This window comes from Cynocephalus volans, chromosome 9 (assembly GCF_027409185.1).
Source record: "Cynocephalus volans isolate mCynVol1 chromosome 9, mCynVol1.pri, whole genome shotgun sequence".
NCBI lineage: Eukaryota > Metazoa > Chordata > Mammalia > Dermoptera > Cynocephalidae > Cynocephalus > Cynocephalus volans.
Genome location: NC_084468.1, coordinates 60,249,625 through 60,529,571, shown reverse-complemented (window position 1 = coordinate 60,529,571; position 279,947 = coordinate 60,249,625). Strand labels below are relative to the sequence as shown.

The following is a 279,947-nucleotide window of genomic DNA, read 5'->3' as shown; positions in this document are numbered from 1 at the left end:
GCATGATACTAACTTACTACATAATTCCTTAATTCCTTAAGGGCCTTCTGAAAGTAAGAGTTGAATTATCAGGCTAGGAAATTATGTTTCTGAAGACTGAGATAAACTGTCAGAGCCTGTTTCACGCCCTTAAAAATGAGGGCCCTGGATTATGACATGGATTATCTGCAAGTTCTAAAGTTCTGTACTGCCGGGTTCATCCTTCAAATTGTCTGGCACACAGTTCCCAACTGCTCTCTCGTTTGGCTTGGGTAGGTTTACTTTTGGTGTGACATAATTTAGATGCATCCTACAACAATGAAAAAGATTAGCAGGGGAAAGAATCTGCAAAAACATCTGTTGAGTACTTCTTTATCATACCACATCTGATAAAACTTAAATATATTGGTCCTAAAAACGTGGGAGGTATCAATTAGTAGTACGGAATATAATTCCAGAAGGTTTGACTTTAGCCATCAAACAATGGCTGTCACATAAAATTATTCAGCATATCAAAAACATAAGGAATTTCAGAATCAGAGAGGTTATATTCAAACAGATATTTACAATTCTAATTTCTCCTTCACCAATCCATATTTCATGCCACTCTCTTCCAAAAATTTCAATTTCAAGAAGTTACTCTCCTGATCAAAATCTTATAGCCCTTTGTTTATGAAGCAAGATTATTAAAATTTGTATTCTATCTACCAGTTTTCCAACAAATTGGAATTATACTATAATGTGGACAGAATAGAATAGAAATTTAAATTTTGAGCTTCATTCTTGTTGTAATGAACAAGTAAATATATTTATATAAACAATCAAGATTATTATAAATGTGGTAAAAGCTATGAATTAAACACAGTAATATAATAGAGAGTAATGGTGAAGAAGAGGAACTCGGATTAGGTTAGGTGAAGAAAGGCCTCTCTAAGGAGGTGATATTTTTACTGAGACTCAAAGGAAAAAAACAGGCTTTTAAAGAGCTAGGGGAAGAGCATTTTCTGGTAGAGGGAATAGCAAGTGCTAAATGCTGTTAGACAAGGAAGAGCTTAAAATGTTTTTGCACCTGACAGGTTACAGCCTGGGCAGAATGGGCAAGGAGAAGAAGGGCATCAGATGAGGCTGGACATGTAGACAGAAGGCAAGCTGGGACTCTCAGGCCTAGACAAAACATTTGGATTTTATTCTAAGAGCATTGAGAAGTCAGTAGAGAAGTAACATAATAAGAGGATAAAATAAAATAATCTAAATAACATTTTATTTTTTTTAATTTGGAAAATTTCAGATATATCCAAAGGGGCAGAGATTAGTGCAATGAATTCATTATACAGCTTCATCAATTATCAACTCTTGACCCCTGATTAACATTTTAAATGATCATTCTCCCTTCTTGTGTAGAATGGACTGGAGGCAGCTAACATGTCAGAAGGGAAGCCAGAAAACAGCTACAATCGTCCAGTTGTTTCTTAAGGATTGTAATTTGTCTTATGGTGGTGTCATTAATCATAGAAAGAAGGAATTTAAAATCTTCAGGTAAAACTAGCAGCACTTGGTGATTGATTAATTAATTAATTAATTGTGGGAGTTGGGAATAGGAAGGAGTCTGATGTTTTGGGCTTTAGCAACTGGTGGATGGTGGTGTCATTTATTGAGATAAAAAAGATATGAATCACAATTTGTGGGTAAAACCAAGTTTTGTTTTGGACATGTTCACTTTGATATGTCTTTTAGACATCAAAATAGTGATACTTGTACAGTTTAGACTGCTTTGTAAAGCCTGAGAGAGATCTGAACTAGAAGTACAAATGCTGGAGTCCTCAACAACCAAGTGGTATTCAAAGCTATATGATGGGCTTTAAAATAGGAATTTTTATGCCAGTAAGAATAGACCTAGCAAAGTATTACCTTTAAGCATCTATGCTGCTGCTTTATTTTTCTACCCAGATCGCTCAGATTCCTAATTACCATCTGCATTCTCTCCCTTCCCCCGAAAGTTAAGGTTTCTACTACCTGAAAAAAAAATGGTTCATAGTACCTTTTTATCAGACAAATTAATCACTCCCAATGTGTTAATTAATGTGTGACCCTTCCCAGATAAAGTAATACCAGTTAAAGCCAAGCTTCCAAATAGTAGATGAGGGGAAATTTCTCCTTATGGAAGTATTTCAGTTAAAAATGAAGTAGGAATGATTGAATTAATATTAGAATATCACCATTTTTGCAGCCTGTAAGAGATGAATGGATCTAGGCATTGATCATCAATGGCTGCTAGTATCACAAGAGGGACTACAAACTTTATGTGTTTCCTGATTGAAGAATATGTCATCTCCTATGAAGAAGTCTTGCAACAAAATAGAACCTGAATCTGATCAAGCCCTTAGATCCAATTTATCAATTTACAGGAAATACAGATAACAGAAGAATGTGGTAAAGAACATGTTAATTGCACTGCATGGATGCAATCAGCAAAATCCAAACTGGAGAAACTACGTAGTACCCCATTTCTTTAACAAATGAATTGCAGGAAAAAATAGAGCTGAAAGAGAAACCTTGAGGTTAAAAGAAACACAAGAAAAAAATCAACCAATTTCAGTGTGTGAACTCATTTGCATCCTGATTGAAACAAGCAATCTGAAAAGCAGCAATAACAAATGTATGTGTCATTTATGAGACACTGAAAATTTGAGCACTGACTGATATGTTTTGTTTTGTTTGTTTGTTTGTTTGTTTTTAAAAAGATGACTGGTAAGGGGATCTTAACTCTTGACTTGGTGTTGTCAGCACCACGCTCTCCCAAGTGAGCTAACTGGCCATCCCTATATAGGGATCCGAACCCTTAGCCTTGATGTTATCAGCACCACACTCTCTCAAGTGAGCCATGGGCCAACCCCTGACTGGTATTGAAAGGACGAGTTGACACCAGTTGACGATCCACCGGAGAGAGCTCGTTTTATTAGGCAGCACACACACATATATATAGGGCTTTAAGGGAAAGCTGATTGGTTTAAAATACAATCCCTATTTAGCATACTGCATGGGGCTTGTGGGGGAGCTGATTGGTGTGCGATTCGCGCCGGCGGGAAGGAGAATGCAGAAGAGAAGGGCAACCAGCGCCATGATGGGGTGCGGCCGAGAAGGGCTTATGTGATCAGGGTGTGATCCCTTGGGGCATTTGGGTTCTTACAGGTATATTTTGTTACTAAGTACTTACTGTTAAATGTGGTGATAATGTTGTAGTTACACTTTTCTTTGAGTCTTTATCTTTTAGAAACGTATACTGAAATATTTACAGATAAAATAATATGCCTGGGATTTGCTTCAAAATATTATGGAAAGGGAAAGTGAGAGTATAGATGAAACAAAATTGGCCTTGAGTTGGTAATTGTTGAAACCAGGTAATGAGTATATAGGGATCATTACACTGTCTTGTCTACTTTTGTTTAGTTTCTAAATTTTCTGTAATAAAAAGAACGAACACAGGCCCTCTTTTGAAAAATCCCAGAAGAATTTATGTTAATGATAAGGATTTAAAAGTTGCTGAAAGCAAATAAGATTTTTTATGGAATAGAGGGTTCATTCCTTGCCCTCACATTAGCCAGCTTTTTTGCTGATATATAATGATGTTCTTTTACCTATAAAAGTAAAAGCAGATGCTGTTTATGCCACAGGACAGAAACTTGGAATTCAAACCCTGTGACTAAATCTGGGCCTCAGAATTTCTTGAGTAGCTATTCTCTTCTGATTCAGAAATCTGATATACCTCTGAAAAATAGACACCTGAACAACAAATACTAGAAAAGTTATACCTAGGCAACATATCCTTAGTAACTTGATGAAATGCATTCTGTTATGCAGGAATGTTTTGATTGTATAACATTTAGATTGATGTGGTAATTATTCCATCTAATTAGTTCATTACATAAGATCGTTTTTCTGGCTACCATTTATTAAATATTTTTGATGGGCCAATTACCCTAAGATTTTCATACATTTAATTTCTATGTCATTTATTCTTTACATTGTCCAATGAGGTTGATATTAAGTGTTGTTTTCACCATTTTATAGATACAGAAAGTAATGCTGAGAAGTTATGTAACTTGCCCCAGATCACAGCTAGTAAGTACAATCTGAATTCAGTGAAGTCCATTTCCCTTTTCTCTCCCCTTCCGTAATGAACTAAATTAGAATGAATATACTATAAATGAAATTTGGCATGCTACACAATCTAACTTAGTATACCTAGTAATTCAACCTGACCCTTATCAGTGCACTTTAGATTTTAATTCTATGTCTTACTTCATTAAGGATGAACCAATGTACAGTTATAAATGCTTCTCAAGAACAGATTAATTTGACATAATAGAAAAGAATGGAAGCATGAAAGTTTGGTTCTTTTTTTTTTTTTTTTTTTGAGATCCCGGTTTTTTTAAAATTTATTTTATTTATTGAATCAAAATCGATTATACATATTTTGGGGGGTTGAACATTGAGATAGGTTGATTAAATCAATATTACTAGCATACGTATTGTTACAAATCGTAATTATTCTTTATGCTCCTTGTCCAACCTCTCACCTTCCCCCATTCCCTCCTCCTCCCCCCTCTAATTGCCCTTAGAGAGATTTCTTCTCTCCTTCTGAAAGAATAATGATTACTCTGTTAACTTGTTACCTAGATGATCTGTCCAATGCTGAGAGATGTGATCAGGTCCCCCAATATTATCATAGAGCAGATGCTTCTTCTGTCACTCTGAAATGAGTTTTGTGGAAAGAGACATCCTCTTCTTTTGTCTCTGCTGATGACTCTTCTTGTGTGAATGCACTCCAGTGGTTGGCAGACCATCTGTGTGGTGGCTGTAGCATCTAGCTGCTTTTGCAGCAGCTATGGTTATTGTGGTGGCTGTAGTGGGCCACCCATGTGGAGGTGCTGTTTTTGGCATGCTCCTTGGCACTGGCGGTATGCCTGGTTGTGGGGTGTGTTTGGTCCCCTTCTCCACACCTCTGGTCCCTGGGCAAGCCCCAAGGCACTGGCGCCATGTGCCTGGTTGTGGAAGAGGGGTCCAGTCCCCTTCTCCATGCCTCAAGTCCCCAGGTGGGCCCTGAAGTGCTGGCTCAGTGTGCCTGGTTGTGGGAGAGAGGTCCATTCCCCTTCTCCTTGCCTCGGGTCCCCGAGCAGGCCCCAAGGTGCTGGCATGGTGTGCCTGGTTGTGGGAGGGTGGTCCGGTCCCCAACTGCATACCCCGGGTCCCTGGGTGGGCCCCAAGGTGCTGGCGTGGTGTGCCTGGTTGTGGGAAGGTGGTCCAGTCCCCTTCTCCATACCTCAGGTCCCCGGGTGGGTCCTGAAGCACTGGCTCAGTGTGCCTGGTAGTGGAAGAGAGGTCCATTCCCCTTCTCCTTGCCCCAGGTCCCTGGGTGGATTCTGAGTTGCTGGCATGTTGTGCCTGGTTGTGGGAAAGAGGTCCAGTCCCTGACCCCATACCCTGGGTCCCTGGGTGGGCCCCAAGGCACTGGCTCAGTGTGCCTGGTTGAGGGAGAGAGGTCCAGTCCCCTTCTCCTTGCCTCAGGTCCCCGGGCAGGCTCCAAGGTGCTGGCATGATGTGCCTGGTTGTGGAAGGGTGGTCTGGTCTCCAACTACATTCCCCAGATCTCTGGGTGAGCCCCAAGGCGCTGGCTCAGTGTGCTTGGTTGTGGGAGAGAGGTCCGGTCCCCTTCTCCATGCTTCAGGTCCCCAAGCTGGCCCCGAGGCACTGGTGCAGTTTACCTGGAAGTGGGACTGGGGTCCAGTCCCCAGATCCAAGCCTCCAGTTCCCAGGCAGGCCCCCAGGTGCTGGTGGTGTGCCTGGGCTGGAACTAATTTTTTGTCCTTTGCTTCTAACATGGGGGAACTTCCTGTGGGAACCAGTACTTGAGCTGTGCGGTTGTTTAAATTGCTACTTTGCTGCTGTTTCCCTAGGGAAGGCTTTTTGTGCAGCTCAGGGTTTAATGGTTGACCTTATAGGTACTTCCAGCTCTCCAGAGACCCAGTGGATCTGTGTTCTGTAGAATCTCTGATCTGGGCCTGAGTTTTTTCATCAAACTGCACCCCATGGAATTCTACATTCCTGACCAGTCTCCTCTGAATGATCCTGTGCTGATTGGGGGGCAGGTCAGATGTCCTTGCTGTGTCCCAGTGTTCCCCTGGTGGGCCTGTCTCCCCCACCGCCCGTGCTGCAAACACTTCCCGTGGGATGGGCCCTGCACCGGTCCCTTGTGATGACTCACCAGGCTCTGAGTGGCTCCCTTTTTTCAGTTGTTCTGGCTCCTCGCTCCTGCGTGGGTCCACGTGAACCCTATTAGCGGTCTTGCTGTCCTCGGGGCCACCAAGACCCTCTTCTCACCTGTCCCTCCAAGTAACTCCATCTGAAGGGCACAGCTGCAGCTTCTGGTGGCTCCTGCTCCATGCGCTCATCAGCTCGAGCCTTAAAGCAGCCGCAGCCTGAAATGCTCAGAGCAGCTTTTTCTTTCTCTCATCATAGTTTCTCCTGCCTTCATGAACTCCGTAGGTCTCTCCTCCTCTTCCCCTGAGCTCCAGAGGCCCCAGCTTGGCTGATGTTACATTTTTATAGTTGTAAATTTGGTGGATTTGTGGGAGAGAGTGACGCTTCGGACCATCTATTCTGCCATCTTGATTGGATCCTTGAAAGTTTGGTTCTTCTGAAGCTTAATGTCTTTCAGTGCATTCCTTTATCACTAAAACCAACAAAGCATCAAAACTCAAAGCTTCATATTTAATGTTTAAAATGGAAAATAGAATCCTTCACTGATCACAAACCTAACCTAATACCCTCCTTTGGAGGATACTAACATTTATAAAGCAAATGTATTTCACAGAGCCTAGCTTCCAAGGCTTTGTAGTTTCAGGTATAGCCTAACTTTTTAAAATTACACAGAGAAATGTTAAGCTTGCAAAAGACAGGAAAGTTTCCCCGGGCTAAAGTCTCTGTTGTATATAAAGAATTGTAACACAACAAAATTGTAACACAACAAAATTGTAACACAACAAAAGGGCAGATGTCCTTGGTGCACCTAAACCTAATGATTGTTGCCATGACAATTATCTTTACTGTTCTTTTTGTAGCCACCTATGTTCCTTTTCTGTAACTTTCTGGCCTGGAAAAATAAACCTCAGTGAACTGGAGTCTTCCCTCAGTGTTTATTTTCCGAGGAATGCCTCTCTCTTGAGGGTTCATGGAAATTAACCCCTTCTGGGCTTCTCTCTGCTCAGAAGAAATGGGCTTTGAGTAATCCTTTGCTTCTCCATCACCCTGGGGGAAAGGTGACACCCTCCTCTTCAAAGCTGTTCATTCTTTTGAAGATGAGCTTTATGCAATAGAATGGTAGACTTTAGGGTAGGGAATGATAAGGCATAAATCATTCATTTATCTACTCTACAAGTATTTATTGAGTGTCTATTATGGGCCTCTGTGAGAAAAAAAGGGGGGGGACATAGTCCCCCCATCATGAATCCTATAGGTCATTAGGAAGTACAGCCAATCAAATAAATAGTAGCAAAATAAGAAGTTGTACAAGTGTCATGAAGGAAATGTCCGTGTTATATATGAATCTATGTTATAAGGTCCTCACTTATTTTGGTGGTCAGAGAATTAGATCCTGTGTATTCAAAAATAAATAGTATACATTTACTCCTTCCATTTAAATTCCTGTTATAGACTGGTCCAAGTGCAGTGGTGTTTACGACTAAATGATCAAACCACTTATAGATTTCTTTGTTTCTTCTCCATTCCCACAACTTCACCTGACTAGCCTTAAATAAATAAATAAATAAATTCTTGTTACATTTATAAACAGCGTAATTTAATAAAACTTCTATTTCTCCACTCATCATTGCCAACTCACTTTCGGTGTTTTGGAGCACTACCACATAGAAATTTATTTTTGCTTTTGAGAAGCCAGTCTTTTAGAACTTTTTATTTTTATTTTTATTTATTTATTATTAGCATATGCATTCTTACAAATCGTGATATTTCTTTATGCCCTTTGCCCAACCTATCACTTCCCAAACTCCTTCTCTCCTCCCTCCACCCCCCCAGAACTTTTTAGAAAGTACTACTTTTAGTATAATTTTGAGGATCTTAGTCCATAGGACAAAAATTTTAAAAGGTTTCTTGCACGGGCCTTTTACTTGCTCATTAAATATTGAATTGAATTTCTTGATCTGTCAACTTCACCATTGCCCACAATTAATTGTTTTTTCCACTAAAATTAAACCACATAGCCACGTCTCCAGTAAACTGCTTGGGGAAAGGGGGAGGGAGCGTCCTTTTTGAGCCTATTCAAAGCTCCTTTTCCCAAATTGATAGGACATTGCCAAAGTCAGAAAGTCTAAAATTAACTCCACCAGCTGTGTTTTGGTTTGCTTCATATAGCACATGGGCTCAGGGGGCTCAACCTTCTGTGCTAGCTTGCTGCTTCAATCTACTGTGCTCTTAAAAAGTTTGTTTGCCTGGAGTGCCTCTTGTGCACAAGACATGGTAACTAAGCAGCTTGAAAGTATATGGGAACTAAACAAACATGTCTCTCCTTGAATTTCAAGAGTCTAGCAACATTGTGTGGGCATGGAGCCGTCACTGCTGAGTATGTCAGATGAGCAGTTTAACTTTTAACCTTGCTGAAGTTTCCCAAAAAGCAGGAGGCTGATGTGCTGTCACAGATCAAGAGATTATGATGTAGAGTCTTTGTTTTTAGCCCACCCATCTCCCTGAGGTCCTTTAGCACAAATAGCATAAAAGACCATATATAGACATGGAAAGTATCCCAACTGGGTGCAACTTAAAAATATCCTAGGAATCAGTAGCTGTTGCTTTTACCCACACAAATTCACAGTTGGCTTAATTAAATAGTGCCTGTTCTCAAGAGCTGCAGCCTTTTGGGGTGTACCCTAGGTACTTAGGCTGCTTCCCTCTACTCCATTCCCTTTCTTAGAATAACGAAAAGCAGAATGGATGAGTGGAAGGGATCAGTTATGAGAAATTCAGGATTTGCATCAATGTAAATAATGAAATGTGGAAGTGAGATCTTCCAGTATGGTTTTGAATCCCTGCCTATATACAACCACTGGATTCTGAGGACCCTAAGCAGTCCCTAGTCTTGGCCATTTGTTCTCCCTTGCCCATGGCCATTACCACACCCTCCTTTTGGCATCTCTCTCATGTTTTCCATAGTTGTCATAGTCACAACCATAGCAACCTGAGCCGGCCACAATCCTCTTATAGCTGGAGACATGAGATACTGCTTTATACACCATAATTCCCCTATCCTACACCAACGGGAATCTGGTCTCAGATAGTGTAACCATTTGTTTTTCCTCAGAATAAATATTTCAACCCTCCCCAAATATCACTATTCTTCAGGTCTCTGTGGCATCAAAGAAATGAGGAAGTATCTACAGAGCAGAAAAACCAAGGTAATCAATCCCACCTTGAAATTTGAGCAAATATTTCCAAATCCCTTCTTTATGGGCTGTACTCTGTGTTTCATTCCCATTTGAATACAGAATAAAGGGATTTAGCAAAAGAAAACCTTAGTGGGCAGAAAGATTTCTTACCTGAAATAGAGCTTTTAAAGGAAGTGATCTTGTAACGCATTCCTTATAAGAGATCTGTCTGAGACCTTCCTGGAGCCCTGCAGGATGAAGGACCACTTGCAACATTAATTTAGTCAGTCATTCTGACAGTCAAAAACATTTATTAAACATCTACCATAAATCAGTTACCACGCTAAGGGTGAGGATACAAAAGAAATATGCAATATCACAAACTGAAGGAACTCATTTCTATCTGTGGAGACTGATGTGCAAACAAATCATTACAACAGAAAATGATTTCTCTTATAACACGATTATATGCAAAGGGCTACAGGAGCGCAGCTGGTGAAAAGCAGTTAATTTAATTTGACAAGGAAGATAAGGATCAAGGAGAGTTTTGCTGAAAAAGCAAATCTTAAAGCTTTAGTGGACCTTCTCCTGGTGAAGAAGGGGTGATGGAGGAGTAAAAGGCAAAGAGAAGGCATTGCAGAAAAAGGATGCAAAATGTGTAAAGCCCAGAGGCATGAAGAAAATACTAGTATAGACAAAAGAAATGTTTACTGCTACAATCATTTACACCTTAATATGAACCCTCATTCATTCATTCATCAAATATTTATTAAGAACAAACTATATGCCAGTTACTTATGTAAACACTGGGGATATAGTAGGATATAAAACAAAGTCCCTGCCCCCAAGAAGTTTACATTCTAGTGGGGAGAAGATAATCTGAATTTAAGTCAGTATATAGTTGTATTGACATTTTAATTATCCCTAATTATGGCATGAAAATCTCAAGCCTTATTAAAAAGTTTTTTTTGAAAGTAAGGTATCAGGAATCAAGTGGGAGAGAAGTTCTAGAATCAGTATAAAAACAAAAGGGCTTCTGACCACCAAGCAAACAGTAGTTACAATGCTCATCTCCACTCTGCTTTAGTTGATAACACAGAGTCACAAATCCAGTTTTATAAGAGGTTCTGTGAATATTTAAAATACAACCTTTAGCCATAAACTCAGTGACTGCATGGCCAAACGGCAGGTCTAAAATTGGAGCAGGTGTGTGTGTGTGTGTGTATGTGTAAAGAAATTAAGATAGACCCACAACTCCATTCCTAGGAACAAAGCCTCCTCCTTCTCCCCTGCCTCCTTCCTCACTCTGACAACCTCCAGGGACCTGTATTATTTATCAGAGTCATTGTCACAGGGCTGTCATGCTTATAAATTCCATAAATCTTCCCTGGATCATCAACAGTTCTCACCGGGCCACATAACATGGCTCAAAAGGCTGGCTCCACCCAGAAGGCCCATGTGGTTACTCTGGATAGGACTGAAAACAGCTCTTTGTTTGCTGTGAGACCCTGGGGCCAACTGTGGTTGCCTATCCTGCCAGGGCTCATGGAGAGCTTGCATAATCATAGAAGCATATGAGAATCTAAGCCAGTGCTGGAAAGAGACCACAGAATCTTCAAGAAATGATCCAGGGAACTAATATTTATTTTCTGCTGTGTATGTAATTTTCTGCCAGTAATCTTGCAAGATGCTTAACATCTCATTTAATTCTCATGACAACGCTGTGAGGCAGATATTACTGTCCCAGTTCTATGGATGAGGAAATTAAATCACAATATGAGGAAATTAAATTATAATACCAGAAATCAGTAGTTGATCCAGAATTTGAACCCAGATCTATATGAATTAGATCTATCTAATTTATGTAGAATCAAACCATCCTGGGGTATTGCATTATTGAAGAATTGAGATTTTAAGTGGGACACTAACTCCCACCCACCCCCAAACTGCCCACAAAGAGTGCTGTACCACCCCCAACCTGCCCCGAGGTGAGGAGGCCTGATTAAATTATCCTGTTTTTCCAACAATCGATCCCTTCAGGGTCCCTCACCATACAATCTATGCTCAGAATCTTCAGCAATGTTACCTTAGTGAGGATAGACAACCCTTACATTCACATATTACACATTCCATCCCAGTCCCAAAAGTCTTTAGCTTGTTGCAGCACCAACTCAAAAGTCCAAAGTCCAAAGTTTCATCTGAGACAAAAGGCAAAACTCCTTCCAGCTGTGAATCTGAAAAGAGTCAAAAACAAGTTTATACACTTCCAAGATATAGTGGGACAGACACTGGGTACACATTCCCATTCCAGAAGGGAGGAATAGAAAGGAAAAACAGTCCCCAAACAAATCTGAAACCCAGACGGCAAACATTAAGCACACTGGGGCACCTGGATCCCCAAAAGTGTTGGGCAACCTCACTCCTACAGCTCTGACAGGTGCAGACCATTTTGCTGCCTGGTATCTGTGGCTTTTCCAGGTTGGTGCCACACATTGCCAGCAGTCCCTTGGTTTTCTTGGCCCCTGGTGGCTGTCCCGCCATCCTGGCTCCACTAGGCATTTCCTTAGTGGGGGCTTTCTGTAGGGGCTCTGGCCCCACTTTTCTGCTCTACACTGCTCTGTCGATGACCTCCACAGTGGCTCCACCCCTGCAGCAGGTCTCCACCTGAGCCCCCCATCTAGTGCCTTGGGTGGCTGCTGCCGCAAACAGCCATGCTTTCCAGCCTATGGCTTTCAGGGACCTGTTTGCCAGTTACCTAGCTCATAGACCTGCACGTAAGGGGGTCTGGTGACCCAGCCTGGCATGTGAAGGTTTTGTGACCCAGTCTGTGAACGGGCTTGAGGGGTCTGTGAGCTCCAGACCCAGCCCTAGCTTGACAATTGGCCCCATTGGTGCAGGATTATGGGAAGGTAAAAGAGCTTGACAATTGGTGATATCGCCAGGACTCCAACATTAGCCTAGCCCTACCACTGGCATAGTCGTGTAGCTTCACAATTGGCATCACAAACAGGATTAAGAGCTTGACAACAGGGCCGAACCTGTGGCGCACTCGGTAGAGTGCGGCGCTGGGAGCGCCGCGACGCTCCCGCCGCGGGTTCGGATCCTATATAGGAATGACCGGTGCACTCACTGGCTGAGTGCCTGTCACGAAAAACCAACAACAACAACAACAAAAACAAAAAAAAAAAAAAAAAGAGCTTGACAACAGAACACAGGCTTCAGATCTAGAGACTTCAGCAAGCAACAGTATCTAGCTAGAGCTTAATAATATTCTGCTTTTATTGAATTTATATATATGTTTTTCTACTACATAAGGCATGTGATATCAGTTTCCATTTAGAGTAGTGATACCAAGTATTACCTATATTGATTAAGCTGGGGATCTCTACCATCATACTATCCAGGTTCAGCTTTTTACCAGCTGTTTGACCTTGGACAAGTTAATTAACTCTCAGTTTCCTCAGTTGTAAAGTAGGTTTGATGGTAGTATCTACCACAGTAGGTTGATATGTAGATTCCATGAGATATTGTATTCTCATTCAAGCACTTACAACAATATTTAAAATACTGTTTTGGGGTTGGCCAGTTAGCTCAGTTGGTTAGAGTGTGGTGCTGATAACACCAAGGTTCAGGGTTTGATCCCTGTACTGGCCAGCTGCAAAAAAAAAAAAGGCAGACAAACTGTATTTGTTTGTTCAGTATTAGTTACTATGCAGTTTAAAAGAAAATGAACTGACTTAGTAAAATGTATCTTAATGTTGGTACTGCTGACATTGTGAGCTGAATAATTCTTTGTTGTGTGGGATTGTGATGTTTACATAGTTATGTTTGGCAGTATCCCTGACCTCTATCCAATAGATGCTTATATCATTCCTTCTCCCCAGTTATAACAAACAACAATGTTTCCAGACATTACCAAATGCCGCCCCTGAAGGACAAAACCACCCCTGGTTGAGAACCACTGATTTAAAGGAAAATATTAAGTGAAAATTGTACTTAGAGATGACAAACATTTAAAGTTCTTATGGGAAAAACTGAAGTTTTGGAAACACTGCTTTCAGTTAATCCTATTTGAAAATTAATTCTAAAAATCAGAAATTACTATTTTTATTTGTAGGTTTATAAATATGCTCTAAGTTTCCTATCAAAACTGTAAGTATTCAAACAACTTAAAAGGGACTGGGCTAGTAAGTACGAGAAATTCATCTTTATTTTTCTTTTACCTCCCTTTTCTTCTCCTGCCTTCTCTTTTAATTAGCCCGCTACCTGGAAAACCACCCTCTACACAAACACTATGAACTAACTAAGGTACATTCTTCGTCCAGATTTCTTACATCCTTCCCTCCTCAATCAAGGGTGCTCTTCTCTTCCCCCAAGGCCTCATTCCCACCTTCTTGAATATATGTAAAAATGTAATTGATGCTGCATCTTATCAGTATGTTTTCGATTATGGGCAGCAGTAAATCTACACACTTAACTGGTTGAAACAATGAAGAAATTTACTGACTCACAGAAGTGAAGTTCAAAGGTCGAGAAGCTTGAGGGTTGTGCTAATCCTGTTGCTCCAGCTCACTTTCTTCTACAGTCCCCTTGACTCTGTCTTCCTCTTTGTGCCAGCTTCATCTTCACTCAGTGGGGAACTGACTACAGCCATTCTGGACCTCACATTCAAAGAACATTGAAAGAGATTTGTCTCTGGAAATTACCCAAAGCCTTTAATGAGAGTTCAGCCTCAGTTCACTCAGCCTTGTAGGTTGTTTGCTTTTAATGATTAGTTGCCTGAAAAACTCTGTCTCTAAAGTTCATTAGCTTACTAGGTTGTTGGTAGATTAAATAAGGGATGATAAGTGAAAGCATTTTGTCTACTGATATATAATCACAGACATCTTTCCTTGGAAGGCTCTTTTAAAAAAAAGTAATAAATCTACTCAACTAGATCATTCATGGGAGGATTTATTGTATGGACAGTCATCGAACAACAATGAATATTTTTTTTTTTTTAAATCCTCAAACTAATTCCTTAATGTCAAAAAAATTTCCAAACTGGTACCTTGATAGGGCCAAATGGTCTCAGAGAGTCCTGGTGAATGATTCTAGACTCAAGGCAGCCCTGGATCACTCAGCAGCGGAGTCCATAGACCTTTGATTTGCATTGATATGGTCTGGTTAGAATAGGTGTTTCTACTTTCTTCTGTCCTCCCCTCACCTGGCAAATTATTTCTGCATTTGTAATTCACATTGCCAGGATGGGGAAGCTGATTGACTTAACTAATAATTCATCATTTTTTGGACTGAATCCTTTACCCAGGCCAAATCACCAGCAAGCTTGTGGGAAGACCGCTCTTAGTCTCCACGATTAATAATGTCTTTCAAAGCCCAAATGAATGTCATTTCATGCTACACAATGTGTTCTTGCACAAATCAAAGAAGTTGATTTAAATAAATGGAGAGACATTACTATTATATGAAAAATGTCACTGCACACAGATATACATACCAGACATTGATAAATTTGACAAATTAAAAAAAAAATTGTCAATAATGTCAAAACATGAATAACAGAATAACAAAAATTTTTAAATTTACAAATTGGGGGAAAATTTTGAAACATATTACAGATGTAGTATGAATTACAACAACTCTTGTAATTCAATAAGACCACAAAACAATTTTTTAAAAATAGTAAAAGTACATAAACAATATTCTACAGTTGTTCAATAAGTGAGGCAGATCTATATGAATTGATTTTATACAATCTTTCAGATATAGAAGTAAGGAAAAAAGCAAAGGTACAGAAAAATAATAGAGCAGTCTATCATCTATTAAAGAGAATAAGGAAGGGGAAGTATTTGAAAGACCAGGTATACTAGTTTCTTTTTTGTTGTTGTTCTCTCTTTTTTTTTTCTCTATTTTATCATTTCTATATATTAGTTTCCTTTTGCAGCTATAACAAATTACACCAAATTTAGTGGGTTAAAACAACACAAATTTATTATCTTATAGGTCTGGAGATCAGAAATCTAAAATGGGTTTCACTGGGCTAAAATCAAGATGCTGTCAGGGCTGTGTCTATGGGAGAATTTGTTGACTGGCCTTTTTCAACTTCTGTAGGCTGCCTGCAATCCTTGGCTCATGGCCTTGCATCACTCTATCCTTTGTTTCCATCATCAGATCTTCATCGCTGACATTTTCTGCCTCTCTCTTCCATATTTTAAGGACACTTGTGATTACATTGGGTCTACCCAGACAATTCAGGATACTCTCCCCAACTCAAGATCCTTAATTTAATAACATCTACAAAATCCCTTTTGCCATATAAAGTAACAACATAGTCACAGGTTCCAGAGATCATGATACGGATGTTAAAAAGACCACGTAATTCTGCCTACCACACCAGGTAAATTAATGAGCTGAAGACAATCAGTTGAAAAACTATTATTAGCAATGAAATAATTCATAAGAGTGGCTGGATATAAAATTAATATTTTATATTAATATTTTATATATTAAAATATATAATATTTTATATATTTTTTATATATCCAGAAGCAATATCATTCATCTAGGAACAAAAATGCTAAAATATGTAGAAATATATATATTCTTGATTTTCCAAGAAAACATGGTATTGGGGAGGGAAAATAGTAGCTTGGGGATCAGAAGCAAGGAGGATAATTGCTTTTCAATATATCCCCTTTTGTGTCATTTATTTCACAGCCATTTTCTATACACGATGCCTTGTTGTTTCTAATTTGATCATTTCCACTATATGGTAAGTACTATTACTACCTCCATTTTGTAGATGGGGAAACTGAGATCACCAGTTTTATCTCTTAAACATATAACTCTGATCTTGTCACTGCCTGTTTAAAATTGTGTATTGATTGTTTTATTTTGTTTTGTTTTTTGACTATTATCTAACTCCCTTATCTGTTTTGGGAAAATCTGCCATTGTGTATGGTTATGGTAGGATTCAGTGCCCCATCTTTTACTATGGAAACTGAAGGGAGAAGAAACTTGATCTTCCCATGGAAGGATAAAGAGGCATAGCATGTTTGGGAAACTATGAAAAATTGAGGAATATATTAGGGTTGGGGTGGATAAGAGAGAGGCCTAGAAAAATAAGGTGGGGACATGTATGACTTACTGAGGCATTTAATTGATATCTGGAGTCAAGGTTTTTTGTTGCAAATAGGCAAGTCCCATCTGAACTTTTAATACCCATTTAATTCATCTATAATTTCTGCAAATCATCCCCTCATAGTATTTCTCTCCTACTTCTATCATCCATTACAGTATTTGTCATGTAATATTTGAAGTATTTGAAGTATAGTCAGCCCTCCATATCCCTGGGTTCCACATTTGTAGATTCAACCAATCAAGGATAGAAAATATTTGGGAAAAAAAATTGCATCTTTAATGAACATGTACACACTTTTTTTCTTATCGTTATTATCTAAACAATACAGTATAACAACTATTTACATAGAATTTACATTTTATTACGATGATTTGTTCCTTAAAAAATATATTTAATATTTGGCAGCTTAAAAATAGTTTTACATATATTTTCTTGGTTGATTTTTTGTTGCAATCACGTGTGGGAAGCTAGGGTATTGGGTTTCAGAGAAACTGAGTAATTTTTGTAAGTTTATATGACCTATAAGTGGTAGTAATAATTAATTTAATAAAAGAAAAAATAACATTTATTAACTTTTATTAACTGGTACAAGCACTGTTTTTTGTTTTTGTTTTTTTACCTAGTACAAGGTAAAATTACCACTAATTTACCACTATGTGGTAAGTACTATGATATTCTCCGTTTTGTAGATGGGGAAACTGAGACCATTAAAGTGGTAAAGCTGATATTTGAACTAGTTCTGTTGGAATGGAATCAGCGTCCCAAATAATTACGGTGCACTGGTAAATTTACTATGACCTCTTGCTGACTCCTAATGGCCATACTCTATGGCTTCTTATAGTTTCTTTTCTAGCTATTTTCTTGTTAGCATGCAGTGCCGTCTTGCTGCTGTTAATTCACTACCTCTTATCTATGCTGGAAACCAGGTAAGTACATTTATTGGTATTATGTCTAAAATTAGGAGGAAACGAATGAATATCCATGGGTTCTGTAACATCTTCTATGTGAAAACATTTTTTTCAGTTACTTCTTGATTCTCATATTCAGTTTAATAAAAGTCCCAGAAAAGTGCCTCTTCTTAAATAGCTTCGTTAACTGATGCAATTGACCAGAAAATAAGGTTCTCTAAGTAGTTAATGAGGCGTTGGAGTGAATTGAGCGTGGGAATAATCTGGAAGCCATAATCTGTTTTTCAGCATTTGAGTTCATCGACTTGCAGGAGAGAGACAAGGACATTGGCTGGCCTGATGAACCTACCATGGAATATCTATACTGTAAACTGCTTTGACAGTGTTAAGTGGCTAAAATGGTAAATGGGTATACCTTGTTAAAGAAGCAGAGCTCACAGATTCAGAAGAGCTGCTGAGGCTGGTCCGAAGGTAGTGAGTTATCTCAGTTCATTGTTCACAGTAAGTTACAGCTCAAACTCTTCGTTCTACTCTTTCCCCCCTTCTCACTATTGCACTTGACTAGTCTTTAAAAACGAAAAGAAAACAGAAAAGCTGCTGAGCTATAGAGCACTTGTTGGTAATTGCCCTTTTGAAAGACTCATTCTTTTATGAATGTATATTTCTTTTCTTTACTGCAACTAATTTTCTTCTTAACATTTATTCTTGTATATATGTGTACCACACAAAAGACCACAGAGCTCAAATATGCCTACATCTTTGACAGTAGAGAAAAGCCCACTTTTAGCATGCACACTAGTCAAAACAGCACAGTAATTACTAATGCATGGTTATTTATGTAGTCTTTGAGAATATTTAATAATTTCACTTAAAACTTTAATACTTTCATTTAAAAAAAATGGTCAGTGCCCCTCAGATTTTCAGAATCTTACTGAGCATCTAAGGTGTTCCTTGTTATTGTCTAATGTGGTTGCGCGTGTGCACCCAGGTGTTTTGGGTTATGGACTTAAGTATGAAGGACTAACTGCTCTTATGCGTGGCGCTTCTCCGGACACTCTGGGAAGCCACTAGGGCGGCTGCTCCTATCTCTGAATAAAGCCTATTAATTTTTCACCCACGGCTCCCGGGACCTTTTCCTATTACATAGCTTATAGATCTGTGTGTGGAGGGTTTGTGACCCAGCTGTACAATGGGCTCGAGGGGTCTGTGAGCCCTAGCCCTAGCTTTACATCTACTCTTACTGAGATCATGTCAATTGGTGTGCAGCTTTGTATAATCAGCTTTTATTTTTAATTTATAACCCAAGGTCATCATAAAACACTGTCTAGGAAATTTTTATAGTAATGTGAGTTTTCCCAAATATATTCCTTCAAAAAATAAGAAGCCAAATATAATGATTGGATGTTAGTACTGAAATACATTTTTTTTTTTCTTTTTGGCAGCTGGCTGGTACAGGGATCTGAACCCTTGACCTTGGTGTTTCCAGCACGACTGCCCCAAAGTGAACTAACTGGCCAGCCCCATGAAATAAATTTTAAAATAGGTATATATTATGCTGTTTGGCTGTGCCTTAAATTTCACAAGGTACTAATTATATTAGTTTACTATTGCTGCTGTAACAAATTACCATAAACTTGGTGGCTTAGGAGAACACAATTTATTATCCTATAATTCTGGAAGTCAGAAGTCCAAAATGGGTCTGACTGAGGTGCTAGGGCTGTGTTCCTTCTGGAGCCTCTAGGAGAGGATCTGTTTCCTTGCATTTTCTAGTTTCTGGAGGCTGCCTGCATTCCTTGGTTCCTGGTTCCATTTCTCCATCTTCAAAGCAAAATACCACTTTGTTGACTGTGGTGAAATTATGAAAATGATTTTAATTTTCTTTTCAGAATTTTTTGAGGGTGCATTATTCATTTTATAATGTGAATAAAGAAAATTACAAGAAGAGTCTTCAGAAAACAGTTTAGAGTTCTGTGCAACTGGACCATAAGTGCATAGTACAGATCAGTAGGAACTGAGGCTATTGACATCTGCCTGGAACCAGATTATAACCAATTTTTTAGCCTGGGTAGTAATCTGAGCTTGATCTGATGAGCAGTGAAGAACTATGTTTTTTTTTTTTTTTTAAGCCTATGGTTCCCAGTCAGATTTTAAAAGAATTTAAGAAGCTGTAATGATAGATTGTATTAAAATAAGAGAAACTATACTACTACTTTGTAATCCCCCCTTTTAGATTCAAAAAGTATAATTTAGTTGTCTTTTATTAATTCAGTCCATTTTTTCATACTATCAGAGCTGATACTCAATTTTTAGTTCACTTTTCTATGCTATGAAGATGAAATATTTACCTTATACTGTCATGGATAAATGGCTGCTGGATTGTTCTCTTTCTTTCTTTTTTTTTTTTTTTTTTGGTGGCTGGCTGGTACAGAGATCTTGTGCCATTGACTTTGGTGTAATCCACACTGCACTCTAACCAGCTGAGCTAATCCGCTGGCCCAGATTGTTCATTGTTTTGCTTAAGACATAAGCACAGATGACAAAGAATATCTGCTTGGTATTAAAATATTGCTATTTCAAGTGGACCAAATTTTTCTCAATAGACAGCTGAAGTCGAAAAACTTCCAGCAAATTTTTATTATTCATCAGCTCCAATACACCATCATGTGATACAGTATCTTCTTGACCTTTGGCCAGGGAGGAAACAGTAGTGCTGATTTGGCAAGTATAGGATCTGGGGAGCAGATTTTCAGAAACATTGTCCTAGAGATCAGCAGAAGTTGTGGGGGGAAGAACTCATTGGGAATTCTGCCTCAATCATTACCCCCAGATACATGTACCACCAAAGAAAACTCATTTTTCTATTTTATGGTACTTACTAGGTTTTGTGTGAGATTATTTGAAAAAAAGGATTTAGGGTTAAAAATATTGAACCACAGTGCACTAGTCTATTTTTAATGGTAACATTAGAAACTATGGACCTATACTCACCTTATTATGAAACAATAGGTAAACATCTTCTCTAGCTGTGGTTTTACAAACTTCTTTGATCTTAGATGATCCCCTTTGTCTCATAATGGATCTAGCTTGCTAGGAGGATAAGAATATAAAGTTGGTTTCAAGGGTACACTAGCTATTTCTACTATTTAGGTACTAAGGGGAATTAATCAAATATTCCTTAATAATTATTGCCCTAGTTATCTGGAAAAATATTGTATCTTAGAAGTGGCTTACTTCTACTGACAACAGTTTACTGTCATGATCTAGCTCAACAAACATGAATTATTGTAGTTGCTTTAAATAAAATATATGTGTATAATTTCTGGCTTTTAAAGTAACCCAGTGTACTCTCTTGAATGCAAATAACAAAGTATAAGCAAAAAGAACAACAACTGGACTTAATTCTCTTTTCTGACAGCTTAAGTAGTCAAGCCTTCTTATCAGACTGTACACTGAAAGTAGAAAAGCAGATTATTTACTTTTCAATATATTAACACTATTCTATTCTCTTGCTTGAGAGTATTTTTTGTAATAAAATCTACTCAGCATGTGGGCTTTACTTTTGTAAAAACTGACCAATGACTGTCAAGCAATAACTAAGTTCTATCTACTCAGGATTAACCTTCTTAAAAATTAATCTCAATTTTACTTTCCTGAAACATCCTAGTAGGTCAAGTAAAAATCAGGCCCACATCTAGTATGAAATGTGAAACTACCTTTAAGTTTCCATTTTAACTGCATGAAAGAAACAGCACTTTAATTTTTTAAAAAATGGAATGGCATAACTAGTAGTTAATGTCAAGATTGCTTTCAGACAAAGCACATATTGTGTTGATGGATTATATCAACATTACTGCAACTCAAACTCTACCTTTTATTCAAGTCTAGGCAAATGAAAATAAATTTCAAATAGAAAAAATCACAGTTCTAAAAATATTAATTCATAGCAGGCAGATGACAAAAAAGGACCAGGGCAAGGTCAGGCATTGGAATTGAGTAGATACATATCTTTTCTATTCTTTTGTGAGATGATAGTGATTTTTGTTTTCTTTTCCAAAGCCAGCTTATCAAAAAAGTGGTGGAAGGAACAAGCAGCAGAGCCTAAGCAGGCATTTTTTCTGGTTCAGTTCCTTGCCATGTGATCTTAGGGAAGCCAGTGCTCCCATTTCTGTCTACTAAAGTTTCTCTTTTGAAAGAATTGATATAAGCATGGGTTATGTCCAAGTTATAAGACATAACAAGATGTTGGTTGAGGGACAGGGCTGGCCTGTTAGCTCACTTGGTTAGATCATGGTGCTAGTAGCTGCAAGATCAAGGGTTTGGATTCCCATACTGGCCAGTTATCTCCCCCCCACCCAAAAAAAGAAATTTGAGAGAGGCTCGAAGCTCCTTGGACATATTCATTAAGCTAGTTCTATTCTATACATCTCTAGTGATACAAAAATTATAAGGCACAATCCCTGCCCTTAAAGATCTTAGATATTATGGGTCTCCTTATGTAAACAAAAGGTTCTTTTAGAAAAAAAGAAATAGCACAAACAAAAAATAAATCGTTTGGTTTCAGTCTTAACATTTTGTAGATATATTAATTATAATATAGTCTAAACATGTAACAAAGAGATCTAAAAATACAGTGGCCTAGACAAAAGAGACATTTATATTTTTTTCACTTAACAGTCCAGAGGTATATGGTTCTGGGCTAGTAAGGAGGTTCTGCCATCTTCAACATGTGGCTTTTTTCTCTGGGACCAAGCAGGTTTACTTGTGCATCCCAGCCAGACAAGAGGAAAGGACAAGTTGAAGGCATGCCAATTTCTTTAAAGAAAACACCTGGTAGTGGCAGAAATCCTGCTCACATTTGAACTTAGACAAATGACCACAATTAGCTGTAATAGTCTGGTTGGGTGGCCTAGCAAAAAATTCCAAAGTCTTGTTATGAAAGTACTATCATCAGTCTTCGCTCTAACTATTAGGTGTGGTCGAAAGTGTTGATCAGAGTTATCTTATAGCTCTAGGAAAGACATTCCCCAGGAACTAAGCCGCCAGACTGAAAAAATACACTTCAGGAAAGGATTATCAACACCTTGAGGCTGAAATCTTGGCTGACCTCACTTCATACAATATGCTGTTTGGCTAATGATATGCATCATGATATTGCTGCTAGTATTTTAATTTGTGAAAAATATTCACTTTTATGGCTAAAAATGCTATCTAGGGATTTGCTTTAAGATGATCTGGGAGTGGGTGGTGAGGGAAGAAGTGGGCATAAGTAAAAATGAAGCAAAATTGACCATGGGCTGTTAATTATTGAAGCTGGGTGATGAGTACATGAGGGTTCATTATACTATTATCTCTTCTTTTGCATATGTTTAACTTTTCCATTACAGTTATTAAAAGTGAATAAATAATGATAGCTAGCATCTATATAGCTACAGATTTTCAAAACTTTTTCATAAGTATTATCTTCATAAGAATTAAGTTTCACAACAATTGTTGTGATTATTCTTTTCCTCAATTTATGTTGAAGAACAGAAAATATAGAAGAGGTAAACACTATAAATGTATTTATGAAATTCACAATGTATGTTAAAAGACAAAGTTTAAAAGTGCTTGGAAAACATAGTTTTTAACTTTTACCGTTTTCATTACTTTCCTACTTAAATCCCTTTTTTTGTGTGTGTGGGGGTTTTTATTTTTTTTATTTTTTTTTTAATTTTATTTTATCGATATACATTGTGGTTGATTATTGTTGCCCATCACCAAAACCTCCCTCCCTCCTCCCTCTCCTCCCTCCCCCCCACCAATGTCCTTTTCTGTTTGCTTGTCGTATCAACTTCAAGTAATTGTGGTTGTTATATCTTCTTCCCCCCACACCCCGGTTATTTTGTGTGTGTGTGTGTGTGTGTGTGTGTGTGTGTGAGAATTTATATATTAATTTTTAGCTCCCACCAATAAGTGAGAACATGTGGTATTTCTCTTTCTGTGCCTGACTCGTTTCACTTAATATAATTCTCTCAAGGTCCATCCATGTTGTTGCAAATGGCAGTATTTCATTCGTTTTTATAGCTGAGTAGTATTCCATTGTGTAGATGTACCACATTTTCCATATCCACTCATCCGATGATGGACGTTTGGGCTGGTTCCAACCCTTGGCTATTGTAAAGAGTGCTGCGATGAACATTGGGGAACAGGTATACCTTCGACTTGATGATTTCCATTCCTCTAGGAATATTCCCAGCAGTGGGATAGCTGGGTCATATGGTAGATCTATCTGCAATTGTTTGAGGAACCTCCATACCATTTTCCATAGAGGCTGCAGCATTTTGCAGTCCCACCAACAATGTATGAGAGTTCCTTTTTTTCCGTAACCTCGCCAGCATTTATCGTTCAGAGTCTTTTGGATTTTACCCATCCTAACTGGGGTTACATGGTATCTCAGTGTGGTTTTGATTTGCATTTCCCAGATGCTGAGTGATGTTGAGCATTTTTTCATATGTCTGTTGGCCATTTGTATATCTTCCTTAGAGAAATGCCTACTTAGCTCTTTTGCCCATTTTTTAATTGGGTTCCTTGTTTTCTTCTTGTAAAGTTGTTTGAGTTCCTTATATATTCTGGATATTAATCCTTTGTCAGATGTATATTATGCAAATATTTTCTCCCACTCTGTTGGTTGTCTTTTAAATCTGTTAATTGTTTCTTTTGCTGTGCAGAAGCTTTTTAGTTTGATATAATCCCATTATTTTTTTTTTTTTATTTTTTTATTTATTTATTTTTTTTGTTTTTTTTTGTTTTTTTTGTTTTCATCTTTATTTTATTTATTTATTTTTTTAATTTTATTTTGTCGATATACATTGTAGCTGATTAATGCTCCCCATCACCAAAACCTCCCTCCCTTCTCCCTCCCTAATCCCATTATTTTATTTTTCCTTTGGTTGCCCGTGCTTTTGGGGTCGTATTCATGAAGTCTGTGTCCAGTCCTATTTCCTGAAGTGTTTCTCCTATGTTTTCTTTAAGAAGTTTTATTGTTTCAGGGTGTATATTTAAATCCTTAATCCATTTTGAGTTGATTTTAGTATATGATGAGAGGTATGGGTCTAGTTTCATTCTCCTGCATATGGATATCCAGTTATCCCAGCACCATTTGCTGAAGAGGCAGTCCCTTCCCCAGTGAATAGGCTAGGTGCCTTTGTCAAAGATCAGATGGCAGTAAGTGTGTGGGTTGATTTCTGGATTCTCTATTCTATTTCATTGATCAGTGTGTCTGTTTTTATGCCAGTACCATACTGTTTGTTTATTATAGCTTTGTAGTATAGCTTAAAGACGGGTAGTGTTATGCCTCCAGCTTTATTTTTTTTACTCAGCATTGCTTTAGCTATGTGTGGTCTTTTATTATTCCATATAAATGTCTGGATAGTTCTTTCCATTTCTGAGAAAAATGTCTTTGGAATTTTGATGGGGATTGCATTTGAATTTGTATATCACTTTGGGTAGTATGGACATTTTCACTATGTTGATTCTGCCAATCCAAGAGCATGGGATATCTTTCTATCTTCTTGTATCCTCCCTAATTTCTCTCAGCAGTGGTTTGTAGTTCTCATTATAGAGATTTTACACCTCCTTGGTTAACTCAATTCCTAAGTATTTTATTTTTTTGGTGACTATTGTAAATGGGCAGGCTTTCTTGATTTCTCGTTCTGCATGTTCACTATTGGAGAAAAGAAATCCTACTGATTTTTGTGTGTTGATTTTGTATCCTGCTACTGTGCTGAAATCATTTATCAATTCCAAGAGTTTTTTTTGTAGAGGCTTTAGGCTGTTCAATATATAGGATCATGTCATCTGCAAACAGGGACAGTTTGATTTCATCTTTTCCAATCTGGATGCCCTTTATTTCCTTCTCTTCTCTGATTGCTCTGGCTAGTACTTCCAACACTATGTTGAACAGGAGTGGTGAGAGTGGGCATCCTTGTCTAGTGCCTGTTCTTAAAGGAAAAGCTTTCAGCTTTTCCCCATTCAGGATGATATTGGCAGTGGGCTTGTCATATATGGCTTTAATTATGTTGAGATACTTTCCCTCTATACCTAACTTATAGAGGGTCTTTGTCATGAATGAGTGCTGAACTTTATCAAATGCATTTTCAGCATCTATAGAGATGATCATATGGTCCTTGTGTTTGAGTTTATTAATATGGTGTATCACATTTATTGATTTGCGTATGTTGAACCAACCTTGCATCCCTGGGATTAATCCCACTTGATCGTGGTGAATAATTTTACGTATGTGTTGCTGTATTCTGTTTGCTAGTATTTTAGTGAGGATTTTTGTCTCTATATTCATCAAGGATATCGGCCTGTAGTTTTCTTTTTTGGTTCTATCTTTACCTGGTTTTAGTATCAGGATGATGTTTGCTTCATAGAAAGGATTTGGGAGATTTGCGTCTGTTTCAATCTTTTGGAATAGTTTGTAAAGAATCGGTGTCAATTCCTCTTTGAATGTTTGGTAAAATTCTGCTGTGAATCCATCTGGTCCTGGGCTTTTCTTTCTTGGGAGCCTTCTGATAACAGCTTTAATCTCCTTTATTGTTATTGGTCTGTTCAAATTTTCTACATCATCATGGTTCAGTTTTGGGAGCTTGTGTGTGTCCAGAAATGTATCCATTTCCTCCAGATTTTCAAATTTATTGGCATATAGTTGTTCATAGTAGTCTCGAATGATTCCTTGTATTTCAGGTGAATCAGTTGTAATATCGCCCTTTTCATTTCTAATTTTTGTAATTTGAGTCATCCGTCTTCTTTTTTTTGTTAGCCATGCTAATGGTTTGTCAATTTTATTTATCTTTTCAAAAAACCAACTTTTTGATTCATTGATCTTTTGTATTGTCTTTTTGGTTTCAATTTCATTCAGTTCTGCTCTGATCTTAATGATTTCTTTCCGTCTGCTAACTTTAGGTTTGGATTGTTCTTGTTTTTCTAGTTCTTTAAGGTGAAGTGTTAGGTTGTTCACTTGCCATCTTTCCATTCTTCTGAGCTGAGCATTTAATGCAATAAATTTCCCCCTTAATACTGCTTTTGCAGTATCCCACAGGTTTTGGTATGATGTATCATTATTTTCATTAGTTTCAATAAATTTTTTGATTTCCTCCTTGATTTCTTCTTGGACCCATATGTCATTAAGTAGAATGCTGTTTAATTTCCATGTGTTTGTATAGTTTCCATAGTTTCGTTTGTTATTAATTTCTAGTTTTAATCCATTGTGGTCTGAGAAAATACATGGGGTAATTCCAATTTTTTTGAATTTATTGAGACTTGATTTGTGACCTAATATGTGATCTATCCTGGAGAATGATCCATGTGCTGATGAGAAGAATGAATATTCTGAGGTTGTTGGATGGAATGTTCTGTAGATATCTGCCAATTCCAATTGCTCTAGAGACTTGTTTAGATCTTGTGTTTCTCTACTGATTCTTTGCCTAGATGATCTGTCTAATATTGACAGTGGGGTGTTCAGGTCTCCAGCTATCATGGTATTAGTGTCTATTTCCTTCTTTAGGTCTAATAGAGTTTGTTTTATAAATCTGGCTGCTCCAACATTGGGTGCGTTCATATTTATGATTGTTATGTCTTCTTGATGGATCAGTCCTTTTATCATTAAGTAGTGTCCCTCATTGTCTCTTTTTATGGTTTTTAGTTTAAAGTCTATTTTGTCAGACATAAGAATAGCTACTCCAGCTCATTTTTCTTTTCTGTTTGCATGGTAATTTTTCCATCCTTTCACTCTTAGTCTATGTGAATCTTTATGGGTGAGGTGGGTCTCTTGTAGGCAGCATATAGTTGGGTCCTCCTTTTTGATCCAGTCAGCCAGTCTGTGTCTTTTGATTGGGGAATTTAAGCCTTTTACATTAAGAGTTGTTATTGAAAGGTGTTGATTTATTCCTAGCATTTTATTGGTTGTTTGGTTGTCGTAGGTGTCTTTTGTTCCTTGCTTTCTGATTTAGTGTTTGGTTTCTGTGTTTGTTGGTTCCTTAGGTTGTAGATAGTCTTTTTGTTTGTTTGTTTTCTCTTCATGAATGCCATTTTTATTATACTAGTGGATTTTGATTTTTCTTGCGTTTTTATGGCAGTGGTAGTTATTTTTCAGGAACCAAACCCAGTACTTCCTTGAGGATTTCTTGTAAGGGTGGTCGTGTGGTAGTGAACTCCCGCAGTTTTTGTTTGTCTGAGAAATATACTATTTGCCCTTCATTTCGGAAGGATAGCCCTGCAGGGTAGAGTATTCTTGGCTGGCAATCCTTGTCTTTTAGTATTTTGAATATATCATCCTATTCCTTTCTAGCTTTTAGGGTTTGTGATGAAAAGTCTGATGTTAGTCTGATTGGGGCTTCCTTATAGGTGATTTGACACTTCTCTCTTGCAGCTTTTAAGATTCTCTCTTTGTCTCTGAGTTTTGCCAATTTGACTATAACATGTCTTGGAGAAGGCCTTTTTGGGTTCAATACGTTTGGAGATCATTGAGCTTCCTGGATCTGAAGATCTGTGATTTTTCCTATACCTGGGAAGTTTTCTGCCACTATTTTGTTGAATATGTTTTCAATGGAATCTCCATTTTCCTCCCCTTCTGGAATACCCATGACTCGGATATTTGAGTGCTTAAGGTTGTCTGATTTCTCTCTCAGATTTTCTTCGATGTCTCTGATTCTTTTTTCTTTCTTTTTGTCTGCTTGTGTTATTTCAAACAGCCCATCTTCACATTCAGAGGTTCTCTCTTCAACTTCAACAAGCCTGCTGGTTAAACTCTCCGTTGTGTTTTTTATTTTGCTGAATAACTTCTTCAGTTCAGCAAGTTCTGCTACATTTTTTTTCAGGACATTGATTTCCTTGTACATTTCCTCTTTCAGGTCCTGTATACTTTTCCTCATTTCATCATGATGTCTAGCTGAGTTTTCTTGTATCTCATTCAGTTTCCTTAGAATTATCACTCGAAATTCCTTGTCAGTCTTTTCAAGGGCTTCTTGTTCTATAGGATCTATAGTTTGAGATTTATTAACTTTTGGTGGTGTACTTTCTTGATTTTTTGTATTTCTGATATCTTTTTTTGGATGTTTATTCATTGTGGCAGGGGGTTTCACAGTCCACCGGTTTGAGACTATTGACTAACTAAGATGTTGCTGTGGTTGCCAATTTGGTATGGCTACCTCCGTGACTGCTCAGTTGGCCTCTAGTGCCTTGTGTGTGTGGTTGCCTCGGGTCTTGGGCTTCTCTGGGGAGCCACCTCTCTGGTCAGCTTGGACTCTGCTGGGCTACTGGATCACGGGGCGGTACTGCAGGGTGTGTGGTCTCTGCTGAGCTTCCACTTCCTGTGCAGGACTTCTCCCTGTTCCATGCACTCTGGTCCGGGCTGTTGGATCGTGCAGTGGTGACCCCACAGGGTGTGTGGTTTCTGTCGAGTTTCCGCCTCCCTAGCCGGACGTCTCCTTGCTCTGTGCGCACTGGGCTGGGCTGGGACGTGTCTTCTGCAAGCCTCGTCTATCAGCTGGGCCTTCAAGACCCTGCTCGGCACCGCCTCACCCAGGAAGTCTACCAGGTTTCTGCTAGGCGCAGACGACCGGTCACTCTGGGTGCCTTTGTAGCACTGTGTAGATCTTACTCGGGACTTTTCACCTTCCTCCTGGTATTGCAGTTATTTGTGTACTCGTCTTATCTTCCACACCAGAGCGTGAGCTCCTCGGGGGAGGAGCCCGCAGCACACGGTTCACCTTTGAATCCCCCCGGTGTGGACTGAGTCCGGTGCCCGTGCGCAGTCAGCTCTCTGGCAGGTTCAAGCAAACTCAGGAACTCTCCAACCACACTATTCCTAACCAGAAATTGGTTAGGCGTTTTCCGAACTGGTGGCCGCAGAGATGGTATCTGCCTCCCAGTAACAGGAAGTTTACCAGGGGCCGGAGCCCAGGGTGCGGTGGAGTGACAGTCAGCCCAGCCCGTACTTCCTTGCCCTCTCGATGCTGGCCAGGGATGCCCCACACCACCAGCCCCGCCAGAGAACCACAGAGGGAGTGGGAGGGGATGCCGGCCTGCAGGCCCCGGGAAGCCCTGCCCCAGGGCAAGCAAGTGGGAAGGCTCAGTGAGGAGCCGAGCCGAGCGAGGAGGACAGGCCTGGCCGAGCCGGGCCGGAGCCGCCACCACCTGAGAAAACGGAGGCAGCCCCGGGACCGGTGAGTGGCCCGGTGGGGCATGCGTAAGCTGGGCGGGCATCCGTCCCCCGAGCAGGGCTAGGCCAGGGGTCACTCATGGGGCTGGGCTGGGCTGGGTGGCTCCCTCTCTGCCTCCGCATCATTGCCATCCCTGTCCTCGGCCGCCGCTGCCTCAGGCTGCTCACTCGGTCCCGTGGCGCGACTTGGGCGCTCCCAGGAATCTTCTTTTATGCTGGCCTGAAACCTCGAATCCTGAATAGGGCAGCTGGCCACCTTCAGCGCGGCCTTGGCCTCTGGGATCCTGTCAGCGTCAACAGTGGCCCGGCGCCGTGTTCCCTGTTTAGAGACTCGCTTTTGCAGCTAAGAAACAGTTCTTCTCCTGCTCCATACTTCAAAGCTGTTGCCTGTAAATGAGGCAGCCTCTCCTGCCAAGGGCAAAGTGGTGCTCAGCCCCCACGACTGGCCACCAGCCGTGGTCCTCCCTTAAGAGATGGCAAGAGGAAGGTCCACAAGTTTCCCAGCTGCCTAAGGCCCAGTGGCCGCCTTTTCCACTTCAGCTACTCCACGCCAACTGCCACAGCCACCGCCATCTTAGGATCCCCTTAAATCCCTTTTAAGAATAAAATTTTCCTGTGTAATACCAGAGCAAATTATCTTTTGAGAAGAGAATAAAGAACATAATCTCATGCGTTAGAATACGGCGTAGTGTAAATAGAATGAGGTTTTGAGCAAGAAATATGGGTTAAGTTCTTGCTCTATTCCACTTGATATGGGACTTTGGGCATGCCACCTAAATTCACTGCATCTGTTTTCTAATTTTACAAATGGGGTTAATATTTAACTTGTAGTGTTGTGAGGATAGGTGCAGAATAAATGGTAAGTGTTATTATAAATAAACAGATCTGTTTCTTTTTTCCTTTATGGAAAAAAAAGTAGTGTTTAAAAAAAAATGCTCTCCAATTTTCTTATTGTCCTAGTTTTGATAAAATTCTGAAAGCATCCAAGTCTAAAAGGATGCCTATACTATGTTAAGAAGAAGAAAAAAATAATCCATCTGTGAAGCAATATCTGTTGGTCAGTAAAATAAGAGATCAGTCTAACTTCACTTCCAAAGTAAGCCACTAAAGTCTTAAAATAAACATAGTCCTTACTGAATCCAAGAGAGAGTTCTTGTAATTATATTTTCACGTCTCTGTATTAAAAAACAAAACAAAATACAATTGTGTTTATTTTGGGGAAATAATAAAGAAGTGAAAAATACACATTAATGAGAAAGAAACGACCATTTTTATGTTCTGTAAGTTCCAGGGAGACTGTTGAAGTCTTTGTTCCTCTGAACCCTGAACTGGTTAATACTTTCAATTCTAATAAAAATATAGATTAGGGAACCAGGCAGTGGTCAGACTTAACTTGGGTAGTAATGAGCCTTTACCCTAGCCCACTGGCTTCCTTCAGTTTCTCCAAAAGGAAACAAAATGCCTCTTCATTTTGTATTATCTAAACTCAACTGAAATATCTATAAAGGATAAAATAATTTTATATTGATAAGATTATAACTTTACCAACCAGCAGTAGAATTTTATAGCTAATGAAAAGTGAGATGAATGATATGTTTAGATTAGTTCTATTCTTGTTCTAGGATTTGTTTATAGTTTTGATAGTGATCATGTCTAAAAGAAGTAAGTGACTTTTATAGAAAACTAAATGAATATTACTTTATTACTTACCTCCTCATTGCTTTATTATGTAACCTTGGCTGTTACTTTCATTTTCTGGGCTCCAGTTTATTTATATATATATAAATATATATGTGGCTTTACACACACACATACATATATACATATTACACATATTTATATATATATGAAAATAGTAAACTGTGAAGTATGCATAAAGCAAATGTACTTCACAGGGCCTGGTTTTCCAAAGCCTTGCAGTTTCAAATATTGACCTTGCAAAGGACAGGAAATTTTCCCCAGGCTATATGGTCTCTGTTGTAAGATAAAGAATTGTAACACAGCAAAGTTGCTGGCTCAAAGGCAGACAGGTTACTGATTGATATGTAAAGATACTGGGAAATTGCTGTAAGAAGAGAATGTTTGCTAAAATCAAGCTTTTGTTGCAAACTGCATTATGGAAGTTCACCTTGCCTGAATGTTACCAGCTTCTATTGTTAAACTTGTTAAACTGTACTTAGCAAAAACCCCACCTATGTTCTCTTCCTGTAACTTCCTGGTCTGGAGAATAAATGTGGGAAGAGAACCACAATTTGTGGTTAATTTCTCAAATGGAAGGAATGCCTCTATCTTGAGGGTTCTGGGAGATTAACCCCTTTTGGGGGCTTCTCACTGCTCAGAAGAGATGGGCTTTGAGTAATCTTTGGTGGCTCCATCACCGAGGGGAAAAGGGGTGACAAATCCATGGGAGGCAAAGCAACAGTAAACCCCTCTGTGCTTAAAAATTTTATTAAATTTGTGATTTATGATACATGACTGAAAAGCTGTAAAAATATATAAAACTTGGCATTCAATTAATTTATCCTATTTATTTTTTCATCAGTTATTGGGCCTTATTTTTTAAAATTAAAATTTTACCCTGATTAATATTATTAGCCTAGTATCATAAAACCATAAAAAGAGAAACATCTTATAACATTTTTCATCTTAATTCACTCTATTTTTTTCAATGAAGAAGTATTTTAATGCGAATTAAAGCATATTGTTCTACTTCTAAGTACTTCAGTATTCATCTCTAAGAAATATATTTCCTGCATACCTAATACATATGATCATACATAAAAAAATTAAAAATTCCTTAGTATAATCTAAAACACAGTTTATGTATAAATTTTTCCAATTTCCCCCCAAATGTTTTTATGAGACCACTCTTTACATCTGGTTGTTATTCCCTACATCTGTTTGCTTAGCCACAAAGAGAGCTTGAATCAAAAGCTCATATAGTTCTACTTTATAAGAGAGTGCAATCCTAGGGCAGCAAGAATGAGGGAAAAGGGAAGTGGAGGCAAGGAAACTGGGAGGGTGAATTTCAGGGTGTATTAACCAACTGATCATCATCTTTTTCTTCTTTTTATTTTTGCTGCTGGCCCGTACGGGGATCCAAATCTTTGACCTTGGTATTATCATCACCTGACCACCACTTTTATCAAGGGTGATTGACTGCTTGTTCCCTTGGGGCCATCTTATGGGAGGTTGCATGAACACATGTGTTTTGGGAAAGTTCATGGGGGAACAAGAAGAAATTTATCTGTTAGTTCTTATTTTCTTTTGGCCAAAAATTTGCCCATGAGGCACTACCTCCCCTTATTTCTGGGATACAAATGCATGGACATGCAGCAGGCAGAGCATCTCATGCCTCATTCTCACAAGAAAACTTTGGGCAGGAGACAGGAGTTGAGAAGCCTCAGCATAAGGTGAAATGCTGTATGATGGTACCCATGTGAGCTGGTACTGATGCAATAGAGCTGCTCTCTATGGCCCTTTTGTTCTAAGTCAAAACAAGTGGCCAAAGACCTCTTTGAGAAAGTGAAGAAGTGGTGTTTGATGTACTCTTTAAATCTGGAATTGTTCCCCTTATTTTCCCCCATGAACTATCTACAGAGATCAACTGACCTATAGAATGCACATCATTCTAAATTTTTCCAGTGTTTTCCTCATAAAGTCATTTAGCTTGTTCTTCTACCCCCGTATTTCCTGTAAACTTAAAGTTCAATATAAAGGCTTACATAGATTCAAGTTAAACATTTTTGGCTAGAACACAATGAATGATATTTTATTTTTTAACTTGTATAACATTAGGAAACACTATCTTGTCCCACTAATAGCAATGCCAAAATTTACCACTGGATTAAGGTAATACCTTATAATATTAATAATAAACTTGTGTTTTAATATATAATATGAAAATAAAGTAACATTTAAATTAAGATGCAGAGAGGAATTGCAGCTAAAGAACTGTAGAATTTACTTGGAAAATCTAAGGCTCACTGACCTATTAGAATTTGAGTGATGTTACAGAATCACTTAAATATTAAGCATTTAATATTAGTAAGAATTTAATAATAAGCAATTTTCTATATTCTAGGCTTTATTATAAGTGCTTGATGTGTAGTAACTCATTTTATTTTTATAACAACTTGTGAGGTGGGTACTGTTCTATTTGGAATGTTCTCCCAGATGTCTACAAGGTTATCCCCTCTCTTCCTTGAAATTTTTGTTCAATGTTGCTTTCTTATTGATGTTTACCTCACCCCTAAAAATTGAAATCTGCTTCTTCTCCCAGTCCTTATCTGTCTTACCTTGCTCTATTTCTTTTCTCCATAGCGCTCATCACCTTCTGTGGTGACTTTGTAATGTTCCAATTTGGCTAGGCTGAACTGTTCCCACAATTAATTCTCTTCCCTGTATGTTCTTGGAGAGGGTCACAAGAGACATTTTGAGTGAGTTTTGGGAAGCAGAAGGAAAGCAGCAGCCTTATTGTGTTCACTGTCAGAATGTTGTTGCACTTTACACATGTGTCACTTATCTGCTGGCTTACCTCCTTGGTGAGGGGCAGAAGCTGCTGTGTCTCCCTACTATCCCCTTCAGCTTCTCTGACTCCTGGGCCAGGTGCATGTTTAGCTTCATGATGGTGAAGGATGCCAGCTTCTCCTGCAGGATACCCACTTCATCCAAGTTGGAGATGGTGACTGATTAGATTTCTGTCCCTATAGTTTTGCCTTTTCTAGAATGTCATATAAATGGAATACACATATGTAGCCTTTTGTGTCAGGCTTCTGTCACTTAGCAAAATATTTTTGTGATTCATCCAAAAAAAAGAAGAAAAAAAGTTGGAGGTGGTGAAATGAACAAAATGGGTTCCAGTCTCGCTTGGCGATTTCAGCTTGTGTTCATGAATTCCAATTTGTCCTGTTCTCCCCCACTTTACATCCTTTCCTTTCAATTGCCTGCCCTGTAACCTTAAGCTCTAATACACAAAAACAGCTTAATAGGGACAGTTTAGCCAGCTTCCCCAAGTTCGAAAGGCTTTAAATAATAAATAGGACAGTGGCTACCCATGGCATGCAGTGACAAAACAGTTACACAAATTATCACCTGTAGATACCTATAACCAACTGCCTATGGAAGGCAACCTGTTGGGTGATCACAGAACATTTAAGTGAAAATAGGTGTAGAGCAGGTTGGATGGTTGCTTCTAAGTGTGCTGGAGAACTTGGGGGGAAATGATGAATTCAGGGATTTAAATTCCTATCTCGAGGCCCATATAAAGGACATAAAAGCTTCTAGCTTCCTGCTATGGTTTAATGTATATGTCCCTCCAAAATTCATATACTGGAACTTAAACTCCACAGTTATGGTATTAAGAAGCGGGGCCTTTGGGAGTGATTAGGCCATGAGGGCAGAACCCTCATGGATGGGATTAGTGCCTTCATAAAAGGGCCCGAGGAAGTGAGTTCAGACCTTTTTTGCCCTTTTTCCTTTCTACCATATTGGAATCAGAGACCAGGTACCATATTGGAAGCAGAGAAGAAGGCCCCACCAGACACAGATCTGCTGGTGCCTTGATCCTGGACTTCCCAGCCTCCAGAACTGTAAGAAATAAATTTCTGTTATTTATAAATTACCCAGTCTCAGGTATTTTGTTACAGCATCCTAAACAGACTAAGACTAAGACACTCACCTGAAAAATTGCCCCTGAAAAAACCCTTTTTTCCTCTAGCCACAGGGCCAAGATTTCTGAAAAGTCGACCGAAAATTTAATTATATGGATGGCTGGAATCATAATGTAATTTGAATTCTCAACAACACAGAGTCTCTTATGTTAAAATTTGGACCTTGATTGGAAAGGAACGGGATCCTGAAAATCAGGATGGGCACATTTAAACAAATTCTGATGAACTGGGGATCTCTGAACCCCTAAATTCTGGCAAGCTTTCTTTGACAGTAGAGCCAGCTCTTCCACCTCTGTCTGAGATCATTAGTCTCCTCTTGCCTGAAGAATCTGAAATGGGCTGCTTTGAAGTAGTTGCCTTACAAGACTACTAAACTTCCTCAGGACCTGCCCTCACCCCTTATTTCTTCTCGACCAACAACCAGACTCACTGCGGTCCACCTGTCAGAGTAAGGGCTTACGGAGGTCAGGTGATCAATGAAGTTTTGGTTGTTCTAATTTATCTCACAGTGGGCACAGGGGATTCTCATACCTACTTTGTGTGTTATTTTCCCAGTTCCAGAATGTTTAATTGGTATAGAAATACCCATCAATTGGCAGAATGCCCAAATCGGTTTCCTGACCTATGAAATAAGAGCTATTACGGTAGAAGAGGCCAACTGGAAGCCATTAGGACTATATTTATCTATAAGTATAGTAAAATAAAATGCATACTGCATTCCTGGAGGGAGTACAGCAATTAGTGCCACCATCAAGGACTTGAGAAACGCAGGGATGGTGATTCCTATCACATCCCTATTCACCTTGCCTAATTTGGCTTGTGCAGAAGACAGATGGATCTTGGAGAATGACAGTAAATTATCATAAACTTAACCAGATAGTGATTCCAATTGCAGCTGCTATTCCAGAAGTGATTTTGTTACTAGACCAAATCACAGCTGAACCCACTGTATAGAACCATTTTCTGGGGCATCTATCACTTACTGGGGGGCTGATTTATTATGTTGAAACACTTCCATCATGGAAGGGGCAGCACTCTGTTCTCAATGGAACAGACATGCTATATATGGATTGCATTAGTCTGTTTCTATTGCTTATAACAAAATACACGGAACTGGGTATTTTACAAAGAAAATAAAATTTATTGTTTACAGTTTCTGAGGCTGGGAAGTCCAGGGAACAGATCTGGTGAAGGCCTTGATGGTGAGGACAGTGACCCAGGGGTCTCACATGGAAGAAAATGGCAGAACAGAGAGAAACTAACCTCCTCATTCACTCTCCTTTTAAAGTCCTCCAAACCATGCCCATGACCATCATTTTTAATCATATAAAAATGTAGCATGGTCCTACAATCTAATCACCTCTTCAAGGCCCCATCTTTCAATTACCATAATAGGATTTCCCACCTTCTTAACACTGTCACAGTGGGAGTCAAGTTTTGGGGAGGACACTTAGTCCAAGGCATGGATTTTCCTTCCCTGCACACAAAGCTTATGCTAAAACCACCATCCATGAACTCATGGCATGGCTTACATACTGTCATGGCACTGAACACAGTATCACTTCTGACGGGAGGTCTTTGTTTGGAAATGAAGTACAACAATGAAACCATGCTCATAGAATTCACCAGTCTTACTTTGTCCCCCTCATCCTAAACCCACTTAGCCTGATAGAATGGTGGAATGGCCTTTTGAAGACTCATTTATGGTACCGGGTAGGTGGCATATGGCATACCTTGTGAGGCAATATCCTCCAGAGTTCGATATATGCATTAAATCAGAAAGTAATATAGATGGTGCTATTTCTCCTACAGCCAGATTCACGCATCGGGAAGTTAAGGGAGTGAAAATGAAGGTGGCTCCTTTCATTATCATCCTTAGTGATCCACTAGCAAACTTTTTGCTCCCTAGTCCTGAGACTCTGGGTTCTGCTAGTTTAGAGGTGTTAGTTCCAAAGGGAGGAATGCTTCCACCAGAGGATACAACAATGGTTTCATTAGATGGAAGTCGAGACTGATACTTGGTCACTTTGAGCTCCTCATGCCAATAAACCAACAGATAAAGCTGCAGGGGATCGGGGGGGTGCTACTGTCCTTGCTGGAATGATTGATCTTGACTACCAGAGAGAAACCGGGTTGCTACTACACAATGGGTATTAGGAAAAGTATTTCTGGATTATAGGAGATACCTGGAGTGCTGATAATACTCCCATGTCCTGTGATTAGGGGGAAACTATGACAACCCAATTCAGACTGGACTGCTAATGACTGAGACCCTTCAGAACTGTTTGGGTCACCCTACCAGTCAAGGAACCATGAGCAGATGAGGTGCTTGCTGAAGGCAAGGGGACCATGGAATAGATAGTAGTTATAAATACATGCTACGGCCAGGTGACCATGGGTAAAAATGGGATGTAACAGTTATTAGTATTAAACTGAGAAAATTGCTCTAGCCACCTTAGTGATTACACAGACCTCTGAATGCATTACAGAGTCTACCTGCTACTGGAATTTATTCCAGAATTTCCATTTCCAAAAGGAAAATAATTTTTTTAAAGCCTATTTTTTAAATCACCATTAAGCTTATTACATTATAGTAAAATAAGCCATCTAAATATTGTTCATAAGAGGTTTTGATTTAATATGTTACATATTCAAAATCAGCACATCAACGCACAGATGAGGCAATGATGATTTCCGGTTAGTTGCCATAGTCCTTTGTAGCTATCCCTAATGCAGTACTTAGCACGTTACAGTTATTTGTTCACTGATATAGTTAGACACAAACCCATATAGGCATCTTTTTTTTTTCTTTTTATATCCAGTGCTCAGCTAGTTTCCAGGTCCTAGAAATACTCTATCTGGGGAAAAACAAGTTTTCAGTATGCGTGGTTGTATAAATGAATGAATTAACACTGCAGGTGTATAAACGAATAATTCTAAAGTGACTAGAAATTGATGACTATGTGTTGACATCCTTATATTCATTTAAGAGAGGTGTAATGAAAAGACTTTTGGAATAAGAGAGATGGGGGTTCGAATGTTGTCTCTATAACTTTTTAGTTATGAAGCTTTGGGCACCTCAACATCTCAGAATCTCAATTTTCTCTTTGCAAAATGAGATAATATCTTACAGTACTGGTATGAGGATTAGAGATAATTTATACAACTGACACAATGCTTAGCTCAGAATAGGTGTGCAATAGAAGATAGTTCTATTATCATTTACTACATGTGTCCAGGAGTAATTAAATAAGTCTTTATATGAATTATTATCATTTCTGTATTAATTAAGTTTATTATAACTATTTAAAGGAAGAAAAATTGTGGAATAATGGGTACAAAACTATGACATCTATCCTAAGTGAATCATTGTTCACTTATTGTTCATGTACTGAAACAACACACTGTACCCCACAAATATTACAAATAAATGTTAAAATATTTTGAATAAAAAAATATAAAAATTAAATTTAATCTAAAAATTATTTAAAAAACAGAAAGCAATGTATGACAGTCTGGCTCATAGCTAGATTTTTACAAAACTTATAATGCTCTTATAAACCTTGGGCAAGTCCCTCAAACCTTGAGTATTAAGAAGTCCTCATCTATAAAATTATTAGCTCAACACCTATCTACCTATACCACAGGATTGTTAGAAGACTCAAATTTGCAAATGAGTTTTGTAAACTGTAAAGTGCTAAACAAATGCTAATTATTTTTATATCTTCAATATAAGTGCTTCAACTACAACTGTAAGAACATTTTAAAAATAACTGCACTATTAAACCATAATGCATTTTTACCTCCTTGTCCATTTTCCAAAGAAAAATCAGTTAAAACTTGGGACTAACTTCACAAAGCTATCATGAGGCCCTATGACCTAATGTTTACTATAAATTCATAAAATTCTTATGCTAAAATAATAAGATTATACAATAGATAATAAGACAGATATTCCAACTGCCAAAAGAAGTTTTAAAGGCAAAGTGTTATGAATTATTCTGTACTCACTAGCATAGTTCTGCTCATTGAAAACCTACTGTTGTTAAAGTAGACTTAGAAACTTTTAAAAAGTCAGTGACATTTCATCATGCAACTAATGTGCCACTGACTTTTCCCATAACATTTCCCTTAGAGACTTTAGGACAAGAGCTGAGCCATACCTATGAGTGAACAGACAGACCTAGGCAGAATGGGGACATTGACTTTGTGTTTCTGTCAAGTGGGGGTTATGTGTTTTTTGTTTTGTGTGTGTGTTTTAGTTTAACAGACATTTATGCCTTTAGTTGAACAACCTCTAGGCACAATCAAAATGTGTTTTTGGTTTTTGATGTGGCTTCACAGTTTTTAACCTCAGTTGCACATCAGAGTTGCCCAGGAATCCACCCCAGACCTACTGAGACAACATAATATAAGGAGAAATCCTGGAAACAGTATGTTGAACAAATTCCAGGTTCTTATGCAATCAATCAAGCCTCTTTGTGGACCACTGGGTACCTCTAGTTCACCTTGACTTAGTGTAGCTTCCCTCTTCTCCACTTTTAACGCTCTTTCCTTTGCTAGTGATTCTGTACTTCCCAGGGTCCCCAATGCCAAAATGAAATCTATCTGATATGTCACTAACACCCTAGTGTGACTTAATTTAAAGTGCTATTTCTTCAGAAATGCTAATGGTGGAATTTGAGACTCTATGATAGCTTGGGGTGGGGGTAGTTGAAGGAGGAAAGGCTTTGCTTCCTGGCCTCACAAATGACATTTCTTAAGGAATAACTTCCTTTTACCTATCCATAAAGTCAGTCCTACATATAAATTATACATCGATGAATTTCAGGAAGAGAGTGCAAATGAGGTCAATGGAAAATCTGGATAGCATCTGGAATCTTGATTTGCAAGTACCTATTGAACAAAACTTCCCTACCCAATTTTTTTCTCTTTTCTTCTTTTTTTAATTAGAACAAATGTTTTCTTAGGGAATAAAGGATTGCTCTCACTGGAATTATTCAACACAGTCTGGATCACCATTTGGCAGAATTATCATAAAGGGGGTTAAACACTGGATTTGAATCTTTAAATAATCCTTAATATTTCTTCTTTCCCAAAGACTTCATGATCTTCTGACAAAAGTTATTTTTTGGTCAGGTATTTTTCCAGTTTATGACAAGTAGCATTAAAGCTGTTACTTTTGACACATCTGTTAGCTGCTTCAGTTTGACCTTTATTGGCAGCCCCTGGCCAGGGCTACCAAAAGGCTAAGAAAGGATCCTTTTAGGATAGTAGGATTTCCAGAGGCAGTCCACACAGCTCTTGAAATTGCTCTCATGGTCCAGGCTCTGCTCTTTTCTCCTATTAATTATTGCTTTAGTCCCCTAACTACCTCGGGTCTCTTGTCATCCTACAATCCCTCCTCCAAACTTTGCCCGAGAGTTGAATGTCTAAATATAAATCTTTTGATATTACTTTCTTATTTCAATGTGCACCCCATCTCCTTCAGATAAAGTTCAAGTTTCTTAAAATGCATGCATAAGGATTCTTAATGGTCTCACTTCTATTTTGCCTTTCCAAAATTCCCATTATGTTAATGTTACTAACTATAAACCATTTGCAAATTCTTTGAATTTTCCAGGTCCTCCTATGCCTTTGGGGTTTTGCAAAAACTGTTCCTTCTGCCTGGGATAGCAGTCCATTCTTCATTTTGCTAATTTTTATCGATTTCTTCAAGATCCAATTTAGAAGTCAACTCTCTTTAAGTCATCTTTGATTCTATAAGAATATGAAAAATGTCCTTCTTTTGAAGTCCAATGGTATCCTGATACACCTTCATTATAGTAGTAATTGCAATGTGCTGCAATTGATATTCTTATCCATCTTCCTTATTAGAGTGTGAGAGCCTTGAAAGTAGGCACTACTTCAATTTATACACTTCTCAGTATCTAGCACAAAAAAATGCATGTAAAAAATATTTATGGAATTAATGACCCTCAGAACAGATATTTCTAACTCCATGACCTTATAAAGCATGAGGTCAGATTCATGGTCAGCTAACATGGTTTCCAACAGAAATTGTAATGAATGGAAAAAACAGCAATAAAACCTGTGTGGGAACAACCCAAAGGGCCAGATCACATTGCGGGAGGGCACACTATTGAAATATGGATCAGCATAAAAATTCTGAATGGAGGAAGACCTAGAAGACCTCATGAAGGTGTTCATGGAGTTGTAAGAAGTGGCACGGAATGGAATGGAGTGGAGTGGTGATGGTGGAGAATGCAATTATTTTCTTGAACTTTTCTAGGGATAGTTCTTGTGATAGCTTAAACCCCCAACTATGACATGTTCTTACTTGAAGAAAAAAAACCTAGAAGGCAGGCCCCATGTATTACAGTTGACCATTTCCCCCTTGAAATCTTGAGAATTTGTGATTTCAATAGTGGATAGAATAATTAATTAATTGTGTGTAAATGAAGTACAACAAATGATCATAATGGAATTATATACTAAATGAATCATTTCCCATGCTACCCTATAAGTGATGACGGTATTGTACTTGCTTAAGTGAATTAATATGAATTAGATGCCATATGTGTACATATGCAGCCTCTAGCAAGTGTGTGTTATAAATGGAGCCTACAAATGCAATCGAATTAAAAATACATATGAAGATGATTAAAAATAGGTTTCTGTCAGGGGTTTGGATCCCCGTACTGGCCAGCTGCAAAAAAAAAAAAAAAAAAAAAAGAAAGAAAGAAAGAAAAAGAAAAAGAAAAAATATAGGTTTCTATATTCACTGTAAAAATGTCCTATCCAGTGACCAATTTATCACTGTGTGGTGCTATGGCTAATGTTGGAATCCTGTCGACATCGCCAATTGTAGTCCTCTTAATTCTGTTCGCGACACCAATTGTAAAGCTACTCGACCACGCCAGTTGTCGGGCTCTTTTACCTGCCTGTAATCCTGCCGACTGGGCCAATTGTCGAGCTAGAGCTGGGTCTGGAGCTCACAGACCCCTCAAGCCCATTCACAGACTGGGTCACAAACCCTAAACACGTCAGGCTGGGTCACCAGACCCTCCACATGCAGGTCTATAAGCTAGGTAACCGGCAAACAGGTCCTTAGAAGCCGTAGGTTGGAAAGCATGGCTGCATGAGCAGGGGCCACCTTAAGCACTAGAAACTCCAGCCAAGGTGTTGGTGCAGCGCAGGTGCACTAACTCCACCCACACAACCTATTCACAGCAAATGCTCAGCAAGATTCTGAACATCTGAGGGGTTCCTGACCATTTCCCTATATTTTCCCAACAAACTGGCTTTTTCATTTTGTTACCTCTTGGCTAAGTAAAAGTATTATTTATAAACCAGCATTAGGACAATTTTCATATCCCTTAACCTGCATACATGTACATATAAAAATAGTCTACTGATTTTAATTCAACAAACATTTATTGAATACTGATTCTGAACAAAAAACTGTGTAGATGCATGGTATAGACGTGTGTGTGTGTGTGTGTGTGTGTTTAAAGATTTTATTGTGATACAGAGCCTGGTTTTAAATGTAGTGGGGAAAACAGACTGAATATAATGCATAGGAAATAAGCACTTCCAAGATCTTTTCACAGTGATGATTCATTTGCATTCCTCTAATGTCCTTGAGACCAGTGGGTTATATTTTTGCCATAGACCCTTGGATATGCTTGAAAAGTCCTCTTAGAGCTTAACTTTCAGCTTCATGTTTTTTCTGTAGAATCTGTTTCCAAGGAAAATTTATTTTCCTGGGGAGGAAGCTGCCTTAAATCATTTTATGACCAAGACAGATTATAAACAAATAAATATTGAGGTAGAAAATTCCCATTTCCTTTAAACAATATTAAGAAAATAATAATAGTCACCATTTATCAGGTTCTTCCTGTGTGACAGGTATCTCACAACTCTATGTGGTAGTTAATATTATCTACATTTTTATAATTTAGGAAAACAAAGCTCAGAGAGATAAGTAACCTGACCAAGGTTACAGAGCTAAATAATGACATAGCCAGGATTTTATCAAAGTGTCTAACTCTGAAGTCTTATGTTTTTCCTAACTAAGCTATATTGCTAAAGGGAAGAAATTATTCTTCCAAATATCATAGCAGATTTACCTTTTCCTTTCATGTCCTTTTTCCTAGTGTCCTTTGTTTCTTGTGACACAAGATCTCATTTGTCTATTGTGCTTCCTTTTCCCTTTGCTCTTAATTTAGGAACACATTAGCTTCAGAATATCCTTTCACAGCAGGTGGAAAACTTGTGAAAATCCCAAGTACAGCAGAATTACCAAATTTAAAAGTGATGAAACCCTGCACATACCATCTCTGAAAGGATACACAAGAAACTATTTATCTTTTTTTTTTTTTTTTAAAGATGACCGGTAAAGGGATCTGAACCCGTGGCCTTGGTGTTATCAGCACCACAGTCTTCCAACTGAGCCACGGGCCAGCCCTGAAACTACTTATCTTTGACAGTATTTAACAGTACCTATTTTTGAGGAGAACTGGATGACTAGAGGATATGTGGTTAGAGGCAAACCGTATTGTGTGTGTGTGCGCGTGTGTGCATGCAGTGATGCACATGCAGATACATGTATATATATAACTTTGCATGGTTTGACTTCTTTTTTTTTAACACAATGTTCATGTATTACCTATTTAAAATAGATGATTATGGGGCCGGCCCGTGGCTCACTCGGGAGAGTGCGGTGCTGATAACACCAAGGCCCCGGGTTCGGATCCCATATACGGATGGCCGGTTCGCTCACTGGCTGAGTGCGGTGCTGACAACACCAAGTCAAGGGTTAAGATCCCCTTACCGGTCATCTTTAAAAAAAAAAAAAAAAAAAAAAAAAAAAAATAGATGATTATTCAGAATGATGCCTATTATCAAGGATTTCATGGTTATTTTGTATCTTGTGTATGTCAGTGGATGCTCTGATTGCATCCTACCTTTTGCCCTCCTAGGAAAAGCCAGTTGATGTGACTACATCTCAGTATCTGGATAGTAAAAATCACTACCAACTTATCTTTGTAAATATGGCCAGAAGATGCCGTGACCCACCCAACCATTTCACTTTTTTTTTTTTAGCTTCCATAAACATCTTTTATTTTTCTACCATTCCACTTTCTAAATATCCTCAAGTGAGCTTCCATAGTTGTACTGACTTAGCATTAATAGAGAATTCAGTTTTGTGACTGCCATACCTATACGGAGTAAATCAGTTCCTTACCATAAATAATAATGTTGACATTATATTCTGAGAACTTCCTCAGGAGTGTAGTTCACATTTCCAGTCTTTTTCATTTTTAAACCTTTGCTATGAGGGAAAATGTGCTATTAATATAAAATAATCCTTCTATTTTTATTTAAATTACTAATGCTTGACAGAACATTTCATTTAAATAACTAATCAGCTACTCTCTGAGAGATCTATTTGAGTTTTAAGAAGCTAATTATAACAAGAGAAAAAGTTGGAATATTTAGAGATGTTTTGGTCTGTCACGTTTCAATCATAAATAGGTACATTTTATTCCTTCACAGAAGAATTTTCCAAGTATAATCTATGGGAGAGACATAAAAATTGGTTGGCATGGACTTGTTAATAGTGAATATAAGCCAAATGACAAAGCTAACCTAAGGAACACATCACTGCAGCAAAAACAAATCTTTGAGTTTGTGGCTATAGTGGATTAATTTTTCTTGTTAGATAAAAGAATGAGGCAGTGATAGTGGTGATAAAATGCACCTTTGTCTTTCCTTGGCATCAGTTAGCATCAGTTCCTTAAGTTCTCTTGTATATTCAAACTAATAAACTTCTTCCTTTAATCTTGGATGATGAATAGCACTTAATCACAGACACAAATGGGCACCATTTCTTTATGGTACTTGACTTCATTTTCTTTTCCTTTTGCCACCCTGGGCTTATTGACGTCTGCGGTTCATGATTTTTAGTTTCTTTCAAATGCAAAGAAGGTTGTGGGGTGGGATCCTTTGAGATGAACTGAACCTCATTGCATATCAGAAGAAAAGTATGTTCACCTCTAAGAATTGAGGGGCACAGACAATAAAATGAGTTCCTTCATTTATTAGTAATCAGAACAATTACCCCCTTTCAGCTCTTCTCCCAGCTCATAATAATATGCTTTTCAGAGCTATGAGGGCTTCGGCTTCTTTTTGAACATTCTTTCCTAGGGATGAGAGGTGGTTGTTTTTCTCCTTCCTTCTCCTTACTCCTAAATCGAGAGTGTTTCCACCAGTTTAGACTAGCTCCACCTCAGAAATTGTCAGAGAAGTAGGCTGTCAACAAGCCAATGCTACTCTAAATAAGTGCTAAACCATCATACCAGAAGAACAACATGAGAGTACTTTAAAAAGTTCATGGAAAGATTCGTATTATCTTTCAATTCTATTTTTCCATGAACTTTTTGAAGTACCTCCTATGTTTTATGATTCATTAATCATACAAAAGGTGGAGGAGCTCTCTCCTATTTAAAGCTAATCTCTGCACCTGAGCTTTGATGACTATCCTTTTCCACCTTTCTAGATCCTACACATCTATTACAACTATTTTCTCCTGGTTACTTGAACATTATCAACGGAGTCTTTCCCAACATCACTTCGACATGCTCTAATCTCACCAAATTTAACCCAAAGCAAAACAAAACACACTTTTGACCTATACTTCCTTTACAGTCTTATCCCTTTATTCATGTACAAAATCAAACTTTTTTGCACATCCATCTTTATTATCTCTCTTTTTGTTTCTTTTTTGGCAACTGCAGGTATGGGGATCCCAACCCATGACCTTGGTGTTACGAGGCTGTGCTCTAACCAACTGAACTAACTGGCCAGCCCAATCAAAGACTTCCTAAAAGACAATATGAAGCACGAGAAATTATCTTGATAAAACATAGAATCTTTGTTTCCTAGGCCAATTACCTTAAAGGGTAAAGAAAAACTTTTCACTATTTCCTATTAAGAGCAGAATAATACTCTGAGAAAACCTTACTGTTTTAACAGAGAGGACCAAATTCTAGTTTTGCATCAGTACTTTTGATATTAATGCTCAATTTTTAGATAAACTTACAAATAATTCCCTTCTAATTTTAGTCAGCTTGATCACACATGAAATTCCTTTCACAAGATTCATCCTCCACAAACCTTCTACAACCTTCTTATATTCCTTGTTATTTGTCCTATACCTTTTCTTTCTAATATTGAAACAACTGGTAATTCTACTTTGAAACAAAAATTACTCATTTTCCCTTAACTAAAACATATCCTCATACTTTACAACTTCCTTTATATAAAATGTACCTTACTTCCCTTGCATATGTAGTAGTTTCCTTTATTATTTCTAGTTTTAGTTACCATATATTAATTAGAAATTTTAATTAATTTTAAATTAAATTAATTTAATTTTAGTAATCAATTTTTTAATGAAAACTGGTAAGCATTGTGAAATGTTTTATTATCAGCATTTTGTAGATGAGCATCACCTCATAATTTTTAGAAACATTTTTTCATGTTATAACACAACTTTTTCATGTTTATTAACAGACCCAAATATGTTTAGTTTCTCTACACCATAAAAAAACAGGATGCCAAAATACAGATACCTTAAATTTATATTCACCAATTAATGTTTCAGTATTTTAACTTACTTAGAAATGACTCAGACATTTCATGAATACTTATTAGTTAATTTAACATAACATGACATTAAAATTTCAAGTTACTGAAAAAGAATTTTTTTTTTTTTTCTGACTGGCTGGTATGGGGATTTGAACCCTTGAATTTGGTGTTAAAACCCCATGCTCTAACTAACTGGGCTAACGGACTAGCCCCAAGAATTTTGAAACTATGAAAGATAACTTAAAAATGTTTATCCTATTAACATTCACCTAATTTAGTTCTTCTTAACAATTGTGTTTGAATTGGTTATGGAAAACAAGGCTAGCCATCAGCTTAAGTTTTTTTCTTTTTTTCTCGTCAACAAATCAGGCAAGTATCAAAAATATCACAGAAGCAAAGAAACTAAAAAGTTGAACATGGTTCTTCCCTCTCTTTTTTTCCCCCGCAACTGACATACATCAAGCAATTAGCAATTTGTTTTCACAGTGCATTCTGCTCTTAGGTTGGATTTATACTTTTATGACCTCAAACATCTAGCAGAGACAACACAAACCTGTCTGCTGACCAGCAAATCTGGGCAAAAATGTATGTATATATTTAACGTTGACAATTCTGAAGATGTTTCTATTTTTATTTTACCAACAATTTAAAAACTAGTTTGTTTACCAACGACTCACCCAACTCAAATGAGCTAAAAGGCAGTTGAGTTTCTATTTTTCTGAGATAATATAAGTGCTTATTTTTTCTTTAAGCCAACTAAGTAGAGCTCTTTTATATATTTTGGCAACATTATCTGGAGAAAAAAATATCACATACATATTGGGGTCCATCCCGTGGCTCACTTGGGAGAGTGTGGTGCTGATAACACCAAGGCCATGAGTTCGGATCCTTATATAGGGATGGCCGGTTAGCTCACTTGGGAGAGCGTGGTGCTGACAACACCAAGTCAAGGGTTAAGATCCCCTTACTGGTCATTTAAAAAAAAAATCACATACATATAACATATACACATGCATAGACATACAGACAGAAGCAGATTTTACTGCTTTCGTGAAGATTTTTCATTTGCCAGTTCCCAAATAGTTTCTCTCCCCTTTTAGACTACCAATCTTTCAATTACCTGTTCCATTCCCTTAAGCAATTATTAGCTAGACAACCCTAAACTTATACTTCCAAAGGGATGACACTTAGGTGGAAAATTTATATCTCAAAGGCACAGAGAAAGAATGCAAGTTTTTTCCAAGAAAGAGGTTAGGGCATGTTGCCTATTATTAGAGGTCAATTTTATAGAGGCTGTGAACTTTAGGTCTGAATAAAGCTTGTCTGGTTGGATAAAACATTCATTTCTGCTAAAACCGGATTTGATGCATTTTCCTCTGATTTGGGCTTGAAGTTTCTCTCTGAAGAAAGCTATAAACTCTAGCCCTTCATTGACGGTTCTATTGAGACAGCTACTCTGTAGGAGAGCCCTGATTCGGAGGAGAATTAGATCTGGGTGTGTCAGGTGAGACACAGAGAATTCAAAATGAATGCCAAGGCAAAAAAAAATAACAGGTATTCACTATCGGGTTTTACAAGGAAGTAGGCAGATAAGCATAGGAGAAAATTCAAAAGCCTGTTCAAAATAACCAGCTGAATTCCAGCAAGATGTATTTTGGAGAACAATTTACTTAGATAGGTGGCTTTTTCATTTAGCTTGTTTTTTAACTGGATCACTGAGTTCAGGGCGGAGCCCACTAACAAATAGGGCAGACAAAGAATTTTCTATGCCTAGACTCAGCATGGATATCTCTGAAAAAGAAGCAAACCTGTTTAACCTGGGGGCCTAACTTCTATAAACACTTTTTCCAGCTCTTCTTTTCCACCTTAAGGTGGAATAATAACCAAGTGAAAAGGTTGGCAGATTCAATTTTTCTTATCAATTGGTTGCTTAAGCTTTTCATTTGCCTTTTGTAAAGTGTTTTTTAAAAAGAGGCAATAAAAAATTGGGAAATCTTTTTAGAAGCTTCTGCACATTCAGATTTACACATCCCTGGGTGGGCCTAATTCAGGAGCTTACTTTTAACTGCATTTCTTACAGTGCAGTGTTGTTCATCTGGAACATTCTACATAATGGCCACTGTAATTTAAAATAACCTGTACTAAGATTTCCTCATTTTTCTAAATACTTGCAGCTTCAGGGGCCTAATACTTATACAAATAAAAGGCAGGCATAGCTGGAAAGTGGAGTACTCAATTCTTTAGAAATTAAGGATCCTTTTTTCATATATCTCGGGTCTCTTAGAGGTGAGATAAAAGCCTGAGAGGGAAATGCCAGGGGGTTGGGCTTTGTAATGCTTTCACAATTTATCTTGTTGCACACTTTCTTGAGGTTGGCAGGCGCTACCCCATCCAGTGTCCACCTTATCCTAACATGGGAGTCTTACTTTTTGGTGGTGAGCACTCTACCAGCTCTTATGTGCCCTAATTGTGCCCACCAAGTTGTGGTTTTGGCTCTGAGATCCCCTTGACCGACTTAGCCAATGATTTTTCCCTTCCTAAGAGTGCAAGAAAAACAAACTAAGAGGATATAGGCCAAATTCCTGTGAATTCTGAAAGGTGGAGTTCATGTGCCTTTAGTAATAACTACTTAGTGCAAATGCTGTCAGTTACTGTTAAAACTGCAGCTCTTGTTAATAATTCCTCAGCCTCTGCAAACCCCAAAAGGTCACATGCAGAACAAACTAACCCTTGGTACCCACAAGTTCATGCGCTCTTTCACAGCACAAACTAACCCTGGATTTGAATACCAAAAAGATGGGTGGGGGCTCAATGCAAAAAGAGCAGAGTCCCACCAGAGAGGAACTTACTTACAACCCATGGGGCTCCATGAGAAAGACAGGGGAGCCTCAAAAAGAGTCAAATTCCCCTCTCCTAAGTTCCTCAAGGGGTCTCAGGAATTGTCAGCAGTGTCCTTTGGGTCCCTTTGTAGGTCACCAGAACTGTGAAAAGACAAAAGTACAATAAGTTTAGTTTAAAAATGTTAATTGGCTTTTATAAACAATTCTAGAATCGAGCAACACCTTGCTCTATAAAATAGAATATATGTCTAATGAGCTGAGCAGAGGAGGTTAGCTTTATAGAAAGAAAAGGGCTGAGGAAAGCAGGAACAGAGAACAAAAGCAGATTAGTTGTTTCAAAGTTACCTTCCTTGTAAAAGTTAATGTAGAGGGGACTTGCTTATCCTGCTAGCTAAAACTGGCCTATCTGGGGATTTGGTTGTTACCTTTCTCTCTCCTGATTTCTAAGAAGGTCAGATAAACAACTTAGTTATGGCTTGGTGGTATGGAACTTCAGCACGAACAACCCCTTTTTGGCTTGGTCTATTGGGCCTATTGCAGCTCAGTCCAAACCTGTGGCCTCCTGATTATAAACTACAAGGTTTCCTTCTACGTATTTAGGTTTCTAATCCATTCAGATTTACACATTATGGACAAGAAAATGAGGGCAAGAGTAAATACGGGCAGAATGTCCAACATATCTACAGATTGTGATTTACAATGATAATCTGTTACAAAGGGCTGACCCATTTTCCTTCTTGAAAGGGAAGTTTAAGAAAAAACCAAAAAATAAAACAAACACTCTAGGATTCCTAAATCTTGCAGAATAGGAAATCCCCTTCTCCTTCCTACTCCAGGTTCATAGAGCCAACCCAATCAGATTTTTTCCTGATTTTTAGGTGGGGAAAGGGTTTTCTGGGAAATAATGAATTTTCCTTACCTAAAAGTAGTCCAGGGTAAACCCGGCAAACCTTAAACTCAATAACCTTAAATATCTCAAAAACAGCTTACTAAAATGTCTGTTTTTTTTTTTTCTTTTAAGTCCTTATCAATCTAAGATGAATATTTAAAGGGTGATTGACACAATCACTCTTTGCTTTAAAATATTCCAGCAAAGAAAATAATGTTTAGGGGCGGCGGTAGGTATATATGAAACAATATTGAAAACTGTTAAGAATTTCTGAAGTTCTGTAAGTTTATTATACCGTTCTATGTTTAAGATTTTTTTACAATAAAAAATTTATTTATTTATTTTTTTGAAGATGACCGGTAAGGGGATCTTAACCCTTGACTTGGTGTTGTCAGCACCACCCTCTCTCAAGTGAGCCATGGGACGGCCCTCAATGAAAAACTTTTTAAAACATTGGCTTTTTCTCTTTTTTATTCTAAGAACTCCCTTTTGCCTATTTATTTCGACAGGTCTTGGCCACAGGAGGAAGAAAATCTCTTTTTTTGGCAAATCTCTGCGTGTCCACTTGTGAACACAAAGTCTCATCAGGGAAGGCTTTATCCTTCTTATAGACATTATCAGCATATAGTATTTATTTTATATTATTTTTTATATTCATTCATTGCGGTACATACATTTCATTTCAAAACAAAGAAAGGTGCCTTTCCGCACATATCTCAAGCTTGGGGGTACCAAACCTCCGTTGTGATCCCAACGTATCTCTATGACTACGGGATCACAATTCCTTCCAGACACGGCTCTTCTGCCCCTCACGTTATGCGTTTCGGGGGCAAGTGTGGGGGGGCGGCAGACCTGCGCTCCAGGGCTCCGCCCTACCTACAGCATAAAGGTCCTCGCCTTGTCCTCTTCGGGCTTCGGTTTCCACCGAGTGAAAGAGCAGCGGGGACGTCGTACCCAGGTCCCGGAGCCGCCTCCCCTCCCCGCAACGACCCGCGGGCAGCCCCGCCCCGAGGGCGGAGCGGCGCGCTCTCCTCCGCCTCCTTTCGACTCACTGCTGCCCCCGGTGCCGGCGGCGCAAGTGCTCTGCTCCCCTCCCTGGCCCTGGATTCTACTTCCCCTCCGCTCGCGCTGCAGTCGCAGCCGCCACCAGGCCCCGTGCCACCTCTGGAGTCCATGGCCGGGACGCGCTGGGTACTCGGGGCACTGCTCCGGGGCTGCGGCTGCAACTGCAGCAGCTGCCGGCGCACCGGTGCCGCCTGCCTGCCCTTCTATTCTGCCGCTGGCTCCTTCCCGTCGGGCATCTCGGGCCGCCGCCGCCTACTGCTGCTGCTCGGGGCCGCCGCGGCCGCTGCCTCCCAGACTCGGGGCCTCCAGATCGGACCTACTTCTGCCGGGAGGCTGGCGGGCCCTCCTCCTGCGGCCACCTCCGCCGCGGCGGCGGCCGCCGCCTCCTACTCGGCCCTGCGCGCCCCGCTTTTGCAGCAGTCGCTGGCGGCGGCCGCGGGCCCGGCGCGGGGTTACAGCCAGGTACGTGTGCGCCGCGAGGGGCCGCGCGAGGGACCCCTGCCCGGCCGCGCGCACACTCCTCCGCGCCTTCCGCTTGTGCCTCGTGGGCGCGCCTGGCGATCCGCGGCACGCGCCGCACACCCGGCCCCGGGCCGGCGTGGTCCTCCTGTTGGGCCCCGGAACAAGGGACGCTCCACTGGGCCTCGGATTTTCTCCCTGTTTTGTTCGCCCCTCGAGTCTCTGGGCGGTTGGGCAGTGTAAGTGTGGCTGGGGTGAATGTTGAGGCCTTGTTTTCCGCTGGGCCCATGGTAGGTTTTGTGAGGCTGCCGACGCCGCCACCCCGTATCCATCGCTGTGTGCCCGCTGGTTGAGAAGTTGGGAGGCCGGCCTCGCGGAGGGTTGGGAGTTCCGTGCAGCCATAGCACTAGGCCGGGGCGCCCGACTCGGCGCGTCACCGTCTGCCGCCTTTACAAAGGTTCACGCACACAGTTGCGTGGGCCGGCTGTGGGAAGGAGCCTCGTCCCCAGCGCGCTCCTACCTCGGTGCCCGGGGAAAGGCGGCCTGCCCCAGTTTACTGAAGGTCACCTTTGCAACTCCACTACCTCTGACAGAAGGTGCTCTAGGACTGTGGGTCGCCATCGGCTGGGAGGACAGTTTGGAGACTGATATTGGTGGAAGGGGCGGAGGAGAGGGGGCGTTGAGGATTGAGGCCCTAGTTTGGAGTCGAGGAGTGAATCTGGTGTTCATCCCCCGCCCCCTTAAAAAAAAGCCAGTATGTACTTTAAGAACTCAGATTGCAAATATTTTGTGCCTTGCATATTTGAAGCTTTCTGTTGTCCTTGTTACGCGGTATATGGAAAGGGTGTGCACACTTTGTGACTACCCAGCTCCTGATGCCTTGGGTCATATTTATCTTAATTCAATTTGTGCTTCTTGAACTTATGGAAACCGGGAGGCTGATTAGGATGGCTGCTGTCTGCCAGTGGCTGAGCTAATTGATTTGAATCCTGGCCCAATACTTTTTGCTGTCCTTTTTTGTAAAAGCCTGTGATGCTTATGGAATTCTGGGAAAATGGGGAAAATTGCCTTTTAAAAAGACTCAACTATGTCTAATAAGCCTCGCAAAAAAGCCGGCTTCTCTCTCGATTATTTTTTTCTGTGAAATGAACTGCAGTGATATAATCTGTTGAGCATCTGTGTTAGACACAGTTAACATTTATCATTGCCTCCTTAAAATTTGACCTAAGTCTTCATGAAAACGATGGGTGGTACAAAGAGGTATCTCTGTCCTTAGCCCAGTACAGTGCAAGTCTTAAAGCCTGAGTTGTCTTCCCAGGTTATGGTCTCAGTGCTTGTTGGATTTTTATTAAATTCCGGCTTTTGCTTAGTCTTATAAAATAGAGTCCTTTAGGGATGTCTCAGGCTCCTGTTTCCTCACAGTGCTGCTGTTACCTTTTACAGTCTTTTCTCTTACTCAGTTGGTCTGACATACCAGCTGATAGATTAATCTTTCCAAGGCATCTTGCTGTTTTATTGATTTACCCACCCTCAGTTTCTTTTATTTTACTTCCTTTTGCCTGCCAAGTGAGGGACACACATTGAGTCCAACACTCAAGGCCTTCTGGTATATGGTACCAAGTTCCTTTAGCTAGCTTAGTTTGTTTGGCTCTTAATTGTACCCTACAATTTCGACAAGTGGGATTAATTGCTGTTTTTCAAATGGGCCTTTGTTCATACTGCTTCTTCTCCTTACCTCTCAAACTGGGATGCCCCATCTTTTATATCAATTCTATTCTTCCTCCAAAGCCCATCTCATATTACATCCTGATCTGTTAGTGCTCGGTTTGGAATGCCTGTAGTATTTTGTATCTTAATTATAGCACTTAAAACATCTTGCTTGTATGCTTGTCTTATTCTAGATGGGAAGCTTTTTGAGATGAGAGTGTGATATTACACTTACACTGTGTGTAAGGGACACTCAAATATTTTGAAGGGACCCTTCTTGTACTGTCTTAAACACTATTATTAGGTATAATTTTGGGTTGGTGAATTTAAAAATAAACCCTGAGTAAAATTTATGTCCTGCCAAACCATTAAGATATACTTACTGCTTTATGATGTACAATTTAAGTCAAAACAGGATGAGTTGGATTTGTGAAGTTAACCCCTTGCCTCTGAAATAATATTAACATCCAGAGTTTTAATTTGTAGAAATAAACATTTTCTAAATAGGTTGTTAAAGAAGTATTTTGACATTTTTTAAAATTTCCTTTGGAAGGAGTCCAAAACTACCTACCTGGAAGACCTTCCACCACTCCCTGAGTATGAATTGGCCCCGTCCAAGTTAGGAGAGGAAGTGGATGATGTTTATCTCATTCGAGCTCAAGGATTGCCTTGGTCGTGTACTGTGGAAGATGTGCTTAACTTTTTCTCAGGTATGTTTTATGTATGTTTTAAATATGTAATTTTGAGTAAAAGGTAGCTACACAAAATTTAAGTCGGGCTAAGCTGTAGACATCTTTGGTTGGAATTGTCTCATTTTGCAGGTTATGTATTCGTACCAAGTGATACCATGTGCACCATTTCTGGTAAATACGAGATTTAAAGACACTTTGAATGCAACAAAAGTATTTAATGTTAAAACTGCATGTTATGAATCTAGTTTTCTCTGATGATTTAATATATACAAATCAAAAAGTAAGACCTCTTAGTGGAAGTATGGGATTAATGTAATCCCATACTCTTTATGTAATCCATATGTTTATAATACAAGATCACTTATTATCAAGTGATTAGGTTCTCTTAATAACATGTTTGGAAGGTTTACCAATCTGTAGTTAGCCTTTTAGTTTCTTTTTCTGGGGTGGGGGACGGGGGGGCCGCTGGCTGGTACATGGTTTGAACCTGGGACCTTGGCGTTATCAGCACCACATTCTAACCAACTGAGCTAACTGGTCAGCCTGTTTTTGTTTCTGACTGTGATTTTTAATATTTCTCCTAAAAGGCTTTTAGAAGATGCCACCTTAACTTGTTGTAAAAGGATGTAACTGAATGTATTAACTACCTTAAAGTGCATAGCATTGTGTGGGTCAAGTATTTTATAAAGCTACTTGCGATTTATGTCTTCAGCTTACTCCCATTATAAGAAGTATGAAGTACAGGGATGTCTTTCCTCTTGGTAATGAAAAGGGGGAAAAGTTAAATTTTAGTAGCAATTATTCTTTGTCTTTTTCGTGACCGGAACTCAGCCAGTGAGTGCACCTCTCAGCCAGTGAGTGCACCGGCCATTCCTATATAGGATCCGAACCCACGGCGGGAGTGTCGCCACGTTCCCAGCGCCGCACTCTCCCGAGTGCACCACAGGCTCGGCCCGCAGTTATTCTTAAAGGAAATATTTTAGAGCCCTTTGGATATGAGTTTAAATGAAGACACTTTGTATAAACCTAACCACATTTTAATTCTTAAGTGATTTAAAACTGATAGTAGAAACATTGGAATGGACATAGTGCATTTTGTGTTGAGTCTACCCTGATTTATCATTCAGTGCTAAGGAGATCATGAGTTTATGTGCTAGGATTTGCTTATCTTTTCTACTTGGAACATTTTAGAGACTATTACCTTGTTAGCATGCAGTGGTTGGTGTTTGTGAAAGGAATATGACAGGCATTTTGGTTCTTGCTTTGTTGTTGGAAAATTGAATTCTGGCAACTTGTATAATTGAGCTAAAAGTTTGATTTTGTTTTTAATTTATTTTACTCATATACTTTTAGACTGCAGAATCCGCAATGCTGGGAATGGAATACATTTCCTCTTAAATAGAGATGGGAAACGAAGGGGTGATGCCTTAATTGAAATGGAGTCAGAGCAGGATGTGCAAAAAGCCTTAGAGAAGCACCGCATGTACATGGGTCAGCGTTATGTGGAAGGTATGTAAAGTCGGATTCTGGCTTTTTGGGATAATTGCATAGGTTTTATACTTCTCGAGGCAGTTTTCCTTTGATCCTTAACAATAATGATGTAGTTAGATATTATGAATGTATTATTTTACAGCTTGTGAAAATGAAGCATAGAGAGATAATCTTGTCTCTTATGTATAAAATGAGTATGTTGACCAAGTTTATCTTACAAATTGTGAGGATTAAATGAGTTACGACTGGCCCATAGTAAGTATTCAATAAATGTCATTTGTTATTTTCTTGAGAGAAATGCATAAGGATTAAAACTCTTAGTTTTGAATTCTTGGATAACACACCAAGTAATGATGTATTTGATTTTTTTTTTTAATTGGCTTCTTCCTTTGTTACGTAAATTTTGCATCCCTTTTGTGCTTTTTCTTTGTAGTTTATGAGATAAACAATGAAGATGTGGATGCCTTAATGAAGAGCCTACAGGTCAAATCTTCACCTGTGGTAAATGATGGCGTGGTTCGTTTGAGAGGACTTCCTTATAGTTGCAATGAGAAAGACATTATAGACTTCTTTGCAGGTGCTTTGCAGTTATATCATGTTTGGGGCCTCATATCTTTTCTCCCCCATTTTTACCTCGTTATCTCCTATACATTAGATGAGCCTTTTCCTAGGTAACAGCATGCACTTAAATTAGATTATTGAGGGGAGAGCTCTTCACTCGAATTTCCAGTATTAATAGATTTTGTAAGAGTTTTGATCTATCAGGCAGATCTTTGGGGAATGTCATATTTCAAAATAATTTTACAAGGATTTGCTTTACTGTTGAAAAAAAAATCTCATAATAGTGTCCATATTTGCCTAAGACAGTAATAATTTTTGTGATATAAACACATTATCTAATTCCTAGGTGTAAAATATGCACTGTTAGTAGTGATGTTATTCTAAATCTCTGTGTCTCCTAATATAATTAATGGCAAAGAAGTGGGGTGAGGAGAGTTGTGTGTTTTATGTGGTCTGCATGGACCCTAAACATTCTGGAACTACGGGTATGTAGGTGTTATTAACTTTTGGCTGCATGATAATTTTCTTCCCATTCAGCACGTATCCAGTTTTGGGACTGGTGAGACAGCATAAAAATTTTACTAATGTGTGAGTGAAATGTGTTAATTCTGAGGATTAGAAAGTGCTGCTATTAGCACTAATTCGTATTAATTTATTGGTGTGCTAGGACTGAATATAGTAGACATTACTTTTGTGATGGACTATCGAGGGAGAAGAAAAACAGGGGAAGCCTATGTGCAGTTTGAAGAACCAGAAATGGCCAACCAAGCCCTCTTGAAACACAGGGAAGAAATTGGTAACCGGTGAGTAAAGCAGATACTAATGATGCAGAAGCATCACACATCAAGTCGTTTTGATGAATGTTGTGTAATATGACTGTTAAATTATCCAAATAGAGAAGTAGAGAGAATAGTGTGATGAGCTGTCAAGTACCCATCACTTGGATACACAAATCATTAACATTTGTTATATTTGTTTCATCTGTTTTTTCAGTATGCATCTTTAAAAAAAGACATTTTCCTACATAATCACAATATTACTACATCTAACAAAATTAACAATAATTTATTATCTAATAACAGTCCATAATAACATTTTCCCAATAATACTAGAAATATCTTTGTACAGTTCATTTGTTTGAACCAGAATCCAAACAAGGTCCACACATTGCATTTGACTGTTACATTTCGAATTCTCTTAAAGTAGAGCCAATCCCTTTCTTTATTTTTTTATTCCCTCCCCCTTTTTAAATGCTGTTGACTTGAGGAAATTGGGTCAGTTGTCGTGTATGGTGTCTCATGTTCACATTATATCAGGATACACATAATGATGAGTGGGTTTATTTTATTTTATTTCAACATTAATTTTGGAGGTACAGTCAAAAATTTTTAAAAAGTTTTTAATGTTAAGTCACTTATTTTGTTGCTTTCTGGCCTTTTTTCTTAGCTCCTTTGGAGTTTTTTTTTTTTTTTTTAATCAATCATTCCACAGCCAGTGTATTTCAGGATGTACTTAAAAAATTTGTTCAAATATCTTTTTTAAGAAGTGGTGCTCAGCTATTATGGAAAACAGCATGGAGGTTTCTCAAACAACTACAGATAGAGCAATCCCGTTAACTGGTATCTTTCCAAAGGAATGAAAATCATCATGTTGAAGGGATACTTTCATTCCCATGTTCATTGAAGCTCTATTTACAGTAGTCAGAATATGGAACCCACCTAAGTGTCCATCCGTGGACAACTGGATAAAGAAAATGTGATATATATACACAGTGGAATATTACTCAGCCATAAAGAAGAATGAAATTCTTCCATTTGCAGCAACATGGTTGAGTCAGGAGAAAATTATGTTAAGTGAAATAAGCCAGACCAACAGAAATACCGCATGTTCTTACTCATAACTGGCTGTTAGGAAGGAAGGGAGGGAGGGAAGGAAAAGGAGAAGGAGGAAAGAAAGAAAGAAGGAAAGAAAGAAAAGACCACAACAATACATTGAGCTTTCAGAAGAAGAGAACCAACCTAAGGATACTAGAGATGGGGGGAGTTAGGAAGGGGGTTTGGAAAGTGAAAGGTTGGGAAAAGAGCATAAAGAAATATCACAATTTGAAAGAATAAATATGCTAATAATAAAAAATTTTTTAAAAAAATTGTGATATGCGTATGTCCTCACTCATAAGTGAGAGCAAAGAAAGACCACAATAAAATGTTGAACTTTCAGAAGGAGAGAACTGACATATAAGTTATTACGGGTGGGAGAGGGGGAGAGGGAGGAGGGTTAAGGAGTAATTGGGTAAGGGACATGAAGAGTTATTACAATTTGTAATGATGAACATGCTGATAATATTGATTTGATTATCACATACTGTACACAAATACTTTGTCAACTCTACCTCATAAATATGTATAATCAAAAGTAAACTTTTTAGAAAACAAAACAACAAAAAGAAGTGCTCATCTCATCTTTATAGATCTGAACATACAAATAATTTTTACAACTCACTTTTAATAATAGTTTGGAAAAGCAACATTGAGAAAAAGAAAACTGGTTTCAGAAGCTTAGATTTAGTAGGTAGTCCCACTGCCTCTATGATAACAGGTCAGGTTGACATTTAGTTCTTGAATTCTCATTAGTCTCTTAGCAATGTTATGGGGAAGTTAGCTCTTCTTATGATGTGTTATCTTATATAGATATGATTAATTTTCACAGAATTGAATTGGAAGGCTTCAAGAGATTGCTAATCAACTGTAAAATAAATAAATAAACCTTACCAGATTCTTATCTACACACACAATTCACTTTAGCATAGTTATTCTCATGAAGAAAAACAGGGTAGAAAATACTGTTAAAATGTGTATGAAGAAAACTGTTATCTTGGGGCGGAAAGATTAAATCAGTGACCTACTCTGACAAGAGTACTTTTTCGTGGGCAATATCTATGTCCGTTATTACTTTGCCCCTACCTGTTATCTTTGGACACATTATTTACAATAAGCTATTGTAGATATAATATATACGTATTTATTTTAAATGAGTTCAGTGTAAAGTTACTTTGCATCATTTGTGCCTGTTCACTTTTGCTTATCGATATAGATATATAGAGATATTTCCAAGCAGAAGGAATGAAGTTAGAACACATGTTGGCTCTCATAAGATAAAGAAAATGACATCTTCTCCTACTGCTAAGTATATAACTGAGCCAGAAATGGTCTTTGAAGAACATGAAGTAAATGAGGATATTCGACCCATGACAGCTTTTGAAAGTGAGAAGGAAATAGGTAAGGTCCTGCCTCTTCTTTAGACTCATTGGGTCTAATATGGTTTTTGTTAAAAAGATTTTTTCATGACCATGTTGTATGAAATTGTAAGATTGTAAGACAAGGGAATTGAGTTAAAGATTTAATATGTCTTGAGTGTGGTAGGTACTTTGAATATATGCAGAAGAGCTTAATTATTTTGTTAGGTTTTTAATTTAATCATTTTGTAGACTATATCAAAAGTAAAAATGTAATAAAAGGAAGTAAAATGTCAACATTTAAACTAAGGGGAAAGACTAAGGGGAAAGATTTCAGTAAAGAGTAGGAATGTTGACTAAAGTAGGGATTTTTGTTTGTCTCTGGACTTAATTATTTCTTTGATTCCTAATTCCTAAGCAACATTTGGAATCTTTGAAGTTTAAATACTTTTTTAACTAGTGCCCTGGGATGATGATGATTATTTTTTTGTTCCCTGTAACCCAGAAAGTTTCTCTTGCTTTCACAGTTTAATTCATAATCATTTAACTTTCTCTTTAATGTTACAAAAAGATAAGTCTTTAATCTAGTAATGGTTTGAGGTACTAAATGTTTATGGGTGTTCAGGTGATATTTGTTAAGTGGCAGAAATTTCAGATCATTTTGGTTTCTGTAGGCCTTCATTACTGGTTCAAGAGGAATTAAGGATTTTGACATAAAGTTCAAACTTAATTATAATCTGTTAATAACTTTTGAAGCTTTTATGTTTTTGACAGTGCTTTTTGTTCCACCTTTCAGAATTGCCTAAGGAGATGCCAGAAAAACTTCCAGAAGCTGTTGATTTTGGAACTACGCCTTCACTCCATTTTGTCCACATGAGGGGATTGCCTTTCCAAGCCAATGCCCAAGACATTATAAATGTGTGTGGCAGTAAGATATCTAATCTCAGTCGGTTTGAACAAAAGTTCTAAAGTTGAACTTGTATTAATTTGGGGAATGTAGAGAAATAAACAGTATTTCTGGACTATCTTTGAACAGTAAGATGGCATCTCTCTGGTTGCAGAGGCTTGTTTCACTTTCAGTAGCTGAAAAGTGTGGCTTTTTATTACATTTTAAAGTCAAAAAGGATAAGAGGATTTTATAGATTCAAAATAGTATGGTGTAGGTTTAGTATTCAAAGTAAGAAAGTTTGGTTTTAGAATGAATTTGTTAAATCCGTTCATTTTTTTAGTTTAGGAAACAGACTCAGAGGCAGTTGGTCACAGAGCTGTTATATACTAGACAAGAATCTAGTACTTCTAAATGCCTAGAGTTTTCATGAGACACTGTGTAGCTTTCTTGCAACAGCTTCCCTAATTTTTGAGAAAATGAATTTAAAATATGTTTTCATTTTATAACAGATACTATATGAAATGAAAAAAACCAAGAAACAAATCCTTTATTGATTTCATGACCTTGAGAACATATGGCTAAGGTAGATCCAAACCTATAGTCTTCAGTTGATAATGGTCTCAGAGATGTCATGATTCTTTCAAAAGCCTAAAAGGAATCATATCTTTACTCAGATGACAGTTGCACATTCTCATTAAAGCATTATGTTCTGTTGCTTTTGTTTGGGATGAAAACCACTTGGTGTGGTAGCTCTGTTTATGCAATGCTAATAGGAATTTGATTATCAAGTACATGTCTGGCTTAAAAATAGGAAAAATGAATTACTAAGAAATGAAGTATATTTGATGGACGTTCTTTAGAAACAGGGAAGGATGTGTATAGGAGGAATAATAAAAGTGGTCCTGGCTGGTTTTAAAAAACTGTTTGGGAACCATTTATATAGTGATTGTATTTGTAGTTTTTGGTTCTTTGAGAACAGATATTTGAAGTGTAACCTTGAGTTCTAAGAAAATTTAGGAAAGCCAGAAGAGATGGTAGATGTGTACTAACTTTATTGCTTAAACAGGAGATTTCCTAAAAACAAATTTATCAGGTGTATGAATCAAAGTTTGAAAGAAATGCAGAGCCACCATCAGAATTCTAGAAGTTGGCCCTAGTTCCATTATGTTCCTTTTGGCTGCCTTTGTTTGTTGTTTAGTTTTTTGCTCCACTGAAGCCTGTTAGAATCACCATGGAATACAGTTCCAGTGGGAAAGCTACTGGCGAAGCTGATGTGCACTTCGATACCCATGAGGATGCTGTTGCAGCTATGCTCAAGGATCGGTCCCATGTTCGTAAGTACTGCCCATGGTTTTCATTGTCAGTGTCGGGATCTGAACCCTTGGCCTTGGTGTGTTACAAGGCTGTATTCTAACGAACAGCTAAAGTCCAGCCCTCATTGTTTTTGATGCTTGTCTTTGCTTATAGATGCCTTTCTCTGTTTGGGGATTGGCCTAGAATTTTTCCATGGAAAAATTGTATTCTTTTGATACTACTAAGTTAAATGTAAAGGATAAAACACTGTATTATAAAAGAACAGCATTTATTTGTCTACTACTTTACTTCGTATTTCTATCCAGAGTTAGTAGGCTTTTTTTGTTCGTCTGTCTTTTGATTTTGTTTTTGTTTTTAATTAGAAATAGGAAGAGCAAAGGGTTCAAGTTGCTGTCTGAATTATGAGAAAAATGGCTCCCAATATTTTTTCTGCCTTTTCAACTTTTAATTTTTTTATTTAAAAAAATTTTTTGGCAGCTGGTCAGTGTGGGGATCTCCAAGCCCTTAACCTTGATGTTATTAGAACCACACTCTAACCAAGTGAGCTAACAGGCCAGCCCTAATGCCTTTTCAACTTTTTAAAACTAATCTTTAAAAAAAATTTTTTTAATTCTCAGACCATAGATATATTGAACTGTTCCTGAATTCATGTCCAAAAGGAAAATAAGATTTCCAGAGACTCCAGATAATAAGGTAAATTTAAGAGGTACAACTGTAGAAATTATTTTCAATTGATAAATTAATAATCATCAACCTACTAATTTGTAATATGGTAGAAACTATTCTCTTTAATAAAGAGCAAACTAATCATTATAACTGAAACATCAATGTAAGAAATGAAACTTCTCCTGGGAAATAGAAATCATTGTCCCCATGTAGAATCTTTATGCATAATTTCCATCACTCATCATGCTATGTGCCTAAAAATAGGTTTATAGCTACCTTTAGTGTATATAAATTGTAATACATTGAAAATGTGCTTTGCATTAGCCTTTCTTCCCACTAAGATTTAAACACATTTCCTTAGTTCTAAGATGTTTTTAAGATGTTTAAAATGATACATTCAAAACTAGGGTTTATGGGCCGGGCCCGTGGCGCACTTGGTAGGGTGCTGCGCTGGGAGCGCGGTGACGCTCCCGCCGCGGGTTCGGATCCTATATAGGACTGACCGGTGCACTCACTGGCTGAGTGCCGGTCACGAAAACGACAAAAAAAAAACAAAAAAAAAAACAAAAAAAAAAACTAGGGTTTATCATGGATATGCACAGTTAATGTGCACACTATTTCCTTTTCTTAAAATGATGTTATGAAATGGTTTTTTTGTCTTAAGAAGTACATGGTTTTATAGTGTTAACTTACCTCTGACAAATTTGCTAAATATGTCTTGATATCCCTTTCCCTGACTAAATTTGTAGTGTCATTTTTTTCTCCATAAAGTATTATAATATATTGTAATCATTTTTCGACTGGTAGTGGTGCATTCTTTTGAGATACTTAACCAATGATTTCTTTAAAACACATGGGGCATTCTATTACTATAGGTGTCATAGGCTATTTTTGGATATAAAGTTTCTACAACCCCATGATGTTAAATATTTATATTAGCTAAGGTCTGTGTAAAATATATTCTGTGCTTAGTTCTGAAAATCTACCATCTTCATACCAGTCTGCAAACACTAATGCCTAACTAATTTTCCGCACCTTAACTGATTTGTCAGATAACTTGCACTAAACCAGAAAGAAAAAAATGTTGAGTTTGTAATTTTAAATGGTATGGGAACATTTGTGATTCTTTTTCATTTTGAGTAAACGTGCAACATTTTTGTTTTGTCTTATTTTCAGGATGAAGCAAGAAGCATTTCATTTGCACATCTTTCTTGGACATCAGATATTAAAGTTCCAGTTTATTAGCAGCAACTGCTAGAGAAAGGATTTTGGGGTTTGGGGTTCATTGCTTCTGAGAAAAATTTCGTAGAGGACTGAAAGAGAGAAGATTGAGTTTGGGATTATGAAATAAACCACAAATTAAAATTTTTGTTTAAACTGTCCAGGATCTGATTTAAAAATCTGGTCTTCATTTTATATGATTAAACAGTTTGTTTTCATAGAGGATATTACCCATTATAAAGAGTACATATTTTTACTTAGCACTGTTCTTTAAAATCTTTCTCCCATTTAAAAAAAAAATCTGTTCAAGGTTTTGTTTTTTGCCTGTGAATTGAGAGCTCTGATTTAAAACTTCTCATGGAGTAAAATAATGATTTATTTTAACCAAATACTCACCAAAGCAAAGAAAGGTTTCAGACCTTTGAACCAATATGATTTGGCAGAGTAGTTTCAATTTTAGCTGTATTTGATTACTTAGATAGGATTAGGAATTTTAAAAAGGAAAGTCAAAACAGAAATGAATAACACAGGTTAGTGCGTGTAAATGACAACAGTTTGGCAGTTCTGTGTCTTTAGAAATGTTTTGACTTTTTAAGCCTTGTGTTAAAGGCTTAAAACATTTAACATTGGTGCCTGTCTACTTAAGGAGAATTCTAGTCTCAACTTAAAAGTTGTCTGAACCCTCCCCGCTCTTTTTTTGGTGTTGGGTAAACTTTAAGGGTGTTTGTTAGTCTCAAAACTGTGAAGTGACATGTCAAAACAGTCCAGACTGGTAAGGACATTAATGGCTTCACTTGAATTTAAACCAGCTCTAGTTAGATAGGAAAAAATCTGTCTCCTCATTTGCTTTTTCACTGGGGTAGCACATCCCATATTTTAGAACAAGTAGGGGTGTCTTGCTTAAATAAAAAAAATAGTAGCATTTAATGTGTAATTGTGTGAAGGGTTTATGGATAAAGCTGTACTTCTGTCACATTGTGGCAGTATCTCCTGCTTTAATATTAAAAAGCTTATTATTTAAATATTGGACAAAATGGCTGGCTTCAAAATGTAGTCATTAATAAACTAACTTTATGTAAACCTGTGTAGGAGAATCAAAGTCCTGTATACTTTCTTTGCCTTGTTCCTGTTCTCAGGGTGACGGCTGCCACCAGGAGATATAATTCTAGTTCTTAAAACTGAATTTGCCCAGATTCCTGAGAAGTGATATCTGGAAGAGAGACAGAGTCTTCTCACTTAATATATAACCATCTTTGATTGCCAGCTGTGATACAAAATCACTGTACTGTAAGTAGTCAATAAATGAAGGCTTGTTTCAGGCTGAAGATTACCCAAGAGTATTTATTATGGGTGTGTGTGAGTCAACTGCATTGCATATATTTTTTATTATATCGAGTCCTGGTATATTAATATAAGAAGAAAGTTAATTTTCAGTTGTGTGTGTGCTTTTTTAATCATCCTATAAACATTTGATCAACTAGCTTAACATCCACAGTAGTACTACTTACATGGAAATGTGCATTCATATATGGTTGAATGTACCAAGTTATGAGAGCTGGTGTCTAAAGTTGTATGGTCTGTTAGAATGTGATTTTTTCCCTCTCCCTTTAGCAGTTGGTATCTAATTTGCTGTGGAAAAGATCTGTAGCGGATTGGGATTGGGATTGGGGTTGGTGAGGAATTAATACATTTGCAATTACTTTATTTTGAGCTAATGAATTTCATTTGCACATCTCTGGGAAAAGAATGAGCAAAAGCATTAAAATGCTATGTGATGGATAAGTTTCAAGGAACGTGTCTTCTTGCTACACTAGAGGCTGAGTTATCAGTATAAAAGATGGCCGTCATTGGGACGTCATCTTATGAATTCGAATACTCCACTCACTTTAATTTTTGTTCATAATTTAGGCTAGTAAATGAGTGAGTGCTGATAAGGTGAAAGTAGTTACTGGGAGAGGAAGAGAAGCACATAATGGAATAAAATCTTTTGTTTCTGTCCATTCAGAAGACATTACTATTTCCCAACATTTGATAAAACTGGGTTGTGCATCACCATTTGTATTGAAGAAAGCAATAATAGTGAATTTCCCTCTTGTATTTACGTTCCTTATGTCTCCATAATCTTCTTTGTGGTAAAGCTATCAGAAACAATAGTGGGATTGGGGAATTCAGCCAGGGTGCTTGCTCTGCTTTGCCTTAGCTACTTCTCAAGGAACTGCAGGGTAGAACTCTGAAAAGTAGTATGTAAAATACCAAGGAGAAAACTGCTGAAGATTGTGACCTGATCTCATATACTCAGTGATACCAGAGAATGAAGCAGAACCAGAGTGTTCGTCCCTTTATGCCTGGGTGACTGAAGCTTCTGCCACATGGGAATGGAGACGAAATCTGCTCTGGGGTGCAAGGCTCTGAATTCTTCTCACTACTTCTGCACTGTGGGGAAGAAGTAGCATGAGGAAGCTACTTCTCATGTAGGTGACATTGTGTGCAATGACCTTGCTCATTAGTCAGCATGCCCTATTAGTATCCTCTGTCCTAAACAGTCCTTATTAGATTCTCATTTGGAGGTTTATTTTTCTCTGAGTTATATCCTGTTCATCTTATAATTTAAAACACTCCGTTGTTCTGAGAATTTCTCCTAAATTGTGTGAAGGGATTCACATTCAATTGGTAGGACCTGTATTATTGGGTAGGGTGGTATATCTCGGCAATAAAGTAGAGGCAGGTTTGAGTTCTGGGCGCTTTGACAAAATCAGATTGCTCTAATATAGGAGAAATACATTTTTTCCCTGTTTTTAGCAGATTAGAAAATAATCTCTGGAGTGTGTGTGTTTGTGTGCGTGCGCGTGTGCGCGCGCTGGTACGGGGATCCAAACCCTTGACCTTGGTGTTTTAACATTGTGCTTTGACCAACTGAGCTAAATAGCCCGCCCTAAAGTTTGTAAGAATGGAAGAAAGCTGCTATAAACATTCATGTGCAGGTTGTGTGGACATAAGTTTTTATTTAACTCCTTTGGGTAAATACCAAGGGGTGCAATTGCTGGATTGTATGGTAAGTAACAAAACACCAAACTGTTTCAAAGTGGCTATAACATTTTTCATTCCTACCAGCAATGAATGAGCATTCTGTATTCTCACCCAGCATTTGGTGCTGTCAGTGATTTGGATTTAGCCATTCAAATTTAGATATATAATTGTATGTCATTGTTTTGATTTCCAGTTCCATAATGGCATATTATGTTGAACATCTTTTCATATACTCACTTGCTGTCTGCATATCATCTTTGGTGTGATCAGGTCTTTGCCCAATTTTTTACTTGGTTGGTTTTCTTACTGTGCTTTAGAAAGGGCATGTAAGAAGGTTTAGTCTGTCTTAAGCCTTGATGATATTGAAATTAGTAATACTGGGCTAATTTTTAAATTGTTGATATTTTATTTTTTTGAAGGAAATAAACTTCAAGAGATACAAAGGGTGTGCAGTAACAGTCTCCTCCCCATCCTATACTTCAGTCACTTAGTTCCTCTTCTCAGGCAACCCTGTCCTTATTTACTAATATAAACTTGTAGTGATTTTTATTGTATATATATAAGCAAATATTAATAGACACTTTCGTTTCTTTTTAAAATTATGGTATAATATATATACTTAGTATTTTGCTTTTTTCCCCACTTAAACATCCTGACGATTATATCAGTATATAAAATTTTTCCTCATTCTTTTTTAATGATTGTAGAGTGTGGATGTATATAATTTAACCTTTTACTGATGAACATGTGAATTGTTTCCTATCTCTTACTATTAAATGCCAAAATGAATTACCTTGTATAACTTATGTCGTTTTGTATATACACAAATTGTTAGGTAAATGCTAAGATTATGTGCACTTATAATTTATGTTTAAGATTAAATTTATATCTAAAGTTGTTTCATAGTTTGTACCAGCAGTGCAAGTGCCCATTTCTGCATAGCCTGACCAGCAAAGTGTATTACGAGTCTATTCATTGCCAATCTGACAGGTTAAAAAAAAATCAAGAGACAATGGCATTCTCTTATGAGGTGGCATTTCTTCATGTTTAAGAGCTTTTGGATTTCCTTTTTTGTGAACTGTCTTCATATCCATATCTTCTTCCAATTTTTCTTTTTCTTAAAACCCCACAAAACTTTACTATGGAAAATTTCAAACATACAAAAAGAGTATAATAAATCTCCCATATAACCATCAATAATTATCAGTTTATGGTCTTCTTTAACCTGTAATCCCCATCCATGTTTCCTCATTAATTTTAAAGTAAATCCTAGACAGTATCATTTCATCTGTAATTTCAGTATGCATCTCAGCAAAGAGGATGTATATCATTCCTAAAAATATTAATAATTTCTTGTCACCAAATATCTACTTATCGGAAATGCCACTTTTAAAAAAGTTTATTTGAATCAGGATCCAAGTAGTTCACACATTGCAAATGGGTACTATGCCAATTTTTCCCTGCAACATTTTTAAATAAAAAATTTCAGGCATGAAGAAAAGTTGGAGTATCAACATTAAACCCACCACTTCGATTCTACATTTTGCCATTCTTTATCACTTTGTGCATGTCAAAATAGGTAATAGACATCTGTACTTGACTCTTAAGCTTTTCAGCATACATGTCATTAACTAGAGTGTTTTTTTAGAGGGAAAATTTACAGAAAGGTGAACAAATGTTAAGTGAATCATTTGATGAGTTTTGATATACAACTGTGTAACCCAACCCCCTAGCAAGCTACAGAACATTTCCATCACAGAAGATTTGCCTAGTTAATTCTTGCACCTTTCCCATTTTTTTCTCCCCTCCCCTTGCAGGCAACCACTTAGCATTTTGTTCACCATAAATTAGTTTGGCCTATTCTAAAACTTCATATAAATGGAATCATATGGTATGTATTCTTACATAAGAATGCTCTTTCACACAGCATGTTTTGAAATTCATCTGTGTTTCAGCTCTATGTTCCTTTTTATTCCTGAGTAGTATTCCATTGTATAAATATGCCACAGTTTAAACTTTCACCTGTTCGGTGAACAATTGGTGGACAATGGGCTATTTGCAGTTTTTGGCTATTATGAATGAGTTTGCTATGAACATCTTGTGCAAGCCTTTTTGTGCACCTACATTTTAATTTCTTTTGGGTAAGTATTTAGGAGTGGACTATTCTGAGATGTAATAGTCACATATTTTAAATTTTAGTAGAAGTTGAAGTACCTTTTTCCAAAGTGGTCACCCTATTTTACACTCCCACAGAGTTCCAGTAGGTCCACATCCTTACCATTTGGTGTTGTCAGTCTGTAATTTTAGCCATTGTGTGTATAGTGGGTATCTTCGTGGTTTTAATTTGTTTTCCCTGACAGTTGATATTGAGCACTTTTTCATAAGCTTATTGGTTGTTCAGATACCTTTAGTGAAGCTGAAGTGCCTTTCTTATTGGTCTTAATCAATAGATTTTCCCATCCATTTATTTTCCCCATATTTGTGGAAAAAATAAGATTAACCTGTCGGTTTCCACAGTCTGAATTTTGCTGATTGCTTCTCTGTGATGTGGTTTATTGACCACTTTTCTATTGGATTTGGTATTTCAACTAATTTGCAGGAGCCCTTTATTCCCGCAGGGAGGGCTGGCCGGTTACTCAGTTGGTTAGTGTGTGGTGTTACAACACCAATGTCAAGGGTTCGGATCCCCATACTGGCCAGCTGTGCAAAAAAAAAAAAAAAAAAAAAAAGTTGCTTAATTTCAAATATTAAAAAAAAAACAAGTTTATATTTCTGCAGGGAGCTTTAAATACCTTCCCCCTCCCCCACCATATGTCCTCTTTTCATTTGCAAATGATAAGCAAATCATAGCTGAATTCTTCAATCTTCCTTTACAATTAATTTCTGGGATTTGTGTCGGAATTAGGACATCCCAGTGAAATTATTCTGAAAGTATCTGGTAATAAGGCATGAAGGTGTGCCACCAAGGTAGACTAGAATATGGATGGACTCAGTGAAGGTCACAAGGATCACCAAAACACATACAAGAATCAATTTGAAGCCCGCAGGCAAAACTTCACAAATATATTCAAAGACTTGTGACCCCAAATATACCTGGTTCTAATTCCTTCTGCCACTTGACAGAAAGTGGCAGACATTTGGGAATAAAGACCAAGAGCTAGAGAGAGACTGAATTGTTCACAATTTCTGATTGGCTGGCTGTAATTCCATTAATTTCTTGCCTCTTCAAGAAAGCAAATTGGGGAATAAAAGTGGTATTATCATGCTAGCTTTTGTAAGAATTTATAAGAATATATTATTTGTGATCAGCCTTGTAAATGAATATGAATTGTACTTTATGCCAGAAAGGAACACCCTAAAATGGTAAGGCATTATCGCTTCTTGGAGACTTTTACAGCTTTTTCACTCTGCCTGCCCATTGGAGGCCTGAATTACTTCTTTACCATGTTTGCTTATTAACTTTTTGGGATCTGATATCCTCAACAATGCTTACAACTGTTTACTCATTCTATGATGTAGAAATTGTGCTTGTCAGATACTTGATTTCTGATTTGGTTTACTGACTGATATGCTTTCAAAAATCTTACACAGGAGTAATTAATTAGCTTACTAACAACAAAATCAACCTGTCCTTGGGAATGCTGAGAATTAAATAGAAGACCTCAATAACTGACAATTCCCAAGCTAAGCACATGTCTAAAAATCATTAAGATTTGACCTGGGAGAATATGGGGGAATATATTAGGTTATTTGAAAGATGTTTTAGTATAAATCAAAACAGGGCCACTTCTGAAATATAATTCTTTAAGGGCCTACATTTTGTTGGTGAGCAAAGCTGAAATGAGGCTGTAATGGTCAGTGGTCATGAGAACTACTTCAAAATCACTGTGCCATACCTTGTAGCTGGAGTCCTTTCACAGAATGTATAAGTAACCCTTTAAGAGTTTCATCATACATTTTTATAACTTGATTATGAACCAAGGGCCTTCTGCACCTGCTTATTAGCCCTGAAAAATCTTGAGTAGATTTTGGAAATAAAGAACTGAAACTGCATTTGGGGATTTATTTATTTATTTTAAAGTTTATTAATATATATATTTTTACATTCCATGATGATGTTGCAGAGCAGTTGGGGGCAGGGGGAGAGAAGGGAGGAGGTAAGAGGAGGGGTGGGGTTGAGGCCTGTGGCATCCTCCTCATTCCTGCAGGGGGCTTCCAGTGGTAGCTTGGTCATTGCTGGGCTGGGTGCAGATGTTGGGGGTGTGCAGCTGAGGTCCTTGCGCCCTACTGCGCCAGCTCAAGAGCCTGGGGTGCTTCCTGCAGTGGCTTGGTGGTCATCGCTAGGCTGGTTGCGGGTGTCAGGGCGCATGGCCGAGGCCCTTGGCCCCCCAGCCTTGGGACTGGTTGTGGGTGTTGGGGGCATGGCTGAGGCCCCCAGCCCTCCCACCTCCCTGGCTTGGTAGCCCAGGGGACTTCTGGTCTTTCTAGGTTTTATAGGTGTTCTTTGGTGATGTGAGACCTTTACTAATTAATATCAGACTCTGTCTCTGGTCTGTGGGTATTTTGTTCTTTCTTTCAGTTCTGTGTTGGATTATTTGCTGTTCCTACCACTTAAACTCTGCACTGGAACTAATTGTTGTCCTTTGCTTAGTTCTAAAATGGGGGAACATCCTGTGGGGACCAGAACTTGAGCCCTGTAGTTGAGCTAAATTGCTGCTTTGCTGCTGATTCTCTGGGGAAGGCTTTTGGTGCAGCTCAGGTTTTAATGGTTTTAATGACTTTATAGGTACTTCTGATCTTGTGAGATCCGGTACACCTGGGTTATGTAGAAACTCTAGTCTGGATCTGACTCTTTTCATCAAACTGCACCCCTGTATTCCTCACTAGTCTCCAGAGTGGTCCTGGGCTGATTGGGGAACAGATGGGCTGTTCATGCTGTGCCCCAATGTTCTCCTGCTGGGCCTGTCTCCCCGACTGCCCGTGCTCCAAACACTTCCAATGGGGGCAGGCCATGAGCAGGTCCCTTGTGATGACTCACCGAACTCTGAATGGCTTTTTTTTTCAGTTGGGGCTCCTCACTCCTATGTGAGTCTGCAGGAACTGTCTTAGTAGTCTTGCTGTCCTGGGGGCCACCAAGGTCCTCTTCGCCCCTGCCACCTCCAAGCAACCTCATAGGAAGGGCACAGCTGTGGCTTTTGCCAGCTCCCACTCTGTGTGTGCACCAGCTCCAGCCTTGAAGCAGCTGGGGCTCGAAATGGTCAGAGCGTTTTTTTCTTTCTCTCATTGTAGCTTCTCCTGCCTTCATGCACTCTGTAGGTCTCTCTTCGTCTTCCCCTGATCTTTAGTGGCCCCAGCTTGGCTGTCATTGCTTTTTAATAGTTGTAAATTGGTTGATTTGTGGAAGAGAGTAATGCTGCGGACTGTCTATTCTGCCATCTGACCGGAAGCTCATTTGGGTATTTAGATAGTCTGTTAGATTAGACCTATACAAACTGTTTTGAGTGTGAAAGCACAATTTTTAAAAATTTAAATAAACTTTTTATTTCAGTTTTTTTTTTTTTTTTGGCAGCTGGCTGGTATAGGATCTGAACCCTTGACCCTGGTGTTATCAGCACTGCACTCGGACCAAGTTAGCTAACTGACCATCCCTAGAATAGTTTTTAAATATACAGAAATGTTACAAAAATAGTACAGAGTTCCTCACCCATTTTATCTATTGTTAATGTCTTACATAACTATAGTACATTTGCCAAAACTAAGGAACCAACATTATTACTATTAAGTTCCATACTTTACATTTTCTAAATTTTTTCCCCAATATCCTTATTCCAGGATCCCATTTTACATTTAGTCATCATGTCTCAACCGCCTCAGAATTTTTTTTTTTTTTTTTTGATGACCTAAGATTCTCAGACTTGCTTTTAATGACTTTGACAATTTAAAGGAGTATTGGTCAGTTATTTTGTAGAATATCTCTTAAGTGGGGGTTTCTGGTGTTTTTCTTCTAGTTAGCCTGAGGTTATAGATTTTGGGGAGGAAGACCACAAAGGGGCATTCTCATCACATTGTATCAAGGGTACATGTTATCAGTATGATTTATAATTGAATTCTGATCACCTTGCCAAGACAGTGTTTGCCAGATTACTATAAAGTTACTTTTTCTCTCTTTCCATATTCTTTTCTCTTTCCATATTCTACTCTTGAAGCAAGTTACTAAGCACCAGCACACACTCAAGAGATAGTAAGCTCCATCTTCTTGAAGGAGTTATCTACATGAATTATTTGGAATTTTTCTGTATAGGAAATATGCCACTTCTCCATTTATTCAGCCATTTATTTCAGTATGGACTCATGGATGCTTATTTCATAGTTTGGGTTATAATCCTATACTACATTATTTATTTTGTTGCTCAGATATTTTCATCTTTGGCCACTGGGAGTTCTTTCAGTTGGCTCCAGCATCGCTTTGACATCCCTGTATCCTTTTGTTGGTAGATCATTTCCTTACTTTCTGGCACTACAGGTTGTCCTAGACCTAGGTCAGCCATTTCTCCATGGAGCTCTGTTCCTTTTATTAGAGAATAATATCAGAAAACAAGATCTGGGCATTAGGTGTGCCCATTGCTACTAGGGTGTTAGCTGCTATGCTCTCTCAAGGGCCAAAGCTATATAATAACCCAAATATACATACATGTATAATTCTGTATCCATATGGAAAGCATAGTTTTCAAAAAACTATGGTAAAATATCCATAAAATTGGGAGAGTGTGGTGCTGATAACACCAAGGCCACGGGTTCGGATCCCTATATAGGGATGGTCAGTTAGCTCACTTGGGAGAGCGTGGTGCTGACAACACCAAGTCAAGGGTTAAGATCCCCTTACAGGTCAGCTTTTATTTAAAAAAAAAAATAATAATAATCCATACAATTTACTATTTTAACCATTTTATGAAAAAAAATTTTTTTTTGTTAACATAGTTGATTGTACATGTCCATGGGGTACAGAGTTGAATGTCAATTCCCATGTGCAATATTTGTTTTTCAAATCAGGATATGTTCAACAATATACAATGTAATCATTCCTCGTGGCCCAATGTTAACCATTTTTAAATGTATAGTTCTGTGGCATTAAGTTCACTCACATTGTTGTCACAACCATCACCACCGTCCATCACCAGAAATTTTCATCTTCCCCCACTGAAACTCTGTGCTTGTTAAACATCACACTCCCCACTCTTCTTTTCCCGGAGTCACTGGCAACCACCATTCCACTTTTTGTCTTCATGATTTTGACTACTCTAGATACTTCCTGTAAGTGGAATAAGAGAATACTTGTCCTGTGACTGGCCTATTTCTCTTATTATAATGTCCTCAAAGTTCATCCATATTGTAGCATGTGTCAGAACTTCCTTTGTTTTTAAGGCTGAGCAGTATTCCATTGTATGTATATAGCACATTTCATTTATCCATTCATGTTGATGGATCCTTGTGTTGCTTCTATCTTTTGGCTACTGTGAATAATGCTGCTTATATACATAGGTGAATAAACATGTAGGACTTTTGGCTTTCAATTCTTTTGGGTATATACCCAGAAACAGGCTTGCTGGATCATATGGTAATTCTTTTTTCTCCTTTTTTAGAAATTCCCATACTGTTTTCCACAGCTGTTGTACAATTTTACATTCCAACCAACAGTGCACTTGGGTTCCAATTTCTTCACATCCTCACCAACACCAACATCTGTTATTTTCTGCATTTTTGATAATAGCCACCCTAGGGGTGTAAATGGTATCATACTGTGGTTTTGTCTTTCTTCATTGTGGTTTTGATTTGCACTTCCCTAATTATTAGTGATGCTGAGCTTTTTTTCATGTGCTTATTGGACATTTGTATATATTTTTTTGAGAAACATCTATTGAAGTACTTTGCCCATTTTTCCATCAGGTTTTTTTGCTGAGTTGTAGAATTTCTTTATATATTCTGGATGTCAGTCCTTTACCAGATATATAATCTGCAAATATTTTCCCCCATTCCTTGGGTTGCTTTTCACTCTGCTGATAGTGTCCTTTGATGCACAAGTTTTTAATTTTGCTGATGTCCAACCTATTCTTTTGTTGCTTGTGCTTTTGGTATCACATCCAGGAAATCATTGCCAATCCAATGTCATGAAACTTTTCCTGTTTTCTTCTAAGCGTTTTATAGTTCTAGCTCTTATATTACATTTTTTGATACATTTTAAGTTAACTTTTGTATTTGGTGTAAGGGTACAACTTAATTTTTTTGCATGTGCATATCCAATTTTCCCTTCACCACTTGTTGGAAAAACTGTCCTTTCCCTATTGAATGGTCTTGGGCATCCTTGTCAAAACTCGTTTGATCATATATGTGAGGGTTTATTTTTAGGCTTGCTCTCCTATTCCACTGGTTTATGTTTGTCTTTATGCCAGTATCAGTTTTGGCTACCATAATTTTGTAGTAGTTTTGAAATCAGGAGGTAGAAGAACTCCGTTTGTTTTTCTAGATTTTTTAAAAAAATTATTTTGGGGTCTCTTGAGATTTCATATGAGTTTTAGGACAGACTTTTCTATTTCTGCATTGAAGTTGGGATTCTTATAGGGATTACATTGAATCTGCAGATCACTTTGGGTAGTATTGACACCTTAACAATATTAGGTCTTTCTTTCAGTCCATAAACACATCATGTCTTTTATGCCTTTTAATTTTGTACAACGACATTTTGTAGTTTTCAGGGTACAAGTCTTTTGCTTCTTTGGTTAAGTTTATTCCTAAGTATTTCATTCTTATTGATGCTTTTGTAAGTAGTGGAAAGCACAATTTTTAAGGAAGACAGGCAAAACATTAAAACTGATGAGTTGGTCCTCTGCTATTGTGGGAGGCCGCACTAATAACCATATATCTTTGGGGTTTTGTTTAAAAAAATAGAGGCTAATTCTAAGTAAATCTCAAGTGACTAATTACTCCTCCTTACATTACATGTTATGGAGCTCCCTAATTATAAAATAGCTTTTGCTAATTTAGGATAATTCTCATTTTGTCCATTTTTGTTCCCTACATTATGTGTAGTGCTAGCGCATGTAGGTGGCCTACAAATCAGAATGAAGACTCAAAGCATAAATATACTATTTTAAGGGAAAAAAAGAATCAACAAAACAGGCTAGAATTATTGCATTTTATTTTTCTCTAGTACTCTTAAACTTCAGCTTCACCAAGTAACAGGCCAGACTTCTGGAATAACAACTCTTTCCTAGGCTGTAACCCTTTCCAGGAGATAGAATTTATTAAATCATATGGTCCAGGATGTTTCCACCCCAGAATTCTAAACCAGTCACAAAGTCATATCTTCTTAGGTCTTAATTAGAATCAAACAATCTAGACGCATGTAACATAATCAAAATAGTATATACCATTTCTTTCCTTCCGTTGCTGAATGCACTTCCCTCTTTACCCCCAAAGGATTTGTTACAAGAGATGTTTAAGTATTGTCCTTTCCAAGACATCTATCTACCAGCTCTGCTTCTTGGCTCAGAATAAGGAAGGAATTCCTTACTCAAGAAATGATTTAGTAAATATTCTGAGCCAACTGTTCTCAGCCATCAACAAATGAAATTTGTTTTACTCTATACCTGACTTAGCTTTGCTTTAATCAGTACTTTCTATCTGCAAAAGCCAAACCTCATCTTTAAAATTTACAATTTCCATTATGACTTGAAGAAGAGGGAGTAACTGGGGAAGAGAATTGGCTTGTTTCAGGTAGGAGATTCTGAAAAGGGCAGATAACTTATGAAGTCATTAGATGGAAAAATGACAAATGTTCTTTCTTCTGGTAATGAAAACACTTGCAGGCCAAGACCAGAAAATTCTGGTCCTGAAAGTATAATATATTACAATATTGTTTTCAATACATTCAGAATTTATATTACTCTTTAATATCTTTTCCCTGAGTTTGGGTTCACAGTTTAGTAGAGATCCTTTAAAAGAAGAGGTAGTTAGTGGGGGTGAAGAGGAAATAATGCTTATGTCTAGCAGCACCAGGGAAATATGTAACATCTGCCATTTTAATCTCAGTTAACATTTATCTTCCCCCCAAGAATCTGCAACTGTAATAGTGGGAAATGATCATTTTCCTTTTTATTCTTATCTGCTTGGACTTGCTCTCCTATAACATCTACCCCAGCATTATCATCACTTCATAAGAATGAATGGACCTTCCAGAGATGTGCTATAAAATAAACCCTGCAAAGCGGGGTTGTTTAGATTTAGAAGAGAAAGGCTCAACAGAGTAACTTTTATTTATACAGTCATTAGGGAAAATGAGTAAAGTTTCCAGCACCTCTAACCACTGCCTTTTCTCCCTGGACCTGGTTTACTTAAATCATCCTAAAGCCCTGGGCTTTAGGGGATCCTGACCTGTAACAGAGAGTGGCCCTGGGTGAACGTTTTGGTCTAGGTCTTGGCCCCAGTCTTATGATGGGCTGGCTGAATACTGCTTCATCAGACGCTTGTGACAGGGATTGCAAACTCGCTCAGGCTTGATACTTGAAGGAAGAGGCAGTTCATTCGTTGAACAGGCATTACAGAAGGTTCCTCTGCAGTTCTTACACACATTCTACAAAAAGAAGAGGAGGTAAGTAAGGAATACAAGAGGAGCAGGGCACAGGATGCATGGGATATGGAAGGCCAAATATGGTAAATGCTCAATGCCTAATCAAATATGGACTGAATGTTTGCTATGTGCCACACCGGTATCTGACCACAGCCTCAGTCTACAAGGAAGCTTATAGTTTAGTACTTAGATCTAAATGAAGAGAAGAAGCAGTGCCACAGAATCGAAAAGTACAGATAATGCACAAATTATTATTTTTGGCATACATTTCATACTTTTGTTCCCTATATTTACTTTTAGGTGGGCTATTTTTAAAATTAGTTTGCAAGTACTTATGCATATGCCAAATAATGCACTGGCCTAGCAATTGATTGGGTACACAGCCTAGGATTAAAAAATTTGCTGAGTATGAACTGCAAGTATAATTTAAAAAAAAAAATTTTTTTTAAAAAAGATGACCGGTAAGGGGATCTTAACCCTTGACTTGGTGTTGTCAGAACCACGCTCACCCAGTGAGCTAACCGGCCATCCCTATATGGGATCTGAACCTGTGGCCTTGGTGTCATCAGCACCACACTCTCCCAAGTGAGCCACGGGCCAGCCCGGAAAGTATAATTTTTAATACACTGATGTGCTTAATGATTTCCCGTGAAGTTCTACAAGCACAACCTTTGGGATATCAGTGCAGTAGGAGTATTGCTTCCTGTATCATGTTTATAGGGAAATTGGTCTCTCTATAAACATTTTGAATCTTTAGTGGCCAAGCTCTGGGAGAGCATGTGGTCACTATGGCAGTGTCACTTGTAAGGCTGTGATAGAGTGGTGCATACAGAGCTCCACAGGTCCTATATCAAAGACTGTGAAGAATACTTTCCCCTGTGAAATGCTGCTTTCATCCCAAACAATTCACCTTCTTGAGGGTACAGTGGAGTGGGGGTCTTTGTTATTTGAAAGTCAGAGAGGAGTTTTCCTCTAAGATAATGAAGTTACTCTGTATGGCTTCGAAGAGAAAAGCCAGAATTAGATTAGCAGTTTCTTCTACTTTGGAACATATTTCTTACAACTTCCAATTCTATAAAGGCAGTTCATCTGTTGTCTGATTCTGCTAATTGAAGACTAGGTCACATTATATTTTGCTTGTTAAAATTCAGCATGATCACAAACAGTGGTGTTTGGGTTGTAATCCAGAATTTGGGCATGTTTCCTGTCTTCTCAGCACTTTTGTCTTACACCCATTGGTACATACATTTTTTTTTTTTTTTTGTCTTTTTTGTGACCAGCTGCACCGCGCTCAGCCAGTGAGCGCACCGGCAGGCCATCCCTACATAGGATCCGAACCCGCAGCGGGAGCGCTGCTGCGCTCCCAGCGCCGCACTCTCCCCAGTGCGCCATGGGGTCGGCCCTACATTTTTTGAATATCAGCTATGAACTGGGCACTGTACTTGATGCTGGAGAATACTACTGTGAGCAGGACACAGTTCCAACTATCAAGAGTACTCATTCTTTTTGAATGCTTCCTTCACTCTGCCTACTCTAGGATAACAAATGGGGAAGGTGCTCAGGCAGAGACCCTTGAGGGAAAAAAACAAGTGCTCTGGTGGGGAGAGCCCCTTTTCCTCCGTTCTGAGCAGGAGGGAGTACTGGAAAGAGTCTAGACTTTGGAATGAAAGTCAGGTTGGAAATTGGACTCTGCCACTCATGACTTGGATAACTTTGGGAAATGCACTTTAACATCTCTGAGTCCAAGCTTCTTCAGCTATAAAATGATGGCACAAAGGACATAAGCTTCAAAAGAACAGGGACTTGGCCCACTTTGTGCATTATTCTTTCTCCATCAAATGGAATAGCACATTCTACACAGTAGGTGCTCAATAAATATTTTATTTATAAATTTATATTTGCTTGTTTTGAATTATATAGTTATTTATTTTAACGGAGATTTACTGATATGAATTATGATGACTGAGGTACTGATAAATGCTTGCTCCTTTTGCTTTTCGTTCCCCTCTCAGCACTATAAAGAGTGCACTCTGTACTTTACATGGCAAAGTCCCTATTAGGGGTTAGTGGTGCAGTCAACATCCCTATGAAGAACCTGTTCATTTCTCACCAGTTACCTGTGTTAGGCTGCCATCTTCTTGGCACAGTTGACACACATGTGGCTTTTCAGAGAGCATCAGTTGGTCCTAAACCATATAGTGAGCTAGTTAGTTTCCCATAGTGGCAGAACTATTAATACTTTCAGAATATGCATTTTTTAAGCTACAAAATTAATATAACCACACTACAGACTACCTGCAAACTAAAGAAAAAAATTACATGTAGCCCTGCCATCTTAATACAACTCTGATAATCTTATCATTATCCTTCCAGCTCTTTTAATTTTTATAATAAAGTAACATGATTTTATTTCTAAAAGAAAATTCACACATACTGAAGTATAAAGTGAAAAGTTTAAAAAACTGCCCCATCCCTCTACCACAGAGAATGGAAAGCAGTAGGCTTCATTTTAGATACTAATAGGTAAATGACATGGGTAACCTAGGCACAATAGCATTTATTGTCTTTCTTATGGGGTTGTCATATACTATCGTATTCACAAAGTGTTTTACAACCATTTATGTTAGCTTATGTCTTATTTTATTTTATTTTATTTATTTTAACTTCTCAATATACATGGTAATAGATTTCGTGTCCCTTTACCTGTTTCTCTTTGCCCCCCCACTCCCCTCCCCCCAACTACCTCATATCTGTTCACTTGTCTTAACAAGTTCAGGGAATTGTTGTGATTGTTGTCTTCTCCCCCCCCCCCATTTATTTATTTATTTTTAGCTCCCACAAATAAGTGAGAACATGTGGTATTTCTCTTTCTGTGCCTGACTTGTTTCACTTAATATAATTTTCTCTCAGTCCATCCATGTGGTTGCAAATGGTAGTATTTCATTCTTTTTTACAGCAGAATAGAATTCCATTGTGTAGATGTACCACAGTTTCCTTATCCACTCATCTGATGATGGACATTTGGGCTGGTTCCAACTCTTGGCTATTGTAAATAGTGCTGCAATAAACATGGGAGTACAGGTATCCTTTTGGCATGATGATTTCCATTCCTCTGGGTATATTCCCAGCAGTGGAATAGCTGGGTCACATGGTAGATCTATCTGTAATTGTTTGAGGAACCTCCATACCATTTTCCATAAAGGCTGCACCATTTTGCAGTCTCACTAACAGCGTGTGAGAGTTCCTTTTTCTCCACAACCTCACCAGCATTTATCATTCTCAGTTTTTAGGATATTAGCCATCCTAACTGGAGTGAGATGGTATCTCAAAGTGGTTTTGAGCTTATTTCTAAGTGATTTTTTTCTCTCCATTTTATGTACAGGAAAACTAAAAGAGAGATAAAGTGAGCTCTCCTAGGTCTCATAGTATGAGTACTTCAAAAAGTTCATGGAAAGATTATTATTACCTTTTAATTCTGTTTTTCCATGAACTTTTTGAAGTATCTGTGTATGTCAGATAATTTCAAATTAGAAGTGAGAACTACCATTTACTTAGCAAATTGCTCAAAGCAGTGCTATTCCTGTGGGAGCTTCAGGCAATACATTTGTTTAGAACATTATTGAAAGGATGGTACACAGAAGACTACTCATTCATCTTCCTCCCATCCTACCTTGTTTACTGGCTAGGCATGGTACAACCACCCTCATAGTTTATAGGAGATGTTTTAAAACAGGAAGCTCAGTTACCTGTTCATCCAGAGGGCGAGACTGCAGCCTACAATGGAGAATTTAAAACACATAGCAACTTAATATACTTCCATTATATCATATCAATTAAAAGCTCAGAAGACAAACACTTTAAAACAAGCAATACTGTAGTTTCTTTTAAACTGCTGGGAACAACATAATTATTAATCTTGATCTCCAAGGAGAAGAAATTTTGGTTGTTAATCTATTACTGGAATCTGACCCTTGACTTACATAATGGTTCCCACTTAAAAACAGATTTGGAATTATATTTTATGTTTACTTTTTACTACCAAGAAAATAGTTAGCATTTATGTTTCTCAACATGTAAAACTTGAATGGCTCATTGGCCCTATAGCTTTTTTCCTATCTGATATTATGGAAATCTATCCATTATCATACATCCACTCTCCCAAATATTCTTACAATGTGAGCTTTAGCAAATTAATCAGGGAAAGGGAAATGAATGAGATTGCCACAAGAAAACCCATTCAGGCTGAGATATTTCTTCATGAGACTAAGCTGAGCTAACCCTGATTTCCCCAAATTGGAATAGAATGTAAACAAGAGAAGCAAAGCACACTCTTGGTTCTGCGGAAAATGGACCACAGATTACAGTAGTTCCTATTCTCTTTGATTGAGTGGCATTGTGATCACCAGACATATACCATATGTGGTGACTGGGTTTTCAGATGTTCCTTGGACCACAATCCCAGGAAGCTCAGTATGTCTTATGATTGCAGTTCTGGCCAGGATAGGAAGCTGCTATTATGTAGTGCAGAAACAAAGGATGTAAAAACAGAAGTCATAATAAGTAGAGGCAACTTGGGTATGTAATCTAGCCTATCTGTGGTCCTCAGTTTTCTCATCTGCAAAGCAGGAATAGATAATTATACTTTTGTAAGGAGAATTAAATTTGTAAGGAGATGATGAATGTGAAACATTCTTTCTAAGCTGCAGAACATAATACATACATAAGGAAGTATTGTCTTACATCCCCAGGGCCTAAATCAGAACTTGGCATTTAACAGACACTCCTGATTGTTCCAGTAAATGACTTGATTTTAGTCTGGAGCTAGGCTGACCTTGAGAGGCACTTGGAAGCCCAGGTTAATTTTATGACCTTTATAGTTTCCTTCCCTGTGCCCATGCTAATCTGCAATGTTAGATGGGCTATAGTTTAAGGTTAGTCGTGGGTCAAACTATGCTCTATGGGAGCAAAATTAAAGACTTTGGAATCATTCTGACCTTGGAGGAAGGAAAAAGGTATTTATGCTAAATACCTGCATAATCAGCCTAGGGTTGGACCATGTGATTTCTCTTCTCCAGTATCTACTTTAACTCCAGACAACACACTACCTCATTATTAAGGTGTCAAAGCCTGGAAAGGGACAGCTGTCCCAAATGGACATTGTATAGTTTTCTCAAAACACCTTCTTGGTATCATTTCTCATCACTGAACTCTTCCCTTCTCACATCTTCCCCCCTTTTAAATAGACTTATATTTTCAGAGTTTTAGGTTCACAGCAAAATAGAATAGAAAGTACACAGATTTTCCATATACCCCTGCCCCACCCCCAGTCTCCCCCATTATCAATATGCTGCACGAGAGTGGTATACATTTGTTATACTCGATGAACCTATATTGACACATTATCACTATAGTTTACATTAAGGTTCACTCTTTGTGTTGGACATTCTATGGGTTTGGATAAATGTATGGACATGTACCTACCATTACAGTGAACAGAAGAGTTTCACTGCCCTAAAAATCCTCTGTGTTCTGCCTATTCATCCCCCACCTCCCCCAACCTCTGGCAACCACTTATTTTTTCTCTTGTCTCCATAGTTTTGCCTTTTCCAGAATGTCATATGGTTGGACCTCCTTCATTTTCCCATGCAGTGGCACTATGTCATATTTTGTTATGTCTCTAACCTGCTAAAATAACAAAGTCAGCTTTCTCAAAACAATCCTGTGCTCTTCATAGTGAGCAAATCAGATGAAGAGTTAAGAAAAAGTAATGAGTTAAGCTGTTTGAGACCCTTAAGAGAAAGGAGAAATAACAGATAAGGAAAATGAGACTATTTTTTGAAACTTAGCACATAGATGGAAACAAGTCATACTCAATACATTTAAGAACCTAAGAATTTCTATGACTTGTGCTCCGTTCTCTTGGGATACCAATTCAGTAAAGATTGAGAAATAAACCTTTAAGTGATAATTTGAGTTTGGGATTAATTAGGGAAGAGTCAGAAGACAGCCTGATTACCCTTCTTTCTTCTGAAATGGCATAATAATTTTTTTTTTTTTTGGTGTGGGTATTCCATATGAGGAACTGAACCCTTGACCTTGGTGTTACAAGGCTTTACTCTAACCAACTGAACTAACCAGCCTGCCCCCCTACTGGGTTTAATACATGTTATCTGGTTTATTATTTACTCACTTTCCCTTCAAAATGTCTTTCTGGCATATTAATCTTACAAGTCAGTGTCTGGTCTGTGTCAACGCCAATATATACCAAAAGCTCCTCCTTTCCCACCACCCAAAAATAACTTCATATCTTAGTTAATATTTGATTAACAAACACCTGTGGCTTTCTTCCAAGGGCTTTTTTAGTTTAACATTTTCCTCTTGAATTTTGTGCTTCCCATCCTGCCAAAAGAAAACAGCCCAATTTATTAATTATTCAGAATGCTAAACAATGATGTTGCAGATATTTTCTTCTGCAATGCCTTAGTTTGGGTATAAAGCTCAGTAGCTGTTTTATTGGTTTATTTATTTTTAAATTAGGGAAGGGCTCTAACTTTCAAGCATGTTTCCTCATTCTCTGCTCTAAGTAGTTTCTTCACTATTCTGATAGTTTGCAATAAAATTCCTAAGATTCAAATAAAATTCAGAAAATATCCTATTTACTTGCAAAGGATATAAGTTACCTATTAGGAAGATAGAATTGTTTTTTTTCTGACTGAGCTCTGAAAAATGGGCAAAATAAAGCATGGCCATATCCAGCAGACTGTGTAGTCCTCTGGACACTCAATTAAGTAGATGCCCCAATGCCACAACAACTTCTACAGCCTATGCAACTCAAGGAGTTTTCTACTCGGCGGGACCAATGTCAAGTTCCAAAGTGCATTTCTACCAATGCTCTCAAGCCCTGCTTGTGCAGCTTTTAGGGACAAATTCTCTCTGTGGCATACAAACACCCTGTTGCCTGCTTTGAACTGCTGTGTATCTGCTTCCAAAATGGGAATATGTGTTCTTAGACCACTTAAGTATCAAGAAAAAGAGGTCAATACAATATTACCCTCCTGGAAACCCCACTGCAGGGCAATTTGAGATTGAAAAACTTAAAGCTTCATTGGAAAAATTGGGTAAGATAGGCCAAGATTTTAAGTAAATCTCTGTAATCCCTTTAGATCTTATGTTCACTAAACTAACATAATAAAGATAGCATGCTACACAGAGTGGTTCTTTGCACACTTTAAATTATTTTAGTAATGGGTACTATATAATAAGTTTCCATTTACAATTCTTTTCTACTCTTCAGCAAATTAACAGCTCACTCTCTAGAAATTTTAAATAGGAAACTTATAAATTTGTCCTGCTTTGTTGCACATAATATGTACACAAATAGGCAATATTTTCCCTGTGCTTGTCTTTGATACAAAAAGTATTTAATGCTTTTCTGATTTCATTATTTGAAGAGGCTGGCTCCTGTTTTCTGGGTCCCAGAGATGATCTTACCCAACTTTAGCTCCCTCATCACTACAAGTGCCGGAGGTCTCTCCTTTCAAGACCATTCTGTAGAAATTTCTACTTCTGCTCTTTAAACCACATTACGTTACTTTGCTTTCCCCAAGCCTACTTCCCTCTCTTTCTGATTATTCTCAAGAGAAGATCGTGGAGTATACTCAAACTGAAATCCTCATGACTTTGGAAAAGGTATACAGAAGCAAATCCACATTTAAGGAAATTCTTTTAAAAGGGAAGTCAGGGTTGTAGAGGGATAATTATACCATATTATTAAAATTATTAGTCAGGAAAAGTCTAAGAAACACATATTTTTGTTAAGATATTTCAATAATCTTACTTTAAAAATTGAAAGGGAAAAGAGGGTCACTGGAAATTATGATTATTAAAATTCCCATTTTCATATGAAATTAAGTTAGAGAGCGTATCCTGGAGGTAGACTTGGACTCAAGCTTTCATCTGCCTACTACATCTCTGGTTTGTTATCTACATACTTGAGGCCACAGCAATTAGGTATGTGATCCATGAAAGAAAATTGACAGACCCATCAAGGTAGCCTCTAAAAATTAAATTAAGTAAATGAATGGGGGAATAACAAATATTACCACCTTGGGTTCTGGCTTCTGCGAACTCTTTCCTGTGATGCTCCTGCTGTTTTGTAACCTTCTTTCTTTTTCCTGTTTTAGTTCTAACTCAAGCTGGTTCCTGGGACAGGTGGGAGAGGAAAAGGATGAAAATCTAGATTTCTGTACTCGTATTCTCTAAAGAATGCCAAACCCTTTTCTTAAAGTTCAGTAATTAAATTTTAATATTTGATTAATAAAAAGTTACTAGACAACATATGGAACAACCATATGTTGTTCTAAAGCTTTAAAGTTCTAAAATACAATAAAACCAATAACACCAAGATACATAAAACATGTTTCATCTGTCTTAGAGGATAAAGAATGTACTTTAGGATCTCCCAATGCTGTCACCACTCTGAAAATCAATATTTAATATTAATTTTAATGAAAAAGAGTTGTGGACAATTAGTAGGATTTGCTATAACTGAAAGACAGTATTTATAAATTTTTGGCAAGATATAGTATGAAAGATCAGATATAGTTTCACTTCATATTAATTAGCTGGTCTTTCTTTACAATTATGTATTCAATCCCCAGTTACACCATCAACCATTAGTGTCTTTAGTAGCTATGTGCTTTATGTCCAAACAAAGTTCTATCTTTAGCACAGAAGTGAGTCTCATTTGAGTGATTATATAGAAGAATAGTTAAGGGCTTAGAGTTAGACAGGTTTTTAAATGATAATTTTGCCACTTATTAGCTTCACTGTGTGCATCTGGACACATTAAACCCCTCTACGCTTTAATTTCATCTGAAAGTGGGGGAAATAATAACACCTACTAATAGGGTTGATGTGAAGATATTAGGAGATTGCATGTGAAGGACTTTGTAAAGTATCTGGCATACAGTAAGAATTCAGGAAATGGCTAATATTATTATTAGTGTTGTGTTGGCTATTAATTACTATTTATCTGGGACCTTGGGCTCTAATTTCCTAATTCTTTGATCACAAAGGATGTCGACAGAATTTTGGGAATATTGATGTATGTGAAAATTTCTGAGTTCCAATTCCAGAGAAAGGACATTGCAAAGACATTGCTGAGGTGACTGGACATCATGAGGCCCCTCCTCCTCTTTCTGTCTAGCCTTAGAATTACCCATGGCCACCCTGTCAGCTCAAGCTGCCCTCTCTTCACCGCTGCCTGGTGAGCTCTTCCACTTCCAGCTGCAGACTGTTGATCTTGTCTCCGAAGTCCTGTTTGAAGAGCCGGTTGTCCAACTCAGCAGACTGGCGGTCTCGCTCAGCCTGGCGCAATCTGGATGTGAGCCATATGAACTTGTGATAAAAAACAAAAGCCATGGTGGGGAGGAAGACCAAGTTCACAACACAAAATAAAATAACCCAAGGAAGAAGGCAGGGAGACACAGACAGGAAAAAAACTTTGCAGGACACAGAGGAAGAAATTATGGGGGAAAATAGATGGACAAGAAACCAATTCTAAAGAAAAGCAAGATGAAGGTGAACCAGGCAGAGGAAAAGCTGATTTTCCACTTTTTTTTATTCTAGTACTACAGTTTACAGCCATTAGATGATAAACAACAAAACATCACTTTTTTAGAAAATCCATATCCAAAGCCAACCTCAAATACACAGTAATTTAAGTTAAATCCACCTATTTGCATTTTTTATTCCCTAATAGGTTTGGTACTTTGTATTTCTTTTTTACACACATAACTGGAACTTGCAAATGGGCAAACTACCTTCTTACATGTGGAGTTATAACATTTTTCTGGTCCTTTCCTCAGATCACGTATAATAAATCACATGACATTGTACGACAACCCTTACCCAGGCTTCGGGTCATTATATAAGGAAAAGCCTGTGTCATCGTTTGGCTGTCTCTTTTCCTTTTCCATTCCTACGAAGTGGTGTGTGACTAAGTGGACAAAGAACTCAGCACTGGAATGTGTAAGACTCCTGACCATATTCTCTGGAAGATTCTGACAGATGTTTTCTTCTAAACTTCTTATAACTTTGCACCTATAAAGAAGCATGTTTTAGAAGGAGAAATATTTGGGGCTTTATCTAATAGAATTTAGAAGCATGCTGTGTGTAGTCTTTAAAAAGTTTTATTTTGGTGTTTTTCACTCCTTTGAAATGCTCATAGAAAAGGTAGCTCATCACCACAACAGGCTGATGAAGATAAGAACACAGTAAGAGCTTTATTTATATAGGTGCAAAACTATAAGTAAGCTTAAGAGCACAGGATTTTCCATGAAGTTGGTCTATACTTATGTTCTTTGACTTTGTATTGGTTCAAGTCTATACAAGGGCCTGTAAAAGCACGCATAAACTCTATGTCACTCTTTTAATTCTGGTTTTACCAAGGAGAAGGTAAAGAATTTCAACAGCAAAAGGGTTATCTTTGTCCCCATCTAAGCAGCTGAAATGCTGCAAAGCATGCCAGAATGAGAAAGAAGAAAAAAACCCAAATATTTTGTTAAGACCTTTCGAAGGAATGAAGGCTTATGTAAAAGCTTGTCTCCCCAAATCAAAAGTCATAATAAAAATCAGAGTATTTATAGGATTATTTACAATGTAAAGCCTAGAAAGGGTTAGATCTGTGGTCACTTAGAAAAAGAAGCCCTGCTAATATTGCTTGTGGATACCTACTGGGATCATTATTTTTATACTACATAATAATAAAGAATATAAGTTTATCATTTATCTATTTCCTACTCTGAAATGTTTTTCTTAATAACGCTTTAATTAATAATTAAATTATTAATTTCTCAGAACACTTAGCAAATCCCCATCTAAACAAAAAGTAAGAGAAACTCCTAAGTAAATGTTTCCAGGTAAGGAATGACAGGCAGGAAATCATCACTCATGTCTATATCTTGTCCTCTTTACTCCAATAGGAAAAGCAAAAAGCAGGATAGATCTGAAAAATGTGTACAGCATTTTTTTTAATAGAAGAGGAGTGTTTTGATTAAAATTGTTCTCTCTGAAACCTAAATAGGGAGTAGAATTGCAGAAAAATGGCAGAGGTAGAAGAGGACAAATATTAGGAGGGTTTTCCCAAGCTTCCACATTATTATGTTATCATAAGTTACCTAATTACTAATTTTTCATCTATGTATTTTAAAGAAATGTAAGGACGCTGTTTTTTTTTTTCCCCCCAAAGTCACTAAGGCAAAAAAGTTGCAAGCAATCTCGGTTACTGAGAATAGAACGGTAGTGAAATACTAAGTACTTATCCTTGGCTTGGTGATTAATTTATACAAAAAAAGCAAAAAGGGGTCATGGCCTAAAAGACACAGAACTACTTTAGAAGAGTCCAAGTTCACATGGTAGTCACCTCTAGTTCATTACATCGCAATGGCAGAACAGGCTGCTGATACAGACATGAACAATGCACCTAGAATCTGATACTATCAAGGACAGGGTTGTAAAGGCATCATTAATATATGTACAGAGCTTCAATTCCCTAGGATTATTTTTACTGGTGTTTTTATTTATTGGTCAACTCAAAAATAATTTCTCAAAGTTTATTTGGCATTTAATTAGGAACTTATACCAAATTTTCTAACTCTGGGAAGGAAATAATAATAAGAAAAAACCCATCCTATATATCCAACTGTTTTTCTAAAAGTCCAACAAATTCGAAGTCAACTTGTGGTGACATTTTATATAGTCAGAGCTTAAATGTAATAACTTTCATATTTCTTCCTCTTACAATTAAGTTGTGATATCAGACTTGCAAAGTAACCAAATGTAAAATGCCTAATGATGTTTTGGGATCAGTTTATTTGCTACACTATTTAAGGTCTTTGCCTGTTTCACCAAATCCTTTTCACTAAATAAAATAAAAATGAAAATGGAGTGAAAGGAGAATGAAAAAAATGAATAAACAGGAAACACAAAAATAGCAAGAGAATAAGTCAGCTTAATGCTCAATGAGATAAGCCATTACGTTAGTTCTATCTGCTTTAAATACCAAGTCAAAAAATCATTGAAAAAGTCTGATACATTTCAAAAGCACAATTTATGAACACTAAAATCTATTTGTTAAATAATAAACATATAAATGCTTACGAGCAAGTACTTAGATAACTTTCTTTTCTGGGTAGACTGATATTTTTATTTATCAGCCATACCAGCGGTTTCAAGCTTATTTATTAATTTGCAATTAACTTTTAAGTTAACATTAATATGCATTGCTGTCCAGGATCCTTCCTGGTTAAGAACCACCTAAATAAAAGTAGTCACCCATTCATCCACTCATTCATACATCTACTGAATGAATGCTTTGTACAGTCAAGGCACTGTGATATATCCAACGAGGGAACTTAAAAGATTAGTGAACTAACCACAAGGAGCAAATGTATTGGAAGATAAGATACATATATAAAGGGCTACAAGTTAAAGCAGATGGTGAAAAGTGCCATAAGCGGTATGGATAGATATGGACATAAGGTCATGGGAATTCCAAGAATGACAGATCATTTCTAGCTGGGAGAAGGTATCAGAGGAAGCTCTGGGGAGACAGCATTTGAGCTTGAACATTAAAAAATGTATCTGAAGAAAAAGGGAATGGGAAGAGGAAGAACATTTGTAATTGATAGAACTATTAGGAAAGAAATGGATGGGAAAATGGGAAGCATGTCCAGGGACTATTAGTTTAGTTTTGTTCAAATACAAGAAGGGCGATGAGTGGGTGTTAAAGGTGAAAACATCGAACGACCTTGGGTGTTGAGCTGCATTCAGTCTTGAAATCTCAGTCATTTCTCCTGGCTGCTGAGTCACCAGGAAGAAAACAGAGTTTTCAGACAAACAGAGAAACAGAGTAGCATAGGGAGAAGATATGCTTTGGGCAGACTGAATTGTAGGTACCGGTGGGAGACAGCTGGGCAGAGTATGAAAACTCACGACTGGTCTCCAGGTAGAGGACTGAGCTGGAGACACACACTGAGGGACAGTGGATGCTACAGAACTATTCGGGAAAACGTACAGAGAAAAGGAAGATGGGAGAGAGGAGAGAAAGGGTTAAAGTTAAAGAAGGGAGAGAAAGGTCTAGAATAGATCCTCAGAGGACACCTCTCTTTCAGTACCCCTACATAACGGAGTACCAAAGTATTTAAAGATTTTGGTGATGAACAACAAAATCACAGAATTACAAATGTGTATTTAAAAATCCTTTCATCCTTGTAAGTATCCTTCCTTTAGCACATGACACTGAAATGGTTAATTAAAAGTTCAATGTTCAAAACAGTCAAGAAAGGCTGAAATTTCTTAGTGTTTTCAGTGACATTTTAGAGAAGAGATAAAATTTAATTGGCTTTCTTTCTACCAGCATATCTGATGTTAAGCTGGAAGAATTCATATACTTTGCATTTGCCAAATGCATAGCACATTCTCTTTACTCCCAGCACTGATAGCGTGATGTGTTTCATTAAAAAAACAGCACTTTTACCTTTGTTCAAGTTGTTTAATGGTAGCAGCCATCTGATTAGTCTTCTCTTCCAAACGACTGTTTAGTTCACTTTTCTGTTTTACTCCTAAGTCTGAACTCTGTTATGAAAAAGAATTATAAATGACCTATATGACATAAAAGCCTGAAATATTATCACACATGCTTTTTGAACCTTATGGTAAGTGAAAAATAGAGAAAAAGAAATGCTCATATAGTTGTATGAGGGGTCTTCAAAAAAATTCATGGAAAGATGTGTATTATCCTTTAGTTGCATTTTACCACAAATTTTTTGAAGTATCCTCCTATATCAGTTAATTCCCAAATGGAAAAAAAGCCAAAAAGCAATTTGTTTAAAATTAGTATTGTTATATGCAGCCTTACTGCAATATCATTAGATTCATCAGTTTGTCAGTTGTCATGTTAGGCTGAAAAGTAGAAACTATCTCATAGGATTAAAAAAGACCCCCATTCCCCTTTACAATGTGAAAAGTAGCCATGGTTTTTCAGAACAGCAATACAAGATCCTATGATTGTCTGATTCTTAAAGTGGTTTACTGGCAGCTAGCCTCAAAATGAGATGTGACTATTCCCTCTTGTATTTAAAGTGTGATTCTAGAGAACAAGAGGAGTGGAAGGAAGCCCCAGGATTTTAGAGAACGAGTGAGTCTATTCCTCACATTTCCCCTACCTGTAGCTTAAAGGCAAGTTCATGCTTGAGAGCCCTGAGGTCATCTAGCTGCTGTCGCAGAGACACCAGAGCATCCTGCTTCTCACAGACATCCTTCTCCAGCATCTTCATAGCCAACTCCATCTCCTGTCTCATGCTGATCTGGATCTCCAGTTCTTTTTCAACATCCTGCCCCCAAAGGTGAATAAATTGCTTATACTTTCTTTCCTCAACTAAGTATAAACCATAAATTTCACAGGAAAAGGTAAACAAAAACTCTCAGGTCTGAATATTCTGGCAAAATAGCTATAAGCTATCATTCATTTTCAGAGATTTAACAAAAAGAATAATATCAATAACATTTGCTCAATAATGTACAAATCTGAAAAACTTGCTAGGCCAAAGATGGTGCTATTTAAATATGTCTAAAACATGCACATACTTGAGGTACTTCATTAGACACCGAGACAACTGATGTCATATCCCATTACAGAAATTTATATAAAGTGTTACAGTAGTCAGCACAAAATAAAGCAGTTGCTATTCTCTTAAATTTAAATGTTGTTGATATATTCAAGATCCCAAGGAATCCAGAAGATACTCTGGGTCCCCAGAGTAACATCTCCATTACTAGGAATGGTCAATATAGCTGACTGAATTTTTACTGAATTTTAGCTGACTTAATTCACTTGACATGAAACGCTTTTGTTTCAACCATTATTGCTGCAACATTATTTGGATGATCAAAGATACAAATACCTGAGGTTCGTCTGCTTCTACATTGTGCCCAGGGCAATCTTATTGTGGTAAAAGGATACGAAAAATTTTAAGATTTTTATCATGTGCCACTTAACTGAGACTCCTGTGTTTACATGATTGGCATGATAGAAAATGAATCATACCACTTCTTAAAATGTTGACATATACTATTTCTAGGACCCTCCTTATAGAAAGTATTTTGAGATCATGCAGAAGACAACTGCTTATTATTTTGAGATTGTTAGAATAACATTGCTGTGTTTTCAGAAAACCTGACATTCTATTATACATTGTTAATTTGTAATAACTTTTTAGTACAAGTAATCACTACTTATTTTCAGACTTTTTCCTGTTCTTACAGACACTATGAGGGGTCCTTTTGTTTGTCATGCTATCTGAAATTCAGGAAGAGTTAATGTACTAATATCAGGGATTATTCATATATTAACACTAATAACTGAAAGAAAATATATTTCAAGAATAGTGTTCCTTTTCATAAATTCTTTGATATATTTTTCTATTTATATCTAAGAACAAGAATAAATTTAGAAATGACAGCTAAAAATAAAAGAGTATAATTCTATATTAATGATATATATTTAGTAACAAGAAGAAGAGCTGCCTCCTCCAAGAAAACACATCAGTATCATTGCAAGGGTGAGGACTAACGTAGGTGTGGGGATTGTATAGTTTAAAAAAGTAGGTTCTACGTACCTAATGTTCTTGTAATACAAACTATAAAATCAAACAAACAAACAAAAAGATTGGCAAAATCTTATTGCTGTTGAGAATACTCAGAAAAGGGACTGTGAAAGCAATACAGGGAAGGTGGGTTAAAAAGACTGAGTAACAGTTTTATGGGATCCATAAAAATTTTTTAGAGTACTACTGACATTCCTGATCTTGGTCTGTAAGATAAAAACTCTATGTAGGGGGCTGACTGGTAAGCTCAGCTGGTTAGAGCACAGTCTTATAATACCAAGGTCAAGGGTTCGGATCCCTGTACTGGCCAGCCGCCAAAAAAAACCCCCCCAATCTAAGTAGGCTGTTATCTTTTAATGACTTCCTTTTTGAACTTAAGCAAAGTTTACCAATCGCAATTGAGTCTCCTCCTTTAAATGCTTTCTTGCTTCACTTAGTGCTTGTCCTTCTGAAGTTCTGTCTTGCTTAGGACCCTTAAAAGATAAATAAAATAGAGCATATTCAAGGATTTAAATAATCTATACAGAATTAGCAGATACTAGAACTGCTATTTAGTAAGGAAAAATGATCATATCTAAGCAGGCATAACAATAAACGAAGACACTAAAGAAGTTGAAGAAGTCTAGTGAAATTTAAAAGGCTGAGCTAAAGTGGAGGTTTTCTGCCACTTTATTTAAAATCCTAAGGTAGGTTACCAAAACAGGTGGTGGAAGTTTTAAAATTCAGCCTCTAAAAATAACTAATTTTCACTGCAAAATATGAGATGGGACAAAGGTTTAAAAATGATTATACATTCATTCTCCAAAGATGTCACATCTGGTGTCGTCAACCATCCAGAGAGATCACAGTTAAAAATAAGTAGGTCATCAAAAAATTCTGGGCAGTCACATTTGTTTTCATGAAGTCCATGCATTAAAGTCAGGCACTTTACTCATAGAAAACTGCTTCAGTCCCCACTCAGAGCTACTTTTTAGGGACAATTTTAGTAACTGTGCATATTTGGATTCCTAGGTCACAGAAGATTAGAAACAAGAACATAAAAGTGGAGAGACCTTTCTAGAGATAGCAACACTAGCAGCAGTAAGAAGTAAGAGATTGCTAGTGAAATCATAAAAGGCAGGAAAAAAAACACCCACAGCAACCTGAATATTTACGTGTAGGTACTAGAAGCTCTATTAATTTCAACAGCCCCCTAAATTAGCACTGTTACAATTTAGTACAGAATTGCCAATGTTAATAATTATAACCCTCAGTCACCATAAAGGGCTAAATGTGTTAAATTAGTCCTCTAATTAAGAAAGCTTGGAATAATGCAATACACAGAAGGTTTATAAAAATTTGATTAGACATGTATAAAAAGTTTGGTGCTTTAAGGGATTAAGTTATCTAGAAAATCATTTATATGGTAACTCAGTGATACCAGATAAATGAGGTATCACTTCTTATAAAACAATAATATGGTGTAAAAATAATGGTATATTTAATGTAACAAATATAACAGTCAAATGCAGTACAAATCATTAGCACATAAAAACAAGAAACTGGAATAGACTGTTTCTTGAAGTCTCTAAACAGATATAGGTGGCTGTGAAGCCAAGAAGCATCTTGTAGGAGAAGTGGCATAACCCATTCAATTATGGAGTCTAAGTGAAAACAGTGTGCTTGATACATGCAAATGCTTGCTGCTTTCAACAGTACTCTAGAGACTCCCCCCTACCACTAACACACTGACATGCTCTCTATGAATATTTTATAAATCTAGTAAGATTAACCTTCCGATTGGATTCCAATATGTAGGAACTTTCCTCTTTAACTCGTTCCATTTCTTCTTGCAAGGTAATAATCCTGTTGTTTGCAACTGCGAGCTGTTGATAAAATTTTTAAAATCATCTTTTATTTTTCTTTTATTAACATGGTATAAGATAATTCATGATCTGCTAGGACATAATTTTCAGGCTTGGATATTCTTCAAAAGCAAGCAAGCTATAATCCAATAAAAATGTCTTATAGGGAACTTAGGAGAAATATTTTGAAAGTAGGTTAAATAAAAATAAAAGAAATAATTCCAAAGTTCTGACTTTAAAAGATGCTATTAAGCATTGAAGAGATTTTTCATTTCAGCACCTAAAAAATAAGGTAATGTTATTAGCAGTATATTGCTATGGGAAAACATTTATATCCCCATTCCATAGGAAGGAAAATTAAGGTGAAAACACTTTTTCCTTCTCTGCACCTACTAAACTCAATTACCCCCAGAGAATATGAAGGTGCATGAATGAGGCTGGGAGGAGGAACTAGCCAGGCTAGTCGGTCCCTTTTTATTGTCTCCTCACTAGCAGCAGATGCAGGTTCTGCTTGGTTCCTGTTCTAACATGGTAAGTACAGAGCAGCTAGAGCTCAGGCATGCTTTCTGGAGGCAGGCTGGGAAGCCCATTTCTTTCTCTGCTCCTCAGGCCTCATAATATGTAAAGAAGCAATTCTGGGCAAGTAGGGCCAATTCTTGGGTTCATTAGATCCAAGTTTGCCATCAGACAGATATTTAGTTCCAAGATCTCGATTTAAGAGAAACTCAGGAAAACTGATTATGGCTGCAGAGCTAAGTGGGCTTTCTAATTCAGCTTTACCAATAATAAAATGGATATTTATATCTTTATCTGCTTAATTTTTCTCATTTTTTCATACTGGTTCAGAACTTAGGAGGGGTAAAGAGGTCTGTTATTATTATTATTATTTTTACTGGATATCTTAAATCCAAAAGTAGAAATGAGAAGAAACAGAACTGATTAGCCTTATCTGCTCTCTAAAAAGTACACACAGTGCTTGCCTATCTCTAAAAGTTCAAAGCTTAAATGAATAAACGAATTTTGTTAGTATAATAAATCTAACTCAGGAAGACAAGTCTTGTGACTAAAAAAAATTAACAACTACATTTATTGAGTGCTTATGATATGTCAGGCACTGTTCTAGGCCCTTAGCATGTATTAAATTATTTAATTTACACAACATTTTAAAAAATATTATTACTATTATTCCCATTTTAAATGAAGTAAACCAAGGAATAGAGACTTAAGTAACTGGCCCCGGATTAGAAAGCTAGCAAGTACCAGAGCCAGGACATGAACCAAAGTAGTCTAGCTTTAGAGACCTTGCTTAATTGCTATGCCAGACTGCCTGAGTATAGTAGCAGCAGAACCAGAGTAGAAAATTTGTGCTGAATATTCCAACAGATTTGTGGGATAAGATACTAAGGGTCAGGGCCGGCCTGTGGCTCACTTGGGAGAGCGTGGTGCTGACAACATCAAGTCAAGGGTTAAGATCCCCTTACCAGTGATCTTTTCAAAGAAAAAAAAAAAAAAAGATTCTAAGGGTCATATCCATAAATTAAAGTTTTAATAACATATAATTAAGAATCTTCAACCAAAAATGAAGCCCATAGAGCTGAGAAATATAGAAGGCATTTTAAAATTATGACAATAAAAATGTTCATTCTGAAAAAAAAAAACAACCCAATTAAACAGCATCTTCCTGACTAGTGCTTTAGTTTGATTTTTTTTTTTAAACAAATTTATCCCACTGTATGTAACAGGATCATTATAATTAGAAATAGAGATGATAAACTCTTTTCCACCTGGATAATTTTATTTAAGATTTTTCACAGAAACATCTAATGCTATTAAAGAAAAATTCTGTAGCTTAAGTCTTTGGTAAGTTAGGAAAAAAATGTCTTTATTAATCAGAAGTAAAACATGAGGTTATTTTTCTGTTCTCATTTTATGGACTTTTCTAAGAGTTCACATATATATTCTTATCTGATCTTCAGAGAAACTGTGAGTTTGAAAGGGGAAGTATAAATACCCTCATTTGCTAGGGAACAGAGCCTCTTAGAGGTCAAGTGACTGACTTACTCAGGAGCACATGACATACGAGCAGGGATTACTGGTCTTCTGACCAGTGCTCTTTATTTTATCAATCTCACTGTCCCAAGGAGAAAATAAGGATGTGGCGGGGTGGGGAGCTGGCCAATCTGGAACACATAAATAAATGCCTGGCACATATAAATCTTTGTCTAGTTCGAGCACATAAATAGTGCCCAAAACGTTTACTGAATGAATAAACGATGAATATCATGCAATATGCTAAACATTTACTCTAGGCTAGCCCAAACAAAACATTCCCACAAAAGAAACCAGTATACTTAATGAGCCAGTCTACTGAGCCAGTGGTCTGATGCCTACATAGTCCAACTGGGTAAATGAGACCCCTGTGAGAAGCCCACTGGCGATTCTAGTCAGAACAAGGAGTTATGTGCTACAGAAAATATTATCTGAAAAATCAAGTCCTTCATTTCCAAGGTTACATAGAAATTATTGGTTCCACTAATGCACATAATTAAATTCTACTAGTCAATCAAAGAATTTCTAAAACACTTACCTCCTCTGTCAGTTTAGTGTTGGATTTTTCTAATGCATCTACTTTTGCCTGAAGATTGTTTACAGTAGCACTATCAAGAGAAAAAAAACCCAAAAAACCATAATAGTCTCTTTTGAAAAACAGAACAGTACCCTATAATTCCTTTTTAAACACCCATCACACTTATAATTCATTGTCTAATGTCCACAATTCTTGATAGACTTGTAGGCTCTAAGACAGCTTACAAAGGGCGGTGTCTGCCTTAACTGCTATATCTTTGGCACTGGAGTTTGTATTGAGAAAGTATTTGTTCAGTGAAACAAGAGAGCTAATTACTACACAATAAATTTTAAGACTTACCTATATATGATAATAATAAGTTACATAAATTAGGTGCTTAAATGCATCAAGCTCTCTTCTAAATTATTTTACTTGCAAAAAAAGAAAGTAAAAAAAAAATTGTTTTAATTGCAAAAAAGAAAGTAAAAAAAAATTGTTTTACTTGTATTATTTCACTTATTCCTTTTAACAACCCTATGGGCTAGTTATCAACCAATTACAGATAAAGAAACTAAGGCACGGAAAGAGTAAATAATAGTGTCATGTTTATACGTATTCCATTGTCAATTGTAACCATGACTTTGCTTGGCTAATATCTCCATAGTTCATTACTGTCATTATTGGTTCTTGGTCCCCAGAGAAAATATACTTAAATTGTTCTTGAATTTGCCAGCAACCAAGACTACTCAATTAATACTAATATAATCATATTACAGGTGTTACTTAAATTAAAAATGGCTTTCATATATAAGAGAACCACAATTAAGATATTAACAGATTTATCAATTATTCTTCTGAATTACTCAGCAGTCTTAGGATAACAAGAACCTCAAAGTACTTGAGAATACCACAGCTTCTGAATAGCTCTCTTCAGGAGACAAGGAACTGTTTCATGTTCTGGACAGTTCTGAAAATAGTGGGTGAGTATTTGGTAAATTAATAGTAGTGATGGTGAAGAGAGGGTAATTTAAAATTATCAATTCAGTGTATAAATGAGAAATGCAAGGAAGTAAGGAGATATGATTACTCTAAAGATACTAAAGTAATGAGTGGTTTACCCAAGGTCAGTCCTGAAATATGCATCTATCTACTGAGCCAAGAAGGCCACCAATTACAAGTGTATATGTCACATACTTTAAAATTCTTAACTGAATGTGTTTAGTTAATCACTAGAGTTATAATTACATACTAATCTTATATTACCTTTCACTAAAGGTCACCAAAACAGTTAAATGCCATCGATCCAGTGCCTAACTCAGTGCCTGACAAGCAGAAATTCTATATATATTTGTTGAGTATTGTCTGAATTTATCCTCTTTGCCCATTGTTTTATCTTTCCCTTCAAAAATCCCCAGTTAAGTAATATTATTTATTCATTCTTTACTTCAGATGTCTGTTGAGTTCTTCTACATAGTTCTTCTGGTCCAGAATTGCAGTAATCTGGCCATCTCTGGGGAGAAAAAAGAGAGGAAATAGAAATAAAATAAATAACATTAGAAATACCAAGATCCTCTCCTCCCCTCCACCCCCGCATTTTCATAAAACATGGGAAGAAAATTGTGGCACAGATAAACTCAACCAGAAGACAGACCTGATGTATAACCCCTAAACATATCAATAAGAAAGACTTGAAGTTTAAAATGAAAAACAAAACAAAAAACCCACATTAATAAAGGCCTTGTTATAACTTATAAACCATAATGACTTATATTATAGGTATGATGTTACAATCTATCAGAGGCATTTAAAGGACAAAAATTTTCTTCTTGCAAGTTAAGAGGTTTTTCAGCCACTAGTATTATTTACAGTAATAATTTTCAATTTGTCATAGGAATTGAATTAAGCTTACTCTGGTTCAATAGTTGTTCTCAAAGGCTGTATATTTGCCTTTAAGTGAGATATATTCAAAGTGAATGGTATAAAAGACTTTTGTAAAGATTAAGTGTTTATTCTTACATAAGAAAATAAAGTGTGGAAAAAGGAGGTTTGCTTCTAGAACCAGCTAACCTATAATAGGCAAAACTTAAACAGCCAGACTTTTCAGCAGAAAGACAAAATCAAGGCAATGAACTTGTACAACTACCAAAAGAACAAGTGATATAATCTTAGCTCATGTCCAAGGTTAAAAACATCAGACCAATTATGCATTCAACTGCTAAGTTTATAAAGGGTACAAGGTGCACTTCTGATCTCTAATTATTAAGTACCATAATGAATACTTTTTAAACTTAAGCAAATTGACAATGTAATCCCTCTGGTCAAGAAGATCATGTTTTCAAACACTACTTTAAGAGATGAAGAATTGAATTATTTTTATAAATTTTTGTTTTGTTTGCACCTAAACCACATAGCAGGAAAATCACTCAACTAAAAACCTTTTCATGGTTTAGCAGTAGGCACAATAGTGAGACATTTTTGGAAAGACTTTATTAAAGCAGTATCATCAGAAATTCTTTTGTTGAGTCTGTTAAAGCAGTAGTGCTGTATCCCTTAAATACTACCAAAGGAAAAAATATATTACATAAGAGAAAAAAAGAAATCTAATTTTCTTTGTACATACCCTTCACTACCTTTACTGCTGTTCCCATCCTTCAGATACATTGAAAAATCTATAACTCCAACCTACAGAGAGAATTTTTAAAATTTAATATAAAATGAGATAGTTTTCCAAAGCATAACACAATATCAGATAAGGAATACAAAACCTGTATAAATAAGGTTTAAAGTTTTTTTCTCTTTTGCTTTTTTCAGGTAATCTGCTACTGAATCCCTATTCACTTTTTGGAATAACTTTTTAAAAATTATAATTACAGAGTGAGGTGTTAACAACACCAAGCACCAAAGTCAAGGGTTTGGATCTCCATACCAGCCAGCCACACACACACACACACAAAATTATAATTATGAAAATAATGCACATTCCCTGTAGAAATTTCAGAAAATACAGATAAACAAAAAGAAGTAATATAAAATACCCCAAATCTCAACCACCCCAAGATGACCACCGCTAACATTCTCATACCTGTTCTTCCAAACTTTTCACTAATGCATGTCTTAATTTTTCAAGATTGCCATTTTATTATTCAGCTTATTTCTGTTTTAAAATCCAGATCAAAATATACTTCCTTTTTCATTTTCCCAGAATGAAATTTAACAGAAATTCATCAAAGCATTTCACACAGAAGGGGTGAGAAAATGTCATAGCTAAAGCAGCGGCTTTATTTATTGGGCAATTAACATGTGCTAGGCCCTGTTCTAAGTGTATTACATTTACTAACACCTTTATTCTTCACAATAACCCTGTTAAACAGATATTCGTTTTTATCCCTATATTACATCAAGGAATCTGAAGCACCAAGAACTAAGTAGCTCTAAAATATATTCAGGCAGAAAATGAGGAAGTCAGAATTTGAACCTAAGCGGTTTGGCCTCAGAAATTTTGCTCTTAACTCTTACGCTATACTGGCTTTTAGTATATGTTTTAGTGTATATGTGTATTTATACTCTCATTCACACACACACACTGCATATACATATTTAACAGGGATCACAGCCAAGAATTTGGAAAACATTTATAATGCATAAATGAGCCAAGTTGGAAGAAAAAAACAAATATTTTATATTCTCATTGAAATGAAAGGAAATCCTAGAGGGTACTTCAGAAAGTGTGTGGAAAAGTAGAATTAAAAGATAATACACATCTTTCCATGAACTCTTTGAAGACCCCTTGTATTTATGACTCACAGAATTTCCTCTAATTTGGTTGATATAATCTAATCAATACAAATTCTTAGATAACAGAATTCAGAGTGACACCATTGGTAACTGAGTATCTTTTCCATACCTGAGAGTCCAAATCTTCTCCTTTCATACAGAAATTGGCATCAATGACATTCAGACCCACCAACAGACCAGCAATTATGGCTCCTTCTTCTTCCATCATGAGGGCATTGGGTTCATAGAATTCACTGTAAGAGAAATCCACAGAATTCTGTACTGTTAAAACTTGAAAAATCCAATGAAATAATCATGAGAGGAAAAGAAAAATGTTTGCCCCACAGTTGAATATGGTCATCTACAATAATGGTGAAAAGGTAAAACAAAGAAAGGCTAAAATAAATTATTTTAGATAATAGGTGCATGAATAGAGTCTTTAGATAATAGATGCTTTGTCTGAAAGAAATATGATCAAATACTGTGGTTGAAGTGAGTATTCAGACTTTTATGCATATTTGTATTTGTGACACACCATGGGATAATTTTGCAATCTTTTATGCACCTTAAAATATTTGGTTTGTTTTTTTAAAAGTTTCTCTTTTTTCTGATTTACATTATTTTTAACACTATTTAAGCACAACATTCCTTAAATGTAGTGAATAAACATTTAAAAAATGTGAACTGTTGAATCACATATATTCATTTTTGACTAATTAGCAAAATTTGCCTAATAAGCAACGTGCATAATAGGATGAAGATGACTTAAAAATTTTAAGGCATCATTTTCTTTTATTGTTTAATAAAATCTGTTTTCATTACAGAAAAAAAAAAAAAGCAAGCAAAAAGACACACACAGAAAACTTACAATTCTACTCACTAATGACCTGTTAAGACCTTGATATATAACCTTTCAGATCATTTATGGAGACATATACATATTTTTGAGAGATACTAAAAAGGGATTATACCATTAACTTGAATTTTTTTGGCTTAACAATACTATTTCAATAGATAATTCTTTAGAATTTCATTCATACTGGTTTTATAACATACCACTGTATGGATGTATTAGGCATTATTTACCCAAAACTTCCTTTTTCTTACCCAATCACTCCCCGAGGAACAGTTAGGCTGTTTTTGGCTTTTTACCACTACAAACCTTATGGGCATGTATAACAGGTGGAAAATGACTTAGGAAGAAAAAACAAAAAAGAAACAATGTACCTCAAAAATTCTGAATGGATAAAGACTCTTGAAGACCCATAGATGACTGAATACTGCTTCATGATGCATCCAAATTACTCATACACAAAAAACCCAGTGATGTACTTTTACAATACAATCCAACAATCACGCTCCTTGGTATTTACCCGAAGGAGCTGAAAACTTATATCCACACAAAAACCTGCACATGGGTATTTATAGCTGATTTATTCACAATTGCCAAAACTTGAAGCAACCAACATGTCCTTCAGTAGGTGAATGGATAAATAGACTGTGGTACATCCAGAAAATGGGATATTATTCAGCACTAAAAAGAAATGAGCCATCAGCAACAAAAACACATGGAGAAAACTTAAATACTTATTATTGAGTGAAAAGAGAAAGTCTGAAAAGGCTACATCCTGTATGACAATCTGGCAAAAACCATGGAGACTGTATAAGGATCAGTGGTTGCCAAGGGTTGGAGGAGGAAGGGTTGAACAGGCAGAGCACCGAGGATTTTTAGGGCAGCGAGACTATTCTGTATGATACTACAATGACATATGGATACATGCCATTATACATTTGTCAAAATCCATAGAATGTACACCACCAAGAATGAACCCAAACGTAAACTATGGAGATAATGATGTGTCAATACAGGTTCATCTGTTGTAACAACTATACCATTTTGGTGTGAGATGTTGATAATGGGAAAGGCTGTGTATGTGGAGGGGCAGGGGTATATGGGAAATCTCTGTACCTTCTGCTCAATATTACTATGAGCCTAAAACTGCTCTGAAAAATAGTCTGTTAAAAATTTTTTTAAACCAAAATAACAGCCATCCCTCCATAACTTGAAATATTCATTTTCAAGTATTGACATCATGATGGACACATCACTGCAATCTATTTGCTTTCAACGCGAAGTCACCTGGCACTATTCAAGGTCAATTTAAATCACTAGTAACAACCAAAACAATTCACTGATCTTAGTTTCTTGTTTCTTTTCTGATTCTCTATAAATATTAGCAAATGGTAAAATAATTGAAAAATAGCACATGAATAATCTGCAAATTTATCATATCTCTCAATAAATGATCACATGCTATTTTTGTTCTTTGACAGCTTCTGAAGGAAACTGAGTAGAACTGGAATGAACAAAGTTCTTTAACATTTTATTCGCCCCAAAGTCTGACCTTGAAAATTGTTTAGATACCTGCTGAGAAGGTGAGCAAGGCTGTATTCCAACATTACACATTTCAAGCATTCAGTTCACAAAATATCAGACTATGAGCTCCTTGATGGTACCAGATGACACCTTAATTTTTTTAACTCGATGTTTTATATATATATAGAAAAATATACATACTCTAAGTATACTATAGATTGATTTTACCTATATTAGAGCTTTATATAAATGGAATCAGATAGTAGTAATACTCTTTTGTGTCTGGCTTCCTTTATGCAATACTTTATTTGTGAAATTCATACATATTGTTGCACATAGTTGTAGTTTGTGTGTTTTCACTGCTGGATAGTATTCCATGGTAGGAATATACCACAACGTATCCATTCCATTTATTGTTCATAGACATTTGGGTTGTTTCCTGTGTAGGCAGGCTATGGTGCTTTTCTAAACACTACTGCCCATGTTTTTTGGTACATATACCCATGCATTTCTGTTAGATATACCTAGGAGGGAAATTGCTGGGTCAAAGTAAGTGAAGCTATGTGTAAAGAACTATTCTGCCTGGTTCACAAGACTGAATCTTTTTACTCTGGTGCTCTGCTGGGCAATGAGCTAATTCTTCAGACCTCACTTACAACTACGTAATTTTGATCAAAGGCACTCCCCTATAGGTACCTGTAGCTTGAACATTAGACTCTACACCACTTCAAGGCTTGACCCCTGAAAGGCTGAGCCCTCCCTTTGTGGAAATATATAAGCTTCCCTGAATGGTTCCTATTTCTCTTTTTCATAATTTGTTCAATTTTCTTAGGCAAAAAAGTTGCAATAAATAGCATATGTAGCTGCAATAATATCAAAACAATGGCCCATTAGGATCTGCAGTGCAATTCCTTGTAAAAACTAGGTTCCTGGAAAACACAGCCATTTCTTTAAAATTTTTGTTACTTGTTCTTCCTCTTATATTATTTCTCAGAGGCAATCTGATATATTTGAATTTCTTTTGGTAAATTTTAATGACCTATAAAGTATATATACAAAAGTACACAAATCATATGATACAGCTAGATATATTTTCATAAGGAGAACATACTTGTGTAACCAGCACCCAGATTAAGAAGTAGTATGTTACCAGAACCTCAGCAACCACCTTGTGCCCTCTTTTGCTCCCTACTTACTACCCTACCCCCTGCCTGGCCAACAGTAGCTACTTTCCTGATCATCATAAAATATTGGTTTTGTATGTTTCTGATCTTTATATAAATGGAACAATACACAATATATACAGTGTCTTATTTATTTTGCCCAACATTATACGTTTGAGATTAATCCATGTTGTTGTGTGTAGTTGCTATACAGTATTTCATTTTATGAATGTACTACAATTTACTTCTTCACTCTACAGAGAATAGACGCTTCGGGGTCCATTACAAAACATCTGGGGCTATTACAATCATTGTAATAGATATGAACATTCTTGTTCATGTCTTATTTGGACATTACTATATATTTCTATTAGATATAATAACTAGAATTACTGTGTCATAAGGTATGCTTAAGATCAGCTCTAATAGATAATTCCAAACAGTTTTCCTAAGTTTCTGGACCAATTGACTCTCCCATCAGCAGAACATTAAACCTATTTCATTCATATCCTCACCAACACTCGGTATTATGTCTTTTAGATTCTAGCCATTTTGGTGAGTGAACAGTGGTTCAAATTATTGTTTTGATTTGCATTTACATGATGACCAGTGGAACTGGGTATCTTTTTATATGTTTACTGGATATTCTGATTTCCTCTTTTGTGAAATACTTGTTCAAGACTTTTACTTGTTTTTAAATTTGCTTATCTGCATTTTCTTTACTGGATTGAAGGAGTTCTTTATGTGCCCTGAATATGTATCCTTTGTTGAATATATGTATTACATATTACAAATCTCCTTTCACTCCATATTACAAATCTCCTTTCACTCTTAATCTTAAGAGCATCTTTTGATGAACAGAAGTTCTTCATTCTAATGTGGACCAATTTATCCATTTTTTCCTTTACAGTTAGTACTTTTAAGAAATTTTTGCCTGCCTTATATTTTCTTCTACAAGTTTTATTATTTTGCCTTTCACACTTGTATCTATGATACATCTGAAAATGTTTTTGTGCTGTATTTGAATTTAATAATACATGTCAATGTCTTGTGAGCCTGGGGCACATGCTAAAGTGTCAAAGCCTCTCCTGTTTTCTGGAGGAGTTATGTTTTGGCCTGCCCTGCAAGGGACCACATACATGCCATGGTGACAGACAGGACACATATTATATAAAACAGCCATTCAGGAGTATGTGTATGTGAAGTGTGGGAGAAAGTATGAGTGAAATTGTCACGAGTCAACTGTTTCTGACCTACAAAAATGGCAAATTTGACTTTATATGATGTAGAACATATCAAGTAAAGAAGAAAGTTCAAGAAGAAGGTGTCCATACCTGAGAAGTTCCTTCTTATTGATCAAAGCTTTCATATATTCTGAAAGTTTCTTTTGCATTAATGCCAAACGAAGCCAGGCTCTTCCTCTGCCTACGGGTGTCCTACAAAAACACAGAAACCAAACAACTAAAAACATAACTAATAGAGCGGGGCTACAGTCGAACAGATTCACTTACTCTTCCTAATGGTCTCCAGGTGTAATAAGCACACTGAAGTGCTCTTCATGGCCTCTCTCATCACATTACTATGTAAGGAGCTCTGTATGGGCTAGTGGACCCCAGGGTGTGTTTGGAACAAGTGCTCTTGCAAAGAAATTAATTACTGAATGTCACTATAATCTGAATAAAAGACCTATAGACGGCCCAATTGAAAATATGCTATCAGATTAGTATTGGTAAATCCTCTTCAGCTTAGTGTGGATCATGTAGGTACCCAAACACTAATGTGGTTGTAGGCAATTTAGGCCTCTATCCGATTAAAATTAAACCAATCTCATTTGAGAAGGTGATCACTACTTTTTTTCAAGTTCTGAGGCAGGCTGTAGGTGCCAGTTCCTGAGGTTCACTTGACAACTGTTTTAATCATGGCTCTCAAATCTTATTGAACACATTCTTTTTCCTAAGACAAGTCTGGCATGCCACCTCCCTAGACTGAATTTCTTGAGTCTCATTAACTGATTTTCCCAAGTGCTTCAAAAAATAAGGAAATGATTGGTATTTCATAATAAGACAAGCTCTCTTAGATGGCACACTTTTCTTAATATTCCACATACCAGTTCTCTCATAAACGTGCCTTATTCATAATGACATTATACACTTGGATTGTTATGAAATAAATTGTTGTGGACATCATTATCTTTAGTCTCACTCTTTAAGGAGAAAATTAATAAGAAAATTGTTCCTGAAAAACAAAATTCAACCTTAGACTTACTTAAGTCCCGGAAGATCTTTAACACTTGCTGTTATCTCTGCAGCTTCTGGAACAAGCTTTTCTACCAGTTCTAGAGGCCCCCAGAAAGATTTATTTTGTCCAAGAAAAGTTTTCTTGGCTAAGACAACAAAAACAAAGCAATATTTTAATATTCTCAGCACATACACACACACATACACACACACACTTCTGTCCTATCTACTCAATGTCCCTTTCAGGGACCAATCCTAGGTTATTAGACGGTTTTAAAATTATTTGTTCTTTCAGAACAGATAACATTTTATGAAAATAAAAACTCTCCACTTTCTAAGACTCAGTCCTTCCTCTTTCAGGAAGAATTTGTGGCCTAGCCTTATAATATAATAAAACATTTTAACAACATAGTACTTAAAACTATGTGGTATTAGTTGAAGAAAACAGTCTAACGGAAAAGGATATGTAATCCAGAAACAGGTTATGGAATATTGGGAAGGGAGGAAAAAAGGAACCAAAGGTGAAAAAGACCAGGTCCTGCCCTCAAAAGCTTACACTGTAGTGGAAAGTACTGAAGCCAAGTCAGAAGACCTGAGTTCTAGCACCTGCTCTGCCCCAGCTCACTGTGTGACCTGGGGCAAGTCATGACCCACTGTAGGCAGGCCTACTTCCATCTTTCACACAGAACTGCCATATTAGACTCGATTGTTATAAAGGCTGTTTCAGCTCTAACATTTAATAATCAGTATTTTTTAAGCCCTAAAAGTCCTTTAAGTCAACCATCACGCTGCTCCCATTGAGGCTGCATTCCAATGAATTAACAGACTCCACAAAGAATGCTTTCTTCTTGAAAAAGTATTGTTACCGTGCACATTTGCATGTTGAGGACATGGCCTACCTTTCAAGCCATGTTTCAGACAGTGCTCCATCACGACGAAGAATTGCTGGAGAGGTGCATAATCAGAGTCTAGAGTCCTCCCCAGGTTCAGAGCTGATTCGATCAACCCCTTGATACTCAGCTTGGCCATATTCATCAGGTTCATGCGTTCATTAGCCATGAGATAATTAGGATCTGCAGCCAGAGGGGAAAAGGATGAAGCCTGGTTACTGGAAATAGCACATTTTAAAATTCAGTATATTTCACTATTGACAATTGCATTGATAATATAAAAGCAATAGTGGGTCAGATTGTTGGTGCCTTGTTAAGAAGCAAGGAAGTGGCACCACACCAAACTATATTAGTTGTATTCTTCTCCACCATGTACTTGCTGTGAAAAAAAAAAGATCCAAGTTTCTCTTAAGAATATCCTTGACGCAACACCAATGTCAAGGGTTCGGATCCCCTTACCGGCCAGCCATACGCACACACCAAAAAAAAAAAAAAAAAAAAAATCCTATCCTTGATAAAGCAGTAAAAATTATTTATCTTACTAAATTTCAAGACTTAAGTACAGTTTTTTATTTTTTTATTTTTTATTTTTTATTTTTTTATTTTTATTTTTTTCTTTAAACCAAGATTTTAATAAATTAATAGAAATATGAAGTGAGAGAATAGAGAAATATATGAGGTGAGTATTGATGATAACTATCAAAACATATAAATATATAAGGTAAATGTTCATATACTACTCAATAATTGATTAAAACAGATGAACTGATAATTGATACAGAAGGAAATACAGACTATTGATGAAAGAAGACAGTGTTGTGGTTAAGAGTCCAGAATCTGAAACCAAAATGCTTGGATTTGAATTACAGCTTCACCCCTGAGGAGGTGTGTGACCTTAGGTAAGTTACTTAAATTCTGTTTTCTCATAGGCAAAATAGGCACAATAGTAGTACCAATTAAGTACAGTTTTTTAATATTCTCACCACCACCTCTGCCACCATCTTAACCTGGGTGCCCATCATAGCTCACTAATTTTTTTGTTTTGTTTCTTTTTCTTTTTGGTGGCTGGCTGCATAACTCACTATTGTACAATCTTGACACTGGTCTCTCTGCTTCCACTCTGGCCAGCTCCCCACCCCCATTCTTTACAGAGTTTGTGAAGTGATCTGAAAATAAAGCCAATGTGGACAAAAAGGATAAAATGCTTAAGCAATCTTTGTTCCAAGTATATTATTAGCATTATTAGTATTTATAATAGTTAACATTATTATTTAATCTAAGCATTAGTATTATTAGTATAAGGCAATACTGGAACTTATACAACTCCCAAATTTTTAAGACTTAGCATAGAGTACGTGGCTCTCATCAGCCAGACAGATAAGCTATTTGAGGAAAGGGACTAAACACCACATTCTGTTCTAAGTGACAAAACTCAGAACAGTCTAGACACTCACTACCTTCATGTCTTGATGCTTACCCTGAGCCAGACATTGGACTGCTTCTTGCAGTTATGATCTCACATGCTTCTTACTTCATGCTGTGAGACAGTTACCACAGAATGATTTTATAGGGAGGAAAAATGAGACAAAAAGTAAAGTCTCAACTGCTCTGACCCAAGTCATTGTGTGACCTTGGACAAGTCAGGTCCCATTCTAGGTCTATCAGATAGATGTAGCTAGCCCACGGACACAGATTAGTGATAGAGCCAGAATCCAGACCATTTGTCTGATCCAAACTCTGTACTCTTGACCATTGTAATCCACCTACAAATGAATTTATGACTCCAAGTAATGTTTATCCTTCCCTCCTCCTCACCATTCTTTTATACGATTAACTTATTTAATTCTCATTATTATCATTTAAGTATTCTCCCTTCTTTTCCCTAACCTGAAAAGGTGCTCAAGCAGGTCCATAACAGTTAAGTGGTCCAAGGTCAAACATTTCAGAAGTGGCAGAATTTGGACCTACATCTGCCATGAAAGCTAAGGCTCTTTCTACTATGCCTTGTGTCTTCCCAAATATCAAATATAACAAATTTCTATTAAAAACTAAAAAAGACCTAGAGCTCTATGAAATATTTTACTCCTCCTTAGGAAGACTAAAAGTACTAATAAAACCATGCTTCCATATTACAAATAAGCCACTTAAAACAGATATTTTATGCAAACTGCCCCAAGTAATTTTCTTCACATAATGTTTTTATTTGTATCTGCTTTCACAGTTAGAGCAGAAGCAAATGGCCAATTCTAATTTAATTTTCTTCTCTGTTAAGAACTTACATATTTATAGTTTCAACTCTACAGATCACGGTTTATTGTAGTGTTCTCTGAGGTAGTATTTTTAGAGAAATACTTTAGATGAAAATCAGAATTGGCATATATTACCATTAATTCTTGCACACCAACAAATGTTTTAGGGTTACGTCTCAAATGTGGCTCCTTTTGTTCACGGTAGATCAACTTGTCAAGGATAGAATAAGCTCATAAGGGGATAGTGAAAAGACTACCTCCTGAAAAACAGCCATGAAGAACAACTTTACCAGATATTAATTTTCAATATTATTACCAGCATTTATATGCAGTCCAGTGTTTCTGACCTCCCATAATCACTGAAAGAAATAGGGCAGGTGTGTGTAGGTATGAATGTTTGTGGAGAGCTACTGGACTCCCCACTTAATGCCTCTCAAAAGATGACAGGAGGTGTATAACTGCCTTCCTATAAGGTAACATTTGCTCTGCATCAAGCCTGTAGACCATTAATTTAGAAGCTAAGAAGAAAGTTAAACAATGCTGCTAGTCAAATTTTACAACACGATCCCAATCCAATGAGTACTAATCATATGGGGAGAACTAGATTTGGAGTAAGTAAAAAAACATAATGCTTTGAGATGTTTTTCCAGAAATGTTGATAGATTTATACCAAACCATCTACATTATCCCATCTCCTTCTTGTAATCAGTAGCAGAAATGTTCAAGACATCTGGTTGGGGTCTGGGGTGCATGGACCACAGAAGGATTAACTAGGGCCTATGGGAATTAAATGCCTGATACCCTGGACTCCATTAGTATGGTGCCACAACCTGTTTGAACTAACCTGCATCAAACACAAACAACCCACCCATTCTTTAGAAAATACTACTCTCAAGCTTAACATTATTGATATTTTGAGCTAGGTAACTGAATTAAGTTTAGAAGCCTCCCAGGCCTTTACCCACTAGATGTCAGTAGTACTCTCCAGTTATGATAACCAAAAATGTCTCTATATATTGCCAAATGTTCCTTGGGTGACAAAATCAGGCCCTTTCTCCCTTGAGAACTACTACTCTAAGCAAATAAAAGTCAAACAAAAAATCGGGGTAGTTTGAGTATTACACAAAAGAGTTCAAAAGTAAGAATGTACTGTTTGTTTAACACAAAGGTTAAAATATTATTTAATGCTTATTATTAACAATTTTTTAATATTACAATTACAATACTAAACTTTCAGGAGCTAGCTGATTAGCTCAGTTGGTTATAGTGCTGCCTTGTAAACACTAAGGTCAAGAATTCAGATCCTCCTACTAGCCAGCTGTCAAAAAATCAAAACAAAATAATACTAAACTTTCATTCATTTTTTTCAATAAATATTTGACATTTACTGTGTCTTAGATACTGTATTTATTACTTTTAAAAGTTTTAAGATATTGCATTTAATGCTATAATTACAGAGATAAATGAGCTGATCTGCTCCATTAAAGGGCTCAGTATTTATTAAACTTGGGTAACACAGACTTCTGGAGAACAGAACAGGGTGGCATACAGAGAACACCTGAAATTTCAGGATAAACATTATCACAACTTTGTCGAAAATTAAATTTATTCCAGGACAAATAACTTAAACTGTTTTTGTATTATACTAAATATACCTATTCTATGGAATCAGATGTAAATTTTCTATGTATTTTAAGGCTCACATAGAAGAAATAATATTAATTTAGGATTTCAGGCAGGCGGTAAATCTAAAAATTTCCTCTGTCATTGGGTATAATTCTGTGGAAAAGTTTTGGAAGCACTGCAAATACACTGCAATAAGAACTCTAACAAAGGTATATACAAGATGCAGGATGGGAATATGCACAGAAGAAAGGTATCTGACCTGGCCCCCCTTTTTTTCCTTTGAATTTAGGGGGCAAATGTTTGTTTATAAGTTCTCAGAGGACGAGACTCTTGAGTTCAATCTTAAAGGACAAAAATAAATTAGTCAGGTAAGAAAAAGTACAGCTGTCAAGGGAGTAGGATGGAAGCAACAGCTTGGGTAAAGGCACAGAAGTATGAAAGAACTGGCATATGCAGAAAAATAAAACTGAAAAAATGCCAGGAGTTTATGATGTATATTAGTAGGCGTTGAGATGAGACAAACAAGGGAAATAGGCAAGGAACAGATTGCCCAGGACCTTGTTTAAAGAGTATGAATTTTACCTTAAAGTAAGTGAAGATTTTAACGAAAGGTGGGATGTCACAGATTTGAATTTTATAGAAGCCATTCTAGCATCCTTGTGGAAGATGGATTGGAAGGGTGCAGAAATTCAAAGCTGAGGAGCAAGTAACGGTCTAGTGCAATAGCTGAGGAGAGAAATAAGGAATGGAACTAGAGCAGTGGGTGCTGATGGAGAAGAGGGAGTCAGCCTTGAGAGACATTCTGGGGTAGAATGCAAGATTTCAGAACATGATGACCATTTGGATGTGAGGGAAAAGTGAGAACTAGGAAAATTGAGAGTAACTTCCCCATTTCCAGTTTGGTGATTAGGTGGATGGTGGTGCAAATGACCTCGGTAAGACTATAGCAGCATCAGTGGACTAAAGAAATCACGTGGAAGTGACTACTGTTACAATAACACACTATATTGATTAGGTTTCAAATCAAGGTGCTTTCAAGAGCATGTGACTCTTCACCGTATCTATTCAAATTTCCAAATGAAGATATTTTAATAAACTTTACAGAGTCATGTGGCTCATTTAGTTTGTAGTGATGACAAAAGTGAGCTCAAAGTCATTTAGCTGAGAGTGATGGTGAGTCACACCATTCTGGAAACAATCTGACCAAGATCCCATTTTACCTCTTTATAATGCAATGACTTAAGTTCATACAGCAAAATCTTGAAATGTTTTATGAATAAATAAAGGAAAAGTAAGGTACATTTTAACATTATGTTAGTATTAAGAGGTTACATTACACCCAATTCTTGGTAAAGTAGGAATAATTTATGTATAGCACAATAGTAGCTACTACTCAGAATTTCCTGATTATTTGACAGATCAAAGCTTTTATTTTATTTAAGAAATAAAATGTCATACAGAGACTTTTCAATGATATACAAGAGCTTTAATATGAGATTAAAAATAACTAACAGAAAGATATAGAAAGAAAACCTTTCTCTATGTTGGGAATGACAGAAGATAAGTAATTGCTAAACATATCTATTTTGAACTTTTGCTGTAATAGTTTTCTTTCTTTCTTTTTTAGTGCTGTCCAGAAAGGGGATCCAAACTCATGACCCTGGTGTTATAAGGCTGCACTCTAACCTACTGAGCTAACTGCCTACACTGTAACAGCTCTTAAGAGTATAAAATTGGACTAATATGAGTTGTCCTTGATTGTGAAAGAAATTACTGAAAGTACTAAAAAGATCTAATAAAATACCATCTAACTAGTCTGGTGACACTTATTTGTATGAGACAATCAAACTTTTACTAAATCCTCATTATAATTAAAATTACTCAATCCTCAAAATAATAAAATTTTAGGACCCTTAGATTATCTACACATCCATATCTATCTTAATGCCATTTTAGATATCATATATTCTTCTACTCAATAGTAATAAAGAGGAAATTTACTTAAGTAACACTTCCTTTGGGTTGAAATCTGTTAAAGGAGTTAGTCAAGAGAACTTAACCACAAATTTATTTATCCTCATTGTTACTTTTTTTGGTAAGAGTATAATCAAAGATAGAGTTTGCTGAAATTAGCCTTTATTATCAGAAAGATTATATCCACCCATTACTCTTAATCTGTTCGATATTAATCATCTATTTGTGACAACTTATTATATGACTCCAGGCAAGGAATATCACCTCTTTGAGGCCTCAATTTCCTCCTCAGTAAAATGAGAGGGTTGGACTTGTTAAGTAATTTCTTTTATCCCATGGAAGCAACATACACTCATATCAATTATAGTAATTCATTTAAGCACTGATTCTCAAGGGAAGGGCACAGTAATATCCTTGGCAAGGGGAAAAATGACATGTTTGGTATGGAAAACCCCATGAATGACTCTGATACCAAATGAACTAGATCCTTGCTACTCTGTGTGGTCCTGGGATGTCAGCATTAGCATCAGTTGGAAAGCTTTTAGAAATGGAAAATCTTAAGCCTCAATTATACTACTGAATTGGGTTGTGCACTTTAACGAGACCCACAGGCAATCTGTATGTGCATTAAAGTTTAAGAAACCCTGACCTAGAGGACCATCCTAGCTCTAGCATATAATTCCATGATTTCACAGTTGGCCTCATCAAGGATATCTAGCAAATATATATAACAGCAGAAAGCCCCAGGAGGAAGGAAGTAATAAAGATTACAGCAGAAATAAATAGAAAAGAAAATTGAGAAAATCAATGAATAAAAGTTGGTTCTTTGACAAAAATTTAGCTAGATTGACCAATAGAAAAAGAGGGAAGATTCAAATTACTAAAATCAGGAATGAAAGAGTGTTGATCTTACAGAAACAAAAAGGATTAGAAGAGAATACTACGGGTAATTGTATGCCAACATACTAGATAACCTAGAAGAAATGGACAATTTCTTAGAAATACACAAACTATCAAAGCTAACTCAAGAAGAAATAGAAAGTCTGAATAGACCTATAACAAGTAAAGATATTGAATTAGTAGTAAAAAAAAATCACACATAGAAAAGACCAGGACCAGATGGCTTCATTGTTGAAATCTACCAATCATTTGAAGAATTAACATCAATCCTTCACAAACTATTCCAAAAAATAGGAGGGAACTTTCCAATACATTCTATGAGGCTAGTACTACCTTGAGACCAAAATCAGACAAAGACATAAGAAAACTATTGATCAATATTCCTTATTTGTATAGATGCAAAACCCTCAACAAAATACTCACAAGCCAAATCTAGCAACACAGAAAAAGGTTTATACAACATTACAAGTGGGATTTATCCCAAAATGCAAGGTTAGTCCAACATGAAAAATCAATTAATGTAATACGCCAAATTAATAGAATAAAGGACAAACACCACCTGATCATCTCTGCAGAAGCAGACAAAGCTAAGGCTTCTGGTCAAGATAGCAGAACAGACAGTCCCCAGTATCACTCTTTCCCACAAATCAACCAATTTTCAACTATAAAAAAGCAACAACAGCCAAGCTGGGGCCACTTGAGATCAGGAGAAGAGGAGGAGAGACCTAGGGAGTGCACGAAGGTGGGAGAAGCCACGATGAGAGAAAGAAAAACCTGCTCCAACCATTTCGTGCTGTGGCCCCTTTAAGGCTGGAACTGCTGAGTGCACGGAGCAGGAGCCAGCAAAAGCGGCAGCTGTGCCCTTAACAATGGAGTTGCTTGGAGGCGGCAGGGGAGTAGAGGGCCTTGGTGGCCCCCAGGCCAGCAAGATACTAATAGGGTTCCTGTGGACTCACATAGGTGTGAGGAGCCACAACAACTGAAAAAAAGGAGCCACTCAGAGGCTGATGAGTCATTGCAAGGGACTGGTGCACAGCCTGTCCCATGGGAAGTGTTTGGAGCACGGGCAGTGGGGGAAGACGGGCCCATTGGGGGAACACTGTGGCACAGCAAGGACCGCTGATCTGCCCCCCAATCAGCATAGGACCACTCAGAGGGGACTGGTCAGGAATACAGAATTGCATGGGGTGCAGTTTGATAAAGAGACTCAGGCCCAGATCAGAGTTTCTATACAACCCAGGTGCACTGGGTCTCTAGAGAGCTGGAAGTACATATAAAGTCAACCATTAACACCTGAGCTGCACAAAAAGCCTTCCCTAGGGAAGCAGAAGCAAAGCAGCAATTTAGCTAAACCATATAGTTCAAGTACTGGCTCTCAAAGGAAGTTCCCCCATTTTAGAAGTAAGCAAAAGACAAAAAATTAGTTCCAGCCCAGGCACACTGCCAGCACCTTGGAGCCAGGGACCATCACCCCCCTCCCACAACCAGGCACACTGCCAGCATCAAGGAGCATGACAAAAACATCACCTCCATGTGGGTGGCCCACCACAGCCACCACAATAATTACAGGTGCTGTGAAAGCAGCTAGATGACAGAACCACCATGCAGATGGTCCACCAGCCACTGGAGTGCACCAAGAGAAGGAGCATCACCAGCAGAGACCAAAGAAAAGAGGATATTTCTTCTCCACTAAGCTCATCCCAGAGTGACAGAAGACGCATCTGCTCTGTGATAATATTGGGGGACCTGAACACACCTCTCAGCATTGGACAAATCAACTAGGCAACAAATCAACAGAGTAACCATTACTATTTCAGAAGGAGGGAAGAAATCTAGGGTAATTAGAGGGTGGAGGGGGGTGAAGGGGGGGATGGAGAGAGATTGGACAAAGGGCATAAAGAGTAAGTATGATTTGTAACAATATATATGCTAGTAATATTGATTTGATCAACATATCTCAATGTTGAACCCCCAAAATATGTATAATCAATTATGATTCAATAAAAATTAAAAAAAAAAAAAAGCAGACAAAGCCTTTAACAAAATCCAACATCCTTTAATAAACACTCAATGAACTAGGAAGAGAAAGGAACTTCTCAGCCTCATAAAGGACACCTATAAAAACTCACAGCTAACATAATACTTAATGGTGAAAGACTAAAGGCTTTCCCACAGTTCAGGAATGAAACAAGTATGTCCACTCTCACCACTTCTAATCAACACTGCATGGGAAGATCTAGCCAGAGCAATTATGCAAGAAAAAGAAACAAAAGGCATCCAGATTGGATAGAAGAAGTAAAACTATATTTGCAGATGATATAATCTCATGTATAAAAAATCCTAAGGAATCCACACATAAAAAGCTCATAAATGAGTTTGGCAAGGTTGCAGGGTACAAGATCAATACACAAAAATTAGTTATATTTCTATAAATTAGCAATGAACCAACTCAAAAATGAGATTAAGAAAACAATTACATTTATAATAGCATTCAAAAGAATAAAATACAAATAAATTTAACAAAAGAAGTGCAAGATGTGTACACTGAAAACTACAAAACATAATTAAAAGAAATTCTGAAGATCAAAATAAATAGACATCCAGTGTTTACAGACTGAAGAATTAATATTGCTAAGGTGGCAATACTTCTTCAATTGACATACGGATCCAAAGCAATCCTTAATCAAATCCGCAGCTATCTTTTTGCAAAAAGTGACAAGTTTATCATAAAGTACATATGAAAATGCCAGGGACCCAGAATAGCCAAACCAATCTTGAAAAAGAATAATGTTGGAGGACTTCCTGCCTTACTACAAAGCAACAGTAAAGACTGTGCAGGGCAGTCATGAGGATAGACAGACACATAGATTAACAGAATGGAATTGAGAGTCCAGAAATAAACCCATACACTCATGGACAATTGATTTTTGACAAGGGCACCAAGACAGATCAATTGGTAAAGAACAGACTACAACAAATGGTGCTAGGACAATTGGATGAGCAAAAGAATAAAAGATATAAAAAATTCTTACAATTTAATAACAAAAGAAAATAATCCAGTAAAAAACAATGGGCAAAGGATATGAATAGACGTTTCTCCAAAAAAGATATATAAAAGGACAGTAAGTAAATGAAATGATGCTTATTAGGGAAATGCAAATCAAAACCACAATGAGATACCACTTCATTCCCACTAGGATGGCTATAATTTAAAAGAAAAAAATAAATAAAAGAACAAGTGTTGGCGAGAATGTGGAGAAATTGGAAACTTCATGCATTTCTCATAGGAATGTAAAATGGTGTAGGTGCTTTGGAAAACGGGCTGGCAGTTCTTCAAACAGTTAAACACAGAGTTAACATTTGACCCAGCAATTCCACTCCTAGGTATATTCCCAATATAAAAAAACATGTCCACACAAAAACTCGTACATTTATGTTCATAGTAGCATTACTCATAAATAGCTCTAAAGTAGAAGCAAGCCACTGTCCACCAATTGATAAATGGATAGACAAAATGTGATATGTCCATACAACAGAATATTCTTCAGCCATAAAAATGAATGACGTTCTGTTACATGTTACAACACGAATGAACCCTGAAAACATTATGCAAAGTGAAAGAAGCCTGACACAAAATACCACATATTTTATAATTTTGTTTATATGAAATGTCTGGAATTGGCAGATCTAGATACAGAAAGTAGACTAGTGGTTGCCAGGGGCTGGGAGGAAGGAGGAATAGGGAGTCACTGGTAATGGGTATGGGGTTTCTTTTTAGGGTGATGAAAATATTCTAGGATTAGGTAATGGTGATGGATGCACAACTTTGTGAATATACTAACAACCACTGAATCACACACTTTAAAGTGGTGATCTTGTGGTACATAAATTATCTCAATAAAGCTGTTATTAAAAAAAACCAAAGAGTTAAGAGACACAATAATGTATAACTTGTATGGATCCTGATTTTGAAAATGAGCTGTTTTAAATACTATTAAGAAATTGAGGGGGATGTTTAAAAAAAAAAGAGAGAAATTCGGCTGGCCACTTAGCTCAGTTGGTTACAGTGCAGCCTTATAATACCAAGGTCATGGGTTTGGACCCTCGTACCAGCGAGCCAACAAAAAATTTTTTTAAAAAATTAAAATATTAAAAAAAAAAGAAATTATTATTAATTTGTTAGGTGTGGTACTGAAGTGCTTATAGGTGATAAGACATAATGCTTGGGATTTGCTTTAAAATGCTCCAGAAACAAAAATGTGGGTAACAGATGAAATAAGATTGGTGAATATTGTTAATTACTGAAGCTAGGTGATGGAGATGTTAGAAGTTCATTATGCTATTCTTTCTACTTTATGTACTTAAAAAAGTTCCATAATGAAAGGTAAAAAAAAGTTCTGCTTTCTCTTGTTTCAAGTAAAGGTTTAACTGCTAGCCTCCAATAAGAAACTAGTACTGTTTTCTTTTACCTACCTCTGAATATAACCAAAAAAGCCCTTTTGATTGGCTTTAGTATTGAAACGAGTGTGCTTATTTGGTGATTTAACTTTCCAAAACTGTTTTTTAAATATACACTCTTACTCATTCTTGGTTAGGTATACATTTCTCTAATCTTTAGTAAATGTTCTTTTATAATCTAAGCTTGTATGAAAGTTCCCTATGAAACTACAATGATTTCTTCTTCATTGGACTTCCATATCATAATATAACAAAGTTTAGCTTTGGGAAGTTTCGCAAACTTCCATTATTTGAAGAATTCCATGCCACAGAAGAATATCTAGGAGATTTCTGGGAACATTTAGAAGTCAGGACCATAGTCAGCCTTTTGTGTTTGACCCAAGAGTCTTATGTCTTTTGCCAGAATCCAAGAAACAGTAACTGGCTAATTTATTATCATAACAGGAGCAATATGGATAAAATCATCATAAATCTCAGTACACTGTAAGACTTCTGGCAGCCCCTAAATGTTGTGATGTCTCAGAATACATGGAAGAAAGTATTCCAAATGGTGAGAATGTGTGTGTGAAGTGAGGTGGAGAAAATAAGAATGGAATGGAGAGTTCTTATTGGAAAGAACAGGAAAACACAGGTAGAGTAAGGTGAAGAGATCACTAAAACTAGACTTGTATATCAATGAAGCAGTAAAGGGGAACCTTGACAGAAGGTTCTGAGTAGGAGATCAGGGTGATTAAAGTTTTGTTTAGGGATGATTAATCTGAGTGGAGTATGCAAAATGAATGTGGGGGAAGAGAATCAAAATGGTCTGCCACGAAGAACTGTAGTAACTCAAGTTTAGATGGTCAAACAGAAGGGTTGAATCTAAGAGTATCTGTTAAGAAAATGGAGGAGTCAAGAATAACCCAAGATTTTTGCCCTGAGAGACTAGAACAGTGTGCTGTAAATAGAAATGAAAAAGCTGAGTAACTGTTTTGGGGGTAAAGAGCAAAATACGTTTGGTTTTGAAACACAGTAAAGGAATATTTACATGGAAGAATTCTCTACATATTTTTCATCACATAATTGCAAATGCAAATTAATGTTTGGAGCTGGAGAATCATCAGCATAGGGATAACAGCAGCAATTATGAGAAAAGATGCTTTCACCAGAGGAGACAGTTTAAAGAGAAATAGAAATATGCAGGGTTACTGGCCCGACCTGTAAAGTGCACCAACAATTATAGGCTGGAAACAGAGCCAAACAGTCATCTCAGGAAGGGTTCTTTTGCATATACCTAGATAGTGGACAGAGCTCAAATGGATATATGCTTGAGAGGCAGCACGATATACTGGAGTATCTCTCAAACTGAAAGTCACAACCCCTTTGTGGGTCATCACACCAATTTGTTGTGTCCCACACAGAAACTTTTGTTGTAGATATATACAGACAAATGTGTGTACTGAGTTCTGATGAAAAAATATTTTTACAATGGTTCTTGGGTCAAATAAGTTTGAGGATCTTTGCTGTAGTTGTTAAGAGCACAAGCTCTAAACTTTGTCTGTAGGAGTTTGAACTCTCCTCAAACTCTTCCCTAGCTGTGTGACCTTGGGAATTTTTTTCTGTCACTGTACTTTTATTTTGACATAATTGAGGATTCACATAAGATTATAAGAAACAATAGAGATACCACATACCTTTAACCTAGTTCCCCCAAAGGCAATATCTTTCAAAACTATAATATATTATCACTACCAGGATATTGACAGTGAATTACGGTCAAGACACAGAACATGAGGGCTATCCTGTTAGCTCAGTTGGTTAGAGCACAGTGCCACAACACCAAGGTTGAGGGTTTGGATCCCCATACAGGCCCGCCACCATTAAAAAAAGAAAAAGAACATTTCCATTACCACAGGATCCCTCACATTGACCTTTTACAGCCAAACCAACTTCTCTCCTGTCTCCCATGCTGTCCTTAACCTGTGGCAACCACTAATCTGTTCATTTCGATAGTTTTGTCTCTTTAAGAATGTTATATGTAACCTTTAAATTGGCTTTTTTAAAAAAAAAACGAGCTCGGCATAATTCTCTGGAGATTCATCCAGGTTGTATCAATAGTTTGTTCCTTTTTATTGTATTAAACTGAAAGTTTCTTAACCCCTGTAGGGTCCACTTTCCTCATCTATGAAATGATAGGGTTTTGAAGATTAAACAAGTCTGTACATGTTAAGCATTTAGAAGTATTTGGGACATACTAAGAACAAAAAAATTGTTAGGTATTATAATTATTATGGTCCTCCATAAATGTAACAATTTAGTTTAATTTAATAAATCTTTATTGAATGACTATGTGGCACTGTGCTACAAGGTAAGAAAATCTCTTAGATGTGTTCCTTCTGTTTTTCAACATGGTGGGTGGGCATCAAGTCTGAACCCCCCCAAAATATGTCAAGGAACCAGTAAGCAATCTCGGCCAGGTAACATTTCACACAGGTTTATTATTTCCCAAATTCAAGTAGTGTCCCGATCATTTCAATACTCAGAGATAGGTAGTAATCTGGGTAACTGCAAATTTACAAAATGTGTTTAAAAGGCTTGTTATGGGTGTAGATAAGAATTCAATATCTATTGAGAAAATAAACATAATAAACTATGTGCTTTTCATTATTTAATTTAATCTTCATAAATTCCCTAGTGAGTCTTAAAACTTTTTTAGACATAAATTATTAGCATATAATGGGTGAGATGCAAGATAATCAATTAATGTAAGCAGAATACAATTCTACTCTAAGACGACATTTCATATTCTAAATGGAAACAAATTCTAGACACAATGTGAAACTGATCATCACTGTAAAAACGTTCACCAGAAAAAGCTTCAATCTTGCCAAAATTAAAAAAAAAAAACCCAAACAACCTAATAGAGTTTGTAATATTAAAAAGTAATTTTTTCAGGAGGCCAGATGACAGTGTTAACATTTCATCTATTAAAAAGCCAACTGTGTTTCCATTGTGACAGTAAAAAGAAAAAGAAAAGAAAAAAAGTGAACTATAATGGCACATCCATAATTACAGATGAGAAACAGAATTGAAACAGCTCAGCAAGTAAAGGTCTCCTGAAAAGATCTGAGCCTAAATACATCATAAGCTTTGTCAGAGTCTGAAACCAGGATTCTTCCCAGACCGTGAACTGTTATATGTATTATGTGTGGGTAATACCCCGTAATTTATATATTGTCTTGTTACTAGTGTTCATTTACAGAATCTCCAAGTTATGTAATACAGTAAAATTCTAGCATTTCACATAACTGTGATTGAGTCCATGAGGCAAGAGAAGTAGAAAATAATATAAAAAAGACAAGAATAAAATGATTCAAAAAAGTTAGCAAGTAAAGGCATTCCCACTCCCTATTCCTTTTTTTTTTTTTTAAACTACATTCCCAAATGACTTTTCTGTAAATAGGATCTTGACCAACATTACCATATATCACTTAACCAATCTAAGATTATCGAGGTACTGATACAATTCACATCTTCTGTGTATTTTATGCACTATACTGTTAAAGTTCATATTCTTCCCTTTTGGATTTCACCTATAATAACCATCCACAAAAACTCCTGCAAAAACAAAATGAAAAGGAGGAGGCTGCTTATCACAGTAGGCTTGATTCTTACACTAGCACTTTGTATTAAAGAAATAGAATTATGCTTGTGTTGAGTCATTGGGAAGAAGCCCTTAACAAGGGCATAGATTTTATATAGCATTTTTCTTTAATATGTAGTTTTTCAAAGGAACTAAAGCCTTAAACCTGATGGTGCCTGGCAAATTAATAATAATAGCAGCTAACATAATGGTAAATACTACTCACTGAATGGATCAACAGCCTCCTCTTTTTTTTTCTTGTGTGTAAACTGTCAATCAACTGGACAATACTGATATTTTTTTTATTGAATTACTATGATCAGTTACATTAAAAGCAGAATTAAAGATGGCGAAAAAAAAAAAAAAAAGCTTGACCATAGGAAAAGATTTGAAACTCAGGATTGTAATTTACTCATTCAAAGGGAAGTGCTGAAGAAGATATTGCCGCATTACTGCAGAGAGAAAACTACTTTGGTTTTGTTTGTTGTGACCAGATCTACTGAGGACAATACCCATCTGATAAGGGTACTAAGAAGTTTGAGACAATCTCTGTTCTAAGAAGTTTACCTATTAACTAGGGTAACAGACACACAAGAATTAGAGAATAAGTTAAAAGCATTAAGCTCCAAGTTCTGCAAGAGTAAGTGAATGGAGAAATGACTGTAGGCTAAAGCTGTCAAAGAGTGCTTTGTGGACCTGCCATCTGGACTGAAGGGTTTGGGCACGTGTCACAGGTGAGGGAGAAGGGAGTAAATGCCCTGCCTGAGATGTCACAGGAGCAAAGCAGGAGAGGAGGATGTGGCAGCTCAGGTAGAGGACATGAAAAGGCCAGTCTGGGCAGAGAGGTGGGTGTGTGTGTGCTAGGTGAACATGTGCTAAAGGTCAAAGATACCTTTAATTGGGCAAAATGAAAGGATGTAAAATGATACAGTAAAGTAGTCAAACCTCTATTTTTAGTATAGAATGTGTAAATAATCCTGAGTTTCTTAAATTTAGGTGCCATGATTACAGAAGAAACAATTATAGGTTTGGGGAAACTTCATACATGAGAACATATGTGCTATTTTCAAAATAATTCTACAAGAAAGAAATTTACTACATGACAAAGAGGAAATAGTGATTCTACAAATCACAGCAACATTCCAGACCAAACTCTTCAGATTGCTGGAATCTGTTTTTGACTGCTGTGAAGTTCACAGAAATACTATATATGCGAAGTTCCTTCAAAAAGTTCATTAAAAGATTGGTATTATCTTTTAATCTTATTTTTTCCATAAACTTTTTGACGCACCCTTGTCTCTTTTTACGAGTGATGAAATTTACTTCCCAAAAAACAAATGAAAAAAACAGCCATAGAAAAAGTTGCCATAATTTTGAAATAATGTCCCTTTTATTTTGTTTTATTTAATTAAATTAATTAATTTATTTTTGGAGGTGGGGCTGGCGATATGGGAATCAGAACCCTTTACCCCTTGCTGTTATAACACTGCGCTCTAACCATTTAACCAACTGAGCTAGCCAGCCAGCCCTTTTTTTTGTGGTTTTTTTTTGTTGTTGTTTTAAAATAATGTCCCTTTTAAACACATTATTTAACAAATATCCTAAAGGAGCAGTGTAAACATACATTAACACTATTTTCTTAGAACCACAAGCATAAAGATTTCCTAGTTCTTGCTATGGGAAATAAAACCTAAAGCTGACACTCCCTCTTCTGGAAAACAATTAAAAGGTTGTTAGAAAATTTTTAAAAGCAAGAAAAAAAAAAGCTGAAAGACGTTGGTGTGGCACGCACCTTCTGCATCATCGCGCATTTGCTCCACCAAATCTGTCAAATCCTCCCAAGAGTCTTTGCAAACGGCAAAAAGAAAGGAAAAGAAAGATAAAATGTCATGCAGGCCAAGAAAGAAAAGTGCTATTAAAAACAAGATTTCCAACGGGATAACTGAAAGGGAGGTTCACAGGACTCTTTCTGCTTAATACAGAGACTAACAGTTAAAAGGGCTGGGAATTCGACCAACCAAGCAGATATACCAACTATGATTATTAAATATGTTTTGAAGCTAAGATTAGTAATTTCAAAGTTTCTAATAAAAGGAAACAAAGACACATCGTCTATAAAAAAGTAAGATTTTTTTCTATTAAAATTCAAATTAGGCTGTTTGTATTGTACACGATTAACCTCATTCAACATTTATTTGGATCACTTCAGTGAAGCGGAAAAGCACGGGGAATAATTTTTAAATTCAGGACAAATATCATGATGCAAACTACTGACCTTTCTTAAAATAACAACAACAAAAGAATCTAAACACTTCTTCCAACCCACCCTCCCCAAAACAAAAATAAAGGAAAGGATACTGCTTTGAGGATACACAAAGTAAATCACTTATAATTCAATAAAGCCACATGTTTATTCAACACAGAGAACTAGCAGGATCTGAGGCAGCAGCCCACAATCAAGCACATTAATATTTCTGCAGGAAATAAATGAATATTCAGATTACATAGGATAAATAAAGAATATAAATAGCCTCAAGTAAATTCAGTTCATACTGTATCAACAAATCAGTTCAGGCAAATTCATGAAAAATGCTTTTGGTTTCCAGAGTTTGTTTTTTTAGATTTTGAAATAGTGGATCTGTATATATAAAGCACTTAGAAAGTGTCTCACACAGGAAAAACACACTATAAGTGTTGGCTACTATTATTTTACAGTAAATTAGTGCTAAAATGCATTATACGTAGACATGTTTGCAATATGTTGTTTCCAGGTATAATCCTTCGACAATATAATATGCTAAAGATCTATATATATTATGTAGGATTACAGATTCACAAGAATGTACTCTTTTAACCATCCACATTATTTGCTCTTTAGACTTGCTATGTGACCCTCCAAATGTCAATAGGGTGAATATTCCCATTTTATTTGATATTTTGTTTAACTAGAAACTATACTTGTCTCCTAATGAAGTAAATGCTACCTTATGAAAGCAAAACATAAAGATCCTCCAAGATTTGTGCAGAAAACAGCTCTGGAAAGTGAATTTCTATTGGAGAATGTGTGGTGGGATTTCTGACTTTTCCTTTGGTAATGTCCATCTAGGGCACTCTTCTGTTCCGACTAGACATGTTTTCTCTTTTCTTTTTAAAACAGAGTTTAAAGTTTTAAGTGTCAGAGAGATGGAATCAATTTAAGGGAGCTTTCCTTCCCCAGAAAAGGTCTGTCTTTTCCTTTCAATGTTGTTCTCCCCTTTACCTTGGTGTGCTCAGGATTTTGTTGTAATAAAGAAGAGGTACCATACCATTCTTTTAAATCCCCAAAGAAGGATTTGTAAAAGATTTTTTAAAATTGTGCCTTCTGAAATTGTGGTTACTAGAGATAGGAAAGGGGAGGGGCAAACTAAGAGGATGATTAATGGACACAAAATTATAGCTGGATAGAAAAAAAAAATTATAGCTAGATATTCATATACAGTTGACCCAAGAATTTATAATTAATAATGATTTACTGCATGTTATCAAATGAGAAGAGAGGAAATCAAATGTTCAGATCACAAAAAATGATTAAGTTTTGCAATGATGAATATGTTAATCACCCTGATTAGATCATCACATACTGTGTACATGTATTGAAATATAACTCTGTAAGCCATAAATACATAAAATCAATGTTTCAATAAAAAATTAATTAAAAAAATTGTGTCCTCTGGACTATGCTCAAATTATTAAAACAGCAACAAAAACAACAGTATCTAATATATTAGTCAAAGGGGTGGATGGCAGTATGGACTACTCTTGTCTTTTTCCCAGAACATTTCATTTTCCTAGAGATAATACTTTGTTACCTCAAGCGTGTTTTGCTTGATTTAAAAGCTATAAAACAATAATTTGTACCATGTAATACTCATTCACAAACTACAAAGAAGAGCAGTCTAAAGGCCTGCAGTAAACAGGTCTGGGTTAAAATTCTGCTATAGCTATTGCATAATTCAGAGTACCAACCAGAATTATGCCAGGTATACACTATAAATATTAAAACAAATGGTAAAGAAGAGTCTCCAAAGTTACTCTGGCTTAACAATTAGCCTCAGTTCCCACTGAAAACACTGACTCACACGGAAAGAAATGCCCAGCTTAGAAATGCTGAGTGGACCCCAGTGTGTGCAGTGTCATGCAACCAGTGGCGAAACATCGCAACTACCACTCCACTCCAGATGCCTGGATTAAATGGTTAAAAATGCTACACCTAACAGAATTTAGTTATCTTATTTTTAAGATGCATATGAACAAAAACTTATTTTAGTTAGGAGATAAAATACAAGCCTGGAATTATACAAGGCGCCTGAATTAGGAAGCATAGCTTCTTTAAGTTTACTTAACTATTTTCTTTGGCTATCATTCTGTTTCAGGTCTAAGAATGAATAAGTCAGCAGACTAATTATGCAGCTCTGGAAACATTTAACCAAGTAGTACTATAAACTATTTGTTCTTAAGGCACACGGTGACTCAATGATGACAGTAGTGTGGTCTGACAGAAGGGGCTCTGGCTTTGATGTTGAGACAGATCTGGGATAGAGCATTTCTCCAACAATGCAGTGGCTCCTACATAAATTACTTCTTTTTTCTCTGGATGAGGGAACTCGCTGAAGCTCCTTCTCTCTAGAGAAGTGTTTGAATGCACTCAAAAAGAGCCTCTCATTTGTTTATGTACCATGGTTGTGAAATCTCTCTTCTTCCCCAGTACAGACAACCAAGAAATTGCTCTTCTCCCCCAGTATAGACAACGAAGTTACAGTCAAATTTTCCGAGGCCTGGGAGTTATTCTGTGTCCTTTAATTTAGAATGTTAACTTTTCAAACTTTATTACAGTTTCTTGAGGGAAATGTAGATCACAAACACTGATAAATCACAAACAACTCCTTGAAGACCATTTTGAAAATAAAAGCTAATGAATTTAAAGCACTTAGTACATCATCAATGTCAATTTTACTTTTATGAGAAACCAGTGTGTGCCTCGTATTCTGGTTTGGCTACAAACTGGATTCCTCTAATTAGATTTGCCATAATTATGCAAAGAAAATAAAGGAAATTAGATATTTGAAAAAACAACTAAGCTAAATATTAAACACAGGGAAAAAAATAAGTCAAATGACAAGTTTAACAGCTGAGGTGCTGTTAAACAGTAACATAATTCACTTGGTAACAATAACAACAACAACAACAAAAACCTGTCAAGCTAGTTTTCATAGAGGTCCTGTTCTAATAAACCAGTAATTTAGTCCAAGTTCTATCTTTTCCTCATCATATATTACAAACAAAAATACCAGCAAAGAATTATAAATGGTATTAGAAAAAGTAACAAATTAAGTTATCAACACTTGAGCCATTTAATATTTACTGAGTACCTATGGTGAGCAAAGGGCTTTACTAAGGCAACAGAAGTCACAAAGATGAAATATCTACAGACATTGCCCTTGGGGAGACCTAAATAACTACCACACAAGGTTAAAAAGGAATTGGTATGCTAGAGAGACAAGTGAAGATAAAACAGATTCTTAAGACAGGTGGGTAGCTGGGTGACACTGGAAGGCTACGGAGGACAGGGCCCAATGAGGAATGAGGAGAGGAGGAAAAGGGGCCCTGATCAGTAAACCCTTTGCCCTCTTGCCCGAACAGCTGTACTGGCAGGGATAATGTCTTCCATACACCTCGGCTGGGAAGCTGCTGCCCACAGGACTAAGACACTGTGGGATTCTCAGATGAAAGGGAATACAGCTCATATAAACTCTAAGTTTCATAGCTTTAGGAGAAAGAAAAAAGAAATTCCAGCAGCCTTTCCATCTCACAAAACACACTCTGGCAATCTTAGAAAAGCATGAAATTTCCCACTGCACAATTAATAGTAAAACTCATTGTTTTCTGCCTAAGACACTGTTACAAGCTTTAAAAAAAAAAAAAAACAGATAAAATATTGTCATGCAGTTTACAGCTGCTGAACCAAGTGCTTTAAAACACCACAGCTGTATGCTTTGGAAAGTTCAACTTTTAATACAGTGTGAGAAAACTCTACCAACTGCAGCAGTGAAAAACAAAACCAAGTGCAAAGTAACCAATATGAAAGTTCAAGACACCCTGCTATTAAGATTTTTTTTTTTTAATGTTTAAAAGTAGCTTGGCAACGTGTATAAAAAGTTAAAACATTACTATCTGACCCAGAAATTCCACTTCTAAAAATGAAAATTGATAAAATGTTCAGGTTATACCCATAACAATATACCAAAAATGTCTGTGGTCGTAAAATTTAGAAACAACTGAATTGTCTATAATAACGACACAGTCAAAGAAATTATGGCACATCCAAACAACAGAACACATAAAATGAAGTAACGGATTTCTATGTACTGATGTGGAAAGATAATGCAGAGGAAAAATGGCAGGTCACACAACACTGGTATGGTATGACCTTACATGTATAAAATTGAGTTTGCAAGTGAACTTTGTGTGCATATATTTAAAAAGAGAATCTGGCTCTTAAATCTTAACAATGATTATGTCTGGGTGCTAGAATTTTTGGTGAATTCTACCATTTTGTATTTTATAATTTTTGTATTCTGTGACTTTTACAATGCAAATATATCATTTCCATAACTAGAAAAATAAGTTGTTTTCATTAAAAAACATAAATAACAATACTACTAAAGACATTTGCTTTAAAAAACATTATTTTCAAAACACTGACATTAAGTTTTATTTTGAAATATTTAGTTATGATGAAAAATAAATAATTACTTAGGGGCCATTTGAGGACAAATCTGTTTCATTGTTCCTCAACACATGTATTTTTAAATTCACCAAATCCTTCTGTTTGTTCTCTGGAAAAGTTCAAATACAAAAAATTACACAGGAACAGATTTTAGTATTTATATCCCTCTACACAAAAGCACTTCACAGCAGTCACAGCAGATTGGTGGGGGCTAGAGGAACCACAATGGAAAAACACCCCCTTATACTCTACCACACCCCTTCAAAAAGGGGGCACCATCAACAACAAAGAATACGGAACCACAACTGAAGGGCAGAGAATATGATGGATGCTCTCAAACAACAGCACTTGTTCTCTCTCCAGCCAGATCTTGGTACCTAGGCTTGGGAATCTGACAACTTGAATTCCATTCTGAGCTCCATCACTGGGCAGTAGTTATCTAATCTGGTACAACATTTACCTTGGGAAAATTATTCCTATTTCAGTGATTAGTATAGGACAAATGACTTTCGGGTGTTAGAAGCTGATAACCCAAAGAAGAGTTAAGAAAGGCACAAATTACAGATTAAAGTAGAAACTCTGCTCTAAGAAAGGCTCATCAACAGAGAGGAAAGACTATAAGGCACTGTGATTAATGACAGTGCCAAGGCAGGCCCCAGTGCAGGAGTATCAAGGAGTTGGGAAGAAACTGAAAGTAGACCTGCAATGGGAAGGACAAAGGAGAACATGTTATGGTCAGCTCAGAGGTATGTAGCTCTTTGGTGGTTTAAATAGAAATTATGGTACAAGTACAAATCTACTGATATTTCTCACCCGGATTTAAGATTTTACAAAACCCCAGAAGCTAGCTGGGTAAAACTTACCTTGAAAGGATGATTAGTCAGGTTAATCTCGAAGCAGAGCAACAGAAAGGGATGAACCTTGTTCAAGGAACTTTGCCCTGCAGGCTTCTGAGACTGTATTAAAAGCTACAACCTTCTCACTTTGAGAAGAAGTTTTACAAAGACTGCCTTGTGTACACATAATCACAATTCAGAGAACCCGACCATGTAAACCTAAGGCTAACTGCGCCTGTGGCAACAAATGTTCCAATTATCTCACCAAGGGGCATAATCTCAAAAGGGGGCGTGCCACAGTGAAAGTAAAGAACAATAACACGATTCTGTGCCAAAGAGAGTCCTTAGGACTCAGGTTTTATCTTCTGAACACTAAGGATAGGAATAAATCAAAGGCTGTACTGAATGCTGCTGAATTGAGAAATCTGTGCACTGCACACAGCATTTAGACAGCTACGAAAACAAAGCAGGCCAGTAAATAAACGTGGATCTGTGACCCAGAAAAACTCAAAATGTCTAATAGAAACATAAAAAGATTCTATTGGAAACTGAATCCAGAGCAATAGCTCTGCTTTCAGGTGTTTTCTCGCTCATGGATGTATGAAACTGTCATGAAAGGTACTGATAATATGATACAAATATCAGTCAGATGGATGGATGATTGGCACTTACAGCTCCCTTTCTTTCTTTTTTTACACCTACAGTTTTCATAAAGCTTTTTATGGGGGGGGGCATTTTTTTTTTTTTTTCCTGATTAGAGTATACATTCTCTTATAGAATATAAGGAAGATACCAGTATAAAGAAGTATAAAGAACATCATAAAAATCCCCTGTAATTCCACTATCCAGAGATAATCACTTTTCACATTTTTGGTCCATTCCTTTTACTTGTGTTTATGTGTATCTGCATTTTTAAGAAAATTGTGGCCATAGTGTATACATGACTTGAAAGATAGCTTTTAAAAATTATTAAATTCTAAACATTACCCTACACTATTTAAAATTCATACAATTTTTACATGCATATGTATGTTCTATAACTTATTGAATAAATTTCCTGTTGCTTTCAAGGTTTTGGTACTATAAATCAGAATATTGTGATAAATATACATATGTAAACAATACATATGTGTTGTCTCTGATTATTTCCTTAGGATAGCTTCCTGGTATAACCACTAAAAATTAATTTTTAAGACCCTTCATACATATTTTTAAAATGATTTCCAAAAAGCCTGTCCCAATGTACACTTGTACTAGCAGAGGCCTCAAGACTTCCCATGCTTTCATCAGCACTGAGTATTATTAATGAATATATTAAAAAGCAACAACAATTATTACATTATACAAAACTTCTGTTTTCCAAATAAGGTACAGTAAGTCCAGAATATGAGGTAAACGATTAAAAAAAAATTTTTTTTAAAGAAAGAGAAACCATAAATTAAACTGTGTAATGAAGGGAAGGTATTTCAATAATCTTTTCCTTTAAAATGAATTATTTTCTGGGGTTGTACCGAAGTACTGAGTTCACCTGAAGTTTGTTGGATACCTACCATAAACAGTACACAGTATTGTGAGGCCTTCTAAAGAATATAAAAGAAAAGTTTTGCCTCAAAGAACTTTCTATATAATTTCAGAAATAAGGAATCACCTAAATTAAAATAAATAACTTGAGAATAAGTCCAAGAGCATTCAAACAAGTGACACAGACAATATCCAGTGATTCAGCAGATGAAGTATCAGATTTGTTAAAGAAGGACTTGTGGATGAAAGGAGTCAGATGTCTTTTCCCTTTCCTGATTTACCGTTGGCATAAAGAATCTCAATGGGGAATCATATAACAACAAGAATAATCAGGGTTTTGGTGAAGTACAGAATCAAGTTTGGCTGCAATAGGTAAATATGTTGAAAAAGAGTTTGAAAAAACATTGGATGAATAAAATCACTCAAAGAAGGGCATGGGAATGCTTGGCTATAGAGTAAGGATTCAATGTAGCTACTATTTCAAACAATCCATAATCATGAACATTACTGCTACCCCTAACAGCTTTTCACATTACTTTTGTACATCCATTTGAGAAACATTTTAAATTTAGCATATAGAGGTACTGACTGCCAGCCAGGTCAGTTTCAGAAGTGTACCATTTTTGCTGTTTGGCAGTGTCTGCACAACTACATAAATATTTTCACACACTCTATAGAAACAAGTGGAAAGAAGGAAAAGAAAACAAGTAGATAAAAAGCTCAGGTCTCCAACTTAATTGATGGCAATCACCAAGGACATCTCAAATGGCATGCTTTGGCTTTATTTGGATGCTCACTAGACTTAAGCTGGCCAATGCTGTGATCAATTATACACAGAACTATTGGAAATATGTCACCAGAGACTGAGAAGACTTCCCTTATTATATGCAGGTCTTTTGTTTCACTCATGCACTGAATTCTGGCACAGGAGTGCTGTGTATGGGTTGAGCTGTTGGCTGCCCAAGTTTGAATCCTGGCTCTACCATTCACTACATCCTCGAATGTCAATTTCTTCATTTGTGTAAATTGGTTATAATAACAGTAGCTAGATTCAAAGCATAGTCGTTAGGATTAACTAATACGTTTATAACACTCAGAGCAAACAGTTCCTGGCACAAAGTAACTGCTCAATAAATGATGATGTCTCCCTCCTGCAATACCACCACAACCACTTTTTCATTTCAGGAATATTCTGTTTAATATAGAAGTCTGCCTGAAACAAGGCTCTTGTACAAGAATTAAGTTTTCTTTCAAGAAGACTCTTCAGGCAATTTTATGAAGAATGAATTGGCATGGGAAGAGACATAGGTTTAGAGAAAAGCTGAAAAGTAGGTGTAGGAATCTGGATGTGACATGATTAAATCCTGGCAGTTGTGGAAATGAAAATGAAAGACAAAACTGAGACTCTATTGGGGAATGGGGCACAAAAATATACCTCTTTTAGGCCCTAAACATGTATAGCACTGCTTGCTTATTTAATCATAATAAAAAACTATAATAACCAGATGCCTTAAATCTGACATGTAATTTTACATACACACACCTATGTGTGTATACAGTTGTTGTTGTTGTTGGCATCTAGCCGGTATGGGGATCAGAACCCTTGACCTTGGTGTTATAACACATTACTCTAACCAACTGAGCTAACCAGCCAGTCAGTTGTATTAAATACAGAAAGGTCATGTACAGTTTAGTTAAGTGATATTTCTTATGCCATTAACATATGTTTACTTATGAAAATAATTGCAGCCTTGGTTTTCCATCAATTCTGGTTAAGTGGTTTCATTTAAGAACTTTTAGTATTACCTGCCTATAATTATCTTGGTAGAGGAAACACATGCTCATCAACAAAAGGATAAGGGAAGGATCACACATAAATAAATAAAAATAGGAAGTATAATCACAAGTTTGCATGTTTATGATATTCAATATTAACAGTTGTTTTATTTTTCTGTTAATTGGATCCCCATACTGGACAGCCCCCCCCAAAAAACAAAACAAAGCAAAATAAAGCAAAATAAAACAAAATCAAAATATTTTTCTGTTAATCTGGAGAAAATGGTTCTTATTAAGTCTTATTTAAGAGAGCTATTAAAATTCATGTATGTCGGCTCCTCACTGAGCCTTCCCACTTGCTTGGCCCGGCATGGGGCTTCCCGGGGCCTGCGGGCCGGCCCCCCCTCCCACTCCCTCCGTGGTTCACTGGTGGGGCTGGTGGATTGGGGCGTCCCCGGCCAGTGTTGGGACGGCAAGGAAGTACAGGCGGGGCTGACTGTCACTCCACCACACCCTGGACTCCGGCCCCCGGTAAACTTCCTGTTACTGGGAGGCAGATACCATCTCTGCGGCCACCAGTTCGGAAAAACGCCTAACCAATTTCTGGTTGGGAATAGTGTGGTAGGAGAGTTCCCAAGTCCGCTTGAACCTGCCGGAGAGCTGGCTGCAGGCGGGCGCTAGACTCGGTCCATGCTGGGGGGATACAAAGGTGAACAAGTCCTGAGAAAGATCTACAGAGTGCTACAAAGGCACCCAGAGCGACGGGTCGTCTGTGCCTACCAGAAACCTGGTAGACTTCCTGGGCGAGGCGGTGCCGAGCAGGGTCTTGAAGGCCCAGCTGATAGACGAGGGTTGCAGAAGACACATCCCAGCCCAGCACAGTGCGCACAGAGTGGGGAGACGTGCGGCCAGGGAGGCGGAGACTCGACAGAAACCACACACCCTGTTGGGTCGCCACTGCATGATCCAACAGCCTGGGCCAGAGCACATGGAACAGGGAGAAGTACTGTACGGGAAGTGAAAGCTCAACAGAGATCACACACCCTGTGGTACGTGATCCACCAGCCCAGCAGAGTCCAAGCTGACCAGAAAGGTGGCTCCCCGGAGAGGCCCAAGACCCGAGGCAACCATACACACAAGGCACTAGAGGCCAACTGAGCAGTCACGGAGGTAGCCATACGAAATTGGCAACCACAGCAACATCTTAGTTAGTCAATAGTCTCAAACCAGTGGACTGTGAAACCCCCTGCCACAATGAATAAACATCAAAAAAAAGATACCAGAAATACAAAAAATCAACAAAGTACACCACCAAAAGTTAATAAATCTCAAACTCTAGATCCTATAGAACAAGAAGCCCTTGAAATGACTGACAAGGAATTTCGAGTGATAATTCTAAGGAAACTGAATGAGATACAAGAAAACTCAGCTAGACATCATGATGAAATGAGGAAAAGTATACAGGATTTGAAAGAGGAAATGTACAAGGAAATCAATGTCCTGAAAAAAAATGTAGCAGAACTTGCTGAACTGAAGAAGTTATTCAGCGAAATAAAAAACACAACAGAGAGTTTAACCAGCAGGCTTGTCGAAGTTGAAGAGAGAACCTCTGAACTTGAAGATGGGCTGTTTGAAATAACACAAGCAGACAAAAAGAAAGAAAAAAGAATCAAAGACATTGAAGAAAATCTGAGAGAGATATCAGATTTGAGCGCTCAAATATCCGAGTCAAGGGTATTACAGAAGGGGAGGAAAATGGAGATTCCATTGAAAACATATTCAACAAAATAGTGGCAGAAAACTTCCCAGGTATAGGAAAAATCACAGATCTTCAGATCCAGGAAGCTCAACGATCTCCAAACGTATTCAACCCAAAAACGCCTTCTCCAAGACATGTTATAGTCAAATTGGCAAAACTCAGAGACAAAGAGAGAATCTTAAAACCTGCAAGAGAGAAGTGTCAAATCACCTATAATGGAGCCCCAATCAGGCTAACATCAGACTTTTCATCACAAACCCTAAAAGCTAGAAAGGAATGGGATGATATTTTCAAAATACTAAAAGACAAAGATTGCCAGCCAAGAATACTCTACCCTGCAAGGCTATCCTTCCGAAATGAAGGGCAAATAGTATATTTCTCAGACAAACAAAAACTGTGGGAGTTCACTACCACACGACCACCCTTACAAGAAATCCTCAAGGGAGTACTGGGTTTGGTTCCTGAAAAATAACTACCACTGCCATAAAAACGCAAGAAAAATCAAAACCCACTAGTATAATAAAAATGGCATTCCTGAAGAGAAAACAAACAAACAAAAAGACTATCTACAACCTAAGGAACCAACATACAAAGAAACCAAACAGTAAATCAGAAAGCAAGGAACAAAAGACACCTAAGACAACCAAACAACCAATAAAATGCTAGGAATAAATCAACACCTTTCAATAACAACTCTTAATGTAAAAGGCTTAAATTCCCCAATGAAAAGACACAGACTGGCTGACTGGATCAAAAAGGAGGACCCAACTATATGCTGCCTACAAGAGACCCACCTCACCCATAAAGATTCACACAGACTAAGAGTGAAAGGATGGAAAAAGATTTACCAGGCAAACAGAAAAGAAAAACGAGCTGGAGTGGCTATTCTTATATCTGACAAAATAGACTTTAAACTAAAAACCATAAAAAGAGACAATGAGGGACACTACTTAATGATAAAAGGACTGATCCATCAAGAAGACATAACAATCATAAATATGTACGCACCCAATGCTGGAGCAGCCAGATTTATAAAACAAACTCTATTAGACCTAAAGAAGGAAATAGACACTAATACCATAATAGCAGGGGACCTGAACAACCCACTGTCAATATTAGACAGATTATCTAGGCAAAGAATCAGTAGAGAAACACAAGATCTAAACAAGACTCTAGACCAATTGGAATTGGCAGATATCTACAGAACATTCCATCCAACAACCTCAGAATATTCATTCTTCTCATCAGCACATGGATCATTCTCCAGGATAGATCACATATTAGGTCACAAATCAAGTCTCAATAAATTCAAAAAAATTGGAATTATCCCATGTATTTTCTCAGACCACAATGGATTAAAACTAGAAATTAATAACAAACAAAACTCTGGAAACTATACAAACACATGGAAATTAAACAGCACTCTACTCAATGACATATGGGTCCAAGAAGAAATCAAGCAGGAAATCAAAAAATTTATTGAAACTAATGAAAATAATGATACATCATACCAAAACCTGTGGGATACTGCAAAAGCAGTATTAAGGGGGAAATTTATTGCATTAAATGCTCACTTCAGAAAAATGGAAAGATGGCAAGTGAACAACCTAACACTTCACCTTAAAGAACTAGAAAAACAAGAACAATCCAAACCTAAAGTTAGCAGACGGAAAGAAATCATTAAGATCAGAGCAGAACTGAATGAAATGGAAAACCAAAAAACAATTCAAAAGATCAACGAATCAAAAAGTTGGTTTTTTGAAAAGATAAATAAAATTGACAAACCATTAGCATGGCTAACAAAAAAAAGAAGAGAGAAGACTCAAATTACAAAAATTAGAAATGAAAAAGGCGATATTACAACTGATTCCTCTGAAATACAAGGAATCATTCGAGACTACTATAAACAACTATATGCCAACAAATTTGAAAATCTGGAGGAAATGGATAAATTTCTGGACACACACAAGCTCCCAAAACTGAACCATGAAGACGTAGAAAATTTGAACAGACCAATAACAATAAAGGAGATTGAAGCTGTTATCAGAAGGCTCCCAACAAAGAAAAGCCCAGGACCAGATGGATTCACAGCAGAATTTTACCAAACATTCAAAGAGGAATTGACACCGATTCTTTACAAACTATTCCAAAAGATTGAAACAGACGCAAATCTCCCAAACTCATTCTATGAAGCAAACATCATCCTGATACCAAAACCAGGTAAAGATATAACCAAAAAAGAAAACTACAGGCCGATATCCTTGATGAATATAGATGCAAAAATCCTCACTAAAATACTAGCAAACAGAATACAGCAACACATATGTAAAATTATTCACCACGATCAAGTGGGATTCATCCCAGGGATGCAAGGTTGGTTCAACATACGCAAATCAATAAATGTGATACACCATATTAATAAACTCAAACACAAGGACCATATGATCATCTCTATAGATGCTGAAAAAGCATTTGATAAAGTTCAGCACTCATTCATGACAAAGACCCTCTATAAGTTGGGTATAGAGGGAAAGTATCTCAACATAATTAAAGCCATATATGACAAAACCACTGCCAATATCATCCTGAATGGGGAAAAGCTGAAAGCTTTTCCTTTAAGAACAGGAACTAGACAAGGATGCCCACTCTCACCACTCCTATTCAACATAGTGTAGGAAGTACGAGCCAGAGCAATCAGAGAAGAGAAGGAAATAAAGGGCATCCGGATTGGAAAAGATGAAGTCAAACTGTCCCTGTTTGCAGATGACATGATCCTATATATCGAACAGCCTAAAACCTCTACAAAAAAACTCTTGGAATTGATAAATGATTTCAGCACAGTAGCAGGATACAAAATCAGCACACAAAAATCAGTAGCATTTCTTTTCTCCAATAGTGAACATGCAGAAGGAGAAATCAAGAAAGCCTGCCCATTTACAATAGCCACCAAAAAAATAAAAGACTTAGGAATTGAGTTAACCAAGGAGGTGTAAAATCTCTATAATGAGAACTACAAACCACTGCTGAGAGAAATTAGAGAGGATACAAGAAGATGGAAAGATATCCCATGCTCTTGGATTGGAAGAATCAACATAGTGAAAATGTCCATACTACCCAAAGTGATATACAAATTCAATGCAATCCCCATCAAAATTCCAAAGACATTTTTCTCAGAAATGGAAAAATCTATCCAGACATTTATATGGAACAATAAAAGACCACGCATAGCCAAAGCAATGCTCAGCAAAAAAAAAATAAAGCCGGAGGCATAACACTACCTGACTTTAAGCTGTACTACAAAGCTATAATAACCAAAACAGTATGGTACTGGCATAAAAACAGACACACTGACCAGTGGAATAGAATAGAGAATCCAGAAATCAACCCACACACTTACTGCCAGCTGATCTTTCACAAAGGCACCAAGCCTATTCACTGGCGAAGGGACTGCCTCTTCAGCAAATGGTGCTGGGATAACTGGATATCCATATGCAGGAGAATGAAACTAGATCCATACCTCTCACCGTATACTAAAATCAACTCAAAACGGATTAAGGATTTAAATATACACCCTGAAACAATAAAACTTCTTAAAGAAAACATAGGAGAAACACTTCAGGAAATAGGATTGGGCACAGACTTCATGAATATGACCCCAAAAGCACGGGCAACCAAAGGAAAAATAAAATAATGGGATTATATCAAACTAAAAAGCTTCTGCACAGCAAAAGAAACAATTAACAGAGTTAAAAGACAACCAACAGAGTGGGAGAAAATATTTGCAAAATATACATCTGACAAAGGATTAATATCCAGAATATATAAGGAACTCAAACAACTCTACAAGAAGAAAACAAGCAACCCAATTAGAAAATGGGCAAAAGAGCTAAGTAGGCATTTCTCTAAGGAAGATATACAAATGGCCAACAGACATATGAAAAAATGCTCAACATCACTCAGCATCGGGAAATGCAAATCAAAACCACACTGAGATACCATCTAATCCCAGTTAGGATGGCTAAAATCCAAAAGACCCTGAACGATAAATGCTGGCGAGGTTGCGGAGAAAAAGGAACTCTCATACATTGTTGGTGGGACTGCAAAATGGTGCAGCCTCTAATGGAAAATGGTATGGAGGTTCCTCAAACAACTGCAGATAGATCTACCATACGACCCAGCTATCCCACTGTTGGGAATATACCCAGAGGAATGGAAATCAACAAGGTATACCTGTTGCCCAATGTTCATCGCAGCACTCTTTACAATAGCCAAGAGTTGGAACCAGCCCAAATGTCCATCATCGGATGAGTGGATACGGAAAATGTGGTACATCTACACAATGGAATACTACTCAGCTATAAAAACGAATGAAATACTGCCATTTGCAACAACATGGATGGACCTTGAGAGAATTATATTAAGTGAAACAAGTCAGGCACAGAAAGAGAAATACCACATGTTCTCACTTATTGGTGGGAGCTAAAAATTAATATATAAATTCACACACACACAAACGGGGGGGGGAAGATATAACAACCACAATTACTTGAAGTTGATACGACAAGCAAACAGAAAGGACATTGTTGGGGGGGAGGGGGGAGGGAGGAGGGAGGGAGGTTTTGGTGATGGGGAGCAATAATCAGCCACAATGCATATGGACAAAAAAAAAAAAAAAAAAAAAGTTACCAAAAAAAAAAAAAAATTCATGTATTATATATTTAATATAAGCTTATTTTATTAAAGTATAATAAGTAAATGCATGTGCACAATTAACTTATTCAATGTTAAAACATTTCAGATTTTAATGTTAAAAAGGTAACATTCTACACAACCAGAAGAGGAAAATAAATGTTATTTCGTTGCTACCTCTAATATTTTGTCGTAGTAGAACAGGTGGCCTTATTAATATTTCTGATCAAAGCGGTCAAAATTTCCTGGAAAGGAAATTTGAAAAGGGGCTAAAAATATATGCTGAAAATATTCCAGTTCTGACATTTGGGTCTCTGCAAGTGCTGTTCTTCCCACTCCATCCCCTTCCAACAATCTTTGCCTCCAAGTTTATGCCAAGATAACTCCTGCACATCTTTTAGGTCTTGGTTCAAACATTATTTCAACCGGAAACCTTCCCTGGAACCCCTCTAAGACAAAATTTTTTGCTCATCCTAGAAGGCACTCTGTACTTACCTATTGTGGAAACCACTGCATTACAATGATTGCCATTTTCTTATCTGAAGCACCCCAGCCCCACCCCACACTTGTCAATAAACTCAGAAAATAATGAAGGACTAGGCTTGTTCATTGTGCTGTAACCCTAGAAATTAACATAGTGTTAAGTATAAAGTGGGATAATAAATGCTTGTTGAATAAAACGGCCCAGAGTCTGTTCCTATAATGATAAAAACTGCATGGTTGTGTTTTTGTTGTTGTTGTTGTTGGCTGGTACAGGGATTGACCCCCAGACCTTGGTGTTATTACAGTACCACACTCTAAACAACTCAGCTAACTGGCCAGATAAAAAAGTGCATGTTTTTTAAAATTTACCTCTTTCTCTCTTGTGATTCAACTGGACACTAGGGATTTTTCTCCCAGAAAAAAAAAATGCACAGATACAAAATTTTACATATAATTCTTGGGATCATGGATCCCAGGTTTAGAAGTCCTGCACTATAATGTAGTGAATTCATGTTTACCAAGAACCTTGGTAAACAGCCATTTGGCTTCCCCTGCCAAAATGCCCATTGGGATATATACTTTTTTCATTAAAATACATGCAGTTCCCAGGCAGGATGGGGTTATACTAGTGTACAGTGATCATTAAAGAGTAAAAATATACTAGTGATATCAATGGAGCCATCTTCTCAGCACCAGACACTTCCCATAGTCACCGAATGGCAAATACTTCCCATTTTATCTTGAAAGGATCACATCAGTAGAACACTCCCTATTGAATGGAAAAATCTGATCCCACACCAGCCTTTGGGAAATGTGGTCACTCTAAGTGCTACCTGGCTTTGAACTCTATGTCCCAGTTCCTAAGAAACAGGATTGTTCTTTGTCAACTCAGGATTTCACACTTTTACAGCAGCCTCTGACATCTTTGTTTTATCTGTTTACCTTGACTGTGACCTCATGGAGAGCAAGGGCCGTCTATTTTTTTAGCCCCTATAACTGGACTTCACATCAAGGAATGCCTGACAAATATTTATGACCAACTAAAAGGTCAAAACACATTCCTTGCTTATAGTACACTATCATTACTATACTCATAAATGTTTCATATAGGCTTCTTTTTACACATTACAGAATAAATACCAGATAGTCTAAATGAACACCAAAGCAAATGCAACCGCTAGGGGTAAACTGCAGTTACACAGTAACAGCATGTATGAATTCTGCCATCACATGCAGTTCTCCACAGTAATCCTAAAGTCAAAGACTTGAGCAAAGTTTCTTTTCTCAGTATGTCCATCCAATATGTAATTTCTTCATATTCAGTTTCTTATTGTCAGTATTTGAGTAAGAAGTTTTCTAAGCCAAAAAAGTAATTTCAATTAGTTGCCTTTGTAACTAAATGGTATATTTTATTGTGTTAAACTCATCACCTGTGCATCACCTTTCAATGTCAAATTCCTGTCCCTAAAAGAAGGTTAGAAAAGCAAATAATTCTTGGTAACTGAGTTTTACTTTTATTTCTTTTTTCTTTTTTGTGGCTGACCGGTATGGGGATCTGAACCTTGACCCTGGTGTTATAACACCAAGCTCTAACCCACTGAGTTAACCAGCCAGCCCCAGTTTTACTTTTAAGCAGTTATTTTCTTGTTTACAGAGGTCCAAGAAAGGGCAATTCTAAAACTTGAGTTTAAGCTACTAACATTCACACAGACTGCTCTTCATGAAAGCATGAATAGCCAAATCAACTCCATTATTGTAATAACTCCTTTATTGTTTTCAGACATACCCCATATATATTAATAGTCTAATTAATATCCACCCAATTCTAAATAGACTCATTAGGTATCCATCAGATTTCTTCAAGATCATTTTGGATTTTATGCCAAAATTCTACTTAGAAAATTCCAATCTCCACAAACAATATCCTTTTATATTCAGAAAAAAAAAAAATACCCAGGAAAAAAAGTCAGGCTGGTCAGTTAGCTTAGTTGGTTAAAGAGCAACCTTATGATACCAACGTCAGGAGTTCGGATTCCTCTAATGGCCAAAAAACCCACCAGTTAAAAGCACTTAGACCAACCAGCCACCAAAAAATAAACAAACAAATAAATAAATAAAAGCACTGAGAATTATTCTTGAAAAAAGTTTTACTTTAAAAATCCAACTTAGGCCCACTTTAATAAGCATACAAGAAAAGATAACTATTTTAAATTGACGTTTTTAACTTGCCTACCATTCAACCCATATAAATATTCCAAAAATAATAAAGGAGAGTAGAAAGGTGGAGGAAAAAGGAAAATGGACTAAGAATTGGACATTATTTTAAGAACAAGTAAGGAAGTTGACTTAGACCATAACTCCTGTTCAAATATCTCGGGCTGGCCGGTTACCTCAGTTGGTTAGAGTGTGGTGTTGTAACACTAAGGTTGAGGGTTTGGATCCCCATACTATCCAGCTGCCAAAAAACCAAAAATCCAAAAAATGAAACCCCCTAATTGTCTACAGAATAATTGATAGAATAAAGGTATTATTTCCTTCTTTGAAATATGGTACTACTGCTTTCTTTTAAGCTAATTTCATTTAGTTACATGAGACAAACCATTAAAAGGCTCAGGACTTCATTCTTCGGATTCTCTTTAAACTGTCAAAAATTTTATCAATTTACAAATTGCTAATGAGGTAAACTCATTATAGGGTAAACTGTTATAAATTGAGTCACAACTGTAGTTGAGTTTGTTGTTAAACATTTGAGAATACTAAAGGCAATACTATAGCCTGTCCTTTGTGTGTACACACATACATTTACTGAGGAATTTCTGAAAAAAATTTTTATTACAGGTATTTTCTTGATCCTGAAATTATATATACTGTTTCAAGAACACTACTCTAAGAAATTCAGATGCTAATGAGTATATAACTTTTAAAAAATCATAAATATAAAATAAAGTATATCACTTCATCTCTGTAATAGTATTATTTCTGAAATTACTGTAACAATGCTTAAAGGTCTGAGGTGTTTTTCTTGAGAAAAACAAAGGGTACATTTCTCTAAATACTCTGTGGTGCTTTAAAAGTTCCTTTACTTTGAAATTCCACTATGCTTTCAGAAACTAAAAAAACTCAATGAATGTCTCTGAGAGGTCATTTCAAAGGTGGTACATGTTTTTCTAAATCAGGAAAATTCAAAATGAAATTTTACACGAACAAGGCTGCTCTTCTAGTGTTGACATGACAAAAGGAAAGTGAGCCATAGCCTCAAATCACTGAGTGCCCATTTAAGTCTCTCTTCTTCCCCCTGCCCCCCTCCCAACTGTGAGGACTCCAACTCTTAATGGAAGTTGGGGTACAGACTAAAGCTGTGTATGTAATCTGGAAAAGTGTAAACCTGATTATGCTTCTGCAGGGGTGAGTAGAAGGCTAAGTTGATAGACTGAGAGCGCTCCTTTGGTTAGTCATAATTTGTCAGCATCAGGGACTCAAACCTTCTCTGCCTTCTGCGCTCCCTATTGGTGAAGGGAACCCAGGACCCGAAGGGAGTCATCCTGGGCACCACCTCACTTTCGTCCTCCTGCCCCACAGCCACTCAGTCATCAGGTGACTGTTCCTTCCCTCTTGTGTTCACTCTCACTGCCTTAGTTTGGTACTGTCATCTCTTACCTTGACCATTTTAATGGTCACGGTTAGGGGTCTCTGGAGAGCTCATATCCTTCTGATCCATTCACTACACTGCTGCCAGAGTGATCATTCCACAATAAAAATCTTTTTTCATGTTATGCCCAGACACAAAGCACCAGTAGCTTTTCACTGCAGAATCAAGTCCAGGCTTCTCAGTATGAACAGGATGCATTTTGCAATCAAGCCCCAGCTTAACTTTCCAGGCTTGCACTGTTGTGCCAACCACAAGCCCGCTATGCTCCTAACTGCTTGCTGCTCCCTGGCTCAATCAGTTCACTATGTACTATTTGAAATGCCCTTCCCCATGTCTGTTTGGTGATCACCTAGTTCTCTCTCAAGGTCCAGCCCAAGCCTCACATACACCATGAAGCCTCTCCTGAACCCTCTCTTCTCCAGTGGAATCAATCCTAGGCTATTATCTTTAGGGGAAATCTACTTCAAATCAAAGTTGATGTAGATTTGCTCCTATTTTTGAAAAAAGAGTACATATAAAAAAGAGAGCATGATCACCTCACTGGCCACCAATAAGCACTGAGATAATGAAGTGAATGTGTTTATTCCCATGTATTTAAGGGCTAGGGTAGGCAGAAACTCTAGGTCCAGGCCTATGCTGTTGACTGTATAGTGAAAGACAGGAACTCTGTTTTCTGAAAACAAAACTTGAAAACCACAAAGCCTCTACTGCTGAGGCCACACATGGTCAGTCTATATCATCATCTTAAGAGGGTACATTATACTTTTTGCCCATTTTCTTTTGTGTGAGTCAGGGGGCCCCACTGTAGGATTTGGATGGTGAAATGTCTTTCCTTTATGAATCAGCCAGGAAATAGTCTGAATAATCCTATGTGTTCCAGGCACCAAGAGCTCCACTTTGTCAACAAGATGAGATTCATGTCATCACTGGCCTGGTGACCACCACTTAAACGCTTATAGCTAAATTAGATCTAACAACTGTCAGTGGTATTAACATTAAAGCAGACATTTCTTAGGTCCAAATGACTGTTTAGACATCCAGAGTTAGCCAGTGGAGCAAGGAAATAACATCCCCATAAAGCACCACCTGTTTTTCTAGATCATTATACTTATATATGCTTTCATGGGCCAGTGCTTTCTTTCATTATTTTCATTTCTATTCATTTGAAATAAATGCTTCTCTTCCCCAATTTAAGGCAAAATTCCAAAATGCACCTGTCAGCATTTTTAGACTAAAGGTCTTAAAAACTTCCTATTTGTCTTTTTTTCCTTAATTAAAAAATGTTGCACTTATAGCTTAGGTTGCAGGTCTCATACATTTCCCATATGATTGATTCTCCATGAAGAATTCAAACAGCACTGATACTAATGCTTACATGAACCAAACAGTTCACTTTTGCTTACCATAGGAATCTTGCTCAAAAAACAAACATACATTCAAAGTTCTAAAATTGAAAAAAATATTTTTGAGACACTGATAAACTGGATTTTGTAATTAAGGGAATATTTCATATTGCCTGACTTTCAAAATGGATGGAAATAGTTTTAAAAATAAAATATGCAAATTGGGGTATTTGCTAAAAGACTTCTTCGTAGCTTTCTAAAACTATTTTCTTTGCTAAAGATTTTTACAGCTTTGGAGGCTGTTTTAAACAGTACTGGCATTGTATGAAATTTCACCTGATGTCTTCTAATCCTTGTGTAGATTCTGAAACTTACAGCCGAAGGAAGCTGTCCAACTACCGAACCAATTTTTAAGAGATGCAAAGGGTCTTAAAAACTATTTGAACATTGCTCTCGCTACTAGGCACACCCAAAATGACTGCTTTGTGTTCTGTGATGTTAACCCTTTCTAAAACTTTGTCAAGGCTAAATCTGATTGAGAAGATAAAATCCTTATGAAACACAATGTGTGAAATCTGAGTCATGATAAGATTACAACACAAGGTCAAGGGCAAGGAGTCACTTTTCCTAACCCCAACGGCTATATACAATTCATTTTATGGTCCTCTCTATTCTATAGATATGCCTAAATATCAGGCAGATGGTTATAAAGAATTTCTCCTCACATGCAAGCACAAATCAAGAGACTATAAAGGTTTCAAAGGTACTGACAATAGAAATTTCAAATGGGTCACAATAGTTACTACAAATAATTTATAAAAAGCAATGGCCAATAGATTTCATGGATAAGGCTTACTATATTAATCATGTTTAACCTTTTCAAGGCATTATGCTTTTTTGAGAGTCCATATTCATTAAATAAGTACTCAATGTAAAACTGCTTCCTCATCTAACCTAATAATCCACATATTAAAAAAGATATTATCTTATCAAATGTTTTCTAGACGTCATAGCCTGTTTAACACTATATCCCGATGACAGCATAACTCTCTAGTGTTTCTACTGTATTTCACGTGTATAATCCTATAATTAGTCATATCATCTTAACTTACTCGCTTAAGAATCTCTATAATTTCTGTATTTTACTTTATGAACAAAATAATAGCTTTTTCATTATCAATTAGGATCAGATGTGATAAGTGACCTCAAATGGTCTCTTCAAAGGCTTTAAGACAAAGAACCCTAAACAAGCACCAGCCTCTTTTGAAAGGATACCTCAAGGGGTAGAAAAAAATTTTTTTTTTCCCAGTAAGCAAGAGAGGGAGAGCTTGGTGGTAGGTAAGGATGAAAGGTTTTCAGAATCGTTAACAATTTAGAATGTAGGTTCTTCCTACCTCCCTGACCCTCCCAGCCACCATAACAATGAGGACGCTGGTGAGACACTAGCTGACGGAATCTGACCATACCTTCATGGGTAGGCTCTGGGTCAGGTGTAAGTGAGATGTCATCCAGCTCTCGCAGGCAGAGCCATTCTCCATCCATAGACACTCGGAATTTGCAAAGGTAGATGGTCTCCATGGCAGCCTGTGTGATCTTGTCAGTGGTAGGGGTTGGCATATCAGTCGGAGGTGTCAGAGCAGACATGATGACTCAGCTGGGACCACGACACACACACACACACACACAAACACACCCCACAAAAATAAATAAATCCTCCTTACTCAAACCCCCCCAAATCCAAAGCTCTGAAACAAAGCTTTCAGGAAAAGGGGTGAGAGAGGTTTTAAAAGAAAAACAAGAAAAAATACCTTATGGTTTAAGAACCAATGGCTCAAGATAAACAATTCTACACTATCTTTTCTTATAGACAGTTCCTACCACATAGCAAAATAAGATGATGCTTGTCTTCTCCCAGCTTCCTTTCCTTTTATCTTCCCTTCCCTAACCTTTGTTTTTCAGCTAAGCTATACAGGCTTTAAATCCCACACCACCGATGCTGCCTTAGCTGGCTTTAAAAAAGTGGTCTCGGCATGAATAAGTGAAAAATCCTCCGTCTTTGTGCAGGGGAAAAAAAAAATGAAAAATAAACCTATATTTTCAATTTGGCTTTAAAAAAATCCTGAACTGCAGAAATCACTTCCAGGATCTGTTCAGATGAGCCGGGATGCTGAGTTCTAATAGGATTGGTTGTGCGCAGTAAGCAGGGTGTTGACCAAAATGGCTGACTAATGAACTGAACTGAAAATTCAGGCTCATGTGACCAGCTGCTCTGAACGTAGGGCGAGCAATTCCCAGGATGCTTTATAGATGCTGCTGATGCGGACAGAGCAATTAGGCTGCTCTCTCTCATCCTGCACAACCCACTTCCAGACTGTGCTAGTCAAACTGCGATCAGACATAACACAATGCACATACGCTCATCAATGCCCCTCACTTTGGGATAGAAGGGCTGGACAACAGGACAATTGATATTTGATAATACTTCATAGCAAAGATGGTAAAAGAGGCAGTTAAATTAATTTAACAAACATATAATTCACCTCTATCTTAAAATTTTTACTTTTCTAAACGTGGTGTTTTAAGAAAAGCTAAAGCAGATTTTTAATTTAAATATCTTATTCTCAAGCATTTATAATTTCTTTCTCCAAGATACAAAGACCTGACTTTTTAGACTGGACAGAAATGTAAGAAAAAAACCTTGAAGTTAAAAAAGTAAAACCCTTCCTGATCAATGGCAATTTCTCCCCTTTCTGATATTGCTGAAATAACCACGTTTCTAAGTTAAGGATGAAATATGCTTCTAAGCAGAAGATAAAACCATGTTATATTTAAAAAATACTCCCATCCTGGAACATACTTGTGATGGTTAATTTTAGGTGTTAACTTGACTAGGTTAAGGAATACCTTGTAACATGATAAAGCATTATTTTGGGGTATGTCCATGAGGGTGTTTCCAGGCATGTGAGCCTGAGCAACTGGGTGTGAAAAATCTGCCCTCAATATGGGTGGGCACCATCCAATCTGCTGGAGGCCCTGGAGAGAACAAAAACAGAAAAAGGTGAATCTCTTGCTCTATCAGCTGGAGCTGGGATACACTCTTCTCTCCTGGCTGTGGTCATCTGAACTGGAGACTCTTCTCTGGATTCCAAGATTTAAACCAGCGTGGCACCTCTGGCTCTCAGGCCTTTGGCCTCCAACTGAGAATCACACCATCAGCTTCCTTGGTTCTCATGCTTCCAGACTTGGACTGAGCCATGCTACCAGCATCCTGTTGGCAAACGGCCTATCATGGGATGACTCAGCCTTCACAATTACACGAGACAATTCCCCTAATAAGTCCCTTCTCATACATTTATATACATATCTTATTGGTTCTGTCTCTCTGAAGAACTCTAATATAATACTGAAGACACATTACCATATTCTCTTCAACCAACTAGCCAATCAACTAACATACACATATTTATATTATCCAATTTATACATTGGAAGCAAAAGGGCAGGTATGTGCTTTCTGATCTATGTAACTAACAAGGAGAGGGATGACAAAGATTTTCTCTAAGAATGTTTGGACAATTAAGAGGGAGTGTTTTTTCTACTTAAGGGTTCCAGTTTGAAAGAGGAACATACAACTTCAAGAAATATAACCTAAGGCTATTTGCTCCATTCTAGGGATTCTTATGAGAGGAACACCTTGATTTACCTAATTTCTGAAAACTAAAAGAAAAAAAATTCACCTTGAATATTACTAAAATTTCATAAGTGCTTCATCTTAATTTGAGAGTGAGCTCACAGAAACAATGTTAAGAACCAGATTTTGTAGGCAAACAGGCATTTTTGTATTGTTAGGAGAGTAAACCGGGTACAATGTAAGAATGCTTATATAAATATGCTTATTTATAATGGGGGAGGGGTGGTCTGCAAGTTACTAAGAAAAATAAAATACTCCTGATTTATTTATTTCTATTTCAATGTCTCCCAACATTATCCTATATCTGGACTCAAAGCCATTCATTCATTCATTCATTCATTCATTCATTCATACAGCTACTGAGAGGCGTTCCATGTGCCACACAGAGATCCAGGCACTGGGCAAGCAGCTGTAAGTAAGTCAGAATCACTTTTCAAGAAGCAGAGCTTACATATCCAAATGCTAAACACAAGCCTTGATTTAAATGTTCACATTTAATTACAGTTCAATTCCTTTCTAGCCAGACATATTTCCATCTTATCCATTAAAACGAAACGGTATGGTTTATAGTTTCACTTTACACCATGCAATACTTCAAAACATAGTAAGCAATCATTAAAGTCTTTAAATTATATTGAATAATTCCTGAAACCACACCTCCAAATAGCCCTATCTGTACTTGTTAGATAAAGACTCTAGGTCATTGATACATTCTTAAAAAATACAGAATAATGAATATGTGAATAAATCTGAATGCTCTGTGATTGCCTAGTCCCATAACCGAATTTAACCTTGTTACAAACCATGACAAACAAACAATCTTTTCACCAACCAAACAGCATTCACTAACCCTGATTGAGACCTGGATTGATTACAACATACCAGCACAACAGGATCGTTTAGGTTAATAAACAGAGAAACTTGGTCAACATTCCTTCCCAAGGTCTTTCCCAACCCCCTTCTCTCAAGGTAGAGGACACAGGGAGGGAAGCCCAAAGCAACTAAAGCTTCTGGCAAGGAGACAAAAACCTGCCTGCGCTGGTTACCCTTGAAATTCCCGTATCTATCAGTTTGAGAAGGTACTAGCAGGCATTTCAGAAATAAGAACTGTGGGTGGGCAAGAAAACCTGTACTTCCACTATCTAAGCTACACTTGTTCTTCAGGTAAACATACCTTAGTCTTCAGCACAAACAGTTACTTGTTCTTCATAGCAATGAACTTATTATGAAAACAGCACTATCTGTACAAGACTAATAAAAATAATTCTAAATATTGCTTAGTATTGTTTTTACATTTGGGTCTTTACTAAGTAAACATATTAGCTTTGAATACATAGATAATATTAAGCCATCAGGAAGACATACAAACCTTGAATTTTTTCTCATGCATACACTAATTATAAGCTGAATGAACTATTTTCTCATTTGATCCCACTTGTGAATAACAGCACATCTTTGTAAGATGGTTGTGAGAAGGGTGGGGGTGTGGTCCATAGCCCTAAAACAATCAATAGGCCTATGTGAAATTCAAATCCAAGATCATGATTGAAATAATAGGCCCGTGGCTCACTCGGGAGAGTACAGTGCTGATAACACCAAGGCCCCGGGTTTGGATCCCATATACGGATGGCCGGTTCGCTCACTGGCTGAGCGTGGTGCTCACAACACCAAGTCAAGGGTTAAGATCCCCTTACCGGTCATCTTTAAAAAAAAAAAAAAAAAAAAAAGAAATAATACCGTGTTCTAGCTGCTTAAACAGCCTGAATTTTCCACATTATGATTGATTCAAAGCAAGCAAGAGTCACATTTCAAAGTTAGAAGTTACATTCCTCTTAAGGTATATTTGTACTCAGCTGCAACTATTATAAGACGAAGATTGATTTGTTATGCCCAATGTCCCTGTTATACACTGTGAAAAAATTATTGCTTAAGGTAGCTATCATTTTTTGAATTTTTATCATCTGTTAGGTACTTTACAAACATCATATCAAATCCTCACAAGGACACTGCAAAGTAGATATTGATATTCCCTCTTTACATACAAGGAAACATAAATTCAGCCAAGTAACTGGCCAACAATCACACAATTAGCAAGTGACAGATGTGTTATTCTACTCTGCTTCTGTCTAGATACCCCCAAAGTCCATGTTTTCTTCTATACTCTGCAAAACTTCAGCATTCTACCTCTACTCTTCCCCCTAAATTTAATTTTATTAAGAGAAAATAAAAATAAATAAAACAAAACGAAACAAAACAAAACAGAAAACCAAGACAAAGTAACACAGGCAAGGTCCTCATAAAATTGCCTAAACATGAGTTTCAACAAATTTAAGATTTGAAAGAGAGGAAATTATTTTTAATCAACTTTCATTTTTTTAAAAAAATCAGGTTTACAACTTAAATGCTTCACAAACCATATCTCCAGTTATTTCCCCAACTTATATATTTAGTTCAGGTTTTTAGTAAGTGGGCATTTTCTGAGAAACTGAGAACCCAGCATGGATTTTTCCTGTTATGTGTTGGCAAGGGGTGAACCAAATTATTCCCAACCACTGTGAAGGACAATGTCACTTGGTTTATTCTACTACCACTCTGGGGAGAGAGTTGAAGAAAACACTTTACTTATTTCCCTCCACATTTACTTACTCAGTTGGACACATTAAGAACACTCGATACATTCAGAAATAGGAAAAGAAAATGAAGGGGGGAATCATTTTCTAAAATCACCCATTGCAGACCTTCTTTAAATAGCAAACTCAATTTATAATTTTAATTCTTTAAAGAAGATAGGCAATATCCATGAAACCATTGCCTAGCTGGAGAAACAAACCAACAATTTACATGTTTATGTGCCTTCTCTCTTCTGAATTCCTGCCTCCCCTTTTAAGGCAACTACTACTGAATTGTGTAGTTACCCTATTTTGAAAATATTATTATGACTATACAGATGCCTAAACAATAAATTTAGCTTCAGGTTTTTTGAACTTTACAGAAAGGGTTTCATGCTGTCTATGACCTCCTAAGCCTTTCACTCAACAATACATTTTCTAAGATTCATCGACACTGGAGTATATAGCTATACTTTATCCTTTTGGTTGTTGTATTACAAGGAAATGTTCCATTGTATGTATAAACAATTTCCTGATTCATTTTCATGCTGGTGGGCATTTAGGTTATTTCTTATTTTTTCCTTTTAAATGATATTATTTAGATACTTTTCAGAAATAGATTTCTTGCAGGTATGCCAATTCTTCCTAACAGGTTTGGGGGAATGAGGCCATGTCATTTAATTCTTTTATAGTTAGTTGTCTCCTATTATCTAGTTCCTATTCTGTACAAATGTACTTTTTAAAATTTGTCAACTTGTGCAACTAAATCAATTTGTAAAGCTCACAAACTTGTTTCCTGAGGCTTCCTGGAACATAGTTTCACAATTTGAAAAAAAATCTCATTTTTCTCCTATTTCAGTAGTTGCTGTTAGCATGAAAGGGTATCCTTGATGAATTATCATCATGATGACATCAGTGGAAAGCCCACATTTCTGCTGAATTATAGGATTAGTCAAATGGATGACATGATTATTTTACATGCTTCAGTCCTCCCTCTCATCTCCCTTCCTCTCCCACAACCAAAATCTATTGTGTCTACCTCTGGTTCTGAGGTTTCTTCTATTTCAGGTTTATATACTAGGCAGTCTCAGTATCAGTTTATAGATATTAACCAAGTATGACAATAAGTAACTATAAAATGATTTTACCTGGGAAGCTGAGTTATTATTTTCTTAGAAACAAACACCACCAGGAGTATTACAATGTATCATCTTTTTGCCTGTTAAAATTAACCAGCATAAGACTAGAAATAAATTCTACCTAGAAAAGTAAAATTGATTTCATGGCTCAGTGGCAGTAGGCAATGATTTACAGATGTACAGCTACTAACGACTTAGGAGATGACCTTGGTACATTTATCTTTCTCTTGCCTCAATTTATTCACATGTAAGATGAAACTAAATCACTAGCTTCACAAAGACCGTAAACTCCATGAGAAATTTGCCTGTTTTGCACATCATTTATACATCTGCCCAAAATAGAACCTGTCAAATACCAGACTCTCCATAGATACTTTTTAGTATAAATATATAACTGTAAAACACTCTATATTTTTGCAGTTATATTTTCCACCTTCTTGTTTTACTTCAACCATGAAAACCCCAAGTTCTATAAAATCAAACTATATTTATGTCCCAACAAACAGGTAATTCTAACATAGGCTTTATTCATGTGTATATAACAGATTCTTTCATTTAACACGTAGAGGGCGCTTACTATGTGCTAGCCACTAGTGATACAGAAGAATAGGGCAAAAGACAAGAAACGGACAAGTACAGGTGTTTAAGAAATTCCTAAGTCACTGTTACACAGGGACTATTTAGTGTTGTTTACATACATAACTATTTTCTCTATCAAACTGGTGACTTGTGAATTTCATTCATTCATTCATTTTTAGCAAATAGGGCTTTAGTAAGTAGAACAAGGAACTAGAGGGCTGTTGCTTGAAAAGTACCTTCCAATCTAGGTCTCAATTCCAGTTATTGGAGGTGATGAAGGGGCATGACAGAGAATGTGGACTCTGGAGTCAGAATTCCCATAATAGTTGGGTCTACCATTACAGAGGCCGAGTAAACCTTGGCAAATTACTTGTCTCTGTGCCTGTTTCTTCAGTGACAAAATGGGGATAATAACATTAACAACATCAGAGTTAAATGATGTGATATAAGTAAAATGCTTAGCATGGCACTTGGCACAAAGTAAACAGTAAGTGTCAGCCATTATCATCATTATAATAAACGCTTCTGTCTTTTAGAGTTTTGGAAAAAAGAATCAATCATTACATGAAATGAAAGTTGGTAAGAGTAAGTGTTTATGGGACTGAGTAAGAGGAAAGTAAAAAGGAGATCTGAGCAAAGGGTATATTGTGGTGTTTCTCAGGTTTTGAGGAAGGGGGAAGAGAGATGGGTCAGAATTTTACCAAGCATTCACATCAAGTGACCAGATTTCCTAAGCTCATAAAAAAGGCAACAGAAGCAGATAAATGTCTGTGGAGAGTCCCTAAACTGATTCTAAAATGAGAAGAACCACACTCAAAGGCAACATGCTAAAACAACTTCTGCTTTCTGCTTGCCTCTTTCTGTCTCAGCTTGCCAACCTCTCCTTTCCTACCCATTCATTACAAGGTTCCCACATCTTTCTTTCCAATTTTCCCACCTCCGCCCCACCATTCCCTCTGACACATGCTGAGGGTCAAGTGTGCTTGGTAGGGAGCAAGTCTAGAGCTGGGCAGTTACTAAAATAGACTCTGTGAAGAGGAATACCCCATGGCCAGCAGACCTGAAAAGTTTTAGGAAGACTATGGACCTTTTCACAATTATTCAAATACAGCTAAAGTACAGGGCATGGCTATTTTGATACCTATGCTCTCAAGTACTACTACTTTGTAACTCTAAAAACATTTCCTTTCATGTAATTCCAAACCAATTTTTTTAATGCTTATGGTACACTACTGACTTCCCAAAACAAATTTTAGGGCTCATACATGAGCCTCTTCACATTGTAGGGAGAAGTTTCAATATTAATAAGGTTTGTGGAGAAATATAATAGTTGTAATGTCCTGCAAAATTCATTAAAATGGGATTCTAGTGTGATAATACCAAGGTCAAGGGTTCAGATCCCCATACAGGCCAGCCAACAAAAACAATAATGACAAAAGAAACAAGCACTTTTGGGTTCTGATGGTTTGACCCTTCCTCCCATATCTCCCAGATTGGGCAGATGCCTCTATAGTTACAAAACAGAATAAGGTCTTTTCAAAATTTAAGAAAGAATACAATAGATAAACTGACTAATATATATTCAACTTTTGACGAGGTATAATGTTTTCTAGAGCACTATTAAACAATTAAAGAGGAGAGACAGACAATAACAGAAATGTCCATGGAGGATAAATGAAACAAAGACAAAAAGGTATTTCAAAAAGTTCATGGAAAGATTTATGTTATCTTTTAATTCTACATTTCCACAAACTTTTGAAGTACCCTCATGTACATACACACACATATACATACATGCATACATAAATAATATGTACAGATACATATCTGTATACCTCTGTGTATGTGTATATATATAAATATATGAAACTGTGAACATAAAATTGATTTTCTCCTCTTAAACACTCCTTCTTGGGTTTATATGTAAATTTGGAAGCTCCTTCCCCACATCATGGATTCCTCAAGTGTATCTGTGAGCAAGACAATCAAATGCTTCTAGATGCCCCATTCTCTGCACTATCCAGGGCTCAATCACGGCACTCACTGTTACCTATACTCAACTTTGAAATGTGTAGTCATAGTAATGCTGCCAGTCCTTTCTAAGATTCTTTTTCTCCTTTTTATTCCTCTTTTAACTCTCCTCCCACCTCAAAATAGCACAAATACAGAAAGAAAGCTGCTTCTTTGTGAGTGGGACACTTTTTTGTACACTGCTAAAATTGGGAGAGAAAAGACAAGGGCAGAGATGTGGGCTGTTTACACAGCACTGCCTTAAACATAAATGTTTGCTATGGCTCTGGAAGTTGGAAGAAGAAGAGAATAACTGTAAATAGAAGCTGGTAACCGTGCAAACAGCAGGAGTGCCTCTTCCACCCATCACTAAACAGATGCCATCTCTCGTCCATTCTGTCCATCCACAAAACAACTTCTAATGTTAGGATGGAAAAGAAGACATTAAAAGTGATGCAAGAAGACATTAAAAGTATTGCATCATGGCATGAAATGGCATCCTTCTCTTACAGTTGATGAGAAATTGGCATGGAAGTTCATATACCCAGGGGGAAAAGGCACATGAAATATGAAGACATATATATCTATGAATGCATAGAAAGGTTCTGGAAGAAAACTCAACCAAACTCAAAAGCAGGTATCCTCTGATAAGGAACCAGAGGAAAGGGTGTTGGGGGCCCATAAAAAGGAAAGTTCACTTTGTACTATTACTTTGGTATGATAAAACATCAAAACAATGAGAATAGATCCATGTGCTACTTGTAATTTTTATAAAATAAAATTTAAAAAGCATGGTAGAGAGTTTTATGAGAAGCATAAAAATTTAGCAGATTTTCAGCACTCAAAGACTCAGAAGGGACATAATCCAACAAGGCCCATCAGCAGACTTCTTTCACATTGCATTTAAGCATGTTAAAATTATGGACATTTGCGCTGGCTGGTTAGCTCACACAGGACAGCGCAGTGCTGAGAACACCAAGGTCAAGGGTTTGGATCCCCATACCAGGCAGCCATCAAAAATAATAATAATAGTAATAATTTTATGGACATTATATCCTGGAAGATTTTATATTGGAACAGTTCATGTCACAAACCTTGAAAAGTTTAGGCTACCTTCTCTGTTTTGTACACATTCTTGCTATTCGGCACTGTCACTGAAAAACAAAGCTTCTGAACTCAAATGTGAAATCTGAACACAAACCCTGAAAAGTTTAGCCTACCTCCTCTGTTTTGTATACATTTTTGCTAATAGGCACTGTCATTTAAAAACAAAGCTTCTGAACTCAAAAATAAAAGCCTCTGAACTCAAATTTAAAAAATCTGAGTACAGTCAAGATTTCTAAAATAAAAAGATATACTACCTTAATACTGTCTTTCAAAGCTATTATATATTATACACTTTTGTGAAATACACTGGCAAGAGTTAAAAATTGGGTGCTGGGGAGGCAGATCCCAGTCACCACAATATTCACTGGGTATTGAGGTTGAGTCCAAATATCATCCTGGTAATTAAAATGAGAAGGCGTGTTTGGTCGTCAGTTTCTTAAATGAACAGTCAGGAGAATCAGAGTTCTGATATCCAGGTACATTATAAAAAGCAATATTGCATTGAGTCTGCTGGGCAACAAGCAAGTATTTTTATTCATATCTAGAGGATTCCGTTTTCTAGGTATGTTTGGGTTTTAAAGTACATATTAAAAAAAAACAGAGGCCCTTGGCTCACTTGGGGGAGTGCGGCGCTGGTAGTGCCGAGGCCGCGGGTTTGGATCCTATATAGGGATGGCCGGTGTGCTCACTGGCTGAGCATGGTGCAGACCACACTGTGCTGAGAGTTGCGATCCCCTTACCAGTCAAAGATAAAAAAATAACAAAACAAAAAAACAGGTAAAAATAAAAATTACAGTCCAAAACAATAACTACTTTAAGTCAATTTTACATCTGAATAAAATACGTAGAAGTAATTTTTTTACTAGCATGAAATGTCATCAGTGACTCGTCTTTAAAAACAGAGAAAGTGGGGCACGTGTATTTCCTCAGTAATTTTTCTGAACACTTACATGCCAATAAATTACTTCAGAAATAAAGACCATGAGGAAATATTAGAACTTTATGTGCTAACAAATCACACCACACATATTAGGTAGAGACTAAGAGATCATACTCATGAAATTTTAGCTTTAAGTCTTTCATTCCTGATCTTAATCATGCTTAGGCAACAATATTATTAATTAATAATATTAATAAAATATTATTTGCTAACAATATTTAAAAAAATAAAGTCAACCTTTAATAAGAGGAAGGAATCCAATAAGTTAATTGAAATTCAGATCATTTCCAACTGGCCAACAGTTGAAAACTTCTTCTACTACATTAAATCTTGTACCATAACTGCTACACAGAGAACTGACAGGGGTGTGTTCTTCATTCTCTAATGAAGTGGTTCATAAGTAGATTACAAAGAAACAGAAAATTTTAAGGAGGAAAAAAAAAAAAGAGGCTGTGCTTAAAGCACAAAGCACAAAGCAGATTCCTTAGAAAATGAAAAGTAGAGTTGAGAATATTCTTATCTTTACCTCCTCTGCTCTTAAAAAAAAAGCTTCATTTCTGCCATGAGTTAGACACTCCCATGTGGACATTACTGCAGTCCACTCCAACACATAAATAGAGTTTTGCTAAGACTCTTAGTCAATGGTCAGTGTTGGCTCACTTTCTAGGTAAGTAATAAAGAGATTAACACTGGATTACCTCCAACTGAATCCAATGGACCCTTACTGTCAACCCGGGAAACACCATCTCACAGTTTTAAGAGCATGGGCTTGGTAGACAAGAAATCTGGGTCAACGTCATTCCTTTCTCTCAAGCTGTTACTTAGGACAAATCATACTGACCTTCAGCTTCCTCATCTGAAAAAGTGGCATCAGATTTGGCTCACGGAGACGTATTAATCATGACAATCACAGTACATGCACATAGGAAATATGAATCAACAAACGTTAACCTTTTCTTTGGGGATGGATCAGGGGGCAGAAAAGGCAAAGTCGTGAAGTCAGGGTTGTTTTGGCAGTGAAAGCATCTAAAAGATCTGCACTGGTTTTTTAAAAAACATGAGAGAGAGAGAGAGGGAGGGAGGGGGAGAGGGAGAGAGAGAGGGAGGGGGAGAGGGAGAGAGAGAGGGAGGGAGGGAGGGGGAGAGAGAGAGAGAGAGAGAGAGAGAGAGAGAGAGAGAGAAAACCTCATCACCTCAGAGAAGTTTCTCTCTCCCTTTTCAGAACTCATGCCTCAAAGTATCGTCGGCCACATATTCATACAAGATCTTGTATTTTTAGGCCAGAGTTAATACTCCTTCAAGAGTCTTCTTTCTACACACACTGCGAGTAGGAATAAACATTTGTTGACTAATACAGCAAGTGGGGGCCGCTGCATTCAAAGGGCTCGCGTGTGACAGTGGCTTTAAAAAGTGGAGGCCTCTTCCTGACAAACGATTTAATCCTGGGAGGTGCCCTTCCAAATCCACACTCCCTCCTCGTCATCTCGCGCACCGCTCCAGATTTCTCTTCTCATTCCGGGAGCGACCTGTCATATTTACGGGTGTTGAGTGAACGCTCGTAAAAAATTAGTTACTAGTACCACGGAGGCTGCCCGGGCTATACGGCGGCGGCGCAGCAGCCACACCCACGCGGCTGCCACGGCGCCCGGAGCCCGCCGAAGGCTGGTCAGCGGGGCAGTGGGGTACCTGGGCGCTGCCCCCTTCCCCGATTCCTCGGGAAAGGCTCCCAGCCCCGGGCAGGAGGCGGGGGGGCCGCTCGTCGTCCCCGCCCGAGCACGTGGGAGGCTGCCGAGGACTAGCGCCCGGCCCGATAAGGGAGGGAGACCAGGCCGGGCGGGAGCCCGCGGCCAGGGGAGCCTCGGAGGTAAATAATCCGGTGCCCGGACCTCGGCCGGCCCCCTGCTAACTCGCCCAGCGCTCCGGGACAGAAGCTTCCCGAGGGCCGCCCCCAGCGCCCCCGCCCGCCGGCCGGCCCGGCTCCGGAGACCCAGCGGGAGGCGGAGCTCCGCGGCCGAGAGTGTCCCCTTGCCCGCCCGCGTCCCCATCCGCCGCGCCACTCACGGTGCTTGCCGCCGCCGCCGCCGCCGCCGCCGCCGCTCGGGTAGCTCAGCAGCAGGAAGGGCAGCGGGGAGCCCGGCGACGGCGGGGTCCTCCAGACGCGCTGTTGCTGCTGTGGCGGACGCACTGTGAAGCCGGCGCCTCCATCGCCCGGGTAGAGCAGGAAGAAGGGGGCGGCCACCGGCGAGCCGGGCTCCGACTGCCCGGCAGGGGAGGCCGGCGGCGGCCCCGCCTCGCCCTCTCGGTCCGCGCCCCCGGCAGCAGCACTGCGCGGCTCCTCCGGCCGCCGCTCCCCGCCCCTCGCCGGCTCCTCGCTGCAACTTTCCGCACCGGCAGTGGGCGGCGGCGGGGTCTCAGCCATGCTCGCTCCTTCCTTCGCCGCCGCCTCCGACTCGCGCCCGGGCCTGCGCTGGCAAACAGAGGGTCACGGCGAGGAGCCACCGCCCCGTCCCGTCCGCGTCGCCGCCGCCACCTTTCTCTTTGGCCACGGGCCAGCGCCTGGGCTCCGCCGTTCGGTCTACAGCCCGCCCCGCCGGGGTCCGAGCCAGCTGGAGCGACGGCCCCGTCCGACGGCGCGGCCTCCCTACCGGCCGCCTCCTCTCCACCGCCCCTCCCGCCCCGGCCCCCAGCCTGCTACTCGGCTCCCCTAGGGGGCAGCGTCCTCCTCTTCCCATGTCCCCACCTTCCGCTTCCCTCCGGCAGGGCTGATCTCCCTCCTGACCCCGGTGGAGGAGAAGGTGCCCAGTGCTTCGTGCCCCGTCCTTACCCAACCCCGGCACGGCCCTCTAAGGCGGTCGGGTGCCTTTGTCCCCCTAGTGCTTGGAAGATGGGAGACCTGACGAAATGTCTAGCGGCGTTTTGTGTGTAACCGTCAACTTCATCGTTAGCACGAAGGAACAAAGATCTGGGTTGAAGAAAAGGCGAAAGCTAATTTAAAAAAGGCACCTCCCTCCCCCCGGGCATTAAATTGTACTATTTGCCTATCACACATCGGAACTTCAACCGTTGGTTCACGAGCTTTTCAATGTGAGAAACCAGAGGGGGGAGTCTTCCTTCCACCACCTCTTTTGTTTCCAGTCACGCGCGCTGTACAGAAACCTTGCGTTTGCTTTGACTTCACTCCCTGGTTTTTCAGTGTTCCGGCTGCGCATGAGTGTATTTTAAGGTAAACAGCCTAGAATTTACATGACAAGTGGCTATTACAGGTCGGCAGTTTTCACTTTCACAGTGTCTGTGTCTCGCTAGCAATTGGCCACCGTTGCTTTATTTTGAATCTTTGAATCAATAATTACTGATCCGGTAATTCCTTTATATAAACATTTCTCTAATAAAGACAATTTCGTTTCTGTGGTTATTCTGTATCCTGGATTCCTAGCTGGGAGTGTTCGGGTTGCAAAATGCTGGCAAAGAATCCATGTTGACTCATAATTAAAAATCACTGTTGTGTAACATGTTTCCCACCTGCTTTTCCCTTTCTCTGTTCAGTCCTTCCCTTTGTATACTTCTCAGAAAGGAAAAGTAAACCTTTTAATTGTTATCTCTGTAAATCACTCTTGAAATTACCACCAGAAATTACCATGAAGCTTCTAAAATTATTCTTCAAGTCTTTTAAACAAGAAGCATTAAAAAAGGAAATGTCTATTAGAAGAAGCTAACTTCAAGCAGTCTAAGTAAATTTCTTAGTCACTTTTTAGTTTCTGGCATTTCCCTGACCTGTTGATCCCAGTCATACTGCCTAATTTAGTAAGTTATTTGTCCACTTCTATAAAATGATTGTATTTCTTACTCATAGAGATGTTGTGAGGGTTAAAGCCTTTAAAATATGGTCTAACATAGGATTAAATAATAATTATTAATTATACCATTTTGGCAAAACAGCATATAATTTACAGTAATAAAGCAAACTACGTTGGGAAAAAAAGCTTTTTCATATCTTAAGCATATTGGAGGTTTGTTGGGTCTTTTTGTTCCTTTTGGTGAGGGTGAAAGTTTTGATAAAAAGTTATATTTGCCTTAGGAATTGCAAACTGTATACTTTGAAGAGAACAACAAAAAGATTCCAGATATATTATATGGCTTTAATGCTCATCCTTAAATGGATCATTTATCTTGTGTTTGCATGCAGAAATTCTTAAAGATCATTATATTGTAAGGATCCTTTATAGAGTTGTTTTGCAATGTTAAAAAATTTGACAAGAATCTACACCTATCCCATTTTAGGTAGAAGAAAAGGGTTAGAACAATGATCCTTACTGATCATTCTTGAGAAAGGCCAATAATCAGCCAAGGGAGTCACCAAGTTAACAAAAGTATGAAATGCTATCTAGTCTAAATTGCCAGCTTTCTCCCTTCTTTTTAGCCAAGATAGTTTTAGGTACGAAACATTGACATGCTGTGGAAACATGCAGTGTATTGATTTTTTCTTAATTTTTTTTCTGTGCCTTGGTTTTGTGCCCTTCTACTTTTTTTTCATGCCTCTCTACTTTTAAAAAGTTCTATTTATGTTTTTTGTATTTAAGTGGCAGTATAATGAATACTATAGAATATAATAATATAGAAAATCAGCTGAAATATGAGTCTTTGAAACTTTACAAGCAAGGCTATTTATGAACTTTTTCTTTGAAGGTGGATGGTACTCTAAGTTCCTCGTTTCTTATGCTTTTAGCTTTTGGATCAATAATTTAATTACAGATCTGACATAAAGGGCTGATTCAGCTGCTACATACATTTAAGGAAGCCAAGATTATAAAAACAAGCCTAAACATGTTGCTCCTTCTTGAAAATGTACAGAGCATCTTCCTATACTGCTGGGCTGGTACTGGGATCCTTGGTGTGAGCATCACACTCTTCCCAACTGAGCTAAATGGCCAGCCTTCCTACACTGTTTTAAAGTGACAAAAACCAACAGTATAATTAATAATCAAGCTCCATTAATTTGCTTGTGAAATAAAGCAGGAAGTGCTTTTCAACCTTATCTGCATTTTATTTTTAGTTATCCATGTTTGGTTTTTAAAAACCCTTTGGTGATCTTAAGGATGGATACTTGGAATATATTTCAAAACTTTTTAGAGCTCAATGTCATGGATGATAATGTATTTTTAGTATAAGCTTCGTAGAGCTGTGAATCAGAAAAGATACCACTTGATTAAGCAGGGTGCTGATAACACCAAGGTCAAGGGTTCAATCCCTGTGTTGGCTAGCCACCAAAAAAAAAAAAAAAAAAAATCACTTGTGAAGGGTTATTCATTTTCAGTATGATACACAGACTTATTACAATTGTAAAATAATGGTTTTCTTGAGGTGTTTTACATTGTGTGGTATTGGGAAAACTGAAAACAAGGCACTCAATTTAAGACCATGTTAAACTTACTTTAATAAATGCTGAAACTTATTTATATCAATTAGTTAATATAATGCATCAGTGTGAAAGCTCCTAGAGAGCCCACTGTTCTTTACTTCTGAATTACTAGGTTTTGATGACTGTCATTAACTTGTTTTTCTAAAACATTAATTATAAAAATGCTTAGCCAATTTATACCTCTTCACCATACTTATTATAGATACAAGTACACTTAAGAAATATAAGCAACATATTTAGTCTAAGTCAAATAATCTGCAGCAGTTTTCTTTGGGTGGTAGAAACATGGGTATATTTTTCCCTCTTTTTCCCTTTATACTATTTGCAAGTAGTCTATAATGGGTGTGTTACTTCCATGGTAGAAAAAAAAACATGTTGAGAGGCTATTTTAATTGTTTGATAATTATATCTTTTTTATGAAGATCTAGTAACAGCAAAGTTGTGTTCCTTGTATACACTGTGGAGTAAATTCCAAGAGGCCCATGGTATTTTTTATCTATTTGGAGTGCTTAATATTGTTACAGTTTCTGAAGCTATTTGGTTGTTTGCTTTTGCTTACCTTCTATTTTAATCCATGCTCTCTTCTTCAAATTCTTCTACATTTCTCTCAAATCTGTCCTTTCTTCTTTAATTTACATCTTCAAGTTTTCTTGACAATATTATTGCAAAGCTCTCCTAGCTGGTTCTCCTGCCTGTAGTTTTAATCCATTCCAGTTCCTTTGCTCTACATCAGCTAAAATGAGTAATTTACTTTTCTGAAGGTGGATCTAAATATGTCATGTGAGTTCTTAAAAACTTTGGTTGGTTTCTCCATAACTGGGATACAATCTAAGTTTCTTAGCTAGGCAGTAAGCTTTTTCATGACCCCTCCTTTCCTTTCCAGTATTATCTTCCTAACTTGCCTCACATCTGTTCCCTTTGGCTAAACTTTAACGTGTTTAGCACTCCTCATATTGCCATACCCTCTATTCTCCCCCATCATTCTATTCAAACATATCTGTGACACTTTCTCTGTTCTTCCTAAGTAGAGAAGTATGAGCCTTTTTTGAGGTCCCATAGCATCCTATTTAAGCAGTTAATTGCTTTAATTGTAATGGGTCCATCTCTACTAACCTGTCTACTCCCAAAGTTGACATCTTCGAATTTCTCTTTTACAATGCGCTAGACTTATCCTCTATGTAGTACTTAGTCTCCCTCACTTTAAAAAAAAACCCCTTTCCTCTAAGATCCTCTCAAAATTCTTCGATTCTGCCTGTGGTTATCAGGGGCCCTGAAGAGAAGTGACTCAGAAAAGTTGGACTGAATATGCATTTTAAAGGAATGACTTATTTGGCTTATGTGCATATTTCCCTTCTTATGTATGTTCAAGTGTGGAGTGAATGTAAAAAAAAAAAAAAAATTCTAGGTGCTAATAAAATTGTGTTGCAGTCTACTTAATTTGAATACCACCTTCCAACTCATGGCAAAATGATCTTAGTATATAAGTATATTAACATAGGTCACATTAAGTAATGCCTGTGGGTAAAAGGAATATTCCCCTAGCATAAGGTCCCCAACCAAGGTCCATGGACTCCTGACTTCAGGGGTCCAGGAACTCACTGATGTGATACATAAAATGTTGTGATTAGGCCTATGCTACAGTTCTAGGGGGCAGGTCCATTGCTTTCAACATATTCCTGAGAGCTACTTTCCAGGGCTATCCTTGAGATTTTTTAGTCCCATGATAATACTGTCTCATATTTCATTCTTGTAATTAAGTTCATTTATATGCCTAATGTTATGAGCTGAGAGAAACTTAAAAATCATTGTGCCCAGAGTTTTCCAAAGTGTGTTCTGCAGACCACCTAGATCAGAATCACGTGGGAAGCATGTAAAAAGCAGTGATCCCTAGGCCCCACACCAGGCCAGATGAATAGAATTCTGTGGATGTAGGGCACAGGAATCTGCATTTTAAACTTACCAACTCAATCCTTAGGCATTCTGGTTTAAAAACCATTATGGCAGAACCAAGGAGAAAATTAACTTTTTTTTTTTTTTAAAGGATTAATAGTAACCAACACTAAGCACTTACTACCTGTCAGGTGCTATTCTAAATATATGTGGATCAATGATTTAAATAGCTATAACAATCATATGAGTATATTATTCAATGTGGAATATTGGAGCACAGAGAGTTTCAATAAGTAGACCAAAGACACACAGAAAGTGTTGAAATTGGAATTTTAACTCAATCGGGCTCCAGAGGCTAAGCTCCTAATTGCTACCCTATATTGTCTTTCTTAAGGCAAACATTTTGCTAGTTCCTCCAAGTTTTTGTGTTCTAGTTTAACAAATACTGATTATTACTATTTACTACCATTTAAAGCTTCACATTGAAGCAAATCTAAAAATCATTGTTTTTTAAAAATGTGTATAAGCTGAATCAAGAAAATATATCATCTGGAATACATAACTAAAGTAACTATATCAAATAAAAAACTAATAGGAGAAAATACACCTTAACACAAAACCACAGCTAGATAGGAAAAATAAGTTCTAGTGGTGTACAGTAGTGCTAGGCACCTATAACAGTAATTTATTGCATATTCTCAAATGACTAGGAGATCAAATGTTATCACAGATAAATAATAAAGTTTATCTATGATGAATAGAATTACCTTGATTTGATCATCATACATTGTATACATATATGGAAATATAACTCTGTACCCCATAAATATGTACAACCAATACATTTCAATTAAAAAATAAATTCCTTTTATTTTATTTTATTTTTATTTTATTTTTTTGTCGTTTTTTCGTGACCGGCACTCAGCCAGTGAGTGCACCGGTCATTCCTATATAGGATCCGAACCCGCGGCGGGAGCGTCGCTGCGCTCCCAGCACAGCACTCTACCGAGTGCGCCACGGGCTCGGCCCAAAAATAAATTCCTTTTAAAAAAAAACATTAATGGTAGTTAAACAAAGAAATGAAAGGTGACCCTTTTAGTACATATTTTTCAAAGTTAAAGAAAAAAGAAAAATACACCTTAAACAAAATTAAATGTAAAATAGTTTCACCTTTCCTGAATTATTTTGGTAATGTTAACTTGTATATTTTAACATATTACCTTAAAATTCTTTTATTTCATAGAATCAGCAAGAACAAATAAGCAACTCCAGCCATTTCTCAGCTATATCAAATACTTTCTATGAGATATGTGAATATCATTATTCACGTTATCTAAGCTAGTTATTATCTTCAAGGTCACAAAAAGTAATTTTCCAGTCTGCCAAAAGCTTTGACCATTTGGTAGTTTTTAGAGGTCTGATAAGCAAATAAATCTTATTTCTACACAAAAATTAAAGGGGCACGTTTATCTTATTTAACTCCTTCATAGATAAGAAGAGTACAGGTAAGAAACTGTGACTCAGAGAAATTGTCTAGCCCAAAGCCAGTCATATAGAGGTAGAGGAAGTTACTGGGTCACTAATTTGATGTTTTCCTCTACTTTAATATTTAATATTCTGTATTTTTCACAGCTGACCATAGTTTAATAGGCTGCCATAAAACTAACAGGTTGTTGCTTTGTATTGACGCTTAACACCAGTAATCTGCTTTATTGGAACTCTTATCTGTAAAGCTCTCCAGAGTTAAGAGTGCATCTCTATGAAAAGTGATTATAATGATTTATTATTCATGCATCAGGACAGTATTCAGCACATCTCAGTGCTTTTCAAATGTTTGTTAAATAAATACAAATTTTAAAATATGTAAATAGTAAACCCAGCAACTTCTTTTGCTGTTAACTCAGAGACAAGGCCATGTTTTATGTAGCTATTCCAAAATGAATTAATATTTATAAAGTGTTTGTGAAGTCTCCAAAATAATATATTTAGAAGAATATATAACAGGCTTAATTTTCCCACTTTCCTAAATGAAAGACTTTTCTTCCTTTAAAACATATTTTTTCTCACACTATATATGAGGTTACTTCAGGTACTTCACAAAGTTCAGGGAAAGAAATATATTATCTTTTAATTCATTTTCCCATGAACTTTTTAAAGTATCCTCATAAATTTTGCAGGGATTGGACACAGAACACCAAGTACTTTCAACCTGTAACTTGTTTTTGCCCTGTCCTCGATTTTCTATATCCCTTCATGTGCTCAATGCTCACCTTTCCTCCCAAACTTAGGATACTGATTTCTTACTTATCTTTCTTACTTAGGTGATTACTGTACAACTGACACTGTTTTAAATGCTTTACATATATTAATTCACTTAATCCTTATAATAATCTTATGAAGTAGATACAGCTATTATGATCATTTTAGATGAAAAAACTGAGGAACAGAAAGATGAAGTAACTTGCCCAAAGTCACAGGAATTAACAGATGGAGCTGGGTTAGGAACCTAGATAGTGCTCTTAACCACTGTTATATGGCTTCTCCAATATAGGTACAAAATGCAGATAAAGACAATTAAACAGAGATTAACTCAAAATCACCTTGGTAACTTAACTTCAAAATCTGTACTTTTTTTTACTATATCAGAAAAGGAAGTATAGGATTGGACTCTGAAACCAGAAAGGCTGTTGAAATCCTGGCTTTGCCACTTAATAGCTATGTGATCTTGAGAAAGTTAACTTTTCTTTGCCGCAGTTTCCTCATCCTCAAAACGTAGATAATAGAATTTACCGCAAAGGGTTGTTGTAAGGAATGAGGCAATAAGTACAAATAAAGTGCTCAGAAAAGCACCTGAGTAAGCACTTGGTACTATTTTTATTTCCAACTTTCCTCTTTTATTTATAACAAGAGAAAATAATTTGACATGTGTACTACTCTGAGGAAGCAGTTGCAAGCTAAAGGTTAAGACAATGAATGCTCATATTAAGTCAGTTTGGGTTCAAATATCAAGCAAGTCTCCTTCTGAGAGTTAACCTCCAGAATTTCAGCATCCTTATCTGTGATAATGAGAGAACAGTACCACCTCACAGTCATCGTGAGGTGACGCACAACTGGTACATGTTAAACGTTTAACGAATATTAACCACTGATCATCTTTGCATCTCCAGCAGCTAGCACAATGTTTATGGTTTCCTTTACTACTCCTCTCGTTTTCTTCCCTGGCATCAACCTAAGTATTTTTTAGTTCACCATCTCAACATTTTCCCCCTACTACAAAAACTAGAGTAACTGTAAAGAATAATAAATTTGTTACCACGTATCTAGTAGTAATCATACCAAATTTTTAGCAAAGGGAGTATGAGTACTAACAGCAACCATGCAAGTCACTGGTACAGGAGGGGAAATGGAATTTCTACCTTATTTACCACATGAAGAACTATTAAAAAATATTTATAATTGATGTAATTAAGGCATATCTTTTCCTTTTTCTACTTCTTTTTAAAAACCTAACAAGAGCATCATTTTTCTACTTTTAACCAAAGTTCCTCTCCGTTCCTATGCTTTTACCACACAGAATGTAGGAAATCTATGTTAATGTTAGACCCTTTTATTAACAAATATCCTGCCCAAGAATTATAGTTAGGTAAATGAAATATATGTCAGAACTATTTTATAAGCTGTCTTACAAATAGGATAATTGCCAAAGGTGCATTCTTTTTACGTTTAAAGTTATGTGTTGTAAGCTTGATTAACGTTCAACTAGCTGTGTAATTTTCCTAGGCTAATATTTGACATAATATTGGAGAACTTTTTCAACACCACCTCTTTCCCAAGCACCTTCATATTGCTCACAGTTCTTAGTATGACCTTAATATAAACTAAAAGATAAATAAATTGAGCAATAACCCAAATTTTCCTGTTGACACATTTTAGAATTTAAGGTTAGGTATTATATATTAATACAATCATTTTGGTTAAAAATGAAAATTTACTGATCTAAAATTATTGCCAAAAAACTTAAGCTAAGCACAAACTATTTAAGCTTAATGCTCTTTTTAACTCCTGCACGAATGCCAGATAATTCACCACTATAACGTTGCTCTTCTCTACGAACTTCCCGAACCTGGCCTCTTCTGCGAATTTTGGCTCTTCTGAATTTCTCTCTGTGTTTCACCCTGGGATTGCGATCAATCTTCTTTCTCCTAGGAGTAAGTCCCCTATTTTTAGCAATCTGATAGGTAATGGCTCTCTTTGCATTTTGATCTCCAAGAGCCTGTTCTTCAGTGCTATTTTGTTCTTTCTTTCTCTTCAACTTTTGCCTGTCTTCGATTTCTTTATAGTATTTCAGAGCAGCTTCTTCATCAAAATCAGAATCATCAGAAAGATTTGTAACAACAGAAGCAGCAGCAGAAGTCTCTGAAAGGGACTTTGGCTTGGCCTTGGTGGATTTTGCTTTTGGATTCAGTTCTTTCTTTACAGCATCATTCTTAAATGTGAGTAGATGACGAATTTCAGAGGACAGCTTCTCATCCACAACCGATAGCTTGTTGATCAAATTTCGGTAGGTAACAAGTCTTTCTATGACAGGATGTTCATGTGCAGGGACTCTCCTAGCTTTCAGGATCAAATAAAAGGTGATGTTGGAGCAATAGTTCAAATAGAGGTTGTACTTGGTCCTCAAGTACTGGCTTCCTTCTCCGGGTGGAATGATCCCTTTCTCCACCAAATGTAACAATGGCTCCAGCTCATCCTTCACCTCTGTCAACTTGATTTTCAGATCTTCTATAAGCTCCAAGAGCTCTGGTGACTCCTTTCGCAACATCTTCAGCTTCTCTTTTACAGAAACTTTGGCCAAATCCTTCACGACCCGTGTCTCAGCCTCGGCTACCTGAGGCACCGGTTTTGCAAAGGCCTCTACCCAGGCGACCCCAAAATCATCCTCTTGCAGGGCTTGGGCTAGGCGCCGCTGAATGACCTGTGCTTCCTCCTCCTCCTCCCTTTCCTCCTCTTCTACTTCTTGTTGACTCTGCCGGCCTCGGGACTTGGAACCATAGTCCGTGTCATAGTAAAGTTTTTTCCTCTGACCCCACGACAAACTGGGATCCACAGAGGGCTCAGTCTCACTCTGCACGGAGCTCTCGCCATCATCACCATCCTCATCGCCCGCACTCCCTCCATCTTCGTCGTCCTCATCGTCAATATCTAAGGCTAGCACCTCCTCCTCCTCCTCCTCTTCGCCCTCCTCCTCATCTCCACTCTCTACTTCGCTCCAGCCCTTAGCCAAGGCGGCCCGGGATCGTGCCTCATGGAAATTATCTACCTGATCTTGGTAGTAGCTGGAGTCGCCTGGTGACGGTGGCAATCCTAAATCGTCTTCATTTTCGTCCTCGGACCTGCGACCTGCCTTGGCTCGCACAGCTGCCCACTTGGCCGCTCCGCGCCGCCGGGACCTTCCCACCATGACTCACACGCAGTCCCAGGCTCAACAGAAACGCCAGGTTTTAGGCCACCGCCGACCTCCGCGCTCGAAACTCACGCTCCAACAACACGCCGCTTTAAACAGCCGCGCGCTCCGGTACTAATCCAATATGGAGGCGCCGGGGTTGGCTGCAGGAGTTCACCTCCTTCCGGCCCCCAGTATGCTCTCCGCGTGGCGTGTGAACCGGAACTTCCGCTCCATCCTATGGGCCTAGTCACGTTGATAGCGCCTTCCTTTATTTGTGCTCTTTAGCGCCAAACGATTCCGGAGAATTAAAATCTTTCCGTGTGGGAACAACAGTTCAAGAAGTTCCGTTCCGCAGAGCCCTTTCCGGAGACTTCTGTACTTTCGCGAGCCTGCTCTTGGCGCGGGGCGGGTGAATCCTGACGGCACCACTAGGCGAGGTCACGGCGGCCAGTAGAGGGCGCTGTACCTCTACTCCCAGGAGAGGTCCGAGCGGCGGTCCCGTGAGCTGTACCGCGCATGTGTCGCGCTCAGTTTTCTTGTTCTTTGGGTTTGTTTTCTCTTATCGGTGTGTAAGTTAATCAGGTTGTTTTTATCTTGTTTTTTCCAAATGCCACATTTCTAAGCACCACAGCCTAAGGTGGCGGCGGTCCGGGACTCCAGAATGCTAACGTCAGCGTCCGGGCGAGCGCGCAGGCCGGGCCTCCGGGCCGGGCTTACCTGATCTCCATCTCCCTCTCCCTGCCCGCAGGGCTCGGTGACCTACTCATGGGCGTTGGTAAATGCTAGGTGACCCAGAGGAGGGACGGTGGGAAGGCAGAGCCCCTCTGTAGGGTTCGACTCTTCCCGAGGAGCTCAGGTGGGTTGCTGGGGTCGATCCTCTTGAGAAAGGGTAAGGAATCGCGGTTTCTCTTCTTTTTAGTGGAAGAGGTTCTTTGTTCGAGATGCTTGGGAAATAACACATTTTAACTCTCAGTGTCGGACCCTTGATTTAATTCTTCAGCACTGAGTAAGCTCCAGACATATGTGCCAGGCAGCGTGTTTGGGTCTGGGAGAAAAATGGTGGGCAAAACAGACACTGTTCCCGCACACGTGGAACTTGCGATGTAGCTGGGGACGCGCGTTAACCAAACAACTACCCAGAACGTCAGATTGTGGTTGGGATAAGCACTGTAAAAGCATACGCACACTGGTCCTGTGTTAGCCAGCCTGCGGCAGCTGAACACACTCAACATACCGTCTACTGTTCTTGTCTTTGCACACGTCATCTCCCTTCCTTAAAAAGGGTTTAGGGCTGGCTGGTTAGCTCATCTCTTTAGAGTGCAGTGTTACAACACCAAAGTCAAGGGTTCAGATACCCGTACTGGCCAGTCGTCCAAAAAAAAAAAATGTTTAGTTGTCCCGCCCAAGCAGGGGAATTTCTACTGTATTCAAGAAACAGCCTAAGCATTGCCTCTTTGAACTCCTTCAGTTGTCTTTTCCTCAGTTCTTTCATATCCCTTAATAGATCTGTACAAACACTGATGTTCAAAGCACTTGGTACAGTGTGTGGCACAGAGTAATGTGTTCAATCAGTATTTGTTTAATGAATAAGATCTGAAATTAAAGTATGTGATTACCTGTCTATCTCAGGTGCTACATAAAACTGAGTGAGTGAATGATGCAGAAGACTGCAAACATCTCTAAGGGAGATAACCTAAGCTGGAATCAATTTCAGGAATCATTCATTCTATACATGTGGAGACAGAGACTTGGGAAATTACACTAGCAAATCTGGCACGGAAACCAGGGTCTGGACTTCCACACCAGGCTTTCATATTTAGTTCACGTTAGTCCTTTATCTCTTTAATGTGAATTTATTTCAAACCTATACAGAGGGTAGGTTTTGCTGAGTGGATGAAAAAACCAGGAGTAAAGAGGAACTCCTATTATTTGAGGAAGAGGGTGGTAATAAGGGAAGGGTTAGTCAAAGGTCTTTAGAATTATTATCAGGGATAGAAATATGAAAGGACTGCCCTGTAATCTTAGAGTAATTCAAGGTGTAAGATTTCGGACTTTACATATGTATGAAAGGTTCAGAGTTAATGACCTTTAAATGTAGGTAGTTGGAAGCTGAACTTTTGATATGTTGCTAAAATTAATGGTGTCATACAATTTCTTTGCAGAAAGTATAGTGTAAATAGGTTAAGAAAAATAATACAAATGTTTAGAAAAGTGATATTTTGAACTAAACAGTATTTACAGAGTGCTCAAAAGTATCTTAAGCATTTTTAAACCTTTACAAGATTTTAGAAAATACAATTTAATGAATTAAAAAGATGTGGGTAAAAGTTTTATGTTCTGATGATAGCATGACATTCATTTTTGAATGTAAATTTTGACAGGTTTTTGTCAAATATTAACTGCTCACTATCTATAGCAGAATGCCACAGTATGTAGTAGATAGAAAGGCAAATTAGCCAGTTGAGGAGCTTATTTATAATCATGTAGAAGAGAAGACACGCCACCAAGGAGCTTATTATCACATAGAAAAGAAAATACAGATACAGATTACTAAAATATCGGGCAGTATGTGACATAAATCCAGTGCTGTAAGAGATCAGAGGGGTGAGAGATCACCTCTAGACTGTTATTTTGGAAATATTGCTGAAAGAATGGTGTATCTAAGCTGGGACTGTATTATATCCTTACTTTACATGTATTAAATTTTCATTATATCTAAACATTAAGTTTCATTTAGGCACACAAAACAAATACCAATGTTCTGTTTATTGTTTGTTGTCAGCATCTGGCCAGTACAGGGATCAGACCCTGGACCTTGGTGTTATTAGCCCCATGCTCTAACCAAGTGAGCTAACCAGCCAGCCCCTCTGTTCGTTTTTATTGCAAATTATTTGAGAATTTATAGTCATACTTCAAGACCAAAATGCATATATTATTATAGATAAGTGAGAAAAAATATTTTGCCTATTTTAAATGGGAATGATCACATTCCTCCAATGTTATTTAGTTACTTTATACAAAACCTTCCATTTCCTGTCTTTTAGAACAGAGTTGCAGTTCCCGATGCATATTCAGACAATATTGTATTCTAACATTCTCAGATCCTTTTGATAAAGAACAGTTTAGAAGTCAGTTCTGTGACTCCAGCAGCACCCTATGTACACTCGCATAGTCTAATCTTAGAATTATTTACCACTTAGGTGAGGAAACTTTTTGTTGTTGAAAGTTTGTATTTCTAAAAAAATGGATAAATAGCTTTTTTATGTCATAAGCTATGCCAATTAAAAAGAAAAACACCAAGTCCTCAGAGAAAATGAACAAATATTGAATAACACTTGACATTTAACTATCATACTTGTAGCAACCACAATTCATCATTACTTTGAATCTTTATTATATTTTTGTGATGTCTAGTTCAAGAGTTAGCAGGCTACACATAATGAGTGCCAACAGGCTTTTTTAAAGAATACTTTTTGCTTTAACTCTAAGTCTTTTGGGGGATTTTTCTGACTGTGGAAGGTAGGGTCTGTGAGTGACACATAAAGTGATACTAGATACTTCCTTCAGGGCATGTGTTCTGGATGTCGAAGGTATTCTAGCAGCAGATTAGCTTAATCTGATCTCTATTTCTTCCTGGACTATTGAAGCAATAATAATTAATTATAGCTGACATTATGAACAACTTTTATGTGCCAGGTACTGTTATAGGCTGTTGACATTCAACCTTTCAAAAAAGGTACTATAATAATCTCTAATTTAGGGATGAGGAAGCTGAGGCATATAGAATTTAATTGAGGTCATAAGGTCATAAAGCTAGTGAGTAGTAGAATTGGATTCAAACCCAGATAGTCTAGTTCCAGAATCCATGCTGTATTAACTAACTTCTGTACTGTACTGACTTTCATATATTCCCTTAATAGGTCTCCTCATTTTTAATGTACATTTGATCCAGTATAATCAGATATATCTTCCTAGAACACCATTTTCATCACCCCACATTTTCATTCAAAAACTTTCAGTGGCTCTCAGTTATTATCAAGATAAAGCTCACAGCATACATGGCCCTCCTAAAGTCTTGCTGCAAAATAACCTTTCCAGGCAGACCTTTCATTACTATGCTATGAAAACCTTCTGTTCTAACCTAAGTGCTCCACTAATCTTTATTCTCCAAACCTTGCTTTGCAGTTTTCTCCTCTGCCACTTTGCTTATCCTTTCAGTGTTCAAATAGTTATTTGTGTCAGAAATTTACAAATCATTACAGATAATTTTTTGGTTAAGAAATTCTCACACAGGTCCATAAGGGGGACTTTACGAGGCCGTTTGAAAAGTTATTTTTGGTAGAATGGAGTTGGAGACAAGCTGGATGTCCATTCCTGGAAGAACAGATCAGTAAAATGTCATGGGTGAACAGCATGGAATTTAGGAGCATAGGGGGACCATACATTCTGGTTTGCCCTGGACAGCCCTGTTTAACCTGTAATTATTATTATTATTATTTATTGAAACATAGCTGATTGTATATATCTGTGAAGTACCAATATAATTATTAGAAGCACCTCTTTTCACTGTCATGATTCACATGACAAATTTTATGATCATCTTAACTACGCAGTAATGGAAAGCAGTGTATTATATTTCACATAGCAACATGAATGGATTTTAAAAACAATGTGCTAAAAGAAAAAGTTAAAAATAGAATGTGATATGTAATACAATATTCATATAAATTAAAAATGCATACACAACAATATAACAGTACACATTCTGTAAAAACAAATACAAACAAAATAATATGCACTAAACACAAAAGAACAGTTGTTTATGGAGGGGTGAAGAATGGGATGAGGATTGGAGATTAGAATAGGAGAGGAACTTTCCACAGACCAATGATGGTCATGTGCCAGGAACTAGGGAGAATAATTAACTGTATCTGAGATTCAATTAAAAAACAATCAAACAAAAAAATGACTATACCAGTTCCTAGCTTAAATTTCTTAAAAAGCATCCCAATGTCTATGGGATCAAGTTCATATGCCTTATGGCCTGACTCCTGCATAGGTTTCAAACCTCCTTTCTTACCACACTCTCACTGCTTTCACACACGAAGTAGCATTGGCCCAATATATATATTGACTTGTGCAGGCTGTGCTCTTTTTTGCCTCCTTTCCGCGGCACTTGTTGTTCTGTACTTTCTATAGAACTTTTATTCATCCTTTAAAACTAATTATAAATGAAAAAAGACTTTTACATCCTAAAAGACTTTCTTGGCCTTCTCAGGCAGGGTGAAGAACTTCCTCCTTTGCATTCCATAATATTTCATACATATCTTTATACTTACTGCTTTCCCTCCACTAAGTCTATGAGCCCCCATAAAGCTGGGTCCATGTAATCATTTTTAAAATCCCCAGAATCTAGGTCAATACTTGAGTAAAGGAATAAAGTATATATCTCATCTCTCCTACTAGCCTGTGTACTTTCTAGGGTTTTTCTTTTTTTCTCTTTTTTTTAGCTAGCCTATATACTTTCTGAATATATGGACTAAGTAGTTTTAATTCATAAATCTCCACATTACTTAGTGTTTCTGTTATGCAGGTAATAGGAAAAACATTTTGTCCTATACAGGCATTTTTTCTTTTTCTTTTTGGACATGTAGTGAGAATGAGGGGCTGGTAAAATAGCCCAGTTCTTTTGGCTGCTGGAACAGTAACAACCTGGAACTCTTATAACTGGCTACCAGTTTTAAACATTTTTCTGAAATTTCTCTTCAAGGCGGAACAAGTCTAGTTGGTTGGGTTTAAACATCAAAAAACATGGACATATTAGTTATTGATTTATGCCACTTCAGTGCCTGCATTTGAATAGTTATATGTGGACAATTCGATTGCACAGAAATGATATAAAAACAAAAAGGCTCATGCTGTTCGTGTGTACATGTCAACTGTGCATAATTGTGCCTTAATTGTGTTGCTGAGGTAGACAGTTACTTTTTCCTATGGTGTCCACAGCTAAGTTCAGACTCAGACTCTAAATGTTATGGTTTCCAAAACAGATACTAGATTATGTAATATTCTTTCTTGCTGGTTGGTGTGGGGTGGGGTGGGGGCAATGGAAATGCAGCCAATCCAGGTAAATATGTTTCTGTACTCAGTGTCAGCATTTCACAGCAGTAGCCTTTAACAATGCAGTATCTTTTGAGCTTCTGTAGCTATCAGACCAGGTCTAAAAATTTTTTAAAAGTAATTAACATCTAAAAAATGAAATATTTAATATACAATTTTTGTGAGCTTAAGAGCATAGTTGAATTCATATTTACATTTTATTCCAGCATCACAGACTAGGTAGGTATGACTGAAGTTGTCAAAAAAAGTAGCCTTTTTTTTTTTTTTTTTAATGATCAGAGGGATAGTAATAGGAAAAATAATAATTTGATATGAGAGTAATAATGGGAAAATGTATTCTTGGTGTTAATAGCTATCAATTTATTTAGATGATTTAATAATATAATCACAGAAACTTACTGAACTATTTTTGGGTGCAAAAATGAAAGAATTATTTTTAAGTGTAGGAAAGAAAATGGAAGAGATGAAGGCCATCTGCTTTCATTTCATCTGGTTTCATTACAGAAACCACTTACTCTGAGACCAATATATCATAGATTCTTTTTGCAAATAAGGTCTGGATCTATTTTAAGTCACAAAAATCCTAAAAGTGATCTGGGTGTAAAATATAGAACTTCTACTTATATGTGATACTCTATTTGAACCTTTGTAAAATTTTAATTAAAAATGACTTGGTTTGGTAGCCTTAATTACAAAATGAAGAATCAAATGAAATCGTAACACTGCTTTTCCTTTCAAACTCTAATCCAACTAAAAACTGTTTAATCACTTTGAAAACTTTATTTGTGTGTGTGTGTGTGTGTGTGTGTGTGTGTGTGTGTGTGTGTGTGTGTGTGTTTTCTTTGGTGGCTGGCAGGTATGGAGATCTGAACTCTTGATCTTGCTGTTAGCAGCACCATGCTCTACCAATTTAGCTAACCAGCCAGCCCCGGAAACATATTTAATCCCTTTTTATTTTTCTTGCCATGAAGAAACTTGTAGATACAATTAATTATATATTAACTTTTTGATCCAATGATAAATATAGCTTTGATGGTGAAGGTCCTTCGAAACACAGCTCATGTAAAAACTTCTTTGGTCATCCCTCGTTCTCTATAGAATAGTTTTTAGCTCTTAGCCTAATATTCAGGGTCTGCCTTTATATGGCCCCAATTTATTTTTCCAGCTGCTTTCCTAGTGCTTCCATTCATGAATTCTACATTCCAGCCAAACTAAATATTCATTGTTCTTTTTCTCTTTTTGATATTTCTTTCTCTTGGCCTTTGCTTAGTCTGACACGCATCTTAATTCTTACATAGCATTCAAGGCTCGGCTAAAATCTTATCTTCTCGAGGCTGTCTTCTCTGGTACGCTTCCTTCAATTAACACCTTAACTCTTCTTATGTTAGGGAATATCTAAACATTTTCTCCATGTGTTAATACTAGTTGTCTTATCTTTTTTGCCAGATATATCACCATTAATCTCTGTAAATCTTATAATATCTAGTAGTTACTTAGACATAGTAAATACTAATAAACAGCTGACCAAATAATGAGTAAAACTGAGCTTCCTTTAATTTCAATAAAGTGTTAGAGTTTTCTAAAAACAGCCTTAGAATTTAATAAGCTGATCGCAAATGTGACCTTGTTCTATATCTATTTTGTGTACTAAGAGATAAATTAGGGCGCCCTCCTCCCTCCCCTGTGCGGCAGGGACCCACATGAACCCACCGGTTTCACTCTGCATTAGCTGCAGAGGGTAGGGGGAAAGGAGGGGAAGGAGGACCCCCAGGAAGCAGGACCCTGGTATCTGGTTGCCTAGCCTTGTTCAGGCTTGGGCCTGCATGGATGTGACTGTGGAATCCCAGATGCCTGGCCTGCCAGACGTGGAAGGCAAGGTGGACAGAAGACCCCTGAAGGGCTACTGTACAGGCTGTGAGGTAAGTAGGAGCCAGGAACCTCTGGCACCCTGCTGCTGTCAGGGGAGCCAGCATGGGCCACAGCCTGTGGGATAAGACTGTGATGCTGAGGATGGAGCTGGCTTACCTGCAAGCCATCGAAGTGAAGATCCTGCAGCAGCTGGTGACCTTGAACAAGGGCCTTGAGACAGTACGTTGGCTGTCTGAGGAATGGGGGACATTGATCAGCCATTGCAGCAGCCTCACCAGCAGTCAATGTAGCCTGAAAGGTGGGAGCTCAGGCAGCTCAAGAGGAGGCAGCTGGGACAGGCAGCCAGATACCAGCTTCATGACTGGCTGGACAGTGTCTTTATTGGCAGTTTCCTGGACATGGTGGCCCCCAGCAAGCTGGATGAAGAGGTCCCCCTGGGGGGAGCCTGAGATGGACTGGGCACTGGTTATACCCGGAGGGGAGAGGGCCAGGACTGAGGTGGACCTGACAGCCACCAGGCTAGGGAGCTCAAGGGCTGTACGGAAGGCCCCAGGGGAGGGGCTCCAAGGTTGTCCACCTGAGTTACCAGAGGAGGAGAGTGCCAAGCTGGGCTTTGAGGCTCACTGGTACTGGGGGCAGTGCCAGGATGATGTGACCTTCTTGTAACAATTTTCCCACCCTTTTGTACTTCTGTGGCTCTTTCATCCCTCAGCCCTGGTCTCCTTCAAAATTTACCCTCCCTCAATCTCAGATTAGGAGGAGGCTGCACTGAAATTAGTTACCATGGAAAATTGGCTAACCCCAGGTCCCTAGGAGTCTCTGCCTTTGTCCCCCATTTATCAAGTCCCTAGAGCTAGTTCCGTAGAGATATTGACTCTAGAGGCTTGGCCTGTGGCTCGTAGTGTGATGGTAACTCCTCCTCCTCTCTCCCCACTAGGTAAGGAATTTAGGATCTCCAGGAGATCACTGATGAAGAGATGGAGGTGTAATTACCTCACCCAGATTCTAGGAGCCTTGGCCCCCTTTGGCCAAGATGGAGGATTGAGAAGTGACATGAACATTCAGGGCCAACCTCCCATGGACTGGCCTTCCCAGAAGCCTTTGGGTTTAGTAGTTCCACCCCTTCCTGTCTGCTGAGTGATGCCATTTCCTGCCATGCTGGACTAGCCCTTCCTCCATATCAATCCTTAGATGGTGATAGGTCAGTGGGGGGGTGTCTGAGGCCCTGCTGCTAAGTGAGGCCATATCATTTATTGTCCATACTGTTACTTCTTGTGAGTGGGAACACACCACCCCTCCTGGCAGGAAAGTTTCCCATTGTCAGATGTTTGTGCTTCTTTTCAGAAGGCTTTTACTTTTTAAACAGAGTGTTCTTACTTTATCCTTGGGGGTCTCGTTTCCTCTGTGGCTGCATCCCTGTTTAGTGGCAGCACTCCCATCCCTGTGCTAATAGGGAGAGAAGCTGTCAGGGACCTCCACCTTTGGCTCTCAAGCCTGTTTGGCCTGCCCTGCCATGGTTTCCTGTCTTACCCTGTCTCTGGGTGGTCCCCATTCCTGTATTGCAGCTCTGTATCTGCCTGCCAGGAGGTTTAGCATCTGTGTCTCTGTACCTTCTTAGTTTCCTCTTCAGGCCTCGCATTTTACCTGTAGGCGATTCCTGGCCTCTTCTCCCCATTGTTTATGGGAGCCAGGTCTCAGAGCTCAGGGAGTGTACCAGGATCTTGGATGAGGGGAGGTATCATCTTCTCTGATTCTGTGATTACCCTTCCCCCACCCTGTCCAATCCCTTCCATTATTTGGTCACAAGTATGCCTGTCTGAGGTTGGGACACAAGGAATCCCTTTGTCTGGGCTACAGTGTGGGAGCATGGTAGGGAAAGACAGAGGTTCTTTGGTCCCTGGGCCCCAATCCGGGACGGGGAGGGAACAAGGAAAAGCCTCTCTCCTTCCTCCCTTAGGGCAAGCCCGTGACTCCTGGGACCTGAGGAGGGAGTAGGGGACTGGCTCTGGGTCTGGGTCACAGAGCCCTAGGAAATTACACCAAAGAAGGAATTTAGGAAAGCTGTCAGCCTGGGGCTCAGGGAGTGGACAGGCCTAGAGAGAGGAGGGACAAGGGTCGTGGCTGATGTCAGAGAATTAATTCTCAGATTAACCCTTTTAGCCCCAGGTAACTGCCCCATGTGTTGGTCCCTGTCTTTCTGGGCCCTGAAACTAGATTACTAGAGGGGAAAAAGGAGGAAAAAGGATGTCAGATGATCTTTGGTTGTTCACTGTGCCCTCCTGAGTTGGAGGAGTCTTCCCCAAATCCTGGAATAACTCCTGCTATTTCTTTACTTTGCATTCTATGCTGGGGAAGAGAAGGAAGCCAAGTTGATCATCTCTACTTTCCCTAAACTCCTCAAGACTTGTTTTGCAACTCCCACCTCATAACAAAAACGTCTGCTCTGACCAGGTCAGCTAAATTGTAGTACCTTGGGAGATCTGGGATAAGTCACTAGTCATATCCACATGTCCTGGAAAACATTATCAGAAGACCATTTTTACTTAGAAGCAGACTTGAGGCACCAGAAAATCATACAATAACCTAGAATGCTTCTTGTAACCTTCACCCTAGATCTCTGCATATAGGATATAACCTAGTAACAATCCCAAATCTGTTTGTCATGTACAACCAATAAAAAAACTGATGAAGTGATTAGGTGGAGCTGTCTCTCTCCTTTGATAAAATGCTGAGCTCTGCTGGCTCTCTGTGGAGTGCATTTCTCAGGGCAACCTGACCTATGTGGTTCCCCGGTTACAATGGTTATATTGGCTTAATAAATCCTATGCTTTATTAAAAAAAAAAGAGAGAGAGAGATAAATTAGACCTTATGCTAAGAGCAAAGGCAAATACAGGCAAATAATCATAAAGTATAATTATAGGATATTATTCATAGATTGGTCTGTTGTTCCTTCATAGATTAATTTTGAGAAAATTTAATCTTTTTGTTTTGCTTCTGTGATTTTGATAAAATTGTTTATTCACTGTAAATTACTTTATTTCCTTTCAATTTATTTTTCTCTGTACTGACTGCCATATCAGAGTATTACTTCATACTGTGATTACTAACTAGTACAATTAATGTTCCATTATACAGTATTTAAAATAACAGTGAACATATTACTCAAGTGTTTATTTTCAGATAAACATAAATCGCTAATAATAGTCTGATTATATTTGGAAACTTGTTTCATGTTGCTAAGGAGCTGTATTGGATGAATATATTAAATAACCAAGTATATGTTATAGTAACCTATACAAAGTCATTCCTCTACAACCATAATATCATGTAATGATATATATATATATAATATATAATGCCAAATTTACATACATGTAGAATATTTTAATTTTGCATAGCACACAGAACTGTATTAGGTGCTTAAGGGCAGGTGTGTTGAAACATATAAAGTATATATATAAAAAAAAAAGATAAATACCAAGGTCTAGGGTTCAATCCCTGTACTGGCCAGCTGCCAAAAACCATATATACATAATAAAAAAATAAAGTATGTGGTCTCTGGACCCGTACTGACACACTGAACATCATTTCTACACATGGTCGTGTTTTCTCTCAACTCCAAATTGTTGGTAATGTTATATTCTCTATCTAGACTACATTCATACCTTTTTTGCCTACCTTCTCATCTTTCAGTCTCAACCTAGACATCACTACTTCTAGGAAACTTTCCTTGACCCTGCCCACCCTTTCCACCCAACATCTGTACTCCTGTGGCACACTGTATTTCATCATCATGTAAGTATATATTATTACCAACTAAACTGTAAATCCATCTGATCAAAGGTCATGTCTATTTTGTTCACTTACATCCCTGCCACATAGAGTAAATGCCAATATATGTGTTGAAAGAAAGAATAAATGAATAGATAACCATTTGAATTAAGGACCAGGAAAGCAGACTTAGCCTTAGAGACCACATATTCATATTTGCCATAATGGCAACTTTATTTCAGTTTGTCTTAAAGAGATATTGTTTAAAAGTATGTGGTTGCCCCAATTATACAAGGAAATTATGCACCAAATGATGGCTCATAATTGATTTAATTATGTTTTATTAAATTATGATTTAACTAAATTAAAATTTTCATTTAGTATTAATTTTCTATTGTTGTGGTAATACCCACAAACTTAGTGGCTTACAACAATACAAATTTATATCCTTACATTTCTGTAGGTTAGAAGTGTAACTTGGTCTTACTGGGCTGAAGTCAAGGTGTCCTGGAATCTCTGGAGGAGAATTTGTTTCCTTGCCTTTTCTAGCTTCTAGAGGCTGCCTGCATTCCCTTGCTCATGGCCCCATTTTTCAACTTCAAAGCTGGCAGTGAAAGATCTTTGCATCCCTCTTTCACTCATAAGGATCCTTGTGATTACACTAGACCTGCCTGGATAATCCAGGATACTGTCCCCAGTCCAAGGCCAGTTGATTAGCAACCTTAATTTCATCTGCAACCAGAATTCCTCCTTGCCATGTAAGGTAACATATTCACAAGTTCTGAGAATTAGGACGTGGACACCTTTGATGGGTCATTATTCTGACCACTGTAAAAACTTAGCATTTATGTCAGTCTGAATGAAGATGCTATCTTTTCTCAATATAAAATAATAATAATCATAGATTTAAAATACTTGAGTGTTTATGTTACAGCCATACTCTCGGTGTTTTACACTTATTAATTTAATTCTCATCAACTTTATAAAGTATGTACTATAGACATGCCCATTTTGTAGATGAAACTTAGGAAAAGAGATTTTAAACAACTTGCCAAAGCCACATTTGAACCCAATCAATACCTAACTCCAGAGCCCTTGCTCTTTGTTCAGTATGAAGACTGAATAGATGTATCTGTTAAGACACATCTTTATAGGTGTATCTGATATTTAAAAATAACCGACTGGATATTCCCCACCATGAATTTATGCCTTCTCCTTGTTATTAGGGAAAACAGAGTTAGTATGGTGCTTACATGTGATGTAAACACTTGAATAGAAAGTTAGAACAATAAAAAATTATTTGCTGGCCAGTCCTGCCCCCATCTCCACAACCAGGCAAGCAACAGAGCATGCCAAACCCATAGTGGTTAAGAAAGTTCTTGAGAAGGTACATCAATGCAGCAAAATACTTACCATCAAACTCCACTCCTTGAAAGAGAAACCTCAAATCAATTAATTTGAGACACAACAGAGAACATATGCCAAATCCCCTCAGAGAAAAAATGGCATTATATATCAGCTCAGAAAAGTGAGCAAGTTTAAGAAAAATGTCTGTCCTGTTGTATTTCTGTGACTTTCTCTTTCTCAACAATCAATAGGAGTATCTTCCCATTCATCTGGAAGAATGTCACATACAAATATGATGACTCATTTGATCACCCTATTGAAATATATTGTCAGTTCTTTGTGTTCAATAAACCTTTTTCCTTAAAAATGAATTATTTTCTCACCCATTTTCCCAACTAAGTCTTTATTGTTTCCTTTTGGTGTCTCCTCATATCCTTTTCTGGGGTGCCATTTGATATTGCTCTTTATGAACCCCTTTCTGCATCTAGAAAGCAGTAATTTAGTCGATAAATTATACACATATGAAGAAAAATGATAAATATGTAAAGGTGTATGCCAACTTGTATAAAGTGATATACAAGAAATAAGATTAATTTATTAGCAACAAAGAAACAGTAAAGGAGTGAACAGAATAGAATAACATTAAGATGGGAAGACTTAATAGAATTAGTTTTAAAGATTTTAGGATTTTCCTGCATCCTGACTCCTGTTCTTTCCACTCCACTGAAGTTAGTTTTACCATGGTATAGTAGCTGCACCATATACTAAATTGATGACTTTAGCAAATTACAGAGGATAATTTTAGTACCTACATTGTAAGATTATTGGAAGGATTAAATGAGGTAATGCCTTATGCATATTAAAGAATAAAGTATTTTCTTTTATTAATAAGTAATTTGTATATATATTTTTAAAAGATTTTAGGATTTGTTTACAAGGATTGACAAGAAGGAAAGAGAAATTTTTGATAAGAAAAATGACAGAATAAAAAAGATTCTGAAACAGGAATTAGCAAGTTATATATAGGAAAAGGAAAGCAGACATACTTGACTAGAGCAGAAGCCTTCCCCCCAAAATAGAAGTTTCCTTAAAAAGCAGACATTTCCTTAGACCATAGCATTGTAGTTCATGAACTGAAAGGAGCATATTGTTATTGAGGGGTTTCCTGGGAACCTTGTTTATTATTGTGTCCCTAGAGAAGTGATCATGAAGGTTAAACAGATTTTTTAAAATGGATTTTTGGAAGTAGGCTGTTTGTAAATTGGAACTTGTCCAGAAGTAGTGTAGTGAGGAGAAAGAGCTCTGTATGCTGGTCAAACAACTGCCATGTAATATCCCAAGCAGCAGTTCTGTGAAAAGCCACTGCAGGTGCAAGTTTATTTAAAAACAGACCACAGCACAGGTGCAATTCTCCTTATAAACATTTAACCACAAAACACTACCCTAAAAGTCTATGAGGAAAGCTGTTGGAAAAAAAGATTTCAGTTTTTTGTTTGTCCTGTATCTAAATATAAATTTTATATTACTGTAATGGAATAGAGATGAATATTTGAAGAAATTCTGCATGCAAGAACCAAAATGTTTAGGGTTAAAAACTGCCAGTTTGAAGAAATCTCTCCATACAGATGTGAAAAAATAACATTAATAGCTTTTGGTATTGTGAGAGGTAAAATAGACTGGAAGTTAGGAGACATAGCTCCACCTTTGGCTTTAAAATAGTGACTAAGATTGATTCTAAAATTCAAAATAGATTCTACACTCATTAATTCAAATGCAAAAAAAAGTTATTCTTATATAGAAGTGCATGATGTCATCTATTATGGTTCTCCCCATTACTCTGCTGCAGCTACAGGGGCCTTCTTCCCTCTTCCTTGTCCTGTTGAGGCCAAGCTCTTTCCCATCTTGTGCCTTTTACTTGCTATTTCTCTTCTTGGAACAGTGTTTGTCTGACTCTCTGGTAGGCATAATAATGTCTCCACCAAAGTGTCCATGGCCTAAACCCCAGAAACTGTGAATATATTATCTGTTATATAGCAAAAGGGGCTTTACAGGTATAGGCCTTAAAATGGAGAGATTATACTGGATTATCTGGATGGGCCCAATATGACTACATGTGCCCTTAAAAGAAGAGAATTTTCTCTAGCTGGGAGCAGGAGAGATGAGGCAAAAGTAGAGGTTACAGAAATATGAAGCATGAGAAGGACTGGGTGCACTGTTGCTGACTTTGATGATGAAGGGGGCCTCTAACCGGGGAGTGCTGTCAGCCTCTAAAAGCTAAGAACAACTTTCACTTGACAGCCAGCAAGGAAATGGGGACTTAGGCCCTACAGCTCAAAGGGACTGAATTCTACCAACAACTTGAGTGAGCTTGGAAGTGGATTTTCTCCCAGAGCTTCAAGATAAGAGCCCTGGCTGGCTGACACTTTGTTTTCCACATTGTGAAACCAGAGCAGAGGAAGCAGCCTAGCCTACCCAGACTTCTGATTTACAGAACTCTAAAATGATCAATTTGTATTGTTCTAAACTACTCAATCTGTGGTAAATTTGTTTTGCCACCATAGAAAACAAGTACAGCCTCCTTTTTATTTGTTCCTGTCTCAGCCTAGATGTTACCTCCTCAGAGAGGCCTTTCTCAAGTATGTCTTCTAAAGTAGACTACCCCAACCCTATCCCACATGCTTTCTGTCATATTACTTTATTTCCTTCATAGTATTTACTAAAAACTGTGATTATTTTATTTATTTTACTTTTTTTTTTCCTTAACTGTCTTTCCCACCAGAGTATAATCTCCAGGAAAAGAGACTCGTTGGTCCTGGTCATCACTGTATTTTAGTAGCAAGAGCACAACATATCAGACACATGTAAGGTCTGAAATAAATGTTTGTTGAAATATAACTTTTGATATACTAGTAAATAGGATAACTGCAAATGGGGTAATAGAGACTTTACAGCAAACTGTGGAATATCAACATGATGAAATCTTGCACAACTATTTAAAAGATTAACATATATTCTCTATCAGTTTTTGGAAATTGGTATATAAAATATACAAGTGAGAAAAAGGTACACAAAATAGTTTGCACAAAAGTATAATTGTGTAAAATGCATTTATATATACTTTTAAGGATTAGAAGTTAATTTTGGAAATAAAATTTAGTATTCTTAATTCTGAATTTAATAGTTACATTTGCTTAATCCATAATAATATGCAAAACATAGGGCCATTGTTCAATTCTTAATCTGTAAAATAGATCCAGTGTTAAGATTCTGAAAGGGAGGGGAGAGGCACACACTATTTGGAGGTGATAATTATTTTTTTGGATAGTGACTCAATTATTTTTAAATTTATTATGAGTATACAAGTTGTAAAGGATAATATACCAAACACCCGTGTACTACTACTTAGTCTAAGAAATAAAACATCGAGGGACTCCCAGTCAAGATGGAGGAATAGACAGTACTCAGCATCACCTTCTCTCACAATCATCCAATTTACAACTGTTAAGCAACAGCAGCCAACCTGGGGCCTCTAAAACTCAGGAGAAGAGGAGGAGAGAACTACGGAGTTCATGAAGGCAGGAGAAGCCATGATGAGAGAAAGAAAGGACTGTGCTGACTGTTTCAAGCCCTGGCTGATTCAAGGCTGGCCCTGGTGAGCACATGGAGCAAGAGCTGGCAAAAACAACAGCTATGCTCTTTGCACGAAGTTGCTTGGAGGCTGCAGGAGAGTAGAGGGCCTTGGTGGCCCCCAGGTCAGAAAGACCACTAACACAATTCCCGTGGACCTACATAGGAGTGAGAGGCCACAGACAACTGCAAAAAGGAGCCACTCAGAGACTGGTGAGTCATTGCAAGGCACTGGTGCACTGCCCACCCCATGGGAAGTGTTTGGAGTACAGGTGGTGGGGAAGATGGGCCCATTGGGGAACACTGGGGCATAGCATGGACAGCTGATCTGCCCCCCCAATCAGCACAGGCCCACTCAGTGGAGACTGATCAGGAATATAGATCTGCAGGGGGTGCAGTTTGCTGAAAGGACTTAGGCCCAGACCAAAGTTTCCACACAACCCAGATGTACTGGACCTCACAAGACACGAAGTGCTTACAAGGTCAACAGTTAAATCCTGAGATGCACAAAAAGCCTTCCCCAGAGAATCAGCAGCAAAGCAGCAATTTAGCTTAACCACAAAGCTCAAGTGTTGGTTCCCACAGGAAGTTCCCCCATTTTAGAAGTAACCAAAGAACAACAAACTAGTTCCAGTGCAGTATTTAAGTGGTGGGAACAGCGAATAATCCAACACAGAACTGAAAGAAAAAACAAAGTACCCACAGATCAGACACAAAGTTCTGATATTAACCAGTAAAGGTCTAACACCACCAAAAAACACCTATAAAACCTAGAAGGACTGGAAACGCCCTGGGCTCCCAAGCTGGCATGCGGGCCAGTCAAGGGCTTTAGCCACACCCCCCTGACGTCTGCAGCCAGCCCAGTGATGACCACTGAGCTGCTGCTGGAAGCCCTCTGCCTCCCCTGACAGAATGAGGGGAGTGCCACAGTCCTATCCCTATCTCCCTCTCCCTCTCTCCCTTTCCCCCAGCTGCTCTGCAACAACATATTAGAATGTAAAAATAAATAAATAATTTTTTTAAAAAAGAAATAAAACATTTAAAATACAGTTGCAATTTCTTGTGTATTCCTTAATGTTATTAAGCATATCTTTAAAATCTTATTGATAATGATTCTGGATAAGTTATGTCTACTCTTGTGGATTTTGAGAGAGCACCCTACAGGAATTTTGGGAAGTTTAGTGCCCCCTGCCAGGTTCTTGGTTGAGAGAATAGATTGTTAGTCACATCAAGGGCTTTAGCTTGGCTTTGTGATAGTAGAACTACCTCTCTATCCTTTGTTAGTTACTTTATGCATGACTGAATTGTGAAACTCTAGGACTTTTAGTTTATTTAATATTAAACTGATAACATTTATATTTATTATAAGTATATATACATATATTGAATTTTCCACTTTTGAATGCTTTGCCTTGCTTCACTTCTCTTGGAGGTCGTTTTTGCTAATGGCTTCTCTTGGCCGAAGATCTTTGCTCCAATGCTAATAGAATCTTCCTCAGCTTATTTCTCTGGGTTGCTTCAAAAGTTACTTTTGCATTGTCTAGTGTCTCAAAGATATAGAAAGTAGAGATGTGGTATATATGGAGAAGGTATAAAGGCGGTGTTTCTGATGACCCTTTAATGTATTTTTGAAGCTGTGTTTTTGGGAATGAAATCTCTCATGTCAAAATTTCCCGTATATATCTTTCTTGCAGGAGTGTCAATTAATTTTGGGTTTCTGAGGTTGTAATATGTACCTGATTATAAAAGTACACATGGAGTTCCTCTGTAATAGACTTCATAAATTTGTCAGATATAAAATCTTCAACTCAAATATACATTTTACAGTCTTCTTTTAAAATTATTTATTTTTGGGCCGAGCCCGTGGCGCACTGGAGAGAGTGTGGCGCTGGGAGCGCGGCGACGCTCCCGCTGCGGGTTCGGATCCCATGGCCGGTGCACTCACTGGTTGAGTGCCGGTCACGAAAAAGACAAAAAAAATAAAATAAAATAAAAAATAAAATAAAATTATTTATTTTTTCCCCCTCTGGAATCAAGTTTCTGGAGTCTATTCATGAGAGTGCTAAGGGAATGAAAGAAGATAATTCTTAGGAGATTCAAGACTGATGATGCTCTTTCATTTCACTTATCTTTAATAATGACACTAAATTTCTGTTAAATATATTTAGGGCATCACACACAAAAGCATATTTCCCTTTTTCTAGCACTTTTGGGGAAACTAAGAATTTATTTCTAAAATTTAAAAGATTTCTAGATTATTTGGAATTTACAGATGGACATTTAATTCAAGGTTTAGTGTGAACTCCATTTTTTTTTCCTGTTTTTTTTTTAAGAGCTGATTAGGCAATACTATTTATTACCAAAGCTTGTTTTTCATATAAAAATCAAAGACAAATGGAAAATATGAATATTACACTAAATGTGAACTTAATTCATGAAAAGAAAAATCAAGAGATTTCAGCTACATCTTGGACTTAAAGCCAAGAAGGTTATTAGAGAATATCATCATTCCTTTTAAGTGTTTAAGTGGCAAAATGTCAGTCTGCTATCAAGGATCTTTTCATATTAGGGAAGACTTTCAAGGGGAGAAATCAGATGATATTAAAGATACAGGCTGAAGAAGAGATTGATTTTTTTTTTTTTGTGATAAGCATTTATGCTACCCTTAAGGAGAATTTCAGTTTGTGTGATAGTATGGATGTATGAGTTAATTTGAAACGAACTGTTATACCCAAAATGTGCTTATTAATGGAATGGTGTTAGCTTAGAGACAGAACTTTAGGTGTATGCCACAGAAGTCCATCTTAAGCACCATCCCATTGAACATTTTTAATGACATACATGAGGATCTGATGGCATTTGTATCAAGTTCGCAGATACTGTGAATCTGAGAGAAATAACTAATAGGCTAGGTTTCAGAATCTGGATTTAAAAAGAATCTAACAGGTTGTAATGTTGATGTGAGTTTAGCAAGATAAAACTTAGGGACCAGTGCTAAATCTCATACCTAAATCCCAACTGTTTAAGTATTAAATGTGGGGAAGTCATTACTTTATAGAAACATATTTTTAAAAATGGGATTTTAGTTGATCATACACTTAATTGAAGCCAATTGTGTAACACAGCTGCCAAAAAAGAGATGCTATCGTCTTAAGTGACATTAATTGAAAAATGTTACAGTTCTGCTGTGTTTTGTACTGGTTGGATAACACTTGACTATTGGACACATATCTGGATAATGCACTTTAAAAAGGACATTGACAATATGGAGCCAATTTAAAAAAGAGACTAATTTCGTTAGAGAACTAAACTTAGAGGCAACTTCTTGTGACAGTGTTCTCTATTCATCTTTCATTCTGTCAATATATTTTAGGCATTCCTATTTTGTTCTTGGAAAGAGAAGTGAGCAACAAGACAATGCCTCTTTCAAAGAGCTTTTGTTCTAATGAGAAGAAGACAGCTACTAAATAGACTGAATAAGAATTTCAAACAATGATAAATGTTATGAAGAAAATAAAATAGGGAAATGTGACAGTGACTGGTGATTAGTTAGGATGATTAGCAATCAGGGAAGTTCTTTCTGAGACAGTGACATTTGACTTGAGACTTGAATGAAGTTAAGGGGACAGCCATGCAAAGAATGGAAAGTGTTTTCAGGCAGAGGGACTAGAAGGTACCAAGGCCCTGAGCAGAGGTAGCCGGAGAGGGATGAGTGAAAGGGAGAGTGGAAAGTCCAGAAGGATAATGAGTTTGAACTTATTCTAAGTATAATAAGAAATCAGTGGAGGGTTTTAAGTCAGATATGATCTGATTTACCTTTTAAAAAATCACTTTGCTGACTGGGCAGTGAGTTGTAGGGCTAAGACTGGTTGTAGAGAAGGAGTGGAGCAGTGAATAGTTTAATGAGTTATAAATATGAAACCTTATTTCCCCCCAATTATTGTTCTCAAATTACTATAATTAAATTTTCTTTTAAGAAGATTCCATTTTGGGGGGTAATTTTCCATTATTAAAAGTCTAGCTGGGGACGAGCCCGTGGCGCACTCGGGAGAGTGCGGCGCTGGGAGCACGGCGATGCTCCCGCCGCGGGTTCGGATCCTATATAGGACTGGCCGGTGCACTCACTGGCTGAGTGCCGGTCACGAAAAAGACAAAAAAAACAAAAAACAAAAGTCTAGCTGGCTGGCCAGATAGCTCACTTGGTTAGAGTGTGGTGCTGATAACACCGAGGTCAGGGGTTCAGATCCCCAAACTGGCCAGTTCCCCCCTCCCCAAAAAATGTCTAGGGGGCTGGTTAACTCGGTCAGAGCATGATCCTACTCATAACACCAAGGTTTGGGGTTTGATCCTTGCACTGGCCAGCAACAAAACAAAACAGAAAACAAAAATGAATAATATAAAAGGAAGTAAAAACATCTAGTTTATTTGCTGTGATCCTAAAATTGCTATAAAAAAGGAAGTCTGTTAGTTTAGTTCAGACAAAAAACTTACATCTTAAACTCACTTTTAAAGTCTCTGATTGCCAATTCTAAACACGATGGAATGACAGAGACCAAACGGACAAAATTTATGAAACAACTGTTTTTAAGGGAATGAAGGACAGCGATTTCTGAGAGACAGAAAACCAATGAGACTGCTACCAGTGCCCCAGCTTATTGCCTTGGAGAGAGTTTCCAAGCCATGGCTTCATTGGTGAATTCTGCCAAACATTTAAGGAAAAAATAATACTAATTCTAAACTCTTCCAGAAAACTGGAGAAGAGGAAATACTTCTAAACTCATTCTTTTGGGTCAGCATTATTGAAATAACAAAACCAGGCAAAGACATTACAAGAAAAGAGCATTTTGAGCCAATATCCTCCGTGAATAATAAACAGAACTTCTAAGCAAAATTATAGTAAATTGAATCCTACAATTTATAAAAAGGATATTGCCTCATGATTAAGTTGAGTTTATACCAAGAACGAAAGCTTAACATCTATAAATCAATGTAATTCACCATATTAACAAACTAAAAAAGGGAAAACTACATGTTCATCTAATAGGCAGAGAAAAAGCATTAGGAAAAAAATCCAATATCCATTTCTGATAAAAACTCCCAGCAAACTAGGAAGTGTTGGGAACTTCTTCAACTTGATAAACAACATCCATGAACCTAACATTCTGAAGTTATGAAATTTTTAACAGTTCTCTTGAAATGGAATTGATATACAATCAACTGCACATATTCAAATTATACAATTTGATACAGTGTGACATATGTCTACACCAGTAAATTTTTTACTGCCATCAAGATAATGAACATATCCATCATCCCTAAAAGTTTCCTCATGCCTCCCTCCTTTCTCTCCATGTCCTTCCCAGGCAATCACTGATCTGCTTTCTGTCACTATAGACTTGCTTGCATTTTCTAGAAAAAAATATAAATTTATAAAGGTATGGAATCATATGGTATATACTCCCTTTTTAATATTTTTGTTGTGCTTTCACTCAGGATAATTATTTTGAGACTCATCTATGTTGTATATATCAATAGTGTATTCATTATTATTGCTGAGTAATCCATATACCACAATTTGTTTATCTGATTTGTTTATGGACATTTAGATTGTTTCCAGCTTTAGTATATTACAAATAAAGCTAACACTTTTTCCAAGTGTCCTCCTTCTCCACCCACCCCAAGTTAGAAAAATTTGGGATATTTTCATTTATACCTTATATAGCATGAGCATGTATCAATTTCTATGTTTCTATAAGTCTGCAACCCAAGGGGATATGTCAAGCTCTTCCAGGAATGCTTTCCCCAAACTTTATTGCAGTTGGTAACTGCACGTTAGGTTTGCATTTTCTACAATTCAACAAGAAGTTAACAGACATCATGATGATAATGGTGAGGATGATGATAATGATAGTAATAACTAGTACCCATGCAGCACTTATTATGTGCCAAGATCCGTTTTAACTTCTTCACATGCAGTAAAACATTATTAAACCTCACAACAGCCCTTTGAAATATGTATTGTTATTTTCCCATTTTACAGATAGGGGAACTCAAAAAGAGAGGTTAAGTGATTTGTCCAATATTTGTCCAATGTCACACAGCTAAAGTGGTGGAATTGTCAGATAAACCCAATCAATCAGGCTCAGAGTCCTTTCTCTTAATTATTATGCTATATCGCTTCTCACTTTCCTTTTATTTCATGTCCCTGATCTCTCTGATTTCCTTGAAACTCTCACTCACCTGACTTTGGAGAGAGGAAAATACCCTACCCTTCACTTTCCCAAGGGTAAAGGAAGGTCTCTTATTACAAACACTACTATTTACAAAAAGCCAACAGCTCCTACAATGACACTCCACGTTTGTCTCCCTAGTCTTCTAAAGACTGGAGATGGCAGTGTGGCAGTGGTGGGGTGGTGCTCAATGGAAGTAAGTTGAGTTCTGTTTCCTTTTATTAAACTTGGAGAAGTGCCTGGCTTGCTAGAATTTGGGGTACTTAATCATTCTTGTTTGTCAATTGTGTGCCCTAGTCACCAATGCTGGGGCAAAAGAAAAGTTATTTTTATTACAGAGACTATTGTAGTAGACCAGGAAAGACGATGGAGGCTTAGACTAGGATGGTTGTGAAAATGGTGAGAATCAGATGAATTTGGAATATATTTTGGAGATAAAGCCAATAGGTCATGGTGGTAGATTAGATGTGGGGGAGAGAAAAAGAAAGGAATCAGAGAATTTTGGCTTGAGCAACCAGGTGGATGGAGGTGCCATTTACTTAGATGGGAAAGACTTGAGACAGAAAGAGATTGGCGTGGGAGTGTGAGGATGGATTTGTTATCAAGAGCACTGTTTTTCCTGCTTAAGTTTTAGATACCTCTTAGATAGCCAAATGGAGGTATCAAATAGTAAGATGTATATAGGAGTTTGGGGCTCAACGGGCAAGGTCAAGACTAGAGTTATACATTTGAGGGTCCTCAGCATGTCCTATGTTCAAAGCCATGGGATAAGATAAAATTAATTAGGGAGAGGATGAGAGAAAAGAAGAGGCTGAGGATTAAGCTTTAATGCCCTCAGTATTCACAGGAAAATTCAGCAAGAGACTCAGAAGGAGTTGTTGGTGAGACAGGAGGAAAACAAGGAGAGCATATTCTCCATATCCAAGAGAATAAAGTCTTGTCATGGTTTGAGTATCCCAAAATATAATAAGCTGTGTCCAGAGGGAGTGAAGCATCCAACTATTTCACATGGTTTTCAAACAAATACTGGACTCAGACTGTTAAACAGGAAATTTAAACAAAATTTGAGTGAGAGTAATGAAGATGAGATTAAATTACCTTATCCTCTCTTTCATCCAGCTGAGTATATTACTGAACCACTTACTACATGAATCTTAGATATGAATGTAGAAAAATAAGCCTTTTTTTTTTTTTTTTGGCTAAAACTTTAGAACATGTGGCTAAGCTTTCTGTCACTTAACTCACGTGAAGGATTCTACTATTCACATTTTACATTTTTCAGTGGGAAGAACATAACTAAAACTGGTGAAGAAATGACTTAAAAATTAAACTGGAACCTTACATACATACATGTATATATATATACACACACACATATATATATGCATATATACGTATATACTTACATATATGTACATATAGTTGGTTAATGATAAAGAGAATATAAAACAATTCACCTATAGCACAGAATAGCACAGAATTGTAAATGTAAGTTGAAACTTTACCTAATTTGTTTTCAGTAAAGCCTATTTGCTTTAAAAAATTACCTTTATTACCTTCTTGCTCTCCCTGAATAATTAATGCTGCTAGTAATTCCCCACCAACCTCAACAGGCTTCTAGTCCATTAATTTCCAAACTTTAGTGCACATGAAAATCAGCTGGGGTGCTTTCCAAAAATACATATTCCAACACCACATCTCCAGAAATTCTGACTGAGTGTAGCCAAGAAATCCATATTTTAACTATTACTCCAAGTGATTCTAGGCAGATTATCCCTAGACAACATAAGTCAAAACACTGGTCTACAGCCTATATTGCTAGCATAGCAACTCTCTCCTGGTGACAAAAGTATCACCCTTATTTTTATTAAAATAATTTCTTTTAGATACACAGTTTACTCAATAGAAATATAAAACTGCAAGATTGAAAGAATAGAAGCATGAAATATAGAGTGTTTCTTTAGGTTAGTAATTATGAATTAAATAATCTTTGCTTTTATTAACAAAAGATGCTTTGAAAAAAGTTTTAATTTGACCACAGGGATTTATCCAACTTGCTTTGGGGAGGCACTGTAGCATTGAGTTTATTTTCAAGGAAATTGTGATTTTAAAAAAGTATCCAGCTAACTTTAAAAAAATTATTTATTTTTTTACAGCTAACTTTTAATTATTATTATTATTTTTAGGAGTGATAGAATAAATTAGTTATTTAGAAACTACAGTTGGTGATGAGGAGCCCGTGGAGTGGTTGATATTTGTTTTGACATCCTGACCATAGACTAAAATAATTTACTTTCAGATCTCTTTCTTTTTCTAAGAGATAAAATTGTTCATGTGATTCTAGTATATTTTTCTTAAACTCCACTGATTTCTAAGTCCTACTGATAGTAAAAATTAAAATGAGAATAAACTTTGATGGTATAGTACATGTTCTAGTGCCTGGTACTTTATTCTTGCTAGACCTTCAATACATATTCTTTGAAGGAGTGCAATTATGTGCTAGCTTTTAATATCTCTTTTATTCTGGCATTTCCTACTTGTAGCTATGAAATCTTCTTGCCTACTTATGATCCTGAAGTATTCTCTATCACCTATTAAAATTCTTCAAAAATTAGAGCTGAGAACCAAAAGTAACTGAGATTTGATGCTACTGCATCTAAATGTAACCAACATATTCTTGCAACCAACCCTGCCTGAAAGACAGGAAATTCTAGCATGTTGGGTTGGAGCTATGGGAGTGCTCTGTCCAAAAGCTCAGTTTTTTTTTTTTTTTTATTTGGCACTAATTAAATGAAAAATAATTTGCACAAAATACTGCAATGATTCAGTTTTCTGTTGAGGCATCTCAGATAAAAATCATCTCATGGTTTACAGTTCTGAAAGGTGTTACTAGATGGGCAGATACAAGATCTGCCTTTTGATCTGCTATCAAACTAAAATGTGGCAACTGAGTCATCTAGTATACACCAGTTTCTAATTCCAATTCCATGTTTGAGCTCATAAAGCAACTGAAAGTAATCAGAATATATACATATATATTTAAATCTGGTAGCTTGGTTAATTAAGGACTAAGAAAAAATTGACATAAGTTACAATTGGGAGTTTAATGGGCTTTCATTTCTTTATCCTTCCCTTCCTTCATTTATTGTTTGAGGTGCAACGAATGTCAGATATTTGATTTGAATACTAATATGAACATATTGAGGTAATAAAGTTGAGAACCCCTATTTAAAAATTCTTAACGGACTCCTGCCTTGAAATTATTATTAGTTTTCTGGTTTACACATTTGTGTAATATAAATGCAAAATAAAAATAATTGCATCAAAACATGGCTATTTGGGGATGCTTTGGAAGATAATACTTAAATGTGAATCATACATTTCTTTTCAGTGCAGAATTTAAAGTTCAGACTTCAACCGCAGTTGTGATAGTTTTCAGTTTGTTAGCTGCCTGGAACGTTATTTTAAGAAAGCAGAAGCATCATCATTTGCACACTCCTTATAGATCACACACCTTAACCCTGACTTTTTCGCTCCAGTCTTTCAAAAGAAGTGAAGTCAAGATGAAGAACCATTTGCTTTTCTGGGGAGTGCTGGCCATTTTTGTTAAGGCTGTTCTTGTGACAGGTATGTGGTATTTAGAAAATGAACTCAAATAAAAGAAAAATATAGCATGGATTTGTTTTTCAGATTTAAACATGTTTATGATTTGGTTGGTTGGCCAACTAGCTAGCCTCTTTTTTCTAACATGCTTTAATCTTTATATGGCAGTGATCTTTACATAGACAAGACTCAGTGTCATTCTCTTTATTCTTTTTTCTCTGTGGTTTGTATACTACATCCTACAGAATAAGAAAATAGATGTTTCTGGTTAATTATAAATAGCCATACTTATATGAAGGTCCATATTAAATCTTAAAAGTCAGTAATCCTCCCCTGAGTCTCTGAAGTAAATATTGAGAAGAAATGAAGTAATAATTACTGTAAGTACAATATAGTACAACATTGGGATTTTATTTCCCCAAAGAGACTGGTGTTCGTTCTAACAACTTTCCTGGATCTGAGCCCACAAGTTCATAATGCCCCTTTAACGATGTATAATGTTATACAGGTTGTCTAAACCTTGATGGCTGAACTCCTTTTATTTTGTTTATTGACCTTTCAAACAACTGTAGAAAATGGAATACATTCTGAATGTAGAAATACAGTATTAAATAATTTTCATTTAGAAGGGCACATAAATTAGAAGTGATATAATTTAGCTGGATTGTTTCTAACACTTACTAAGCCTATTGTTATTATTTCAAGACAGAGCATGACAGAAATGGAATTAAGAATAGTCATTTTATATGTATTTTTATAGTAACAGCATAAGGATAATAATTTTCTAATATTTAAAATAGAGAAATAGTAGTGGTAATGTGTGTACAATATAAACATGTATGCACCTACTATGTCTCAGGTGCTCTTTGAAAAAAGTAAGGCACAGTCCTTAATAACAGGTTTATTAGGAAAGACTGTCAGTGAGCGAGAATGTTAGAATCTAAGTCTTGGTGAATTGGAAGTATTTGTACATTTTCTGGTAGATATATTAGTTTGCCTAATATTTTTATATATTAACAGTAATGATAGTGTCTTCCTATCTTCTTTTTCTAATTTTCCCAATTTCTTTTCTGGTAAGGAAATATATGCTGTAATAGAATATGGACATTTTCTATTTAAGACTTAATAGTCAAGTCACTTACTGGACTCAATCTATATTTTTAGTCAAGCATTATATGCTCATTTATATTACATTGGGGAAAACATTTAAGAGTCATGGATACAGAAGTAGGGAAGAAGACACCATTTAAGTCATTTTACTCTTTTCAGAATGCTAATAAGAGTTATACCATTATCTAGAATTGACTTTATAGTATTTCTTCTCCAATACCATGCAGACTTGTGTCAGAAGATTTATTAAGAACTTCTGAATGATGGCATAAGAATGCATTATAAAGTACTTCAAACAGTTATAAGTACAGTAACAATGGTCTTAAAATGTTTTTGTAATGGCTGTTACCATTAAGATGAAAATACTGCAATTAGATCCTCTCTTCTCTGGGAATCATCTCAAGAATAATTAGCTTTCCAGTTAAAATTATATCTATCCTGATCATTTAAACTTTATACCTTGAATTCATGTGCTAAATCTTTGTTTTGTCAGTTGAGGTTTAATGGGAGGAGCTAAAATTATAGGAATAAAAAAGATATTTAACATTATTACTGTTTAATAAGCACTATTAAATAAAGCTATTATTAACTCTTCAAATATCTGTTAACTGATGCAAGTTTAGATCATAAGAAATTTTCTTTCTTTATTCTTTGCAACCCTTACCAGACCTCTGTCTAATATTCAGATTAGACAATAAATATTGACATTCAAAGTGAAGGCTTTAATGGTCATCTGTGTATTAATTCATTTATTCATTTTTTTCCATACGCAGGCATATTATATTAAATTCAGCATGTGCCTCACAATATTTTCTAAATTGCTTTTGCAAATTTAGAGCACCTCTCATCTATATGCTCTATCTTTTAAAGTAATTCTTATAAGAAATATTAATAAATATAGCCCTTATTTTATTTGATTGAATCATTGTACCATTATAATCTAATTGTTATTATGAAAAGGAAGAATCTAATTAGTTTAGGAAAGTTGTGGTGAAGAATATTTAAGTCTTACAATATAAGGTTACCTTGGGGGAAAACATTCAGTGTTCTCTAATGCAATTTAAGCAAAAAAAAAAATTTTTTTTAAGTACAAATGAGAGTTCAGGATGGATATGACATTTCAAACTGGGTTTAGAAAGGCTAATGCTATTTTTGGTTCATTTTTGAATAAATTATTTTGGCCTAGGAGAAGTCTAATCTAGGTTTTCATTTTCTCTCACTTTGGCATTTGGCACTGATTTTTACAAGGCTACATCATTCAGAGAACTGTGTCTCTATTAGAAGAATTAGATGAAAATCAGAATTCTTTGAGCCAGCATTCCCATAGACTGGTCCAAGGAAAAAGAAAATTCCTTTTTAGAGTACATTTGGATTTCCTTCACTATAACATGAGATTCCACTTAGCTATTTTAGATTAGGAAAGAGAACAAATGGAGACAAGCTGAGACCGATCAACCATAAAACTTTTTTCTGCAGACAAGAAAGATACATTAACTGAATAAAAAATGTAGAAATAGACTTTTATTTTCCTTTCTTCTTAATATGTTTTGCTTTCAAGCCCATGATGAAGATGGAATGATTGTTCTTGCTGATAACAAATGTAAGTGTGCCCGGGTTACTTCCAGGATCATCCGTTCTACTTCTGAAGACCCTAATGAGGACATTGTGGAGAGAAACATCCGAGTTATGTATGTGGCATTCCATATATATTTTTTTTCTGTTGTAAGAAGAAATACTTTCTGATATTAAGCATTGTTTTAATGTAATATCTCTGTCTTTACTCCTCTTTTTGATCTTAACACCTTACATGAGGTTGAATCTTGTTAATGAGGCAATTTTGTAGAGCTGTGGGCAGGAACAGAAGTTTTCAGGCAACCTAAAACCAGTCAGCTAAATCAAACTATAATTGATTGTTCTGATCTAGTCATCATCATACCCTGCTTGTATGAAGTTATTTCAGTTTGAATCAGAACTTTCAGTTGCCCTTGATCAGTTCAAACTGAAACTTCAGATAACACTGAAGGCTTTACTTTTTACCATATATGGACTACTGAGTATTTCATACTGTACTCAAATGTCTGCACAAAGATAAGGCAGACTGATCAAACTGACTAATTGTATTCAATTTTCACTTGTAGATTGGACTTTAGATATTCATTTCACTTCACACATAGTCCAGAGTTTTATGCTATGCAGATCTTATTCAATAGCAAGAATTCTAATAATATTTGAGAAATTAGATTCCTTCTGGATCCAATCAGTAATAAATTTTCTTTTTGAACCATTCCTACCTTAATAGTTTTCTCTCAGTAAAATACCTCTTATACAAGATCAAAGGTTTGGATCCCTGTACCAGCCAGCTATCAAAAAAAATAAAAACAAAAACAAAAATCAAAAAACAAAAACTTCTTATAGAAAGAGAACGTAACATTCAATTTCATTCAATCAGTGGGGAAAGTATAGTGTGTTTAAGAATTTTGTTTCAAGTTCTGGCTGGGTCACTTAATAGCTGTGTATTCTTGTGTACAAGTTACTTATCCACTCTGAACTTCAACTTTCTCATCTTTAAGTAGGGGAAAAATAGTGCCTACCTTGTCAAATTATTGTAAAATAGAGATTGTCTATTCCTTTTAGAGCTTGTATACTTCCTGGCACATATTCAAAAACTATTTGCTATTATTTATTCACCTAACCTATGTACCAGTTATCATTGTGTCACTATTCTGTTTAAAACCCTTTTGATGGTTTTCCCAAAATTGTTCTTAGGATATATTACAAATGCTCTGGCCTAATCTGCAAAGCTTAGCATAACTCTGAAGACCATCTGTTGATGCTTTTCTTTTACTTTATGTTTAAAAATCAAGAAGTACTATAATGTTTTTATTTTTTCACATTCAAAGTGTTTCCTTCCTCCTCTTTTTTTTTTTTTCTTTTTTGGCAACTAGCTTGTACAGGGATTGAACCCTGGTCCTTGGTGTTACCTTTTCTATTTTTACACTTTCTAGTTCCTCTATTTGAAGAACTCCTTCTCCCATCCCTGTCAGCCTGGTTAACTCCTCCTCAATCTACATGTCTTAGTTTAGCCATTGCTTCTTCTAGAAAGTTTTCTTTGATCACTCAGGTCCTGCCCCATATAGCTTCCTGTTGGGGATAGAACAATTGGAGAAGCACATGATTGGAAGGGGGTGGCATCCATGACATTGGAACTTAACCATGTTGAAGAAAGTGCCTATCTTATGTTTAAATCTCCAGGGGAAGATTTTGTTAATGTCCCTCCATCATTCTCTAATTCATCTTTTTCTTTTATGACATGATTCATTTTATGATATGATATTGTTTACTGAAATCAGATAATTCACTTACTTTATGCCACTTTGCCTGATGTATTTTGGTGTTCCCTGATCTTATTTCTGAAAATTACCATTACTGTGTCATTACAGCATAATTCCCAGCTCCATCACTTACTAAAATGATGAGACTTCGGGGAAGTTACTTAATTAATTTGAATCTGTTTCCTAAACTGTAAAAAAAGGGATAATTATGTACATGTGAATATATACACATATATTTTACAGGTTTGTGAAGATTAATTTTATAATGATTTATGAAAGAATAGTATTTAGCTCACAGTTGATTCTCATAAATGTATTTCCCTTGTGTTTCACATTATTTCAAGCCTTTTCTGATATTAGTGGAGACTTTACAATCTGATAAGGAATAGATACTTTCATTCATTCAAGAGACACTTAGCGAGTGCCAAATATTGAGGGTTGGTGTTGGAGGTACAACAATTAATATAAAACACAGTCCATGCTATAAAAGAATTTACAGTCTAATAGAGAACTTTAAACAAAAATACAATTACAATACTGTATTGTGTATAGCAAATTGCTGTAAAAATCTGAGTAATAGTATTACTATAAAGTGTTATGGAGTGCTAAAGTTTGATAAGTACCATTCTGATGAAATAGTAGTACTGTTCTAGAAATATACCTATTATCAAAAATACAATATTTGCATTTTATTATTTTACTTTGTTTTTTCTTCTTCTTTTTTTAGTGTTCCTCTGAACAACAGGGAGAACATCTCTGATCCCACATCACCACTGAGAACTAAATTCGTGTACCATTTGTCTGACCTGTAAGAGATTTTCCTTCATACCAATATAGATGTGGAAGTTAATAACTTTTAATTAACCTTGTTAGAAAGAATGTTTTTGAAAATATGTTGGGGTATCAACATTTAGAAATATAATCTGAACTTTTAAATACATTAATTCCTATGTTAATTATTATGTATCATAAATCTATACAACTTTGTCTAAATATAAATTCTAAAGAAGATATTATTGCCATGTATACAGGAAGGGCCAATTTATTTTAATGGTTCAATATGTGGGTTTTAGCTTATCAACATACAGGTGTTTTTTTGGAAATGATAGAATCGAACACCAAACTTTTTAAAAAAATTTTTCCTTTTTTGTTAAATTACTCATTTAAACAGGTATACAGTTGGGAATAAGCCTAATAGTAGAAGCTGCTGTAGGGTGTAGACAAAACAATCACATTGATCATATTTTTAATCATCTTGCTTACTTTCAACTAATTTTTATGTATTAAAAGTTGAAAAATCTCAAACTATTCTGCATTGTAGAGCTGTTCAGGTCTGAAAGGAGTCATCCTTTGTTAACAGTCAAGTCATGCTCCAGATGATTTTGGATAGATATGTATATTCACTCAGATTTTGAGACAGCATTTGATGGAGATTGTCTCATGTGTATATTTGTTTTTCAGCTGTAAAAAATGTGATCCTACAGAAGTGGAGCTGGATAATAATGTAGTTATTGCTACACAGAGCAATATCTGTAATGAAGACAGTGCTACAGAGACCTGCTACACTTATAACAGAAACAAGTGCTACACAGCTATGGTCCCACTTACTTATGATGGTAATACCAAAATGGTGGAAGTAGCCTTGACCCCAGATTCCTGTTACCCTGACTAATTTAAGTCATTGCTGATCGCACAACTCTTTATCTTGAGAGGCTCTCCATTTTGATCCAGAAAGTTAATATGTTTACTACAAATGAACTTGGAACCAAGATTTTTCTTCAGTGATATAAAACTAACTTTCCCCCCAAATAACTGAAATAGTAACATTTTTATCTTTATTAGGCAATTACCTCTCAATTAGGCAAGAGGAAAAAATAAAACTCAAAAAGTAAAAATCAGGAGGTGAAATTAAATGTTGCCTTTCTTTGACTTTGCTTTGGAGAGCCAGAGCTTTTGCATTTTCCCTACTATTCTCTTTTTAAAAAGTTTCGCTGTGTAGAGAAAATATATGTATAAAAATAGACATATAAAAATTATGTGTCTTCATCGGAAAAATAATAATTCAAAACAAGTTTCATAACTATTTATACAAATAATTTAAAATAGGACCTCTAATATGATACCAATTAGCCAAAAGTGATATAATTAAATGCATAATTGAAAAATATATTTTGACATAATATACAGACATGGCAGCAGATGATACAGATTATTCTTTTTTTGATAAAAAAAATTTATTTTGATAATCAGGTTAGTGTAAGAAATCCCATTGGAAATCATCTATGTTGTAAGTCTAATGAAATATGTATTCCAAAATATGTATTTTCTATCACAGTTTGAACAATTAAATAGATTCATAAGCATATACCTGTGTGAAATACTTTATTGGAGAAAAGTTTGCTTGTGTTAATTTTCTTATAAGTTAGATATAATTTGATATTGGTGAGCAATTTGTAAGTATTATGTAATGGTGTATTAATCACTGAATTCATACATGTACATATTTGAGGTGGCTTTGTCATTCTACACCTAAAATTAAATAAGAAGGCAAGGTCCTTCCTGATAAATACAATGTTTATCATGTGGCAGATAGCCAAGGCCAAGGGATAAATACAGTTTTTCTAAGGATATTACCATAAGGTAAATGCTGACTCTGGATATAAAATAGTGGAAGGATGATTAGTAAAAGTCAGTTTCTTGAAGAGCCATTGTTCTGTTTCCTTTTTTTTTTTTATGGTGAAATAGTCATTTTTAATAACTTCCAATGTATTTATACTGAGTATTCAGTGTTTCTTTAGGGATAAGGATAGGACACTCTGGTGCTTCAGTAGGAATCATAGTTTTGATGTTCTAAAGATACATCTATTCTTGACTGATCTTCAGTTTAGCATGTGGTTTTAGCCAAATCTTTAATCAGTAAACATTTATTGAATATTAAACATAAGCACAGGACTGTTTTGTGATGATTATGTTATGGTGAGTGCCCTCCAGAAAGTCACCATCACTGCTCACTCCCTAGAACTCTGCTTAGTTGTCATCCTCTCTGTGAGGCCCACCTTACCACTTTCTAAAAATATCAAATTCCATTGCCTTATCTTAGTTTACTTCTCACCATATACTTGTCACCCTCTAGTAGACTACATAATTTACTTATTTATCATGTTTATGGTCTCCCCTCACTGGAGTGTAATTTCAACAAGAGCAGGCATTTTTATTTTGTCCATTGGTATATCCCCAGCACCTAGAACAGTGTCTGGCATATAGAGGCACTCAATACATATTTGTTGAATAAATAAACATGAATTCAGCTTAAGTGAAGAGACAAGACATATACATCAAGAATTGCAATTATTTGGCAGAATCCGACAAAGGCAGAGATAGGTTCCACAGTGTTATGAGAATTTACGGGAGACTGCTTCTGAACAGGCCCCTCTACTCTCTCTCCATCTTTATCTTAGTTTTTTTTTTATGTACCAATAATAGAAAAAGTTTTTGTCACCACACTTCAGACTCTTGTATGAAAGACCCTTATTCTAGTATTATTACCTCATCAAATGCTAGCTGGGAGAGGACGGAAAATTTATAGTCCTGCAGATATTCTCTCTTTCAGAAGTTTAGTTAATCACTAATATCACCATATTAATAACAATTTAGCACTTACTGTATGCTAGGCACCAACCTAAGTGCTTTGTAAATATTAACTTATGTGATATAAATCTGGAGTAGATTGTGGCTCTTCATTGAGAATTATTGAAGATAGATTAAAGCCTTCCTGTAAGTTTCATTCATATATTTGCTGTATTAGTGGAATGTTTAGCAGGGGTGCACTAAGAAATCAATGTAGATGTGGCAGCCATGAAAGGAGACTCTTTGTTCTCTGCAAGGAGTGTAACCTATGGCTCTGATATCCGTAACTGAGTTTGTGTGAGGTCACGCTTCATATAAGCTGCTCTAGCCGGTGACGACTGAGTGTGGTAGGATTACTGAGATAGATCAGTTCCTCAGAGACACAGGACTCTTCTGATGGGTCACTGACTTGGGGACTACCTATCAGCTTTGCTGAAAATTTCTTAGCGCTGCGCCTCCATCAGATATTATCTACCCAACCTTCCTGCATCAGTATCTGATGCCTTTCACACCCTTCTTTGGCTCCCTCTCCATTTTACGTCACAGGTTTTTTCCTAATTAATCTTTTGCACCTCTAATTTCATCTTGCAATTCTTCAGGGCCTGAATTAACAAAATAGACAATTATAATCTATCTGATTTAATGATAATGATAGCGGACATTTTTCACATGCCAAATGATTTATGTCATCTCATTTAATTCTCACAATAACTTGTTGGATATTACTTTCATATTTAAATGAGAAAACCATCTCAGTGGGTAATTGGCAATTTGGTTCACTTATCTAGTAAACGGCAATGAAAACTCTAACTCACTCTGCCATAGTCTTAATAAATATCAATTGAGGCTCTTAGACAATCATGTCCACTGTAACGTTTTTAGCACTCATGTGGCATTTTGAGGTTAATGTGACCAATTCTGTTACCTATCATAAGTCTATTATAATTTTTGCACTTTTTGTTCTCCCTTTTAAATTTGAACTAAATGGGTAACAATTTAAAAAGACAAGCATAAATCAGTACCATTGGTGAGAAATATTTTTCATCTGCATAATTTTTGACAAGTAGCCATTTGCCCAAGTGAGTACACTCAGTACCAGCCAGATAAAAATTATATCTGTTAGCAATAAAAGTTTCTTTGTGCCAGGCTTTTAGAAACCAATAGACCCAATCTAAGCACTTCAGTTTTCACTTTAAGACTATTGTCATTTTTAATGGTTTTATGTGGCTTGATAATAAAAATGAACCATAATTACTTTTCTCCAATTACAAATACACAGATGTATACACACTCATAAGCAGACATGCACATACTCCCTGACCTGGGAGCACTGGGATAGGATAATTACCTTTTAATGGACTTTCCAGGTCTTGGCTTTGGGTGTAGTCTAGTACATAAATTTAGGGCCTAGGTTAGAATATAGACTCTAAGTGACTAAATGACATTGGGCAAATTAATTCAATCTAAGATTGTTTCCTCATTTGAAAAATGGGAGTAAAAATAACTATGTCATAGATTTTTATAAAAGTAAGGATACATGGCATATATTATGTATGTATATCACTTGAAAAAGCTGTTGTAGCAGTCAGCAACACTTGTAAATTGCATTGTGTTAATTGTTTTTTGGCTTTTATCTCTACCTAGGCAATAAATCGAGAAAAATGTAAATATATATTAGAACAGTGGTTCTCAAATTTTTGAATGCATGAGAATCACCTGGAGTGCTCGTCAAAGCGGACTACTGAGCTCCACCCCCAGAGATGTTGATTAAGTAGTTCTGGGGTGCAGCTGGAGAAATTGCAGGTCTCACAAATTTCCAGGTTCTGCTGCTGCTGCTGGGGATCGCATGAGAACCACTGCTTTAGAATTATAAACTTCCACTTCCACCTAGTGGTTGAATTATGAAGTAGAATGAATATGCATTTTTAACATGTAGTTTCATTTCATCCTCATGAAACAAGTGCTTCATTTTCAAATGATGAAACTGAAATGTAAAGAAATGGAGTAACCTGAAGAAGTAAAATGAAGTAGTATGCGGAGATTGGATAACTGGATCCAAGACTCTCAGACTCCCAAGTGGATGTTCTCATTCAGTATGTTACCCTGTCCAAACACATTTTCAAACCATATTCCCCAGTAATTCCACTTCTGAGGAAATAGCCAGAAAACACGGACAAGAAGAGATTGAGATATTTATCAAAACATTATTTATAATAGTAGAAATTCATAAGACACTTTAAGTTCATCATCAAGGGAATGAGTATAGGTATATATATATCAGAACATTTTATTGACAAAAATGAAATTTTAAATATTTTTAATTTTATGAAAATTGTTTATACAGTACGAGGAGTAAAATATAGGATATTGCATAAAAGAATGACTTTAAGAACAAGCCTCTACACATACATGAGAAAAGACTGGAAGAAAATAGGCCAAAATATTATTTTTTATTTGTTTCCTTTTACTTTTCAGTATTTTCCAAATATTCTACAATGAGAGTGTATTTTATAATTAGAGGAATATTAATTATTATTAATACGTTTTAAATTTTAATCAATTGTATTAATTTTGGGGAAATTCTAAATTTTTATCTATTTACATAATGTATTTAGAAGAGCAAGTGATGTTTACTTAACATCTGCTCTGTGCTCAGCACAATGCCGTTGCTATGAGGGATATGTAAGAAGACTAATAGCTAGGTCTTGCTTTTTAGGAGTTTCCCTACTCCTTTTATAGGCCAAACTAACACAGGAAAAAATTGGCACATGACATAAGACAAATATGTGATTAAATATAAAAAGTGATGTGCTGTGAGCCTTCAGGGAAGCTGGGGATATTAGGGCTGAGGTAATCTTGGAGGAGATGTTAACTGAATAGGAACTTCACTGATGGAAAGTAGAACCCTTCTAGAACTACAGGAGCTAGGCAAAGAGACAGGAAGAAACATAACATAAATATAGGGATAGAGACAGGATCAGCCTGCTTCTCTTTCTCTATGTGTTCTCTATCAAATATTTCACTTACATGTTTCATTTATACACATCTCCTCAAATTGGTGATGTTCAGCTTTTTTCAGTGGTCAAGACCTTTCTGTTCCTTCCCTGATGGATGTGCAGTTGTCACTTTATTACAGGAAATAGCTTAGCACTTTGCCAACCCGAGTTTGGTCCACTGACTGGTTGAATCATTACCACCTGGGAGCATGTTAGTACTACAGAAAGATGGGCCTTGCTCAAGATCCACTGAATCAAAATCTGCATTTCAACAAAATCTGCTTTCATAAACACACTAAACCTTGAGAAACGCTGGGATGGCATGTAACACTTTCAGAAAACACCCTTAATCCTAGCTAAGGAGGCAGCTGCCAATGTGGTTTAACAACCGAGGGACTGACAAAGTCCTACCCAACAAAATTTTCTACCATTATCCTTCCCTAAATATGCCATGATTAGACTCACTCTTTAAGGGAATGGTGAATGATCTGGGAGGACTACATATTAGCCATCATTTAATAAAAAAATCTTTTTACCAGGGTTAAGCACAGAAAATACCTGCTTTATATAGTACAGAAAGGACTGAGATATGTTCATTTGGGTAAGTTCAGAGGCAATTACTGTCCAAGCTCTGACGAAGTGCAGAAATGGAGGGTGCTGGGTGCTCAGGCAGATGTGATGGACACTCTGAGAGTGGAGGACCTAGAGTCCGGGGGAGATGGGCACTTAGAAAAGCTTCATCTATCTTACAGTTATGCCCGAGCCAAATTACAGCTCAGCATCCTCCTTGCTTCTTCATTTGAAGATTTCTCCTCTGCCAACATGGATGCTTGTTACCAGCTGAATCCTGTTTCTAAATCTAATTGGCTATAAATTCAAAGTGAGAGAAAAAGGTTCAGTGGCTTATGTTATTGGACTAGGGGTAAGATGGAAAGGCAAGAAGGAACAGGTGGACAAAACCAAATGCTATATTCTGTTGCGGAATGATAATCTTTTATTTTCCATCAAGTGAGATTTTCTTCTGAGTTAAAAAAAATTTTTATTTGACACATAGTGATTGTACTTATTTATGGGGTACAATGTGATGTTTTGATACATGTATCTGTTGTATAATGATCAAATCATGGTAATTACCGTATGCATCACATTAAGCATTTGTCATTTCTTTGTGTGAAAACATTCAAAATCCTCTCTTCTAGCTATTTGATATATACAATGCATTATTGTTACCTATAGTCACCTACTGTGCAGTAGAGTACCAGAGCTTATTCCTCCTATCTAACTGTAACATTGTACCTATTGACCAACCTCTCCCCCATCCCCCCTTCCTTATTTATTTTCCCAGACTCTGGTTGTAATCACTATTCTAGTCTCAACTTCTATGAGATCGATTTTTTTTTTAGATTTTGCATATGGGTGAGATGATGCAGTATTTGTCTTTCTGTGCCTGGCTTATTTCACTTAACACGATTGGGCAGTTGGCCTGAGTCACAGTGAAGTCTTTAAGGTTTTGTGAAGGAGGGACAGAGCTGTTGATTTTAAGTTCAACATTTCTGGATCCCTTTCTGGTTCTTAGAAATGAAGTTTGGTTTTCAGGAGGTGGGATGAATCTTCTTTAGGTTCCTTAAGGTCATGACAGAACTAACGGAAGAGGAAACAAGCAGGCAGAGATATGTCTAAACAAGCAATAAAAATAACTCCAAGGTTATTTCTTGTGAGTTTTCTTTAAAGATGTATAAAATTAAGACTCTGATGTGAGTGACCAAAGTAAAATGTGTTTTCTACATCTTTAGGTGTAAAAAGCCAGAAGAAGAATTTCCATGATGATGTCTACTAGACTGAGTTTTCAGAGGTTTGGCTGGACCCTAAATTCATCATCCTACCTTGCTTCCCATATAGACTGAGGAAGTGCAAGATTTTCCCCAGTCAACTAGGCCAATGCCCAACTATCCTCTAGAGAAGTCTGTTATAGGCTTTGTGACAGAAAAGTTTATAAGGCAGGTGTGCGTTAGCTTTGCTGGATTATCTGTTTGTAATCCTCAGATACTATTTTCTTCTTTTTTCTTTACTTTATGAAGTAACAACAACATAGGCTATATCTAGCCATTTTAGAATCAGCAGGTGACAACCACTAAACATAGGAACTCGCCATAGGAGTAGGGCAGTGGGGTGGGGGGATGCTGGAGATGGAGAAGGGGTCACTTTCAGAGCCTTCCATCTCCACCATGTGCACCTTAACTTTAGAGCAGATGTCATGAGCTTTATCAATACCTAGCAAGGGCACACAGAATAATTAATTTCTCTACTGTAAGAAGTTCAGGTCTGGTATCCAGGCTTGCAAAATCAGGCTTGTGCTGATGACATGAAGAGTCATTTCCTACAGGGATATTTTCTCTTCTTTTTACTCTATATTCTCAAATCCACTAGATCCTTTTGTCACACTGCACTTTTTGCATTTTACCTTACAGAGCTCTCAGATGATAATTTAAGCAGTAGTGCCTCATAGATTCAGATTTGTCAACATTTCTGTCAAAACAGCTATGTGACCCATATTTTGGTGAAATCTAAAGTGAATGAGTATTTTACAATGAATGTATTCATATTGAGATTTCAAAAAAATCATTTGAAAAAAAGTAGCGAATCATAATAATGTGGTTTTATTTTGAGAAGATAATTCTTAAGAGATAGTTTTATACAGAATAAATTAATGATTTTTCAATGTGTGACTAAAATATAAAGCTGGTGTACAGTGTGTGTGGAATTTAAGCAACTTGTTCATAGCCTAGATACTGTACTTCTAAGATCACTTCTTACATTAAAATTCTATGATGCAAATATTGTTGAATATATAAAGCTACAGAGTGTGGTGGCTCATTCAGCAGCCCAGACAGTTTACCTGCAAGAAAAGCAGACTATGGTGTTTTCATGGGAGCATGGAGAGCCACTGAAAAGTCAGTCAACCAATAAATATTTATTGGGTAACTTCTATGTGCAAGACACTGTGCTAGGTACTGTAGAAGACTCAAGGGCAAGATTCCTTTACTCAGGAAGTTTCCAACATTGTATTTCCCCAAATTTCTGAGATCTTCTTATGAAACTTCTCCCAGAAGTTTTCTCCAAAGAGACTCCTTAAAGTTAGAAGGTAACTTTCTAGGTAATTCTGAGAATTTTTACCCTCCAGGCAAGGAATATCTAGATAACAGGTCAAAATGCCATTAATAATAATAATAAAAACCCAGATGTATTCTAAGCAAGGTGGTATAGAAATGTCTACTTTACAAAATAATTTATACTATTTAATCAAGATACCAAGAAAGTGTTTCTGAATAATGCTACACAGAGATCAATGTTAGTAGTAGCATATACTAGTAGAATCACTTGTGCTGAACCAGTAAAAAAATCCTAAACATTGAGTGTCATATTTGTTTAAGACACTGTTTTCCAAAATGTCCTCTATGGATCCTGCAGATTTTGAGTTGGTGATGGGGTGTGGCAAGTTCTAGTCTTTTTTCTGGATGCTCAGTCCCACAGTGGCAGTTCCTTCAGTTCATCATTCTCTACTTTCCTTAGACTTTTCCCTAGGCTGCTAGTTCTGGGTAACTAGCCTGTCTTCCCTTTGCCTTGAATGTGTTCCTCTAACTCAGCTGTGTCTACCTGGTAGAGACCATAAGACAATTAAAAATGAAAGTATATATCAATATCTACTATTTCCAAAATATATTCTGTAGTGATGGTTAGGCTGGACCAAGAAAATATTAGGGTAGAATTTAACAAGTAAGTATGAAATGGGGGAGAGTAACATGCAGTCATAAGAAAATGGTGGAGTGGGGAAAAAGATAAATTGAAGGGAAGAAAGGAGTCAGAGAAGAGAGGGGTTAATTGACAAGTGATACATTAGGAGACAGAACAGAAAGGTGAGAAGACAGGAAGACATAATAGAAGAGGTAGAAATAAAGAAAAGACTAGTGATAGTTAAAGATAGCTAGGATGTAAGAAGTGCTAGAGAAAGATGGAGAAGAAAAATAGAAAGGTAAATATAGAATGGTTGAGAAAGAAAGGAAATAAGGAAGATAAAAAAGGAAATGATAAAGGTAAAGAGAGAGGCAATAGAAGAAAAAAAATGTCAAAAGAGTATATTAACTAGGAAAAAAAAAAAAACCTGACCAATGCAAGAAAAAAATGTACAGTACATCAGGACTATACTGATGTTTATATTTCCATACATAAAATGGAAAGTTCATTTGCCTTTCCATCTTGCAAAACCAGATAATATTGTAAGTATGGAATTTTGAGAGAAAAAGGAATAATCAGCAGGCAAAAGGAAACTAACCCAGACAAGTGGCTTCCAAGTTTTGAGGCAGGGTTGGCTATGGCCTTTCTGCTTTTTTTAGGTCTGCACAAATTTGTGACAGTGCTGGGTCCAGTGACCTCCAGAGGTCCAATCTCATTTAGCTCCACCTGGCCATTACTCCTATTGCTGGGAGGGAGAAAATCTTAAGAATCATCAAGAGGGTCAGATACATAATTGAGTCTTGGGGAGAAGAGTTTGGGAACCATTGGTATAGAATATCAGTTATTTTTTTTCCCCCAAGAATGCTTGGTTGAGATAATCCCTAGGCCTGAAGTAGTAAGCAGTCTTGTACCTGGTTCTGTGAATTGGTCCCTCTTTGGAGGGATTCAAATGGAGTGTCTTCACCTGCATTAAGCAGGTCTGCATTTATACTCTTAAATTGTTCCCCAGTAGCTAACTCAACTAATGTGTTAGGATTTTCAGTAGGCATAACTGGATCCTCATCAAATGGTCCTTGCCTTCCATTGCCAGATGGAGTGCCAGTGCTGGAATAGTGATGCTTTGCCAATTTGGAGCCGAAGCATGGTAACTGCAGTACGCCAGATGGTCTTTGCTGCTGCCGCTCATGCTCATTTCCTTGGACTTCACTTTGGATGCCTTCTGGATTGGCACTTTCGTCAGGTGTACCTATAACAAGTTGCTCAGGAGTAAGGTCAACATTTCTTTCATTGAGCTGGTTGCCTTCAAAAATTTGTTCCAGAACATTGTTCCCATCTCTTCCAAGATCGCTTTTGAGACAAGGTGTATTTTTTGATTGGAGGGAACTGGCTTCAGGAAAGGGCATAATTCCGCTTTGGCCCACTGGGTCCTTTATAGAACATGGTGTGTTCCTCCTCAGAGGGGACACATCATCTCTAAAAGGACTTGGGTTTTGGTTTTCCCCAGGCACTCTCTTCTCGGAACTGTTTCTTTGACCAGGTAGGATGCTTGCTGGGGAGATGATATAGCTTGCATGCTTGGTTTGACTATCTTCTGTATACCGAGGGCTGGTGTCTTGGTTCTCCCCTGGTGCAAGATCATAAGATGGAGTGTAGTCTTGTAGAGCCAGTGGATCGTCCTTGGGCCCTGTGGAACCCCCAGCACAGCAGGAACCTCTGTGCCTTATGTGAAATAAATGTGCTTCTTTTTGACCTGATGGGTAACTTTGAGGAATTACTTCTGGGAAAGCTAAATGCTCTCTCTCTGGTGAATTTAACCTAGTAATTTGCATGTCATAGTTCAAATTCTCACCTTCATGCCATGTTGGATTCTTCTGAAGCCCAGCTGGGGAGTTACTGGGATAGGGCTGGTTCTCTTTTTGGTCTGGTGCACTGGCTGGGCCTTTGTGTAAGTTTGTTGTCTGATCCCAGAAATTTCTGTTAAAATATGGCCTTATTTCTTTCTGACCTTGGGCTTGAATCCAGGAGTTCCAGGAAGGAAAGAGAGTGCTTTCCTCTTGTCCAACAGCATTATTAGTGTAATAGCCCTTGCTCTCTTCAGGTGGTGATACAGTAGGAGCTGTAGCATATGATGGAAAATTCCCATCCGGGCTCCAGGGATAAAATTCACTATAAGGAAAATCTTCCCTGGGTTTTGATGGATTATCTAAGGAATAGGGAAGATATTCCTTTGGTTGGTTTGAGTTATATTGCTCACCTTCATAGTGCCTAACTGTTGGGCCTCCATTAAAGCTCAACTCTTCCTCACCCCATCTATTTTGTCCTGGGAAAAGTTTATTTCCAGTTGGATCAATTGGGCCTTCTTCAATATAAGGGACTGTCTTTTTCTGATCTGGAGTATTTGTGGGGTACAGTGGATTTTCTGGTTGCCCCATTGTATTGGGAGAATCATCTCTCGCATTCCATGTATTGCTTGTAAGGTATGGTGAATTTTCTCTGGGATCATAGGGGTTATACTCAGGGTAGAAAACACTTCCTCTAGAGCCATGGGAAGGATGAGGTGAATGTACTTCCTGCCTCCCAGGATCTTCTTTGAAAGGTGGAGAGATTTCTTGGTGGTTCCAAGTATTTCTTCCAGTGGGAAAATGTTCTCCTGTGGGAGAAGGGATTTCCTCAGGGTATACAGGCTGATATCTACTGTGCTTTAATGCTGGCTGCTTAGTTTCTGATTCATATGGGATTCTTCTTGGCTCTAAAGCAATCCCTTTGGGCAAATTCTGGCTTTGGGTTTGTCCATCAGAATTTGGAACTCTTCTGAAATATCCTCTTGGATAATAAGAGTGTTCACGTTGATCAATAGAATTAAAATTTGGGACTTGGATGTTACCCTCAGGGCGAGGCAGTTTATAATTTGATTTATTAACTCCGTAATGTTGAGAGTTTCTCAAGGGACTGATTGGATCCTTTGTAGGAATGGCTATTCTTTCTTTTTGACCTACCAGCTTCTCCCTTGGATTTTGGATTTTTTCATCATTGCTACCAGTAGTAGGTTTGGGACTAACTGGGGCAACACTGGTTCCCGTAGGGTTTTTACTTGGCCCCTCAGGCTTTCTTCTGGAATTTGCTGGATTTCCTGCATAACTGGGATAATTGCCTCTCAGAGTGAAATAATAACCTTTGCGATAAGTTGGATTTCCTGGCTGAGCTGCTTGTCTACCTTCCAAAGTAAAGGAGTTCCATACAAGTCCCCTTTGAACTTGATTTCGGTAAAAAGGCCCATACTGTCCATGCCCAATGACAGTACTAGTGGGATGCCACTCTCTTCCTGAAGGAAAATTTCGGATGTTAGGATTTGGATAATTTTCATGAATATTTGGTTGACTTGGTCTCTGTGGGATTTGACTTCCCGGTACTCCCTGGCCTGAAGCATTAGCTGCAGGGGACTGGGTGACCCCATTCTGAGTGGTAGGGCTATTCCCTGTGTTCGGCCCAGGGGTACCATTTCCTGTTGGGCTGGTGTCATTTCTGCCCTGAGTCCCTCTAGGATTTGGTTGGGTAGAATTAGTCTCAGTAACTGTTGCATTAGCTGTGGGTTCGGCGGCTGGACTCTCTGCTTTAGGAGGATCTTCTTCTTTGGGTTTTTCAAAATCTTGTTCAAACATCTCTTCTGAGTAATAAGGAGGGCGACCCCCAAAGCCATGAAATCCAAAATATCCAAAGTAAGGATTCTGTAGGGAAGAAGATGGAAGTGAATAATTACTTTTTGTTTCTCACCAGAGTGTTGTTTTGAATTTTTCAGTGTAATAGGGAGCTCTTATCAGCCACATGTTTCTTTAACACCATTGGCTGTGCTTTCTTTCTTGAAATTTTATTCCTCCTTACTTTCTATGACACTACTGCCTTCTGGTTCTCTCTTCTGGCACTCTTTCTGACCACTACTCCTCAGCTTTCTCTTAGGCCTACATCCTAAATCTGAGGGGTTTTGTTTGTTTTTGTTTGTTTTTTTTTTGATTCTATCCTCTATCTTCCTTATTTTTCTGCTCTCATTTTACATACCTTCCTTAAGCAATCTACTGCATGTCAATGTTTTCAATATGAATACGTGCTGATGACTCTCAAGAGCATAACTCTGGCCCATGACACTCTCCTGAGGTTGGACTGCTGCATTAGAGATCTCATGAGTGCCTCCAACTAAATGCACCCAGAACAGTGCTCATCTCTTCCCAAACCTTCTTCTCTAATATTCTATACCTAAGCAGCTGTCTACACAGTTTCCCGTTACTGCTTTCTCCCTTATTTCCCCAGAAAATTAGTGACCAAGTCCTATGAAATCTAAACTTTCATCCTTCTCTTCTCTTCCTTTATCCCTGGTACCCCTGAACTATTGCAATAGTTTTCTTACTGGCAATGTAGCATGATGCAAAATACTGGGGCTTTTGACAGATGTGGGTTAAAATCCTGGTTCTGCAGTGTTAGTAGTATGATGCTGTGCTAAACTTGGTTTATTCACACAAATGAATATGGAGTGAATAAAATAATATCTACGTCATAGATTGTCCTGAGCGTCAAATGAGGTGCCATATGTAAAGCTCAGTGCCTGGTACATAGTAAGTGCCTAGTAGTGTTCTATATTAATAATAATAATAATTTTTTTATAACCATCTGGGCCATAGCTATTATATTCAGCCTCATTTCCTCCCCCTGGTACTTAACGCAGTTGCAAATCACAACTACTATTAGTTTTTTGAGTTCTCTATTGTCTTTGTTTCAGTGCCTTTGTACATGGCTTCTTCATATCGAACCTTCTCCCATCTACACATTTATCCCTTCTGGCACATTTATCCCTGGGCTTGACTTCTACCTTCTGTGTCCTGACTTCCATGAGCAGAATTAGGCTCTACTCCCAGGTGTCCACAGCAGTACAGAGTTCTGTCAGAACAGTCATCCCACTGAATTTCAGTTGCCTCTTTTACTTGGATTCTCCCACTTGATTCTCCCATGTGAAGTTTTTGAATAAAAACATTATGCTTTTCATAAGAAGACTAAGTTTCTGGGTCCAGTTTATCCACTAACTCAGTAGATGAAATTGAATAGTCATTTATCTTCCCTGGGCTTCAACTTATTTGTACACTGAGAGTGTTAGATGATCACTTAATTCTCTTCTAAGGATAATAGTCCGAGATGCTATTACTTCCCTCCCTTTTTATCACTATCTAGAGTCCACCATAAATCTTGAAAGAAGCCTATTTGCTTTCTTAGTGAGCAAGACAGAAAGAGAGAGAGAGAGAGAGATTTTTAATACATGTAGAGGAGAAATGACATATCACATTTTATTTTAGGTCACTGGATTGATTTGGTTCACTTATTTTTTAATCTTGGGAGCTTGAGCTTCAGGTTTATGTGTTGAATTTTAATTTTCTTATTAGATGTGGATCAAAAAGCAGAGACTAATGGACTATAATTCCTAATGGGGAGGGTAGCTTTGCTTGTACTTACCCCCCCCTCTTCATTGCTGATTGGTGGGCGTCCATAACCTGGTGGTGGTACCCTCTGAAAGGTAGGAAAACACAGTGACCAAAGGGAAAATCACTTTCTATGTTGCCTTTTGTTTGTAAGACTCAAGGTCTTAAAATAGCCCAAGTTAGCAATTGCGTATTATTGCTGTGAGCTTTTAGCTTCTGAGTCATTAGCTCTTACAGTCTAGCTATTGAGATTTATGATCTATCACTGAATATGAGCAAATACAGAGGCTTCAGTTGGATCCTAAATTATTTTACTCAAAATACCCTGTATGGCTGCATCTGCTAGCAATCACCCCACCTCACCATATCCAACACTCACCCCTCCCACCACACACACATACAGAGGGAGGAGAGAGAGAATTTTGAGTTCTATTAGGATCCAAACATCCATATTAGAACATCTAATAATAGAGATTATATAATGATGTTATTTTTAGGATGTTAGCTTCACATTTAGGGGGACAAACTGACAATCCTTTCCGATTATTACTATAATTTTTTTATTTGACCAAGGTTAATTTTCCTAATCAAACTTGGAGGCTGAGTTTCTGCTCAGGTGGGAGGATTTAGCAAAGTGTTTCAGGTCCTACACGCTTTCAAGAAGTTCTCCGTAGGTGAAATCGATAGTTACTTCAGCAGGAGAATCATGTTTTTCTGCTTTTTAAATGTTTACTTGGTACTGCCTTAATTTCCTTAGTTCAGTATAGCCAGTACAAGAAACTCATTCTTTTAAGGAAAAAAAAAGTAAGAAACTTACTCTTTGAAATGAGTTGTTCCTTGTTGGTAAGAAGGCTTCTTGGTTATAGAATTGTAGACAAGAAAAACCCATGTCATAGCTAAATGTACAGTCATCAAATGTTTCTTCTTGTTGTTTTTGTTTAACAGAAACTGACCTTTAATATTTCTCCAGTTTAGTTTATTTGCCATTCATATTTTTAATACCTATGATGTAATTTCAATATTATGTTTTATTTTAATAATTTTAAACTTTAGAGGATTCTTTGAGGGTTCTTATAAATATTATTTTGCAAAATAATAATGATATACCTGTGGCTAGAAACAATAAGACATGATGAAAAGATCTTAGTTTAATCATAGCTTACCTTACGGTTTTCAAACTCCATTTTGTCCCAACTTCCCCATTATATTAAATGAGGATAATCTTTGTGTTTCCTAATCTCTTAAGAAAGTAGGGAAATAGCAATGAAGTAGCACAACCCTTTAAGATTAATTTCTTAACTAAATTAGTAGTTGCTATTTGGTGATGCAGGCTGTGTTCATGTCACCAATTTATCTGAGTAAAGCACTGATTAAAAAATTCTTTGTTTTTTCCTGCATGATTATTGGTATGATGATTTTGTCTCACACCCTCTATCAGTTGGTGTATGGTATTCCATTAGAATGTATGAATTTATATTAATTTAAGGTATAACATGCTAATAGCATTTTTCAGTTCTACTATAGAGAAAAAAATTCTCACATGTGGAATTTGCCATGGTGGTTGTTGATAGGGAAATAGCCCATTGCCGAATGGTGGGAATGCCTAGAGAGAAAGAAAGAATCAGAGCGATGTGGAAGTTAGGAGAATAAATAAAAAATTAAACAAATGAACTAAACACAATTATTTGAAACTTGGGAATCTACATCTCCCTTTGCATTAATCTGTGTGGCTTTTTTGTTTTTAAAGGCAGAAACAAGAATAATAATAATAATTAATATTATTGAACACTTATGTTCCAGGCACTGTGCTGAGCATTTTATGTTGTTAAACTCATTTCATTCTCACAAAATCATAGAAAATATGTATCATTATTCCCATTTTACTTAAGAATCAGAGGTTCTGAGAATTAGAACCCAAATCTCATAGCTAGTGAATGATTGAAACCAAGAGTCAAACCCAGGAGTGTCTTTTTATTCAATTTTGTATTCCCTGCATCTAGAATAGTGTCTAATAATATATGTTAACTGTCTAAAAGCCAGGTTTTTTTTTTTTTTTTTTTTTTGTGGCTAGCCAGTACTGGGATCTGAACCCTTGACCTTGGTGTTGTGACACTGCACTCTAACCTACTGAGTTAACTGGCCAGACCCTAAAAGCCAGTGTTTTTGAAGCTCCACACTGGATGAGATCTTGAGAAACCATTTGCACCCCTTTCTTGCCTTATTTCAGGACTACATGAGGGGTCTTCAAAAAGTTCATGGAAAGATTCGTATTATCTTTTAATTTTATCGTTCCATGAACCTCTTGAAGTACCCTCGTACTTATGTCATCCTGAAGTACTGGAAGCAGTGTTAATTTCAGAGCAATAGTTTAGGTCACCAAAGCATAGATCTGGAAGGAACTTAGAAACCATTTAGTTTACTTATGGGGAAACTGGAGTCTAGAAAGGTGAAGTGACTTGCTCCAGATCATACAACTAATAAAGGCTGGGGTAGAACTTGAGCCTTTGTTTCTTGACTCCCAGATTAGTGCTCATGTTATTGTACCATGTTGCCTCTGTGTTTTAAAAAGAGCTTCTTTAAAGCAACAGTATTTGGGCAATTTTGAACCATGCAAGGCTGGAATTGACTCTCCATGCAGCTTTGGGTAAATTGCAAAACTAAAGATTGTACTGCCATATAAAAATACCTGTTTTGAGGAGGTTTGAAGGAAGTATGTGAGGGTGGCATGGCCCTCCAGATCTCTCTGAGGCCATTTATGACTCTGATTTGGAATTTTTCTGGGCAAGCCTCACCTGAGGTGGCTGAGCTTCCTCTGTGGGTTGAGTTGGAGCATATGGTGGCTTAAAAGGCCACTTTTGCAGTGGCTTTTTTGGCTGAGGCTGGTCGGGTTTCTGGGTCTCTTGGTCTTGGTCGGTCTTGCTCTTGCGTTTGGACCCCGAGGGTTTCTGTGGGTGCCATGTGTTGGGTGGTGGCTGAGGCCACATGGGTATCTGGTACTGAGGGAAATGCTGCGGGAGCTGAAAACCGTTTCCAAATATGGGGCCCAGGTGTGCCAACTGAAAGGGGAGCAAATAACAGTGAAATCATACTAGGATTGAGATTCAGGCCTTCCCCATCCTCTGTCAGTCTCCAAAACCCAGCCGAGGAGCTTAAAAATCTAATGGAAAGTGACTCAACAATGGAAGCTTCAAGATCTTCAGTTAGAATTTCTTTAAATGTTGTCTTACAGAAATGAACTTGAGTCTTCTGGAAAACCAAAACACCAAATAAAACAAAAGGCAGAATTAGGTGAGAACTTTCGGTTTAAAATTCTGGCTGATGATTTTGTAACTTTGAAACCCTTACTTAGATAAGAAACGTACTGCTCGGGTTACAGATGATTTGATGTCAAATCCCAAACCCAAGTGACTTGTTATAAGGCTAGATAAAGAGGAGAAAAAGGAAAAAGTATGATAAAGGAAATGGGACTGTAAAACAAAAAACAAAAAAAGGAAGAAAGAATAAAAATTCTGTCTGTGTAAACACACTATACTTCTTGGTTACAGGTGGATCCTCACTAATTCTGTTTTCATTATTGAAATCTCCACAGTTATAGGGTTGGACAGGGAAGCAAACATAGTTTTAATCTGAAAATACCAATTTTATAAATTGGCATCAGTCTTACAACATCAGTTCCCATTCAAACATTACTGCTCTGATTTAATACCAGTCTCTATCCCAAATCTTTATTAATTAGTCTCTCACTGTTTATTGGATGATGTGCCCATGATATGTGGACTGATATAAGGCAAAACTGCAAATCTAGCACTAAGATGCAGGATTCCATGACAATTAAGTTGGTGAAAATTTCAAATCAGAGGCGAAGTCACTAAAACCAAGCATGAGGGCTGAAAAAGTTGGGTCAATCAAAAGTTGAAGAACAGAAAATTGACAATGATGCTGATTTTAGGCAAGCAGATTTAGAAGAAAATTATTTGAATAAAAAGGATTAAGAGAAAATTGATGAAGTCCTTGATTTCCCTCCCAAGTGGCCCTCATGATTATGCCATAGAAGTCAAATATGATGTGTAAGTAGTATTGTGCTATCACACAATTTTGTCAGAAAAATGACACCAAAAGATCCAACATACTTGATGTATAATTTGTTTGTTCTGTGAATTAGTACACAGTGACAAGAATAACCTACATTTATTTAAATAAGATAAAAAATGTATTTCATAATTTTAGTGTTATCTTTCAAGATAATCCAAATGAAATTTACCTCTTCTCCCAGTAATTACTATGCTATTTTTGTTGTTGTTATTTGTGAATATATCTTTCATGATTTTTTCCCTGGACCAATTTTTCTTGGATATTAAGAACATTGTAATTAATAAATTATTTTGATTTACATGAAAGAACTTTACTAATGAATACGGAGAAAATTTGGTGTGAGGAGACAGGTGAAATAAATGATTTTCTCCCCTTGAAACTCTTATAATGATTATATTGTAATTAAAACAGTAGATTGGTGTCTTTGCTAAGACAAATCTTATAATGTAGCAATTTGAATGTAAACAAGAAATAATCAGAAATAATATAAAGAGGAACTTACATGTGGGGAGTTCATAAAATTGAATTGACTGTACCGCATCATCTGCAACCAAAGGAATCCATTAATGTGGCACAAGGTGAAAATTTTATTCCATCAATCCACAAATCATAAGAAGTAAGTTAAATTTCTGATTTTAAGGTACAAGAGTCATTTTCTTTTGCTACTCGTGCATGAATTTAAAATAAGTATGCAATTAAAGAAACTTCTAGGGCACTTTTGTTTTTAAGACAGAATTTTATTGTGAGAAAAATCAATATAGAGTAATAGAAGAGAGAAATCTGATCTCCTTTGAAATTTTTGAATGTTCTGTTCTTTCTTCAGGAGTTTGGGATTTGAGAACACGGTATTTCTGTGACAAGATGATTCTACTTTCTGAGGTATATTGAATTTGGCTAATGATGAGTATGAGTCATGTAAAAGATATTTATATACTTAAGCATGTACCTTCTAACAACCCTTGGTACAAGTGGCTATGTTTGCTAGCTAACAAACTTAGCAAAGACACTAACATTAACTATATTTTAACATAAATTCACATTTGCCTTAAAAAGAAGCACATAAGCAGGATGATGCTGGGGAAATTACCACTTTGCCTATATTTGAGAGTTTAAGAATTTCAACTATCCTTCCTTTTACCTCTTTCATAAAAATTTTTACTTATCAGAAAGTTTTCCAATATTCTCCTTTTTTATGAACTTCCAGAATATGACTCTGGAAAACTGAACATACATACCTCCTCACTTTTACTGCTAAATCCATGCATTCGGGGCATGTGCATCTGTAAGTGAGAGAATATCAGTGACAAATGCAGAACATCAATTGAAAAAAGCCCAACAATTGTCCCCAAGCTATAGAACACAAACAAAAGGCCTAACATTTAAAAAGTACTCACTGGCATAGCAACGGAATTACCAAGCAGACCTAGAAAGACCAGAAGAATCTTCATTTTTCCATTTGGTACCTGGAATACAAAACTGAATTTAATTTTTGTACTGTGAAATAGTTTTGCTTAGGGCACTCTGCACTTGTCTAGGTACTAGTCCAGTTGTCTGTCAAGTAGAGTACAGAAACAGATGGAGCCTCTGCTGCCATTTTAATTTTATGTTAAGAAACTATTAGATAGTTTTTACCTGGTACCGTTCCAAACTGCCAAAAGAGTCATATTAAAAAAGAAAGGTAAAAGGAAAAGAGAGATATAGAGAGAGAGAAAGAGAAAGAGAGAGAGAAAACAGTGATGCTTGAGAAGATGGTTCATAGCACTAGAGTGTGAAAGTTAGAAATTAGGAGGTTACTAGAAAAATTGGAATATTGATAGTTTTGAATATCTAGTTGTTATATTGGTTTAGAAGATGGTAATGTTCAATTACGTTCACTGCACAGAATAATCTTAGTTTCAATGAGGGTACACTCCAAAATTAGGACTTTGTGCTACTTTCTAAGATACTATAGACAATATTCTTTTATGTAGAGGCTAGTTAAATAAACTGGAATATTCCAGAATCCTATTTTTTCCTTCTTTCCTCTATTGTTGTTGTTGTGATTATTATTATTGTTATTATTTACCTTTAAAAAAATCACTTCTGCTCAAGGGCTGGTCAGGGCAATAAAAAGAAATAGGCAAAAATGTAAATTTACCTCTTGTTAGATACTTTATTATTATTTATTTATTTATGACAAAGAAATTTAATGTATAAATTATAAGCCATATTTAAATTTTCCCAACAGAAATCAAAATGTCTTTTATAACTGTCTCTTCTATTTGACATAGATTTTTTTTTTTAAAATAGGACAGTTGGATTTATTTTTATTTATTTATTTTTTAAATTTTATTTTGTCGATATACATTGTGGCTGATTATTGCTCCCCATCACCAAAACCTCCCTCCCTCCCTCCTCCCCCCTCCCCCCCAACAATGTCCTTTCTGTTTGCTTGTCGTAGATACTTTAACTATATAGAGGAAAAGATTAAAACTATAGTCTTAAATATGAAGTTTGGAGGTTGTTTTTATGGATTTTATTTCCCACTTTTGTTAATTATGCAAATATATTTGTATAATTAAGACTTGTATTTACATCTTTTAACGAGGTTTGTTCTGAAGCATTTACTTGGGCAATTCCTTAAGAAGACTGTTTCTAGTTGCATACACAATAGAGTAAAATAAAGACCTTAATCAGAACAATTCATTTTCATGATCTATCAGATGCAGCCTAATTTCTAGCATAGAGACCAGCATGTGGATACCCAGCAGTCGCTCGCTCATTCATTCCTTTTGTTCTTTCTTCCTTTTTCTGGGCATGAAATGTATGTAGCAATGATTTGAACAAATGCTTACCCTTCTGCTTGCTTCCCATAGGAGCAATTTAATTAAAGGACACTTTAGCATTTTTATAATTGACTTTTTCCTAAATCGTAGGTATAATCAATTACCTTTTGTATATCAGAGGAATTGGTAGAGAGTAACTAAACAAAGGAAGCGGTAGTATGTAAAGGCCTTTTCTACTAATTAAAGATTTTCAGAATGATAACATCAGAGAGAGTTACAATAACATCTGAAACTAGTGTGTTTAGTATAGGCTATAACAACAGAAGGAAGCTAATAAAGAGAATACTAGTATGTTTCTAAGATTATGGCCCAAGATTTGGGGGAATTTTTAGATGTTTAATTTCTCTCTCGCTTAACCAACCATTTCATCTTTATAGCAGTTTGATAATGTTGCTCAGTTGTATAGGAAAATGTGGCCTTTTATTTTGCAAATAAAAAATGCCACTCATTTTCTCTTTGGTAAAATTAATATATTAGTTTGGGTAACTTTTAAGATCCCTGTCATCTCTAAAAGTCCATGATTGTATAAAAGTCTATGACCAATTATTTTTTGAATTGAAAATAACACTCATAAAGATTGTTAAGAAGTACAATGACAGTGTAAGTTCTTTCATTCCATATGTGAACGCAGATGCTCTTGGGTTCTTCTGAGATATTTAAGAAGTGTTTTGTCCTCTCAAGTGTACTTCTGACAATATCTAGTTTGATAGCCTGCATAGACTGGGAAAAGCAAATGAAAATACTCACCAAGTTATGTAGCTTAGGTAAAAAGGCTCCATGCCTGCATTGAAGCAGCAACATTTTGTCACCAAAATTTTATAAGCCTTTAAGAAAAATACAGATACAGCATGAGAAGAAACTCAAATATAGAAACAGAACAAATAAATGAAATTAAGAACAAAGTTTTAGCTCTAAGGCAGCACGTCATGTTAATTATTTTAACCAATCATACCCTTATAAGAGGGTCCTCAAAATCAAGCTTAATCTTCTCTTGCTTTAAAAGTTGGGTGAAAGCTAAATCAGAGAGAAAATGACAAAGGCACTGTATTTTGAGATACTTTTAGTGCAATGTTGATAAAACTTTACTTCTCTATGGAAAAATGTACAAAAAGCACAGTATTAAAGGAGGTCTAAGTGGAAGAAATCTTATAAGAAAAATAAATACACCAAATAAGTTAAGGAGTTTAAATTTTTATCAGAAGATTAGTCTGGAAACAATGAATATACAACCAACATCAAGATGTACAATAAGGAAAATTAGTCAACATACACGAATTAAGTTCATTATTGGGCACTATTTAATTTGTGTTGGTAATCTCTAATACTTACCCAATGCCAGTTAGAAGCTGCAATAGATAAAAAATAACGTTTACTTGAATTTTGTTAGCCTCTCTTTGACATATATTCTTAATGGTCTGTAGAGGAAATGACTACAAATTGATGAAGCCAGGGAGATCTCAGGAGCAAGCACATTTATTTCTTAATAATAAAACAAAAATTCTTCATGCAGATGTCATGTTCAGTACCAAAAAAGCTTAAAAGAAAAAGAGTCCTCCTTGTCAGAAAGTTTGGCATAGGAAGGTTACATTTAAGCACTGTCGTAGACCTGCACAACCAATCAGCTCCGCGCAAAATGGTTTTGCCATGACAAGAGTTTACAGAAAAAAAAAAAAAAAAAAAAAAAACAACCCCCAAAAACCCACATCCAGTGTAAAATTTATAATGTGTTATTATAGGAGCTGTCAAATCAAGTCTCTTATTATGTATAATAACAGTCCAGGAAAATTAGCTTACAGCAGTAAGATTTAGAGGATGCATTCCTTGGTGAATTTGGATTTTGAAGTATAGAAACTCTGTTTATACAAAGATATTTGGGGAACAAAGTTGAATATTAATTATATGCCATTGTCATAAATAATTGGCTGTCACAAAAAGTCAAACCATTACATATATTTAATTTAATGTATTTAATTAATATATATTTAATATGTAATTAAAATGAACAGGAATATTATATCCACGGACAATTCCACGACTTGATTTGATTTGTATTACGTGATGCTACCAGGACATAATATTCTTTTTGAAGTCAAATTCAGTTCAGTCACTGGAGGTTCAGAATTTTAGAGGAGCTGGGCATAATGGCAAATGAACTCTTAGCTATTCATGATAATGCAGCATTATGAATATAGGAGTTGAGAAAGTCACTTGAAGGGGTTTTGTTATGGATTTTTAAAAAATGAAATCTGACTTTCCATCATAAAGATTTCTTTTCTAAATAAATAGGCTAATTATTCTTTTCATTGACAAGAGCAAGCTTTGCTATCTGTGCTGAGCTTGGATTCTCCTGTTCTCTTATGGCTCCACAAGAGAAAATATTTGTAGTGGTGATACTCGCTTATTTTAATATTGGCACTTAAAAATTAAGAATGATTGAGTTTGATGCCAAAAGCTAGTTTCCGCTTGGTAGGATCATGTACTTCAGTTCATCCAGTGATTGCACATGGTGATATTCTTCCAAGGCATGAGAAGTGACATTTCCTTCCTTTTGGGCCAAATAATACTGCATTTCTTAGCCCATATACTCCCCAAGTTTATTGCCACCAGGAATAAGATTGCACTAGAATATTTGACTAAAGTAAGCTTTTAATTCTGTGTGTATCCAAGTGTGCAAAAGTATATCTGCTTCAAGTTCCTGGTTGCCTATGTCTAATTTTGTAGAAACTGCATAGCAATTCTAGCACTGTAAGTACAGTGAGATGAATTTGCAAGTGGGAGGACACCTGGGGGACAATCTATTCTTGGTGGTGAAGTGGGAATTGTGCCGCTGGATGACCTTGGGCTATGCCTGTGCCATTCACGTAGAGGCTGGATTTTTGATTTAGCCACATAGGCTATTGGGAGTTTCCACTAAACCTCACTTTTGATTGCTTTCTCTATTTACCCTTGTTCCCTCTGCCACAGAGTGGTTAGTGGTGATGAAATAATCCATGTTTCTGAAATCCAGCCAAGCTACTGAATTGGTGGAATTAGTGAACACTTATTAGTGTTAGATTGGATTGAGAAAACAACCAAATCTCTTTTTTTCTTTAAAAAAACCCAAAAGTAAAGAAGTGCTTAACTTTATAACATGTTTTGAAACCAGTTCTTCATGACTATTTCCCCTTTACTCCAATTATCTCTACTTATTTTATAAACTCTTTTTCCTCCAAACAATTATAAGTGTTTATGAACATGCTTATGATTTCACTTTTTAAAAATTAAAAGTATCTCTTTGTTTTCTTAATATTTCTCTTCTCATCTATAAAACAAGGCACCTAACCTGGGATCTATAAATCCGAGAAATTGTATATAAGATGCAATTGGATAAATTATGTGAAAGTGCATTCTTTTTTTTTCCCCTGAAAGAGAACTCATGCCCTCCAAGGATCTGTGACTTCCCCTCTTCTCATTGCCTCCAATTAAGATCCTCTCATTGTTCTAGATTGCATTGTAGATAAGCTACTAGGAGCTGAAAGGTCTTTTGATTTCTTATTCTAGATATGGTGGAAAGAGGCTTGGTTTTGGAGTTGCCAGACCTGAGTTTAAACCTTTCACAAATTATCCAACTGTTAAATTCCTATTCAATAAAATGGGGCTAATATTATCTGCCCCATAAAGTTTTCCTAAGAAAAAATAAAATTTATGTAAGATGCTTGGCACCTAGTAGATAACTATCAGTGACTGACTGATCGATACGTGAAGGTACTTTTATGGTTCCACATTACACCTTATAATGATTTACTAAGGATTTAAGAGTAATAAATGCAGTCACAACCCCCAGAGCTAATAGATCCTCTTCCAAGGACAGCTACTGAGCTGAAGTTCTGTGGATTATTATTAGCAGAGCACCCCAACACTGCAGGGCCACTGAAAGAAGCACCCGAGACAAAGTAGTATCTTAGGGATCAATAACTGGTGCCGAATAGTGTCTAAGCATCCACAACCTCGACTTCTTTCTGAAACCATTCGTATAGCAAATTCTCAGGCCCCAAATGTGAGGAACTCTTCTATCACAAAGGAGAGGAGGTGCAATTTAATCTTGCACAGCTTAAATGTTTAATACTGTTTTATACCACAAACATTTTCTGAGCGGCCTCTTCAGGCACAGCCCTGGCTTAGATACCCACTCATTCCGCACTGAATATTAGGATAATAAATTTTCTGAGCTGAACCCAGTAGTGGGTTCAAATTCTGACTTCCACAATTTACCTTGTTTTAAAATCTTGGTCAAGTGACTTAAGCTCTTTAAGCCACAGTTTCTTGATTTGTAAAATGAGGGATAATAATAGTATTCCTTTCATGGGTTTGATGAGAATTTAATACGATAATTTATTTAAAGTTCTTAGTACATAGCTCAAAAAAATGTTATAAGTAAATAAATAGATAAATAGATGTTCCCTATTATTATTTTTAGAGCTTTCTCAATAGTTGTTTTATTACTGACCACTGACACTTTTCCTAAAGATTTTTGAAAAATGTTTCCCCTTATTGTGCTTATTTATTCATTTACAAAAGACAAAACAAATGGAAAACCTCCCAAGGGTAAACAAACATCTGCATAAACAGAATACAGAAAAAAGAAACTGGATCATAAAGTTTATGGGATTTTAGCCAATTGAAATCCAGCTTTTGGTCTACAGATGCAGAAGTTACTCTGTGATGTCAGTGAATAACTGGTAGTGGGTATTTATTCGTTTGGACCATTCTCAGGGGTAGTGTTTCATCTTGGAACGCTGGGCAATGAGAACTCTCTTATATATGCATTCAAGATCAGCTTTAAGATGATGCAGAATCAGAGAAGACTATCTTGCTCTCCATCTTCTCTCTTCGTCTGGAGGAGAAAATGTAACGCAATGGTTAAGAACACAGGCCTTGGGGTCTGAAATACTGAGTAATGTATATACTGCGCTTACAACCCAGCACCTGATTCATAGTAAGTGTTCCATAAGGGTTCGGGGTTTTTTGACTTTTTACACTTTACATAAGCTGGCTGTAATATCATTTCATCATAAAAATAATGTCTTATATTTGATCACTTTTATTAGAACAATTGTTATGGTTTATTTCCTCCTTTGCCATAAAAACGTATGTAACATTCTGTTTCCCTATCATTCTGGTTACTAGGAAACTCAGAGCTCAGTTTGATGCTTAATTAACAATGGGTCCCTGTTATATGAGGCCTAGGCAAATAAAATTTAAAGGGATCTCTTTAAGAAAAAGAATGCAAAATTAGATAAGAAAGTAAATATTTATTTTGATAAGAAAAGAAATTGCAACAAATTTCAGATTTTAAAAAAGTGACAAATAGTACAAATACCACAAAAAACAGAAATACAACTTATTTTTTTCTCACTGACTGATAATGAACCTCTATAATAGCATCTGATTCCTTACATTTCAAGTCTTATTTCTTCTCTACTATTCATGTATTTTTAGTGTCAGCTGCCAAGGACACATTCATATTGCAATATAACCTCTGATCTATACCTTTGGGTCACATTCCCAATGACTAGGCATTGAGAGTTAGGTGTGGGAGGTAGGAATATTCCTGGAAGCCATTCGTACATGAGGATATTTTAACTATATACAAAAATTGACTGTGAATCACATAAATATATCCCACTAAACCCAAGCTAAATGTTTCCCCATCCCAGCTTCCTTAAAATGCCCATTACTTTTCCAGCACCATTTGACTTTAGGAGAAATGTGACAGAGGGTATGTGGGAGTGGAAACACACAGCAGTCTTAACCAATTTGGGGAAAATTTTACAAAACCCCATGGCCATGTGAAGACATTGCCTGGGCCCCTCCTAGGGTATAGAAGGGGCCTGTGCATCATTAGTTTCATGATGACTCTGCATCTGACCCTATATGAGCCTATCTGTGAACTTCCTTTCTGCTTGTGCCTACCTTGTAATTTTACTAACTCAAGTACTATTTCTTGATGTGAACTATCTAAAAACCTTTTTTTGAAAAAGATAGATAGAAATAGTTTAATAAAATAAAACAGTGATTTGATCATCATATTTTGTATGCAAATTCTGATAGTCAACTCTGTACCCCTCAAATATGTATAATTAATTATGTTTCAATATGGAGAAATAAAAATAAAGTAAAATAAAATAGAGATGATAAACCCTGCCTAATTATTGTTCTCTTATAGTGAAAGCACCCTGCAACGTATAACAATAATAACTTCATTTACTATGTGCTAGGCACTGTGTTAAGTGCTTTAGATGACTTACCTTATTTGATATTCAGAAAAATCCTACGAGATAGATACTATAATCCTCCCCCACCAACATTTTGTCATTGAAAAAATGAAGTTAAATAACTTGCCCAAGGCTAAGTGGTGGAATAGGGATTTGCAGCCAGGTCTGCCTGTGGTTAACCATTTCACTGTAAATAGTGTAGACATATACAGTATGTGTGTTTTTACCAGTGGTGTTAGAACACCAGGACCAGTATTCTGTAAAGGTCTTCTCATAAAAATGAAGTGGGGTGTGAGCTTAACTGAAATGGGTTTGTGACATTTCAATCCCAACTACTGAGATGAATTATGTTTTTTTAAAAGTCCAATTGCACGGAAAGTAAAAAAAAAGTTTAACTTCTCTGGAAAATGAGAGATTACCCTCTTGGCATTGGAAATATAGTGCATGCTGGGCAGCATGAATCAACTTTTAAATAGACAGTGCAGGCAAGATAATTGAAGCTTGTTGAGTCTATTACATCATTTCTTACCAGACATCATCTAATCACTTTTTTTCCAGTGATGTTAGCACCTATACTGACAAATTTACATTCAAATGATGCATACATTTCAAACCCCTCTTCCCAAACAGGCCCATTTATATGGAGAGCAGTCCTCTGTTTATGGCTTTTGTATTGTGTGGGTTCCCTTTCCCACCAGTCACCACCCAAATCCATCTATCCATTCACAGGGAATGGATCTCATAGGCCCACCCTCAGGCTTATGAGACTAACATGTCCTTAGACTCTAAGGTTTCATGCTTCAGATATGTTGTTTTTTCCTCACAACTCTGAACATTAGGTGTTTAACACATGTGGAAACTGAGGCTCAGGGTGATTAGGTAACAAACATGAGCATTGGTTTGTACCAAGATCTGTCTGCCTTCACTTTCCACTTGCCGTAACACCTTCATCACAGAGCTAGGAAAACACCAGCACAAGGAGCACTGCTTGACCAGGGCCACGAGAGTCAGTAGCTTAGAGGTGGGCCGGCAGGCAGTTTCTCTGTTTCGGGCTTGGGCCCATCTTGGTTCTTCTGCCTTTCTCTAGTGACAAGATTATTCAGAGCCCATCAGCAATTCAATGCCTGTTTTGTCTATGAGAAACATTAGGAACACAGTATAATTGGTAAGTAACTGGCAAAGACTGGGCTTTTAAACAAATGAACATTTTTCCTTGTTTTTTTTTAAAAGGTTTTTGTCATAGACTTTTCTTCATTGTGAAACTTTCTGAAGAGTGAAAAGAACTTAAAAGATACAGCATATGCTTTCAGTTTTTTAAGAACTAGTTTCTAAATGTGTGGAAGATTTTACCATGAAGAAAGAGAAAAGCCTCTCAGAGTCAGAAGGGACATTCAGGATCATCTAAAGAGATGTGTCTCTGTCGGTCCAGTTCCACAGACCTAAAACCTTGGGGTCATGCTTGACTCCTCTCTTTTCTCATTCCTGAGGAAATCTTGTCTGCCTAACCTTCAAGACAGATCCAGAACCAGACTTTTCACATCTTCATCCACTGTGGTTCAGTCTTACCATCCTACTGGTTCCTCTCCTTTTTGTCCCTCTTCAGTTTATTCTTAAATCAGCAGCCACTGATAACTTAAAAATGTAAGTCAGATCATGCTTCTCCTCCAGAGACTCCTCGTGTCAGCCTGGGTAAAAGCCAGTCCTTACAGTATCCACAGGCTCTGTGTTTACTGATGTCACTTCTCTGATGTTCAGTTCCTACTATTCTTTATCCCTCCTCTGCTGCAGCCACATGGGCCTCATTATTTTATCTGGATCATAACAGGTGTGCCCCTGTCTGAGGACCTTTGCATTGGCTGTGCTCTTCATCTGGAACACTTTTTCTTAGAGTCTGCATGGCTCATTCCCTTGTCTCTTTCAGGTCTTCACTCAAAAGCTACCTTCTGAGAGAGGCTTTACCTAAGAAAATTGTAACCTCATCATCCTTCCTAATCCTTCTTTCTGCTGTATTTCTCTATATTGCACTCATCACCAATTAACGTTTTCCTAACTTAAATTTTGTTGTTTGTCTTCCTCCACTACAACATAAGCTCCATAAAGGCAGGGAATTTGTTCGTTTTGTTCATTACTGTATCTATAGCACTTAAATCATAGTAGGTGCTCAGTAAATATTCGTGGAATTAAATAAAATTTGTTAATTCAACCCCTTTATTGTGTAGATAGGAGAACTAAGGTCTAGAGAGATTGATTTTTCTAGGGTATCCACTGTTGATTAGGGTCAGAGTTGGGAGCATTGACTTTCTGTTTAGTTTGCATTTCACTACATGATATCTTGTTTTGAGCAATTCTTTGCAATTGATATCACATTCCACATTTGAGACTCAGTATACCAAATAATAACAGTGGGAGAAACAGAGAGAGAGAGAGAGAGAGAGAGAGAGCGAGAGAATGAGAGAATGAGAACACACACTCACACAAGTCAGGGAGATAGAGAGGTCAGAGACAAGAAAGACACTGAGGTTAGCGACAGCTCTGATTGGAGTCATGCCTCCAACTATTCCCCATCCAAGTACACCCTATAATCCTCTATGCTATTATAAGGGTTATTTTCCCCCAAACCAGTTATGATCCTATAAGACCCTTGGTGGTTCCCTGGGAGCTATAGAACAGAATGTAAGCTTCTTAGCTTGGCATAAACTTACCATCTGCCTCCTTCTATTTTTCCCAGAACAGCACCACATAATTTTCCCTGGAATCCTAACACTCTTTCCATTGTGTTCTATTTCCCCTCTTCAGATTCTCCAGATCTTTCCACATATTTGTTCATCTGCATGTGTGGTTTACTGAGCCTGGAATTCCCTCTTTACTTCTCCCACCTGGAAAACTCCTCCACATTTTTTACAAGTTAGCTCAGAAGTCTCCTCCTCTGTGAAACTCCCCCCTTCTCTTCCAGCAGTCAGCTTTTCTGTCCTCTGCGTGTCGACAGCTGTTGAGTCTTTTTCTTGGTGGCAGCATTTACCACAGTGTCTGAGTCTCCTATTCACTGCAGTATCAGTGTGTCTCCAGTGGCTGGCACAATGCCAAGGTCTAGTAGGTGGCCAAAATGTGTTACTGTATGAATTAAGACCAGTTTCAGCAGCTTAACTGAATTTGCTGCTTATGATAAGTGATTATAAGCAGTAAGAAGTAGGAGATCACGTACATGCAGCTGGTTATACAAAATAAAGTTTAGCTACTGCTTGCTTAAAGCTCTCGTGACAACAAAAACAAGTTCTTGATTAGAGCCTCATTAAGTCAGTGTGCATCGGCAGTTTTTATCGGCAAAATTTTCATGAACTTTACTTTCTTTTCCAGTGACTATGGAAATTACGCAGTTTTAGTTCATTAACTCATTTAGTAAATATTTCTTGGGAACACATTCTGTGTCAGGTACTGTTCTGGGGACACCGAAATAATAGATAATATCCCAGCTGTTATAGAGTTTATGGGTTAGCAGGGAGGCAGATCTTAAACAAATCTTACACAAATGATTAATTTTTGCAATCATAAGGACAGATGATATTACATACATCAGTAACTCTAAGAAGCATACTAATACCTAGCATTTATCGAGCTTTCAGTATGTGCAAGTCACTGTTGTAAGTGCTTTACACATTGAATTTTATTACTTCTCTTAATCCTGAGTGTTGGGTTCTATTATAACACTTTTGTTCTGCTTTGCTTTCAGATAAGGAAGCTGTGGCACAGGGAGATTAAGTAACAGGGTCACAAGCTAGGAAGGGCAGAATTGAGATTTAAACTACTATGATATATTACTGTTTAGTAGTTACATAAGAAGGAATATTTTCAAGTTCTAATGAAATCATATGTGTAGTCCAGGGTAATTTACATATTTTTTCTCACCTGTACAACATCATGACTAAGAAGTTGCTTCGGAATTTGGCAGAAGGTAGCACAGAACACCAGACTGGAAGTGCTTTGGTCAGGGTGGCATCAGGCTGGCTTCTAACCGTTGAGCAAGTTATTTACGTTATTTAGCAATTTTTTTTTAATGTGTGTGTTTGACTAGTTGTTCTCTAAGGACCATTCAGTTTTAAAATCAGTCCATTTATTTATTTTTTAAATTTATTTTTTGAATTGAAACATAATTGATTACACATATTTATGGAGTACAGAGTTGACTTTTAGTATTTGTGTACAGTATATGATGATCAAATTAATGTTATTAGCATGTTCATCATTACAAATAGTAATTATTCTTTGTGTCCCTTACCCAGTTACTCCCTATCTCTCCTCCTCATCTCCCTTTTCCAACTCTAGTAACTATGGGTCTGTTCTCTCCTTCTGAAAGTTCAGTGTTTTATTGTGGTCTATCTTTCCTTCCTTCCTTCCTTCCTTCCTTCCTTCCTTCCTTCCTTCCTTCCTTCCTTCCTTCCTTCCTTCCTTCCTTCCTTCCTTCCTTCCTTCCTTCCTCTCTCTCATCTCCTTTCTTTCTCTCTCTCTTTTTCTCTTTCTCCCTTTACTCCCACTTATGGGTGATGACATGTGGTTTTTCTCTTTCTGTACCTGGCTTGTTTCACTTAGCATAATTTTCTCCAAGCTCATCCATGTTGCTGTGAATGGCAGAATTTCATTCTTTTTTATGGCATAGTAGTATTCCATTGTGGATATATACCACGTTTTCCTTATCCAGTTAGCCGTTGATAGACATTTAGGTTGATTACAAATCTTGGCTATTGTAAATAGAGCTGTGATGAACATGGGAGTGCAGGTGTCCCTTCAACATGATGATTTCCATCCCTTTGGGTATATACCTAGAAGTGGGATTGCTATATCATTTGGTAGTTCTATTTGTAGTAAATCAGTGCATTTAAATATCAGTTTCTCAGAGAGCTCTTCCTGACCATCTCAACATTTCTTTCCCTCTCTCTCCCCTCATCCCACTTTGGTTTTCTTCATAGGACTTATCATGACCTAACGGTGTATCAAAGCTTTGATGTTTGGTTTACTGCTGTTTTCCTAAAGCCTAGAACATTTCTTAATGCATGGTGTTTACTTAAATTTTAATGGAACAAATGTATTTTCCAGGAAACTGGTATAGGTGGCAATCCTCAGAATCATGGGTTCTTCACAAAAATATTCACTTGGCACTAACAGTTCCAAAACTACAAAAAAGGAGGCAAAATCTATGTCATTTAGAATCTTCTATTAAAGGGAAAACTACATTTCATAAACTTGGCTTGAAAGTAGCTGACAGCATATTTGGGCATTGGGTGGATAGGAAAGAGAGCCTTAGAGATTCAAGACAGAGAGACAGTCTCTACCAGGATCTCTTTCTTTCTTCCTTTTTTTCCAAGGTGAGGAAGAATAACAGGAGCTTGCCACCCATGGAAGTGCTGTAGCTTTTGTCTTCTGGGAATCCGTCCTCTGTGTTTCATGGATGTAGTGCAGCCCTAGACAGTCATGTTAAAATGATATCCATAGTGTGCTAGACACATAACTCCAGGGTTGACCTTTTGTACGTTAGTTTTTCCAAAACACAATTTTAAATAACACCCATACATTTCTAGTTTGTGAATAAATTAGAATGTAAATTCCCATCCACTCTGGAAAACCCACAGTCATTTCCTTCACTGCGCTCTCTGCAGGTTATCTTTAAGTCATTATCAAACTGGTTGTTAGGTGGGTCTCTGGGTGGAAAGCTGCTGAACCCTGGGGAAAAGATGAAAGTGCCGGGAGAGAGCTGAAGACATCAGCAAAAGCTACTGTGCAAACAGCTTCATAATGATCATTTCTCAAAACTGGGAATTTTTGTTCCTAATGTCTGGCTTCTGTGGAGTGTGGTTGTCTCTGTTTCTGCTTTCCCCCTAGTTTCTAATGTTTATGGAAGAAAGGAATCATCTAAACTTCTGGTTTGGTCTCCCTCTTTGCAAAATGCAGCACAGACTGTCTGTTTGTGTCTTTTTACTTATAGCCAAATGCTGTCTACAAGAGTCAAACTTTTAGTGCTGAGCAGCTTTGAATGGAAGAGAATCACACGTAGAAGTTCAAAGCTTGCGTGGGTTTGAGACATTTTTTCTGAAGAGAGCATTCTCAAGTTCTAATAAAACTCAGACACTGAGTTTAGGTCAGTTTAAATATTTGCTTCATCTTGTATAATACCATATACTGGTGGGTATTTGAATGGTTAAATTCGAGTTTCTTAACCTTGATCCATGGATGGACTTTAGGCCATCTGAGTAATCACAGAAATTGCAGGCAGAATTTTGTGTGTTCTCTCCTTTTACTTTTTTGGGAAAGATTATTCACAAATTTCATTAGATTCTCAAGAGAATGCTTGACTGCTGTGGAGGATGTATGTGGGAGAGCACTGAATGGGAAATCCTGAAGCCTGGGTTCTTCAGCCTCCAATAGCGACTAGAACTTGAAAAAAGACATTACCCCTCTGGGCATTAGTTTTCTCACCCATAAATGAGAAGGTTGAATTAAATCAGTGTTTTCCCACAGTTTATTTATGTACATAGTCATTTACGGACTGTCTTTATGATTATTGTCACATCTAATTATTATTTACTTAATATTTTTTCTTTTATCTCAACACTTAAAAAACAAAATTCATTTTGAAAGAAACCTCTTTTTTGCATCTGTAAATGGAAAACCAACATCACTCAATGTAAGTAAGAAAAAGTTTATTTGTGTACTACATAGAGATTATTGTCTTCGCAGTGATAAGTGTGCCTCACCTGACACACTGGTATCATGGATATATTATGTTTGCCACTCCAGATTCACTCTCCATCCTTCTCCACCCAGAAGAGCCCAGAAAACACTTTTTCTTTAAGGCAATAAGAAATGAAGAGCTATGTAGTTTTATTCTCTGTAGGCCAGATATAATAATGAGGGATACTGCTTTGGAATCTCAATGGGAAAAGTGGGAGTCTGAAATAGCAGGGGCCAGGTGGTAATGCTTATCTCTTAGAGGCAAAGAGGATGCAATGACCACCATAAGCCACAGGATGAAATGCTAATCAGCACGTTTTGACCAATAGAGTTCTGTGGTGATGGCTAATTGATCATGGGTCTCTAGAAAAACAAACAAACAAACAAACAAACAAACAGATGGACATCCTGTTCACATAAACAGAAAAAAAAATTAGATTCACTGACCCTAACTCAAATCAACATAGTGGGATTCATAGCTTCTTAGCTAGTTCTCAGACCTAGAGCCCCTGGGGAGACCAGGTCCCTATATGGAAGAACCCTGAAATATGGCCACATTTGAATACCATGAAAGTTTTTCTAAACCTTCTATAGAAGGACCTGAAGCAATTTACTAGGGAGATTGTAGGGTAGGGTGGGGGAAGGGAAGTACCCAGACGTGGTGGGTGTTATTAGGTAGTGGTTCTGAACTTGAAAAGCCTTCACAGTTTACTGATTAAAGTTTAAAGAAGTCAGATAGAGATGGAATTTTGGCCCACATCCACCTAACAGGAGGTCCAATAGATCTATCATGTGGTTATTTCTCCCGTCCCAGGATGTATCGTGGGAACAGATATATCTAATAACTGGCAGAATCCCATAATGACTGCTACACCAGTGGAATAAAAGCTATGGCCAAGTGGAAGGAGACTCCTGAAACTTTACTCCTTCTTGTTCATTCTCAACAAGATAGTAGTCCTGTAGGGATAATTGCAGAGATTAGTGTTACCATCAAAGGCTTGAGAGATACAGGGAAGGTGTCCTATCACCTCCCCATTTAACTTACCCATTTGGCTGGTGCAAAAGCTAAATGGGTCGTGGGGATTTACAGTGGATTGTTACAAACTGAATCAGTTACAGATTTATTTCCAGATGTGGTAACTTTATTTTAGAAAATCAGTATAACCTATGGTACCTAGTATGTAGCTATTGATCTGGCAGATGCTTTCTTTCTATTCCAATCAGTAAGAAACATCAGAAGCGGTTTTGCCTTTAAAGGACAAGAACAACGCAAACTTATACTGTCTTGCTCTAGGACTGTGTCATCTCTCCTGTAATCTGTCCTAATATAGTCCTGAGGGTCCTTGATCATCTTTAGATCCCATAGGACACCATGCCTGTCCAGTACACTGATGACACAATGCAACAGGATTTGATTAACATGAAGTAGCAAGTCAGAGGGTGTAAGATAAATACTGCATGAGTTGTGGGGCTGATGACATTTCTAGGGGTATAGGATTCTGGGACATGTTGGGATAGCTAAACGTTTTGGCAAATTGTTGCATCTTTGAAGGCAACATACACCACATATTGTAGAACTTGAAAGGCTGATAGTTTTGAGTGGGACTTGAGCATGAAATGGGTCAATGCTATAAAGTAAGCTTCCTTGTCACTTTGGTATTGTGACCCAGAAGACTCAAATGTATTGGAAGTATCTGCAGCTGTGTGGGACCTGTGGCAAACTTGATAGGAGAATAATAGCACAGGATCTTAGGGTTTTCTTTGTGAAAAGTAGGTCTTACCTCGCTATTGGACCTAGATAGAGACAATACTTGTGATTATGGAATGCTGAGTGATTATGCTGTTTGAGTTGCTCATCTTGAACTAGGTGATATATGATCCACTGATCCATAAAAATAAACATAAATGGCCGCATTCCTTTGTAAGTAGAAATATATATGACACCAGGCTTTAGCAGGTCTGGAGGGCTCAAGTAAATTGCACAAGCTAGTGGTTAGATGTTCATGTACTTTCCCTTTGTAATTTTGATGCCCTTCCCTCAGTCTACACATTTATGTTCATGGGAAGTTCCATAAAACTAGAATACCAGATGTCCAGCTTTGCCCTGGGTAGTACTGGTTTATACCCATTGTCCAACATAATTGTTAATGTTGACAACCGCCTTTCATTATCAAAAGTGTCCCACTTTGGAGGATCAATTATATGATTACCCCGCCTATGACCAATTAATGGAGAGGAAAGAGTATGTTCTTGGCTCATGGGTTTCTATATGGTGTTCTGGCATCAGCTGGAAGTGAACAGTCAATGCACTACAACCCCAGTGTGAAGAACTTTAAATGGCATATCTGGTTGTACATTTTGTGTGAAGGATCAATGGCCTGAGATATTGATCTACACTGACTCAGGGTCAGTACCAGATTGGTCACTTGGTCAGGGACTTGGAAAAAATAAAATTGCAAGATTGGTGACACAGAGGGTCTAGAAGACAGATTATTTGGATAGACCTCTCAGAATGGGACACAGATGAAGATATTTATTTCTCATGTAAGTGCCTGGTAGAGTGAAACCACAGTGGAGAAAATCCTCAATAATCAAGATGGCCTCTCCTGAGGGTTGGCATTTAGGCTCTTCCCCTGGCTACTTTGGCGTTTGCCTGGTGATCCCATGTTTGAGGTGACTATGATGGCAGGGATAGAAATTGTTCAAGGACTCAAAACATGATATCCCCCCTTATCAATTACTTATTACTTATCATTCTGTTATTATCTATTCCCCCTGATCTAGCTAATACTGCTGTTAAGTGCCCAGCCTGCCAATAGCAGAGGCCAGTTCTAAGCCCTTGATATGACAACATTCACTAGGGAAAACAGCATATGATTTCATAAATGCATGCTCAGAATTACAAAGAAGGACCAGAAGGGCAATGGGTGGAGTGTGAATGGAAAAGCACAAATTCACCAGATAATGGGAACGATCACATTCTTCTGCTGAAACTGTTGCTGTTTTGTTGAGTTCTCTTTATAAAAAGGATCAACTGGAAAAGAAGAAAGCTGCTATGATTCAGCAACTTCATCTGTGTACTTTATATCATTTAGTTCTTACAACAATCCTATGAGCCAGGTGGTAGCCCCATTATAGAGATGAAAACACAGGTGCAGAGTGATTGAGTTTCACATCTCAAGTCTTGTAGATGATAAGATGCGATGTCAAGGTTTGAACACAGATTTATCGGTCTGTCTTTTACCATACTGTATTTTAGGAGACTGTCTGGAATGTTAAGGCAGGTTTCAGTGTGTATCTGCTGGCTACTGTGGTCATTTTCCTGCCATTGCAACTTTGCCAGAGCCACTAGGTGAGGCAAACTGAATTTTTATCTTCTGCCTCTCTCTTTCAGCTCTAATCTATGGAGTGGGGGTGAACAGAGCCCTGTCTGAAGAGAGGGAGGCATTGTGGTGGCTACCTGCCCCTGCTAAGGCTCTTGAAGTATCCCAGGTTGGGAGACATCTCAGGGCTCTTTCTCCTGGGCTGCATCCCCAGAGTCTCCATCAAGGGATGGAGGGAAGTCTGAGTTCCATGGAGTCTAAGACCTGGGTTGGTCAACTTGGGAGAAGGTGGAGAGAGTGGGGTAGGTATGTCAAACTTTGTGGAAAATAAAATTCAAAGATAATACAGATCTTTTCATGAACTTCCTGAAGTACTCTCATATTTCACGGGAATGAGCTAAATCTCACATGGCACCCATATGACTCTTTTTGCATTTCTTCTTTTGGGAGGCCTTATCCTGCAGATGTTTTTGATACTGTTTTGAGACTTGTCTGATTCTTTCCAGCCCCTCTGATTCCACTTAGGCTTGGTTAGATGCTTCTTTGACCTTTTAGTAGCACTTCTTTCATGTACTGTGGGGTTGAGTGTATCTATTTTGCAGTATTGTTATGAGATAATGCAGGTAAAGTAATTGAGCTTGGCTGTAGTGGTGGTGGTGGTTATTATTATTTTGGCTGTCTGTTTGCTTGTCAATCATGCCCACTGTAAGCTTTGAAGGAAGGGACTATGTCCCTGGCACAGTGCCTAGGACATAGATAGATATTCAGTAAACTTTCAATGAAAGAATGAATGAACTGAATAAAATGAGTTAAAGAGTAACAAAGGTAAATGATGGGTATGCTTTTCCTAACCATTTGAATTTGTATAAATAATAAGCATTCAATTCCAGATGTTTTCAGTGAGAAAAATTCTTTATTTAAAATAGGCTAGTTTTTTTTTTTACTAGATTAAATGAAATACTCTACAAATGAGAATTTTAAATCAATATACCAAACCCAGTAATACCACTCAAGGGTTCGCCACCAATCCCCATTTAATAAAGTTTAAATGAAATAGCTTAAAATTCTGAGACTTTGCTTAGAGAGAAAAGCAGTGCCACATTTCCTGGATTTAATAATGCCATGCTAGTAAGAGAAATTCTGTAATGCCTAAGACAGCTAGGAAAAGTGATTATCAAATGCTGAGACTCTTAGACTTGCTCTATGTTATTAGTAGTATTTCTAAATCACAGAGACAGTTGACACATTTTATTTCAATAAGTGAATGAAAACAAGAAGGGGATCTATACTATTTCTAGCCACTTGTGTTTATTAATACCTGCTGAGCTCTTTTAATGCCTTTGCTGCAAAAGGGTAATAAGTGTTTTAGCAAGAAGATACACTATGGGGACAAAGCTGGGGAGCTTGTGCATACAGAAAGTAGCTTCTGTCTCAAGGTTGTCAGGGCTCTTGGAGATGCCACGCATCATGCATATTCTGGGGCTGCTGGGCTTTGTTTTCTGGCACTGATGTTTGCTGAGTTTCTGGGGTCATTGTGTTATCCATGGTCGCTTCTCCCTCGGGTCCCATGGGTGTGGTCACATCAGCTCCATAGGTCCCATAAACATCAGCTAATTCAGGGGTCATCAGTGGGTCAGCAGCTGCTGGGGTGACCCTGGGGGGTCCCTTCCTCTGCCCTGCAGGGCCTCTTGCCAGACCAGGAATATTGTCTTTAGGGAAAGCAAGGAGCCCCGTGTGGGCACCAGGTGCTACCTCTGGAATGAGAGCTGGGTTTTCTGGATTGGTTGGGTTGACCTCTGGCATGGGGGAAACTTGTGCACCTCCTTCTCCTTTCTCAGGGCCTTTGGTTCCAGCCACTGGGGAGTCAAATTCCAGAGTAAAGTCTCCACCCATGGCTGGATTGGGGGGCATGCCCCCAAGGCTGGGCCTCATTCCTCCAAAACCTGCAAACATGGCTCCATAGGCCATGGGGCCTCCTCTCCCTCCCTGAAAAAAAAATTCATGAAAGACACCATTATCACATGCTATATCTTAACTATGTTAACTATACCATGCAATCATACCTGGTCATATTCACCAGGAATCTAGGAAACACTAATAGAGAACATGGAGGTGGCTGACAGCTTTGTGTATGGACATTTCTCACTACCATTATTAAATAAACAAAAACCGAAATCCATAACTGCATTTGTTGAGGGATGTTTTGAAGGATATTGTCAATGGCATTTCTCAGTATCCCTCAAATACATAAAGCACATGTAAGTTGGTTTTTTTAAAGAAAAAGTATAAGAAAAAGCTTGCTTTTTCTGGGGGAAGTAAAATATTTTCTTCCTGGGGACAGATAGAATTCTAGGACTGACCATGTTTCTTTTTCCATCTTTGCTGCCAGAAATATTGGGACCAAAATCTTGGGCTATTTGCACCAATTGAGCAGGGCTTTGTGATTTTCATACCTGTATTCCAATTTCCTTGTAATTTTTACTCATTTGAAATTCTACCTTCAATTTTTTGTTATATTTATTGTGTATTTTTTCATAAGCTACCACAAAATCTTTTGTGAATGAGACAGAATATAAATAACTTAATTAATATTATGAGATGGTTGTAAACGCTTACTTGAATTTTGCATTTTCAGCCAGTTGTGTTGGTTTTATATAGATACAATACTCTTTCCTTCTACCTTCTCCTGGCTCTTCGCTTTCTAAGGCTCAGCTTTTACACCATCTTCTCCAGGGATGGTACTGTGAATCCCTGAGCTGGACTAACTGCTTTTTCTCTCTTCCTCTTACCCTTTAATAGAACTTTTGTTACCATTATCTCATGATTTTGACATTATCTGCCCTGGTACCTATCATTTCCATTCATTAGATTTTAAGCTCCTTGAGAACAGGAATCTTATTTATCTTGTCTACAGCATCTTCCCATGTGTCTGGCATATTGAAGGCACTCAGAAATGTTGAGATGGGAGTTTTCTTTCAGTGATAGCATATGTGCAAATTTATTAATTTGTTAGAATCTGTAGTTGACAATGATTTGTTAATTCAGTATGGCTTTTGTTTTGTTTTGTTTTGTTTTGCTCTAGCAGATGTAACAGGTAGAAATTCCTGAGGGAAAATGTCAAGTTGTGTGAATCTGTTGATATCAACTCTTAAACTTGTAATATGCACAGATAGTGATAACAGAATGAGAATATATTCTCATTGACTTAATGCACTTTGAAGTTTACAATAATCAAAAAAACTTTTTTGTCTTTTTTTGTGACCGGAGGGGATCGCAACCCTTGGCTTGGTGTCGCCGGTGCGTGTGCACCGGCCATTCCTATATAGGATCTGAACCCATGGCCGGACCTACAATAATCAAATTTTAAACTTGGTTAGTTTTATTTTCCTTTCTGATCTTTCAATTTTGAGGTTTGAATTACTTGGGATGCTGTTGAATTTGATGTTTTGAGGATCCTAGAAGGAATGGAACTTTATATGAACCACATGTATCTTTTTTGGTTTGAAGTGTTGCCAGTTCAATGATGATGGCCCTTCAGGAGAAATTTTCTCATGAAAAAGGAATGGAGCAAAACCTTATGCTCAAGAATGGTCATCACTAAGAAATGAATGACTGTGTAGGAGATGTGATGAAATCTTTGGGTACTGCTTCAGAATAAAGCTTTTGGTTTGGGATGGAAAAATCTGAGCCCTGTTGCTCCTTCAGCTACATTCATGGCCAGTGTCTCTTGCAGCCAGTCATCCATGACTATTCTTCCCTGGCCACTATTTTTTAAGAAGAGTTAAAGACATTACTCACGGCCATTTCTTCTGAACTCATGATGCCAAGTCTGGCAGGGGCATTCTGTTTAAGAAGAAACAGTGCATCATGTTATGAACCAGCTGCCTTCTATTATCTTATCTACTCAAGAAAAAATTAAAAGTCATTCAGTTTTCTCTTAAACCTTATATTAATGTCCAGAGCTGAGTAAAGTGGAGAGGTGAGTCATTATCAAATAAACGTAGCCAACTTGGATAATTTCAGATCTTAAATTTGCTTTTTATTTAATACTACTGTGTGTGTGTGTGTGTATGTGTTTGTGTGTCTGGCCAAAATTATCCAAATAGGAAGGGTGCCTCCTTACTATTTCAGCTACTATTGTTGGCATTCAGAAACTATTTGGAATCTCCTCTGTGATGCCTGGATGTTACAATTTTAGCCCTTAAGATAACATTTAATTAAAAATGATACTTTTTATAGAATATGGACTTACCAACTGATTTGCTCCATAGGGGATGTAGAACATTCCTGGATAAAGCTAAATAAAATACAAAAGTTATCATAAAATTTTTTTTCCAAGTGGAAAACTTTTAATCAAATTGCAAACAGAGAAGTAGTATTTTTTAAAAAAACTTACTGGAGATGGTTTATTTTGTGGCATTGGTCCTTGAGATATCAAACGGGCTATTTGGAATATCTTTAAGTGGTAGAAAACAGAATGAGTAATTCACACAGGCAAATCCCCATTCTAGTAATTTCTAAGAATTATATGAAACACATTTTCAGATGGATTAGTATGAACAATAAATATTTAATATTTAAGAAAACAAAGGAACCCATGGATAAAGGAGATAGTTTAAACATTTTTACTCTTTTTGAAATACAGAGATATTTTTCCCTAGAAAGTGTCTCATTGAGGTCTGTACTTACAGATGGAACTTGTGGACCAGCGAAATCCATTCCTGGGAGCTATATCACAGATAAATATTAAAATTACCAGTCAAAATAGACAAAGTAAACTGAACACATATTTATCTTGTTTAAAATTACAATAAGACAATTTAAAATGAATTTCTTTATTTTACTCTCTTTGGTCTTTTGGAGGGAATGACCCAAGAGTTTACAAATGTCACTTGCTAACATGACTCAAGTGTACCTGCAGAGAGATGAGGCATGCCTATCATGGATTTGCTATCTCTTACAGAGTAAAAAGTCATGAATTTTGGTATTGGAACATATCTGGTTGGTTTGAATAATGGCTCTGCCACTTAGTTTTTGTGTAAATATTGTAACCTCACAAAATCTGTTTTATTCTTTTTAAAAGGGTGATATCACTTCTTGGCCTTTTGGCTAAGACCAAGTGTAAAAAGAATGATAATATCTATCTTTATAGGACTGTAGTCAGGATGATATGGGGGAATGCTAAATGCCTGCCACATACTAGTTCTGTGGTTAGAATTTTCCTTTTCTGTCCATTGCTCTTTTCTCTCCATTATTACAAGGTCCTTTTGCCTGGATGTCATCTTTATGTCAGAGAGATAATAATGCAAAATCCTACTTATGCTGAAGGTTTGATCACTTTTCTTAGTCTTTCCAACAGTAAAAAAGACTAATGACTGGAGGCTTGGACTTCTCTGGGCTTCCCTATTTCTTTTGGACGCTTTCATCTTTTGCCACTAAGGAACCAAGTTTTACATGCACAGAATCTTTTAGAATTCATGCCCTGTCTCTGATGGCATTACCAGTCAATGAACAAAGAATAGGAATTGATATTTACATTCTACTCAAAAAAAGTCCCAGATATGAAAGGCTGATTAAGAATATATTTGTATTTTCATGCTTTATGCCTGAGAGCTATGATTATTTAAATATGTCCTGCAAATTGGTTTTCTCTCCTTAGGTTAGCAGGTGATCCTGATGTGACTTCTGGAAGTACCTCAGGCTTTGGTGGCTTATCTGATGGTGCCACCTGCTGCTGCATTGCTGGAAGTTCTCCTTGCTGCAAGGGTAGCTGTCCCACGTGAATGGGAGGCTGAGGCTCTCCTTCCAGGGCTGTGGCCTGGATGGCGGCTGCAACAGTGGGCTGGAGGAAAGATTTCAGTCCTGGCTGCTGGGGCTGCAGGGATGGCTGTGATGGGAGAGGTGGGGGGTGCACAGGCAAAGAATATTCATACTGCAGAGAAATTTGAAAAGAGCGTCAGGAAGGGATGGCTCACTGAGCTGTGCTGCCTACAATTTCTAAAGCAAAGGGCTTGGGGGGCCTTCTGTTTGGAGAGGAATCTAGGAGACTCGTCCTGAAGCTTTACACAGGAAGCACCAATCTGCTTAGAGTCAATGCTTTTTGGGGAGGTCTTGTGTATCCCACCTCCCCTACCTTCTCTGGGACCCCTATTGCTCACGAAGATGGGAAGCTCCCTCCACTTCCTGGTAGAATGAATCATTTCCTCTTCTGGGTTCCCACAGCTGCCTCTATGTATCTTTATTTTACCACTTTCTGTTTGGATTATCATTACTCATTTTAAATCTTTGTCCCCCAGTCAACTGAGAGAGAACAAACAATATGTCTTATTTATCTTTCTAGCCCTTGTACTTAACAGAGCTCCTAACAAGTGCCTCGCACATAGTGGATACTTAATATATTTTTTGAGTTATTCAAAGGATAAAGGGTAATTAAATAAAATACAAATCAAATGCCTGCAGCATGGAGTACATTTTGGAAACAATCAAGTGAAGAAACAGTCCCCATGAACATTATTGTCTTATTAAATGTGGCCTGCTGGGTAATGCTCCTGTTGTGGAAGGCCATCTGGAACTAAAAGTTCCTGTTAAAACCCCATGTTTTGTTGCTTCTCTTGGAAAGTACTTGTGGTTGGGCTGGCCAGTTAGCTCAGTTGGTTAGAGTGAGTTGTTACAGCAAACACAAAGGTCAAGGGTTTGGACCCCCATACAGGCCAGCCACAAAAAAAAAAAAAAAAAAAAAAAAAAAAAAAGGAAGAAGAAATTATCTGTGGCGAATGGCTCCCTATTGCCTGTACACTAGTTGCAAACTCCTCAAACCTGCATAGACATCTCACAATAATTTGGCTCTGCTATGCTCTTCAACAATTGCCATCTCTAAACTCCTGTGGTGTTCGTTAACATCTCACAATTCAGCACATTGAAATATGTTGTCTTGTCTTATCTCCCAATCAGATTTGAAATTTTATGAGCCATTTTTAAATGTCTTCAATTTCACTCCTTAACCAAAATTTGGTTTATGTATTTATTAGGCACCTAATAAATAATGGTTAACAGATTGATGTATTTATTGACTTCTGTAGGGTTCATGGTATTTTTACCAGGTTGTATGGCATCATTTGGAATTAGTCTTTGAGTAATTATTTAGGGATTCTTGATTAAAATGAAAATTGTCCAGGATATAGCCTGCTTCCATCTTTGAGGATTATTTATCCATTGTAATTGCTAATATCTTTAACATAGTTCTCATACTTTGGAGGCCATATCTTCCTATTTGAAATAAATATGCAAGTGAATTGAAATTTGGACTGTTTTATTTTAAAATTTTCTAAGTACTAAAACCAGTTATAGGCTTTGATTTATATGGTATTTGGATTTATTTTGTTAATTACTAGTACTTGTCTATTGTTAATATATCGCAACTTAAAGAAGGCAAATAGGGGAAGATTTTAAAGCCTGAAATTTCAAACACACTGATGGGATTAACTTACCTGTTGAGTTTCATGTTCCCTTGGTCTCATCCAGGGGAAAGAGGAATGTGGTGGGAGGAGACCATGCATCCACAAAGAATTAAATGATTTCCCAAAGCCATATCTAGAATACTGAAGACATGGAGGGAAAAAAAGACGTGCTTATACCAGGGGCCTTCAAAGAGCTCATGGAAAGACTCATATTCTCTTTTAATACTATTTTTCCACAAACGTTTTGAAGTGTCTTTATATTTCAATATTGGGTTAAACTTGGCTTTCATTTAAAAAAAAACCCCACAGATAGCGTAGAGATAGCAATAGTGAAAGTGATGTTGATTAATTAAAAATGCATGGGTAAACTCTTCCTTCCAACAAACTCAAATTCCATTCTGAGCCAGACTGCAATATTCTCATAAACTTGTTTGATATTTAGCTTTTTAAGCACTTGTGTTTTGGGCCATATATTATAATTGATAATGCAGGAAAAGTTTTTTTTTTTTTTTTTTTACTAAAGAAAATTCAATATTATATTTATTTTTTTCTGTTACCCCATCTTATTTTGTTTTAGGCTATCTCAGTTATTTATTTGTTCTTCCAATATTTAGGATATTGTCAATTCACAAATAAATTTTATGAATCACAATGCTGCCACTAATATTACACCACCAGCACCATTAATACTTGCAGTAGGAAATATTTGAAAACACCGTTACCTGAGAAAGTGCATTTAACCCCTGCAAACTTCCCAACTGTCTCATTGTCTATTAAGAAAAAAAAGTGGGTTAATGTTTGTCACACATGTTCCTTTTGACACAACTGATTTCTCATGATATGTGACATTATCAGCACAAGTTGGGGTGGGTCAATTTGAATAAAACAAATGTAGACACAAACCATCACTGAAAGGTAGAAATGTTAAATATGGTTCTGCCATTGTTGTTATTATTGCTATTAAAATAATGAACTTAATTTTGTCATTAATTAAAGAAAAAAGTATCATTTAACTGGGGATCACATTGAAACATGGGAAAATAGCTCATTCAACTGAAATGTAAATGTAATTGTGAGGACATCACTTCATTGACCCTTTTATTGCATTTAACTTCCTTTGCCTTTTACAAATTCAGTCTGAAGAAGAATGTGAAAGAACACACAAACAAAACAAAATAACCCCTATCTCCTTCCCAAACAGAAAAACCTTCAAAATAATAAACATAAAAAAATTGGAAGACATAATAAGAATCTAGATAGATTATCAAGAATACCAGCATTTCAACAGAAAGTCAATTCCACTTTTTTAATGAGAAGACATTTAGAGTGCTTTGGATTGAGTTTAAGCTAGAAATTGAGGAAAAAAAACCTCAGTAAAATTAGCTTTCAGATGAAAGAAGCACATAGCCTATATATTGATATATGAGCCTAGGTATTGATTGCCCTCACGTTGTCATGATATAGGGAAATTTTGCAAGACCTTATGAAAAATTTGTAATCTCATATTTATAACTGTCAATAGTTTTTGTTGATATGGTCAAAAATTTCTATTTTGCTATCATTTTCTAAACAGAATATACATTATTTATGAGAACTGTAAGAAGACAAATACAGGCTATGCAGGAGGTATCACAGTATAATGTTAATGCTATTTACAGACTTCTTATAAGCAATTAAATTTTGTATGAGTAAATTTTCTTTGTGAGAACTTCATCATGTAAGATACTGTAAGGAGCAGGACTAAATATAAGCCATTTGTGACCACAGAATAACGTGTTTTAATTAATGTGGTAATATACTATATGTTAGGCATTAATTATTAGTTGACTGTGTCAACTGTCCTGCAATCTGTCCTGATATAGTCCCGAGGGTCCTTGATCATCTTTAGATCCCATAGGACACCATGCCTATCCAGTACATTGATGACACAATGCAACAGGATTTGATTAACATGAAGTAGCAAGCCAGAGGGTGTAAGATAAATACTGTGCAAGTGATGTTCTAAAGCTTAAAACTCTGGAGTTTAAAAATGCAGTTGAATTATAAGATCAAGCTCTAATAAATGCCATTAACTTTTCTAGAACTGCTCAGGCTGACAGCCACAGACTTCTGACTAGGAAAACGGAGAAACAACCTATCATATTTCTCCCTTATCAGGAACACACCGAAGTAAAGATTATATGTAAAAACTCTGAAAATACATACCTCAAGGCTCAAACTAGCCATTCCCAGTGTCCCAGGTTGCTGAGGAAACATCTAAATGTAAATAAGGATAATTTTGAGTTTTCTTTGGTGAGAAACTTTCTTAAATGTACATTGGGAATAGAAAGTCACCCCAATGCACAGGAGCCAGCTGACGGGCCACCATATTGGTTTACTACCCAAAATACTTGAGCTTTTGGGGAGAATGAAGAAGAATTTAAGTTGTTTGGAGAGAATTAACATAACATTGAACAATTTTGCACCCACATGACTTATCTACCCTTTGTTTTAATTTTAATACTATGTTGTTTCAGAAGCAAAATTTGATTTAGTTTAAAGTTACAATGAGAATTAAAATAAAGCAACAAAATAGAAAACTAAGAGAACTGTATATTCTACTTTATATTATTAAAAAAATTGTCACATAAAAAAGTAAAGGTGACAAATGTGAACTGAATTTTCATGTGCTTTCTGCAAAGTTACATGCTTTTGGTTTATGGGATATGATGTGGAATAGTGGCATTCAGAAAAACTACGCACAAACCCAACTTGCTTCCCATTCACAGGGCTTCAACATATCCTCCATCATCTTTAGATATAGATGATTTTTGTGTAAACCTATCGATCTATGTTTATAGTTTTGGATCATGCCAAAAGTATTTTTTTCTTAAATAAAAAAGCGTTCTAGTGGTAAGTACTGTTATACTTGATGTGTTCTTTTAAGTTGTTCAAAAATATAGCCACATTTACAAATAGTTTTTTAAAACGTAAGATATTTCTCTTTCAAAACCAATCCTTATTAATGTACATAAATACCAGTAGAAAAAAAAAATGGAGAATGGAAAAGTAGGAATTAGAATAAACTGGATTGTGAGAGACTCTGGTTCTCTGGATATTCTCATTATCTAGGGTCAAGAGGTTACAATGCTGTCCTTCCTTCATTTATGTCACAAATACATGGAATGTCTACTAAATGTATTGGGATTATTTTTTCTTTATGAGTAAGAAGTTTAGAAATTCCATCTGTTATTTTTTCACCCCCTAATTTTTCAAGTAAAATCCTACTTTCTGAATCATGGTACAAATTTCTTCAAATTATTCAGTTTTGGAGATGAATAAAGGGAAAGACATCATAAATGTGTAGCAAACACTCCAGGTAGAGAAAGAGGTTAACTGTGTAGATAGGAAGAGTGATTGTGTGTGTGTGTGTGTGTGCGGTGGGCAGATTGTTTAGAATTTGAGGGGACTGGGGCCGAGCCCGTGGCGCACTCAGGAGAGTGCGGAGCTGGGAGCGCAGCAGTGCTCCCGCCGCGGGTTCGGATCCTATATAGGAATGGCCGGTGCACTCACTGGCTGAGTACCGGTCACGAAAAAGACAAAAAAAAAAAAAAAAAGAATTTGAGGGGACTGTGAGAGCAGAGCCTTCTACCCCCCGGTTGTCAGTATACAAACAACACATCTTGGACAGACTCAACTACAGGACAGAGAAATCTTTGCTTTTCATCTGCTCCAAGTCATGAATTAAAGAACAATATTTACACGAATGTAAATAGACAGGGGATATATTTCCCTTGTGGAATTAAAAGGAGAAGAATATCTGATTTGATGGGCATTTGGCTGGCAATCATGAGCAATTGTGCTGTTCCTCAGAGTGGACCTGATTGACTCAGGTGTGCAACAGGGTCGGTTCAAAGAGTGTCAATGTGTTTGATGGTGGATGGCCAAGGCTAATGTCAGTATCACACAAAGAGTTGCAAAGGGTCGCAGCCTCAGTTTTTCTTTCATTTAAAATTCATCTTGCATGATGAAATAGAAACTCTGTTTTCTATTTGTGTAACTAAGGTTTTCATCCTTGTAATCAGTTTTCATTCTCTTTCTCCCAAACATTTACCTTTAAGAAAACCAAGTAGCTAACCTTTTCTCTCAAGTTCATTTGGGGCCAACTTTGAGCTACTCAAGACAAGAGACCATGTGTCTCCAGTGCCCAGTACATTACTGGATACAGGTCAGTATATATTTTCTGAATGCATATAGCAACTGAATAAAGTATTTGGCTGGAGTTGTTTGGACTATGTTTTTATGAAATCATTTCAATATGCCACAGAGTGGATCAGGTGCAGGGCTGTAACATACAATTAGCCCCATTGCCATGACATGTTTTGATTTAAGAAACTTCAGCTCTTAGTCACACAATTTTACCCTTACAAGGTAAATTTGTTAGTTAATTACTAGCTTCGAATGGAATTATCTTGCTCAGTTTTGTAACCATAGTAATTTGGCTAATAATGTCCTTTTTAAAATGAAGAAAACGTGCTTTACTTTTTCAGAGAAATTTTCTCTTTCCATTTCGATTTCATAATAATGTGAAGGAGTTGATAATAAAATTGTGCCATGGCATGGGAGAGACCACCTAAAGCTTTTAACTTTGAATGAGTAGAGTAAGACTTAGAAATTGTTCTTGGAGTATTTAAACGTCTTTTTGAATATAAAAATTCTATGTTTGACTTATTGCTTTTGGATGACGAGGCTGACATCTGGGCAACTATGACTTTTGACTCAGTAGGAACGATACCACTGGATTAAATCAAATGAGTCCACGCATGGACTCTCAGCCAACGTCCCTTCACTGTTGTTTGGTGTCCAACAATCGGGAGCCTCTTCGAGGGGACACTCTAGAAGACTGACTTACCGGCACTGCAGAACTCATTTCTAGGAGGCACAGGATCAGTATCAGGTCCTTCATTTTGGAAAGTGGAATCTAAAACATAATTGGGTTAGAGAATTAAATCAGATTTATTTTTACTTCAGAATGGTTAAAAGACAGTTTTTTAAATGAGCTAAATCTCTGCTCTTCCAAAACAACCAGGTTAAAAAAAAACCAAAAACAAAAAACCCAACAAAACTAAATGTTGCTAAACAACTGATTTGTATTTACTAGTTTCTGAAATGAATTGACAAGCAATTAAAAAAACCCTAAGCACTTTTTTTTTTTTTTTTTTTGTGGAGCTACAATCTAAATATACATGTAGGAACAACCTCCATGGATCTTCTTTAAATGCTGTGCTTCATTTTGTAAAATGAATTATGAATTTAAAAATCCCTTCTATTAGGTGAAATATTTGTCTATCAAGTATTATTTACAGAAGTTTATACTTTGCTTGCCCTCTGAGACACATGTTGAAATGCATTTGAAATGCAACTAACAATCATTTCATAACAAATCTTTTTTTGCAGATATATAGGGTATATCATTCAATGTTTAGGTTATTTACATAAACATGACAAAGCTTATCTTTTTCAAATGAGTAAATTGAATATTTTAATTTCCTTTGATGTTAGTCTCTGAATTTAGTTTTTCTCTTTCTAAAATGAATGATCTCTTTAAATTTATTCTATAAATTCAAAAGTCTCTTTACTCTTACAAGAATGGAAATCTCACTAGCCAAGAGATTTGCTCATCTTCTAACAGTTTTCTAAATTAGACACTGTCATTAATAATCACAAATAGTAAAAAAAAAAGTCTATAGATAAGTCTTTTTTTTGCTTAGCTGTATGGGAGTTAGGCATGTCTTCTCTGGAACATGCTAATGCATTACAATAAGCTATTACTCAGCTTCTTGTGACAAATGAAGATAAATCCTTTTTATAAAAGCTGGCTGGAGATAGGATAAAAGAACTTACAGGAAACATACGGAAATCATAAAATCACATTTTACCTTAGGTGCTGACATGCACTGTGCTCTCAGGGCCTGGTGATGCCAACCAAGGTAGTTCTAAGAAAAGAAGACTAAAATTTTTTCTGGACTGTGCCTGGGACTTGCTCTTTACCTCTTGTTTGGGGAAGATGGAAAACCTTTATTTAAAGTGCCAATCCACCAATCAAAGTGAAGTGAAAGGGGGAAAAATCTCTGCTCCTGCAATTAGCCCACACCCTTTCATTGCATGCAGGGACGTTGGCCCAGTAGGGTCTCATTATTTTTAATTGTAACTCAGCCCCTGTGTTTATTCAGAGAACTCAATTGCAGGGAAGATGGTAAAGGCATAATGAACATAAGCTCTGAAGACAATTATTTAGGTGAGCTGTAGGAAATATATGTAAAATAGGTGCAAAACAAGCCATTATCTGTTTTGTACAGGTTTTTATCTGCAGATAAAACTAGTGACAATGCCAGAATTCTCAAGATTTTCATCCTCATGTTTGTTGTGGTAAAAGTAACCCCCTTCCCTCCAACACATACACATACACATACACACAGAGTCTAGGAGGAAATACTAAAATACCTTCCTGGGCTTGAAAAAGAAGACAAAAAGGTTAGGTGGATAATGAATGTGTTGGAATTTTTTCCTCAGAATTTCCTAGATATTTTCATATCTGAAAAGAATTGATTAGATTTAGCCAAGATTTTGTAAGATATTTCAATTGGATCTTCAGCAAGAATCACTTTGGGCAAACCTTTGGTGCATGTCTTTGTGGAGAGGGGCCTCAATCAGAATGTTCTCCATGAACCAATCAAATCAATGGGCACAATCTCAGTTCATGCTTAAGTAAACCTATTCCCAGGCATTAGTATCAAGCCAAGTTAGTAAGACATATTTGATTCACTTAAAAGTTTAACATCAATGTGATGGGTTTTTCTCCATGAACATATAAGAATGTCTTGGATGTGAATTGAACCTTAGATGCTTTTGTCTTTCCCTGCCCCCTCCTTGTCTTTCCAAAGTTGTGATTTTAGACATGGTAGGCATAAACATTGAATATTAGTTTCTGAAGAAGGGATGAGTCAGTACTCTCTTTAGGGAAGTAGGGATCTTGACAATTACAGGGAACATTGAGAAAGCTGGTATTATGGGAGAAAGATGTCTCCATTTCCATGTGTAGAGTGTAGGCCTAACAGATTCAAATAATGTTATCCAAGAAGCTGTCCCTGAAAAACTCCATTTCCCACTGATAACAGAATTATCTTTAGGATGCAAAGAAATAAAAATTGTGAATGTGTTTTGTAAGCAGCAAAATGTTATTGAAATGAAAGGTATTATTTTTGCACTCCCTCCCTGTCTCTATTCCTCTCTCTCTCTTCCAGTTCTGGTGTTTGATTAAGTACCTTAATCTCTTTGAGCCCCAGTTTCTTCCTCTGTAATATAAAGATAATAATTTATTACCACAGGCTTGTCTTGAAGATAGATGCAGCAGCTGCCAAACCGTGATGCTCAATGAATTGAGCTGATTGTCTTCTTTGTGGGAGAAGCTACATAAAGCACGAGACCGCAAGGACACAGTGTATGTGTGTACGTGTGTGCATCTTTTATAGTTTATAAGCATTATCGTGACATGCTAATAATGATGTTTTGGTAAAATTCTTATGTTCTGCTTTGTCCTTAAGCCAAATATCCAATATGAGCAGATCTTAGGGGTTGTTGCTTCTTCCTTTTTTAAATGTCAAACTCAATCTTGGATTATTGTCATCAAGATGTTTATCTGCTAGTTTCTTTTTCCTCTGGTATCCTGCATACCAACACTAAACTTATCTTCCTAAAATACTGGTTTTGGCATTGCACTGCCCCACTCAAAAAGTTTTTAAAGATCCCTAAGGCTATCACGTAAAGTTCACCTTTCCAATCTTGTCTCCTACTTTATGTGAGACACCGTGTGTTGATATTATAATGATTGTTGTAATCAGCTGGAGTTGGTTTCATTTTTGCATCTAGTAAGGTTTTTTAAATCTTGGCTTATGTGATGTATGTTACTAGGAAAGTTAATAAATATAATCCTAATACATCCTATGAAAAATTTTTAATTGTCAAGAAATCTGACTGGGAATTAGAGTGAGTGTATGAATGAGTTTCTGGTAGTGGATATAGGTGGGGAAATTACTGCAGTTGATGGAAACTATGTCATGTTGTTCAAGCCTATACCATATGAAGAACAACCAGGGTGCCAATGAAAAAAACCAAAAAATGCTTGTATTCAAGCAGGAAAAAATCCGAAAAACTCAGAGTGACAGAATTTCTGAGACACATGAAGAGACACGTGCCACAGAAAAAGTTGCAAAGAGAAGTATAGAGAAAAAAGATTCTGTGGAAGACGTTAGTAGAGTGGCTGAGAGCATAACTGTTTATATCTCTTCCGTAACACTCAGTGATCATATGACATTGGGCCAGCCTCTCTTTCATGTTTTCATGTAGTATTTTCATCTGTGAAATGTAGTCCACTATAGGTCAGCATTAATTTAATTCAATTTAATTTAAATATAAATAAATATAAAGTGCTCTGTATACTATCTGGAATGTAGAAAATATTCAATGATCATGAGTTATTATTATTCTTGTTGAAATGAAGAAATATGCATGCTAAAAATCTGCTTCATATTGGACTCTTTTGTGAGGTATAATTGATATACAAAATTGCACACAGTTAATGTATGCGTCTTGATGAGTTTGGACATACGTGTACACCTGTGATACCATCAGCACAACAAAGGTACTAAATATGTCCATCACCTCCAAAAATTTGCTTGTGTTCTTTCGTGTTTTTTTTTTTTTTTTTTTAGTAAGAACACTTAACATGGATCTGTTCTGTTAACATATTTTAAGGTGCACAATACACTACCGTTAACTATATAGGCACTATGTTGTACAGCAGATCTCTAGAACTTACTCATCTTGCATAACAGAAATTTTACACCTGTTGAAAAACAATTTCCCATTTCCCCTCTCCCCAGCCTCTGGCAACCACCATTCCAGTCTTCACTTCTATGAGTTTGGCTGTTTTAGATACCTCATGTAAGTGGAATCACACAAAATTTGTTGTTTAGTGACTGGCTTATTTCACTTAGCATGATGTCTTCTAGGTCCACCTATGTCATTTCATATGGTAGGACTTCCCTCTTTTTAAGGCTGAATAATATTCTACGGTATGTGTGTGCTATATTTTCTTCTTCATTCATCTGTTTATGGATATTTGGGTTTTTCCATATCTTAGCTACTATGAATAATGCTGAAGTGAACAGGGAGGTTCTGCCTAGACTCTGTCATCACCTCTTTACAACTTGTTTTTCAAAATCCTCCTTAAGTTTTACCTCATCTGTGACTTCCTCCCCCACCATTCCACTCCACTGTGATTTTTTTCCCTTCTCTGATTTCTGAATATTTATATTGTTCTTTTGGCAATCATTCATACACTACATTGTAACAGCTTGCTCATTATAGATATTTAATATTTATTTTGTATGTGTCTTCTAACTTTTTGGATATGATTTTCATGTTTTTTCAGTGATATGAAACATTCTTGTTGGGCAGAAATCACCCATTCTACTAACTTGAATCCTTTGGTGTTCTACACACATCGTAATAGCTAATATTTGGATAGTATTTACTGTGGGCAGGCATTAGTTTGAGTGTTTTGCATACATTATTTAATCCTCACAAGAACTTTGTGATGATGATACTATTCTCCCCTTTTTATATATAATAAAACTAAACTATAGAGAGATGAAGTAAATTATCCAAAGTGACAGTCAGTAAGTGGTGGAACCAGAATTAAGACTCAGGCATCTGGCTCCAGAGTCCTTGCTCTTATGCACTATGTCAAAATGAATCAATCACCCAGTGGCAGATGACGTGGAGCAATCAGTCACTGGCAGATGCACAGGAGCGTAACATATACACTGTCTGTAGGGAATCTATCAGATATTTACACAAAGAAGAGAGGTACACAAAAATCGTTAATGAAGCAAACTATAAATTAACAATAACTTAATTAAAAAGCACATACAATGTCAAGAGGCTTAAACTCACATGGATTAACCTACCAATAAGAATGCTACAGGAGAGTAATTCTCAATTAGAAACAATTTTGCTTCCCAGGGAACATTTGGCAATGTATGGAGGTTATTTCAATTGTCAAATTTGCCTGTGCTTGGTTGGGGGGAGGGGGAAGGGGGTTTGCCTCTGGCATCTAGTGGGTAGAGGCCAGAGCTGTATACCTCCCCACAAAAAAATTATCCTACTCCAAATGTCATTGGTGCTGAGGTTGGGAAACTCTGCTATAGAAGAATGCTATAGAATTTTTGAGGTTGGAGAAATCCTTTGGGTATTTGGGGTCAGGTATGAGGAGAGCTGGGCTTTGGAGAAAGGATGAGATTTGACAAGCTCCTCAGTCAGGAGGTGGTGACTGAGTGAATGGATAAGTACTGTGTTAAGTATTCCAGGGAAAGAATCTGATGAAGTATTTTGCATTAAGCTTCAGTAGAAGGGAACAAGGGAAGAAAGTATGGCCATGTCAGGGGAAGGCCAATTTTTAAAGCTGCCTTTGTATGTTAGAATAATGAAAGGAATAATAAGGTTTTATAAATCTTCCAGCAAAGTCTACTGTATATAATATTAATATCTTATTTTTATTGACGACCTACCATGTGCTAGGTGCTGTGCCTTAGATTCCTTAACTTTTTTTGTTGTAATTGTGCAGCTGGCCAGTATGGGGATCCAAGCCTTTGACTTTAGTGTTATAACACTGTACTCTAACTAGCTGAACTAACTGGCCAGCCCTAGATTCCTTATCTTAATTCACCTTTATGAACCACCCTATGAGATAAGTACTATGAAAGCTGGGCTTTAGAAAGAGTGCTAATCTTTTGCAGACTTCATTAGTGCCAGAGCTGGGGCTCAATCTCCAAGACTCTGCTCTTGACCACTAGGCAGCCCACACTGGCTGTTATCATTTACTGTTTTTGTAGGGCCTATTATCATGCTGGTTTGGGCTAAAGTTGATATCTGATTTTTAATTCTTACACAAAATGGATAATAATTGTATGTGAAGTCTATTGATTCATTATTACTGTATACTACAACATAGGAATCAAATTTGAATTATTTTTGCCTGCTAATAGGATGGCCAAAGTTATTTTGAAAATTGCAGACAATATTAGAAGATATTGTCTTTTTATTGGTTTCTATTTATTTCATTCTCAAGAACAAGAAACAGAAAAATAGCCTTATGATAATCATACAAATATAAAAGAAAGACGAATTAGTCAACTTAATTTTCATTTTTTTCTCTTACAGTAGATATTCACGTTAAATTTATATTTAGCATGGTTATGATTGTAGCATAAGTATAATTTTGTAATGGGCTTTAGGTACTTACTATCATAAATATTAATATTTGGCAATAGTGATGAATATTATATTTTTAATTGTCTGTTTAATAGATTCTCAAGTTGATGCTTATCTGGTTTTTTTTTTTTTTTTTTGGTGGCTGACTATATGGGGATTCAAACCCTTGACCTTGGTGTTATCAGCACCACAGTCTACTGAGTGAGCTAACCGGACAGCCCCCTTAGACTACTTTTTGACCTTTGGTTGTTTCTAATTTTTCATAATAAATATTTCAATTAGTAAAGATTAAATTTTTTTAATATTTTGAATTATTTTCTTAGTATAACTTACCACAAATATGATTCTTAGTTAAAAGTATGTATATTTTTTATGACTCTTGGTAAGTATTGCTGAGTTGCTCAAGTATATATACTACCAATAATCTATGTATACCAGTTTTACCACAGCCTCGCCAAAATTTGTTCATATAATTGATTTCCCCCCATAATTTTTTTTAAAGCCTAGTTAAATTTAGTAGTGGGGGGTTGTATAGTGTAGTGCACTTTTTCACTGGAGTTTTAATTTATATTTCTTCAATCATCATCAAAGTTATATATATTTTCCTTACATATTTATTTATTAACTATATTTCCACATTTTAGAAATTGTTCATGTTTTTACTTACTCGGCACAGGGAAATTGATATTTGTTTCAATTTGTATGTATTTTTATATCATCGAGCATATATTATGACGTTTTATGTAACATACAAATTGATCCCTTGTCATATTTGATGTATTTTTATAGACTTAAAAAAAAAGTACAAGTTAAAATGCCTTATACGAAAAGCCTTTATATTTCAGAATAATTTCTCATGTAGTATACTTTGTATGCGCATATTGGAGTCTGTTTGATTTTATTTTATGTTCCTCTTGCCTTTCTTTGTTTGGTGGATCCCAAAGTTGCATATCTGGAAACTCTAACAGTGAACAAATGTGGCATTGGTCCTTTACGAACAAGGGAATTTGTGGCTGAAATATGTGTAATGGATACAGCAGCTCTTGGCAGCTTGCTGAGTAAACACCCACTTGCTCCTGGATTATTATTTGCTGTTGATACCTAGAGTAAGCCCACATTCAAAGGACTTTTGGAAGAATGACAGTTGACCACAAGCCAACATGGAATGACTTCAGCTCTTCACATATTGACCTTGCATGATGATATCACAGTCAGTTTTGCAGTAGAAATGGTATTTGTTTTTTGTCCTGCCCAAGCGAAGTTTCTGATGTAAATAATTGGAAAGAAAGTCAGGCAACACATTAATCACTTAACTACTGAGTTTGTTAAAGAGCATTTATTACAGGCTCACCATGAACAGACAATCGAGAAACTCAAGCTTCTTTTTCTCAAGAAATGTTACCAGTCTATTTGGAGAAATAATTCATGACATTGATATATAAGCTGACATAAGACTTGTTATGAAAAAAACTTATGTAAAAAGAGTATGGTATGAATTGCTTAATTGTTAAGAATGTGGGCTCTGGGGTCAAACTGCTTAGCTGGGAATAGAGGTTAATGATTACCAATGTTTTTAGATGGAGAAAGTGAGCTGAGCAGGATTAGGTATTTTGCCCAAAGTCACACAGCAGTCTGGATTCAACTCAGGTTTGTCTGATGATCCAGCCAAATGGTACCAAAAGACTTAAAGTTTCTCAGTGGCAAGGAGCTAAATGCATAAAAGGAATTAATTGGATGTTTGAATTTCATTGCAACTTAAATGAGAAGTTGAAATAGTTCAGTTATTTATTCAACACCTGAGCATCTAATATGAGAGTACTTCAAAAAGTTATGGATAATATGAATTGTATTTTCTGTTAATTCTATTTTTTCACAAACTTTTTGAAGTACCCTTGTATATATCTGATACTCTTCTGGGTATTGGAGATATGAAAGTGAACAAAACAGATTTCAAAAAAATTTCTCATAGACTTTACCTGCTAGTGGGGGAAACAGTCAATAAACAAGATAAATAGATAAACCATATAACGTAGTATGGGCCAAGGGGAAAAAATTAAGCAGGAAAAGACCATAGGAATTGTTTGGGGTGAATGCTGAAATATTAGGTAGAGTGGCCATGGAAGGTCCCCATGTAAGGGAACAACTGGGAAAAGACCTGAAAGAAGTGAGGGAGAAGACCATGTGGATATCTGGGGGAAGTGTGTTCCAGGCATAGGAAACAGCCAATGTACAGGGAGATTGTTCTAGGTGTGTTTGAAGATCAGTGATGGAGGTCAGTGTGGTTGGAGAGGACTGAATGAGAAAGAGTTGTAGATGAAAATGTGTAGTATCTCAGAGATCATGGTAATGGCTTTGGACTTAACATTTTAATAGGACCATTCTGGCTGGGTCTGATGGACTGAAGGGGGCCCATGGTGGAAGCACAGAGAAGGATTAGAAGGAATTGCAATAATTCACCAGAGGGATAATGATGGTTTGGGCTGGAATGGTAGCAGAGGAAATCATGAAACATGATTGGATTCTGGATATATTTTAAGGTAAATCTGGTGGAATTTACTGATGGAGTACGTGGAGTGTATGAGAGAAAGAAAGGAACCAACATGGCATAGTATTTATCAAATGGATTTATACCTCATTAATATGGATGCAATTTTATTTTATTTTTTAATCATTGTTTGCCTTTATTAAAAAGTTTTTAAGGATATACACATTTATTTGTTCAAATAACAAATACATAAACTGAATAGCAGATGAATGACAAAATACTCTGTAGAAAGTAGGGCTTCTATTTTTCACAAAACTGGAGATGTAAGACATTAAAATTTGCATATTTCATTTTATAATCTCTGTAATTATTTGAAATAGCTCTGTCAAGTCTTCCAAAAGCATGCAAATATCAAATTAATTTCAACAGAGGAAGATGGATAAACTTTTCAAAGGCAAACTAATTTTTAAGCATATCAACAAATCCACTTAATAAAAAAAAACAAGAACAGAAAGTAAATATCTAAGTTTAGCATAAGTTGCATAAAAAATCAGTAAAACAATGTAAACACAAAGACTTTTCAAAAAGTTTGTGGAAAAACATAACTGAAAAATAATGGAAATCTTTCCATGACTTTTGTTTATTTGTTTGTTTAGCTTTTTTCCTTAAAAAAAAAAAAGACTAAGATAATAGAAAATATGTTCTCTGACAACAGAGATTAACAGAAAGAAATTTAGAAAACTCACAAATGTGTGGAAACTGAGCAACACTCTTCTAAATAAACAATGGGTAAAAAGAAAAATCACAAGGAAGTTAGAGAGTACTTTGAGATAAAGATCAAAGTGCAACATATCAAAATTTATAAGATGCAGGGCTCATGCGGTGCTTAGAGGAAAGTTTATACTTGTAAACACCTATATTAAAAATAAGAAAAATCACAAATCAGTAGTGTAAACTTCTACCTTAAGAAAACAGAAATAGCAGAGCAAACTAAACCAAAAGCAAATATAAGTAGGAAATAACAAAGATTATAACAAAAATATATGAAATAGGGAATTAAAAAACAATAGAGAAAATCAGCAAAGCCAAAAGTTGATTTTTAAGAAAAGATCACAAAATTTGCAAGCCTTTATCTAGACTGAGAAAAAAGAGAGAAGACTGAAATTACTAAAATCAGAAATTATTGCATTGTCACTATGGATTTTGGCTTTTTGTGATGGTAATATTCAGTTTCTTTCTTTTTTTCATTTGCATTTTGTTCTACTAATGAGTTTTGTTCTTTCCTGTGTATTCACAGTAGTGATTATTGTTTTTCAAATTCCAGATGTAGTACTTCCTTGAGGATTTCTTGTAGGGCTGGTCATGTGGTGGTGAACTCCTGAAGCTTTTGTCTGTCTGTAAAATACACTATTTTCCTCTTATTTCTGAAGCACAGCCTTGCTGGGTATAGTATTCTTCACTGGCAATTTTTTTTTCTTTTAGTATTTTGAATATATCATCCCATTTTCTTCTGGTTTGCAGAGTTTCTGTTGAGAAGTCTGCTGTTAGTCTGATAGGAGCTCCCTTTTAGGTGCTTTTCTCTTGCTTCTTTTAAGTTTTTCTCTTTGTCTTTGAGCTTTGCTAGTTTGAGTATAATGTGTCTTGGAAAGGATGTTTTTGGATTGAATATGTTTGGGGATCTTTGAGTCTCCCGGATCTGAAGGTCTGTGTCTCTCCCTATGTCTGGAAGTTTTCCATTATTATTTCATTGAACAGGTTTTCCATGCCTCTTCCTTTCTCCTCTCCCTTCTGGAACACCTATGATTTGAATGTTTGTGAGCTTAAAGTTGTCTGCTAGCTATCTTAGATTTTCTTCATTTTTAAAAATTCTTTTTCCCTTTTTTTGTCCACCTGGTTTACTTAAAAAAGACTGTCTTCAAGATAAGATATTCTTTCATTAGCTTGTTCTAGCCTGCTGCTTAAGCTGTTCTGTTTTTTATTTCATTGAGTGAATATTTTAGTTCCATGAGTTCTGCTGCATTGTTTTTTTAGGTATTAATCTCTTTGTAAATTTCTTCCTTCATATCCTGTTTTTTTCTCATTATGTTGTCTAACTCAGTCTTCTCATATCTCAGTGAGTTTCCTTAAGATTGTTGCTCAAAATTCCTTCTCAGTCATTTCTGGGGTTCCCTGCTCTAAAGGGTTGGGTATTTGAGAATTACTGTATTTTTCTGGTGCTGTCATATTTCCTTGGGTTTTCATGTTTCTGGTATCTCTACATTGATGTCAGGTCATGTGGTAGAGATGTTACTCTTGAGTGGGCTTTGAGGAGAGAGGTTCTCTTCTCTGCTGGTGACTTTCCTTGTGTCAATACAGTCAAGTGTCTAGTGGGCTGCCTGCATGGTGATTGTGGCTGCTGCTGTGGTGCTGAGCCACTTTTTTGGTAGCTTTGGCTGTGGTAGGCCACCTGTGTGGAAGTGGTTTTTAGCATGCTTTCTTGCCTGCTTTTGGGTGGGAGGTATTGCCTTTGCCTTCTTGTCTAGGACCCCAGGTGTGCTCTCTTTCCTGCTTCCTGGCAGAGGGGTCTGTGGCCCATGGATCCTTGCTTAGGACCCCTTTTATCTTTAAATGCAGCTATCTGGAGCATATTCAAATAAAAAAAATTAATAAAAAAGGTCTCTTCAAGTCACTGAAACAGAGAGCACATAGCACTAAAGCTCAGGTACTCATAAGAGATTTTCTTAGCTCTTTTTTATTCTCATCTGAGTTACAATTCAAATCAATGCATCATTTTACCATGTTCAGATGTTAAGATATTAAAAACAACAAATCAGAGGGAAAGAAGTATTTCCAGATTTAGAAAAACTTATATTTACCAGAAATAATAGCTGAAACCAAGGGTAAATATAAAAAATATGAAAACAAAACAAAACAAATTAGAGCCTGTGGATGTTAGGTATAGAATCTAATGTTTCTCACTGCCTTAGAAGCTCCTGTTAAAATAGAAATGGGAGTTTGTAATGGTCATTGTGCCATTAAAGTCAGGTAAGATTATGTTTTGAAGTTTTTGGTCAAGGAAGTAGAGAGGTAAAATTATAGATTTTGTTTTGCCTCTAAAAGAATGAAATATGTTGGAATTCCTTACCTTCATCAATTTCTATGAGCACAGACAATATTCTGGTAGATAAATAGAACTTTGGTCCTGGATTATGATCTTCACTATCCTAAAGAGCTGGCTTAACAAACGAGAAGAAATTGTAGAGGTTATTTTCACTCCCCTTTCTTTAAATGAAAATTGACACCAAGCTCAAGCCCCATCAGTGAATTTCATGTCCACCCCCCCCCCCCGGGGCCCTTCTTTACACATTCCAAAGATGTGTCAAGATGCCCCCAAAGTGCTCAATAAGCCCCAAAGACCCCTAAGATGAAATTCCTTCAAATCTTTCAGTTTTAAGTCAATAACTATAGGCTAAAAAGCCATAAATTTTTGAATCCAAGAAACCTCTCATTTCAAACCTTCTGTCTCCAAACCTCTGGCCAACCCGTCTGCAGTTCAGTTCTTCCCACCACTAGGCTTTTGAGGTCTGCATGTAGGCCAGATGGAGCCTAGGAGAGGGGCTCAGCAGTTCTGTCTGCCTTGGGCAGGGGTGTGGCTTCCTTTCCTCGCCTTCTCCAGTCAGACTGTCTATACTGCTCTGCATTCTTTATGTGTACTTTGCTCTTTCTCCACATCTTCTCCATTTTCTTCTCTGCTTTCTAGAACCCCTTTCTCAGTAGGTTGGGATGAGTGGTGGAGGAAGGAGGCAACTATAAACTTCATTTATCTGGAAAATTCACTTAGATGAAAGAGCTCCTTCTCTGATAAGCTAAATGAATGGAGCATTACTGATTATATACTATATATGAAGACTTATGTTTCACCTGATTATTTCTTTCAGTTTTAATTTTATCACTGAAAAGAAATTTCAACTATTTCTAGACTGACACGGATTACAGTAATGACTGAGGAATCTGTATTGTGACTCTCAGACACTATCTTTCACAGGATATATAAAATGTTGGGTTAGACGTCATCAAAATTGCAGAATTTTACTGCATTTTAGACAGAGCAAGGTAATATCTGATTGACGTTGCAAAGAAGTAGGACTCTAAACCAAATGATCTGCAAATACAAGAAGTACTTCTCACAGAAGGCAGTCAAGATATCTTGTTCAGGCAAGATGAAGACCCTGTGTCTTTCCTTCTGTTGTCTCAGCATTTCTGGCTGGAACACAGATATGCAGAAAAGTACAAAACTGCAAGCAAAAATAACAGAGGAAGTACAGATGACGAAGCACATGCGTTTGCTCTTTAAACTGGCAGGGTGTACTTATCTCTGACAGACCACACTGTGCTTTCCAGGATATAATATAATCTAGCACAGAATAACGGAGGAAGTGAAAAACTATCCATTAGGTTCTACTTTTACTCTATGCCTGGTACTTTCCCTATGTTATTACATTTATTACACAGAACCCCAGGAGGTAGGCATGACTAAGATTCCTGTTGTTTAGATAGGGAAATGAGGATCAAAAAGCTTTCACTACTTGTTCAAGGCCACCCAGGTAAGGTGCAGAATTAAATTTCCAACCCAGTTGGGGTGCAAAGCCCATGGCTCTCCCATGACTTCAGTGTGGAGGTTTGAAATAGTGCTGCACAGGCAAGCGGGGGAGAATGCCTGCTTTCTTCCTGGAAGGCTTGCAGGACCAGCTGTATTGGGAGAGCTCCCACAGTTATACAATAGGTTTGTTCTTGCCAAAGCATGTCTTGAGAAACACCACTAGCTTCTTGAGATACTCCTTGAAAAAAAAGTTCTGTGATCAAATACAAACACTGCATTGTATATCCCCAAGCACACTACTGGTTCTTAAAAACCCCATAGTAAAGAAACTTTAAAACTTTCCCCCAAACTTAGTTTTCTTATAACACTTTTTAACCTGTGGAACTGGTGTTCTGTGTGACATACCTTAGGACATGATATTTAAGGCGAGTCTGTCACAGTCTGGGATGTGAACTCCTTGAGGGCAAGGGTGTCATTGACCTTCAGTATCTTCAGTGCCTGTCACACAATAGGGCTCAATATTTGTTAAATAATTGACTTTGCTAGTAAACAAACTAATGCCATTTCTCACTCCAGCTACTCCAGACAGACCTACCTGAGATGAAGGGGCTGCACAAACCTGTGCTTACTCAAGATATAAAGGGGAAGATCCCTTATCCTTCAGCATTGTGTCTAAGGACATTCAAGTTGTCTCTCCTTATCTTCTGAGATATGAAACTAGATTGATTCTCACATTGTGCTGGAGGAAGGTGTAATGGAAACGAGAAGTAACCATATTAAATGTCTGCTAAATGATAGACAATGAAAAGAAATTTCTTATACGTTATTTCATTTAATCTTCATATCAGCCCTGCAAAGTAAGTCTTATTATCTCCATCTTTAGAGATGATAATACAAACTCAGAGACGTTAAAGAACTTGCCAAAGATACATACCTAATAAGCATGTCGAAATTTGAATCCAAGTCAGTCTGACTCCAAAATCCATGTATGCTCTACCCTACTTCATACTGTCCCTAGATAGAAAACTGAATTTGAATAGATTGTATTAATACAGCACTATTTACTCTCAGACTTTGACATGCTTTAAATATGTTGTAGATATTAATTATAATAGTTGTTAAAACAGAAGGAAGCCCAGAGACTTGACTCAATTACTTTCGTCTTGGTTGTACTTTTCTTTTTTTTTTTAAATAAGACAAAACAAAACAAATCAGTTTTCACCAGTCTAAAGCTTGAAGTTGCAAGCTATGTGAAAGTGCTTTGTGTGTGTGTGTGTTGTGTTACTATGCTGCTTTTTAAAATACAGTCTCCTGGCTCATTTCTTAGTTGAACTTCATTGTTTCTACTAATCCTTTAAAGGCAAGAAAACTTACTGTTTTTTCTTAGAAGAGCTGATCAGAACTGGCAGTCCTGATTAAAGGCCTAAACCAACTTGGAGAAAATCATATTACGTTCAATCCACATTTCTGTCTGATAGGCAATGTCTGAAGGTGTCTATGGGGGTAATTACCCAGGGAAAATATAGACCAGAAAAATCAAGAAATGGGTAGACTATCATTCTTCCACACCAAAGAAATGAGTCAGCATAAAGTAAGCCAGAAGAGTCAGCATACCTTAAATTTTAGGGTTTTCATGAATAAACTGAGACCAGTTAGAACTATAGAAGCATTTAAAAAAATTTTTTTATTTTATTTATTTATTTATTTATTTATTTTTAAATTTTATTTTGTCGATATACATTGTGGCTGATTATTGTTCCCCATCACCAAAACCTCCCTCCCTCCCCGCCTCCCCCCGTCCCCCCCAACAATGTCCTTTCTGTTTGCTTGTCGTATCAACTTATAGAAGCATTTTTAAAGAGAATGACCAAAAATATTTGTGAGATAAAAATATGTTAAGGAATTAGAAAATGTAAATTTGCCAAGTAGTTTCATCTCTCCAGGTGACTCCTACAGATTGTAACTGCTAATAATGATTATAAATGATATAAAGCCAATAAGAACTAATATTAATGAGCTCTTGCAAATGTGTTGGGCATATATTAATCACTTGACAAGCATTATATCATTTAAAACTTAGAAGTTCTGACAAACAGTGTCTGTCCTGAATGGCAACTGTGACCAAAGCTGGGAAGCAATTGCTACCTCTAACAGGGCAAATGTCCTTCTCATTTATCTTATACCTGGCTGGCTTCACTCATCTATGTTACCTGCCTTGCCTAGGTAGGCATTTTTATTTTTATTTTATTTATTTTTTTTTACCCACTTTAGATCTTAAGTGCTTTTTTTTCACTACAACATGCAGGACAACTGCGGCTAAATTGTCTTCCCACTCACAGGGCAGTATGTGGCTTATCCCATCATAAGCTGTAAGAACAAAATATGCTTCGTATCTAACTATTGAGAGCAAAATAGGAGCAGATGCTTTTTCAGGCCTCATGGAGATGGGATGTCATCCAAGACCTGGTAATTGCTCTGGTATCTGCCAGCAGCTTCACGTCTTAGAAGGCAGCATAGCTTTCTCCCCTAGCGGCTGCCACAGCTATTCTCTGTCCCTGTTTTAAATGACCCAGCTGTTACTAACTGCCTCTTCCTAACTCTCCAGTTTAAAATTCCTAAGAAAAAGAATCTGACTGATTCAACTCGTCACCATTTTGTATAGGAGGCCTGTTTTGGGCAGAGATTTTGAGTCTGGACATCTCATAGATTATTGGCCAGGAAAAGTATCCATCTCTTGTCCAATCAGTTACAGCCAGGGAGGCAGAGTGAAATGGTATGAGGCACAATTAAGAAATCTTCTAGAAGGGATGTGGGCCTGGTAGGCATTTTGAAGCTCCCAGAAGTGGGTTATGATTGTTAGACACATTTCTTGGCTTGTCCAGAATAAGCCTCTTGATACCATAGTTGTGTCAAAAAAAAAAAAAAAAAAAAGGTAAAATCAGACTACTATTTTATTAATTTATAATGAGCAGCAGAGTTCTCTCTCTAGTCAGATTACTCATAATCATTCTATTATCTCCCCATAGAAAGACTTACATCAAAAGCAAAATTGTACCAAGGTCCAAAGATTGATTTCTGTACTGGCCACCTGCCAAAAAAAAGGGCAAAATCATAATCACATAATTCTTTGTGAACACAGATGTTAGATGGCAAGAGACTAGCATATAGCTCATGACAGAGACATGTAAGGAGGATGGACGTGCCATGGGCCTGGAATACATGGGATTCCTTAGCTACAACCTCTGGTGTCTTTCTCACATTTAGAGATGACCTTACAAATTGTTTGGTTCACTGGAAAAAGCTCCTCCAGTAGGTGATGTTGGGCTAGAGACTACCAGTGTTGGTCTCTGTGACTTGCCTTTTTATAAGAATGGTGTATTAGTGTTCTTCAGAGAAACAGAACCAATAAGATGCATAGATAGATAGATACACACACACACAAAGGGATTTATTATAAGGAACTGGCTCATATGATATGGAGTCTGATAAGTCGTAAGATGTGCAGCAGGCAAGCTGTAGCAGAAGAGAGCTGATGTTTTAGTTCGAGTCTAAAGGCAGGAAAAAACTAATGTCCTAGTTCAAAGGCAGTCAGGCAGGAGGAGTTCCCCTTATTCACGGATGGTCAGCCTTTTTGTTGTATTCAGGCCTTCAGCTGATTGGATGAGGGTCACCCATACTGGGGAAGACAAGTTGCTTAAATCAGTCTACTGATTCAAATGTTAATCTTATCTGGAAACACCCTTATAGACGTACTCAGAATATTATTTGACCAAATGTCTGGGCACCCTGATGTCCAGTCAAGTTGACACACAAAATTAACCATCACAGATGGTATTTAATTTTTTATTTTTAGCTAAAAAATATTAATTTATTTTCAAAATAAAAATATCATTTAAAAATTATAAAAATAATGTATGGCCCTCTTTGTTACTTCTGGTCATAAGCCTTTGCTCAGCCCAGCTTAGCAGAGTCTTTGGTCGTTTGTGCCATTGTGGTTGTGGGACTTGAGGTACAGTGGTCCATGTGTAAATTATTGTTCCTCAGGACGGTGATAAGATCACAGCCAAGACTGGCATTCTAGAGTCTACCTGGAACAGCAAGCTCCAGCATGGACTCTTGCAGTGTATGAATCAGAATCTGTACTTGAAGGAGAGACCCCTTAATATTTTCTCACCTACATCCAGTACTGTGGGGCAGAGGTTCTCAAAGTGTGGTCTGAGGACACATGGAGGTCCCTGAGACCCTTTTGGGAATCTTGAGGTCAAAATTATTTTTATAATAATACTAAGATCTTATTTGCCCTTTTCAGTCTTATTCTCTGATGATTGCATAGTGGACTTTAAAAAAAAATTTCATTGAAACATATTGTTTATACATATTTATGGGGTACAGTTATATTTCAATATATGTGTATAATGTGAATGAACAAATCAGAATACTTAGCATATTCATCATTACAAAACTTAATCATTTACTGGTGATGTGCACATTATAATCTCAGGGACATATGATGGTGGTAAATCCATCCCTCTCATATGTCCCTGTCATGAGCTATATGCTTAGTTACATGCAGTAAAACATTATTGATTATAAATTTCTGGGTTGACTGTATGCAAATAGGGCCAATTTTTCCTATCTTGCTGTGCTTTTGTGTCCATTAATTAGCCTTTCACTATCCTTCCTCCCCACTTCCCTTTTCCTGTTTCTAGTAACCATAGTTCTTCTCCCTACTTTTAACAATTCAACCTATTATTATTATTTTGTTGTTTTTATTTGTTTGTCTATTGGCTTATTTTGTTGTTTTCTTTTTTATGATTTTAATCTTTTAAAATTTGCTGAGACTTAATTTGTAGCCTAACATGTGGTCTATCTAGGATAATGATCTGTGTGCTGATGAGAAGAATGTATATTCTGTAGTTGTTGGATGAAACGTTCTGTAAACGTCTGTTAGGTCCATTAACTGAAACTAAAGTTCAGTTTAAATCCAATATTTCTCGGCTAATCTTTTGTCTAGATGATCTATCCAATGCCGAGAGCAGCCTGCTAAAGTCCTCAATTATTACTGTGTTGAGGTCTATCTCTTCCTTTAGATATATATATTTAAATATATATATATATAAAAGATATATATTTGCTTTATATATCTGTATGCTCTCATATTGGGTGCATATGTATTTATGACTATTACATGTTCTTGCTGCATTGATCGTTTTAAAATTATAAAATGTCCTTCTTTGTCTCTTGGTTTGAAGTCTATTTTATCTGATGTAAGTATAGCAACTCCTGCTTATTTTTGGTTTCCATCTGTGTGGAATTTCTTTTTCCATTTCTTTACCATTAGTCTATGTGTGTCTTTATTAGTAAAATAAGATTCTAGAAAGCAATATGCAGTTAGTCTAGTTTTTTAGTCCATTCATCCAGTTTATATCTTTTAACTGAGGCATTTCATCTGTTTACATTTAGGGTTGTTATTCAAAGGTATTGCCTATCTCTGCAATTTTATTAATTTTTTGTGTTGTTTTGTATTTCTTTTGTTCCTTTCTTTCCCTTTTATTGTTTGTCTTTGCTGTTGGGTTTTTTTTGTAGTGATAATTTACATTTTCTTTCTCTGTCTCATTTGCATATATGCTAAACTAGCGGTTTGTATTCTTTCTTGTGTATTCATGGTGATAGTTATTGCTCTTTTGATTCCAGATGTAGGACTCCCTTGAGGATTTCCTGTAGGTCTGTTTGTGTGGTGATGAATTCATGCATTTTTTGTTTGTCTGGGAAAGATACTATTTCTTCTTTGTTTCTGAAGGATAGTTTTGCTGGGTATAGTATTCTTGGCTGACTTTTTAAAAATTTTTAGTACATTGAATATATTATCCCACTTTTACTGGTCTGTAAGGTTTCTGTTGAGAAGTCTACTGTTAGTCTGATGAGTATTCCCTTACAGGTGATTTGACCCTTTTCTCTTGCTATTTTTATAATTCTTTCCTTGTCTTTGACTTTTGACTATTTGACTATAATGTGTCTTAGGGAGGTCCTTTTTGGGTTGAATCTGTTTGGGGATCTTTGAGCTTCTTGGATCTGGGAGACCATATCTCTCTTGATATTTGTGAAATTTTCAGCTATTATTTTATTAAATAGGCATTCAATGCCTTTTCCTATCTCTTCTTCTTCCAGTACACCCATAACATGGATATTTGTATACTTAAGGTAGTATGATAGATCTGTAGGCTTTCTTCATTTTTTAAAACTCTTTTTTCTTGTTTTTGGTCTAACTGGGTTAATTCAAAAAGCTCATCTCCTCGTTCAGAAACTCTTTCTTCTGCTTGTTGTAGCCTGTTGTTTAAGCTCTTGGTTGTATTTTTCATTATGTTGAATAAATTCTTCAGGTCCATGATTTCTGCTCGGTTCTTTTTGATGGTTTCTATCTCTGTTGTATTTCTCATGCATGTCTTGGACTGTTTCTTTGACTTCACTGTGATTTCTATTTATTTTTTCTTGCACCATGTTGAGTTTCCTTAAGATTGCCATTTGGGATTCCTCTTCAGGCATTTCACTAGTTTCCTGTTGTTTTGGGTCTGATATTAAAGAATCATTGTCTTTTCTCAGGGGAGTCATGTTTCCCTGTTTTTTCATGCTTCTTGTATCTCTGCATTGATGTCTAAGAATCTGGTGGTGTAGTTCTTTTAATTTTTGGAATAGTTTTTGAGGCAAAAGACTTGACTGTAGAAGTGTTTTATTTTGATAACTGGGTTGAGCATTATAGGTTTGGTTCTGGGTAAGCCCACTAGTAGGTGCTGGCTTACTCCCCACACCTTCTCTGCTGGTGCAAGCAGGCCTGCTGTGTCAGGCAGGACTCTGAGCTCCCAAGGAAGGTGGGTGTGGGTCTAGGTTGCCTGTGCACCTCTGCACACTCTCTGCTGGTGCAGGCAGCCTCCTGTGTCAGGCAGGACTCTGAGATCCTGGGAAAGGTGGGTGTGGATCCCGGTGACTGGTGCAGGGGACTGGCACACTTCCTGTTTACTGTCCACTGGAGTGGGGGTGGGTCCACTGAATCTGTGCTGGGTGGGGGGGGGAGAGAGAGTGCATCAAGGCAGCCAGCATGCTCCCCCCATGATCCCTCCTGGTGTGGACAGGTCCATTGTGTCAGGCCAGACTCTGAGCTCTCAGGGATGGTGGGCATGGATCCAGGCTGCAGGTGAGCTCCCGTCATGCTTTCTCCTGGAGTGGGTGGGTGCACTGGGTCAGTAGGACTCTGGACACCCTTGATTCCTATCCCAAAATGTCAATGTCTGGCAGCAGCCCAGGACTGAGTGGGGTGGGAGTGGGGGGACTCAATGTGTACTCTCCCTCTTGTCCCAGCAGTGCAAGGTCTCTCCAGTCTCCATGCCAGTCTTTGCATACTGGAGTTTTCCAGAGGATACATGATATGTGATGTAACCACGGGAACAATGCAGAAGCAAATATAAGAATCTAGCCTTCTTCTATATTTTATTTGTTTGTTTGTTTATTTATTTATGGTGGCTGGCTGGTACAGGAATCTGAACTCTTGACCTTGGTGCTATAACACTGTGCTCTAACCAGCTCCTCTAGCTATCATCTATTTAGTCAGACAGTAAAGAGATTTACAAATATGTAAAAACAATGTCACTATTCTACTAAAATATTTGTTTTGTTTTGCAGAAATTGTTATTTTTCATATGAATATTTTATATAAATATTTATGTTAACATTTAATGAACATATTTTTATTTTAAAACTGTTAATATGTAAATGCTAAGAATTTTCTTTGTTTTAATCCACAAAACTCCTTGGGGTCCTTGAAAATGTTTAAGGATGTAAACGGGTCCAGTGCACATGGAGCAGGGAGATGTCCAGCAGGGGAGGCAGAAGCTCCGCAGAGACCACACACTCTGTGGTGCTGCTGCATGACCCAGCAGCCCAGCCCAGTGCACACGGAACAGGGAGAAGTCCAGCAGGGGAGGTGGAAGCTCCGCAGAGACCACATGCTCTGCTGTGCTGCCACCACGTGATCCAGCAGGTAGGCCTCACCATCGCCACCATCTCCATCCCCAGCCTGGCCCAGTGTGCACGGAGCAGGGAGACATCCAGCAGGGGAGGCAGAAGCTCCGCAGAGACTACACGCCCTGCGGTGCTACAGCATGACTCAGCAGCCTGGCCCAGTGTGCGTGGAGCAGGGAGACGTCCAGCAGGGGAGGTGGAAGCTTGGTAGAGACCACACACCCTACAGTGCTGCCGCATGGCCCAGCAGTCTGGCTGAGTCCATGCTGACCAGAGAGGTGGCTCCCTGGAGAGGCCCAAGACCTGAGGCAACCACACATGCAAGGCACTAATGGCCAACTGAGCAGACACTGAGGTAGACATACCAAATTGGCAACCCCGGCTACATCCTAGCCAGACAGCAGTGTCAAACCTGTGGACTGTGAAGCCCCCTGCCACAATGACTAAACATCAAAGGAAAGACACCAGAAATATGAAAAATCAAGAAAGCACACCACCAAAGGGTAATAACTCTCAAGCTCTAGATCCTATAGAACAAGAAGCCCTTGAAATGTCTGACAAGGAATTTTGAGTGATAATTCTAAGAAAACTGAATGAGATATAAGAAAACTCAGGTAGACAACATGATGAAATGAGGAAAAGTATACAGGACCTGAAAGAAGAAATGTACAAGGAAATCAATGCCCTGAAAAAGAATGTAGCAGAATTTGCCGAACTGAAGAATTCATTCAATGAAATAAAAAACACAACAGAGAGTTTGACCAGCAGGCTTGCAGAAGTAGAAGAGAGAACTTCTGACCTTGAAGATGGACTGTTTGAAATAACACAGGCAGATAAAAAAAAAAAAAAAAGAGAAAAGAGAAAAGAATTAAAGGCGTTGAAGAAAATCTGAGAGAGATATCAGACAACCATAAGTGCTCAAATATCTGAGTCATGGGTATTCCAGAAGGGGAGGAAAAAGGAGATTGCATTGAAAACATATTCAACAAAATAGTGGCAGAAAACTTCCCAGGTGTAGGAAAAGTCACAGATCTTCAGATTCAGGAAGCTCAGAGATCCCCAGACGTATTAAACCTCAAAAGGTCTTCTCCAAGGCATGTTATAGTCAAATTGACAAACTCAAAGACAAAGAGAGAATCTTAAAAGCTGCAAGGGAGAAGCATCAAGTCACCTATAAGGGAGCCACAATCAGACTAACATTAGACTTTTCATCACAAACCCTAAAAGCTAGAAAGGAATGGGATGATATTTTCAAAATACTAAAAGACAGAGATTGCCAGCCAAGAATACTCTACCCTGCAAGGCTATCCTTCTGAAATGAAGGGCAAATAGTATATTTCTCAGACAAACAAAAACTGTGGGAGTTCACCACCACACGACCACCCTTACAAGAAATTCTCAAGGGAGTACTGGGTTTGGTACCTGAAAAATAACTGCCACTGCCATAAAAACCCAAGAAAAATCAAAACCCTCTAGTATAATAAAAATGGCATTCATGAAGAGAAAACAAACAACAAAAAAGCTATCTACAACCCAAGGAACCAACAAATACAGAAAACAAACAGTAAATCAGAAAGAAAGGAACAAAAGACACCTAACAAAAAACCAAAAATCAATAAAATGCTAGGATTAAATCAACACTTTTCAATAACAACTCTTAATGTAAAAGGCTTAAATTCCCCAATCAAAAGACACAGACTGGTTGACTGGATTGAAAAGGAGGACCCAACTATATGCTGCCTTCAAGAGACCCATCTTACCCATAAAGACTCACATAGACTAAGAGTGAAAGGATGGAAAAAGATTTACCATGAAAACAGAAATGAAAAACGAGCTGGAGTAGCTATTCTTATATCTGACAAAATAGACTATAAACTAAAAACCATAAAAAGAGATAATGAGGGCCAATACATAATGATACAAGGATTGATCCATCAAGAAGACATAACAATCATAAATATATATGCACCCAATGTCGGAGCAGCCAGATTTATAAAACAAACTCTATTAGACCTAAAGAAGGAAATAGACACTAATACCATAATAGCAGGGGACCTGAACACCCCACTGTCAATATTGGACAGATAAATTTAAAAAAAAGAATGTAAATGGGTCCTGAGACCAAAAAGGCTGAGAACCTTTGTAACAGGGTTTTTAAAAAACATTGATATAACTTAAACAGTGGGAAAAACATTGGTTTATGGTATGAGATCTTAATTCTGTTTAAGTCATAGACATACAGATGCATAGAAAAGAGACTGAAAAGAAATACATGGAAACGGTGATAATCTTTGTTAGGATTGAGGATGATCTAAATTTTAAATATATCTGTCTTTCTTTTCAAAATTTATACAATGAATGTGAATTTTTTATCATTAAAATAAAAGAGCACATTAGATGTCCCTTAAAATATAGTGTATGCTGAATCTTTGATAATGCATATGTAATAAAATGAATTAGAATAAATTCCTTTAGAAATTTAGGGTCATTTCCAACTCTACACTGTTCAGTCCTTGAATGTAATTCGTTTTATCTTTACAGGATGACAAAATCTTTCTAATCCCAGGATGGAATTAATTTTTTTATTTGCCTCTACTTTCTTTCATACCCATTTCAATGAATTCCCTTGTAGAGAAAATTTCTGCACAGTAGAGGATTAAAAATTACACATGAAGTCAGGGCAAAATGATAATGTAAATCTATAGGTAATATTCTGGGAACCTCCATTCTGGAATTTCCTATATTGGAGTGAATTTAATTGCATTCATTCCTGTTAAATTGCTTCCACATAATCTATGGTTATATCACAATCCTCCTCATGAATTTAATTAATGCATCCATCTAGTCATTCATAAGTACTCACTGGATGATTTTAATAACTAGTCAGTCTGCTCAGATGCTGAGATTACAAAGGTGAATAATTATGGGCTCTTTTCTCTAGGAGCTACTATCTGTAAGAGAGTCAGACATATAAAGAACTAATTAAGGTTGGTGTGACAAGTGTTATAGAGGTATGTGCCAAGAACTATACTACCACATATAGTTTAGAATTTGGTTTATTTACTCATCCACAATTTATTGAGTTCTAATATTGTGTGGAGTGTAATTGTAGGGACTATGAAGTCATGGCAAATAATTTTGCCTTTTAGAAGCTTATAATCTAGCTGAGGAGACAATTACACACACACATATACATCTCCCAAATCAGCATTTCAGATTAGAAATCTGTTGAAAAAAGACAGCAGTACAGGGGACAATAGAAAAGTTTTTTGGTAGATTTCTGGGGACTGTAAAATTGAAAAGATAAAAAAAGACTGAAAAACAACAGGCAATTTCAAGTCATTTCAAGTTGTAATTTTCATAACCCAGGTTTCTTATTATGCCACAAAATTAAAATAATAGAGTTATTAATAAAATTTGATAAGATCTTTACATTTCATGTATATTAGCTAACTTTAATGGTGTCTCAAATTTTCACTGAAAAATATTTGCATCAGCTACAAATGTGGAAGGTACAAGTATGTGTTACTGGCTCACAAGTCACGAATGGTGCTGCCTATAGGGACATAATTTTCACAATGGTAAGCAACTCTTGCAGAAGTTTGAGTAAAAGCAAATCACAATCTTCCCATGATTAAAAAGATGGTATAGGCTTAAAATATTTCACATGTATTAACATTGTGCAAAAAATACGTTGTGTTATAGATAAAAAAGAATTAGATTCTAGGCTCACACTAACAAATTGTTTTATTTCCATAGATGAAAATCTGGTGGGGTATTTGAAAGTCATGCAAAACATGAATCAAATCTTCCTTGTTTGGCATTTCCCTGTGCATTAAGGGACATTAAGCAGTACACATCAATAATATCTCCAATTATTGTGACAGCCAAACATGCCCGTAAAAGTTACCAAAATGCCCCTCATAGATGTCCCATTTCATTATGAGGTTTTATTACTACACAGCAGTGAAAAATGTTCAGGCTAAGCTAAGTTACACTTTAAAACTAATAGTGGATTTGAAAGAGAGTGATGTGGCCTTCTGTTGGGTAAAGCCAACCGGCAGAGACACATACAAATGCAGATTTTGTTCAAAAATTATTGAGAAGCTGTTGGAAAGTACTAATGTCATTACTTATCCTAAAATTCACACCTTTGTATTTTCCACATTTCTGTAATTTTTATACTATCAGAGTTATAAAAAGGATCAAATTCCTTGGATAATAAACAATGAGTTTGCAAGTTGTACTGTCTCACTAGTAGATATTTAAGCAATGTTCAAATCCCTGCTGTCTGCCATAGCATTTGTGGTTAAAACATCAATTGTAGGGAATGCTCATTTTAGGAATGTCATTCCTGGGATATCGTGTTTGCTCACCACATCAAATAGATAACTGCTGGTCATGTAACGAAGGCGGTAAGAATAGAGTGTCTTGCTAGAATTTTTGTTTTGTGAAATTTTGTAGTTCTGCAACGATGTGAATCTCTAAATCATGTCAAAGTTAGGAAAGAATTAAGAACATACCTGATTTTTCTTGGGACAACTGACCACATTTTCAGCCCAGATTTCTCAAGATCTTGGGTCACTTTTCTCCTTTAGTGTCAGGTCTCTTACTTTGTGCTGACTGTAGTAGTTTGTGGAAATTAAATATGTCAGTACCTTCCACAGGGTATTGTCCAAGAGTGTTTCCTGTTTTTCACAAAGACCTAAGTTATTTTCATAGTCCAGCATATATACATACCGATTATCCTTTCTTGGTGGAGAGTTATTGGTTTTTCTTGCAACCCCAGGCCCAAGAAATCTTCTGGGATGTGGTAATTTCCCGGAGAAAAGTAAAAGGTGATTTCAAAGACAGGGATTGTCTTATTTCTTTTGTATTTCCAGTTCCTATCATAGTGTCTAGCACATAATAGACTCAGTAGGTGTCTTTTGATTGAATGAATGAGGGACAAATAAATGTGTAGGTAGGGGGGTAGCTGTGTTTTGTGATTTTCCTGGCTTATTCTCACCGTTCGGTCGCCTCCTGCCATTGCTGTCTGGCCAGCAGAGGGAGTACAAGATCCACCTTAAGATCAAAGAGCACTGAGGAAAATTTCTAGCTATAGAAATAGAACTGTCAAAAAAGGAAGCAGATGAATTTGAAATTGTCAAGAGGGCTTAATTTAAGTCTTTCAATAAAAGATCACTTTTACAGTGCTCTCTAATCTTGACATCCTGTGAAAAATGTCTATTTTTATTTGATTTTGAAATATGAAACTACTAAAAAGGTTAAAGAAAAAAGAGACTGCTCAGAATAAACATAGACTCACTTTTGGCTGTATCTACTTTTATTTTTAGATACATAATATTTAGAATGTAAGCTCCTTAAGGAATGGAATTTTTGAATTATTTACTGATTG

The 279,947-nt window shown here is 37.1% G+C and overlaps 6 protein-coding genes and 1 pseudogene across 17 annotated transcripts; 3 read left to right on the top strand and 4 right to left on the bottom strand.

Annotated features, from left to right (window-relative positions):
* Window positions 1–51,786: 51,786 nt before the first annotated feature.
* On the top strand, window positions 51,787–65,347 carry GRSF1 (G-rich RNA sequence binding factor 1). The gene is made up of 10 exons (XM_063108193.1): window positions 51,787–52,247; window positions 54,505–54,661; window positions 55,997–56,152; window positions 56,568–56,711; window positions 57,363–57,498; window positions 59,786–59,970; window positions 60,724–60,845; window positions 62,015–62,150; window positions 62,748–62,823; window positions 63,973–65,347. Exons 1-9 carry the CDS (start codon window positions 51,894–51,896, stop codon window positions 62,795–62,797), a joined length of 1,440 nt encoding a protein of 479 aa, XP_062964263.1. The 5' UTR covers window positions 51,787–51,893; the 3' UTR covers window positions 62,798–62,823; window positions 63,973–65,347.
* Window positions 65,348–76,220: 10,873 nt separating this feature from the next.
* RUFY3 (RUN and FYVE domain containing 3) lies at window positions 76,221–160,446 on the bottom strand. Of its 12 annotated transcripts, XM_063107322.1 has the most exons (20): window positions 147,647–148,097; window positions 147,305–147,492; window positions 124,809–124,862; window positions 108,197–108,370; window positions 107,326–107,443; window positions 106,395–106,496; window positions 101,651–101,774; window positions 100,367–100,428; window positions 99,191–99,256; window positions 97,768–97,837; window positions 95,109–95,201; window positions 93,726–93,809; window positions 91,897–92,064; window positions 91,209–91,306; window positions 86,928–87,047; window positions 85,774–85,870; window positions 84,003–84,067; window positions 81,415–81,442; window positions 79,786–79,854; window positions 76,221–77,671 (listed from the first exon to the last, which is right to left on the bottom strand). In XM_063107322.1, exons 2-20 carry the CDS (start codon window positions 147,480–147,482, stop codon window positions 77,528–77,530), a joined length of 1,914 nt encoding a protein of 637 aa, XP_062963392.1. In that variant the 5' UTR covers window positions 147,483–147,492; window positions 147,647–148,097; the 3' UTR covers window positions 76,221–77,527. The 12 variants fall into 12 exon arrangements, 10 of the variants coding, with proteins under 10 accessions (XP_062963392.1, XP_062963388.1, XP_062963391.1 ...); XM_063107318.1 differs by lacking the exons at window positions 147,305–147,492; window positions 147,647–148,097 and adding an exon at window positions 159,974–160,442; XM_063107321.1 differs by having other exon boundaries at window positions 147,305–148,097.
* Window positions 160,447–169,129: 8,683 nt separating this feature from the next.
* Window positions 169,130–170,876, bottom strand: UTP3 (UTP3 small subunit processome component). Its single transcript, XM_063108305.1, has one exon. It carries the CDS (start codon window positions 170,677–170,679, stop codon window positions 169,252–169,254), a length of 1,428 nt encoding a protein of 475 aa, XP_062964375.1. The 5' UTR covers window positions 170,680–170,876; the 3' UTR covers window positions 169,130–169,251.
* Window positions 170,877–178,607: 7,731 nt separating this feature from the next.
* On the top strand, window positions 178,608–179,319 carry LOC134385637 (leucine rich adaptor protein 1-like; annotated as a pseudogene).
* An 8,186-nt stretch (window positions 179,320–187,505) lies between these two features.
* On the top strand, window positions 187,506–203,568 carry JCHAIN (joining chain of multimeric IgA and IgM). Its single transcript, XM_063108306.1, is given in 5 exon segments — window positions 187,506–187,612; window positions 197,169–197,310; window positions 199,901–200,030; window positions 202,402–202,482; window positions 203,136–203,568. Coding segments are annotated over 4 exon segments (540 nt in total). The 5' UTR covers window positions 187,506–187,612; window positions 197,169–197,192; the 3' UTR covers window positions 203,347–203,568.
* A 9,042-nt stretch (window positions 203,569–212,610) lies between these two features.
* On the bottom strand, window positions 212,611–217,587 carry ENAM (enamelin). The gene is made up of 2 exons (XM_063108258.1): window positions 217,523–217,587; window positions 212,611–215,754 (listed from the first exon to the last, which is right to left on the bottom strand). Exon 2 carries the CDS (start codon window positions 215,686–215,688, stop codon window positions 212,911–212,913), a length of 2,778 nt encoding a protein of 925 aa, XP_062964328.1. The 5' UTR covers window positions 215,689–215,754; window positions 217,523–217,587; the 3' UTR covers window positions 212,611–212,910.
* Window positions 217,588–242,142: 24,555 nt separating this feature from the next.
* AMBN (ameloblastin) lies at window positions 242,143–254,092 on the bottom strand. Its single transcript, XM_063108716.1, has 11 exons — window positions 254,078–254,092; window positions 253,051–253,119; window positions 250,365–250,415; window positions 248,882–248,929; window positions 248,190–248,300; window positions 246,398–246,634; window positions 245,392–245,430; window positions 245,099–245,158; window positions 244,955–244,999; window positions 244,501–244,545; window positions 242,143–242,688 (listed from the first exon to the last, which is right to left on the bottom strand). The coding sequence occupies exons 1-11, from the start codon at window positions 254,090–254,092 to the stop codon at window positions 242,143–242,145; spliced, it is 1,266 nt and encodes a 421-aa protein (XP_062964786.1).
* Between the last annotated feature and the right edge of the window lie 25,855 nt (window positions 254,093–279,947).

Bases quoted from the DNA above. Each gene is read 5' to 3' on its own strand.
- UTP3 (XM_063108305.1), bottom strand. From the start codon at position 170,679: ATGGTGGGAAGGTCCCGGCGGCGCGGAGCGGCCAAGTGGGCAGCTGTG.
- RUFY3 (XM_063107318.1), bottom strand. From the start codon at position 160,331: ATGGCTGAGACCCCGCCGCCGCCCACTGCCGGTGCGGAAAGTTGCAGC. The intron at 99,257-100,366 runs GTATGTACAAAG...TTTTCTCCCCAG, and splicing joins AGCAGTAAAGGTAGTGAAGG to AGATGGCCAGATTACTGCAA. The intron at 84,068-85,773 runs GTGGTAATATTT...TTCTTTTGGCAG, and splicing joins CGCAGAAGCCAGAACCCAAG to GATGGGAAGCACAAAATTCA.
- GRSF1 (XM_063108193.1), top strand. From the start codon at position 51,894: ATGGCCGGGACGCGCTGGGTACTCGGGGCACTGCTCCGGGGCTGCGGC. The intron at 56,712-57,362 runs GTGCTTTGCAGT...TTGGTGTGCTAG, and splicing joins CATTATAGACTTCTTTGCAG to GACTGAATATAGTAGACATT. The intron at 60,846-62,014 runs GTGTGTGGCAGT...TTTGTTGTTTAG, and splicing joins ATGCCCAAGACATTATAAAT to TTTTTTGCTCCACTGAAGCC.
- AMBN (XM_063108716.1), bottom strand. The intron at 248,930-250,364 runs GTATGTATTTTC...TTTTCTTAATAG, and splicing joins TGGCTAGTTTGAGCCTTGAG to ACAATGAGACAGTTGGGAAG. The intron at 245,159-245,391 runs GTAAGTACAGAC...TACCACTTAAAG, and splicing joins CTGGTCCACAAGTTCCATCT to ATATTCCAAATAGCCCGTTT.
- ENAM (XM_063108258.1), bottom strand. From the start codon at position 215,688: ATGTTTGAACAAGATTTTGAAAAACCCAAAGAAGAAGATCCTCCTAAA.